We start from the raw sequence: 287,515 nt of genomic DNA on the forward strand, positions 1-287,515 counted from the left end.
TCTTTGGAGAAGGCCAGTGGCTGGGAGGCAAATGGAATATTCCAGATCTGGGCTTCCTCGCTTTGGACACCTGTCTGGGTTATGGGGGAGGGCAGCGGTCCTCAACCCTGTCGCAGACGTTTTCAGGGAGACCTTTCACGGGTGAAGGACCGGGATGCTCTCTGCGGAGAGCGGCCAAGTGCTGAGAGGGTGGCTGCAGCCCGGAACATAGACTCCTGGCCCAACCCAGTCACTTCAGTGTGTTTTTCGGTCCAGTTGAAACAAGGATTAGATAGAATAGGGACTGATGGCAGGGCGCGGTACCGCACGCCTGTGAGCCCAGCACTCGGGGAGGCAGAGGCAAGCGGATCTCTGTGAGTTCGAGGCCAGCCTGGTCTACCAAGTGAGTCCAGGACAGCCAAGGCTACACAGAGAAACCCTGTCTCGAACACAAAACAAAACATTACAACTTCAGATACTGTATCTGTGTTGAAACCAGACGACTCGTGGTTTCTCTGTCGGCTATAACCCTCCATCTGTCTCCTCCACATCCGCCCTCTCTCAGAGAGAGGAGCTCCTGGTATATGAACCCATTTACCCTCAGGGTAGTTGCCTTGAAAGCACCTCTCTCCTGCCGGTGTGTGTGTATGTGTGTGTGACCAGGACATCCAGGAAGTGGCTCACAGGAAACATGTCAATGATTTTTGTTCTAAGTCCAACTTGCTTCCAGATTTGAGTTCACAACATTACCCAACCAGAACCTTGGTTCGTGGTGAAGAATAGATTCTACGGTCCCAACCTCTCAAATCCCAGACAGACATTAGGACAGTAATAGGCCTCTGTTAGTGTCTTATCGTGTGGTTAAGGTGGTCAGCATCTTTTGGGGGCACTGCCTGTAATTCCAGCACTTGGGAGGTTGGGATCGGAGGGCTGTAGAGTGAAGTACCAGGTAAGTCAGGGCTACGTAGGAAGGCCCTGCTTTGGAGAACACACACTTATTGATGTAATGCGTGGAAGCAAGGTTTGTCAACTATACTGTCTCACACAAGCCACTTCTCTTGGACTTAACTGTCTTGCAGAGATCAGAGACAACTGCCTCAGGTCTTCCTGAATGGCTTTGGTGGGTGAATGAGACTGTGAGGGGTTGTCAAAACAGGGAGAGTTCTATACCCACCAGCCTGCCGGCTCTGTTGTTGTGAAGATTGACCAGGGCTCTGGCGTCCTTCCCTTTCTCCAAACTGTCCACAAAGAGTTTAGAGATCTTTTCCCCAAATTCCACGTTGTCGCTGCAGCCTCCCCAGATCCAGCCATGGCCGCCTACGCAGAAGGAAAGAAGTTCTGCACATGACAGCCAGCTCCCAGGGAGAAAGTGACGTTTTTAGTTGACAGGTGAGTCACCACAAGAGCCCTGAAAAGATACGCTCAAGCAGTGTGTGTCTGGAGCTCAGACAGGGTTGGTCTTGTTTTGTTTGTTTTTTTTCTGAGACAGGGTTTCTTTGGGTAGCCTTGGCTATCGGGAACTCGATGCATAGACCAGGCTGGCCTGGACCTCACAGAGACCCGCCTGTCTCTGCCTCCCAGAGTGCTGGGATCACAGGCATGTGCCACTGAGCCAGGCGGGAGGTAAGACGGGGCAGGGGAGGTACTTGACTCCGAGTGCTTCTCAGCACCGAGTGAGCAAGCCCTCTGCGCCCACAGGGAACAGGTGCATGCCAGGCATCCCAACCCGGGTGTCTCAGAGGCTCCTTGTGGTCACACTTTCTGGACCTCTGCAGGCCTACAACAATATCAGCCCCCCCTCCGCCCTCATCAGGGACAGGTCCGAGTCTGTAAACGGGAAGGAAGCTCAGGCTGAGGACAACCTTCTTCCTGTACCAGGGCTGGACCTTTTAACTCTCCCGCCTTCTTGCTCCCAGGCTCCTTGTTGGGTTTAGAGAAACTTTCTAATTGCTGGTCTCAGGGATGCAAACTGCACTCCTCAGCCCGCGAACTCCCATGAGTCTAGGGATTTGAGAGAGCGAGTCCCCCAGATCTTTCTCAGAACCCTCACTCTGCGCTCGGTTCTGTAGCTCCCTGCCTCTTCCCACCTCCATCAGACACCAAGTTACCCGTTTTTCCGTTTTTGGACTCATCACAGCCACAGTTTTCAAAGTCACCCATGCTGCAGTTCTTGGTGATGGCATACACGACTCCAGCGGAGCGAATAGCGTGGAGGAAGGACGTCTCTCTCGTGGCTTTGGAGGGAAACAGGGACTGATTAGAAAAGGGGATCCTAGCGGCCCAGCGCAGAGGCCTGGGGAAAGCAAGGGCGCCTTGTTCCTCCTCCGGTTTTCTGCTTTTCCTTCCCCTCAGACTGTCTGCGCTCTTCATCCTCTTCACCTCCTCCAGGCAGCAATGGAGAGCCCCATGCTGCAGACAGGGAAGACGAAACTCTCAGAGAGCCGCAGTTGTGGTTTTTAGATCGGGAGTTCACACCCCTAAAGTCTAGCCTAGACCTCTGTCCACCAGTACCCAGGTAGTGAGACCCAGCCCCAAGGCTGGTATGGGTAAGCAAGAAAGACCTTTTATTTCTGAGCACTGAGTAGGCAGGCCGGATGGTGTGTATGTGTGTGTGTGTGTGTGTGTGTGTGTGTGTGTACCTGTGGATGCATGTGCCTGTGTGCTTATAGAGAGGCCAAAGGTCAACATTGGGTGTCTTCCTCTATTGTGCTCCATCTTGCTTTGGGATTGGGTTTCTCTGAATCCAGCTCAGGGGCTGGCTGGACTCTCTGCTCACTAAGGCCCCGGGATCCTCCTGTCTCTGTTTCCTAGAGACAGGATTACAGGTGTGTGCCACCACACCCAGAGCCAAACCAGGTTCCTTGGGGAGGAAGCTCTTCCTGCCTTGGCTCCTTCACTCTTTTCAGCAACTCTGACGTTTCTTCAAAACGGTTTCCCATTCACACTATCAAACCTAATTGTAAGCACGCACGTGCACACACCACATACACATTCATGAGCACACACACTCATATACATATGCATCATACATACACACATGCATACACATACACACACAGACACATGCATACACATACACACTCAGATACACACAGACACTGCATACACATACACACACAGATACACACACAGACACATGCATACACATACACACACATGCATACACATACACACTCAGATACACACAGACACTGCATACACATACACACTCATACACACACAGACACATGCATGAGCATACACACTCATATACACACAGACACAGACACATGCATACTCATACACACACAGACACTTGCATACACATACACACTCACACACACATATACACACAGACTACCCACACCCTCCACATACATTCCTCACGGACATCTACACCTCCACACCACACACACACACACATACATGCACATCACACATAACACACTCCACACACCCCCGCCTGAGGCAAACTCACTCTGATCTTTCAGCTTCGTCGTCACTGGAGTCACGGCGATGGGGTAAACGTAACTCCTTCAAGGGCTCTCCCTGGGTTCCTTTCTCCGTTTTTATTTCCTTTCATTCAAGTCAGAGCGGAGAATGTGCAGACGCGCCCACGCGGACACGCGTTAGCACCTGCACCAACATTTGTGATAGTGCCCCTCTGCTCATTCCATTCCACCCTCACAGTCCTCCTGGGGTCCATGAGGCGCCTCAGAAGGTCTGGGCATCTGCAGCCAAGCTTGATGACCTGAGCTCAGCCTCAAAACGCATGGTGGAAAGAGGGAACCAACTTCCCCGAGCTGCCCACGCCCCTCTCTCACACGTACACACATTGCGGCCTAGTAAACAAATAAATGGCGCATCACTCCTTCTGAGCAGGGCTGGAGCCCTCCCCTCCTCAGGCTGAGAGAGGGAAAGGACCTCACCCAGGGTCACACAGCAAGGCAGCGCCTCGCCGTGACACACAGCCACACCGGTGTGTATTAACCCCCCTCCCCCCCAGTTGTGGTCCCTGGGGAACTTACCGCCGCTCAGCCTGTTGTGAGTTGAAAACTGGAAGGCGTGCTCAGGACAGTTCCATCGCTCCCAAGCGAACTGGAACTTACACTCTTCGATGCCAATCTGAGCACCCAAGGCCACACTGGTGGTGTAGGTCAGATAGGCCTGGGCCGGGAGAAAGGGCCGTGAGCTTCCCTGGGCACAGGTCACGTGGGGTCAGGGAGAGGGAAGAACTCAAATAAGATCGCTTCCCAGTAAGGAACAATCTGGGGACATTGCTCAGTGGAAGAGCAATTGCCTAGTACACAAGGTCCTAGGTTCAATCCCGGGCACCATGAAACCACACAACCAAAAAGTGAACAGGGCTGGATTTCTGAAGGAGAGGCACTCTGATGCTGTCCCGTCTCCCTTGCCCCCTTCCCTTTCCCCAGAAGAGTTCCATCAGGGACCCCAGAGGATCAAAACAAAACGGGAAGGGTGGAAGACCCTCCTACCTTGGGACCTGTTATCAGGAAATTGTTCACTGACCTGCCAGAAAGAAAACCTGAGGTGAGTGCGGCTAAGACAGTGGCTTCCCAGGTGGGGAGTGAGGCCTGGGCAAAGGCTTACCAGGCAGTAGTGCTGAAGGCGGAACAGCACATGACCGAAGCCATCCAAAGCATAAGCAAGTGCCCCATGGCCCTGCCTGTCCAGGGGACCAGATCCAGCTCAGGGCCAAGTGCAGAGAAATGAGGAGAAGGCAGAGCCCTTCTCAGTATTTATGTGGCCAAATTCTCCATAGCCCAGAGGGGAAAAAAATCAACAGCCCATCTCATTTGTCCCTCATTGGCAGAGCCCTGGGAACCGCTGACCCAATGGGGCATCAGAGAGGAAGGTCTCTGCCCAAAGGCTTCAAGGAGGCCACACCCTTCCCTCCCAGACTGAGAGGGGCTGAGAGGTCTCCCACTCTTGCGGTCACTGACAGCGTGAGACTGCCCATTGCTTAGAATTACATTGCCTCCAGCAGCCCAGGCCCCGCCCCTGAACTCCTCACCTCTCCCTGGGAGCCGGACCACACCCTTTACCCCTGATTCTATTAAGAATAGAAGAGCTTTTGGGGGGACCCTCCCTCCCTCCCAAATCAGTGAGCACCCACCCTCACTGTCTCTACCTTTCCCTTGGTGGCTGGATGGTGGCCCGGTGGGGCTGTGGAGAGGAATCCCCAAAGACTATCTCCCAGCTGTTTCTCCTACCACTTTCTATCAGTCAGTTCTGCTGTAGTTCCCGTCTTCCCTTTTGTGCCAGAGGGTCAGATCTCCAGTTTTATCAAGAGCTTACATAGTTAATCAATCTTTGTGCCACGCAGGGCCATTATCTGAAAAGACCACTACCTTCACTTCTGTAACCGACACTGCTTTGTGGACGAGGGGTGTGGGTGTCAAACTTAGGGCCTCTTGCATGCTAAGCACAAGTAGCCTCTTCCCCATGCCGCTTTGTCAGTAGGGTTTCAGCTACTGGGGCAGAGGCCTGTCCTTTAGAGAGCCGCTGGATGAGGGAAGGGAGGGAGGAGGCTTGTGGGGCTCTAATAGGACTCCAGGCACCGTTAGGTGGGGATAGGGATGACGTCACTGGGATAGAGCTCCTCCCTAGGGATGGGGAGGCTGGAGTAGTTGAGGGGGAAGAAGCATGGATGGGAAGGCAGTCTCAGCCAACGCCCTGTGACCCTCACACCATCCACAGCTCTTCCCGCACACTGGGCTCCCGGAGGAGGTGACCTGCCACGCATGGCGCCAAAAGAACTCTAGAGTTTAGGAGTCCCCAGGACCTTAGGCAGAGCAGGCGTCAGCCGTGGTGGCAGTCTGCGAAGTGATTATTGTCTTTCGGCAGCAAGATAGTTATAAAAATAGTGTGTAGAGACGTGTAGCAACCTTATGCAAAAATGTATAATATGATGGATCTGTTCTTTCTCTTTCTTTCTTTCTTTCTTTCTTTCTTTCTTTCTGAACTTTTCTCTTTTCCTGTCTCACTTTTCAAGGAGTTATCACTGGCAGGAAAGGCCATCTCCTGGCCACAGCTTGCTTGGAGGGCATCATTGCTGGGGGAAGAGATATCCCAGAGTTAAGGCACTTGGGAAAGGCTTTCTGAGTTTGCCTCAGTGGCCCTTTCTCTGTCCCTAATTTTCTTAATTAAAAAAAAAAAAATCTGTTATTTAACCTTCACTTCTTAGGAGCATGCTCGATTTGGGGGCGACTCTCTGGGTCCAGGAAGGAACGATTAATGCCATCTTGGTGTTGTCCCAGAAGCCCCTTGAAAGACTTTTAGCCTGACTCTGTAATGATCTCCTGTGTGTGAGGGGTAGGGTAGGGTCTTATTCTTCCAGTTGGTGTTGTTTTGTTTTGTAGAGGAAGGTCTTACCCTATTGTCCAAGCTGGCCTAGAACACACCTTGTAGCCCAAGCCTGCCTCAAATTGCCACCTCTAGAAATGCTAGGATCGGAGGCTTGTGCCATCAACTCTGGCTTGACTAGGTCTTACTTTCCTGTGTGCCCCTTGTATGTTGCATTTAGTAGGCACTTTATAAAAATATTCTTCCATCTTCTAGGAAGCAGAGAAGGAAGTAGCGGAGAAATCCTCTCTCTCCTCTGGCTTTCTCCCAGTCACCTTCTTGACCCCGCCTCCCACGCCCCTTTCCGGCTCTTCCTCAGCTTGCTTGCTCCACAGTGTAAGCAGCCACCGTGAGCCTGCGCAGAGCCCCGCGAGGAGCCAAGAAAAGAAATAGGGAACCAAGGACTGGGGAAGGCTAGTGTACAGTAAGACAGGACACAGGATTGTGGGGGGGACAGCCCCGCTGGTCTACTCAGGGTCATCCTTGTAGCACGGGGAGTTTGAACCGTCTGTGGAGAAGCAGGATGACGGGATCTGGGCTGCCTGAGCTGCAATGCACTGTGTCATGATGAGTCCCCTTTCCCTGGATCCCAGCTACTCCCTGTAAAATGGGACTCACCATAAATGGCCCTGGGCGTCAAGGTTCGCACCTCTGATCCAGCCCTCGCTGGTGACAGCCCAGTGCTTCCCCGGCACACTTGACATCTATCTCATCATCCTGGAACGCTGGAGGTAGAAGGCCTTTGGGGTTTTCAGGTCACGCTCTTGGCAGTTTTTAAGCGCTGTGAATGAATGCCTTTCAGGGACATTTGCATTTACTCACTGTACCACAAGCCTGCTCTCTGCCAGAGACAACGCAGAGGAGCAGAGGAATCAGGTGTCTCCTTCCACCGTGTGGGTCCTAAGGATCGAATTCAGGTCTCCAAGCTTGGCAGCGAGTGCCTTTACCTACTGAGCCATCTAGCCAGCTGGAAAGCAGGAAGCTTGGCAGGTGTGATGGCTCATGCTTCTAATCCCAGCACACTGAGGGCGGACCCGAGTGAACCTCGGGTTCGAGGCAAGCTTGATCTACATAGTGAGTTCTAGGACAGCTAGGGCTGTGTATATAGTTTTTTGGGTTTTTTCACTCTATCTCCTGGCAGCCTAGAGCAATAACCTTGGTTTCTAGTGGTGTGCAGCTTACTTGGCTCCTGAGAGTGGTTATGCTTTCAGAAATGTTGTGAGGTAGTTGGTAAACAGTCCTTATTAAAAGGCAAATTATAGGGAGAGATGAGCTGGCTCGGCGATTATGAGCCCTGGCTGCGTTTCCAGAGGGCGCTGGTTCCTTGAGGGGCCCTGTGCCCACAGTGGCTCCTTAGACTGTGGAGCAAGCGGGGCAAGAGCTGGAAAGGTGTGGGGGAGGCGGGGTCAAGAGGGGACTGGAGAAAGCTAGGAGAGATGGGATTTCTCAGCTAATTAGATGAAGAGGTGGAATGAGGCTTCAGGAGTTCTGGGGGCTTCCCCTGGTCCCTTCCTCCCTGGACGGTGGCCACTCTGCTTGTGGTCCGGATCCGTCTACGACTCCTACTCAAATACCACAGCGGTGTGAGCTCTTGATTCCTGCTTTGGCCTCTGCCAAGTAACTTCTGCTTTTTGTTTGTTTTTTTTGTTTGTTTGTTTTTCATGACAGGGTTTCTCTGTGTAGCTTTGGCTGTCTTGGGCTTGCTCTGTGGACCAGGTTGGCCTTGAACTCACAGAGATCTTCCTGCGTCTGCCTCCCTGAGTGCTGGGATTACAGTGCCACCATGCCCGGCTGCAATGTAGCTTCTGGAACTCAGCAAATTCTCAACAGAATCTTCAAGGAGGAAAGAGGGGGTTAGCTCAGTTTTTCTCTTCATCCCGGGGTTCCAGGGTAGGGAGGGAAGGAGGGGCCTTCAGGGTGGGAAAGGCTGGGTGGTCTGCTCAAGCCTGAGTGGGCTGGCTGCATAGGGGAACAGTGCACTTCAAGACTCTTCCATCTGGAAGGTGTGTTCCCTCCTTCACTAATCTGGAATCTGCTTAGGTCTGGGCCTTGTCAGTTTCAGCCACCCAGAGATCTTCCCAAAGGTACAGACATTTCATCCAGCTTTTTGAGGTGCCCAGATGGCAGAGGCTACGCCTTCACCCACAGCCTAGGAAAGGTGGGAGTTGTCTGAACAGGGTGGGGGCGGGGCTCACCGGAGGAAGGCCTTAGTTCAGCCTTCTAAAGCTTCTTCTCTGGTTCCCTGACAGTTCAGTTCTACCTGTAGACACCGGATAAGAGGTGGAAATTCTCAGTGGTCTACACTTCCCAAGTGCTGGGGTTTTAGGCCAGTGCAGCGTGTGGGGTGCAGGGCCCCCTGCATGCCAGGCAAGAACTCCACAGACTCATTACGTTGCCAGCCTTCCCAAGTGTTCATCACGACTTCCTTCAGTTATTTATTTATTTAGAGACAGGGTCTCACTATGTGGCCCTGGCTGTCTTGTAACTTGATATCGTAGACCAGGCTGGCTTTGAACTCAGAGACCCACCTGCCTCTGTTTCTGGGGTGCCGGGTTAGAAGGGTGCACCACTGCACCTGACTTTCCGTTTTTTTACACTTATTCGTTCATTTATCCGTGTGTGAAGGTAAGCCACAGATTGCTTGCGGAGCTCGGAAGGCAGCGTGTGGGTGTCTCTTTTCTCCTACCACGTGGATTCTGGGGGGAAAACTCAGGCTGACAGGCTTGGCGGAAAGACCCGTGCCCAGCTCCTCTCTTCCCTGCTTTTCAAGGAGGATGCTATGACGCTGATTGCGAGGTTTTTAATAGTATGCAGAGACATACACAAACGCATCTATCCATTCCGAAAATATTGCCCTAGGGGTTCGGGCCAGAACGTCACACTTACGGGTCCAAAATAAACCAAGAGCTAACTGTGCAGGAGGAACTCTGGGTCTGCTCAGAGAGGCTTGCGAGGCTCGCTGTGACGCCATACTCACGAGGAACCTCTGTAGCAGAGGACTACTGGGTGAGGTCTGCCATCTAGCGGCACTTTGCGGCACAACAGGCTCTTGTTGACTGGCCTGGGATTTTTGGCTTTATTGAATCTCTCTGAGGCAGGCACAGTCCAGTTTGCAGACTGTCCCTAAAAAGCCTGTGCCGCACTTGTATATATACAAAATATAAAGTTAATGTTATCCGTAAAGCATGTAACGAGTGCATACACAAAAATGTGTTTTCATAAGTGATTTTTGCTTTGTTAACCAAAAAAAGAACTGAAATTGAAGTATATACTACAGTGAACAGGAGCATCTCTGTCCCGCTCCCTGTAAGTAATCTTATGAACAGGTTGGTGTGGATTATTTTTCTCTGCACATATTCCTACATACATGCACTCTATACAAATACACATATATGATTTGTGTGTGCGCACATTCACATACGCGTGAGCAGGTAGGCATGCATGTATGCCCGTGTGTGTTTAGAGGCCAAAGGTTAAAACTGGGTGTTTTCCTCACTCAGTCGTAGCTCTCCTCCTTCTGCATTGAGGCATGGTCTTGCGCCTGAACCCGGAAGTTGCTTTTCTCGCTGACCCCTGTCTCCGGCCCTGCTGTTGCCTTTCCAAATAGGATCTCACTGTGTAGCCCACGATGCCCTCGGGTTTGTAATCCTTCTCCCCCAAACCCCCAAGCCTCCAGAGTGTTGGGATTGTGAGTGGGTGCCAGCAGAGTTCGTTTATGCATGTATAACTCAAAACATGGATTTGTGCTGTTATCCCTTTATAATATTGTCTTCCTTTTCTTTACTTGTTTGAGTCAGCATGTCTCATGTAGCCTAGGATAGTCTGGAACTCGCTATGTAACTGAAGATTACTCGCTATGTAACTTTGAATTCCTGACCCTTCAGTCTTCATCTCCAAAGTGCTGGGGTTATATCTAGCTGTGCTTTTGAACGTTGCATAATGAATCTGTCTTTTATGATACTGCATGTAAGTCTCCCTGGCTCATTCTTTCTTTTAGATAGGGCCACTGGTAGCATAGGCTGTGTGGGTGTCCTTGAACTCACAATGCTCCTTTGTCAAACCCTGCTAAATGCCAGGATTGCAAGCACGAGTCACCATGCTTAGAGAAAACTCTCTCTCTCTCTCTCTCTTTCTCCCTTCATCCCTCCTTCCCCTCTGAGATAGTAGTTTGTATCCCAAGTGCTCCCTGAATTAGCAGCTCCTATCACAGCTTTTGGAGTAACAGTATTAAAAGCACAAACCCCTTTCTTTGCACCATTGTTTACTGCCTAATTCCTGCTAGCAGAATTCCAAAGGTCCAGTCTCCCTCCTTCCAAGTTGGCATTTCTATCAGCAGAATTCCCTGGAAAACTGATGTGCTTCCAGGGAAAACTGACGTGACTCATTCATCCACTGCACAGAAGTGAGTCTCCACACCTCTTTGAGATAACCCTTCTCCACCTCTAAGCTTCCCAGAGACCCTGTTGTGTAATGGAAAGGGTGTGTATGATACACCTTTATGCTCATGACTGGGCCTTTGTGGGACTTTTTAGTATTGAGGAGTCTCCTTTGATATTTCTGAGCTTTTATCCACTTATTAAATACATCTGTTTTTAAATCTATTTTTATTTGTGTGTGTTTGTGTGTAGATGCTGTGTGTATGGGTGCCAAGAGGCCAGAAGAGGGCATTAGGGCCCTTGGAACTAGCATTACAGACAGTTGTGAGCCACCATGTAGGTGCTGAGACTCGAACCCAGATCCAGGTCCTTTGAAAGAGCAACCCATGCTCTTGAAATTTAACTACTGAGCTGCCTCCAAATGTACTTAATTATCTGTCTGTCTGTCTGTCTTTCTGTCTATTTGTTTATGAAAGCATTTATTTATAGCTCTGGATGTCCTGAAACTCACTATGTAGACCAGGCTGGCCTTGAACTCAGAGCTCTGCCTGCTTCAGCCTCCCAAGTGATCAAAGGTGTATGCCACCATGCCTGACTCACCTTTCTCTTTTGAGACAATGGATCACATAACTTAGGCTGGCCTGGAACTCACCATGTAGCAGAAGATGACCTCAAACGTACTATCCTTTAGCCTCAGCTTCCCAAGTGTTGAGGTTTTTTTCCCCTTTCTTTCTCAGCTTCCCAAGTGTTGAGGTTTTTTTCCCCTTTCTTTCTCTCTCTCTCTCTCTCTTGCTTTTTCTCTCTCTCTTTCTTTCTATTTTTTTATTTTGCAAGACAGGGTTTCTCTGTGTAGTCCTGGCCTGTACTGGTACTTGTATATAGACTAGGCTGGACTTGAACTCACAAAAATCTGCCTGCCTCTACCTCCCAGAATACTGGAATTATAGGCGTGAGCCACCACTTCTTCTTAAAGTTTTTATTTTAAAGATTACTTGTTATGTGTACACTGTTCTGCCTGTATGGAAAGAGGGCACCAGATCTCATTATAGATGGTTGTGAGCCATCACGTAGTTGCTGGGAATTGAACTCAGGACCTTTGGAAGAACAGCCAATGCTCTTAAACTCTGAGCCATCTCTCCAGCTCCCTTAAAATTTGTTTGTTTTTTTTTTTTTTGAGATGTTGTAAATAGTATTTTTTTTCCTGACTTATTTCTCAGCATTAAAAGAAAATGAATGTATAGAAAAGATACTGCTAGAAGCAGGGCATTGCAGCATATGCCTGTAATCCTAGCTTGGAAGGTAGAGACAGGAGAGGGATCAGAAGTTCAAAGTTATCCTCAGCTACTTTGTAAAGTCCAACCCAGTCATGAGACTCTGTCTTAATTCAAAGGGAAGAGGAAGAAGAAGAGGAGAAGGAGGAGACAGAGAGAAAACTAGCATTTTGTGTCTTTTCTATCATGGCTCAATGTGTTTATCAATTTTAAGAGTTTCCTAGGGGAAGCTTTAGGATCTTTTAAGTATAGAATCATATTGTGTGCCAATAGGGATAATGCTTTTCCTTTCACACTTAGATCCTTTTCATTTCTTTCTCTTGTCTATTGCTTTGGCTCAGAACCCAAGTACTACATCGAATAAGAATGGAAAGAACACAAGAAATACTTTCAGTATATCCCTCCTCAGTTATAATGCTGACAATGGGTTTTTGTAATAGCTAGATGGCCATCACACTCACAGTGAAAGTAAACATTAACAATAACAGACTAGATTGATTGTCTACACTTCGTATGAAGAACATCGTAGGAGAAACCAGACCAGATTGAGAAGTGGGGCTGTGACGGAGGACCAGTGAAGACTTTCAGCTGGCCTACTTGTCATTCCAGAGCTGGTGGAACCCTGAGGGGTTGACACCAGCTGAGTTGAGGGAGCTGGTCCTTCATGACCCCCACTGTCAGCCACTGGATGCTAGCTGGTTCTGCAAAGCCTTCAGCCAAGTCTTCTCCAAGCAGTGTCCACCAACTGTCATGGCAACACTCTCAGGAGCACAGGGGTAAGATCTACATTCCCAAGGTGTGAACTTAATGGCCATGACTTCCATATTTCAGAACCCGTGGGGGACAGCTGATCCTGAAGCTTCCAAAGAACAAACAGGAGGCTTGCCCAAAGGGAGAGATGGCCTCAGAATGCTCAGAGAGCATTAGAAGGCGCAGCCAGGTGTGGTGGTGCTTGCTGGGAAAGCCAGTACTGAGGTTAGCGGAGGCTGGAAGATCTTGAGTTCAGGACCAGCAAGGGCAACATGATGAGATCTGTTTTCAAACAAGAAACAAAGCTGGATGGTGGTGCATGCCTTTGATCCCAGCACTCAGGAGGCAGAGGCAGGCGGAGCTCTGAGTTTGAGGCCAGCCTGGTCGACAAAGTGAGTCCAGCACAGCCAGGGCTACACAGAGAACCTCTGTCTGAAAAAACCAACCAACCAACCAACCAAACAAACAAACAAAAATAAAACCAAAACCAACTAATCAAACAAACAAAAGAACCCCAAGAAACAAAAACCAAACAATAAAAACTAACCCCAAATAAGACAACGACAACAAATCATACAAAACAACAAAGTTCCTTCTCAGTCCCATGAGGCTGGAGAGATGACTCAGTGGTTGAGGACCAGAGTTCAGGTCCTAGCACCTGTCCATCAAGCTAGGCATCCCATAAATGCCTGTAACTCCAGCGTTGAGAAATCTCGTGCTTGTGAACACAGGCACACCCACCCGTTCACACTCAAAAACACGTACTGTTTGTTCTGTTTTCTGTGTAGACTTGGTTGTCCTGGCAACACACACACTCTTTAAGAGTCTTTTTGTGATGGCTATTCTTGGCTGTCAACTTGGTTTGTCAACAACATTTAGAATTAACTAAGAACCCATGGGGCTGGGACACACCCATGAGGGATTTTTTTTCAGTTAATTGTTTGAGGTAGGAAGACCCACCTTAAATCCAGATCACCTGAGGTTGGAAGACCCACCTCAAGTCTGGGCCACACCTTCTTATGGCTGGTGTAAAAGATGAGGAAGAAAGCTTTCCTCTTGGCCTGACAGCTCTTGCCTGCAAGTCTGTTCTTTCACTGTGGTCTTAGATCAGCTGAGACAGCCTTGTGGAGCAAACAACTATTGGAGGCTTGTGCCTTCTGTCAGAAGACAGCTGTCAGTGTCCTGACACCGTAGACACCGCAGGACCGCAGTGTCTAGGCCACTTTAATAAACGCCGTATATAAAACCCCATATATATATACATATATATTCATTCTTTCAGTTCTGTTCCTTTCGATAACTCTGACTGATACCCCATGAAAAGTGATTCTCAACCTAGAATTCTACCCTGAGTCAAATTATGAAATTATGAATCAGATACGATAGCATAATAGAGACATTTTAGATACAGAGTTTTTACTTCTCTCTCACTTATTGAGAAAGAATCTCATATTGCTTAGCCCATCGGTTCTTAACCTTCCCGATGCTGCAACCCTTTAATACAGTTCCTCCTGTTGTTGTGACTCCCCAACTGTAAAATTAATCACTGCCACTTTATCACTGCAGCTTTGCTACTGTTTTGAGTTATGATGTAAATACCTTTGGAGGTAGAGGTTTGCCAAAGGGTCTCGACCCACACGTTGAGAACTGCTGGTCTAGGCTGACCTTCAACTCACTGCATAGCTGAGGCTTTGTAGACCAAGCTCTATAGGCCTGGAACTCAGAGATCCACTTGCCTCTGCCTCCTGGCCACTGGGTGGGTCACCACGCTGCCTGGCTTGGAAAAGTCCTGAGACTCATGCCTCCACCTCGTTCCCGAGTACTGGGAATTTGGGTGTGCACCACCACACCTGCCTTTGCAGTTTCTTAAGAAGCAATTTAGCAAGGGGTCCAGTCAGCGTGCAGGTGTGTCTGAGGAGAGCAGCCTCCTGGCTGGAGCGAGAGGCTGTAGGCGATGCCTGGAGGGAGGTGCTTCTTACTTAGACTGTCCAGTATTTGCGGACGTGCGAGGAGTCAGCAAAGTTACAAAGGAAGATGAAGAATGATGATTATGAAAGTCAAGAATACAGAGTGTCTGGTAGGAAGCAGGAAGGGCTGAGGAGATGGCTCAGTGGTGCAGAGGGCTGAGTTTGACTCATAACCCACATGGTGCCTCAAGCTGTCTGTCATTCCAATGCCAGGGGAGTCCAGTGCCCCCCTCCGGCCCCCTCTACCAGGCATGCAAGTCACGCACAGAGTACACTCAGGCAAAACCTCTGTCTACGTAAGAAAATGAAATCACAACCGCAAAACAAACCAAATTAGCAAACAACAAAAGCCACCCAAAAGGAGCCTTTCCCCTCTGAGCCAGCTTCCTGACCCTGTTAAGGTATTTCTTTTGGCCTCAGAATGCGGTGGAAAATTCCCGACACACTATGAGTTCTTTGAATAGAGAAAGTTTGGGAACTTCCAGGATAGAAGTCCCTGGCACATCGCAGGCACTGAATACTATAAACTATTGAGGAGCTTTGTCCAAGGAGCAACCATCTTCCATTGTATTTGTGGTCGAAGTGGAAACCACGTCCGGATGAACAGCAACTTGATGTAAACACCATCAACGGCGGCAGCAGACACACGGGACACGTCAGCCGACCGAGCAAAGGGGCTAAGGACGAGGGACAGCAGAACAGGACCACCAGGGTGAGTAACCCCTGGCCTCGTTCTCACAGCCTGTACTTGGCACAATTCATCGAAGCCGAATTTTGTTGTCTCCAGAGCATTTTAGCGTCTAGTTCTGTTTTATATCTCGAGCTCATTCTGTTGTAGAGTTTCTGCTTAAAAATGTCCCACAGACACCAGTGGGCTTGGGGACTAGCTGTAAACAGGCCTGGCTACACTCTGGAAGGTGTCTCAGCTGTGAGTCGCACTATGGAAAAAGGAGATCAGCCGTTGTTTAAACCTAGCTCACTAAGCACTGCTGCTTTTGAACCATCAGACCAACAGCAAAGGACGATCCTCCAATATTTTGGCATTTAAACATTACATAAGAGGTGGGGATGTGGTTTAGCTGGTGGAAAGCAGGCTGAGCCAGTGTGATCCCAGAACTTCTTCTTCAAGATTTTTTCATTTATTATTTATACATTATTCTGCCTACATGTGTGCCTGCACTCCAGAAGAGGGCACGGGATCTCATTATAGATGGTTATGAGCCACCATGTGGTTGCTGGGGATTGAACTCAGGACCTCTGGAAGAACAGCCAGGGCTCTTAACCTCTGAGCCATCTCTCTAGGCCTCCCCACACCCCAGCAGTTCTTAAACAAGGATTGATGGTGAATGCCTTTAAACCCACCATCAGGGAAGGAGAGGAAGGGGGATCAAAATTCCATCCTCGGCTACCCGGTGACTCTGAAGTCAGCCTGGGCTGCAATAGCTGAATTAATAAGTTAATTTAGAAGAAAAGATACAATTTTGTTCCCTATGGTATGGAGCCAGGCCCCCCTCCCCCATCAGCTCAGTATTTTCGGTGGGCTGTTTTGTTCTTGTTTCTTGTTTGTAGACTAGCTCTCAGGTAAGGGATAACAGCTACAAGAAGGATTATGTTTTATTATTTGTGGATGTGTGTGCCCGTACAGTGTGCTCACATGGAGGCTGGGAGGGCAGTCCGTGGGAGTGGGTTCTCCTCCTCCCGCCATGAAGGTCTTGGGGAGCAGACTTGGGGTTGTCGGGCCTGGTGACAGGTGCCTCTACCAGCCATCTTGCCAGCCCCAGAGTTACCGGCTTTTAGATGTGGGGAACATATCCGCCTCCTAACCTGTGCCTCCCTTCCTGTGGTTTTAATCACTGAGCAAAGCGTTGGGAGCATACAGTCGTTCGTTCCTGGTCTTGTCACAGCAGGGAGACAGGTTTACTGAGTTCTTTATTCTCCAGAGGATGTAGCCAGCCGCAAGCTTGGGCTTTCGTTTGATCATGCTTACTTGCCTTTTACAGATTAGGATTCCTTTTGGCAGGTCTTGTGAAAGAAAAAGAATGGAAGATGCACTTTATGAGGGTAACTTTTAAAAAAATTAGTTATTAAAAGAGAACAAACAAACAAAACCAGGCGCTGTTTCTTCCCAATCTTTCTCTTTTTAAAATTTTAGACAGGATCTCCAAGGGCTGGAGTACCTTTAATCCCAACACCCAGGAGACAGAGGTAGGTGGATCTCTGTGAGCTCAGCTTGCTTACATGGTGGTGAGGATCCTGCCTCAAACAAATGGGGGAGAGGTGGAAGGGGAGGGCTGGATGTGTCGGCCCAGCAGAGACAGGAGGATCTCTGTGAGTTCAAGGCTAGCCTGGTCTCCACATTGAGCTTCAGGACAGACAAGACTACAGAAAGAGACCCTGTCTCAAAAATAAAGCATAGAAACAAAGTCAAAACAAACAAACAAGCAAATGGGACTGGGGAGATGGCTCAGTGGTTAAGAGCTCTTGTTGCTCTGGCAGAGAACCCAGGTTCTAGTCTCAGCACCCACACAGTGACTCACAACCGCCTGTAATTCCAGCCCCGGGGATCCCGTGTCCCCACTAGCTTCGGTAGGCACCGCGTGCCCCTATCCATGCAGGCCAAACACTCATACACATACGAATAAAATAATACAAACAAACCTAGCAATAGATGGCAGTCTGCTTGCCTCTGCCTCCCGAGCACTGGGACCAAGGGTGCGCTACAACAGCCTGTGTTCTTCCTCAGAACGTTTTGATTTTTTGTGAATTCCTTTTGGTCTTGGTCCTTGTGGCAATTCCGCTGCAAGCTTAGATCAAGATTAAGAATTTAATCTCATCCTCCCTTTCTACCTACCCCATGTTGAACAATCAGTTGCAGATGGTCCCCAAATAATTTTTGAGGGGTACAGTCCTCACAACTGCCTTTTAGTACAAGGTATGCTTGTGCAAGAGTGTGGAGCCGGGCGGTGGAGGCACGCTCCTTTAATCCCAGCGCTCAGGAAGCAGAGGCAGGTGGAACTCAGTTCGAGGCTAGCCTGGTCTGCAGAGTGAGTTCCAGGACAGCCAGGGCTACACAGAGAAACCCTGTCTCGAAAAACAAAACACAGGCGTACCCTCAGGTTGAGGGAAGGCGGGGTCGCGTGCATGGTGTTGGTTACAGCAGACAACTGATTAAAGGCGAGTTCTGCCCGGAGTGTTCAGCCAAGGGGGCCCGCATGTATGGGGGCTCGCTGCCTGGTGCTCTCCGGCGAAGCTGCCGGGAGCAGGCGTCCTCCGGGTAGTGCCTGTCATCGCGTCCCCTCCGTCAGAGTGAGAAGAGGGACCTGGCAATTGTCCATGCTCGCCACCTTGGAATCCACACTGCTTCGCTTCCTAGCCCTCTCTTCTTCGAGCCTAGCGCAGCAGCGGCCCAGACTGCCTGGTCCAGAGGCCCGCAGACTCCAGGGCCTTTCTCCAGCCACCTTTTCTCTGTGGGCTTCACTTGGCCCACTCACCTCCTGTGACGTGCTGTGGGGCCCGCGACGCCCAAGTCAGGTGCCTGATCGCGCATGCTCAATGCAAGGCCTGTGGCTGCACACTCAGCCTGAGCTAGTGTTTGTGGGTAAACTCCGGCTACTTTCCCCACACCTAGGCAGCCTGTGTGAACAGCAGGCCTGATGTGGGTTCTCCGAGAAAGATGGGGCCTTCCTCAGCTTCTGGCGAGCTTCATTCCGAGGACTAGGGTCCAGGATAGCCACCAGCCAGCAGAGCCACCCAGGGCCAGGGGCTTCTGAGTTCCCTGCCTCACACTCATGAATAATAAGGAAAATGAGCTCAAGGAAGGAGCAAAGCGAGCAGAGATTTATGAGGGAAAAGTGGGAAAGAGATAGTGGGAAGGGCCCCGAGGGAGGAGTTCCACCCTGCCTCTTTCCTGGTGGGCTTCTTAGGGTCTCGTGGGGGGGGACTGGATGGAGACTGAGGCCGCCTTTGCTGAGACTGTTTTTTTTTTTTTTTTTTTTTTGAGTGTATCTCAGGCTGAGGCAGTAAGCAGCCCACACCTTACACCCGCTCCCTCAGGCAGGGGAGGGGCCTGTGTGTCAAGTGACTAGGCCATGGCCCACCTTGGAGCCTTCGCTTGCTTTCTCCCAGTTATTTATTTTTGTGTATAGAGGGCATACATGTGTGTGCAGCTGGGTGCGCACAGCTGTGCAAGTGTGTGGAGACCGGAGGTCTATGTTGGGTGTCTTTCCTGACTGCCCTCCACCTTATGTAATGAGGCGGGGCACACACTTGAACTCAGAGCTTGCCTAGTCTAGCTAGCTTCGCTCTCGGGAGACCCCTGTCTCCACCTCCTGTGTGCTGGAGTTGCGAGGCTGGCACCGCATCTGCCTGGCATCTAGATGGCCTCGGAGGGTTCTGACTCTGGTCTTCCGGTTTGGGCAGCAAGTGCTTTACCGGCTAAACCGTCTCCTTCCCCCTCCCCCTAAGCTCTCAAAAGGTTGGAGTGTTTAAGGTTTAAGACGCTGCTGAGTGTGGTGGCACGGGTGGGTGTGTAAACCCAGTTCAGGTGGTTCAGGAGGAGGTTGCAGAGTTCCAGACTAAACAACACCTACATGCCATGTCCAAACAACATAGCACCCTGACATTAGTGTGCTTATTCCATCCACACGCCACACATCCACACATCGCACACACATCCACATACCACACATGTACCACACACACACAAACATTCACACCCCCCCATGACCACACACACCACACACTCACACACCGCGCATACACAGCATACACACATACACAGACCATGGACACCACATAGGCACACATACATGCACATACCACTCAACCCCCCCCCCACATATACACACATACATACAGCTGCCTCTGCCGTTCTGGTCTCTTTCAACTCACCGCACCCCGTGAACTGACAGAGATCTCCCCCTTCCCAGATTAGATTATCAGAGGAAAACAAAAGAGCCAGGAAGGAAAGGAACGGTTAAAAAGCCATGGGGCCCCAGAGCCTTTTCCAGGGCCCCAGGCTGAGTCCCAGTCGTACTACCCTCGCAGTGGAAAGCTGTGACAGTGCTTGGGAGCTAAGGCATGGTAAGTGAGGGTTCTGAGACACCTGGATCTAATAGTTTAACGTGCCTTCGTGTGTCCCTCAATCAGTTTGAAACTATTTTCAATTCATTACGCAGGTTTCTCTCTAATGTTGCTGGAGGAGGAGAATTTGCTGGTTTCTTAGGTGATATTCACCCAAGCCTTCTCTCTGAAAGACAATAATTAATATGAGCGTGGGCCAGAGAATCATTTCTTGTATTTTATAGGTTACTCAGATTTTAAGAAACCACAGCAAAGAAACAAACAAAAACCCCAAACAGGACAATTTTTGCTTTGCTTTGTTTTTTGCTTTTAGAGACAGTTTTGCTCTGCATCTTTGGCTGGCCTGGAACTATGTAGTCCAGCTTGACCTTGGACCAGGCCCCTCATGGCCACTTGTAACTCTAGCTCCAAGGAATCTTATACCAACCTCCTTTGGCCTCTGAGGGCTCCAGCACATATCCTATTACCACATGCACATAATTCAAAATAAAATAAAATCTTAAGAAAGAAAAAGAGTCTTACCAGGAGATGGTGGCACACGGTTTTAATTCCTGCACTCAGGAGGCAGAGGCAAGCAGATCTCTGTGAGTTCAAGGCTAGCCTGGTCTATAAAGAAAGCTCTAGGGCAGCCAGGGCTACACAGAGAAACCCTTTCTGGAAAAACAAACAAACAAATAAACAGTGTCTCCAAAGCTCAGTATGGCCTAGTATTGTAATTCCAGCCACTCAAGTTAAAGTGGCCGGGCTCGGTGATGCCCATAATCCCAGCCAGGAAGGCAGAGGTAGGTGGCTCTCTGTTAGGTTGCGGCCAGCCTGGTCTACAAAGTGAATCTAGGACACCCAAAGCTATACAGAGAAACCCTGTCTTGAAAAACCAAGAAAGAAAAGAAGTTGGGGAGGAGGGAGGGGCTTATGGGGGGATACAAAATGAATAAAGTGTAAAAAAAAAAAAAAAAAAAGAAAAGAAGTTAAAGTAGGAGGATTGGAAATTCAAGGCCAGCTTAGGCAAAATATTTTAAGAGTCTGTCTCAAAAATAAAAATAAAGGGGAGCTCGGATGAAACAGTGAAAAGTAGTTCTGAGTGTTTGGAAATCCAAGTCCCTGAAAAAAATCAAGGTTGTTCAGAACTCTGTTTTTAAAAAATTATAATGCATTTGTGGGAGGAGCGTAGACATTTACAGCTTCTTTGACAAGCTCTGGGCTCCCAGCTTTGACTGCGATGCCAACTGAATGGGGCCAAGGTCTCTATGTTTCTTGGTGTTCCCATTTTGTTTATCTTTGACCCTTGTCCTGTGGGCTGGTTCTTTATCTCCTCAGGACAGAGATAGTAGCCAGCCAAGTTGGCCTGAGCAGCCTTTTGGGCAGCTCTCAGCCTTGTGTCTGGGGAAAGGACCGGATGGTGAAAAGTCCTCCATTGATGAGCATCTGCTGGGCTGAGCTGGGTGAGTTCATTCCCTCTGAGGCCTCCCTGGGAGTAGAAGCAAGCTTCAGGAAAGACAGAGAACATGGAGCTTTTAGAGTAAAACTTATTAGGTTTGATTAGGCCAGAGGTGGTGGCATATGCCTGTGATCTTAGCACATGGGAAGCTGAGGCAGGAGGATTGCTGAGTTCCAGCACAGCCTGTGATACACTGAAAGACCCAGTTGTTTTTTGTTGTTTTTTTTTTTTAAAAAAGCCCCAGCGAATGTGGAAACTGGCTCACTGCCAAGGCTATGTTTATGATCAAACTGAAAGCAGAAAACTAGGCAGTAGAGACCGGCAGCTCTGTGGTGACACCGTTGGCCCGGGAGCAGAGCACAAAGAAGCCATGGCTTCTGCTCCTCAGCCTAATTAGATGAATGTATGCCAGGCGTGGTGCCATAATCCCAGCACTTGGGAGACTAAGACAGGAGAATTGCTGTCAGTTTGATGCCAGCCTGGGCTACATAGGCCAGCATGACAGGGTGAGAGCCTGTCTCAAAAAAGAAAAGAAAGTATATACAGCAAACCAGGCCTGGTGGTGCACCCCTTTAATCGAAGCACTCAGGAAGGTAGAGGCAGGCTGATTGCTGGGGGTGGGGGGAGCGTGTCTAAAAGGACCCAAAGGGGACAGGGATTCCACAAGGAGACCAACAAAACCAAAAAATCTGGGCCCAGGGGCCCCTGCAGAGAGTGATGCAGCAACCAAGAACCATACACAAAGAGGGCCTAGACCCCCTGCTCAGATGTAGCCCATGGGCAGCTACATGGGCAGTCTCCATGTGGGCTCCTAGTAAGGGGAGCAGGGGCTGTCTCTGACATGATCTAGGTTACCTGCTCTTTGATCACTTCCCCCTGGTTGGGGACCCTTGCTAGAACACAGAGGAAGAGGATTCAGGCAGTCTGATGAGACTTGATAAGCTAGGGTCAAATGGCAGGGGAGTCCTTTCAGTGGACTAGGGGAGAGGGAGGGGGAAAAGAGGAAGGGAGGGTGGGATCAGGACGAGGCTACAATTGATATATAAAGTGTAAAAAAAAACAAAAACGTGTAAAAAAAAAGAAAAATCAATGATGAAGATTCACATTGATTTTTCAATGATGAAGATTGGCACTCAGGAGGTAAAAGCAGGCAGATCTCTTGAGTCTGAGGCCAGCCTAGTCTACAGAGTGAGTTCCGAGACAGCCTGGCCTACACATTTTTTTTTCCCTGTCTTGGAAAAAAAAAATCAACAGAAACAAAACAAAACAAAACAAAACAGTGATGTCGTGAACTGAACTAAGACCCTCTTTAAGCTCTTGCTGTAGGTAGCTTCAAGTTGGGTAAAACTTGGTAATTATTCATCCCAGAAACATGAGACGAACTCAAAAGTAAGAAGCAAAACTTTAACAACAAAGAACCAGATTAAAAAATAACTAGAAAAAAAGTAACTGGAGTGGGGCTAGAGAAATGGCTCAGTGGTTAAGAGCACTGGCTGCTCTTCCAGAGGCCCCGAGTTCAATTGCCAGCACCCACATGGTAGCTCACAATCATCTATAATGAGATCTGGTGTCCTTTTCTGGCGTGCAGGTGTACATGCAGATAGAGCACTCATATACATAAAATAAATAACTAAATCTTAAAAAAAATGACTAGAAGGAAAAGGAGATGAGGATGAGGAGGCAGGGCACAGAGGCACAGGCCTCCCGGCTCTTGGAAGGTAGAGGCAGAAAGGTCAGGGTTCAAAATTGCTCAAGACTGGGGCTTGAAGTAAATGCAAACCTGCCAATAAAAAAGAAAGGACAATTTCTGTTTTATGGTTGTCGGGGCTTGCCGTATAGGACCACTAAATTCAGGCGAGGTGTTCTGAAGATGGCAGATTTGCCCGCACCTTTAATGTCAGCCTAGGCTCGTGCGGGCTCAGTGGAGCCCCAGCCCCATCGCTTCTCTTCCAGATGAAGGAGGAGGGCATCCTTTCTACTTCCGATGTGGGCATCCATTTTTCCACTGCCCCGTTTGCTCCGATAAGCACATGGGTCTGTCTCTAGCCTCTTCTTTTCCAGAGATTCTGGCCCCTCCCCGCCCTGTCTCTCTTCAGTCTCCCCGAGCGCTGCCGATACTGCTCTGGTCAATTCTTGATTCCAATTTTCTTCTTCAGAGTCATAGTTATTATACAGCTTTCTGAGTAATCTTCAGCAATCGGCAGCTACTTGTGCCCTCAGTCCCCTCTAACTTCTGAAGTTTCTTTCTAATATCTCGGAGACTGCCAACAAGAGCAACAGTTGGTGGCTGGCTGGTTTTCTGGCACATGTGGGCCTATGAGGGAACATGCACTCAGTCAGCTCACAGGGGCTCTCCAGGAACCCACGGACAGTACACCTCACCCACCTCACCCACCGTAGACAGCTTGGTAGGTTTTCTAGGAACTGCCTTCAAGCTTCCTAAATGAGCTTGTGCGAGAATTTCTAGAGCTGCCTCCTTTCCTTGGTCACTGTTGGGGTCCTCGTCAGGGTGGGTGAGGAGAAAGCCCCCTTTCTCTAGATCCCTTCCTGAATCTGCTCCTCAGCTGTGAGGAGGATGGAGGAATGTAACTGTTGGCAGTTGTCCAAGGTCGGGTGGCGGGCGTGAAAGCCTGTCTGCAGGAGACTAATGAGATCCCGGGCTTTTTTTTTTTTTTTTTTTTTTTAGAGAATGGTGGGTCCTGAGTTTTCCAATTATACAGATCATTGGTTGAAAGGGTGACATAAACTATGAAAGGGGAAGAATGAAAACATTCAGGGCTTGGGCCTCCAGGGGAGGGGAGTCTCCCTTAGAGAGAGAATGGAGGGTTACTCCTGTTCCAGGGAAATTTCCTCCAGAGCCCTCCTAGCCAGAGCTACTGAGAGTGTGGAGGGGAGAGGCGTCCCAAGGTAGGAGACACAACCCAGCCCCCAGCACAGCCAGGTTTTCATTTCCTTCTGGGGGCGGGTAGACACTGGGACAAACCAAGGGAAAAACTCAGCTTCCTCCAGTGGGAGCGAGAGAACGGGCAGAGATAACATGGCCAAACCAAGAGGATTCAGGTCTCCAGGGAGAGGGCACAGGTCTGAAGCCACCAGAGCTCCCTTCCTCCTAGCCAGCAGGACTGACGAAAACACAGAGACACACACAGGCAACCATGAAGACAGCCAGGAGCGATCATTACACAGACTTACACCAGAGCGTTCAGTGACCAACCGCTCACACAGATCCGGAACTCTGGAATCTGGGCTGTGTCCAGCCTTTCCCGAGTGTACCTTCCAGCAGGTGCCATAAACGGATTCACCTCTGGAGGTGACAGATCCAGGCCGCTTTCTGTAAGTTCCCTTGTAGGATGGAGGCTCCGGAGCCTTGAGGGCACCAGGAGCAGAGATGGGAGAAGTTCCTGGGGCCCTGGAATGGCTCAGGGTGTGCACTCCTAGGAACTGTCCTTTCTCCATGCCGTTGGCCCAGAGGCAGTCCCAGGAGTCTTGCTGGTGCCTCTAGAATGTTGTGAGGTAATCCTGTTAGAGAACACACAGACACTCTTGAAACCAAATAGATGGCTGATGGCTTCATGGGAAACTTGCCCAAATCATGAAGCCCTGATCCTCACAAAAGTCTTTTATGCACACACACACACATACAAATCACATCCTGGATTAAACACTTCAGTTAGCAGGGATGGTTAGCAAGAAGCAGAACTACAGAAGCCAAAAAGCAAGGGTCACACATTCAAGGGTTTTCCTGGACCCTGGAACTATGGACTGGGTCTTTGGTGGATTCGGGCTTTGCTCCTGTCTTGGCAGGTGTTGGAGCTAGGGGTTCGGTTTTACAGTCAGAACGGTGCCTCTACCCTGGTGTCAGTCGTGCTGATCTGGGGCCTGTTACAAGTCCACAGAGTGTAAGAGACCAGAAGGGTCTGCCACTCGGTGAGGTCATCTTTTACTGTAGATGGTACTTCAGTGCCACAGCATCCATTTAACAAGCAGGGATGACAGGCAGAGTGAATAAGGCTTTATTTTCTCGTTTGGGAGCAGCTCCCTGTGGATCCACTGGAGTTGGATTCTAGGCGAAACGTCTCTCAAGTCTCAACAAAGCACATTTCCTTGGTTCTCTTGGAAGCTTCTGGGAAAGTGTCAAATTATTATAGGTGAATTCTGATCTTCAGGACAGATGAGCAAGCAAGGTTAGAGAGGTGATCATGTAGGGACGCAAAGCCAGTTCTGGATGAGACCAGGTGAACATAGGTTACTGACCCTATGAAAGCCTTAGGCATAATCTCAGTTCATTCCGCAACAGGCAGGAATCATGTCCTGAAGGCTAGAGTGCAAAGGCAGGGCCTCCTGCTATGTTTCCAGCACGAAGCACCAGGCCTGGAATATCATAGATGCCCGGTAAATGCTCTTTGCTGAATAGATACTCCAGGAGAAAGAAACAATAAAGAAAACGAGAACCAAATAACAAAACCTTACTATAAAGGCCCAGCCAGTAGCACACCCATTTAATCCCAGAACTCTGGTAGCAGAGACAGGTGGATCTCTGTGAGTTCTGGTCCAGCCAGGACTACATACTGAGATCCTGTCTGAAACAAACAAACAAACAAACAAACAAACACACAACAAATAAATACAAAAATATCAACACTCTCTTAATATAAAACAACATATTTGGTTAAACTATGGGTGCACTCTCTTCCTTTCATGTTTTGTTTTGCTTTTGTTCTGTTTCGTTTTGTTTGGCTTGAGGCAGGGTCTCATATAACCCAGGATGGCTCTGAACATTCTATGTATCAAAGGCTGCCCTTGACTTCTTTGATCCTCTTTGCTCTGCTTTCAAGTGCTGCTATTACAGGATTGGGACACCACAATAGAATCTTTCTTTCTCTGAGGCAGGGTCTCGCCATGTAGACTTGGCTGGCCTAGAATTCACTATGGAGACCAGGCTAGCCTTGAACTCATAGAGATCTACCCTCCTCTGTCTCCTGAGTGCTGAAATTAAAATCATGCACCACCATACCTAGCTAATGCTCTTTTTCTCTCAATGAATATTTTCACAGTGGTTATCTTCAGTTATACCCTTGCAGTAAGTCAAGTCTGAGCCTTTGGACTGTCAGTTTGCCACGGACAGGGGCCCAGTGAGAGGTGGATGAAAAGGATGGTGAGACGCCAGACCCCCAGGGCCTCTGAGGAAAAGATGGGCTCTGAAATGATAAGACTGTTTCAGGCTAAGAAGGCAGACAAAGATTTATTGTGTTGTGAAGGTCACAATCTAAGTCTCTGTAAACTTTGTTTCCCCTACATGAATACAAGGAGAGGGAGAAAAAGAACATCTATTCATTGATATTTATCTTACTTATTTCCAAAAATATTGTTAGAGTGTAGAAAATAGATGATCAGAGGCATTTCATCAAGAAGCCAAAACAAATTTGTCTACAGCAAATGCTCACATTATTGTTATACAAAGAATTTCAAATTATTAGGCCAAAAAAATGTGGACTTGGCAAAGAGGACCATTACTGTCAATTGTCCCAGCTCCTCAGACTTGATGTGGCTGGCACCAGAGGCTCTGAGAGGGAATAAACAACTGAAATCGACATTGTGTTGACTTTGGTCCTATTCCAAAGCCATTCTGTTTCAGAGAGATGTATGATGAAGCATTTCAGGACAGGGATCATTAATGCCCCAGCACATCGTAATTGTTGCTCAGGCAATAGGTATTAAGAAAATAAATGACACAAAGGTTACTCTGGGTTGCTAAGAGCAGAACAGTATCTGCCATTATTTTGGACACTTGCGTGGGATTTGTACACTCTGGAACAGACTCTTCTCTTTGCAGCTAGGAATTTTTTTTTTGTTTGTCTATGAAGAACACACATTCTTGCACTGGCACAATCAATGGTCCTGGGCAGAGTGGCACAGACAGACTTCTTGTGCATCCCTCAGAAGAGGCAGAAGTTCACTCTCTAATGGTGAGTTGCTTCTCCTTTATCAGAGGATTGTAGTTTTGATGGGTTCTTAGTCCCACATCTCCTCACAAGAGAGGCAAGACCTTCCAGGAAGGGAAATTAATGAGCTAAATTTGACTGAGTTAGATAGCATTCCGTGGCTGTCTCAGAATCAGAGTTAACAATCTCTTTTCCTATTTGGCAGTGCCTCCATCCTTTCCCCCAAACAGCCTGTGTTTTCTCATCCGTGTCTAAAGCCGTGTCTTAGTCTTCAAGCAAGCAGAGCCATTCTTCTAATTAGGGAAGACCTTTTTTTTTTTCTTTTTCCCTTCTCTATTCTCCTCCCTCCCCATCTCCTGCCTTCCCCTGTCCTCCCTCCCTATCCACCTTCTCCTTCTCTGAGACAGGGCTTTCTATGTAGTAAGGCTCGGTTTGAACTCACTGTGTACCCAGGCTTGCAGTGCTCACCGTCTCAGACTCCTGAGCGCTGAGATTGCGGGTGTTGGTCCCCACACCTGGCAAGAAGACATGTCCCTGGGGTTCAGTGGATCTTAAAAATAGTACCAAGAAGCCAGGTGCCGTCCAAGACTTTTGAAGCTGTGGGTTTCACTTGAAAGCAAACTGACCAGCGCCGGTGTGGATAGCACAAGGTTCTGGGTTCCGTCCTCAGTATCAAACAGGGCCAGTTGTGGTGGTGCACGCCTTTAATCCCAGTACTCCAGAGACAGAGGCAGGAGGCTCTCTGTGAGTTCGATGAGAACATGGTCTTTAGTGAGCTCTAGGATGGCCAGGACTACACAGAGAATCTCTCTCTCTCTCTCTCTCTCTCACACACACACACACACACACACACACACACACACACACACACACGAGGCACATAGCCAGACAGATGAATAAGCATTTGGTAACTGCTGTGAAGTTTCCACACAGGGATTCATCCCTAGCAATAAAGGTCCACAGAAGCAAAATATTTCTAGAGATGTCTTTTGGCCTCAGAGTAGAAGAGGAATGAAAAAATATTGTAGCATTCTGTTAACTTTTTTTGTTTGTTTGTTTTTTCAAGACAGGGTTTCTCTGTTTGTGCAGCCCTGGCTGTCCTGGAATTTACTCTGTAGACCAACCAGGCTGGCCTCAAATTCATGGAGATCTGCCTGCCTCTGCCTCTCAAGTCCTGGGATGAAAGGCATGTGCCGCCGCCACCACCTGGCTCGCCTTAGTTTTCCTGTTTCACCAGCAGGACCTCCCAGGTACTTCACCAGAGCCACGAGGCTAGTAACAGGGCCTACAACACAAGTGGAAGCTTTCTTATTCTAACTTCACTGCGCATATGGACCAAATGGGTGTGTGTTTAACTTTTTACGTTATAGAATTGGGGATAAAAATGTCTTTGTGCTTGTTACCTTCTGTGGCTCATTTCTTATTAACATCGCATCGGTGATGTAATGACAATCTTGACTGAGCACACCGAATCCACTCTTGCACTCAGATAACTTTGGTGGTGGATGAGATCAGTACGGATAAGGGAGACACTCAGTGAAGGAGGCATGGGTTGTAATGTGACAAGACACACAGAGTTATGCCCTGACTTCAAGTCTCATCCCAGGGACACTTATGACCCCTAGAAGGCAGATATGCCTGGCATCCAGGACATGCTCTCAGTTCAGTGACTTGATACACAGCCTTACCTCTGAGAAACATAATGGTTGAGTTCAGAGAACTTGGATGGAATACTCTTTTACCATGCGAAAAATCATCTCAAGATCCCATTTCTAATAACTTTCCTCACCTGAATCAACATGAGGGGTCCTTAAAAACACACAGGTTTGGTCACTCCTCATCATGGCTAAATAGCTGTAGTTTCAACACTAGAAATACATAAGAATATGAGTACTAGTTTAGCATGATGGCATACACCTGTAATCCCAACACTTTAGGAGGTGGTGAAAGCAGGAAGACCAGGAGTTCAAGGCCAGCCTGATCTACATGAGACTCTCTCAAAAACAAAAGGAAAAAAGAAAGCCCCCAAACCCCAAACCCCCAAACTAAAACAATACATGACTTTTATCCCCATAGGTAAAACATTTGTAAGAAAGAAGAAGAAAGATGTATGTAATTTTGAGAGATGACTGCCAGGTTTATGAAACTGTTTTATTATATCGGAAGTTACATTCTCAGCCAAAGGAGATGTTTAGCTGGCAAAAGTACGTGGGGCCAAGCCTGATGAATTCCAGGACCCAAATTTTGGAAGGCAAGAACTGACTCCTGCAAGCTGTCTCTGACCTCCATGCAGGTGTGTCCCTATCCCGAGCAAGTAAATCAGTGTAAAGGAAGTCCCCACCTCCACTTCGGAGCATCCTGTGCTGTGTGTAAGACTCCGCAGCACCCTTGCTAGTTACTCCTGGGTCCATGCAGGTTTATCTACCAACAACGGATCTATACAGGGCCCCCAACCTTGTCCTGGTTAAGAACTACTTTTTTTTTAAATTAAAACAGTTATTATTGGGAGGGGTTGGGCAGCGTGCTGTGGCATGGATGTGGAGGTCAGAGGACAAGTCTGTAAAGTCAGTTCTCTCCTTCCACCTTTCCGTGGGTCCTGGGGATGGAACTCAGGTCACCAGGCTTGCGTGGAACAATCTTGGCAGCTGGTGAACTACTGTTTTAATCAAGTACCAAGACCTTACAGCTCTCCCAGACACTCCCACGCCATCACCTCATTAAAATGATCTTTGAGGTGAATCCTTTTCATAAATTCTAGACAACAGCAGGATTATGACAGTGAATGTAGTTAGTCATGAAAGGCTGAGGAAGAACTCCTGAGGATTTGTTTGGCAGCTCTCTGCTGCCGTCTATGAGAGGCAGGACGAAGTGGGACTACTAGGTACTTACCATCTTTCTGCTGCACTTAGAGGGCGCCACGGGCTTGGGTCTGACTCCCAGGGCTGATGGCTATTTTGGCAGCAGAGCAGAGGAATGCTGACTCTAAACTGAGTTGGGGCCATCCTCCCACGTTTGGGTAAGATCTTGTGAGCTTCCTGTGGGCTGGGTGAAGACTGCACAGAAATGCCCCTGGTCTGACACAGTTGCAACAAGAGCAAACTCTTCAGACACTTCATGGCTGTCATACTAATTTTAGTCATAGTAACTTTACTGCTACCTGCAGGAAAACTGTCTAAAGTACTCAAGTGCACACACACACACCCCTACGAGGAGGAGGCTATGGAGAGCTGATCTTGGACAGTGACTAGATGTAAGGCCTTATCTGATAGGGCCTTCACAGAGATAATAGTCTCCAGCAAGCAGCTGAAGGGGAACACCGTGGATCTTCGGTCAAGGGAACTGGGGGTGAAAATAAGAAAGACAGGGTGATGCTGGCCTCTGAAGTTATCAGAACATTGTCAGGAAAAGTCTGCTCTGGAGATCTAAGTATCTACTGATCACATGGAAGAACGACCCTGTCTGCTCCTTTCCTCTCTTCCTTCCCTTGGCTCTAGTTAGCATTGTTGGGGAAAAGGAGGAGGAGAGAGGGGAGGGCGAGGAGGAGGAGAAGGAGGAAGAGGAGGAAGAAGGGCAGGCAGGGTTAGAGGCTGGGTTTGGTCCCCTCCCCAGCTGGAGAAGAGGAAAAAGCTTTGCTTTCTGTGATTCAGCCATCACAGGACATCTATTCCTCGGGTGAGTCACAAAACTCATGGAACGTTCCTGGGTTTTTAATTAGGTTGTATGATCTATTTCCATTGTACAAATTCAAAGGGATGGCAAAAGAAAGTTTTTTAAATGGGAAAAAAGTCGTATGTGCATATGATTTTGCACATACAAAATGGGGCTCAGAGGACAATGTTGGGGAGTCAGTTCTTTCCTTCTACCCTGTTGAGGCAGGGGCTCTCGTTTCTGCTGCTCTACTACACTGGGTTGGCTGGCCCATGAACTTCTAGGCAACTCTATTGTTTCCATCTCTCATCTTGATATAGAAGAGTTGGGATTACAGATGTGTCCAGTTTTTTTTTTTTTAAAGAAAAGATTAATTTACACATATGAGCACTCTATCTGAATGTATGCCTGCATGACAGAAGAGAGCATCAGACCCCATTACAGATGGTTGTGAGCCACCATGTGCTTGCTGGGAATTGAACTCAGGACCTCTGGAAGAGCAGACAGTGCTCTTAATCGCTAAGCCATCTCTCCGGCTCCACGTCCAGCTTTTTGTGTGTTCTGGGGACTGAGCCCCCATTCTCAGGCTTTTACCTGCACACGCTTTTTTACCTGCAGGGCCATCTCCATGGCTCGTCTTTGATTTTAGTTTTGTGAGAAAGGGCCCATGAGTAGTTCCAGCTGGCTCTGAAACTGTGAACACACAGCGAGCCTCAAGCCTCCCACTGGGATAACAGGCCTATGCTACTACTTCTGGCCAAATTCTGTTTTTATTTTAGAAATTCTATCCTATGATCTCTGCATTGGAATACTCTAAGATCCAGAATTTGTTTTCTAAGACATGTCCTTGAATACTCCAGTGGGAGGTGCTCAGTGAATCAAGTCACTAGTTGTTGTTTTTTAACCTGTACTTGAAAACTAGGTACCTAGAGGTGAGGGTGAGCGAGCGTTTTTGGCTTCATGTAAAGTACCTTCTATAGCCAGTTACGGTAATCAGGCCTGTGTAAGTGGGGATAAGGTGGACATTTTGTTCTCTTAGGCATTACTCATGAATTTTACTTGCTTGTGATTAAGCTTTTGAAGCAATCATGTGGCCTCTATTTTCCAACTATGGACTTACAGGTAAAGGCTTTATTCAAAGTGTTTAGTGTGGTGGAATGATTTTTATTTAAAGATTTATTTATGTATATGAGTGCTCTATCTGCATGTACACCTGCGTGCCAGAATTGGGCATCAGATTCCATTTTAAATGGTTGTGAGCCACCATGTGGTTGCTGGGAATTGAACTCAGGACCTCTGGAAGAGCAGCCAGTGCTCTTAACCTCTGAGCCATCTCTTTAGCCCCTGGAATTCTTAATTCTTTCCTTAAAAACATTCATTCATTCACTGACTTATTTATTTATTTATTTAACATTTGTGTCTGTGCCAGCTGTGCCAGGTCAAAGGACAGCTTATGGGACTTTTCTCTCTGCTGTGTGGGTTCTGGGTATCAGACTCATGTCATCAGCCTTGGAAGCAGGTACCTTTACCTGTTGGCACCTCAATAACCCAAGCTGGTGGAATTTCAGTTTTCTTTTCTTTCTTTTTTTTTAAGAGTTATTTTTTTTAATGTATATGAGTGATCTATTTTCATGTACACCTGCACATCAGAAGAGGGCATCAGCTCACCTTCTAGATGGTTATGAGCCACCGTGTGGTCCCTGGGAATTGAACTCAGCACCTCTGGAAAAGCAGACAGTGCTCTTAACCTCTGAACCATCTCTCCAGCCCAGAGTATCAGTTTTAAGTTTCATAGTCTTGTGAAATTTTCCAGTGTTTAAAAAAATGTTCTAAGAATTAGGAAATGTTTGACAGAAATTAACATGGTATATTTCCATAAACTATTATTTGGAGAAAATGTTGTAAAAGCTGAAAATATATTGCCTTTACCAATGGCTCTTTAAAAAAAATGAGTTTCTTGAGGATTTCATACAGTGTATTTTGATCATCTTTACCCTTGGCCTCCATTCCACCCAGATCCCCACTCCTTCTCTACCCTCCTAACCTTGTGTCCTCTTCTTTAAAATTTAATGTTTTTGAGACTGGGTCTTTTTCTATACCGTGGGCTGGGCTGGAACTCACTCTGTAGACCAGGCTGTCCTCCAGAGATCTAGGCAGATCCTCTGCCTCCTGAGTGCGGGGATTAAAGGTGTACGCCACCATGCTCAGCACAGCCTACGGTGCCCTTGTTCAGAAGCAGTCTCTATCCAAGTACTAAGCAGGCCCAACCCTGGTCCGCCTCTGTGATCAGATGAGAGCAGTCAATGTCAGGATAGTAGGGTAGACTTGTAGATTTGTTGGCCTTTTTTTGATACAGGGTCTCGTGTTGTCCAGGCTAGCCTCAAACTCATATTGATCCTCCTGCCTCAGCCTCTAGAGTGCTGTCACTACAGGAATGAGTCATCAGGTGTGGGCTCAACAGGCAGTATTTCTCTCTTAAGTGAGTTCATAAATCTCTTCCTCATCTCCAAGGTAAAGCAAACAACAACATTTAAAGAAAGGTACAAGATTAAATGCAAACTGCATCTTGATTGCGCTGCTGTGAAACAGGCTTGGGGCATTGGTTTGGCAGAGTTGTTTTCATTTATTTATGTGGTGGTGGTGGTGGTCTGTGTGCGTGCACGTGCAGAAGCACATATATGGAAGTCAGAAAAACAATCTGTAGGAGTCCATTCTGTCCACCCATCATGCAGGTCCCAGGGTCAAAGTCAGGTTGCCAGGCTTGTCACCCTTAGTGGATAAGCCATCTTTGCTGGCCTAGTTTGGCAGATGTGGAAACCTAAATATCACTTGCTCAGGTTAATTAGGCTTTGAGGAACTAATTTGGATAGAACAACTTCAAAATTCAACCCAGTAGACGCAACCTAATTTATAAATTACACCGAGAATAAACTGAGACTGCACGGAGAGCTAGTCTTCATTTGTGTGCCCTGGACAATGCCATTTTACTGGGTGTTTTGAGATTAAAGGTGATGGAAAAGCTACTGGCTGAGCTTGACATTGGAGCACGGGACTTTGTATTTATCCAGGATGAACATAATTTAACTTTGCTAGTATATAAACTCCCTGGAGGGATCTTGTCTAATGTGTCCAAAGAGGCTAGAAAATAGTTGTCTGCTCAAGTATCAATAAGTATCCACTTGAATGAGTGACTGTATGAGGATTAAAGTTTTTGTTTTGTTTTGTTTTTTTTTCCTTGAGCCTGGAATGATGCTCATGATTGTTCACTGGGGATGTGGAGACAGGCAGACTCATGAGTTCCGGGGTGGCCTGGGCAACAGAACAGATAGTCTGCTCCACAAACAAACATTTGGGGGCAGGTACTGAGGAGTAAGTTGTTAAAGTGCTTGTCCAGTGACCCCATACCCCAGTATTGAATTAGGGTTTTTGCCGATATTGGTATATGATTCTGGTCATCAGAACTAGTTACCTCTTTTCTGGACAGAGTAGGAGTCATACTGTATGTATTCACACACACACACACACACACACACACACTTTATTTAATTATATGTGTTTGTGTACATGTGAATGTAGATGCCTAAGAAGGCCAGAAAAAGTGTGCACGCCTGTGATCCCAGCACTTGGGGAGGCAGAGGCAGGTGGATCTCTGTGAGTTTGAGGCCAGCCTGGTCTACGCTGTGAGGACAGCCAAACCCTATCTGGAAGAACAATAAAAAACAAAAACAAACAAAACAAAATTCTAGAACACTGTGTCAGATCCCTTGGAGCTGGAATTCCAGGAATTGTGAGCTAAGGTGGGTGCTGTGAATCAAGCTCAGTTATTTTAGAACAGCGGGAAAAGCGCCCACAGTATCTTCTTCAGCTCTGTGGTTCTAGACTTCTTGTGGACCACACCCTTCAGTTATGACAGCATCATCTGGGCATGTGACCTTTAGGTTACAGATAATTTCAGTCTCTCTGATGAAGTCTGGCAGCCACTTTGGTCTCTGTATTTACAGATAGATCATTGCATAGGGTGACTTTTTAATATATATTTTTTTATTTTATGAGAGCATTATAATAGTGTTTTGCCTACATGTATGTCTGTGTGAGGGTGGCAAGTCTCGTGGAACTGGAGTTACAGACAGGTGTGAGCTGCCATGTTGGTGCTGGGAATTGAACCTGGGTCCTCTGGAACAGCAGCTAATGTTCTTAACTGCTGAGTCATCTCTCCAGCCCTCCCTTTTTATTTTTACAAATCGTTGTGGGTTTTTGAGACAAGGTAGTCTGCGTTACTTTACACTCATCATGTAGACTAGGTTGGCCTCACTGAACTTAACAATCCTCCAGCCTTTACCCCGCAAATGCTAGGACTGCAGCCATGGGGTACACCTGATCACTTTTCATAAATCTTGTGCCAATGTCTGTGAGTTTTGTTTTTGTTGTTTACATTTTCCAGGTTACTGACTTCTGACAAAGGCAGGTAGGGAGCTGCAATGGTTTGTTTGTTTGTTTTTTTATTTTTGTCTTTTGAGGCAGCTCAGGATGGTTTTGTCCATGTTACATAGTCCAGGTTGGCCTCCAACTGGAGGTGATCCTCCTGCCTCAGCTTCCTGAGTGCTGAGATTTCAGAGGGAAATCCTTTGTAGTGGTTTGTACTTTTTAGAGAAACTAGTTTACCTTGCTGAACACTGTAAGACGTCAAAGCCTTTAACAGGAGAGATGATCTAATCACATTACTGAGGGTGCGAGGGAGCCGCAAGGTTGCTGCAAGGTTGGTCTACGTGGCCACACAAGCAAGGTCATAATCCTAGGCTCATAACTCATGTCTTCCCGCCGTGGTTTACGGTCAGAAGTTCTCTGTGAGCAAGTCTATTAACTTCCATATCCCGATCCCTCCTGGAGGCACCACGGCTTGGTAATCTCTCTGGAGTCCAGGTCAGGTACTTAGGTAGAGCGGGGTGGGATGGGAAGAGAGGGGCGAGGCAGAACCCCAGGAATCCCTCATCTGACCCAAATCGCTGCCAATAAGAAAACCATGACCCTTGGGGCCTGCCGGGCAGCTAGCTTCTGGTGAAGGTCTACGAAATCCTCGCCGCTACGGCTTCCCGGACCTCCTGCGAGGCTCGAGGCGCGGCTGAAGACCCCTCTAGGCCTCCTTAAGCGCTCTCCTTCCCCGCGACACACCCGGGCCCCCCCTCCCCCGCCGGCTCGCGCCTGGCACAGGACCCAGGAACCCACGGGGGGGGGGGGGGCGGGCCGCGGCCGCCGCAGTCCAGCGCCGAATCCGGGCTGACCAGGGCGCCGCGAGCTCGCCCCGCCCCCCCGCGTCACTTCCGGCCCGGCCGCTCGCCCTCCACCCTGCTCCCCTCCCGCTCGCCGTTAGGGAGGCTCTGCGCCTCAGCCGCCGCCGCCGCCTCCGCCGCCGCCCACTCGTCCGCGCCCGCCGCCGCCGCCGCCGCCGCCCGGGGTCTCCGGGGGTCGCTACCGGGCTGGCCCCGCGCCGCAGCAGTCCCTTCAGCCTCGCGCCAGAGGCCGCCTCGGGAGGAGCCCCGCAGGCCGCCGTGCCGCTCAGAGCCTCCGCTCTCGCCTTGTCGACGTCGCCAAGGGTTCTGGAGAAGCGGCCGAGGCCGGGGGACGGGGCTTCGCGGTTCCAACGGTGGGTGAACGGGCGGGCGCCGGGCCCCGCGCATGCGCGCCTGGCCGCCGCCGCCGCGGCCCTTTCCACCCCCTCCCTTCCCCCCCCAGCCCCGCGGCCGCCCGGCGTCCCCGGGTCCCACCCGCGGAGGGCCGTTTGGGGTCCGGGAGGCGCGAGGCGCGGCCCCCGCGGGCGTTGGGTCGAGGGGCCTTCTCGGCTGGGGAGAGGAGAAAGAGGCGGCGGCCCCGGCCGGCGGGGGGTGTGGCAGCCTCGGCTTCCCAGCTGCTGCGGTGCGTGCAGACCCGGGGTGCGGGCCTCGCCCCGCAGCCGCGCCCGCCCGCCGGTTCTGCCTTCAAGCTGGGCAGGGTTGAGGCAGGCCAAGGGGGGGGAAAGAAAAAAAGAAAAAAGCAAAGAGTGGTTTATTCCTGGCTCAGCTGCGCCCCTTTTTCAGGTCACGTGAGATGAGTGGCTGCCGACTTCCTTAAATCGCTCGGAGAATATAGCCAAAATTGGGCTGTTGGTGCACTGGGACCTCGTTGAGAACGCCCTCAGCCAGAGCTGGACCCGAGGGGTCCCGGTGCAGGGCGTTGAGTTTCGGATCGATAAGATTATAGGAAGTGGAGTCAGTTGGCACACTTCGCCCAGTGGGAACTGTTGAACTCTCTCTTTGTTTGTCATCAATTAAAACCCAAACTGACTTAGAAAAACTGTTGCATAATTTCATCCGGTTCCCCGTTTAGGCCGCCTAATCAGCTTGGAGGAAGCCAAACGGAAAATGGCAACCACTGCTACAGTGTATTTGGCCGTTTAACATTAAATAGCGGTGGTGGTACCCAAGTTTGTAGGAGTTATTAAAGGGTAGATTTGAATATTAACTTTCTGGGCCTGGGCGAGTGTGAAGTTGTGCCTTCTACTTCCCTTTTTGTAACCTGAAGTACAGTTTGGCCCGGATTTTCCACAGGTTCCGTGCACTTAGTAAATACTTGTTGAGTGACCTGTTCCTTATTTGTTTGTCTCTTAGGTGCCTTCTCTTTATCCTTTTAAATTAGAACAATTTCTCCGCTTTTGCTAGTTAGTCATCTGTAACGCTGTTGAAATCCTTGCAGTATGTAGAAGGGGCCTATTTAGTGACATTAGAATCTTTCATTAGATAATAATTAACTTACATTAAAGTAACTTACATTGTGGGGTTTTAAAAATTATTATTAAAATGTTTTAGGATAGGAAGTGGCTGAATTAAATAGTGATGTACCAGTATTTCTCCACCAGTAATATGACACTTTTTTGAGACAGGGTCTCAGGGAAGCCTGCCTGGCCTGGCCTTCCTTATCTAGCTGAGGACCAACGACTTCCAACTCCTGATCCTCCTGCCACCTCCCCAAATGTTGAGATCTAAAGCATGTGCCACCACACTAGGTTTCAAAACTTTTTTTTTTTTAACAACAGTTGTTTATTGTTTGTGTTCTTATTCCATGGCAAACATTGCAGGTGAGAGGACAATTTTCAGTTCTCCACAACATGGATTCTGGGCTAAAACTCAGGTCATCAGACTTTTTGGTGGCAAGTACCTTTACCCCTTAAGTCTTATCTCCAATCTTCAAATTCTTTTTTAAAACCTTATAGAAAATATATATACAATTTACCATTTCACAGTTGACCTCCGGTTTTATTTTTTGAGATGGTCTCTCTTGTATCCCTCACTCAGAAAATTGTGGTGAAGCTTCCTGAGCACTGGGATTACATTGCAGGTGGGCACCGTTAGGTCCAGCTGTAACAAGTGCTTTTTTTGTTTTTTTTTGTTTTTTCTTCGTAGCAGTACCAGGCTCTACTCGGCACGTGTGTACCCATTCCCTCCCCTTTGCCTTGTGCTGGCTTTTTACCCACCTGACCTTGAACATCTGATCCTCTTCCCTTCAGTGAGAAGATTATAAGCTTGCACTGCCAGTTTTGTGGTGTTGGTGTGAGGCAAGCACTTTATCTACTGAGTCACATCTTTAGCCTCTCCTGTGCTTTTGATTTGCATTTCCCTAAAGGCTGGTAGTAGGCAATTTAAAAAGTTTTTACTTGTGTGTAGGTGTAGTATACAGGCGATGGTGTGTGTAGAGGTTGGTCATAGGACAACTTTGTAGGGTTGGTTCGTTTCTTCTAGTTTTTAAAACTTTGAAAATTTTATGTTTATGGATGTTTTGCCTGCATGTATGTCTGCACCGTATGCATGCCTGGTGTCCTCAGAGGCCAGACCCCCTGGAACTGGAGTTGCAGATGATTCTAAACAGCTTGTATGGGTGTAGGAATCAAACTCTGGAAGAGACTCTGGTGCTCTTAACTACTGAGCTCTCTCAGAGCTCAAATTTCACCTTTTTCTGGGTTCTGAGGATTGAACTCTGCTTGCAAGGCAGCAAGTACTTTCACTCACTGAGCCTAGGGACAATGGCCCAGGGACAGCTTTTCCATGCTATGTCCTAGTTAGGTTTGCCCTCCTGGGATAAAACACCATCACCCACAGGTTGGGCAGGAAAGGGTTTATTTCCTCTTACTGGTCGAAATCTTTCTTTGAAGGAAGTCAGGACAGGAACTTGAAGCAAACTAAAGCAGAGGCCACCGGGGAATGCTGCTCCTGTCTCCTGGCTTTCTCAGCCTCCTTTCAACCCAGGACCACCTGCTGGGATGGCACCCACCTCATCTGTGGGTTGGATTCTCGAATATCAATAAAAAAAGCAAAAAAGCTTCACAGACTTGCCCATAGGCCAGTCTGGTGGAGGCATTTTCTCAGTTGAAGTTCCTTCTTTCCGAATGACCCTGGCCTCAAGTCAAGATGACAAAAACAAACTAGCACACTTACTGTTTGGATATTTGGAGAAATCTCAAATCCATAACCATTTTTTAACTTCGTTGTTTCCTTGTTCGGTTGTGGGTGTAGTTAGTCTTTTTATTTTCTATGAGTTATACTTTTTTTTTTTTTTTTGAAAACCTAACATTTCTGAAAATGAATGAATTACTACAAATTAATTTTTCTATAACATTCCGCTTTAAAGAATAGTAATAAAAGAATAGCAATAAGCAGCAAGGGAGCTGATTTTATATGTTTTTATCTTATTTATTTACTTTTGCTTTTTGAGACAGGGTTTTTCTGTGTAGCTGCCTGTCCTGGACTCACTCTGTAGACCAAGCTGGCCCTGAACTCACAGAGATCAGCCTGATGCTGCCTCCCAGAGTGCTAGGATCACGGGCGTGTGCCACTGTGCCCAGCTGCTAATACACTTTTAATCCCAGTACTCTTTAGGTAGAGGCAGGCATATCCCTGGGAATTCCAGGCCAGTCTTGTTCTATGTATTAGTTTCCAGAGTAGCCAGGGCTACATAGTTGAGACACTGTCTCAAAAACCATATGTATATATATATTTAATTTTCCCATGAAATGAAGACCCTACTTTAATCAATGAGTAAATGTTTTTTTCAGACATTTTTGTTAATAAAATAATTTTGTAGCATGCTAAGACTGTGGGAGGAGTTACTATTCTAGAAAAAGGAAGTATGGAATGTATAGATGAACTTGTCTGCAGTTTGTGTTTCCCAAACTTGAATGAATTGGGACTTATCCAAGAGAAAACAGTAGTCTAATTTTTTAGTAGCTGATTTTAACTAAAATGGGAACAGTGAAGGATTTGGAATAGAGTGTACGTGATAACATGCCACTTTAATACAAAACTTGCTTTACATGATCTATTAAATGGAAATCATTCTGCGGTTTGGTACATTTCAAGGAGAAGCAGCAGAGTCGGTGGGGTCTGTGTTTGTTAGCTGGAAAGGACACTGACTTCAAAGCCAGGTGCAGCTCTTGGTCACAACCTGTGGAGCCTGACCAGGTTCCTCTGCTCTCTGAGCCTTTTCTTTTTCCTCCTCACTTCATGGGATGGTTGGAGGATTCCAGGGGGTAGTGAACTGGAAAGTACTGGAAATGATAGAATCAGTTCAAATACTTGGATTCTATTTTTGGTTAGTTTAGAAGTAGAAACAAAAAAAAAAAAAAAAAGAAATAATCTTTGTTGTTGAGATTAGTTCAACATTCACAAAACAAGTTTGGTCGCTACCTTTTTTTTCATTTTGTGGAGTTTAGGCTGGAAACCATGGCCTTAGGCATGTTAGGTCAGTGCCACTTTTGTTATGTGCCTGTTTGGTGTGTGCATGTGGATGTGGATACTAGTGTACCTGTGTGAGTTTTCATTTGAAGGCCAGAGCCGATTTGGAGAGTGTTTCTCGGGAGCCCACTTTGCTTTTTGAGATAGTTTCTTACTGGGAGCTGGGGCTTGCAGGCTCTGTTAGGCCAGCTGGTCTGCCATCGAGCCCCAGGGATCTCTGCCTGTCCTTGCCATGATTACGTGGCCATGCCACCACACCTGGCTTTTATGTGGGTGCTGGGAGTGGATCTCAGGTCTTCATTCTTAGGGGTGAGCACTTAGCTCTTTCCTCAGCCCCCAACTTTTCCTTCCTTCCCTCCTTCCTTCCCTCCTTCCTTTCATTCCAAAGGAACTTTTACCAGCTGTGTAAAATGAGAAAAGTTTCCATCTCTGGGAACCCATTTGTCTAGAGTAAGTTATAGTCTAATACCTTTTTCTGATTAAAAGCAAGTACATTGTAGTTTTATATTAAAGACCAATAAAAAATAAGCTATCGAAGTATAGTTTCACAGCAGTCAGGCTGAAGCAGGGGGATCTTGAATTTGAGGTCAGCCTTGACTATATAGAATGACTGTCTCTAGGAAGAAGGAAACAAAAAAGATTGGTAAGAACACTTGCTACTTTAGCAGATGACCTAAGTTAGGTTCCAAGAACCCACACTGGGTGGCTTCAGCTCCCTGTAACTCCAGCTCGGGGAGATCCAACGCCTTCTTGCTTTTGCAGGCACACTCAGACATATGTTCCCTTTCTCTCTCTCTCTCTTTCTCTCCTCTTTCACACTCACATTTGATCTCAAAAATAATAAAGATAGGTTATTATTTATTTTTGTTTTTTTCAAGACAGTCTCTGTGTAGCCCTGGCTGTTCTGGACCACACCCTGTGGAGCGGGCTGGTCTAGAACGCAGAGATCATCTGCTGCTGCCTCCTGAGTGCTGCCACCAGAGGCGTATGCGTCCACACTCAGCTTTATTATTACAGTTTTAATTTCATTCTGTCTGTCTCTGTCCCCCCCCCCCCCCACTGTGTCTATGTGTGAGGAGGGTATCAGAGGGCAACTTTCAGGAGTTGGTTCTCGATTTCCACCAAGGGTCCCAAGGGTCAAATTCAGGTCATTAGGTTTGGCAGGAAGTGCCTTTACCCACTAAGCTAGCTCTCTAGCCCAGTGGTTCCCAACCTGTGGGTTGTGACCCCCTGGGGGGGTCACATATCAGATAACCTTATATTATGATTCCTAACAGTAGCGAAATTACAGTTGTGAAGTAACAATGAGATAATTTTATGAGAAACTGTATTAGAGGGTCAACCCTGAGAACCACTGCTCTACTTCTTTAAGGTTTTTAATGTGGTATCGCTGTGTATGTTACGCTATTCACTACTCTGCTTTAGAAATACAAGATACATGTCGATAGGTGCTCTTAATTTTTCCCCCCTAAATACAGAGTTTTGGGTAATGGAAAACAGTTGAGAAATTTTGTGCATTGGAATGATTAGATTTGTTAGGGAGGCAGAGGCAAGGAGAGGCCAGCCAGGTCTACATAGTGTGACCCTGTTTTTTTGGGGTTTTTGTTTGTTTGTTTGCTTGTTTTTTTAAAGATTTTTCTTCAGCACCTATCTAGGAATAGTTGCTTGATCCTGTAACCCCACCACTCTGTGGTGGAGACAGGTGGGTCCCGGGAACTCATTGGCTGGTTAGTCTACCTGAAGGGCTAAGCTTCAGATTCAGTGAGAGACTGTTAAAACTAAGATGGAGAGTAATGAAGGACCACACACACACAGATAAAGACGTGAGAATTGAAACAGTTGTTTTCTCTTGTTGTAGATTAACTGCTGAAGTACTGATCGAGTTCTGCGTTTCTTCAATGAGGAACTACAGGCTGATCTTCTGCCATAACCTCAAACAACCATAAATGACAGAAGGATGCTTGCTCAGTGAGGGTAGCTGGTGCAGAAGACGTTTTTTAAACTTAGGTGTTTAAGTGCTCAAAGGTAAGCTTTCTTAGTGGTAATGCTTTATTAACCTACAGCGATTTTTGGACTTTGCTGTCTATAGCTGCTATTAATTTTTCTCACTTTTTTTTTCTATCAGTGATTCATGTTCATGTGATTAGCTGATTAGTTTGAGGTTTTGTATTATCTGGCGCTAAGTGTATCCAAGAGTAGATGTTCTTTTCTAAGGCTGTGTAAATCTATGATGTTTTCTCGTTCCTAATTTAAATTCGGTCATTCCTGAAATTGGTTGGATTGGATTGTTTCCTGGTTAGGCCATGGAGCCCTTGATCTAGCAGTTGATTCAGTCTTACTTTTTTAAACTTTAGAATCTTGGGATTCACCTTTGATCTGGAGTATCAGTATTTAGAAAAGTTTTTCTTCCTTTTAAAGATAGCCCTTTCTCCTTTTTTTTAGAGAATGGATTTTTATTGGTACTAGTTAATTGTTTGGGTGACTTGTTATTTAATACTTCCATACTGGAGACAGTTATCTGAGGTGTTATTTCCTTTCTTTACTGATCTCCATCCTACATTTTGTTTGCTTGTTTGTTTTTTGTTTTTTGAGACAGGGTTTCTGTTCAGGAACGCCAGGCTGGCCTTGAACTCACAGAGATAGGCCTGCTTCTGCCTCCCAAGTGCTGGGATTAAAGGCATGTGCCACCACTACTGCCTGACCACCATCCCAACAAAATTAAGACAACCATTTTTTTCTGAATTACCTTGAGGATCTGGAATTTTTTCTTTATTAAAAGTTGAAGTTTAGAACTAAACATTTTTCTTTTTAGGGAAAAAAAATGAGTTATAGCTGCTCGTATAGAAATAAGAAGTGATTATTCTTGTTCCTATCAGGCCTTTATAAGAAGTGATGTTTAGTGAGGCATGTTACATATGGCTGTGTCCTCCCAGTTGGGAGGCTGAGGATTTTGAGGTTAAGGCCACCCCGAGCTGTATGTTGAGGCCATGTCTCAGAACAAGCCTGTCAGGTTATAAGAAAGCTGATTGTGGTCCTGATCACCCACCTCATCTGTGTACTTAGGGCTCATGTTTGCAGGGTTTGGAGGGGATTGGGTTTGGCTTCAGGTAAAAACTGTGTGGCCACTATGCTTTCAGAGTGAATGTCTTGGGGCCACAATTGGCCCTTAATTGTCTTAGGATAGTAATGTCACTTTCCAAAAAGTTTTGGATGATCTGTGTTCAGACAGGGAATTCAGACCAGAGTCTGCAATAGAGATAAGCTTGGCTAATTACACTGAGTTATATTTGTAGACTGTATCATGGGCCTGATAACTGGAACATATTTAAATAGTGTACATTCAGGTGTGAAAGAATTTTTTCTTTAATAATGTGTTTACTCATATTGCCACCTGTTAATTATTATAGCCTTTTTTCCCCCCCTTTTTCTATTTCCTTTTTTGTCTTTCATTTGGCAGAAAAGACAGCTTTGATTTCTGGCTGCAAAAAAGATATGAGGAAGAGCTCCTCCCCTTCCTTGAGTAACTGCAACTCCGATCTTGCTAACAAAATATTTGGAATTCCACTTGATGAGCTGCAGCAGGGAGGCCATCCAGACAATGAGGTTCCATTCATAGTCCGCCACGTTGTGGACTATATTGAGGAACATGGTATACATTTCCTTATTTGGAGGGCTAGCTTCTGTTGTCATAAAAACAACTTATGCTTTTTGATTTTGGATTTATTTTTTTTTAGTATGGATAGTGCAAAACATGAAGAACAATATAAACTCTAGGGCTTTAGTATATTTTTATTTAAACTGATTTACCTGAAATGGCAGTCTCCCAGCTGAGAACATTTTTAGTGGGGGTAATAGGAATTTTTAAAATGGATATAAAGGGGGGATGAAATAGAATATCCTTCAGAGATAGTACTATGTTGTTAGCTGACCAATTTGGTTTTTAGTCAAATCTGGGGAGCCAAGAAAGGCTTTCCAAAAGTATGAGAATTTTGAGATGAGAATGAACATATGTGGCCAGGAAGTTAAAGGTGCAGCTTAATTCTTGCCTTGAACTAACATAGGAGGTCTGGAGCAACAAGGGCTGTTTCAAGTCAATGGGAATGCTGAGACAGTGGAGTGGCTTCGGCAGAGATACGACAGTGGAGAAGAGGTGGATTTGGTTAAGGAAGCGGACGTCCCCTCCGCCATTAGTCTCCTTAGGTTTTTCCTGCAGGAGCTCCCTGAGCCTGTCATACCTGGCAGCTTGCATATTCACTTGGTGCAGCTTTCTCAAGGTAACAGTTTGATTTTTATTGGTCATGTATTATTGGTCATGTATAGTTTTAATAGTCCGTACCTTTTAGAAATTTGATATGTGGTTAGTTTCATATAGTATATCAGAGATTAATTTTTATTTTCTTGTTTGTTCTTTGGGTCTATGGGTAGAGTTAAGGGAATAATGATTTCTTGGGTCTTTAGTATTTATTAAAATTTTTAAGTATGCATTTCTGTATATATGATGTATGCGTTTGTGTAAGAGTGCACAAGTACCACTGTGTTTGTATGGACATCAGGGGACATCGTTGAGTGTTGTTCCTCAGCTTCCCACTTTTACATGGGTTCTGGAAAGCCAAACACTCAAGGAATTGAACTCAGGTTACTAGATTTTGTAACAAGTACTTTTAGGTGCTGAGCCTAGCCCTCCATTCTGAGCCAAAGTTTTAAAGGGGCTATATAGAGAAGTAGATGATAAATACAAAATAAATATTTGGGTGCGAGATATGATGATAAATTGGAGATGTCACTTATAATTAATGTTAATTGGATTTTGCTTTTAGTTAGTGTAGGTGACTTAAGGAAGATTTATTATTTTTTAAAACTATGTGTGTGTATATATATATATATATGTCTGTGAGTGTAGGTTCCTGCAGAGTCCCAAGAGGGCGGCAGATCCTCTGCATCTGGGGATTGAACAGCATACACTCCCAACCATTAAGCCACTTCTCTCTCTGTGAAAATTCTTCACAGAAGTTAACAAATGCTTACCCAGCTGGTCTCAGTACCACACGCCTGTAATCCTAGCACTCGGGTAGGCAGAGGCCAGTCTGATCTACAGAGTGAGTTCCAGGACTAAACAGAGAAACCCTCTCTTGAAAAAAATAAAAAACAAACAAAAATTGTAGGAAAGTAAAGAAGATCAGTAAAGAAGAAAGGACATAATGCCTGCAGAAAAATAAAAATAATGAAAGTAATAAATTATTTTGATTACTTCATTTATCTGAGAAATTCTCCAAAATTAGACCATTATCCATTAATAGGGTTTTTAAAAGTCTAGTTTCTCTTAGTAAAAACTCATTGACATAACAAACACAAGGCTTAGCTTCTGTGATCCCATTCACTTGTTAAGAAAAGAAAGCAGAGCCAGGTATGGTGGTTCATGCCTGTACCCCAGCACTGAGGCAGGAGGATTGCCTGTGAGTGTGTTAGGCCAATCTGGCCTACCAAGTGAGAGACAGGAAGACCTTTCAGTTTAGTTGCACTATATTACTATGTTTAGTGGGTCTTTTCCAAGTGCCAAGAGAGAAGAAAATCCTGTCACCCTGTTCTTTTATTTTCTTATTTGTCCATGTAGAAAATTGTCATTGATAACTTGATTGTTGATGGTTTCTTAGTAGTTTTTGTTGACTGGCAGGTCAGTGTATTTTGACTTCTTAGAGTAGGCATTAGTTGCAAACACAGGTATAGTCATGCATGAGATAGTATGATGAAAAATTAGAGAATCCAGGCCCATGAGTAATAGGTGAGGAAAACATCCTACAGTAATTAAGAGGCTGAGTCCCTTTTCTCCAGCTCCCTTTTTAAACTCGTTTTACTTAATAAGTGAAGCAGAGCCTCCAAGGCCTTTGGCCTCTCCAGAGGAAGTGAAGAGGTTTTGAATTGTTGTAGTAAAAGACAATGTGGGTGGAGTAATGTGAACCTGGCAATGTATCTGAGCTTTGCTTTACTTCATTAAGAAAACCTGTCATTATGTTTTATAGATTATAATAATGAAGATGAATTTGGAAGAAAATTGAGGTTCCTCTTGCAACAGCTTCCACCTGTTAATTACAGTTTATTAAAGTTTCTGTGTAGGTTTTTAGCCAATGTAGCATCACATCATGAAGAAATTTGGTCTGCAAATTCTTTGGCTGCTGTTTTTGGTCCAGATGTCTTCCAGTAAGTTACTTCACAACTTTTGTGTAATTTTTTTAGAAATTGGATTTGTGAAATGGAATCATTAAATTGTCTCCCAAGGATCATAGGATGATTTGGTGAACCATTATTTTTTATAATATATCTGATTAATTCTCACAGCATTGCTGTGTTCAGGGTACAAATTAGGTAGGTTTTACGGATGGGAAAACTGAGGCATAGAATGATGACATAAATTGCTCAGTTTCATAAAGTGACTCATCGATGGTTTTTCTCATTTTATCTGTAATTAATTTAAGAACTCAGATCAATTTAAGCTTTTATTCATAGCATTTACACGGATGTGGAAGATATGAAAGAGCAAGAAATTGTGAGCAGGATAATGGCGGGGCTTTTGGAAAATTACTATGAGTTTTTTGAGAATGAAGAGGAAGATTTTTCATCAAATGATTTGAGTTCAATTACTGAGCAGGTGAGCATACTTAACATTCTGTTTCTTAGAGAATACTTGTTTATAAGCAAATGCTCTTATTGGCTTGACACAAACTTACATGGAATTTACTTACTAAACTAGGCTTGTTCCTTTGATTATCTTTTGTAATTAATGCTTTATACATTCATGTGACATATGATTGGATTTCATACCCTTACTCTGCTTCCTGATCTCAGTTGATGTACTAAGCAGAAAGCGTTATTATTTATTAATTTGTAGTGCTGGGCATTGGACCTAGGCTTTGAGCATGCTCGGTAAGCATTCTATTATTGAGATACATGTTCAGCTAGGAAAAAGTCAGAGTACGTGGTAGAAATTATTTTCTACTTCATCCCCCAGGTCCACTATTAACTTAGAAATTGTTTATTTTGTGTAGCTCAGGCTACCCTTGAAATCTAGAGAACTTCTTTTTCTTGAGTGTTGGGATTCTAGCACACCTGGCTAGTGGATAATTTTAAATTCTGTGACTGTAATATATTATTCAATCCATTATTTATGTATTGATTTTTGGACTGTTTTACTTTTGGTTTTTATTGTTTGTGTGAGGATAAGAGTCTTAAGCCAGTCTTAGCCCAGACTGGCTTTGACCTTAATAGGTAGCCTAGGCTAGTCCTAAATTGTCAATAGTCTTCTTGCATTAGCTTTCCCAGTGCTGGGATTACTGGTGTGGGCTACTATGCCTGGCTCTTAATATCTGTTGTTTTAGCTGTATTCTGATTTTTCTTCTCTGTTTTTGAGGGAAGATCTCATGTAGCTCAGGCTGGCCTCAGACTTGCTATGTAGACAAGAATGAACATGAACTTCTGGTCCTCCTGCTTCTACCTCCCTGGTGGAATTGTAGGCATTCAGTGCTACATGTGGATTTATGGCGTACTGTGCACATTCTGACAGCTGAGTTATATCGTTAGTGCCCACATTAAACTTGATTTCTTTTTCCTTTATGGAATAGTAATGTTAGATAGAGCTTGAATAATTACAGGTTTGTTTGTTTGTTTGTTTGTTATGTGAGGCCATTATTAATTGAGAGTCCTTGGGTTTAGAATTGGTGAGTTAGAGATCTGTTTGGACTTTTTTTTTTTTTTTTTTTGGGTTTCATTGTATATCTCTGACTGGCCTGAAACTACCTGTACACCACAGACTGGCCTCCAAATCACAGATCTGTTAGCCTGTGTTGCTTGGGTGCTGGGATTCTAAAGGCATGTGCCCACCACAGCTGGCTAGTTGATTGAGGTAGGTTCTCATGTGGCACACAGTTGGGTCTTAGCCTGGCTGTGTAGCATAGGTTGACCTTGAATTACTGACGCCCTACCTCAGTTTCCTGACTGCTGGGGTTATTGGCATGTGCCACCACACTTAGCTCCAGATGATTATTGTTTGCAAATAAGTATCAAGAGGACAGGTTGGTGGCTGCATCGTAAATGGTGTTTGGTTTTGTTTTTTTCCCGTATGAGTCTTATGCAACCCAGCTGACTTGGAACTCCTTGTGTAGCCAAGGCTTGCCTTGAGCTTCTGATTCTGTGGCCTCTCCTTTCCAGTATTGGCATTGTAGGCATATACCACTATGCCTGGTTGACCTTCAGCTTTAATGTCTTGATGGTTATAAATCCATCTGTTAAGGAATTCTGTATGTTATCTTTCTTTAAATTACATTTTATTCTGATAGCTTTTTTAAAATTAAAATAAATGGCTTTTTAGGATAAACTAGCAGTGTGTGTATGTTTGGGTCATTGATTTCCTACGTTTCCAAGATGTTTGACTCTTTAGAAATTGATGATGAAAACTTGATCAAATATTCATAGACTCCTAAAATTTGCAGTGTATGCCTTGGTTATGATTTCTTTTGTGATAAAATTTTGTGGTCATCTTTCCCGTGATTTCTTTGAATGTATTGAACTATATGTCTATATGTATTGGGTCAGTATTTTTATATTTTCAAGCATTAGAAAAATTGACTTTAAAATAGATTGTGCTTTATATTACATAGGATGATACTTAAATTAAGCAAGAGAGGAAATATTGGATTCTGTTGTTCGCTCATGGATAGAAAAGATATTAGCAAAATAGCTCCAAGAAACACGGTAGTGATGTGGGTTTTGAAATAGGGATGTATGTTTAATTATCAGTTGCTAATTGCTGGGATCTTTTCGAGAAAATATTTAATTTTTATGTGTGTGGGTGTATGTTTATGCACCGTGAGCATGGCTGGTGCCCTCAGAGGCCAGAAGGTGGTGTTGGATCTCCTGGAACTGGAGTCACATACGAATGTGAGCCTCCACATGGGTGCTGGGGATCAAACCTGGGTACTACAGGAGCAGTCAGTACTCTTAAAACCATTGAGCCATCTTTCCAGTCCTGTTTTCTTACTCATTAAAAAAATACCTATTGACTAAAGTGGGTTACAAGTAACGAAAGTACAGATTTGTGAAGCTTGTTTTTCTTTAAGGAGTTTTGCTAAACCTCAGCTTGACTTGTTAGTAGAATTGATATTTCGAGGAAAGGAATATAGTCTCAAACACAGAGCAGTTGTGTTTAAATTGCTTTTACGTAAATACTTCTTATGTCTCATTTACATATTTAAAGATACCTGTAAGCATGGCAATCTGGTAGAGCTTTGGTTTTCATTTTAATTTTGGTAATTGAAGGAGGCCAAGTTTACTCAGCACTGTTTGGGAGTTTCATCCCAGTAGCCCAGGTATTTAGTTGTTAAACTCTTCTGAAGGTAATAGGTTAGTCTTAGTCCTTGTCTGTGTTGAAATGAATAGGGAATGTTTGAGAAATGACTTGACAGAGTCAAGTGGACTTTGAATGGGCTCTTTAAATAAATGAAAATCCAGTAGGGTGGTTTGAAGGGGGAAGTGATAATTATGTTTCTTTATACGTTTGAGAAGGCAGGTAGCAGCATTCTCCACGGTCTGGAGCCTGGAGAGCAGGCATTTCACAAGGCCCTAGAGAGGGGAATTACAACAGTCAAAGAAAGAAGAGATGTAAGTATGGGTCAGGGTTTTCGTTAGTGAAGTTACGGCAGCTGTATAGGACACGTTGAAGATAACTTATGAATACACAGGAATTATTGAGCAGAGAAGGTCAGGTGGCAAGGTGAGGAACTTTAGATTAATGTGGAGTGAGAGGACGTTTTACTCCTTTATGTCCTCATTTACTCTAAATAATTGAGTAATTGAGTCCGTTATTACTGGAGGAAGTTCCATTGATTGTACTAGGAATTGGAATTGAGGAGAAGAAAATCCTACAGGGTATATTTTTAGTTGATTATAATAATGTTGATGAAAATATTGGAGACTGCCAGTTATGTAAGGTTTATTGACTTGAATATGATACATTCAGTGTACTCAGGAGCTATTGTCTATAGAAACAGTGAATTTAAAAATAATTCTTTAATTTTTTTATTTTTAATTTTTTCTCTGTGTGTGCGGTATGTATGTATGTGTGTAGCTACAGGCCAGTATTGGGTGTTTTCCACTGTTGCGCCCCACCGTGTGAGAGAGGGTCTCTCACTGAATCGGGTGCTTGCTGATTGGTTAGATTAGCTGTTGAGTGTGTGCTGGGGATGGATCTTGCTGACTCTATCCCCAGGGCTAAATTTCCCATGTCTGGCTCTTCTGTGGCATCTGTGGATCCAGATTGAGGTCCTAATGCTGTATTGTGTGCCGGTTGGGCCAGCTGAGGAATCCAACTGAGCCATCTCCCCTTCTCCTAAAATTGCTTTATATCAGCTTGTATGTATGTGTGTTGTTATGCATATGTGGTCATGCATATGTGGTCGTATGTACATGGGCGCACTGCACAGGTGCATGCATGTGTGTATACCCATGTGTATAGAGGCCAGAGGTTAACATTGGTGTCTTGGTTACTTTGCACTTTGCATATTGTGGTAGGGTCTCTCGCTTATACCCAGGGCTCACTGACTTGGGATAATCTAGCTAGCTAGCCTGCTTTGGGAAGCCTGTCTCTTCGTCTTGAGCACTGGGATTGCGGGCAGACCGCCATTCTTACCTGGCTTTGTACAGAGCTTCTGGGAATCTGAACTCTACCTCATACTTGCACTGTAAGCCCCTTACCCTCCAAGCTGCTCTTAGTCTCCCATTTAGAAAAGTGATGCATGTTAAAATAGTATCTTTTAACTAAAATAGGTGGGCTGAATAAGAAGTCTGTTTAAATTAAAAATAATTCTAGATGCATTTATTGTGTATGTGTGTGATGTGGATATCAGTGCTTTGTGGAGGTCAGAGGACAACTTGGGGATGTTGTTTCTGCTATATAGGCTCTGCGGAACAAACTAAGGGACATCTAGACAGGCTTGATGATAATTGCCTTTATCGGCTGAGCTATCTGTCTAGCTCACTGCCCCTTAAGTTTTTTTCATTACTGTTTTATGGGGTAGGTGAGGCACCACACTTATACGCACAACAAATTAAATGGAATCTGTTGTATATTTACAAATTGAAGCCATTTATTGTATTTTATTTTATTTTTTAAGTACGGTAGGTTGTACCCAGAGTCTTGGGTATGCTAGGCAAGCAGCCAATCACTGAGCTGTATCTTCCAGCTATTAACTGTTGTTGAATTTTCATCTGACAAATGATACCAGTTATTGTTTAAAAGCTCCCACATGGGTTTGTATAGTCTTGTTTAAGCGGCCATGTTGATATCTTTGTGGGTGTAGTGCCTGACATTTCTAGGAGACACAGTCTCACAGCAAACTTTCTGTTCCTCTGGCTTTTACAATCCCTGTGCCCTCTTCTCCAGTGCTGAGCTTTAGGTGCAGGAATTGTGTTACAAATGTATTGGATGGGGCTGGCACCACGGGGTCACCTGTTCTCTGCATTTTTATCAGTTGTGGTTTTCTGTAATGGACTCTCTCCGGCTAGTTTGACTAGACTGTGGCGCAGAATGTGCTGCTCAGTATTTTAATGACTAGTATTAACTTAAAAAGTTATTAGGTTATTTATACATAGTTTCTTGTTGGTGTAATTTATTTTTGAAACAGAGTAGCTCAGGTTGGCCTAGAAGTCACCGTGGAAGCCCAGGCAGGCTTAAACTGCTGTAGGTTTGTGCCACCATTATCTGACTGCTTCTTTTAGATAGCCTTAAAATAGATTCTTTAGCATTTTAGTGGTTTTTGTTATTTGTTTTGGGTAGTGATTATTTAATATAACCAGTTTGATGATGGAGACATTTTATAAATCTTAATAGAAAAATATAATTACAACTTTTGCTTAATAGTTAAAATCTTAAGTTCTTTGGTTCAGGATTTTATTTTACATCTTTTTGAACAATGATGGGGACTGAACTCAGTTCCTTACAAATGCTAGGCAAGTATTCTACCACAGAGCTATGTCACTAGCTAGGGTTCCATTTTTTTTTTCCTTGAAAAAAATGTAATCAGAAATTATCTGACATTTTCCAACAATCTAAACCTTAAGCATCAATCCCTCTTTTTCTCCTCGATAGGGTTTCACTGTGTGTCTCTGGCTTGCCTAGAATTTACTATGTAGATCAGGCTGGCCTGGAACTTAGATCTACCTCTCTCTGCCCCCTTAGCGCTGTGACTAAAGACAGGTGTGTCAGCCAGCCAAAAGCAACACTTCAATAATATTCTTCTTAACTTCCTATATATCCTAAGCTGGCCTCTAACTTCCTATGTAGGGTGACCTTGAACTTTTAATTATTCTGCCTCTGTCTCCCAGTTATTGGGCTTACAGATGTGTTCCACCCAAGTTGGGATTTTTGTGCCCTCTTTTTTACACTTAATATTAAAATGGTTTGTTTATATACCTAGAAAATAGAGAAAGGAATTGGAAATCTTTCATGTTAGATTTATAAAAGTAGTTAGAAGATGAAGCTTTAAAAGAAAATTTTTTTGATACAGGTCTTAATGTGTCCTGGCCAACTGGAACTTGCAGTGAACATACTGTTGTCTCTCCAGTGCTGGGATTGCAGGCATGTGTTGCCATGACCAGCAAAAATGAAACAGCCTTATTGTTATATGCAGGCTTTTTTTTATAGATTGTGACATTATATTCTTATTTATCCTGCATCAAAATGCTGTGTGACATAAAAAGTTACATTTGTCATATATAAATACATATTCTTGTGTATTTTTATTGTTATCTATTTAGTTTTGTAGTCCTGGGGATTGAACCTGTGGCATTGTGCATGTTGGGTAAATGTTTTCCCTATTCTATAGTTTTATTTTGATATTAAAAAGTTGGCATTTTGTATGAGAGATTGGTATTAGGAAATGAAATTTAAGATTAGTTACTTGCATGTACAATATATTTTTTAGAGTAGTGTATTTTAGATAAGATTTATTAAATTTAATCCTGAAATTCCTTTTTATGTAGGTTAATGAACTTTCTGAGGAAGAAGAGGAAGATGAAAAGCTGGAACATATAGATGAGCTTCCAGAAGAAAGTGTAGACAAGTCAGATGGCATGCCTGAAGTGTTGCAGCTCAGGATGACTGAAAACATCCTGGAATCAGACAGTGTTACAGCATCAACAAGGTAAAGGCTTCAATTGAGTCAGGTTAAGCTTTTGAGCATTTAGTTTCACTGTGGACTCAAGCACCAAGAGCCATGCTTATGAAGCTGAGCTGGGGCTGTAGCTAGTGTGGAGTTTGCCCAGCATGCACATGGCCCTGCATACTGAAGAGAGAGAGAGAAAGAGAGAGAGAGAGAGAGAGGAGAGAGAAAGAAAAAGAAAGAAAGAAAGAAAGAAAGAAAGAAAGAAAGAAAGAAAGAAAGAAAAAAAGAAAGAAAGGGAAAGAATTCTGTCTGGATGTGGTGGCATGTTCCTGTAATCTGCGCATTTGGGAGACAGAGACAGGAGGATCTCTTCAAGCAGGAGGCAAGGTCACACAGGCTATATATAGAAGATCCTTTCTCAGGGAAAAGAAAACCCAAACATTTGAGTATAAAAAAGAGCAGGAAGAAAACTAAATGCTGTTAAGGAGTTTTCATTTGCCATTGTCATGCTTTTCTTCAGAAATGAAGCTTTGTATATTTTTTCTTAAAATTTGTTTCCATATTAGCTGATTAGCTTGTTGGGTAAGGTTTTAGAACCTTTGAAACAGAATTTCTAGAGACAGTAGTACTGTCTTTCCCTCTGCTGTGACAAAACATGACCAAAGAAGGTAGCTAGCTTTCAAAGGAAACCATTTAATTGGGCTTATGGTTTGTTGGAGTCAGTGATGGTGGAGGAAAGCATGGTGGCAGGAACAGCTGAGAACTCACATCTTGATCCAGAAGCAAGAGGCAAAGAGCCAGTGAGCGAGCGAGTGAGTGAGCATTGGAGAGAAAGCAAGAGATCATGAGCACACTGGGAATGGCTCCGGTCTTGTGAAATCTCAAGTCTCTTTTGAGCCCTATCTGTAATGATCCGCCTCTTCCAATAAGGCCACACTTGCCAGTTCTTCTCAGGACAGTTTCACCAGTTTGGGTCCAAGTATTCAAACACAGGAGCTTATGGGGACTAATCATCACATTACCACATTGACTTTTTAAATAGTTTGTTTTTAAATTGTGTGTGGGTATGTAGTCATGAATGCAGTGCTTACGGAGGACAGAAGGAGGCTAGCATACCTCCTTGAGCAGGAGTTTGAGGCTTCTGTAAACTGCCTGACCCGGGTGCTGGAAGAGCAATATGTGACGTGCTCTTAGCCTCTTAACTGCTGAGCCATCTCTCCAGCCTCTTGAATTGACTTGTTTTTGTAGCTTCTAGGGTAGGTTGGGCTGTAATGGCACAAGGACAGAACTGTAAGCTTTATGATACTGCTGGTCAATTTTTGCCTTTTAAAAGTTTATTTTGTGTGATGTGTGTTCCACGTTCCCTCTCTTGTTTTCTGTGTATATGAGTGTTTTGCATACATATATGTATATGTGCCATGTTCATGCTTGGTGCCCATGGAAGTCAGAAGAGGACAAATGAACTATAGAGTCATGTAACTAATATGCTCTACTTTACTGGCGACATCCCCACCTTTTTTGATTTTGACTCTTGGGTAATATTCCTTTAGTCATTTTCTTCTGGCGTTTTTATTTTTGTTGTTGTTGTTGTTGTTGTTTTTTCAAGTGTTCTGAGTCACGTTCTCCCCTGAGCCTCTGCAGTTTCTTTTTATTTAGATATGTAGCCTTCTAGATATTTGCTTAGTCCTTTCAATTTTTTTTTGTAATGTTACTTTTCAGTGATGACTCTCCATCCTTTTTTTAATTATATTTTTCTGTCTTGTCTGTAATGGTTGTAGTCACCTAACTGCTGCAGTTTGGATTTTGTTGTTGTTGTTATTGTTGTTTGTTTTTTGTTTTTTGAAACAGAGTTTCTCTGTGTAGCCTTGGCTGTCCTGGACTCACTTTGTAGACCATGCTGGCCTCTAACTCACAGTGAATTGCGTGTCTCTGCATCCCCAAGTGCTAGGATCACAGGCATGCATACTAGCTAAAGATTTATTTATTATGCATACAGTATTCTGCCTGCCTGCATGCCTGCAGGCCAGAAGGAGGCACCAGATCTCATTATAGATAGTCATGAGCCACCATGTTGTTGCTGGGACTTGAACTCAACACCTACCTCTGGAAGAGCAGCCAGTGCTCTTCACCTCTGAGCCACCTCTCCAACCCCTTGCACTTTGGATCTTTAATGCCCCTCTGAGGCCTTTTTTAAAGTTATGTTCTCCAGAGTGGTATTGGGATGTAATGAAAGCTTTAATAGATAAGATCTAGTGGTTTTCTTAAGCTATTAAGAACCCCTGAATGGGATTTTGTGATCCTTCTCCCTTCTTTTTCTTTGCTTCTTGGCCATGAGGCTAACAGTCTTTGCTCACTTTTCCTTTGATATGCCACATTACCACTGGACTGGAACAACATAGCTAGCCACTCATGGCTTAAAGCTTTCAAAACAAGGAACTGAAATAAGCATCTCTTTTTAACTTGGCTTTCTCCAGTGTTTCCTTACAGTGATAGAAAGCTGACTAAAATGTGTGACATATGTTAATTACTGCTGTCTTCCAGCACTGGAATGCAGAGCATGTAGCAACAGAATTTTGTTTACTTACCTTTTTTACTTATTGTGTGTTACATGCCTGTGTGCATATCTTTGTGCGGTTGTCTCAGCTGTGAGCCTCTCATTGAACCTAGATCCTGTTTAGGCTAAGCTAGCTAAGACTCTTAAGACTCCCTGTCCCCTCCCCTTCTTCCACAGTGCTAGGGTCATAGGTCCATACCTTGTCAACTTTATAGGAGTACCGGGGGTCCAGACTCAGGTTCTCATTTTTGCAAGTATTTTACCCAGTGAACCATCTTCCCACTTCTACTTTTATGTTTATATTTATAGCATTAAGAATAGTGTCTGCTACTGCCATTGTACCTGAGACTTGTATGTGACTTCATATAAACTCAGTATTTAACTGGGACAAACAGTATTATATGTAGGAGTATGTGTTTGTAAAGGAAATTGTTGGAGCACAATAGTTTTCTGCGAGTTCTTACAGGTTTGTTAGCATTCAGGGAAGAGTAAAAGTAAATGTAGCAGATTTAATCTAACTTAACAAGAGGAAAATATTTTTACGAGGATGTGTTTTTTAAACAAGTAAACATTTTGTTAACAACATTGATGAGATGTAGAAAGCTGGACTGGAATTGTTCAGGAGAGAGCAGTATACAGCACTTGCAGGCTCCTCACACAGATCCAGTGTCTGTGCCATCTTCTGTCAGGCTGAGTTCATGGGGCTGAACAGTGGCTCTGATGACAGCAGAGAGATGCTGCCTCTAATCTTAGCATCCAGGAAGTTGAGGCAGGCAGGCAGATTGCCAGTTTGAGGTCAGTTGGACTACATGGTAGGATCCTGTTTCAAGACAAACATACACCCCATTCAGCCTTAAATAAGTAAAGATTTCTGAATTGCTTGTTTACTCTGAAATATGGACTTTGAAATGTAGTCCAGGATGGCCCCAAACTCTTGTGTAGCCTACGATTACCTTGAAATTTTGAACTCCCATGTGTCAGAATTAGACTTGTGCTTCTGCACCCAAACTGCGCCATGATAGATATTTGCTTATTTCAAAGGCCTGATCTGATTTTTAAAAAATCTTACTAGGGTTGCTGCTGCTGCTGCTACTACTAATGCCAGTGATGGTAACATAAAGTGTTCAAAACCTGTGGCTGGTACTACTGCAGATAATGAAGTCATGCAGCAAGATTTTGTATTTGAGGATCAGAAAAATAATCAGGTAAGAAATTCTAGAAGCATCATTCTAATTGTTCCACATGCTCCTTTGATAGTGAAAGTTAAAGTTGCATTTGAATAATTTTGCTGACATACTTGTCTCTGTTGTAATCACTAGGACTATACATTCTATGTAGAATTTAAGACTCGTGTCAGATAGAATTAAGTGTAAAACACCTTATTTTTTATTTTTTTAAATCTTTTGTGTGTGTTTGTGTGGGAATGTAAGCTTATGCATGCCATGGTACATGTGTAGAGGCCCGAGGACAGTCTTTGCATTCAGTCTTCTTTTAGACAGGATGTATTGTTTAGCTGCTGCATACACCAGGCAGTTTGGCTCAGGAGCTTCTGAAGGTCCACCTGTCCTCCACAGCCCATTTTGCTGTAGGCACTGGGATTGCAGATTTTACTGCAGTACTTCATGTGGGTTCAGGATTTAAACCCAGCTCCTTGTGCTTGTGTGGTAAGCATTTGTATCCAGTTAGCAGTTCCCTATCCCAAGTGCCTTTTTGTTCTAGGCAGGGTCTTACTGTAGAGCCCTGGCTGGCACGGAACTCTGTGTGTAGACTTCCTGATACCGGGATTAAAGGTGTGTGCTACCGTGCCCCGCAGCAAACAGATTTTGAAAGTATTTCTTGGGAAGGAAGCCTGAGACAGCAGGTGGGATGGGTAGTGGTGTTACTGTTGAGCTTGGGTAGTTTCAAAGCTTTCTGCAGTTCTTCCTACTTCTGAAGAACTTAGTATGCTATTTTTTTCTCTTTTCCCTTTATAGTGCTTAGTTGAAATAGACCCTTGTAACAAAAGACAAATTTAAATACATTTTTTGTTAACCTTTCTCCTCTCTCCCTCCCCCTCCCCCTCCCCCTCCCATGTCCTAATCCCTTCCCTGTGTATGGGTGTTTTGCATGTACCACATGTATACTTAGTGGAGGACCAGAAGCCAAAAGAGGAGGCAGTGGCTCCCTTGGGACTGGAGTTAAAATTGTGAGTTGCCAAGTAGAGTCTGAGGGATTGAGCTCAGGCCTCTAAAGAGAGTAGCCAGTGCTCTTAACTGCTAAACCATTTCTCTAGCCTCTCCTTTTGTTTTTTTAAAGACAGGAATCTCAATATATAACCCTAGCTGGCCTGGAACTAACAGTGATCAGCTTGCCTTTCTCTCCTGAATGCTGGGATTAAAGGAGTGGGCCTCTACGCTGTCAACAAAAAGACACATTAAACATAAAAACAAGCTTAATACATTATACCTCAAGGGAACTGGAGGTAAAACTAATTCCCTAAAGGATGGCTTAACTATCACCAATATCCAGGGATGAAGGATAGGTGTGTAGCAGATGATCAAGAAACGCATTTGAGTCCCAAAAAAAAAAAAAAAAAGGTATTTAGTTCTGTTATGACAGTGATAGAAACCGTAGTGATACAGCCATCTTTCTCTCTTCCTGGTAGAGGAGTTATTGGAAACCTGACATGTTTCAGACATGTTTTTATAGTCATTGCTGACCTGCAGAGCTGAGCCTTCAGCAGAGAGCAGCACTTGTGAAATGCATTTATCTTTGGTTCTCTGCTCTTTGGCTAAGAGACTGTCTTTTACCTAGTATTTCTTGGGCTATAAACTTAGATTCAAGCTACATGTTGGTTCACCAATATGTTGTGATAATTTTAAAAGATATGGCCTAATAAATGTTTACTATTAGGCTATAATTATTACAATGGTATTCTCTAACTTGCTATCAACCAAAGACACACACACCTGTTGTAACTTATAAAATAGCATTTACCTGGGGCATTGTAGATATTAATCCTCTAAACTAACTTTACCTCCCAGCCCTAATCTTGAGCTACCTCCCATCCATGGTCCCAAAATATTTAGTAATGTTCTCCTCCGTCCATGCTGATCTGGCCATGTGCTCCTTCCCCATGCTAACCCGTGGTGCTGGTCTGTTTCCTTCTTCTCCGATCCTCTCTTGCCTAATGTACAAAGTTTTTTTGTTTGTTTGTTTTTGTTTTTTGTTTGTTTGTTTTGGTTTTTTTTGTAATTAAAACCTAGCAGTGTACATTTAACCCAGCTTAGTGGTGAGTTCTTTGGCCTTTGCCTTTTTCAGCTTGGCAATGAGAGCTACAGGTTTAGGACCCAGGTCGTTGCCTCCCCAGTGGCGGCAGATCTCATCATATCTGTTGTTGTAATTGGTCCTGATAGCTCCCAGCAGCTTAGCCAGAGCACCCTTGTCTTCCGAGTTAACCTGTGTGAAGGCGACAGTGGTGCGAGTTTTCCTGTGAACCAGCTTCCCCAGCCTGGCCTCTCCCTTGATGATGCAGTAGGGACCCCATCTTTCCACACAAGGCAGGCAGGAGAACCACCAGCTCAATGGGGTCTACACAGGGGCAGTCACCACTGTCTGAGGCTTCTTGTTCTCCATGAAGGTGGTGACTGTACCGACCCCTGCTCGAAGGACAGGTGCTCTCCTAGTTGACATCCCCTTTCCCAGCAGCTTTCTTCTCAGTGCAGGCCAGCGGCCTCTGCTTCTTCTCCTGCTTTGTCTCTGGCCTGTACTTGTGGGCAAGCATAAGCAGTTGGGTAGATGTTTGCTGGTCCAGGGCCTGGATGAACTGGTTAATGGCAGGAGGAACTTTGCTGCAAGCAACCTAATGTGGCGGGGCCATTTGACGAAGTGCGTGAGATCTCTTCTGGGTTAGATATCCTGCCCAATGTGGAAGTTCTTGGGCCTCTTCTCAAACAAAAGTATTGACCACCTTCTGGGCCTCCTGTTTCTTCACAATGGCGGGGGCCAGGGTGGGGCCACAGCCACCTTCTTCCTCTTGGCTGCCTTTCTTTTAGGCATCTTGCTGGGCTGGAGGAAGTGCAAAGGTTTTTTACTAAGCAAATGAAATTGTACAGAAAGAAGTTGGAGATATTTAAGATATTCAAAAGAAGTAACCAGACAGAATACTTAAGCAGAAATAGGTCGGTGGAGATGGGGAGAAGTAGAACTAAGTAAGGGGGAAGCAGTAATTGTGGATGGCTCAGGAATAGGTAATGAATAGAATGGCTAGGAATGCTTCCCAAGCTTTAATTCGCTCTTGGCAGCCAGCACTGACACCATTGCTGTGATGGACCTACTAACTATTTTAACGCAGAAGATAAAATGAGAAGGAAGTTCATTTCATAGAGTAGGGTTGCCTAGCAAAGCCCTGTGTCCGTCCCTAGCACCACAAGCCTCTGCACACTGGTGTGCGCCTGCAGTTCCAGCCCTCGGAGGGAGGCAGGAGTATCAAAAGCTCAGAGTCATTCTCAGCTCCATAGGGAGATCTAGGCCACCCTAGGATACACGAGACTCTATTTCAGAGAAACAAACAAAAACCACAAAGCCAAGTGTGGTAGCACACACTTGTCCCAGAACTTGAAAGGTGAATTTAAAACTACCCTGGGCTATGTCCTGAGTTCTAGAATAGCCTGAACTACAAAGTAAGACCCTGTCCTAAAAATAACAACAGGGCCTGGTGAGATAGCTCAGGGGTTAAGAGCACTGTGCCTTTGCAGAGGACTGCGGGTCAGTACTAGTGCCCACATGGGTCATAGTCATCCATAAAACTTTAGTTCCAAGAGTCCAACACTCTCTTCCAACTTGCAGAAGCACCAGGCACTAATGTTTTACACATATGTACCCGAAGGCAAAACATATTTTTAAATTGGTGTGCTTGTGTGTATGCGTTCTTTTTTTATTTTTATTTTTTTAAACTTTTTGAGATAGGGTTTCCCTGTGTAGCCCTGGCTGTCCTGGACTCACTTTGTAGACCAGGCTGGCCTCGAACTCACAGAGATCTGCCTGCCCCTGCCTCTCTGAGTGCTGGGATTATAGGCGTGCACCACTGCCATATAGGGCTTAATTTCTGTTACTCTTGCTGTCTGCTGTGGAATCTGGGCTTCTGAGGCTTACAGCTATTTCTTTTTTCTGTATAATTTGCTTTTCCACACTGCTGAAACTTGCCTGTGAGTCTGCCTTTCTCAGCAGGGGACAGAGGCCTGTCAGCTCTAGGTCCTGTCCTGATTCTTCATGCTTTGACCTAATTCCTAGAAACTTGGAGAATGTATAGCTACACTCTTGGTAACGTTTGAGTTTTAGCTCATTGGTTCTCTCACACTGAGTTTCTTTATCTCTTAAAAATTAAGAATTACTGAAAATCTTAGATATTTTGTTTAGATGGGTATATTAGTATTTGTCATATTAGAAGTAAAATTAATTATTTTAAAAATAATTTATTAAATTCATAATTATTTTTGTTTTGTATATATGGGTGTTTTGCCTTCTTTCCTGTATGTGTATGCACCACGTGTTTGTAGTGTTTTTGGAGGCCAGAGGAGGGTGTCAAATCCCTTGGAACTGGAGTTGCAGATGTGCCATATGTATTCTGTGAATTGAACCCCATCCCTTTGTTTGCAAGAGCAAAAGAGCTCCTGACCATTGAGCCACCTCTCCAGTCCAGTCCCCTGTTCATGATATTAATAGGGTTGTTTTCATCTCCCTCCTTTCTTTCCTCACTTCCTCTTTGAAGTAAGGTATTACTCTGTTGCTCTGTTTACTGTGAATTTATGCCCAGATTTAGCCCGTTATACTCCCCTGAATAGTTGGGACTGAGTTCCTTCATGTTTGGCTCCATCCAACCAACCATCCCTCCCTTCCTCCCTCCATGTGTGGGAGCATATGCATATGGAGATGAAAGATTCACATCAAGTCTCCTCCTCATACTCAGCCTTATTTTTTGAGCCAGAATCTCTCACTGAACCTCAAAGCTTACCACTTGGGTTGATTTCCTAGCCAGTAAGCCCATGGATCCTCTTGTCTCAGTGCCTCACCACTGCTGGGATTATAGGTGTGTCTTCTGGCACTGGCTTTTTCATGTAGATGCACAGATCTTCATGCTTGCAGAGAAGCACTCAGTTGTCTAAACTGTTTACCTAGATACCACTGTTTTTGTTGTTGTTGTTGTTTGTTTGTTTGTTTGTTTTAGTAAACAGGTGTTCTCATAATGTTTTAATTTGGGGGATTGCATTGTTGTATGCTTAGAAATATAATTAATGCCTGCCTAGAGGACAGGTGGAGTCTCATTTGCTTTGTATTCAGTGCTGCTGTATATTTGATTGGATTGAGCAAACAGCTCACCTTCAAGGAGATAGATAGTTGGAAATGTAGGAGATCTTACTGTTCAGACAATCAGACACATGCATGGGAGAGTCTAAAGAGTCTTAAGGTTAGCAAGATGGGTACAAGTGCTTGTCACACAAGCCTGTCAAGAAGAATTCAGTCCCCAGAACCCACAATGGAGGGAGAGAACCAATTCTTGAAAGCTGTCCTCTGATCTGTTCACATGCAAACACATACTTATGAATAAAACATTGTTTTTGCTATTTTAAAGATTATCAAAAACATGAAGATGTTTATACTCTCTGTATAAACATAGTTGATGGGACTTGTATTATATTTGGGAGGCTTTTTTATTCATGTAGCTCAGGCTGGTCTGTGGCCCAGGGTTAGCTCAGACTTTGGGTCTTCTTGCCTCTGCCTCTTGAGCGTTGAGATTATAGGCATGTGCTACCACACTTGGGTCTCTTGTCAGGGAATTGGGGGGAGGTAGTATTACTAAACTCATTGAAGAGTAGGTTGTTCTGTGCTTCTGAGGCTCAAGTGGCACCCTGTGTAGAAAGAAGTTGTTATTTCAAATGTACCCAGGCCAGTAGGTACTCTGCCATGGAACAGTACCCATAGTCCACCGTAAGTTTAGAGGAGAGTTTCTTTTTTTTATTTTTATTTTTATTTTATTTTTTTGAGACAGGCTTTCTCTGTGTAGCTGTGGCTGTTCTGGAACTCGATCTGTAGACCTGGCTGTCCTTGAACTCATAAAATTCCACTTGCCTCTGCCTCCCATGTGCTGGATTTAAAGGTGTGTATCACTACCACCTGGCTGAAGGAGAGAATTGTAAGGAAAGAGGATACTAGTGATTATTACTTATAAGGAGAGAGAAAAACAAAGCCTCTGCAAATACTTAGATCTGTTTCAGATTTTGAGGAAGGGTAAACTTTGTGTACAAGAACTGCCAGTTCCTGAAGACTGTTAGAGTAGTCACAGGGGGTGTTTGCTAATTTGAAATCTGATGTCCTATGTGGGCAGCTTTGTCTATGCATGACTGTTGGGAGCTGATAAACAGTGGTGGTGTTCTCTCGTCAGTCTGTAGGTATACTGTTAGAGCCTTGTAGTGACCACGGGGATAGTGAAGATGGCTGTCCTGAGAGGTAAGCCTATTTTGTTGTTGCTGATAAATTGTTTTGAGAATTGGAACATCTTCACAAATTTTTGGTTAAAAGCGTTGGGTGAATCTATTACAACACACAATTTGGGTAATGTTAAAGACAATCAGGCTTCTTGTTTTAATGGTGATACAGACTATATTAATAGCCATGATATGTAGAGTTTCCTAGCCACAGATAAACATTAGTTATGAACATACTCAGAAAGAACACAGCCTTCTTAGAGATGGTAAAAAAACTTCGATTTATAGAACAATTAGAATTTATTGATACTGTAAACAGATCTGCTAGGAGCTAATTGATTGTCTGTGGACTGTGACCAGCCAACCAAATTATTTATAAAATACTTGCTTTCAATGGACAATGGTGGGGTATTTTGTCTCTGCTACTCATCTTTACTGTGTCCAAGGATAATCTTATCTATTTGGAGCTTGTTCACCCTTCCATCCTTGTTAAGATGTTTGAAATAATAAGACCAACCAAGTGTAGAGTCTCCTCAGATACAGTCCCTCTGAGGAAAAGCTTTGCAGAGTGTGTTAGTGAGTGGATAGAAGTTTTTCCCAGTCACTTGGGTCTTGGTGACCTTTGCATCATTCTTTCTGCTGAGATATGTGTCCTAAGATTCTTAGAGAAGGTGATTTGATACTCTGAAAGTGATCAGTAATGAGGGAGGGCTCTGATACTGCTTTACTGATTTGCTGATAAATGCTGTTGTCTCTTAATTGAGTAGGAAACCTGTTGGAGGGTAAGTAAATTCTTTGGAGCCACGTCTCTGGAGTGCCCTCATACTTTGAAGGTCCACAGATTTCCTGCTTACAGCAGTTCCTTGTGCTTCCTTTCAGGAGGCAGGACTGATCCTCTTCCAGCCCAGGGAGTTTTGGAGCTATGGGCTGAAGATATAAGATTAACAGGCATCCCCAGAATGATGACATCGGGATATGGTAGAACAAAAAGTATCCATTTAGTGAGGACCCAGTCTTTTTGGAAAGCTCTTTGCTCTTCAACTCGTGTCTAGGTTAGCAAACCTATTGTAGATCCAGAGTACTTTGGTTAGATGGATTGCATTTTTCATGGTTTCAGATTTAGATAATTAGGTCTGAGTCATTAAGAGTGAATCTGATTGATCCTACCAATTGTTCCCACCCTTAATCGAAGAAGGCCTTGAAGCCCTTGAAGAGGTCGTGTTGGCAGAGCACACCTTTAATTCCAGCACTCCTGAGGCATAGGCAGGCAGATTTCTGTCAGCCCAGTCTAGAGCTAGTTTCAGGACAGCCAGGGATACACAGAGAAACCCAGTTTTGATATATCCCTTCCCCCTGAAAGAAAGGAAAGAAAAGGCCTTGAGATTTTCAGGGGCTTTATTTTTCAGGCCATCGAGGGTAAGATACTTGGTATAGGGAGATAACTTCCTGTGTTTAAATCAAGGCTTGTCTTCCAAGTGCTCACCACCGTATAACCACTTAAAAGTGCTACTTAGGTATGATAAATCAACACAGGTCTGTTTGAGGAGAATTTCCCACCCTGGGCATTTATAACACTTGATTTGATGACTGGCCAAAGAGGTAGAGATCATTTGCGATAACTTATGACATAGTTCTTAAATAGCAGTTCATTTTTCTGGGGAACTAAAAGGTCAATGAAGTTTTCCTTTTTTTTTTTTTTAAAACATTAGGTTTTGATGAGGAGAGGGTTCAAGAAGCAGTAACCTTGTATTACAGTATATTCTTGTGATAGTGTGCAGCCTTAAAGGACAGACCCAAACCTCTTTAAAAGTCTTTGCATGGAAAGAACAAAATTGTTGGTTAAAGCTAATATTTATTTTATGAATTCTGTTTTCAATATGCATCAGTTCTCACTGTTTTTTAAATTTTTCCTTCATAAAAATTTTTCTTTTGGGGGTGGTTTTATGTGAGGAGGGAGTGGTTTTATGTGGGAGAGAATATTATTTAATTTTTCTAAACCTGAAGTGAGTCTGTGGACCTTTTCAGTATTGTGTGATTTTCAGATACAGGGCTCCAAAGAATGGGCATATGCCCTGTTGATATTTTTTCTTCTCAGATTTTAAATGCTAACTGTATTGGGGAAGAGAAGAATCTAGGTAAGAATTAATAAAAATAACCTTTTTATTCTTTATATGCTAATTACTATACTTGTGTTTTTAGGAAGGAGTATTTGCTAAGTGACAGTGATAAATTGCCACACTTGATTCTGGTAAGAACTTATGTTTTTTGTTTTTTTTATAGTTCTTAAACTGTTGCTCAGATTAATTTACCAGTTATTATATCTGGCATTTAGCGCTTGCATTGGGTAAGTTGAAAGGAGTCAAGTATAATAGTTAAGCAGCAATAAATGTTGTTACGAAAGCATGGGTTGTGAAAGTACTTTCCTACATTTGAGATCCAAATTTGGTCTCCTAGTAAAACATTATAAATTACAAATTTACATTTGAATATAATTTGCATAATGGGTTAGCCATTAAGAGCACTGGCTACTCTGCTTTTTCAGAGGTCCTGAGTTCAGCTCCCAGCAACCACATGGTGGCTTACAACCATCTATTAATGGGATTCAGTGCTGTCTTCTATTGTGCAGAGGTACATACAAGCACATATATATAAAATATATAAACAAATAAACATTTTTTGAAAAAGAAAAAAGACCCAAAACAAAACATTAGCTCCTTTTTTACAGGACCCGGGTTTGAGTCCTAGCAGTAATCTGGCATCTCATAACCATCTGTAAGCAGTCTCAGCGTATCGGATGCCCTCTCTGGTCTCCTTGGGATCCAAGCATGCATGGTGCATATAACATATGTGCAAGCAAAGTACCCATACACACACACACACAAGTAGAAGTGGGACAGTTGGTTTTGTCAGCCCAATAATGAAAAAATACATAGGGATATGTATGCTGATTGTCTCTGACCCAGCTGTGAAAAGTATCAAGGTTATGAAGTTCGTTCTCTATTTTAAAATACAGGATTCTAGTAGCAAGATACGTGATTTGAATGCCAACACTGAATCAGAAGTAACCGAAGGTCAGAGTGTTGGTGTTCAAGGAGAAGCAGCATGTGTACAAATTGCACATTTAGATCTGAAGAATGTTTCTGATGGTGATAAATGGGAAGGTAATTTTACTCAAACATGTTCATTTACCAGTATTGTTATTTGTAATGGAAATAATCCAAAGCAGTGATGAGTCTCCTGCTCTCTTCTATACAGTGTTTGTCATCCCGATCTGTTCTCTCTTTGGGTGGGGGGGAAAGGGGAGTTTTTTGTTGTTTTCCCTCAAGTATACTTGTAGGGCATCTTCTCATGAGTAGAATTGTATGTGTGATCATGGGCATGGTGGTGCATGCCGGTACTCTCAGCGTTCAGGAGAGGGGAGGAAGATCATGAATTTCAGAACCACACTAAGTGACATCACGAGACCATCTCAGCACTCCTCCCCATGGCATCTCTGTCAATATGGAGTAAAAGTAAAATTCACCCTAAAGTAGACTTGGTTAATTATTAAACAGATACCATTTCTTGGTGTTTGAAGTTCAGTGTATTTAAGTTTTGATGGTTTTGCAGTTTAGGCAGGGTAGTTAGCTGCAATAGGTTATTAATTTTGAATTCTTCAAGGGTGCTTCTAAACAAAGATTGTACTGTAGATTACAAAAGTATTTTGGGGAGACCCTAAAATTTGCACAAAGGAATTAAGTTTAACAAGCAAAATGAGCATATTCATTTCTTAAAATTTAGGAAATGTATAGTGAAAATTTTTGCTAAAGATTTTACATTAAGAAAACCATAAATTGTAAACAAATACTGGACTTAAGTGAATAACTTACGTGCTGAAGTGATTACAGCAGAATCTTCAGCTGAAAGTCTATAAAAGGAAGATGGCTAAGGAAATGGGTAAATACTATAAGCAAGTGTGGTAATGCTCTAACAGCTGTGTTAGCAGTCTGTCAGCTGTAGACAGTGTAGAGGCATTCCGTTACCTTTCTTGTAATCAACTATAAAATGAGATCTTGGAGAACGGAAAACAAGCAACCAATTTGGATCCATGAATCTTTGTGAGCAGTAAACCCTCCTAATAAGAGAAAAGAAGACAACTCCAGAGTTGTCAGTTCCCAGCAACCACATGCTAAAACCAGTTTCTGTTCATACGGCTAGAGACCCCTGCAGTTGTCTCTTGGCAGGTTAATTGATGACATACAGTGGCAATAACCAGAGGAATTGTGCTGCCTGGCCATAGTTTTAATGTCTGTTTTAATCTAAAGTTCAGTCGTTTTTAAAAAGTTCTTACCAAATCCTTGTCTGTGCCAATGTTTATTGTGATCCCTCTCCACCCACCACTTCCAGGTCTCTGTCTTTGCCATGTCTAGTGGCATATTGTGAGCCTTATCCTCAGCTAAGTCAGAATTTGGTTTCTGTTTATTCAGAACTTTTAGAATTAATGCAGAAGCTCCCTTGTGTTAGGAGATGTTAGCATACTGGTAGCAATGAAGATCACGTGTCCTGGGTGTGGAAAGGGAACAATAGAAAAGAACACTGGCTAAAAGAGCATCATTGGGAACCTTGGTAGGCAAGGAGTCTGTGAACATGAGCATAGGATACTTTTGTCTCTTCTATGAGAGATGCAAAATAAATAGCCACTTACGATCTCTGACTGGAGGCCCCGACCCTGTGTTAAACATGGAAGAAGGAGCATTTTCTATTGTTTGCAGAAACCATTCTCTGTACCTTGAGCTTTCTGGAGGTTATCCAAGGAGAGCCTGATACTGGATTCACCTTTGGTCAGGATTCCTCTTGTCAGAGGAAAGGGGAGGCCTTCCTCTTCAGTGCCTGGGCTGCTTCCTTATTCCCAGACTCATCGGTCAGTGAGTCCATGTAGGTCTCTTTCCAGAAGGGGTGGGGTGAGTGACCTTCAGAAACTCAGTGCTGGAGCTGGAGAGATGATGGCTCAGCTGCTAAGAGCACATATACTCTTCCAGAGGTCCCAAGTTCAGTTCCCAGCAACCACATGGTGGCTCATGACCATCGATAATGTGATCTGATGCCCTCTTCTGGCATGCAGGTGTACATGCTGATAGGGCACTCATATATACAAAATAAATAAATCTTTTTAAAAAAACAAAACAAAAACTCAGTGCTAGTGGAGAGATGAGTGAGCTTCCTAGCCCTGGGAGGAAAAGGTTGTCATTAACCAGGTTGTTCTAACTATGCCACAAATGTAAATACTGTTTTTCTATATTTAGGTGTTAGAATATATATTTTTTTAAAATCTTAAGGTAACCATTTTTTTTAAGACTTTGTAGAGTTTGAAATCTGTCATGTTTGATATGAGTCTGATAGAGAGATGGGTGGCTCCACAAATTGCCATACTCCTCACTGTTCCCCAGCAAGTGGGGTTTTATTTTTCTTCAACGGGTACTTCAGCAAGCAGATTACAGATGCTTACCACAACCAGTATGAATTTATAGTAGATGTTCAAAAAGTCTTAATGGTGAGGACATCATCTTTCCTTCAGTTTTTCTGCTGTTAACTGGGATGGAATACGATAGTAGTTTTATGAAACATGAATAAAGGGAAGATTTTTCTTTGTTTCTTTTCTCTTCTTGGTCCTGGGATTGAAACTAGAACCTTGAAGATGCCAAGAAGGACTCGATTACTTAGCAATAGATACCCTCGGCTTTTTAAGGGAGTTATTTTTTCTTTCTGTCAATCATACTAAAAAGCTTCAACTGTACCTGGTTAAGATGCTTTGGCTCTTCAGCCTTGTATAGTATCAATCACTTTTGAGTTTGCCTTACTTGCTGAAATAGAAATGTATGTTCGCTTAAAGTTTGGTTAGTAGTCATTTCTTTGAACTAAGTTTTTGAGCAGAATTCCCAGCTGGTCTTAGGGAAATGTTTTTGGTATCCTTGGCTTTGTGTTATGTGTATGGTTTGTTCTGCTTGTTCTGTGTGTTCACTTTAGTATTTTTTGCCATTTTTTCCATTTTATTAGCGTCATGCCTTATCACTTTCCCCCTCATTGATTTCAAAACAATGCACCTGCAGAGATCTGGGGAGGGTAAGTATGGTTCACCATAGTTTAGTTTTTTCCTTTTGTGGTTCACTTTGTCTTTTCATTTGCCCTTCTCCTGCTGTCCCCAAATCTTAGGAAAACTTTTGTATTAAAAACTCAGAAAAAAGTTTTTGTTATTTCTTTTCTTGAAACTTGAAACTTCGCAATTTCTTATAAAGTGCTCATTATTATTGTATTTGCTGGGACAGAGGTATAAGGGTTGCTTTGAAGTCACTGTATTGCTGAGCTTATTGTGGGATTACATACCTGTTACCCAAGCTTTAGCCACCAAATTGATCTAGGCCTCAAAAGCAAGCTAAGTTATTTTCTAAAACCTGTTAAAAGATAATGCTTAAATGGCTAATAGGTAGCATTAAACTAAATTGCTGAAATGGCTGTTTTGATTATTGTCTAACAAAAAAGACAACTTTTTAAAATTTTGATACTGTTAATCCATTGTCTCATTCATTTTTTGCTTTTGTAATAACTACCTCATTAAGATTTAAAATTTTAATTTTAAATTTGATGTATAGCTGAGCCTCCTCTCCCATCCTCCAGTGATGCCTGAAGTTAACGTATTTGTAGATGGTGTGTATGAGCAGAGACATAGATTATATTAACATGGCTTCAGTAAAGAGGATTCAGGATCCCTATAATAAAATTAATGTGCGTAAGGACAGCCAGTGCTGGTTCATTTTCATTTAAATACTGTTGTGGGGATAAGAGGTGTGTGTGTCTGTCTTATAAAATTTATGGGAACCCCATTACAGAAAATAACTACCACTATTTTAATGTTAAAAGTTAACATTATTTCTTTTTATTTAACATATTATAGACAGGCTAACTTAGCTTCTAATTTGGAATATTAAAATTTAATATGTTGTTAGCTCCATTTCTTAAGTATTCTGTGTAGTGTGGGGAAAACGTTTATATTTTAAAATGGCCAGCTACCATCTGATAGTGAGAAACAGTTCATGCACCTCCTGAGTGTTCACTGTTTCTAAGGAAAGACTTGTATTTGAAAAAATGTTTTTCTATACAAAAGCTTTAGGATATTGAGTAGGGATTATGTTAAATGACAGTTTAGAATTAAATTTAAGAAACTTACAACTGATCTTTTTGCTGTGTTACTGGGTTTATGCCTTTAAGGGGTATTTCTTAATGAGAGAATGTGAAGAATGAAGCTTGGATAATTTTAAACCACAGCAGGCATTATGAATATGCTAGTATTTCTTTGAATATGCTAGTATTTCTTTGATGTTTTTCATTATATAATATACATATATAATGAACCCACTATACAGTGAGGTAGACCTCAAGATACCCATCATCCTGTTCTTGTGTTTGTTTCATAGAGCCATTTCCTGCATTTAAGTCTTGGCAGGAGGACTGTGAGTCTGGAGAAGCTCAGCTGTCTCCACAGGCTGCCAGGATGACTCCCCATCCCCTGGGAGAGGACTGCCCTCCAGTATTGTCACATCGTAGTTTAGATTTTGGGCAAAGCCAGCGGTTCCTACACGATCCAGAGGCGTTGGATTTCTCATCAAAGGCCCTTTCCTTCACTAGGTACGTGGTCTCATGTATTTGAGAGGCAGTTCTCACTGTGTAATAGATCCTTTCAGGTCTGTAGTTGAAAGTGGTCACCCCCAGCCCTGAAGCGTGTTTTATAATTCCCCTGCTATCACACTTTGAGTTTATTGAGGTTTATGTAGTACTTAGGGTTTACTGTTAGACTGGGGCATTTCCTGTGGTTTAGTTCTCACTTATTTGTTGTCATTGGAATGCAGAATTCTGAAAGGGAGAAGCTGACTAGTTTCTACTGTTCTAATTGAAACCTAATTTTAATTTTAATTGGCATAGTGATCCTGGCATCTTCTTGCAGCATCATAGAATGCATATACTTTCCAGAAGGAGCTAACATGCCACTGTGTGGGCCTAGGTGCCCACTGCCAAGTGGATCTCTGACCTCTACATTGTATGTGTGTGTCTCTCTCTCTCTGTGTCTGTATGTGTGTGTGAAGAAAGAAAGAAAGAAAGAAAAGAAAGAGAAAAGAAAGAAAGAAAGAAGAAAGAAAGAAAACAACAACAAAAATCCCAGAAATGTCCAAGCTAGATAGGGAAACTTAATGAAAAGGAATGTTGTCTCTCCTGTAGAGTCGCATACCTTCATTTGGTTCAGCAGTTTCAGACAGCAATGTCTGTCTTCCAGATTCAAGCTGTAATGCTTTTCCAGATTATGGAGTTGTAACAGTATCAAGAAACCAGAGTTTGCTAAGAATTCTAACACAACACCTCATGAAATAATAGAGGAAAGAGCAACAGGTTTCCTATTCCTGGAACTCACTCTCTAGACCAGGCTGGCCTCAAACTCAAAAGTCTACCTGCCTCTGCCTCTCAAGTACTGGGATTAAAGCTGTGCACCACCACCTCCTGTCTTGTGCAAGTATTTTAAAGCTCTTATATAACTTGAATTTTAGTTTGGAAAGTTAACTTAAAAGCATCCTAAAGAGCATTCTGGTAACTTAGTGTTCCTTGGGAGTGCAGCTTGCCATTCATGTTTAGAAAATTTTGCTCTTGAAAATGGACGCTCTGATTACTTCTTTTCAGACAAATTTAAAATGTATTACTGTTTGTATGATTTTGTGTTGAGGATGGGGCTCTCTTGTGCCATGGCATGCATGTGAGAATGAGTGAACAACTTTGTAGAGTCAGTTTTTCCTCCACCTTTACGTGGGTTCTAGGGATCAAACTCAGGACTTCGGGCTTACATAGCAAACACCTTTGTTGATCATCTTACCATTCTGGTAACTTTGACGGTCAGAGAAGATAGACATTTGATAGTGCACATGAAGAATGGACACTAATGGGACCATTACCTCTTTCAAAGAATGCCTCCAAATTAAGGAAGGCTGCTTCAGGGTTGCTGTTGCATCTGTAGAAAATTTGGGTAGCCATAGGTTAACATTTAATACTACTTTCTTCCAGCTAGTCTGCAAACTGGACGGTGAGAGGGGGAAATTGTATAGTTCATACATGTTCCTTAGTACAGGAGGGACTTTTTTGGGCTGGGAATCTGTTGAGTCATCAGACTGTGGAGCCTGTTATGTGTATCGCACAATTAGGGAGAATGGCTCCTTCCAGGAACCCCATGCTTCTCGTTCTGCCTCCATTCTGAGATGGGAGCGGCCCCAGATGGCTGACCTGGATACACACTGTACTAGGGAATGGTGAAGAACTGGGACAGATGTTTAAAACACAGTGGCCTCTTCTCACTGCAGAGGCAGCAGTCCCAGTAGGCTCAGAAGCATGGCAAGATGATTTTAGGTTAACTTTCCAAAAATAAAATTCAAGTTATATAAGAGCTTTAAAATATTTGCACCAAGCCAGGAGGTGGTGGTGCACACCTTTAATCCCAGCACTTGGGAGGCAGAGCCAGGTAGACCTCTGGGTTTGAGGCCAGCCTGACCTACAGAGATAGTCCCAGGTCAGCCAGGCTACACAGAGAAACCTTGTCTCACGGCCACCTCACTCCCCACCCCTCCAGAACCCAAAACTTGCATAGGTAAAATACCTGTAAACTGTTAATAAAAGCAGCTTAATTTTCACAAATTATAAAAGTCTAACCTGTTTACTTAGAGGCAGGGTTTTATGTCGCCCAGATACCTTAGAGTACTAAGATCACAGGCATGCATACTGTGCATGGTTTATGTGGTACCAGGGGTCACATACAAGGCTCCCTACATGCTAGCAAAGCATGGTACCAACTGAGCTACATCCCAAGGCCCAAGATTTAACTTACATAGATTTTATTAGAAAATTTTTTTTGTTTAATAATAATGAAAAGAATATATTAAATGCTGTATTAAATATAGGTATATTAAAGTTATTAAATTTAAAATGAAAAGGGTATCATTGTAAAAGTTAACATTGAGGGATGGATCAGGTGCTGAAAGCACTTAAAGAAGGTCTGAGTTCAGTACCTTGCACCCATATTGTGTGGCTTAGAGCTGTGTGTATCTCCAGCTTTGGGGGACCTGATGCCTCCTTGTGGCTCCATGGGCGCCTGCACTCACAGGCACATATTGGACTGGAAAGCTGGCTTGGTGATTCAGAGCACACTGTTTTGCAGAGAACCCAGGTTCCATCTTCAGCCCTCATATCAGGTAGCTCACAACCACTTGTAACTCCAGCTCCAGCTCTAGGACTATCTGATTCCTCTGGCTTCTGTAGGCCACTTGAACTCCATGCATACTTCCAACCCCCATATGCAAAATTAAAATAAAAAAATTTAAACCAACTACTTCCAAATGCTGTACTATTAGGAAACTGAATATTTTCTGTAGAAAACAAATGCAACTAGCAAACATCATTATAAATGATATTAAATAAATGATTGCTTGGTAGCACAACAGTACCTTTTGTTTGTTTGTTTGTTTAAAAGAGCCGTGTGTAGGGGTTGGAGAACATGCACTGTTCTTGTACACAACCAGAGCTGGATTTCAGCACCCACAGCAGGCAGCTTGTAACTACCTGTAACTCAGGCTTCAGGGGGATCTTCTGCCTCTGTCCAGTGTGGGTGCTGGTGCAAGTGCAGACACACAGAATCATTTAAAAAATTATTCATTCATTCGTTTTGAGATAGGGTCTTCTATAGTTCTGCTTATCCTGGAAGTTGTTCTGAGGGCCAGACTGCCATGAACTCACAGAGAGTCCCCTAGATACTCTGTATAGTGTAATTCCATGAGAGGAGGGGAGTGCATGCGTGCATCCGTGTTCAAGTGTTAGCACCAGCAACAATAATAATAAACAGTACAACCCTTTTGACAGGGTCAGAACAGCACCCTGCCTTCCAGCAGTGGGTTAAGCTGCCTAAATGACAGTCAGGGAGTTAATAAGAAATCTTGGTCATTGAAATATATTTCCTATTTCTCTCATTTTAATTATATGTATGTGTTTTCCTGTGTGGGTTTGTGCATGTGAAGTGCATGCCTGCAGAGGCCAGAAAAAGCTGTCAGATGCCCTGGGATTGGAATTACAGATGGTTGTGGGCTGCCATGTAGGTTCGGGGAACTTAACCTGGGTCCTCTTGGAAGAGCAGCCAGTGCTTTTAAGCGCTGAGTCATCTCTCCAGGCGAGACTCTTCGTTACAGTATATGGTAGCTGATTTATTTATTGACTGTCCTTTAGTATTAGAGGTCTAATTTCATCTAAGATTATTATTATTATTATTATTATTATTATTATTATTATTATTATTATTGTGTTCATGCCTTCAAGCTGCCCCTTTCTTTACTTCTGTGATATCCTTACTGGTAATAGGAACACAGCAGGACAATAAGTAATACCATGTTGACACTTGGAGATTTAATGCATCATGTTGGGCTGTTTTAATTCAGAATTCGAAGATCATCCTTTAGTTCAAAAGATGAAAAAAGAGAAGACAGAACACCTTATCAGTTGGTCAAGAAACTTCAGAAAAAAATCAGACAATTCGAGGAGCAATTTGAAAGGGAAAGAAATAGCAAGGTAAGTTTGCAGCACTGCCTAGAACAAGCTTGCATTCCTGTTAGAGCCGAGGGGGGCGTCTCTGGAGAGAGTGCTCCACTCCTCCCTGAGAGAGCACCTCTGTGATGCTGGGGAAGTAGTGGGGCCCTGCATGCCTGAGAGCCAGTGTGTCCTTAGTTGATTTCTCTGCCAGGATTCTTGGTTTTATACCAGTGCATTTTTAGGTTTCCATTTGCAAACATTTTTTACAATTTGTAAGCCAAATTCTTTATGTTAACAATTTGAAGTCCTTTTCTGACACAAACCACAAGTAACAAAAGGGGGAGGGAGGAAATGAAGAAAGCACTTGCTTCTAAAAATCAGAACCTTTAGGTAAAAAGAGTCTAATGCCTAGAAATGAGAGAACTGCCTTCAAACCTGGCTCCTTCCAGTTGTATGACCCTGCTTCAAATTAAAATAAAGCGGGAATTGAATGAAATTTGTGTTGTGGAAGCTATAAGATACTATGGGAAATAAATTAACAACTATTATGCATTGCAGCTGTCAGTGACCCTTCTCCCTAACTTTGTAGCCCTCCTACAGTGACATTGCAGCCAATCCAAAGGTATTAAAGTGGATGACAGAGCTTACAAAGTTGCGGAAGCAAATTAAAGGTACAAGTGTGCATTTTGTGGAAAAATCTGCATCTTTAAAGCATTTATAATTCTATGCAAGCTGTAGTTACACTTTTTGGGTGGTACCTCTTTTCCGGCTACCTCTTTAATCTTAGCACTACAGAAATAGAGGCAGGCTGATCTCTTGAGTTTGAGGCCAACCTTATCTGTAGAGCAAGTTTCAGAAAAGTCTGGATTACACCCTGTCTTGAAAAAAAACAAAATAATAATAAATTTTAAAAATCTAGTGTTAATATTGTGAAGTTCTCTTTATTCTGTATTTACTGAGTATGTTTTAATAATTAAAATTACTTTAAAAGTTACCTGTGTAATGAAAGGGCTTACATTTGCATCAGTGTTTTATTTTTCTCATTTGAACTTTACTCGGTGTGGGTTTTTTTTGCGGGGGAGGAGGAGGAGTGTTTGAGACAGGGTTTTTCTGTGTAGCCTTGGCTGTCCTGAAACTCACTTTGTAGATCAGGCTGGCCTCAAACCCACAAAGGTCCGCCTGCCTCTGCCTCCTGAGTGCTAGGACAGAAGGCAAGCACCACCCCTGCCTGGCTCAGTGTGGAAATTTTAATCTCTTTAGTATTTTAAGTGTTCAGATACTGTGGACTTCAGAGTCTTGTGGTTACGGTAATTTCTTTCGCGTCTTCTTTTTTTTTTTTTAAGGATTATTTTTCTTTATTGTTCTATTAAGCATTTCCTTATTTAACTAACCACTTGTCATCCATTAATTATTATAATTCAATTGACTAAGTAGTCTGATATTCCAATTCTCTTCCTCTCTTACTGTCCTATAGGTCATCCCTTGCACAGAAACCAGAATTATCTTTTGAAAATGTTGCTTTTTTGTTAAATCCTCTTAATGGGTTTCCCTTTCTATGTAGAATTATTCTAAGTCCAAACTTTGAATAGCTTGCACATATTGCCCTTTGTAGATTTTTATCACGTTAATGTCTCCATTTTTTGTTCTCAAACTTGGAGAAATTTAGGATTTTTTGCATAGGCTGATGCCTTAGTTGGGCACAAATGCTTTTTCCCTAAGTCTTCTGTTGAGGTTTAGTTGAATGTAGAATATCCTATTAATTCCATGTTCAACCAGATTGACAACATTCAGTGAGCCCTTCTTTGTTAACCCTGTCTAGTATTCTTCCTCTTCCACAAAGCACACTCCTGCTGTCGTACTGTTTTAAAACTTTTATTTACATTTCTTATATCTTTCTTCCTATTCCACCCCAGTTCCTTCCATCATCCCTACACCAGGTAGGAGAGAGAGGGGTCACAGTTCTCTTTCTTAGCTGCTTCCAGCTGGTTAGGGTCTTCGGGTTCCTTGGAGCCAATCAAATCCTCATTTCAGGAGATCTCCAACTTGTCTCACAGCAGCAACTAGCAGCAGCAAGGGGGAAGCAGCAGCCGCCTTGTTCTTTCTTGGAGCTCCCACTCTCTGGCCTCTGGCATTTATTCTCTCTCCAGAGTCCTCAGATTTAAACTATCTGCAGCTGGCAAAGAGCTCCTCTCAGAGCCCACATGAGGCAAATAGTCCGAAGCTGTGACCATCTGAATCAGCCCTACATCCCACACCTGGGACCAAAACAAAACCATGCTTATATCAACAACGCACTCTTTTTATCACTGTGACTCCCACCACTTTTATTATTTTGTTGTGTGCATGTGCAGGCTAGAGTTCAATGTCACATACTTTCCTCGGTCATCAAAAATCAGTTTTGTTTTTTTGTTTGTTTGTTTGTTGAGACAAGGTTTCTCTGTGTAGCCCTGACTGTCCTGGAACTCACCCTGTAGACCAGGATGACCTTGAACTCTCAGACCTGCCTGCCTCTGCCTCCTGAGACCTGGGATTAAAAGTGTGTGCCACCATACCCTACCCATGCTCAGACTGTTTTGAGACAGGGTCTTTGTTGACCCTGGAGTTCACTTCTTTTCGTGCTTATCAGAGTATTGTGTAGTACAGTGCACCCCATGTGATAGTGTCTGAAGGGACAAGTGTGCTGTATGCTAAATGTGTAACCTTGAAATATGTGGTCTGCATGCTATCATTATTAATCCTCCTTCTTCTGAAATTTAGATGCAAAACACAAAAACTCTGATGGAGAATTTGTGCCTCAGACACGGCCTCGGAGTAACACTCTTCCAAAAAGTTTTGGCTCTTCTCTAGACCATGAAGATGATGAGAATGAAGGTGAACCCAGAGTCATTCAGAAAGAGAAGAAGCCATCTAAGGAAGCAACTCTTGAGCTGATTACAAAGCGACTGAAGGAAAACCGTGTTGAGCGGCACCTTCCAGAGGATATCAAGGTAGTGCTGGGCTTTCCATCTCTGCCTGCGGCGTCTTCTAGACAGACCTGAGACAGACTAACTAGCATGGCAGGGGGAAGCTGGGGATCCTGACTTTTCTACCCTTCATATCTGCAATTCCAAACTATGCTTTCAGAATCTAGAGTACTGTGTATTCATGCATGTTGTAGACCATCAGCAAGATGAATGTGTGGAGCGTGAAATGGTCTGAACAGCAGCTGTGTGTATTGAGTTTCTTGGTATCATAACCTGTCGGTGTCTGGTATAAACTATGTGGATTCTGCCACTTGGTTTTTTTTTTTTTCCAGCAATCCTATGAGAGAGATAGATGTGATATTAGCCATTGAAAAAATATTATCTTGAAAGCCTGGCATGGTGGCACAAATCTGTAATCCAAATACTGGAGAATTGGAGGCAGGGGATCAGGAGTTCAGCTACATAGTGAGTTTGACCCCAGCCTGGGCCACATGACACATAAACTTAAAAAAAAAAAAAAAGAAAAAGAAAAAGAAAGAAAGAAAGAAAGAAAAGAAAAGAAAAAAGGGGGAGGGGGCTGGAGAGACGCCTCAGCACTAAGAGCACTGGCTGCTCTTACACAGATCCTGAGTTCAGTTCTCAGCAACCACTTGGTAGCTCACAACCATCTGTAATGGGATCTGATGCCTTCTGTCATGCAGGCATACATGCAAATGGTAGTTAAATACATAAATAAGTAAATCTTAAAACAAGCTGGGTTGTGGTGGCTTAGGAGGCAGAGGCAGGTGGATCTCTGTGAGTTCAAGGCTAGAGAGTCAGTTCCAGGAAGCCAGGACTACACAGAGAAACCCTGTCTTCAAAAACCAAAATAAAAACAACAAAACCCAGCAAACCCCAGGTGATGTTAATTGGTGGCAGGCTGACATGAATAACGTTTTGTAGGAAGCGTTACTCCAGTGTACGGCATACGCACATGGGGGTGCTTGCCCTCCAGTTGCATGGAGGCCGACGGCAACTGTGGAGTGTCCTGTTCTAAGACGAGATTTTACTGTAGGCCCCTCTACACCAGACAACCCTCCATGAGGCGCTGGGGGGGTCACTTGGTAACTAAGTCATATGTGAGGTGAGGTTGCCAGGGAAATAGTGTCAGTGAATTTTTGTCTAGGCAGTCATGAATCAGACACATATTTTGTCAGCAGAATATACCTCCTTGTGATCTAAATTTTGGAATCTGTGTCTCCCTAGAACAAGCTAAATTAGTCATTCTCATCCCTTCCTTCAGCTTTTTCTTTGCCTTCTTGCTTTTTGTTAGGCAGCAGTCTCCTCTCCCTGCAAGTAATTTGATTTGCATTAGCTGGATACAGATTTATAATCTTAGCTTTAAGGTTCAAACTTGAAATTAACAGTATTTTATAGGGTCTACACTGTTACTGCCTGCTGCATAGGTGTAATCTGAAGTGATATTTGTTATATGGGTTGGCTGTCCAGTGAATTGTAATCTCTAAACTCAACTGGGGAGAGATGAGAACTGTTAGCCATTCCTGGAAATACACAGTGTTTATTTGGTATAGGTGAAGGGTGTCTTGTGGAACATTATTTGATCCATTGAGATACTGGATGAGCCTCTGGGACAAAGGGAACATTCTATATGGAAATCCAGGGAGTCCTGTCTACTCTACCATTCTGAGTGTTAAAAGGGGAGAGAGTTGTATCACACTGGAAAGAACGTGTCTGCCTATTCTAAGGGAAACTTGAGGTCCTAGAGTGGAGGCTTAAGAGTGCAAGTTGACATTTTTGAGCTTTCTCTAGGATCTTTTTACCGTACTGGTAGAGTGGAGACACAGTCATCAAATCTGTTTATGTATTAAAATGTGTGTCTGTGCCCACTAGTCTTTTTTCTTTGGTGACTCGTATCTATCTTATCTGTCCATTTGCCTGCCCACCCACCCACCTACTACCTGCCTATCATCTATATTTATTTTTGGTACCGATAGAATTCAGGTGCCCTTGCACAAAACTAGGCAGGTGATGTACCACTGAATTACATCAGCAGTCCTTTGAAAAAGGCTCCCTCTCATCTTGCAGGTCACATTGACTTTAAATTTGTGATTCTTCCTGCTTCTGCCTCTGGAATGCTAGGATTATAGGTCTCTGCACCACCGTGCCTGGCCCTGTTGTATTCACTAGTCTTTTTTTTCTTTTTCCAGTTTAGATTGTGTGTGTGTTGGGGGTTGCTATCTGGGTGTGAGTGCAGGTGTGCGTGCCATGGCGTACATGGGGAAGTCTGAAGACAACTGTCAGGAATTCTCTCCTTCCACCATGGGCTGTGCAGATTGCACTTGGATTGAATTGAGGTCTTTAGACTTGTGGATGAGGCACTTTTAAATTCACTAAGCTGGCTTTCTGTCCTTATTTGTGATTGTTCTAACAAAAGACTTTGCAGCATTATAAAATGTCAGGAAGTTATGAAAGTTTCCTATGTGCTGAATAGGCACTGTTTCAAGTGCTTTTACTTTATATCGATGACTTTAGTCCTTGAGCCCTTTGAGGCAGAATGGAATATTACTGATTCATAGATTGGAATATTGAACACAAGATGGCTAAGATACACAAACCTGCATTCATAATTCATACAAAATATAAATTAAGCCATAAAAAGGTACTCATTGACATATTAGAAGGCTTAAATTGTATAGGAGACTGAAAAATGTTGCTGTAAATCCATAAGCAAAGAATGCATTTGCCTAATCTATATTGCTGACCATCTGCCCTTTTACCTAATTAATTATGCTGTGGCCATAAGGAGAATAATGATACCGGTGCTTCCCTCCCCTCTCCCCAATCTAGAAAATGACAAAAGATCATTTGATGGAAGAGAAAATGTCTCTACAGAAAAGTCTGCTTTACTATGAAAGTCAACATGGAAGGCCGGTAATTCCTCTCTTGCTAAAACATTTGATTTCTACTTTACAAAAGAGCACGAATCATTTCTGTGGTCTGTATTCTTCAGGGCTCTCTTTGTCAAACATTGTTTCCTATAGTTGGGAGATTGTCTACTTATTTATATTTGGGGTGAGGGAATCATATGTCTATTGTTTTTTGATAACTAGATTTCTGTTAGTAAGGCTACTTTGCTTCACTTTTTTTTGTTGTGTTGTTTTGTTTTGTTTTGTTTTTGGCTTCAGGTGACCAGGGAAGAAAGGCACATTGTTAAGCCTCTCTATGATAGATACAGGCTTGTAAAACAGATGCTGACAAGAGCTAGCATTACTCCTATCCTTGTAAGTAAAACAAATGCTTGGTTTTGTTTTTAAAGACAGGGTCTCACTTTGTAGCCAAAACTAGCTTGGAGCTCACTAGTCCAATCAAGCAAGACTCTTAACTTCTGTAATTGTAGGCATGCATCACCGTGCCTGGCACAAGTATTTCTTCAGTTTGTTTTGCCAAAGTGTATTTAAGAAAAAAAGAAAATAGTATTTTGGAGACATACACATTCAAAGCTGAAGGTTTTAGTTGAGATTATGGATTTTAAAAGGATAGAAAATGCCCATGACTATTTCTAGGTACCTCGGTAAGCACTTACAGGCATATGGCACTAAATCTTGACAACACAAATTAGAATATCATACTGAGATCCAGGGAGTACTCTATGAGATTTACCTGCATAGATGGCGAAAGTAGTACTTGTGTGCGGCACCCCTCACCTATTCTATTTGCAGTTCTTATCTCTGGATAGTTTTTTAATGAGCACCTCTAATTACATTATAATAGTTATTTTTAAACATTTATTTAGGGGGTTGCATGTGTGCCATGGTAAGAGTATGGAGATCAGAGGACAGATTTTGGGGGAGTCAGTTCTCTCTTATTATGAGTGTTCTCAGTGATTGAACTCAAGGTTGTCGAGCTTGGCAGTGAGTCTGAACCATCTTGTTGACCCTAAAAATGGTTTTAAAAGAACCTATTAAGATAATTACAACTATTAGGTGTCTGGCACATGCCTTTAATCCTAACACTAAAGGCAGGCTATGTCAGTGAGTTCAAGGCCAGCCTAGTCTACATAGGAAGTTCCAGGACAAGAGGGGTCTACATAAAGAGAGACCCTGTCTCAAAAAAACAAAACTAAGCTAAGCATGGTGACACGCACCTATAATCCCAGCACTTACGGAGGCGGAAGCAGGCCAATCTCTGAGTTCCAGGCCAGCCTGGTCTACAAAGCAAGTCCAGGACAACCAAGGCTACACAGAGAAACTCTGTCTTGAACAAACAAACAAAAAACAAAACTAAGCTGGGCGGTGATGGCACATCCCTTTTAATCCCAGCACTGGGGAGGCAGAGATAGATGGATCTCCTGAGTTCAAGGTCAGCCTGGTCTACAGAGTGAGTTCCAGGACAGCCAGGGCTACACAGAAATCCTGTCTCAAAAAGCAAACAAAACAAAAATAATTAATTAAATCAAGCAATGCTAATTCATGGAGCCAGAGAGATAGCTTAATTTGGCTTAATTAATTAGTTTTGTTTCTAAAGAAGAATCTGATGGGGTCCTCAGACCCAAGAATAAAGATACTTGAGCTGGGTGTGGTGACACTTGCCTGTTACCATAGCACATGAGAGGGCTGAGGCAGGAGCATCCATCTCATAATCCACATGACCAGCCTGTGAAACCCTATCGCAGACAAAGAAGGCTGAAGTAAAACGAATAACCACCATTGTCAACATCATCATCTATACATCTCACTTTGTTCTCTTGCATTTCAAAGATGTGTAGCAGGCATGAGCTCCTGTGAGACCATCCTTGCTATCGAATCAAAAGAAAATATTTGAGTTTATTATAGAACTTCTTAAACATTTAAAAGATTGCTTTAAGATTTATATATTTTTTAAATTTTTATTGAAAAAATGCATACAATATGTTTGTATTTGTCCCCTCCCCCAAATCTCCCATATTCTTTTTACCTTCCTAACCCCCACCCTCATGTTCTTGCTCTTTCAAAAAAGAAAACCTGAAAAAGTAGTTGGCCACCACAAAATGTACTCCGTGTTTTGGGGGAGGGGGGGGGATTATGCATTTTTTGTTTTATTTTGTTTTTTCTCTTGTTTATTTTTTTAGGTTGTCTGTTTTGAGTTTTGTTTGCTTGGAGTTTTGGGGGAGCTGCTGAGGACTAAAGGGGCCTCTATTAGCTGAGAGTAACATCATGTGATAGAAATGTGAAGCTGTACTTAAATACCTTAAATCTGTGAAATATAAAACTTGGTGTTGCTGATTGTTACAGGGGTCTCCCTCCACCAAGCGCCGGGGTCAGATGTTACAGCCAATCATAGAAGGAGAAACGGCACACTTTTTTGAAGAAATCAAGGTAGTTGTGTAGAAAAGTCCTTCTCTAGTTACACTCCTAACAGGAAAGTGGAAAGTCATGGCCTGTGTGGCTCTGCTTGGTTGTCATTTTAGGAAGAAGAAGAAGATGGTGTTAGTCTGTCCTCCGAGTTAAGTGACATCTTAAAAACAGCTGTGTACACACAGTCATCATTGGAAAATTCAGAATCTGATGCTGAAGAAAGTCAAGAAAAACTGGCTCGGGATCTCCGCTTGTCAAGTACTCGGGCAGCGTCTATGTATGTATGAGGGTTTGTGATTTTCGCTTATTCCATAGCAAGATACCTGCTGTAAACACCGAATGCTTAGCAGGGATTACTATTAAGAGATTATCAGGAATTGCTTGTGTGAGGTACTTTTTATGAGTTATTTAGACAGACAAATTGTAGTTCCTATTTTCTTCCTTCCTTTTTTTTTTTCTTGGTGAAGCTGTGGATGAAACACAATTTCTCCCATTTTAAAATTCTGTAAAGAGGATGTGTGGAGGTTAAAGGCCAGCCTTAAGGTGTTGGTTCTCACCCTTTTGCAGTTTTGTGTTGTCTCCACCTTGCTTGCATGGCCACACAGTGCTGGAATTACAGATGTATGACGCCTTGCTTGACTTTTTAAATGGGTTTCGGGGATCCAGACTTAGGTGTCAGGCTTGTATCAAGCACTGTGACTTGCTAAGCTCATCTCCCGAGCCTGTGGCTCCTATTTTTTATTAGCTATTTCAATTAAAAATTGTATTAAGAAGCCAGTTCTCACGGGAGCTTGGGGAAGGAAGTCTCTCCTTCGGGCCTTGAGGGTAGAGCTCGTGCCAGCAGGTTGGATACCTGCGCCGACAGCATGGCAAAGGAGACCCCAACAAGCCACGGGCAAGATGTCCTCGTCCGCCGCCTTTGTGCAGGCCTGCAGGGAGGAGCAGAGAAGAAGCACCTGACTCCTCCGTCGACCTCGCCGGGTTCTTGAAGATTGCTCCGAGAGCTGGAGGACCGTGTCTGCAAAGGAGAAGTCGAAGTCTGAAGATGTGGCCAAGAGCACCAAAGCTCGTTATGACAGGGACATGAAGAATTACGTTCCTGCCAAGGGGATAGGAAAGGGAAGAAAAAAAGATCCTAATGCTCCAAAAAGACCACTGTCTGCCTTCTTCATGCTTTGCTCTGAACATTGCCCAAAGGTCAAAAATGAGCGCCCGGGCCTGTTTATTGGAGATGCTGCAAAGAAGCTAGGTGAGATGTGGTCTGAACAACCTGCCAAAGATAAACAACCGTCTGAGCAGAAGGCGGCTAAACTAAAGGAGAAGTGTGAAAAGGATATTGCTGCATACCTCGCTAAGGGTAAAAGTGAAGCAGGAAAGGAGGGGCCTGGGAGGCCAAAAGGCCCGAAGAAGAATGAACCAGAAGAGGAGGAGAGGAGGAAGAAAATGATGATGAAGAGGAGGAATAATAAATGGCTGTCCTAAAATGTGTGGAGTGTTTATGTGCTCAGGCAACTATTTTGCTAAGAATGTGAAATTCAAGTGTAGCTCAATATTAGCTTCAGTATAAAAACTACAGATTTTTGTATAGCTGATGAGATTCTTTGTAGAAAAATGCTTTTTTAAAAAAGGAGTTTGTAGCTTTTTCAGGGGCTACAAAGTACAGTTAGATTTAATGGTTTCTTTAATTTCTTATGGTAGCAAAAACAAAACTTCATAGGAATTGGTATTACCAGTAAAAAATTTTTTAGGATGTTGAATTTTTTTTAAGTTGTAATAAAATAATGTATATTAATTGGAAAAAATTGTATTAAATTCATAACAGTTATAGGAACCAACTGAGAATTTGTCCTTTATTGGCCTGTTTGCCTTTAGATTGATTTATGACAGTGGTTCTCAGCCCTTCACTTTAAAATTAACCAGGAAGGTGTGTGTTTGTGAGTTCTTTATGTGTGTCCACTTGTGTGTGTGTGTAAGAAATCAGAAGACAAATTTGGATATTGTTCCCCTTTTTGAAAAATACTCTCAATCAGTTTTTTTGTACTTTTTTTTAAGATTTAATTTTACTTAAATGTTTGTGTGGATGTGTGCTGAGTGCCATTAGAGGTCGGAACAGTGATTGTGATTCTCTCAATTGATGTAGAATGTGGAGCTATATTGAGCTGCCTGACACATACGTGCTGGAAACCAAACTGAGGTCCTCTGCAAGAGCAGTGCGTGTTTGTAACTGCTGAGCCATTTCTCCATCACCCTTTTATTTTTACTTATTTTTATGTGTATGGGTGCTGTGCCTGTATGTATGTTTCTGCACTGTTTGTGCTTGGTGCCCCCTGAAGGCCAGGAGAGGACTTTCTGTAGTTGTGAGCCACCATGTGGATACCAGGAATTGAACCAGGGTCCTCTGGAAGAGCAGCCAGTGCTTTTAACTCTGAGCTTGCTTTCTCTACTCATCCCCCCCACAGCCAGCCCTTTTTGAGACAAGAGCTGTCATTGGCTGTCATTGCTGATTGCAAGTCACAGGGATGCTTCAGGAGCTGGGTTATAGGTGCACCACTGCACGTTTATGTGGGCTCTGAGAATAAAGTTCCTCAAGGTTGCATAGCAAGCACTTCATCATCTGAGCAATCCCCACATACAGCACCCCCCAAAATAAGTAGTGAGACTGGAACCTTAATTCCAGCTACTTTGATTTGATTGGTTTGTAATGATTGGTTTGCATTGGTATGTTTCTAAAAGTCAGTCAGCTGCAGCCAGGGCTATAACCACTGTTAATATAACGAAGAAACTGTACTATTTACTAATGTTTTGTTTCCATTTAAATTTTAGGCCTGAATTACTGGAACAGCTTTGGAAAGCCAGAGCTGAGAAAAAGAAACTACGTAAAACATTACGAGAATTTGAAGAAGCATTTTATCAACAAAATGGAAGGTTTGTGAAACATTGTAGATATTGACATCTTTCTCCTTTAACTCAAGAAATGTATGTTAAGATAGTGGAATACATGGGGTTAGAAACACAGGCACAGATACTTGCTGCCAGCTTGATCCCAAGACCTACATAAGAAAGCACAGCTCCTAAGAGGCATCTTCTGATCTCCACATGTGTGTCAGAGCTGCCGTGCCCTCCTGCTCTCCCACACTAAGAAATTACACGTTGCTTATAGCGAGGTAGCATAAAAGCATTTCAGGGCTAAAGCTGTAGCTTACTGCATGTGCAAGGCCCTTGATTAATCCCCAGCCCTGCAAAAGATAAAAAAAAAAAAAAAAAATTTAAACTTTCTTGCTTTTGTTTTTGAGGCAGGGTTTGTTCTGGGAACTCATTCTGTAGACTAGGCTGACCTCAAACGCAGAGATCCACCTGCCTCTGCCTCCCAAGTACTGGGTTTAAAGGCATGCACCATCTTTCTTGGCCAATTTTATAACATTCTTTTATGTTTTCAAGACCTGTTGTTACTAAAATGAAGGAAAAGTCATAACTGGAGTAAACATCCCATAAATATTTGAAGTTTTTCCTGCAGCAATTTTCTTGTTTGCAGTGCTGTAGCTGAAAACCATGATCATATGAGGCAAACACTCTTCCAGTGAGCTACATCCCCAGCCCACAGTGACTTTATATTGTGTAGAAGTGATTCTAAAATTATCGTTTTCTGATAGGACCTCAGTTTGCAGCCATGACTAGTTTAGAACTTGCTCTGTAGACCAGATTGGCCTAGAACTCAGATTTTCCTGCAGGATTAAAGTATTGGTAGTGTGAGCCACCCTGCCTGGTACAAGATAGCACTTAGGAAAGAGCCCACAGTCATGAAATTTTTGACTGGGATTTTTTGTTGGTGGTGGTTTTTAAAGAGTCTCTTTATATAGCTCTGGCTGGCCCTAACTCAGCGATCCTCTTATTTCTGAGTTGAGGAATTAATTACTCCATGCTGGATTTCTGTCCTGAGGTAAGCTCAAGTTGTTGTTGTGGTTAGCTGCTTGTCAGCTTACCCAGGTTACTCAGAGAGAGGTGTGTAGGTGTGTGGCTATCGACCAGTGTGCCAACTGCTATGCACAGTTGACCTGTACCCCGAGAGTTGGCTTCCCTGGGGCCCACTGAGCAGCCAGTTTAATAAAAACCTAGCAAGCTTCAGGCTCTTCAGTGAGTGATGGAGGGTGACAAATGTCTTTCTGGGGCTCTTGGGGTACCTGTACGCACACTTTCAAAGAAGTAGCAGTGCGCAGAGGGAGGTAAATTAACTCGCAAAAAGGTTTTTGAGTAACTGGGGGTGGCCCTGTCAAACCAGTAGCTGTTACAAATTCCAAAGTATTCCTGGCTCCTGCTGTATTTTAGAGTTTCACGTCCATATGGGTTAGCATATAGATTATATATATATATACACACACACACACACACACATACATATATATTTTTTTTTATAGAGAGAGTGAGTTCTGGGGAAATGGGTCAGTCAATGAAGTGCCTGCCATGCAAGTAGGTGGGCCTAATTGTGAACCCAAGCAGATATGAGGCGTGCAAGTGCTTTATCACTGGGCTCGGCATTCTGCTAGTTACCAGTCAGCCAGCTTCAGGCAATAGGAGAGCCCACCTCGAAAAACAAGGTGGACAAGACACCACCCAAAAGCTTTACCTCTGCTTTCTCCCACAAGTGTACACATACATACATACAAAGAAGTGTAAAAAAATAGGAGTATAAAGGTAGGACAAACTTGGAGTATTTTACAGTGTTTTATCTTCCCTAGGAATGCCCAGAAGGAGGATCGTGTTCCAGTGCTTGAGGAATATAAGGAGTACAAGAAAATTAAAGCCAAGCTCCGACTTCTTGAAGTTCTTATCAGCAAACAAGACTCTTCAAAATCCATATAAACATGTTCCTTGAAAATTGACATCATAAAGTCGCTGTGTTCCCTGAAGGTGCACCATGTGTGCTTGGCTTGTACATGCGTTCACTCTGTCAGGCACTCGAGAATCCCATGTTGTCCTTGTTTGTGGCTCAGTAGGGAAAGGAAGGCTGTTCCACATCACCTCTCCACAGTTAGCAAACATGCATGTTCCTTCACTGCTTTACTACAGACACATCTGTTAGCAAAGGACAAGAATTTATTCTTTTCAAGAACTTTGGAAATACAAAGCTTTTTGTTTACTATTTTTTTTTTCTTTTTTCATACTGAAGAAAATTGAGAGGAAAATCTTCACACTGAAATTCTTCGGTTGCCTTTTTCTTACAGAATGACTGAGAATTTAAAAGAAAAGCCTATAAATGTGACATATGTACTCTGTTTTTCCTAGTTGGGAACACCTTTCTGTGTGGTTCCCGGAGGGAGACCCTCACAGACAGTACTTAGGCAGAATTTGCTGAGTGGCCGCAGCCCCCGAAGGAGGAGAACAGTGGGTAGGCCACACAGCAGCGTAGTCCTTTGCAGCATTACACACAACCCTCAGAGCTGAGTCACAGCACACGCTGCCTACAGGACTTGAGTTACTGCCACCAGCTGGCAGGGATGACTTGTCTGGATCAGACCCTGCGCTGTTCCCCACCCACTTCCAGATAATGTAAGGAAATAGCTGTGCCAGTGTGGAGGGACTTGGGTGGTGCTCAGATTTGTGTGTGTCATCCATGGGCCTCAAAAGAAAGATTGACTACACCCGAGTAAGTCTGTTCTTTACAAGGGCTATACCACTGCAGCTTTCCATGTCTATCCAGGAGCTGCAACCCCCTCTCATTGACCACCCCTCCCCCAGACACGAACAGGAGGTGTAGTGGTATGCCCCTCCATAGACTCTTAGCATCTTTTTTCCTTTGGCTTTGCATGGCCTTTCTTTAGATAATCTGCTAATCATTTTTATGGACTAGTAACTTGTGTTAATACAACAGATGTGGGTCAGGCTTAATCTAAGTGGGTTGTCCCTCCTACCCCCAACCTCTACCCTTGGTGCTTTTTTGAATTGATAAATGTCTCACTTTGCCCATGCTTTGCATGCAATGACTCATGCATGATTTTCTTAATAGTTTGTTTCATACAAATGGAATTCTGCAACAACGTTAATAAGGTGAGGAAAGCATGAACCTCAAACTTCTGGCACTATTATTACACAGTAAGAACAGGAGGTAGTTTGATAATAAATAGTGTGTTTAGTACTTCACATTTCACTTGTGTGTGCAATGCCTTTTTTGGGGGAGAGGGAAAAAACCTAGCGGTAGTGAATGTGTAGTTGGAGAATTTTTTTTTTAAGCACTAAATCATCCAGCCTTTTTTTGTGTGGTTTCCTTTTGATGCTAAGTCATTCATAATGTATTTTTAGAAAAGTAATTAAGTAATTAAGAATGCCAAAAAATGTATCATTTGATTTGAGCCCATCATGTGGTGTACTTTTTAGTTTCTTTTGGTCTCCAGACAGGATTGCTATGTGTAATTTTATGTGCACTGTATATTTTTATGAATGTTTTATTTTGTATACCACATGCAAAAAAGTCCATGTGCACTATTTAAATGTTTTAAATAATATATTCCTCCTCTATAACGCTAAATCTATTTGAGTACAATATTTTTATAAGTCTGTAGCCCGACTGGTTTCATTGAGTTACACCTGCTTCATAATTTGGTCGTTCAGTGTTAGTTTTGGCTGAGTAGGGTAGTGAAGTGACTGGGCACACCTCATGTGCTCGTACTGACTCATGGTTAGCAGTGTGCATAGAATTAGGCAGCTTGCAAGAGTTTTTACTTTGGTACAAATATGAGTTATATCTATATATAAATACTATATAGATATATATATATATGTCCACCAGTATAATTACATTGCTGTGTTTGTTTGGCATTTCATTGTACAGACTTTTGTAATAAAAGAACTTTACTGTTCTAAGAAGTCATTGTAAATGTATGTTTGTTTTTCTAGGAGGTATTGATTGTTTTAGGCTTATTTAAATTACCCAGTGATGGTGTCAGGGGAACACACCCAGGTTGCTCAACAATTTGGCCTGCGCAGTTCTAGAGAAGAAGTACAGCGCTGTTTAGGGAGAAGCTGCATAGAATAGGCAGACTTCATTTTAATTTTCCAGACAAGGTTTCATGGATCTTGGACCTTGAACTCCTGCTTCTCTTTCCCTCCCAGTGCCAGAGTCAGTCATTTCTGTTGCAGGGAATTATAAAGACAAAACCAAACCTAACTGGGTGCTCCTTACTTTGAGGAAGGTGGGTAGTAATTTTTAAATCCATTAGCTGCTCTAGAGGCCACAGTAGAAAGAGCCCTTGAGCCTAGTAGTTCAAGGCTGGCCAGCCTTGAACTTTTATTTACTTATTAAGTATTTGCTTTTGTTCATATTCTAAATATATACACTGACTGGTAATGTGTAAATTGAGTGCTGTGGCTGAGTGTGGTGCTGCTTGGGTCCACAGAAGAGGACATGGCTGTTGGGGAAGGGCTTATATAGCTTAGAAAAATGACATTTCTCTCCAGTTTCTCAAATACCAGTAAATCCACCTTTCTAACAAGAAGGCTCTCAAAGCACTCTCTATAGATCTATAATTTCCAAACATCTTACGGCCTTAGTATGCCAGCCTCTATTCTATTTTTAGGAAACTTGAAATGCTGTTCTTTAGAAACAGATGAATTTTGAGTTTGAAGATGGTAGTCAGATTTCTGTATTTAGCTGCAGACTTTGTTCTGTTTATGTATAGTGTTCTGTCTGCATGTACATCTGCACGCCAGAAGAGGGCACCATATCTCATTTGATGGTTGTGAGCCACCATGTGGTTGCTGGGAATTGAACTTAGGACCTCTGGAAGAGCAGCCAGTGCTCCATCCCTCCAGCTCGATGGAGATTATTCTATCCTGATGATATATAATACTTTCTCAGAATTTTATAACTTGATTTACCAAAGGAATTGAGATCTTGGGACATGACGTAGGTGCAATTACCAACAGTTCTCGTGCTCTACCTAGAGAGAACCATCTGTCTCTGCCTCACACCCAGCTGTTAGAGATCTGCCGCCATGAACGAGAAGCACTAACCTCTGCTTTCCCTTTCACGCTCCCAGAATTTAATAATCTTGTCAGGAAAATTCTGTGTGTGTGCTCATGTGCGTATTACAGGAAGTACTTGGTGAACTTGTGGAGTGTACAGGGGGTTTTAGTCAGCTGCGCTTGGTGCATGGAAACCATCCTGTCACAACTGAGTGCTTTCAGAGTGCATCTCAGCCGAAGATACAGCCCAGGGCCTAGCATTGCTGCCCTCTGCACTCAGTCGCCAGCACTGGGAAAGAACAGTGAAGTATACAGAGATGGTTTAGGAGACAAAACGATAAATACTTAACGTCTTTGCTGGAGCTCACTTACCTCCGCTTCTCTTCAGTTTTGCTACTGTAGCTTTCTCATCACTTGGTTTAGTTTTAAACTGATGGAGTGTAATTCCTTCTCAAGCTCCACAGCATATAAAAAGAGTCTAGGAGGAGAGTTTATGAGTTAGAGGTACGCGTGATACTTCTATGAAGCAGGGGGGGCTTACTAACATCTGTCAGGCTGCTTTCATGGGGAAAGGGGCCGGCGGGCTCTTAAAGCACATACCATGGGGCAGCTGTAGAGCGGGCAGAGAGCTGTGAGAACAGTCCTGCCCCATCCTTTCATCTAGAGGTGGGGCATCTGTTTCACTTAAAAAAAAAAAAAAAAAAAAACAACCGTGGATGTTTTGCCTGCAAGTATGTCTGCATCACATGCATGCCTAGTGCTAGAGAAGTCTGAAGAGGACATTTGATCTCCTGGAACTGGAACTGAAATGTGAGTTGCCGTGTGGATGCTGGGAGTTGAACCTGGGTCCTCAGGAAAAGCAGCTGGTACTCTTAACCTCCGAGCCGTCTCTCCAGCCCCCTGGTCTCACTTTATAAGCAAACGGAATTGTGTGCTTTAATTTTGAAACTGCAGAAAATGAAAAATCAGCCACAGTACATACGAGTCTGGATCAAGAAAATAACATGTAACTGTGTCCTTGCTCTGCATATCTTGGTGTCCCATGTAACCTAGTTGGTACCTATAACACGCGCTTACTCTCGAAATTCTTGCTGAGTGACAGGCTGGTAGTCATCCTGAATTTCTGTAGAATAGTACTTCTTCTCAAGCCTTTCCTTCCATGCTTTCATGTGCTCTGCCCCTTGGATCTCCTGTAAATTTAGAAGACAAGTACAGGCTGCAGTCTGTGTGTGTATGTGCCGAAGACTTTAGTAGACCACTACCCAGCATTCCAGAGGCAGAGGCAGGCGGATCTCTGCGTTTGAGGCCAGCCTGGTCTACACAGGGAGTTCCAGGACAGCCAGGGCTACACAAAGCAACCCTGTCTCGAAAAACAAGTAGGAAGTAGACTGCTAAAGATGATAGCCGGCGCTTGGTCTGCAGTTACCCCGAAGCCTGGGCTGTGAGCTGTGCAGCCCACGTGGGAAGGGCTTGCCTCTCGTGCACACAGTCTCTTCCTGTTTTAACTAACGTATCTAAGCTAATATTCTCTTGTCCCTCTTTTTCAGAGCTGAGTTTCAAGCCCAGGGTCTCATACATGCTGTGCAGTGCTCTGCCTTGAGCCTCCAGCCCCTTAAATGTAGCAAGTGTCCTTGAGAATGCCTCCGGGGCATTCTTTACTGTCCTAGCAGCTTTTCTGCCAGACCTACCCAGATGTGACTCAGTCCCTTTTAAACAATCCCTGCCTTGCTTAATGGTCTGTATGCACCAGTGGCGTGTACCACAGCACAGGACTCACTAGGAAACGGGTATCACTGCCCCTTCCTGATCTGCAGTCCTTCCCGTGAACTGTCCCTACCACCACCAGCTTGACCTGTGTTTGTGTATTTCACACTATTGCATTTCATTATTTCATGTGTGTGGCGTGTGGCGCTCATGCAGTGGTGCATGTTAGAATAACTGTCAAGGCCCCGTGGGTCCCGGAGTTCAACCTCTGGTCATCAGGCTTGGTAGCAAGGTACCTTTGACTGCTCAAGCCATTTCACCTGTCTCAGTTTTTCTCAAATTTAGAGTGGAAAAAAGGAATACTGTGGAAATTCGGAACAGCCCTAGGAAAGGAGAAAGGATGTACCCGGGTGTGGCTGTAAAGTGCTTTGGTAAGCCAGGTGTGGTGGATGCACTTGACCGGTGACATTAAAGAAGCTAGAGCTGGGGATGGAGAAGTTGGGGCCACCCTGGCCTGGGTAGCAAGCATCTGTCAGAAGGAGCTAGAGTTGGCTTGGTAAAGCACCTACCAGGAAAACACGAGGACTCGAGTTCAGATCTTCAGCAGCCAGATCAAAAGCCAAGTGGCGTCATGAGCCGGGGCTGGAGCCCACTGGCCGGCCAGTCTACACAGACGGATGAGCTTTTTTCACCAGGTTCAGTGAAACCCTGTCTGTTGAGAAAGATCCCCAGTGCTGACTTTGCCCTCCATCACACATAGGAACGTGTACACCCAAATACAGCCCTGGAAGTTGATGTAGAAGACAAACACACTTTGGATTAGGGCGTCTTCGTAAGAATTCACCACGTGTGCTTAGTCCAGAGGTAAGGCAAGGCAGCAGAGGAGATCCCTGCCTGATCACCGTCAAGATGGTCCCGGATCCCCCTTTTAGGTGAAGCTCCACTGTGCTGGCAGGGAAACTTGCTAGCTGCAGCTCCCTAGTTTTTGCGCTAAGGCTGTTAATGACTAGAATGACCAGGTTGATTATATTGTGGGCACATTAGCGCATGGGCCTAACTCATTTTCAAACCTTTTGTGTTTATGTGTTTGGTGTACACAGCGATGTATGAACACATGCAGAGGCCATGCCAGGACCCCAGGTGTCTTATCACTCTCTGCTCTATCTCCTTGTTCATTGACCTAGTTGACATGCTCTCAGGATCTGCCTGTCCAGTGCATGGGTTACAGCTTCATATGCCCAGATTTTCATATGGCTGTGGGATTTGAACCCCAGCCCTCATGCGCGGGAAGCAAGTGCTCTTACCCACTGGGCCATCTCCCACCTACTGTGCAGCTGAAGGTGGTCTTGAACTCCTGACCTTCCTGCCTCCATCTCCCAAATGCTGGGACTGCGGGTGTGTGAGATCCCGCACCGGGTTCCAGCGAGCCTCCTCTAGCTTCGTAGCTCGCTGCCCTCTCCCTCCTTCCCCTTGTGTTTTCTGCCATCTCTTGGTTGGCTCACGCTCACCCGTTAGTAAGAAAAGCTGCAGCATTCTCAAGTTCATGTGGTTTTGACCTTTATATTTGAAGTACAGTTTTGTTGGTTATAAAAATTCTTGGCTAACATCTTTCCATGAACATATTCTAGCTGCTATTCTGTTGAACATTTTCATGCTAACTTGATCTTTTTTTTTCCCTTTTAAGTACATGCAAATTTTATTTGGATAAGGCTCATGTTGACATTGCTAGGTAAAGTTTCTCAAACATACAATATCTTAATTCTCACATTTATTTCAGGAATGACTCATTGAATTATAGACTTCTTTTTAGACTCAAGTTGTGAAAAATGTTACAAGAGGGTACCCCAGCATTCTCTTCCGGCCTCAGAGTACATGCGCAGGCCATATGGGTGTACATGCCTGCGCATGTACTGCCATACACACGTTTGCACATATACAGATAAGTGTATGTACATATACTTGCACATATACACAAGTAAATCTTTTTCAAATGCTGGCTGTGGTGGTGCACACTTGTAATCTCAGGACTAGGGAGGCAGACACAAAAGGACCTTTGAAGTTCACGGTCAAGCCAGGCTAGTCCTAGAGAACTTCAGGCTAATGAGAGACCCTGTTTTAAAGGGAGTGGATGGCCTTCCTGAGGTAACTCCTCTCGTCTGTGCACATTCCCGCCTACCCCCAACACACATGCATAAGTGATCCATATGAAATAAATTCTGCAAATCTCCACTGTTCGTTAAGCAGTTTACCGTGGTGAATGGGAAAGGCTCTCGATTCTGAGAGATGTATTTACAGGTGACAACTGTGGACATAAAGGACTTCTGTTAATTAGAACTTTTTTTAAAGTTTAGAGAAATGAATTAAAATCTTACGTTTTCACTAAAGCCTTCTTTTCTGGCTTGTTGGGCCAACTCTTCAGTTGTTTTCCTATTGGAAAGGCAAAATAAACGTGAGTTTAAAAGGCTGCAACCATGAACACAATCAGGTCTGCAGCAAGCAGCTGGACTGCCTTATGACAAATGCTGCTCATTAAAATGTGATTAATAGGGTGGGGGGTTGTAAAAATAAACCATGTTCTTTCCATTAACAAATAAGCATCATGTCAAGCCTGAGTTACTGCAGAATATTTTTATTTCCATAGTTGAATAACCTGTGCACTGCATGTAAAGAAGTTACTTTATACTTGTGATACTTGTGCAAGCGACTTTGCTCTCCTAACATCCTGCCAGCCTTTGCTGAGTGGCAATACATATGCTGTGCTGTTTTTTAAGTGGTGCCAGCAGGATCCAGGGCCCCTGACATGCCTGGAGCCTCACAGGCAGGGCTGGACTACCTATTGGCTCCATGTTAGTTTTAAATGAGTTCCACAACGGCCTCAGAAATTAAAAGCCTTAATGGCTAGTATAAAGATGAAGTGTTTAGACTCACAGTCAACCTAAACTCATTTTCTTCTGTAATAAAAGCAGAGGTTCCCGTTTTCTTGACTTTATAATAATGCAAAAGCAGAAACCATTCTTTTTTTCTATGTAGCCTTGGCTGTCCTGGAACTCACGTTGTAGACTGGGCCAGCCTTGAACTTACAGAGATCCACTTCCCTCTGCCTCCTGAGTACTGGGATTAAAGGTGTGTGCCACCACAACCCAGTGCAGAAACACTTAAAATTTGAATTTTGATCTTTTCCCAGGATGGTAAAATGTGGTAGGATACTCAATATGCTGAACTCTCAGCCGTGTATGTGGTCATGAGGGAAACAGTCAACACTCTACAGTTTGCATTGTTGCTTGTGGATCTTAGGTGTACAAAGCCAATCAATTACATGATAATCAACACGTAACGTGTAGGGGTTCTGTCAGCGGTTAGTAACCCCATCCTAAGTTGAACACCTATGTGATGGTTTGAATGAGAAAGTCACCATTGGCTCCTGCAGTTAAATGCTTGATTCCCAGTTGGTGGAACTGTTCGGGAAGGATTAGGAGGTGTGGCCTTGTTGAAGGGGATGTCACTGGGGTAGGTTTTAAGGTTTAAATGAAAAGAAGAAGGTTTTTAAAAACCCATACCATTCCTAGTTAGCCCTCTGCCTAGTGCTTGTGGATCAGATGTGGGCTTTCATCTATTGCTCAAGTGCCTGCCTGCCTGCCGCCATGCTCCCTGCCTAGCCCTCTGGAACGGAAAGCCTCAAAGTCTTTCTAAACATTGCTTTGGTCACGGTTTCTCTTCATGGCAATAGAAAAGAAACTAAGATCTTCTATACAGAAATTGAAAGTGATAAAAAAAAAAACCACAACAATGTAATGTCTTACGTTTTCTTGTCTTCATCATCTTGAGCTTTTTTCAGTTTGAGCTTCTCGAGCACATTGAGGTAGGTCTGGTTTAATTAAAGAGAGTTTGAAAATTCAGTTATTCCCTGTATTCTTCACATTGAGTCAAGCTATACCAACTGTGACGGCGGCTGTAGGGGCTCCTGCCTAAGGAGACGCCTGGCCTTTCTCCATGCCGCCGTCCTGCATGCTGCCTCTGTGAAAAGCAGAGGGGCACTGCAGAGGCATCACTGGGATGTGAGGCAAAGGTCTTCTTAGAAATGCCAACATGGGAGCCAAAGAGGTGGTCCAGCAGTTCCAGGGGCCGAGCTCTGTCCCACCCCCGGTCTGGCAGCTCACCTACAACTCCAGACTCGGGGACCTGGCGCTGTTGGCTTCCATGGGCACCCCACTCACATGCGCATACCCACACGCAGGCACACACCCATACACACAAAAATCTTCAATGTTAACATGGACTGCCTTAAGGATGTTGACACTTTTATGTTAATAGTGTTCTCTCAACGGATAAGTTCCCAGACAAACCCTGAGCCTCACAGGAACAGAGCTACTGGCACCTCTGTAAAGTGCTCAGAATTGCCAGGATGTACAAGTTGGTAGGGAGGCATGCTGGCTAGTTTTATTCAACTTGGCACAAGCTAGAGTCATTTGAGAGGAGAGAACCTCAGCTGGGGAAATGCCCCTACCACATTGCAGTCTATGGAGTATTTTCCTGATTAATGATTGATAAGGGAGGACCCACCCCCCTGGGGGGAGTGCCACCCCTGGGCCCAAGGTCCTGGATGGCATAAGAGAGGCTGAGGGAGCTGGTAAAAGCATCACTCCTCCATGGCCTCTGCTTCAGTTCCTGCCTCGAGTTCCTGCCCTGACTTCCCTGGGCTATAGATGCTGCATGCTGTAGGATGAAATAAACGCAGTCCTCTCTAAGATTACTTTAGTCACGTTGTTTTGTCACAGCAATAGAAACCACAACTGAGGAGGTGAGGTGGGTGCATAACTCAAAATGAGCCAGAGGTCAAGAGGACAGGGCAGATTCCCCTGTGTCAAGAACAGAAAGCAAGAAAGGGAACAGCTGTTGGAATATTTTAGAGGTAAGAAATGGGGTGAGTAGAAGACAAAGTGAGAGCATGTGTTACACAGACAGCACTCTGGAGGCACGAGTAGGAAGACTGCACTTCATTCAAGGCCAGCCTGCTTCACACAGCAAGTTCCAGCCAGAGCTGCCCAGTGAGACCACGCTCAGAAGAGCAAACACAGACAGCAAAGAAACCAAACCGATGAGCTGGAACTTACAGTTCAATATACAAAGGCAGGAAAAGCAGAAGCTAGCTCCTGATAGTTGAAGAGGGTTGGGACTGTGAGGTGTGCAAATGGCTTGGGAGAGTGGAGTGAAGAAACTGGGCTTAATTTGACACGAAGACAAGGCACGCAAATGCCGAGTTTGATTGTGGAAATTTGCTAGGATCTAACGACAAACTTTTGTGAGCAATGACGTAGGTTCCATTTGTCACCTGACAGTGCTTTGTGGCTAGTATTTGGTATGTGGAACTCTGAAGTAATTTTAGCTAAATCGTTAATGTCAGAAGGGCTGCGGATGTAGTTCGGTTGGTAAAGTGCTTACCTAGCATGCATGAAGCCCTGGTTTCCAACCCAAGGACCACATAAACTGGGCACGGTGGTGCATGCCTGGAGTCATAGCACACAGGAGGTAGAAACCAGAGGATCATGAGATGACTCTCAGCTGCACAGTGAGTTTGAGGCCAGCTTGTGAGGCATAAAAAACAACGAAAAAGTCTGGTGTGTGTGTGTCTCACTGGAGGGTTTAAGTGATATAAGTTTTTTATAAGTTTATAAATTTTTATAAGTTTTCTATAAGTTTATGTTTAGGAAAATAAGTTAGCTTACCTTCTCTTTTTTAAACTTATTTATTTATTATGTATACAGTATTCTTCCTGTATGTGTGCCTGCACACCAGAAGAGGGTACCAGATCTCATTATAGATGGTTGTGAGCCACCATGTGGTTGCTGGGAATCGAACTCAGGACCTCTGGAAGAAGAGTGTTCTTAACCTCTGAGCCATCTCTCTAGCCCATTGACTTACCTTCTTAATTATGTTACTAAGTTCAAAATCTGGTCTTCTGCCTATTGAATAATCAGCCTTCACTTCAGAATAGGTGTCGTTAATTATTGCCAAGAACATGTTCTGGGGAGAAATATCAAATAATTATTTCAATAAAAATTTACTTGGGCATATAGTTCAGTGTTCGAGAGCTTGTCTAGAATGTTCAAGGTCCTGAGCTTCACCCCAGCATCCCAGCATCCCAACACACACACACACACAGTGACTTTTCAGGCTGGATCCTGGGTCAAGGGCCTACAGTTCTGCTACTTGGGTAGCTGAGGAAGAGAGTCACTTCCTCCAGCAAGGCCGTGCCACCTGAACCTCTCCAAACAGCACCACTAGCTGGGGACCAGGTGTGCACTGCCTCAACTTTGTGACTAGTCTGCAGTGAAGAAGAAAGGATGGGAATCCTTACCAGGAGTACAAAGAACACAAAGAAGATGAACGTGATGAAGTAGATGGGCCCCAAGATCCAGTTGGCCTGCTGGATGCCAGCAAAGTTAAAGTCCCCAAGGACAATTCGAAATTGTGCAAATCTTTGAAGAGAAGAAAAGCATTAGAAAATGTTCTATCTCTTCACTGACATACTTCATTCATAACTTGTGGCTGCTAATGATCCTGGCTGCATAAGACATCTGCTCTTGACTTTATTTCCTCGGTGTTGGGTACTAAACCCAAGACCTCATGCACGCTAGGTAAGTGTTCTACCACTGAGACACAACTCAGCTCTTCCTCTCCTTCTTTAATTATATGCTGTGGCACCATCCTAACATTGGACAGAGCATGGTAGAATACACCTGTAATCCTGGCACACAGGAGGCTCAGGCAGGAGAGACCAGGAGTTCAGAGTCAGCCTTGGTAACATTGCAAATTTAAGACCTTTGAGGGCTACATGGCACCCCTGTCATTGGCAGGAAAATGGACAGAAGCAAAAGACATCATGTTAAACAAAAGAAGCCACAAACAGAAAAGCAAGTGTCAGTTCTGTCTCATGTATGGAAATAAATGAATAAAAGATGACCTGAAAGTAGAGGGCGCATCAGCAACTGGAGGGGGGAGGTGGCAGCGGAGTATTAGCTCCTTTCTGTTGCTTTGATAAAACAGCATGACCAGAAGTAACTTAGAGAAGAAAGGGTTGTGTGTGTGGTTTTTTTTTTTTGTTTTTTTTTTTGTTTTTTTTTTTTTTTTTGTTCTAGGCTTCTGGTTCCAGAGCTGGGCATGGCAGAGGGTGGGCAGGAGCAAGACGCTGAGAGATCACATCCTGAACCTCACAAATTAAGAGTGAAGTGAAAGCAAGGCAAGACTGTGAAGTCTCAAACCCCAGTCTGCTGCACGCTTCCTCCAGCAAAGTGGAACCGCCTAAACCTTCCCAACCAGCCAACACCAGCTGGAGGAAACCTCTCATTGGGACTACCACAGAGGGGGAAAAGAGAAGGCTGAAGGACAGAAAGACGGCGTGGGGTCCATGCACAGGACACTCTTCTGCCGTCTATCTGTTCAATTAGCATGCGTCAACAACTTCGATGAAAAGACCGGGAAAATGTCTTTGGGGCCTCTTCTCTGGAAGAGATGTTCCTGGAAGGTGTCTCCGGGTCCTTGCTTTCTGGTTTAGGCCCGCTCCGTGTTCACTTTTCTGTTAAGTCTCAGTGTTTTCTCTTTCATTCCGTTTTTTGAAATGTTTTCAAGACAGGGTTGATCTGAATAACTCAGGGCACCCTTACGGACAGCAGAGGTCCTTCTGCCAACCCACTGTGCAGTTCTGCCTGTTTACCTTCCCCCTTCCCGACCTCCTGCTGGGAGGCTGTGTGTGAATGGTCACATTTGGTCGGGGCCTACTGACGTGTCTGATTATGAAGACAGTAGGAGAACAAAGATAAAGAAGTCAGCTCTTAGAAGTTGGAAACACAAGCTCTGTTCACTCTCAGTCAGCTATTAAAGTCTCAAATGTGACCTGGCGTTGTGGCACACGCCTATAATCCCAGCACTCAGGGAGGCAGAGAGGCAGGCAGATGTCTGTGAGTTCGAAGCCAGCCTGGTCTACAAAGCAAGTCCAGGCCAGCCAAGGCTACATAGAGAAACCCTGTCTTGAAAAACAAAACAAAATGAAAGAAAGAGAGAGAAAGAAAGAGTCTTAAATGTGGTCAACTGAAGTTGGAAGGGATTTCGGGGTGCACTAGCCTAGCCCCTTTGCTTCACAGAGAAAACAGTGAAAACTCTGGAAGCCTAGGGTTCAGCTGCTGGATAGACACTAGAACAAACTCTCCGTCCCCTTCCCCCGTCTGTTTGTCTTGGGACTAAGTAAAGGGTGATTTCAGAAGCACAACATAATGGTTATATATTTTAAGGTTCAATTATTTACATGAGAATGGAAAAAAATGAGGGCAACTTCAGACGTTTCTCTAGAGAGTTTCAAACAATCAAAAATCCTGTCTCAAACAAACAAGAAATGGATAATTTTTCTCTTTTCTCTCTGAACCACTCACTGTCTCATGTACCGGTCTCGCTCCAAACCTGCTGTGTAGCACAACCCTGAACTCCCAGGTCCTCTGTGTCCACTTCCCCAGTGCTGGGACGGGCAGGTGTGAGGCTTCGGATTGGCCCTGGGGCTTTTCCTGTGCCAGGTGAGCACCTTACCAGCTGAGCTGGATTCCTGGCCCTCAGAAGCCTAAACCTGTGAAACATCTCACTTCTAAAGAAAGGCTTCAACATTTTTGTAAGGCACCTACCTACTCACCCCTATAGGTTTGTGGCCCGTTACTGACCACTCTATATACATAAATCTTCATTTTGTTTTGTTTTGTTTTTCTTTTTATCTGGGTCTACCTAACCAGGCTGGTCTTGAACTTGTGCTCTTCCTTCCTCAGTCTCTTGAGTCCTGTGAATATAGGTGTATGCCCCATATCTTCCTTTTATAAAGCTGTTTTTATGTTTTAAAAAATTGAGATGTTTTTATTTTCTTGAGACAGAGTCTTGCTAGCTAGCCCAGGTTGGCCTCAGCTCAAATCCTGCTCTGCCTCCTGAATGCTGGGTTATAGGCTGCACCAACACACCTGGCTTTAGAAAGCTACTTTAAAGTACAAGACTGGCACATGAGCAAGGAGCAACAAGTTAACAGAAGGGGAAAAAAAAGATTCTAGAGGGGACGCCTCTGGAGGAATCACAGATCTCCTCTGTTCCCAGAGCTGATGCTACAGAAACACTGGGGCCCACTTACGTTGTCTTTGGTAATAGTCCCACCTTTCAGTGAAAACTTATTTGTCTAACTTGACCTACCAATGACTGAAAGGTAGATACCACCACCTATTTTAATTTTCCAGTGGTAGATTTCCTGTGAGTAAAGATTTAGCAAAAAACAGAACCAAGCTTTAAAGGAACCATTTATCATAAGGCTTTCTGTGATTTTTCCAGGGAGAAAACATAATTACATTTGTATTAAAGAGCTTACATGGAATTTTGAAAAGTCGAGAAGTCATCAACCTGTGACCCAAAAACAAGAAATCCTAACTGGGCGTAAGCGGAGAATATGATAAAAAACATAATGGCGAATCCCACGATGTCCTTCATGCAGCGGGACAGCGTGGAGGACAGCTGAGACATGGTCTCGTTGAAGCTTATGAATTTGAATATCTGAAAGAGGCACACGAGTCCGAAGAGTCAGGCAGAGCTGTTTAGAATCAAGCAGGTGAATCCATCCTTTTATCGCCAGATAAAAGGAGACAATGAGAATCAAGTGTTTGAAGATCTGCCAGCAATCATTTAAAGGTCAAATTAAATTTTAACTACTTTTGGGAAGGGTTGTAGAGGTGGTGGGGGCACAAGGGGAGGAGTGTACCCCAGGGCACGTGTAGAAGTCAGAGGACAACTTGTGGGAACTGGGTCTCTCTTTCCCAAGGATCAAACTTGGGTCACCAGCTTTGGGCAAGAACCTTACCTAGTGTGCCAAATTGCTTCTAAAACTCACTTCCTAGTGAAGAAATGCTCCCCCTCCATATAAGGTAATAGTTTTACTAATACATGTATGTCACTGGCTTACGTACGAGAATGAAATATAAATACCTTTATCCATGCAAAGAAGATCGTGATAGCAATTATATTGTTATAGTAAATGTGCCAGTATGCGAGAAAATAGAAGTCCGGATAGCTCTCAGTGTTATTCAACAGCCGTCCAAGCAAGAGGTAATTCTGCATGTTACAGTATGCGTAGAAAGAAACAGCCAGAAAACAAAGCTACAGGGGAAAATTAAACAGGGTTAAATTGGAGACCATCTCTGTCTCTAAATTTCTCTCAGCCACTGAAGAAACACATGAAGAGAGTTCATTAAATGCTTAGGGAAAGGGGAGGTAGAGATAGGAGTGGGCTTTTAAAACAATTGTGTGAAAAGTGGCTTACCAAGTCTATTTTTGTACCAAGGACAAGGGAGGCATGTGCTGATGAGCGCAGCCTCTGACTGCTCGGGAAGGGGCTTGCTCAAACTCTGAGTCGAGAACATACAGATGGCTCTTTTGTCAAGTCCAGGCAATTATCTGTTCTTTTCCACTGAGCTGCTTCCAGAACTTCACGTGTCTCCGTTGTCTCTGGTACCAACCGCAGCACAACGAAGGCAGCAGGCAGCTTGCCTTCACAGTTCTCTGTTTTCAGAGCAGTTTTCTGCCGTCCCTTCCAATCCAAGCCTTGTGGGTGTGGAGGTGACCCTGTCCCCAGCTAGTCAGCCTCTCCACCGCCATGACTGCAAGCTGCAGCGACATGGAGCAGGGGCAGCAGGCTTTACCTGGGCATGGGGAGGCCTTCTGGGCCGAGTCAGGCGCCCTCCCCCCACCTCCCAAGTGTGCATGGATACAGCCCACGGGAAACCGAAGCCTGGCTCGATGATAGACACCTTGGCCTCTCCACTTTGCCTTCCGGCTGTGGTCTTAGCTGACTCGTGCTCTGCTCACCAGGGTGACAGCCCACTCAGAACAGACATGTTAGAGCTCAGCTTCCACTTGGACACTCACTACAGCTCAGGAAGAGACCCGGTTCCCTGACATGCCGCCAGCCCGGCGCTGCACTGTCTGAGGGCCTCTGAGCCACCACACCTAAGAGCTTAGTCTCCTCTACTGTGCCATGTTGCAACAAAAAAAACTTGCCATCTGCCTTGATTGTAAAATAACTTGCAACCAACCTCCTTATAGAACGATGTAGCGAGCTCTTTGAAAGATGACTTCAGATCCGAGTTATCTTAGGCATCAGAGGTTTATAACTGCTTGAAATATTCCTTTGACTTTCTTTGACAGAAATACTTTGAAAGAAAATTACATGTAATGTTCTGCCCTTTGCTGGACATTAGTGGGGATGCTAGAGAGATGGGTAGGACATTTTCTTTTTGTTTCTTTTTTTGGTGTGTGATGTGTATATGTGTGCGCGCCTGTGAGTGCAAGCAGAGGTCAGCGGGGGGACGGGACTGGAGTTCAGCTCTGTCACTCTCTTCCTTAGTCCCTAGAAGGAGGGTCTTTTTCTGAATCTGGAGCTAAGCTGACATCAGGGCTGAGCAAGCCTCCCACGTCTGTCTCCCACAGTGCTGGGGTTCCAGCATCTTTACATGATTGTTAGGGATTCTGCCTTTGGGCTTCATGCTTGCATGGCTACCCACAAAGCTATCCTCCTAAGCCTTTTTCTTCTCCTTATGTTTAAGTTTAGATCATGCCTCACTGGCCTTGACCTTCTGAAGCTGCCTACCTCAGGCTCAGCCTACCTTATAGGTCCCCAATCTCAAACACTCTGCTACGCCTCATACAAGTACATTTCGGGAGTGAGGACATCAAGACCTCTTAAGTGCATAACCCTGGCACACACTTCAAATCCTAGCAGCCAGGAGGCAGAGGCAGGGCAGTTCTTGGTGAATTCAAGGCCAGCCTTCGTCCATGTGGTCCATTCAGGGACCCTGTCTCAAGAAAGGAAGGAAGGAAAGGAGAGAAGGAGGGAGGGAGGGAAGGAAGAGAATCATTACCTATGGAGTCCTCTAGGCTTTTGCTAAAGGACTCAATCAGAGAAAATAGATTTCTCTTTTAAGGGCATAGGATTAGACTGCCCTATATCAGCTCATTTTATATCTGATACTTGTAGCTTCTTATTGGCTGAAAGGAAAGTCCTGTGTTTTATACATCTCCAAGTGGTAGGTTCAGATGGGAGCCCTTTAAATCGTACCTGTGGCTACACACTCACCATCAAAAGCAGCAGCTCCAGCCAGTTCCAGATACTTTTGAAATAGGCAAACTTAAACTCATTCAGTTTTCTCAGTTCTTGTGTTATAAAGGCAAAAAGAAAGATACAAAAGATGACCTCGCAGGACGCAATGAAGTAGTCGTAGTAGGTGACATATCTCAGGAGCTTCACGGAGTAGAACTGCCACGAGGTGAGGAGGCCGCCTGTCGCGGGGAACTCCGCCACCAGCCTGGAAAGCAAAGCCTGGGAGTGTTTTAGGTGTTCCAGATTTCAGTCTCCAAGACTCTGTAAAATTTCTAAATCAGTGACGACACGTACCTCAACGCTAAGCACTTATTTTGTACAAAGTGTGTTTCCATGAGGGGCTAAAAAGATGGCTCAGTGGTTAAAAGCACTTCCTGCTCTGCCAGAGGACCCGGGTCCAGCACCCTGCATCCACACGTGGCCTTAGAGACCCTGACTCCCGGAGATCTGACATCCCCCTCCAGCCTCTGCGGGCACCACACAGCCACGTGGTGCACATACGTGCAGGCGAACGCCCATGTACATACAATTTTAAATTTTTCTTTAAAAAAAGGAACAGGCCTCAGAAAAACTCAGATGCTGAAACATGAGGTCAGTCAGTGTGGGCTGTAGTGTTACGTAAGAACTTTTTTTTAAAAAAAGTGTTTCCTTGGGCTTGCACATTCAATCAAAAATCCTTCCACCTGCCATGGCTCCCACTTGGCGTGCACAGGGATGCAGAGAGAACTCGGTAGGTGAGCACCCTTTCCCCGGGCTGCCCCTGCCACCCTTAGATTTGCTGCTTCAGGGGGAACTCAGGCAAAGCCTGCCTTTCTAGGCCGTCCCTCAGCTCAGCTTCCGGCAGTCACAGGAAAATCCAAACAGCCGAGCTGAGCCCCTGCCCCTAAGGGGAAATCCTCAGGGCTTTCTGTGCGTTAGACCTCACTGCTAATGCCCTCTGTGACAAAGCCAGTGGATTGCTTGTGATCTGTGAAGTGCCTGGAATGTTGCTATATTTATCTGTCTTGTTTTGGATCAACATATCAAGGAAGAGTGACTCTTCAGGCCGCAGACAAGGCTTGCCAAGTGGAATTAGGCAAACACCCTGGGATTGTGGGGCGGCTGCAAGGCTTTGGGCTCGGTCAGGGGTCTCTTAATTAAACCAGTGATGCCATCAAGCATTAATTAAACCAGTGATGCCAGTAAGCACCTAGCGGGGGGGGGGGGGCCCAGTGTGGAAGGGAGCCTTTGCTGGCAAAGGCTGTCTGGTCTGTGGAGACTCAGGAGGTTTGCCTGGCCAACTAGTATAAAAACCAAACTATCAATCAGCCCCTAAACTGCCACAGATGTGCACCCTCCGCATCAAACATTCAGCCGAGATGTAATTATACGGGTGCCAAAGGCGGTTGTACGATTTATTCTCGGTAACGTGTAATTTGTATATTTATTTTACACACCCACATATCTGGGGTCGGGTAAAATCTCTGGGGGGGGGGGAAGTAGTCCCCAAAGTAGAAGTAGTCTCAGAAGCTCTTTGGGGTGACAGTATGCTTTGCTCAGTTAGTGGTGAGCTGGGGCAGATCCGCCGTAGTCTGCTGAGTCTGTTGTTGTTCTTTGTTACAAGGAAAAGTGATTTGTGTTGGATCATGATCCTGGAGTCTAGTGAAGGGTAAGGCATCATACCGTGAAAGTGAGTGTGTGTGCACACGCTCGTGCACGCATGTAGGGGGCTGTGGGAAAATCTGCTGATGTCTCAATGTTTAATGGTGTAAGTTTACAGTTTTGAGACCAAAACAAAACAAAACAAAACCCTGAATTTAATGTCATTGCAAACAGCCCTTTGTGTGACGTAAGCTCACCGCCCAGGGCTTCCAGCTTATTTAGGACACAGACACGGCTGTGTTTCACCCTTTATTGTGCTCAGGCGCATTGAGATGGGAGAATGCTGTGAGGAGCTCTACCTTTCCTGAGAGGAAAGCAAGACTTACAAAATGACAGCTGTGTGCTCAGTGACTCTGCTAGGAGTTTGTTGATATTTTTACAGACTTTAAACAGCACGTTTTGCTGTTCGCTGCTGCATAAGCACAACGTCTCTCGTCTTGTGTAAACTACATATTTCATTCTGAGGGAAACAAGGTCAGACCTATGAGGAAACGGTGGCCCTCGGCTTCCAGTGACTCTGTTACCTTTCTCTCCAGCAGCTATTTCCCGTGCCCCCTTCCAAACAGAGAGCTGACTGTGTTCAGTTCCTTGCCGCGCATCCCTTAGGGAAAGCAGATTAAAGCTCCTCAGACACACACACACACACACACACACACACACACACACACACTCAGTCAGCCTCACCTGGGTTTGGAGGAAGCTGAGGGATGGAGAGGTCTGTTTGCTGCCCATCTGAGCACAGTGATACCCGCCCACGGCTGCTTCCGGCACACAGCCGTGCTGGAGAGCTGGAGATGAGGCGGAAGCTAGCAGTGACAAAAGGGAAATCACCTACAGAAACAGAGCTAGTCTTCTGTACTCACCGTGAAAATTACTCGCCCTGATTTTGGAATTGCTCCTACACAGCAGTAGGACAACAGCAAACAATATTTTTGTTGTTGTTGCTATTTAAAGCAATTTAAGTTGGATTTTTCTTTTATGACAAAAGCCTCCAAACTGATTGAGAGCTCAGACTGATCTCAATAGAGCTACCATCTGACTGGCTCTACTCAGCATCTCGCACTTGGCTTCGTGCTACCTGCTCATCTTCCTCCTGGTTCCAACAAGTCAACATATACGAGTCCTTCTCGTGGCAACTGTGGAGGTGCAGAGAGCAAACTGATACACAAACTCACGACCCGCTTACTTGCCGCATATGTGCTAACACCACACTGGCCAGAGCAAGTCAGCTGAGCCCAGCATCAAGGACTGGGATAGACCACCACAATAGGACGTGGACAACTTAAGAACAGAAGCTACTTCTGCAGTGTGTAATGTGCTGTGAAAATGTCTAGGAGATGGCCACTGTTACATGTCATGAAATTCAGATGATTCTGAGACGACCATAGAGAAGCCCACTTGAAAATAAGCCAAGACATACGTGTGTGTGTGTGAGTGTGTGTGCGCATGTGCATGGATGCCCATAAGCCAAGAAATCTGATTTTATGAAAAAGTTATGACAGATCTGTGTACCATTCCAGGAAGAGAGAAATGACAAGACTGGGTATCCTCAAACCAAAGTAGTGGTGGCAAGATGACTCCACAGGCAAGGGCAGCTTGCTGCATAAGACAGACTACTGGAACCCACGGTGGGGTGAGAACTCACTCCCCAGCCTCCTCTGACTTCCACACCTGGCAAGACGGTGCACCCCTGAGCACGTGCACACCAACACACACACACAGACACAATGCAAAACCTAGAATATTGTATGCGACTCTTCATGTCCCTAAACATATCCTGAAGTAATAGAACAATGAGTCTGGTCTTGCCTTATTCTCTTCTGCATTACCGTCAGAAGAACATCATATTTCTCTAAGCTCAGCACAGGTACGGGGGACCTGCGACACCAGCGAAGGCTCTTTAGAAATCCAGCTTGCTAAGATAAAACGCCTGAGCCACCCACCTGACGATGCAGAACAGATTGACGTTGGCATTATATGAGGAAAAGTCAATAAACACAGCTCTGGTGCCTCTGTCGATCCAACTGTTCAGGCGCAGCTCGGCGAGTTTGGTTTTGGCTTCAGATTTTGATTTCGATAATGTGAATATATATCCTCCATCTCGGTAAACGCCGACAAACCCCCAGTGCCAAAGGGCATTGGTGGAAGAAGCCGAGTGCTTCCATCTGTGGGATATCAAAGGAGCAATGCAGATGAGAAAGCAGCCCAAGGATCTAAGCCAGCCTTTGATTCAGAGCAGCTGGAACAAAGCTCAAAAGTAGCAGGGGCAACTGAGTCACGGTTTGTCAAAGGACCAAGACCCAGCCTACTTCAGTACTTGCTGTGGGCAGCAATGGCATGAAGAGTAGAGTGGTCTTGCGCTGCATTTGGAGTACATGTGTGCCTGCATTCACACACACACACACACACACAGACAGACATAGACACACAGATAGGCAGACAGACGTGCGCGAGCACGCACACACACGTTATTTAATTTTTCAATAAATGTTTATAATTTTATTTCTCCACCTTTCTGGCTTCTAACTTATAATAATTACAAGAAAACCAAAAGAAGTTCACCTTCACTCCTCGCTTTTAGTCTACTTTTTCATTTTCTTCCAAACACGTCTAAATTTATAACATTTATAAAAATTATATAAGCCCTCAGGAATGCCCTTAAACTCAGGCAGCCTGGGCTATATGGCAATATCCTGAATAATAAAATAAAGTTAAAGTAAGTCTCCAAACTCATACAAAGAATAAGGCAACACAGATAGCAATTAATCCTGGAGACTGGGGGAGGCTGTTTAAGAAAGGAAATTATAGACCAATGATCCAAAGCAATCAGGTGTAACTAAGACTGAGAGGCTAAGGGGAATGTCAGGAGGGGGCAGAAGAGAGCTGCGGTAACAGGTCCCTGGCCACAACAGGAACTCCACACAGCTGTAAGATCAGAGCACCAGAAGGGTATTACTTAGAAATAGTAAGAACATAGTTACAAAAGAACCAAGAGCAAATATCAGCTGTTTCTAGAGAGGGTGGTGATGAGTAGAGAGTAGATCCTTGCAGACACCTGACTAACTGTGATACACAGTAAAGGAAAAGGGTACCGCTGGCCTCTGGCCGTGATTTTCACAGGAGCCTGACACGGGAGGTGTAAACAGCGCCGACGCCGGGAAACATCATTGTCTAGAGGGGGTGGTGCCAGCGGCTTCCGGCTCTCACGTCTCAGTGCAGGGTAGTGGGTCCATACTCCCTGCAATGCTGGCCGGAGGCTCTCGCCTTCCGCAACTGTAAGTCCCCACAAACTTCTGTTTGGGTGTCTTAGCACAGAAAGGAAAAGTCGCTCAGTTAGCATCTTCCGTGGGCACCATCAGGCACGGCTGACAAGCACGACTGACCGCCCCCTTCAGAATGAAGCCACAGGCGTCACTAAAGGAGGGTGCAGTGAGGAGGGAGGGGAACGCCAGAGGATTCTTCAGATGCCTAAGGAGCCTTCAAAGCTTTTGGCCATCGCTAGACGCTACCAAAAGAACACTGATGCCCGGGGGCTGGAGAGATGCATACAAGCACAAGAAACCCGGTTCAGGTCCCCAGAACCTGCGTGAAAAACAGCTGCTGGGGCCTGGCTCCAATCCCAGGCGGCGGACGGGATCGGAGCTCTGGAGCTCATTGGCCGGCCAGCTGAGCAGAGTTGGTAAGCTTCAGCGAGAGACCCTGCCTCAAAACTCAAAGGGGGAGACTGCTTTAGAAAGACACCTGAGGTTGACAGCTGGCCCCCCATGCGCATGCACACACAGAATCAGAGTGACGTGTCCCTCCCCCCGGCCCCTGGCAACCATTAGGACTAGTCATCTCACAAGCCACAGTGACCCTCCTCTCCTCCATCCAACAGGGTCACTCTTACAGCGCTGCAGCTGCGGGGGCTCTTCCCAGGAGCTACGGCCAGCGGCTCGCAGCTCCCGTCAGTTGGGGAGACAGCCAGATTTTGATAATTTTGTGAAGCCACAAAGGTTCCTGCAAGAAAAACTTTACTAAGGTCACATCGCTTACTCTGTCCCGTTCTTGAGGCCGAAATCGGACAGGTCCTCGTTTTCAGCTGTGTACTTGGCGTAGCAGTCGCTGAAGAGGGACTGGAAGGCCACGTAGACCCTGCAGGTGTCGTTGCGGACTCTCAGCTGCCGCACCCTGGGGACGCCGAGGAGGATGTTCTCGTAGTAGATGCGGCTGCTGTTCTTCCAGTTGTACAGCCTCTGGCTGTTGTACCACGAGTCCCAGTACAAGCCTTCCAGGAGGGGTCCTTCCATGAACTTCACAGAGAGAGGCAAGTGTCGGGGGGGGGGCGGGGAACCATACCTTCGTGGCATCAGAAACTGTATTTGCATGCGTGGTTCCGGGTGTAAGTATTGACCAAGAGGACACAAACTCTGCTGGCAAGGGCCATGGTGACTGCTATGCCTCGCTTTGTCCCTGTTCCATTCTAAGTGACCCCCAAGAACAGGACTACGCTCCCCCCGTTTCTCACTGTCTTTGCCACAGGCCACAGACCACAATTAAAAGGGAAAGGATGACTTCCATTCCCCCTTTCCTACTCGGCCACAGACTTAGGACCACTTGGACCTTGCCTTGGGTTTGTCCTCTTCCTTACGAAATTTTGCTCGTTGCTGTGACAGAGTACCAGCCTAATCGCCTTAAGGGAGGGAAGATTTCAGTCTGCCGTAGTAGGAAGGGTGGTGTGGCAGGCCAGGGCAGCTCAGGGGGTGCCTGAGCTTGCTCTCTCCTCTCCCGCCTCGTATTCCATCCCACCCAGCGCCTGTGGGTGGTGCTGCCGCTTTCAGGGAGGCCTTTGCCGGGGGGTGGGGGGGATGGGGGGTCAGCCCTCTCAGCAAAACACTGTCTCGGGCACACCTGAGGGTCTGCTCTGCCAATCCAACGGCTTCTCTGTGTACCTAAGTTAACCACCGTGTCCGCCCACCCTCGGAAGACAACTGCCTCTTTAGTAAAGTTCAGCTTCCTTGTGTGGCATTCATGATGTGACCTCTGTCTGCTCATTTCCTACTTCGTCTTCTCTGTGCTCACACTCCAAGTTCAGTTCCACATGAACTGCACATGGCATATATCGTTTCCTGTTCTTAGAACACCCTCTCTCTCTCTCTCTCTCTCTCTCTCTCTCTCTCTCTCTCTCTCTCTTTTTCTTTCTGTTGTTTTTGGTTTGTTTCCAGACAGGGTTTCTCTGTCTAGCCCTGGCTGTCATGGAACACACTGTGTAAACTAACCAGGCTAACCTCAGTCTGGTCTCAGAGATCCACCCGCCCCTGCCTTTCTCGTTCTGGTATTAAAGGCGTGCACCACCTCGGCCTGGCGGATACCTTTTCTTTCAAATGTGCCCTCACTGCCCCCCTCCCTTTTGGAGAGCCTTCCCTCGCTGCCTTATCCTTCCTTCTAAGTGTTTGTGAAGGCAAGACCAGCAACAGCTCCTCCTCGGTGCCCTCCTCATGACTTGTGCTGTGACTGTCTATTCCAGTGCTGAAGGAACTGCTCTCTCCCGGGATTAAGTTACATCACATACTGCTTTCTTACTACATACATTACTGTAACACACAGTAGAGGGTTGCACATATAAATTGTGAATATTATCCGTTTTGGGAAATGAAGAATTTGTAAGGCCATCACTCATCTGGATCTTATATACACAATCACAGGGGCTGACTTTGGTACTCACATAGCAAATCTTGTGTTTTCCAAGGGTAATGGGAATATTTGAAAATGCATCAAAATATTTAATTAAAAACTCAGGATCACATTGTGAACATAAAGATTCATGATAAACACTATTGGTTGATTTTCTAATAAAGAACAATACTCATTTTTTAAAATTAATTCCTTCAACAAATATTCCCTGAACAATATTCTATATGTGGCAAGGCTTATGGACCGTCGGTGAATTTGTTTCTTTCTTTTTTTTTTTCCCAGAACTGGGGCTCAACCCCAGGGCCTTTCACTTACTAGGCAACAGTATACCACTGAGCTAGCCCCCAGCCACTGTTTTCATGGGCTATCTAACGCTACTTCACCAAGGTCACACACCTTACCTTCCAAAACTCGGTTATGCTTCGGATGGACCTAAAGCTGCTCCTTTCATCGTTGGGCAGAGACGTGTCCACAAACAGGGACGACATGACTTTGTTTAAGTAGTACATGTGTGGGTTGACCATCCCAAAAGTCACTACGGAAAACAATTTGTTTAAAATTCGTAACTTAAAGTCCTACTTTCAGCAGTGTTCCAAAAATATTAATTTCCCCAGCTTTAAAAAAAAATTCAACATTGCCTAAGTAATTTTTTTGACACTTATCTACCTTGTGTGTGTGCTTACACGAGTGTGCGCTTCTGCTGCGCACGCACGCCCATGTGCCATGGTGCGAAGGTGGAAGTCAAAGGACAATTTTTGGGAGCCGGTTCTCTCCTCTCATCACATAAGCGCCAGGGCTCAAACTCAGGTGATCAGGCCGGGCGGTAAGCGCCTTTATCTGCCGAGCCCTGGTATATGTCTAATTATTAAAGTCAGGAATACTTTAATAGTATTTTCAAGTAGGCAGCCGTATCCCCCGGCCCTCGCACTAAAGGTAGACATGGATTCTTCATGTTTTACGCCTAAAGAGTTAATACATTCTCTTTAAAAAATGAAGCCAAATTAGGGCTGGTGAGATGGCTCAACATTTAACTTGCGAGTAAAGGGGAAGAAGAGAGCAACCCTATAGTTGCTCCCTCCATCACACACAGGTACACAAATAACATTTTCAAAACGAGGTCACACTGTATCCATCACTCCACTGTTGGCCTTCTCTCTCCATTAAGAACCGGCAGTACCAGATAGTGAGAGGTTAAGACTCTGGGCCTTGAATTCAGCCAGGGAAGGCTTATAGGTCTCATCATAAGGATGCTATCTCTTACCACATAGTTATGTCATATCTGTGGAACGTCTTGGCGTGTGTGTGTGTGCAGGAGGCATTCCTCTCCACCCACCTTGGTTTCATTTTGGAAGCAGGGCCTTTCTTTACCCTGGAGCTTTCAAAGTAGGCTGGCTGCTCAGCAAGCCCCAGGGGCCTGCCTGTTCCTACCTCTCCCGCCCTGAGAGTCCAGGCTATCACCACACCCGGCTTCTCCACCTGGACTCTGAGAGCCAGACTCGGGTCGTCTGTGTGGCAAGCATTTCACAGGCCGAGCCATCTTTCCGGCCAGACACGTAGAGCATTTAAACCTACACTTGGGACATAGTAAATTTGTTTTTAAAAATCAATCAGTACTATTTCGTTCTTTCCTTTTATGAGTGTTTTTTAAAAATGGTTGCCAGAACTCCCCAGTTTAGATTAACAAGCAAGCGAACAAACAAGTGGGACCAGCAAAATGGCTCAGAGGGTAAAGATTCACGTCACCGGCACTGACAGCCTGAGATGCGCATTGAACCTGGGACCCTGTTCCCAAGCGTGGTCCTCTGACCACCATCACGCACGCACGTAGCACATAAGTGAGTGTATGCCATTCTTTAACCATTGAGCTTATTTCACTGCAGATTTATTTTTAGTTCGTGTGCATTGGTGTTTTTGCCTGCACATGTGCCTGTGTGAGGGGGTTAGAAGGCCTGGAACTGGAGTTATAGACAGGTGTGAGCTACCATATGGGTCCTGGGTCCCCTGAAGTGTAGCCAGGGCTCTTAACCGCCGAGCCATCTCTCCAGCCTTACCACTGCGTATTTCACAGTGGTTAAATGAATCCTCTACTGCTGATTTAGGTAGGTTATTATTATTATTATTATTATTATTATTATTATTATTATAAGGGTTCAAAATCTCTGAATGGTGGGATTACAAATAATCTTTGGCTCACATTTTCTACTTTGTAAATGCCTGGTAATGAGCACGTGTCAGTGTTAGCTCTATAACCAAGCTTTTCCTGAAGCAGCCTAAGACACACTTATCAAGCTGGTTACAGCTGTCCTTTATCTCAAGACACCTCCCCGACAATACCAATGAACCCTAACTGGGATAGTGCTGCACTTCGGAGACGAGGGAAATCCCACATGTGAGCATCTAGCTACATCCGTTGGGCAGTTAACATACAAAATGCTGATAAGCTTTTTATATATATACCAAGTGGATGCTGTGGGCCCACAGGGAGGGGGTGAGGAGTACAGGCTGAGCGGTTATGCCTGCCGCCCTCAAAAATTTGTATTTACTCAGCACAGGCGTACTTTATCATAAAGTGTGCAGTTTAGTGAAGATGGTGGAACTTGTGGCCATCCCAGACAGTAGGTCGGGTCCCATTTGTCCTTCTTATTTACAGAACCAAGCCAATGTGTCTCTCTGCCTCTGAAAGAAATTCAACTGTTTCAACCCCGGGGATTCTGTTGTAAATAAGATTCTCCAAATTAAAAGCGCTAACAATCATATCCAGTTAGTGTCGACTCTGGAAGCTCTCCATCACATCTGTGGCCTAGTTTTGACCCTTAAAAGCTGGAAATTGTGTCGTGCAGAGGAGAATGATTTCTGAAATTTGTCAGTTTTTTTGTTGTTGTTGTTATTTTTTGCCTCCACATTTTAACTACTACAGCATGTCTACCTACACCTGTGTACTTACGTATACATAGATTTATTAAAAAAATAAAGTAGAGTAGGAGCTCTTCAACTGTGGTGTTCACCTCCGCCTCTCTTCTGTAATGCAGGTCATGCTTTGAAGTCCCTGTGAGATGTAAAACAGTTTCTTCATATGACCGGGTACCTCTAATGTATGTAAAGTAACACTGATGGGGAAAACACGACTGTTTTTAGTAGCTTCTGGTTCCTTTTTTACTTCTCACTCGGAGCCAGGGCTAACCGCTAAATTTTGCTGTGGAGAGGGCAGTCATTGTCTACGGGGGTATGCTGACAGATCTTATACAAGTGTCCCACGCCCCACGGTCCTGTTAAGGCGAACAGAGGGACTCCAGCTGCCCCTCAGCCACCAACACCCCGGAGGTGACAGCCTGTCCTCGGGACTTCACTGTTGCCCTCGGTGACGGCCCTGGTCGCTCTTACAGGAGCGGGGGTGTGGGATTCAGGGCCCCCTCCTGGGTACCTGGAGTTGCCCACTCGCTCGGTGGCCCCACCCTCACCTCCTCGGCACCACCAAGACGCCTCCGCCATCGCGGACGCGACCGCAAGGTCGGTTCCGCTCTGCGCGTTCCGGCCTCCGCCCGCCCCGCGCCTGCGCAGCAGAGCAGCAGCGCGCAGGCCTGGCCTCCGCGCCCTCCCGACGCGCACAGTGTCCCGGGGCGGAAGGCTAGCGCGCCTTGGCGACAGGGCGCTGCCGCGGTGGTTGCTTCACACCCCGACCCCTCCAGGGGTTGCATTGTGGCTGGAGGTTGGTTCATAGCTCACTTTTCTGGATGCAAAAAAAAAGTATCACCACCGACAGCATTAACGTGCGTGGCCAAGAAGGTGGTCAGCCCCCTTCCCTTTTGCCTTATTGTTGATTTAATAGACTTTAACCAAGTTAACAGTACCACAAAACCAAACGCTGATGGCCCGGTTCTGTCATAAAACCCATTAGGAGAATCTGGATTTAGAGATCTGGGGACCAGGCCTCAAGAACCAAACCCACTGAGCTCCCGCTGCAAATCCTCAGGGTTCGCACAGTTCTCTTAACTACAGCCACCGGTGGATCAGATGCCTGCCCATAGCCAGAGGCCCAGATGTGGTTTGGTTTGTGCATGATATGATCTGGCAGGTTATAAACTAAAATTTTAACAGCATGCAAGGAGATGGGGAGTGATCAGGAGGTGGGGGAGAGGGGTAATGCAAAACTTTTAAAGTGTTATTCTGTGTGTGTCCACACTGTTATAAAAATGGAGACATTTAAAGTATACACCATGTAATAAAGTGTACATCATGTCTCTGGAGGAACATTACTGATAGAATTAATCTACATATAAAAAGGGTATTTTTTTGTTTTTGTTTTTGAGTGACTTAGAGGCTGTGGTCCAGCTACCCCAACAATGGCTGTCTCCCAACGGGAAGTCCAAGAATCAGGTGGACTTGATCAAGAATCAAGGCTGGGTGTCTCATTTGCACTTCAGTATATGATGGAATCCCAAAGCTGTCCACTCTAATGCCAGTGGGTCGAGAGCAAGGGCAAGTGAGAGACCAAAAGAATAAAAACCAGCAGTTATTATTAATATTTAAGGCCTGAACTAGCTGGGTGAAGTCCAGGAATGCCCTGAGGGGAAGAACTGCCTTACTGCATTCTTTACCCACCCACTAGAAACACTGTTGCTAGGAAACTGGCCCATTCCCCCTAGGGAGGGACACCAAATCATTAATGGTCTGGGGACCTTCCTATAGCCAGTCAATTCAAAATGTAGCATTTTGACCAATAGATGCTTGCCAGGCAGGAATCGCCCCTGCCTTGGGCATGCTGGGATGGACCAGAATCTTTAAATGACCCAACTAACCTGAGCACGACTCTCGGCTCCCACCGCTTCGGCGGTGGGGTTGTGGGCCCAAGCTGCAGCTTATAATGATTTGTAATAAAAAGATCCTCATGTATTTACAGCGGAGTCTATTTATTCTTGGTCTTTTGGGGTTTGTGAACTGGGCAGAACACAAGCAGGCAAATAGCAATTTTTCCCATGCGGTCGTGAGAAGGCGTGACCCAAATTTAAGGTGGGACCTTGGACCTCAAGTGATCCACTTAACTAAAAGCCCCTCACAGGCATGCCTGTCGACTTGGGTTTCTAGTTATTTCCAGACTGCTGTGAAGCTGACAACTAAGAGTAACCGCTACACATCATAAACACCCTCTCTAGCAACTATATTTACGTAAGCTCTTTGTGCTGTGTGAGGGGCATGCTGGAGACTGTGGAAATTAAAGGGGCAGGAGAGGGGAAGAAGCTTGTGAGGCTGGAGTCTTGTGCACCCTTCTTGCTGACCGAGTGACTGAGCTCCATCAGAGTTAAAAAAAAGCCAATGTCGCCTGCAGAGATCGTGTGTGTTTTCCGAAAGACATCTCAAGGAACGATATCAAAAACAGTGGATGGGTCAGGTGTGGTCATTGACTTCTTTGACGTCAGTGCTTGGAAAGGGGAGGCAGGAGGGTCAGTAGATCACAGTTCTTAGCTGTGTAGCACATTCAACAGCAGCCAGAGCTATGCGAAACCTTGTCATAAAAAAAAAAAGGTTAATCTCAATTGTTAACCTCAGACACCTGGGAAGAAAGATCCTCATTTGAGGAGCTGACCTGTGGGCATGCATGTGGGGTCACTTTTTTGATCGATAATTGATGGAGAACAGCCTACCCCACTGTGGACAGGGCCACTCCTGGGCAGATGGCCCTAGGTTGTGAAAGGAAGCAAGCTAAATTAGAATACAAACAGGGAACAAGGCATCCAGCAACATTCCTCTGTGATCTGTGCTTCTGTGTCTGACACCAAGTCCTTGCCTTGACTTCCCTTGATGATAGATTGTGACCTGGGAGTTGTAAGCTGAAATAAACCCCTTTCTTTCCAGTTTGTTTTTGGTCAATGTCTTATCACAATAACAGAAACTAAATTATGACATGCGGTTCTTGCTGAACAAGGGTCAGGACCTGAGTTTGATCCTCAGAACCCAAAGCGAAAGCTCTGGGGAGGTGGCACATGCTCATCGGCCTAGTGCTGAGAAAGCAGGTCCCTGGGGTTCATGGCCAGCCAGCCTAGCCTGTTAGGTGAGCTCCGGGCCAATGGGAGGCCGTCTTAAGATAGATGGTTCCTAAGGAGCTGCACCTGAAATAGCCTTCTGGCCTCTACATGCACTGGCACACACATTTCATGTTCTCTCTCTCTCTCTCTCTCTCTCTCTCTCTCTCTCTCACACACACACACACGTGTGCACCCACTTGAACACACACACATACATGTACACACAAAAACAACCTAGCAAGTGAATTCTGCTTCCCTAAGGCCCGATGTTTGTGGTCTCGAGTTTTGCCATATTAGCACTCCTCCCTAAATCTGTCTCTTAGAGCTGTCAAACGTACTGCCGAATCTGTCTCTGAGATTATCTAGAAACCATAGATAAACCAACTCAAAAGAAGGTGGTGGTGGGTGGTAGGAGGATGAGAATGTTGAGCAGATCTGGGCGTTGCAGCACCAGCCTTTGGATCTTGGCACTTGGGAAGCTGAGGCAGGAGGATTGTGAGTTTGAGGACACAGTGAGCTACACCGTGAGACCGTGCTGAAGAAGAAGAGAAAGAGAAGGGCAGACAGGAGAAGGTGGAAGAGGAACAGGAGGGAGAGGGATGTTCTAGAACTTTGGAACTCAGCGGCTGAAGCAGCAAGGGAGCATTCAAAGGCAGCCACTGAGGTATTATCGACAGATGCAATTCTCAACCATGCGGCAAATGCTCTGTGGAGAGGTTTCCCCCTTCCACGTAAAGCCCACAGTTCCTGGCCTCTCCCACAGCTAACCCTATTTGGCCAGGGTGATGGCTGCATAAGACAGCCTAGAACTTCTGGAGAGTCTGTGACAAGCTGTGGCAGGCCCTTCCTTGCTACGCCACATCCCGTAGCCAGCCTTTGGTCGAGATTCGAGATATACCGTCCCTGATGACCCTAGAGCTGCCAAACCAGCCCCGGGGCACCCATTTCTTGACTTCTCTTACATGGAGAGAAACATCTGAATCGTCTAAGTCATGCTATTTTCTTGGCTTTGACAGAAGCAGTTTTCTCTTTATGTAGAGATGGAGGCCGTCCTCAGCCAAGGCTTGAGGTTGCCTGTTTGATTTGGAAAACAGAATATTTTTTAATTTAATTTTATTTTATTAATTACACTTTATTCACTTGGTATCTCCCCATAAGCCCCTCCCTCCTCCCCTCCCGGTCCCACCCTCCCTCCCCCTTCTTCACGCATGCCCCTCCCCAAGTCCACTGATAAGGGAGGTCTTCCTCTCCTTCTGATCTTAGTCTGCGTTGTCATCTTCTGTGGCCTGGCAAGGCTGCTTCCCCCGCAGGGGGAGGAAAACAGAATGTTTTAACAAAGCCCGCAAACTGTTGCAGACGGAATAAGCTGTCAGAAGGTGGCAGCTCTGGGGAGTGTTAGAGAAATTCACCGTATTAGGTTACAACGGAGGCTCCGAACAGTGAGGATACAGCGCTGGGGCACAGGAGAAGGGCAGGGCGGAAGGGCTTCCTCTTCTGGGAGAAAGCAAATGAGGCATGACCTCTGGGTGGGGCTCAACACGGAGTGTCCTCCTTTAGTGATCTATTCTCTCAAAGATGCTGCCAGCGGAGTGGCCTTGTGCAGAGGTGGACTGATGGGCAAGGGTCAGCCAGGCCACGGCGGCATGCATCACTCCGGCACGCGGGATGCGGGAGCGGGAGAAGTGGAGCTGCATAATGGGCCCGGACCCAGAAAAGGGGGACAGGATATGAGACGAAATAGTATGTAACTTGAAGGTGGTTTAAGCTTCTTCCTCTACAGCAGTTTCTCTGTAGTAAGTGTAACGCGCACCATCTTTTCTCCTCTCTCGACTTACTCTTGGGCGTTCATTTTCTCAGGTTAACACGAAGCCCTTTGTCCTTCTGTGGTGCCCCTGCCGCTCTTGTTCTTGTGTTCTTGCTGGGTTTGAGTCCTCACATCCAGCCCCTTCATCCTAATTCCCAGCCCCCAAGATCAGGTAGATATCGAAGCCAGGCTGCAAAAGACTTAATGTCGGGTTCTTTTCTGGACTTACAGGGAAGGGGATGTTTCTTCTTTTTGCTAGACTTGGTTTGAGAGCTTGGAACAGGAGCCTGGGGATTCTGGTACCTTTTCTGCTACCATTCAAAACAGCCTGCGGGAGCACAAAACAAAACACAGTGAAGCAAGAGACATAAACAAGAAAAACCGATTTAGGTGCATGTGTGTGTGCGTGCATGTGTGTATGTGAGTGGGTGTGTGTGTGAGGGTATGAGCATTCGAGTGTGCACATGCATGAGGAGGTCAGAGGACAATTTTGGGTGTCATCTTCCGGACTGGCATCCACCTTCTTTGAGGCAGGGTCTCTCCTCTGACTGGAGCTCACCAGTTAAGCTAGCCTGGCTTGGCAGCAAACCCCAGGAATCGTCCTGCCTCAGCCTCCCCAGCTCAGGGCTTAGGAGTGTGCATCCTCACGTCTGCAGTTCTTACATGGGCTCTGGGGATTACACTGAGGCCCTCATGTTCGCAAGGCAAGCAGTTTACCGAGTGAGCTCTCTCCCCGGAATAAGAAACTGATTCTGATCATATTCTGGGATCTAGCTGAGGTCCAACCTATGTATAATCCTTGACTTTTTACTTATTTTGGGCAATGCATTTCCCTTTGCTGTCAGCTTTGGCATTCTTCTTTTAGCAGTTAGTCTGATCTTATTTTGCAGTAGAGAGTCAAGGGAAAGTGCTACATAAGAATATTGACCGAATCGCAGCACTCAGGAGGCAGAGGCAGGTGGATCTCTGTGAGTTCAAGGCCAGCCTGGTCTACAGAGTAAGTTCCAGGATAGCCAGGGCTGCACAGAGAAACCCTGTCTCAAAAAACCAAAACCCCAAAACAAACAAGCAAAGAAACAATGGGGGGTGGGGGTGGCTCAGTGATTAAGAGCACTGGCTGCTCTTCCAGAAGACATGGGTTCAATTCCCAGAACCCACACGGCAGCTCACAACTGTCTATAACTCCAGGTCCAGAGGCCCAACACTGTCACATAGACAAAATATACATCCAGGCAAAACACCAATGCACATGAAACAAACAGAATCTGAGGGCATGTCCCTGCTGTGGCTGGATGTGGTTTGCCTCTCTGGGTCTGCAGGTTGGAAACTAGGTCCTCAAGGTGGTAGTGTGGAACCTTTAGGAGGAAGGGCCTGTTGGGAGGTTCTTGGCTAGCTTGGGACATGCCCTCAAAAGGGATTAAAATATTTCTCATCACTTCTTGATATTCTTCCAAGAACTGTTGTAAGCCCCGAGCTTGCCCGACCCAGTTCTGTCACTGCTATTTTTATTATTCGTCTGTGTGTGTGTGTGTGTGTGCCTCGTGTGTACACACCTGTATATTTTGGCATGCGTGCCATGGCACACATGTGGGAGTTGGTTCTCTCCCTCCACTAGGTGGGTTCTGGCAATGGAACTCGGGTCATCAGTTAGAGCGGCAAGCACCCTTACCCAGTGAGCTATCTTGTTGGCCCCTTCATTCCAACTTTTGCCACCTTGTGATGCTTGCAAGAGGGCCCTCACCAAAGCTGAGCCCACGGCGGTGCTGTGCTGAACCATTGTGCTTTCAAAACTACACAGCCATGTAAATCTCTTTTGTTTATATAGAACTTGCATTGGTGTTTTTCTTTTATATATTAACAAAAAGCATAGATGTGCAATTTTTTTTTTTTAAAAAAGTTAAGACATGCTTGGCAGGAGCAGAGCAACAGTACAAGGCAGAGAACAACTTCAGAGAGAAAACAAAACTTGGTCCTCTTTTATTTTTTTATTTTTTTGCATTGTACCAGACAAGGGTGACAATTCAAAAGTTGGAGAGCTTGGAAATACCCCAATTACAATAATAAAATTCACATATCACAGATGAGATATCTGCAGAGATCTGCCTCGTAGATCCAAGCAGAAAGAGCTCAACTGGCTGACCAGGAGTCGATAAGAAAAACAGTGAGTCAACAAAGTGCGGAGGGAGTGGCCCGAGAGAGTCCCAGGATGCAGGATGCGGCCCTGCCCTGCGTCCCACAGACACACTGAGCGCCAACTTGACCAGCTCTCCGCTTGGCACGAACGACTGTGTCGTGACCTTTGTACTCTCAAATCTCTCAAGCGAGCACCGCTTCAACCCAGTACACTTCGAGCAAACTGGAGGTTGCAATTTTACAACTCGGGTTAGTACAGCTGATCGATGGACCTGTAACTAGAGAGTCCGGATCAAAACTCCTGTGAAGCCCAGGCCGAGCTGGTTCTAAGTAGATTGAGAATTTAGGGAGCAGGTGTGGACTAGAAGGGACAGTGTTGGGTGAGGAAACCACGCTTTCCAAGCCAGAGTCAGTAATGAAACATCAAGATAGAAATGAAAAAAAAAAAAAAAGAAAAGATTTGGACAGCTGTTCTAATCAAACTGGGAATTTCTGTGGAAACTGGGAGAGAGCTGGCTTGCAGGCAGGGAGCCAGGTGGATAGGAACAGGATCCGCTTTTCTTGTTCTGTTTATTTGCATGGCAGAAGGATCCCTGCAGACTGGGGTTCAAAGGCTTATTTTCATTAATCTTGGCGATGCCCTAAAGCTTTATTTTTTTCACTTTAAAAGTGCAAATTTCCACAAAGAAAGTAAATACATTGAATGTTATCTCCTATATAGCAGTCTAACAAAAAACTTCTTTTTAAAGTAAAGGAATACCCTCTAGTTAACCATTTAAAAGAGTCTCATTGTCTTAGGACTTTCTAGAAGTGAATTTTCCTAGCTTTGCATATGAAAAATGAATACAAATCAATGAAAGACTTACCCAGAATAAATAATGTAGGGAAAATATATGCAGAGTCCAAGCCACAATTATTACTATGCAAAACTAGATGGTTTTAATTCCAAATATTTGCTCACAAATCCCATTATAAGCCATGGCATTAGGGTTATGTAAGCCATAAGAATATAGCTTCAAAAATTCTATGAATCTTAAAGTTTTGGGCTAGCTCTTTAAATATAATTCCTTCATATATAGCTGCTTGGGGGAGAGGGACCAATAATGACCAACAGGCAGGCTGCCAGGTCTGAAAAGAGCTGTTGGTTTGGCCTTCTTTCAGTACTTCCATTAAAATATGTTCACAACACTTCCTACAGAAGATGACTTTCTTCTGTAAGATGACTTTCAGTGCCTGGAGAACGTGGCATGCATCTCTTACTTTAGAGAAACTATCCACTCAGCCAGAACCCTATAGTTAGAAAATAACTCCCATTGTCTTCTTCTGTGGCCTGTTAAGGCTGCTCCCCCCTCAGGGGGAGGTGATCAAAGAGCCAGCCACTGAGTTCATGTCAGAGACAGCCCCTGTTCCCATTACCAGGGAACCTACTTGGACACTGAGCTGCCACGGGCTACATCTGTGCAGGGGTTCTAGGTTATATCCATGCATGGTCCTTGTTTGGAGTATCAGTCTCAGAAAAGACCCCTGTGCCCAGATTTTTTATTTTCTCTCCTTGTAGAGCTCCTGTCTCCTCCTGTTCTTTCTATCTCTCCCTTCTTTCATAAGATTCCCTGAACTCTGCCCAAAGTTTGGCTATGAGTCTGAGCCTGTGCTTTGATACCCTGCAGGGTAGAGTCTTTCAGAGGCCCTCTGTGGTAGGCTTCTGTCCTGTTCCCTGTTTTCTTCCCCTTCTGATGTCCATCCCATTTGCCTTTCTGAATGAAGATTGAACATCTTACCCAGGGTCCTCCTTCTTGCTTAGCTTTATTTCCCCTTTCTCCTCTCCTTGGGGTCCATGTTCAGGAACCTGTTGTTGTAGACCAGTGGGACCTTCTCCAGTTACAGGTGCCTGCCTGCAGTCATGTCTGTCTCCTCTTGTGTTTCCTGGTAAAAAGCAGCAAATTCATTTCTAAATGATGTACGTTTAAATAACTTTCAGGTTGTCCAGTGTTCAAAACCCACTGCAAGGTATCTCACCTGCATCTGCTTATGCACACACAAAAGCTTCTCTGTGGTACATATCTACAAAGACAATTTCTGGGTAAACATAATCTTCAGCTTTCGGATTTGATGATGCCATCCAGCTCTCCAAAATGGCTATCACAGCTGGGCAATGGTGGCACACGCCTTTAATCCCAGCACTCAGGAGGCAGAGGCAGGCAGATCTGTGAGATAGAGGATAGCCTGGTCTACATACAGAGCCTGGTTCCAGGACAGCCAAGGCTACACAGACAATCCCTGTCTCAAAAAACTCTGCCCAAACAACAACAAATAAAACAAAATAGCTATCAAAACCTAATGCACAAGAGATCTCATTTTCTCGTTCTTCTTATGGCCTTGTTGATTAATGATCATTTCATCAGAGAAAGGCTTGTTCTCCACAACCTGTACTGCCCACTGTGTGACTCACAGGGATCAATATATCGTGTCCCATCAGCTCTTCTCTGTTCATTTATAATTCAGCGGTTCTCAACCTTCCTAATGTTACAGCCCTTTAATACAGTTTTGTGGTGACCAACAACCAAAAAACAGTATTTTCATTGCTACTTCAAAACTGTAATTTAGCTACTGTCACAAATCGTAATGTAAGTATCTGGGCTTTCCAACGATCTCAGGTGACCCCTGTGGAAAGGGTCATTCTACCCCCAAAAGAGTTGTGCCCCATAGGTTGGTGAACCACTGGTTTACATGAATGCCAGCAAGCTTATTCCTTTGTTTGGGCAGCTGACCTACCAGCTAAAGGAGTTCTTCCCCTTTGGCTGAGTTTTGGATTACCACCCTGTTGTACTATCTTCTCCGCCATCTTGAAACTGTTATGGTTACTATTGCTTTGTTTGATTGTAATACTGAAGATTGGACCGGTGCTGGGCACATGCTCTACCACTGACCTACCTAGCTCTCAAAGGCTTTGCTTTTGTTGAGACGGAGCCTCCACGTGCAACTTTTGCTGGCCTCAAATTCAAAATTTGCCACAGCTTCCTGACAGCTGGCATCACACGTGTGTGCCATCACACCCAGGCAAAACCATGATTCAGTTACTATCTTTCCTAGCGATTGTTCTTTTTAATCATTAATTTTTATTTTATTTATTTATTTTTTTATACTTGGGGTCAGCAGGTAAGGGGCCTGATGACCGGAGTTCAGTCCCTGGAACTTATGTCACGGTAAAATAGGGGAAACAATTCTACAGAGTTGTCCTATGACCTCCATATGTATGCCATGGCACATATGAGCGCATGAACACACATCATACAGACACACAATCATAGTAAATAAAATCGTTTTCAAAAACCCTTCGTTTTTATCCTAAACAATTCCCATTTTATGTGTGTGCACCATGTGTGTGTCTGGTCAGGTAAGAGCGCATCTGCTCCTGTGGAACTGGAGTTACGGATGATTGTAAACAACCATATTGGTCCTGGGTCTTGAACCCAGGGCCTCTGCAAGAGCAACAGGTGCTCGTAACTGCTGAGCCAGCTCTCCAGCCTTGCTTCTCATTTTAAATTCCACTCATCTGCTGTAAAAATCCACTAAATGCTGTTAATATTCCCACATATTCATTTCATATTTGTATTTATGTTTATATATTTATTTACATTAGACTGTTTTTTTTTTTTTCAACTTCTTGAATGGTTTTGCACATGCCTCTTGAGCCATGGTTTTATGATTTGGTTTCGACCTGGGTCCTCATGAAAGAAACGGTTCTGATATTTGAGTAAACGAATTAAATCCAGGTAATGCCTGGCGACCTAGGTCTAACGGGCTTTGGTTTTACTATTCTTTTATTATTATAATTATTCCTTTTCTCTCTTCTTTAGGACACATCATATTGTCCTCTAAGATCTGAGACTGTACTAGCCCTGGCTATTTGGCTAGGCTTCCGGTACCAGGCATGTTTCCCTCCTGCTGACTTAGCTGGATTGGAAAGAGCTGGTTGTCACGGCCAAGGTAGTGTGTTACTACCACATCCTCAGGGCTGTTGCGCCACGCTGGTCACTGCGTGCTTCATGGGCATCACAGCTGTCTGGACGTTGTTGCTTCCCTCCTGGAGATGCTGGTCCAGTACCTTCTGGCATCATGGAAGTCAGTTCTCAGGGAGGAGGCATTCAGGTCAGTTCCAGCTCAGAGTTCCCCGTTTCCTGTGCCTGAAGCACATAGCGATTTCAATAATAATTCTCTCCCATTTGTTAAATACGAAGTTACTCACTGTATTTCTTTCCCTTCCTTACTTTTCAAAAAAATTATTATTATCATTGTGAATGTGGGTGCATGCTGTGGTATTTGTGTGTTGGCCGGAGGACAGCTTGTGGGAGTCAGTTCTCTCTTTCTACCAGGTACGTCCTGAGGACTGAATGCATGTTGTCAGGCATTGGAGGTGAGCACCCTTGTCTACTCGGCCACCTTGCTAGCTTGACATATAATTTCTTTTTAAAGACAAACTAAGCTACAGGGTTTAGGAATAAATAGTAGATGATGGAATTCTGAGGAGAGCAAGTAGTTGTTGACAGCAAAGGTCAAGACGTGGCCACTTTTAAGGGAAAAGAATTGGAATGGGAGCATGGTGAGCAGAGGACCTGCGGTTTGAAGAAGGTGTCAAAATGAGTTATAGCGGAGAATGAAACCAAGCTTTGGTCTTTAGAGCACTTACATCCTGTTGAGACATAAACCAGAAAGTGGCTAATCCAGCCTCAGTATCTTGGCTTTCTACGGTTATAGCTGTGTGCCCCAGACGGTGTCACTTACAAAGCAGAGACGCTAGGCCTAGAGGTGCAAACCCCAAGCCCAGCCCGTGGAGGTGGAGACAAGAGGATCAGTAGTTCAAGGTCAGGCTCAGTTACATGAGGAGTTTGGGGCTGGCCTGGGCTACATGAGGCTTGTCTCATAACCATCTGACTACGCATGTGAGTTACCTAGCTCTGGAGAGTAAAAAGTCCAAGAGCACGGCACCGACTTCTGCAGAAGCATGGGAAGCAGAGCAAGCGCCAGAGCGTGACCTCGTAGAGCAAGATTGCTCCCGCAACCCAGTAATCCAGCGATGGAACAACTGTCTGTGAGGACCCAGCCCTCCTGCCAATAACCTCCCAAAGGTGCCACCTGTCCGCGCAGCTGCACCGGGACCAGCCGTCCTGCAAACAGTCCTGGGAACGCGCCCACCCCACAGCAGTCAGTCAGTGAAGAATGCTATAAGGAAATATAAAACAGAGTCCACCCCTAATTAAGCAATTTTTGACGGTTTCTTTTCAATACGTTATTTTTTACTTCAACTTCTGTTTTTAAATACTCGTTTGTTTTTGTTCGAATGAGAGTTTTCCTTGCCCGCATGTGTATCCGGCACCTGCAGAGGTCAGAAGAAGGGGTCAGATCCTCTGGAACTGCAGTTACACGTGACTCTGAGCCACCATGTGGGTGCTAGGGTTTAAATTCGGGTCTTCTGGAGGAGTAGCCAGTGCTCTTGTCCACTGAGCCATCTTTCCGGCCCTTTCACGTCACCTTCTTTATTATATGCCTCTCTTTTAAATTTTTTAAATTTTATTTATTTAACGTGTGTGGGTGCTAGTGAATCACGTCTTCACCTGGTGCCCTCAGAGGCCCCGGAGCTGGAGTTATAAATGATTGTGAGCTGCCACGTGGGTGCTAAGACTTGAACCCAGGTCCTCTGAAGAGCAGCCAGTGCTCTTAATCCCCACCCTCTCTTCAAAGACCCCTTCACTATTCCCAGTACTATAGCCTCTTATGAGAAAAAAAGAAGGAAATAAAAAAAAGTCACAAAAGCAAGGCTGTGTGTGTAGAGGACAGATAGGCCCAGAGGCCTAAAGAAAACCATGCCCACGTGTTTAGAATTCAATGGAATGACATCCATACCGCAGTCACGTGTAAGGTCCATACAGATAGAGGTGTATATTCCTCTTCAACATCTGGAGTCTGTCCCACTCGTGATCGCTGAAGCTGCTTTGCCTCAAGCTTTCTTTCCTATGCACAAATACCTTTGGCAGAAATGACTCTGTTTTTCTGAAAACAGATTTTCCAATTATACTGTGAAACTCTTGTTTGTGTGGATGGGGGTGTGAATGCAGTGGCACAGGCATGACGTCTGGAGACTTTGCAGGGTATGCCCTCGCCTTCCGCTACAGGGGGGGGAGGGGAAGGGAGGGGACCCTGGGGCTCAAGCTCAGGTCCTCAGGTTTGGTGGCAAGTGCCTTTATCTGCTGAAGCATCTTGCAAGCTGATTTGCAGAGAAAATGAAGGCTAGGGTAGAAGAGGATTTACTTATCCGGAGAAGAGCGTGGGGGGGGGGCCTGGGCAAGCGCCCCACTTCAGCCCGGCGTGAGCCTGCATGCCGGCAGCTCTTGCTTGTGGCTCCACGGAGCAGGAACAGGGGCAGCAGTGACCGCAGCTGCTGAAGGACGCGGAGAAGTGCTCTCACTCTGTTCACCTTGGAAGGTTTTTTTATAGCTTCGTGCTCCGGATGCAAAAAGGAAATCAATTTAGAGAGGACAGGAAACAAGAGGCTGTGGTCCAGGTCCCCCTCTTTCGGAAGCTTCCATCCGGCCTGCGATTGCTGGGTTTGTTAGAAAGAGCCAAGCGAGCGAACCGCAAAGCAAGCTCCGTCGAATCTAGAAATCCGATATGTGCCCCAAATGAACTGTATACATTTTTAATCCCAATTGTATTTGATGTGTGGGTGTTTTGCCTGAATGTGTGTCTGGGCCCCACTTGAGGGCCTGATGCCCCCTGCTCTCGCGCGTGCTCTTATTCTTACAGCAACATTTAGAACCGTCTTGTCAACCCTCAAATGTTGGGCGCATGTTAAGACACGAATGTTTTTGCAGGGAATTAATAAATTTCTAAATTTCTCGGGTCTATTGTTTCTCTGCTGTGTTTTATAGTTTTCTTCATACCTACTGCATATTTTACCAGTTTGTGTTTATCTACTTTACGTTTTCACGAGCTGGGCAACATGCAGTGTTCAGGAGGCTAAGGCAGGAGAGCTGTGAGTTCAAAGTCAGCCTGGGTTTTAACCATTAAATCATTTCCTGATATTTTGATTAAAATCAAGTGCATTTTGATTTTATTTATGGCTATGGAAAAGAATTGTGTGTGTGTGTGTGTATTGGTGTGAGGTCAGAGGACACCTTGGGTGTCATCCTCAGGCATGCTGTCTACTTCCTTTGAGACAGTCTTTCAGTACCCTGGAGATCATCAATTAGACTGTCCTGGCTGGCCAGTGAGCCCAGGGAGCCACCCATCTCTGCCTCTCCAGTACTGGGATTACAAGTATATACCATCAGGCCCTGCATGGTGGCACTGCCTGTAATCCCAGCACTCGGGGAGGCAGAGGCAGGTGGATCTCTGTGAGTTCGAGGCCAGCCTGGTCTACAAAGCCAGTCCAGGATAGCCAAGCCTACACAGAGAAATCCTGTCTTGAAAAACAAAACAGAAAAAACAAAACAAAAAAAACCCACACAAAACAAAACAAACAATGAAACAAAACAAAACACCGGCCCTGGGTCCTGGGGCTCAGACTTAGGTCCTGGTGCTTGCAAGGTAAGCAGTTTACCAACCCAGGAAAAAGAAAGTATTTAACAGTGTGACTGATAATTTGCAAGCACTCAGTAAGTATTAGATGAATAATAAACAGAGTAAAGGTTAAAAACCATGCAAACTTTTCTTTAATTACAGGCTGAAACATTTAAAAATGTTCCCCAAGGCTTGAGAAATTTTGGCCTAATTATACTAAGAAGAAACAACAACAACAACAATAACAAAAAAAACACAACAAAAAACAAAACAAACAGTGGAGGTGGAGGTAGGTGGATCTCCACGAGTTCAGGGCCAGCCAGATCAACATAGCAAGCTTTAGATTGCCTAGGGCTACATAGTGAGACCCTGTCCAGAAAAAGAAAGAAATTATGTTTAAGGTATTGTCTTCTATACAGTAATGCGAATCAGCTATCATCTTCTTTACAGTTACAGCTACTTAAATTTAGTAAAAGAAATCACTAAAGCAGAGGGGGTGGGGCTGGAGAGGTGGCTGTTCCTGCAGAAGACCCAGGCTCAGTTCCCAGCACCACACGGTGCTCACAGCCAACTGTAACTCCAGTTCCAGGGGATCCAGTGCCTTTTTCTGGCTTCCATGGGCTGAGCACGCAGGCAGTACACAGAGATGCATGCAGACAAAACATGCACACACATTAAAATAAAATCCCAGTTTTCTCTTTTAAGAGAGCAAAGGGCAAGGGATGCCGGTTGTGCGAGTGTGTGTAGGGGTGAAAAGGCAGGAAAGGGGAATAGGAAAATTCCAGGCAGGAATCTGCATTCTTGCCACACCACAGCCCCTCCTCAGATGTGGATAAGCAGATTTGCTCACTTTGTGGCTTTGGCTGATCTGCCCAAAGCTGCACACCCAGAATTGTTTTGGGGTGGCCACTAAGCCATACTGACTTCCTTTCCTCAGAGTTCTCCACGGAATACATGCCAGAATCTTAGTGCTAGCAGATGCTAGGCTGTGCAGTAACAGCTGCTAACACGCTCTGCACTAAAATAGAACAGTCAGACGTCTATTTATACAGTTCTAAGTGTTTCTCTGTAAGAGAAAAAGAGCTCCTTGTCATCAAGTGCTCTGTCTCCTAGGCCGAAGGGGTCTGACCAGCTCACCAGTGAGGCTCCCAGGGAATCCTGGGAGAGCAAAGAATGTGCACTGGATCCTCCCACTCTTGGTATTTATGAATTCATTAGATGCAGAAAAACAAGAACTCAACCAAAGGTCTCTGCTTTCTCAACTCCTATGGGATTGCTGCTGACAGAGCTCACTGCCACTGAGAAAGACAACAAACAATATCTGTTAAAGTTATTTTATAAAATCTGTGTTTTTCTAGTTTCTCTCTTAACCCAGCTATCATACAAATAACTGATGCTCTGTTACATCATTTTGACAAGCCTCACAGCACAAGCACTGAGCAGTTATTAGTCTATTCTTAACCCTCTAAGCTAATTTGATTTCCTCTCAAGAATCCCAGTGATTCTTGCACATTTTGGCTTTCATATTCCAGCTCCACTCCCAATGTCTTCTGGACGTCCTGCCCAGAACTGAACGCCCTGGCAGAATCTCCCTACTTCTTCCTCTAACTCCTCCTAACCCTGGATGTAGGAAGTCTAGCCTTATTCTCTCCCCTGCTCAGCCATTGGCTGTAAGCTGCTTTATTGACATATCAGGGGACAATTGGGGAACAGCGTTCACACAACATTGAGACAGGAGATTCTCAGAACAAGGATCGTACCCCAGATATGTGGGGTACAGAAAACAGTGTTTAAATTACACAATAACCTTAACAGATATCTGACACAAAAGGAGTCAAACTGGGGCCCTGGGAGATGGCTCTCTTGGTAAGGTGTTTGTGGACCTGGGTTTGATCCCCAGACCCATGTGAAAAGATTGGACCCGGTCGTGTGGGCTTGATGTCCCAGGACCAGGGAGGTGCGGACAGATAGTTCCCTGGGGCTCACTGACTAGCCAGTCGGTGAGCCCCGTCGTAGTCACTGTTCTATTGCGGTGAAGAGACACCATGACCAAGGCATCTCTTAGGAGAGAAAGCATTTAGTTTGAGAGGCTCAACATCATGGTGGGGAGCACAGCGACACACAGGGTGCTGAAAGTCACTTCCTGGTCCGCAGGCAGGTGGAGAGACAGACTAGGGCTTTTGAAACCTCCAAGCTCACCTCCATTGACACACCTCTTAATCCTTGTTATCCTCTCTAGTAATGCCACTCCCAGAGAACTAAGCATTCAAATATATGAGCCTATGGGGGTCATTCTTATTCAAACCACCACAAGCTTCAAACCTATGGGAGACCTCCCCTCCAAAAAAAGGCAAGGTAAACCAATAAAGTAGGCTCTGAGGATGCTGCTCAAGGCCGACCTCTGGCCTCCACAAGCACTTATTTGCACGTACACACCCACATTCCCCGACACGAAACAGTTAAATTGAGGGAGTTTATTGATACTATTTTTTTCCCTTAGAGAGGAGAAAAGTTTAAATACCAAGTGACTAAGGTTTCTTCGAACCTTTCGACGATAGATATCAAATGCTGTAGTTGTCATTCTTTATCATGAGAGCCAGAGAGCTTAGGTCTTAGCTCTTTTGATTCCTGAGTCTCTGCAGTCCTGGCAGATGGAAGGTTCTCGGTAAATGGCTGTTAAGTGAGTGAGTAGCAATCAACCAATACTCCTTGCCTTCAACTGCTTCACTTCTCAGTCTTGGCTAAGGTCAAGTTCGACTCAGCTTCCCTGAGTGCTGGGATTATAGGCATGTGCCACCACAGCCAGCTTTGATGATCATTCTTATATATAATGAGAGACCAAAAGATTAAAAATGGCTATTTTAATGTTTAAGGCCTGAACTAGCTAGGTGGAGACATTTCCAGTAATGCCCTGCCTTCTTTTCCTGCCCACTAGAGATAAAGTTGCTAGGAAACTGGCCCATCCCCCTAGGGAGGGACACCAGATCATTAATGGTTTGGGGATCTTCCTATAGCCAATCAATTTAAAATGCAACATCCCTTTTGCCATTTGCCCAACAGATTTTCGCCCCTGCTCTGGGCATGCTGGGAGGGACCAGAGTCTTTAAATCACCCCACTAACCTGAGCACGGGGTGATCGGTGGCGTTGTGAGCCCAAGCTGCAGCTTGTAACTTGTAATAAAAAAAAAAACCCTCATGTATTTACAGCAGAGTCTATTTATTCCTGGTCTTTTGGGGTGTGAGAACTGGGCATAATATAATTTATAATGAAAAACATTCCAGTGAGTTCAAGGCCAGCCTGGTCTACAGAGTCCAGGACAGCCAAGGCCACACAGAGAAACTCTGTCTTGAAAGAACCAAAACAACAAAAAAGAATGATCATCAAGTTAGAGAATCACTTGTAACTTTCATAATATTTTATAAAGGATTTCATAGTGAATACAGCAGCAGCTGTGTTTTAGAGACAATATACAGATGTTAAAATAAGAGAGGTGGCAGGTAGTTTGGTTGGGGAAAGGATCTGATACAAAATTACCCTTCAGGAGTGAGGGTCTTGTGACTATGAGCTGGCCTTGAGGTGGGAAAGCATTAAAAAAAAAAAAAAAAAGACAGTATATTGTATGTTGTATCAGAGACAGCATGGATGGGATGTTGTTGGTTTGTCTGATGTGTGTTACTGGCCTTCAAGATCTGGGTACACCTATCCTTGTTGTGTAAACCTACCTGATTGGCTGATTAAACAGCCTGTACCTGAGCAGGGCAGAATGGGGTAGGCATGGCTAAGGTTCCTGGGGTTTAGAGGACAGGTGAATCATGGGAAACAGACAGACAGGAAGAGAGGAGGAAGGAGGATGCCACAGTGGGTTAGGTGGAGAAGGAACCATATGGGCTGGGCGGAAGGACTCTAATAATGGTGTGAAAAGACCCAGATGAAGAATACAAGCAAGTATATTGAGATTGTGGATGGAAGGCAGCCCAGATGAGGAGGATTAAGGTGGATGGTATTGGATGGAGACTGGGAGGTGAATGGTGAGGTTATTGAGACAGTGTAGGTAGAAATATCTGCCCAGCCCAAGGTAATAAGGCAATTATGAAATCTAACAGGTATCTGTGTCTTATTATTTGTGATAGCGGGTTAAATAATACCACCGCAATAATTATAGGTCTAATAATAAGTAACATCTAGCCCAACACTCATTTTTTATTATCTACAACAGGATGTATAGAGGAAATTGAATTCAGAATATGGCATTTGGCGGCTCACATCCAAAGACCTATATTTGTGTGATCCAGCTGTAATACAAACATGCCTTTAATCCAGGAAATAGAGGCAAGCAGATCTCTTGAGTTCAAGCCTATCCTGGTAAAGAAAAAGCTTAGGTAAAGAAAAAGCTTTTCAGGTAAAGAAAAGCTTAGGTCCAGGTATGGCGGTACATGCTTTTAATCCCAAACAATGAAGGTCTGTTTGTTTATAAAAGAAAGCATCCATGTTTGAAAGTGATGTCTAATTGAGTGGCAGGAAAGGTGATGAATCAGAGAAAATTTGACAGAATAGGATACACCCAACTCTCATGAGAAGAGAGAGGAAAGGGACGCCGCAAAGAGAGGAGGCAGTTTTACCAGGACAGATATACAGAGAGATGTTGAAGAGAGAACAAGCCAGAGAGTGAGAAGGAGCCAGAAGATTAAAGTAGATTGGACCTAGACTGGGCCTAGGTTAGCAGAAGGGGGCAGTAAGCCTCAAAGACAACAATTGAACTAGGAGAATAAAAAAGTTCCTTTTACAGGGACGCTTTCTATTACCACCTGAAAAGGAGCTTTATTCAGAGGTATAGCCAAATAAGAGTAAGAGGGATAGGGCTGGAGAAATGCCTCAGGGGTTAAGAGTGCTAGCAGCTCTTCCAGAGGACCCTGGTTCAATTCCCAGCACCACATGGCAGCTCACCACAACTGTCTGTAACTCCAGTCCCAGGGGATCTGAAGGCCCTCACACGGACATACATGGAGACAAAACACCAATGCACATGAAATAAAAGTAAATTATATATCTTAAAAAAAAAAAGTAAGAGAGATAGTTGTCATGAACAGGATGATAAGAAGTGGGAGACCCAGGAGAGAGCCTCCAGAGAAATCCCCTGAACAAAGGAAAACATCCTTTATGTCATTTCACGGAGTGGTTGGGAATTCCACACCGTGAGATTTAGTCTGGGATCGCCCACTCGATGAGCACAGAGGAGGCGAGTTACTGTGTAGGACAGAAAATTAGAGGCTGCAACACAGCCTCACTTCTCAGTTCTGTACCAGGGAAAGAGAGTACGAGGAAGTGAGCATGAGCAAGAAGAAAGTGAGCTAGAGGATCTGGCCACTTCCAGTCTCAAACTCACAAACCCACGATCCAACAGCATCACAGGTTTGTTTGTTTGTTTGCTTGTTTTTTGATTAATGAACTTACGCTTGCGTTTAGACTAATGATGTCTTACTTTTAGCAGCTGCTGTTGAAGGACAACACCAGTGCAGCCCACGGTGGCCTAGCACTCACCTCACCGTATGGCTCATGTTAACTTCATACTCGTGACAATACAGCTTCCCAAGAGCTGGAATTGTAAGTTTGAACCAGCATGTCTGGCTTAGCACATTTTGTTTTTCTCGTTCATTTGTTTTGTACAGGTTAAAGAGTTACTAGGAGAAAAAAAAATACGTGTGTAGGTTGAGTTTGAACAAAACTTATTCTAAATCCCACCACCGGTTCTAGCCAGCTGTACATCTGTTGGCATCGGCTTCAGAGAGGCCATCATGGCAGAAGGGGAAGGCCGCATAGCAGATCTCATCATGAGGCAAAGGTTATTTCTGCACTCAAAAGGAGCAGCATGTCCTTGAGTCAACTGTCAAGGCTGTGTGATGATTTACATCCAAGAGCTGAAGGACTCCGAGCCAAAACACCTCCCCAAATGGCTGAAAGTCAGAGGGCAAAGAAGCAGGAAGTCTGGAGCTCAGTGATAAAGCGCCTCAAGTCTGCTTGTTGCTTGCCAGAGAATAGCCTGGCTTTGTCCAGCAAATGGTGTTAGGTTAGTTTCTTGCCCACGTCTGGCAAGCCTGGATGGTCCATTTTCCTCGGGCACTGGTTAGTCCAAGGGGTTACATGGGAGATCAACAATTTGATTTTACTTCTTCCTGGTACATTTTGATTTTCATCGTACGATGGCTAATTTTGCCTGTCAACTTGAATTTCCACCTTGGCTTTCCTTGATGATGGACTGTCACTTTTGAAATGAAATAAACTGTTTCCTTCTCAGGTTGCTTTAGGTCCATGGATCAAAAAACAGAACAGAACAAAACAAAACAAAAAACTACCACAACAAAAAAACCCCAACCCAACCAACCAACCAATCAAACAAACAAACAAACAAACAAACAAACAAACAGATAATGGATGTAGCTCAGTGTCTGGTGTGTACGAAGCCCTGGATTGGATTCCTAGCACAGTATAAACAGAGTGTGATGTTACATGCCTGTGAGCCCAGTGTTTGGATGGTCCAAGCAGGAGGATCAGAAATTCAAGATCATCCCTGGCTGCAAAGTGAGTTCAAGGGCAGCCATGAATTCATGGGACCCTATGACAAAACAAAACAAGCAAAAACCACTAGACTAAGTGTTGGTGTTTCAGACATTAACTCTTGCTGTGTTTAGTGTATTTCTGTGTGAGTCTTTTGGATATAGCTCACACTTCTTCCATGCTTCTGGAGGCCAGGACTACTTGATTTGTTCTAACAATCCATGAAGTGGGTGCTAACATTATCCTCATTTTATATGCTGAGAAAAGCTGGCTTCTTGGAGGTCATGAACCTTCCCCAAAACTCCAGGCTAGTAAATAATAGAGTCAGGCTTGTCAGACCTAGATCTGCACCACAAGGCAGCATGGGCCCTGGGCGGCCTCCCGCTGTGGTCAGTGTTAGGCCCAGTTCTTGAAAACCCCAAAGACCACCAGGAGACCGACCGACCACGCTTGCAAGAACAAAGAACCTTTATTGGGCTTAATCTCGGATTCCCCACCATCCAATGCAGTGGATTAGGGAGGGGAGGCCTGAGTAGCTGCAATGCTGAGTTTTTTATAGTTTGAGCAAAGAACAGGACTTTCAGCTATGCGATTGGTTCGCATTTAGCAGAAGCGAGCTTGTCTTAAACTGATTGCGGGAGGGGGGCTTCACGGAGTGTATAAGCAACAAGGTGTGCCCAGGTAACGAAGAGTGCTAACAAAAACTACCCAGGTAACAATATCATTTTTGACTAGCTAAGCAACGGTTTCTAACAAACCTTTAATTTGATTGGTCAAGTGCTCGAGGACTTTTCAAGGGGGTTACTAGATTTTTTTCTGGTTTTCAGGGAGGCTATTCAGTTATTCTATCTCGTTTCAATGAACTATAGTTTCATGTCCTGAGAAATAGAAACATTACTAGGAAACAGAAACTCAGGCCTATAGTATCTTATGAAGCCTGTCATGGCAGCACAGCTGTTTGGGCCCTTCAGTCAGATCTCAACCTGTTCATTCTCTCCGGAGAGCCTCATAGAAGAGCCTCAGAGAAGCTGGAGGCTGCATATGGTATCTCATATAAGACCCTTGTATGGGCAGAATAGTGAACCTCTTCCCAAAAGGCCCGTGTCCTAATTAACAGACAGAACCCATGAGTGTATTTTCTTACGCATCCTGCTAGCTTTCTGTCAGTGCAACAAGTACCAGGGATAAGTCTTTAAAAGGTTTAAGAAGACTTAAAAAGAGAAAGGGTGGAGAGATAGAGCAACAGTTAAGAGCACTTGCCGTCCCTGCTTCTGTTCTCAGCACCCACACGATGGCTCACAACCATCTGTTAGTTCCAGTTTCAGGGCATCACATCCCTTCTGGTCTCCTGCAGGCACCAGTCACAATTCACATGTGGTGTGCACGCGCGCGCACACACACGCAGGCAGAACACTCATGCACAAAGTAAAAATAAATCTTTTCTGAAAGTGTAAGCAGAAAAGGGAAGAGAGATTTGAAGTATGTGAATAATGCATCCCACTGTTGCTAGCCCAGAAAAAGAGGAAGGAAATGGGGATTTCAATCTTAAAACCCCAGGAACTGAATTCTGCCAACCACCCAAAGGAGCAAAGAAACTCGGTTTCCCCGAATCGAACCCTGAACAGGAGACCTTGATTTTAGCTCACTAAGACTTGAGTCAGACTTCTGACCCAAACTCTAAGATAATATACTTATATTAACATAAATACATATGAAACATAAACTCATATAACATAAATGTTGTGTTAAGCCACCACATTTATGTTGGGTTGATACAGCAGGAGTGGAAGACAAAATGTTTATCAGTTCCTTTGTTCGTGTTTACTGAATTTCCTTGATGCCTAGGCATACAGAGAAGATCAGCTCCTTCTGGTTCTCCTCCTCAGTAAGAGATACGAGTGGCTGGCAGGTAGTTGGGCGGGTAAGGACACTTGCAGGCATGAGACCCTCAGTCCAAATTCTTACATTAAAAATAGAAGTTGGGCACGGCCCTAAGAGTGCTTATAACCCCAGTGCTGTGGAGGCAGAGACAAGAAACTTCCCCAGGCTCGCTGGCCACCAGCCTAGCTCCAGGTTACCTGTGAGACCCTGCCTCAAAGGAATAGGAGGTGAGTGTCAGTGATGGAGAGGCACCTGACTCTCCTCTGGTCTCAGCACGGGCACTGCACCACATGTACACACGAACATATCTCACACACCGTAGGTGGCAGATAAATTGCATGCCAGCTTATACACGCTTAGGCAAATCCGGCCTGTCCTCTGGGGTGGGACTCATAGCCCAGGGCCAGTGAACAGCTGCAGTCAAGTATGAAATCGAAAGGCAAGGTTTGTCAAGAACCAGACTGTCAAGTCCTGGTCACAGAGAAACAGCCTTCCAGTGGCTTGTTTTTACTGGATGTCCCTGGGCAGGTGTGACTAAGAAAGGAAAGGATGAAATAAAGGACACTTTATTATCTACCAAGAAAAAAAAAATCTATGGATTTGTAAGCAATAGCCATGACTTATGGCAGCTCCTTTAGAATAAAAATACTTTAGCCAAACTAGAGGTTGGCTTGCTCTCGATTGTACACACAGAGTTTCTACAATCTAACTCCCTATTTGATAAATGGAAATATACAATAAAAGCTTTGCCTATATTTTTTTCAGTAGAAAATGTTTAAAATCAGATAAATGAGGAAAACAATTTTATTCAAATGTGTTCAACAACACATGGTCATTTTTACTTTTAATTTTTTAATAAAAGCTCTATTTATTATTAGTGTGTATGATTGAAGGGCATGAGCAGTCTGTAACAGCTGTGTGGAGGCCAGAGGGTGACTTTCTGGATTTGGTTCTCTCTTCCCACTGTTATGAGGGTTCCAGGGATCCAACTCTGGTCGTCAGGCCTGGTGGCAAGCCATTTATCACCTGAGTCATCTTGCTAGCCCTGTCTTGTCTTTTTTGAGATAGCCTCATGCAGCCCAGGCTAGCCTCCAATACATGTAGCCAATGACCTTAAACTTTGGATCCTCCTGCCTCTGTACCTTCCGAATGCTGGGTCTGCAAGTGTGCCACCATGCTCAGCTACATTTTGTTTCTTTTAATACAGTGTTAAATTTTTATTTATTTATTCTTTTACAGTGCGCACGCATCCCCTAAGGCTGGTTGTCTCTCGGATGCCTGGTGACAGTAAAGGACCTACAGATCAGAGCGAGTGAGTGCTCACTAAAGATTATCCAGAAAACTCTGCTTTGCCTCCTCCTGACATAGGATTAAACGACTTCAAATTCTTCTGCCCTGGAAAAAACAGCCCAGGAACAACCTCTCCATGGGCAGAAGGTGTAATGGCAGTGGAGTCACCCCCCATCAAGTGGGCTCCAGTGCTGTGGTCAGTGGTTCCCGCCCAACAGTGTCTGGCACCAGAAACAGCATACTGGATAAATACAAGTGGGTGGCTAGTTTAAGACCTAAGACAGGGCTCTTATATTTTATGTTGTGACAAGCGCATGAGCTGAGGGTCCCATGCTTTTCTAGTGTGATTGCAGTTTTCTAAAGGGGAAAAAAAAATTAGGTAATATTCCTCTCGTCGATTTTAGCCCCAAATGGGAGCCAGGTGTTCAAATGCGTGAGCCTCTGGGGAACATTTCTCATTCTAACTACCATATTACACACAGCAGGTGTGTGCGTGTGTGTGTGTGCGCTCGTGTGCAGGGAGGACAGGGATCAGTGTCTACTCTGGTAGGCCCTGTCTTCCTCGGTTGTTTTCTGTGTTATTTGAAGGTCAGCCTCACTGAACCAGCAGCTCACCAACTCAGATAGGCTGGCTAGCTGTCAAGTTCCAGCAGTCCACCTCAGCAGTGGTGGGGCACGGAGGCTATCGCACACGGCTTCTGATGACATGCTTGCCTACCAAGCACTTCTGGCTGAGCCACCTGCCCAGTATGGAGCCATTCTTCAGAAAACAAAAACTCACTGGAAGGTTGAGGACAGACAAAGCACAATTTGACTCATTTTTAAATTTTTATTTTTTATTTTTTGGTGTTTTGAGACAGTTTCCTCTGTGTAATAGTCCTGGCTGTTCTGGAACTCTCTTTGCAGGCCAGGCTGTCCTCCAACTCACAGAGGTCCACCTGCCTATGGCTCCTGGGTGCTGGGATTAAAGGTGTGTGTCACAGCGACTGGCTGGGCCACTTTTTTGTGTTTGTTGTTCTCAAATTTTTATTCTGAAAATGAGAATTCTTTGTCTTTAGATTTATTTATTTGTTCATTTATTTATTTATTGGTTTTCCAAGAGAGGGTTTCTCTGTGTAGCCTTGGCTGTCCTGGACTCACTTTGTAGATTTTTAATTTTTAATTGTGTGTGTCTGTGTGTGCCTGTGCCCACAGAGTCCAGAAGAAGGGCTGGATCCCCTGGAACAGGAGTCAAAAGCTGGGTGCTGGGAACTGAGCCTCATTCTCTTCAGCAACAGTAGGCGCTCCTAACCACCCAGCCATTTCTTTAGCTCTGCTTGCTTGTTTTTCGAAAGGATATGCTGTAGCTCAGGCGGGCCTCAAACTCTGCAGCTGAGGCTCTTTGAACTCCTGATCCTTCTGCCTCATCTTCCAAGGCCTGGGGTTCAGGTATGCAGAACCATGCCTAGCTTTGGTCCACATTTTGTTCCTTTGACTGCAACATTGAGAATTAATTGTAGGCTAATGGACAGGGTGTCGTTGACCTTGATTTTTTTTTTTTAAACAAATCCACTTTATTTAGGGTTATTAAATGCTTCTACCTCCCTTTAACCCCCCTCCCCCCAAAACCGCATAGGAGGGAAAGAAGGTTAGTAGGGTCAGGGGCCGGAGTTCTCTTTGCTACTTCCTGCTGGGTAGGGTCATAGGATTCTGTTGGGGACAATATCAATAGTGAAGAAACCCAGCAAACAGCAAATGCAGCAGCAGGACGACCCAGCAGTCCTCCTCCAAGCAGCCCGGCCTTCTTCCCCTAGACTGTCATATTTATATACCCCCCCCGCCCCAGTCCTCAGACTTCAACCAATTCCACCTGGCAAAGACCCCGCCCCTCATGAGACACAAGTGTGGACAAACTAAAATCCCCAACTTGGAACTGTAACAAAAACATGTTTACCTATCATAAATCAAGACATCCAGGACAGGATGCGGATGCTATTATAATAATGCTATAAAGTTATGGTTCAACTTCTTTAATGATTAACTGGGTATTGGTGGGGGCAGCTGAGAGAGTTGACTTAAGAACCTCAGGGGAAAAGAGAAGGAACTCGCAGATAAGGGAAAAGGAGCGAGCTGGGTATCTCTACACCTTCCCGGAGAAGGCAATATGGGAGCTGAATCTGGAAGCGGAGGAGGGCGTAGGGGGCTAGTTTGTGCTCGACCTCACACTCTCCTGAGGGATGGAGTCCTACAGTGCCACTACAGGCCCTCGAGTCTTATGCAATGGGAGAAAGGGCCATTTCAGGAATGTTCTGAAGAAATAGGGTGAAAGACCACTAGAGCCTAGGTTTATGTGGAAGGAGAGCCTGGGGCGCCACGGCAAGCTGGAGAGAGGTCTTGGCTTGGCTTACACTCCGGGGGGCCCTCTCTTCCTCAGGGTAACTGTGCCTTTAGGGAAGGGGCTGCCACTTCCACAGTAGGGCTAGGAAACACCCCTTCCCTTAGACCTCAAGGTAACCCCAGCCCACCAGGAGGCTCTAACCGCCACGCTTGAAAACAGTGGGCCCCAGAGGAGGGCACGTGAGCTTCCTCCAGGGGCATTTTCAAAAAGCTGCGCTGGGTCTTGCACCCAGACCTCGCTCAGGACCGTCCCCCATGTCCATCTCTAGGTTGAAAATTTCAGGTGGGCCCCAGACGCGTCGGGCTGTTTCCAGCGGGGCGGGGCGGGGAGGGGGGGGCAAGGCGTGGCAGTTGCAGCGAGCGCAGGGCGGGGGCGCGCCCGGGAGCCTCGCGCACGCGCCGCGGCCCCGCCCTCCCCGGCCCCGCCTCCCGCCCGCTCCGGCCCCGCCCCCCGCCCCGCCCCGGTCAGCTGGGTTCCGCGTCCAGCCGGCTGCGGAGCATCCCGGGCGGCGCGAACGGCCCCAGCCATGTCCGCAGCCATGAGGGAGAGGTTCGACCGGTTCCTGCATGAGAAGAACTGCATGACCGACCTCCTGGCCAAGCTCGAGGCCAAGACCGGAGTGAACCGGAGCTTCATCGCGCTCGGTGGGCGGCGGGTCCCCGGGAGCGGCGCGGGGCGCGGACGGCGGACGGGCGGGAGGGCCGCCCTGGCGCGCGGAGCGGGGCCCGGGAGCCGCGGGTTGCGGGACGCGCGGGCGCTGACGTGTCGCCTCCGCCGAGCGTCCGAGGAGCCCCGGGGCTAGCCGAGCACACCGGCCGGTGCACGGCGGGCCAGCCCGGGGGGAGGAGAGGCAGGGGACCGCCGGCTGTGCCTCGAGGCGGGCCCTCCCGCAGGGAGCTGAGGCAGGGGACTGCGCCGATGACCCTGGAGCTCGGGAAGGCCCTGCCCAGCGAGGAGGGACGGAGGCCTCCCCGGCGTCCCCGGCCCAAACGGCGCCCGGTGGAAGGGCAGGCCCTGCCTGGGTTCCTTGCCTTTATTCGGGGCGGGAGGAAGCCGCCCGGGAAAGGCCTAACCTCGAAGTGTGGGTGTGGGCGGGGACTGGCTCCTTACACCGTCTGCCCCGCCACCCAACCCGCTTCTTTCCGCTCTCCAGGTGTCATCGGACTGGTGGCCTTGTATCTGGTGTTCGGCTATGGAGCCTCTCTCCTCTGCAACCTGATAGGTTTCGGATACCCAGCCTACATCTCGTAAGTGGCTCTTCCCGCAGCTGGGCCTCGCCCTCCGCAGCCCTCTCCCCGCCCAGGGCTCGTTTTGGGGCTTCTTTAGCTCTCCAGAAAGAAGTCGGTGCGCCTTAAGGTTTATGTTGCACTGACTGCCAGAAGCCACACATTGGGGAGCCTTAGCGTGTCCGCCGATCTCCTGCCGGCTTATTCTGACCTTATCCAGGCAGCACAAATTGTGAAGCACACGGACCTCAGCAGCTATGGGAGTGAATTGCGTCCCATGAATGACGCATGGTTATTGCCACCATATGTTTTTGTGCCCAGTGAAACCCTACTACTTAGAACGTTCTTAATCCAGAATTATACTGAGGGCAGGTGAAGACTTGATGTATTGATTTGAGGCCCCCCCCCCCCACACTTGTAACCCTCACTGGCCCGGTACGTGTTTTGTAGCAGAGACTGACTTCACTTTAGCCTTAGCTTAGCTTTTCTAGTGTTGGGATTGCAGACATGAGTCACCAGCCTGGCTTCATTTGTTTTTAATTTTAAAAGGCTCACTATTGGCCCAGTGAGATGGCTTGCTGGCCCAATGGTTTGACGTTTGCCATCAAGTCTGACAACCTGAGTTTAGTTCCGGGCCACCCCCAGGGCAGGAGCTGGCCTCCGAACCATTCCGCTTGCTTTGCTGTTCCCCACAACAGACGGATAAAGGAAAAGACAGAGATTCAAGGCTATTTTTGATTTTTAAAATTTTACTTTACTTTTTAAGATTATTTATATAGTACTCTCCCTGCATGAAGAGGAGAGGGCACCAGACCTCATTATAGATGGTTGTGAGCCACCGTGTGGTTGCTGGGAATTGAACTCAGGACCTCTGGAAGAGTACTCTTAACTGCTGAGCCAACTCTCCAGCCCTAAAATTTTATTTTTCGTGTGGTGGTGTTATGCCTGTGTCTGGGCACCATGTGTGTGCCTGGTGCCGGAGGAGGCCAGAAGAGGGTTTTGGAGTTACATATAGTTGTGAGCCATTACATGGGTGCTGGGAATCAATCCTAGATCCTCTGGAAAAGCAGCCAGAGCCATCTCTCCGGCCCCAAGGCTAAATAGCAAAAGCAAATTTGGAAGCACCGTGATAAATTCATAACATAGCTCTTCAGTTATATAAATTACTCATGTAATTACATTTTAATAATGTATCATAAGATTGGGATCTAATGAGTCTTTACAACTTAATGTTTATTTATTTTTTTTAAAGATTTTATTTATTTATTTTATGCATATTATTGCTCTAAGAGGGCAGTAGAGGGTGGAGATGGTTGTGAGCCACCATGTGGTTGCTGGGAATTGAACTCAGGACCTCTGGAAGAGCAGACAGTGCTCTTAACCACTGAGCCATTTCTCCAGCCCCTTAATGTTTATTTTTGAAGGTATTTTATAATTTATCATTTCTCTGTTCAAATCAGAATTGTTCCTCTCCACAAATGAATTTTGTTTTATATTACAGCAGAGTTACTGGGTTTCGTTCATTTGATTTCTGAAACTTCTTTACCATAGTGATAAAAATAAAGGGTAAGAAATATTTCATTGGAGGTCAAGACAAGATAATATTATCAAGTGACTGTCATTGGACAGGTTGGAATTTAATATATGCTGAAAGAGAGAAAATGGTTTTTGTTTTGTTTCATTTCTGAGATAGTCTCAAGTAGCCTAGGCTGGTCTTAAACTTGCTGTGTAGCCAAGGATGCCCTTACACTTCTGATCCCTCCGTCTCTATCTCCTTAGTGCTAGGGCTACAGGCTGGGTTGCCCTGGCTAGTTTTGCAAACTTGTTTTTAGAGGTTAGTTGTCCCTGACAGAGGCTAGCTACTGATATGACATGCTTGCTTGTGAAGTTGGAGATCCCTCAGGCTTCGAGTTGAGAAGGACTTTTACTTGGCCAGCATTACCTGCCCCATCTGGCTTTTGTACCACGGATCACTAAGAAGGACCAGGAAAACTGGTTTGGCTATCACTGCAGCTAAAGGTAGAGGGACACACTTTTAGTGATATTTAATGTTAATGGAATATCAACCTTGTTTCAAAATAGCTAGTACATCACTGTATGTGGTAACAAAATTACCCCAGAGTGACTCCTTTACCTGACTCTGCCTGTGTATTTTTACTTGTAATTCTATCTTATTTTATTTTTCGAGACAGGGTTTCTCTGTGTAGCATTGGCTGTCCGGACTGCTTTGTTGACCAGGCTGGCCTCAATCTCACAGAGATCCACCTGCTTGTCTCCCTGAGTGCTGGGATTAGAGACGCGCACCACACTTGTAATTCTTTTAAAAGACAGCTTTCTGAAGCATTTTGAGGTGTGTGGTTTAGAATTATTTCTCTTCCACCATGTAGGTTCTGGGTATTGAACTGGGGTTATCAGGTTCGGCAGCAAGTCTTCTTCCCATTGAGTCCTCTTCAAGAATGTGGATTTTTAAAGACATTGCATGACATAGTACCTTGCTACATCTACACAATTGTATGAGAAACAGAACTCCTTTTTTTGGCACGAATACATTCTGTGTGCACTGTAGAGAGTTAAGTCTGTTTCTTGGCTAGAGAGATGGCTCAGCAATAAAGGGCACTTGCTACTCTTCCCAGCACTCTGATGAGACTGATGCATCTCATAACTGCCTGTAACTCCAGTTCCTGGGGATCGATTGCTCCCTACTGGCCTCCACAGACACCAGGCATGGACATGGTGCACATGCATACATCACGTGCATGTATGCAGGCAAAATATTTTAACACACACACACAAAATAAAATCTTAACATTTTTAAAAATTGTCTGTTTCTAAGCTGGGTGTGGTACGTAACTTCAATCCCAGCACTTAGAAGGCAGAAGCAGGAGAATCAAGGCCATTCTGGTCTGCCTTCTGGTCTACCAACTACAGTTAGGTTCCGCACTACATGGAGACCCTGTCTCAAAGAAAAATTCTGCTGGGATGGACCATGTCGGCCATGTACATGTGCAAGTGTGTGTGACTAAAAGTGGGGACAGAACTAGGTTGTGTTTTTCCTTGACTAGAAGTGGGCCTAGGCTGGGCTATTTTCAGTCATATTTCATGATTTTTAAGTTGCCAATTTCAGCCTTATTTTTGTTTATTCATTTATTGTCTATATAATCAGCTGCATGTTATTGATTCTTTCCACTTACAAGATGTTAACTGTTTCTGTCTGCTGCTAGAAGTCCAAACAGAGCTGGCTATTTCTAAGAAGAGGGAGGTAGATTTTCCAGGTTTTAGAATTTAGTCAAAAAAGGGAATATGCTTTATTTTCTTTTCAGTTTTGATACTGGGAGACAAAGTGACATTTGTAGTACATTTTAGTAAGAGTTAGAGAAACACTAAAGGACATCTAATGATTTAAGCCAAAATTCAGAAAGTACTATTCAGTGAGTACACAGCTTCCACTGGTGTGTGTTTGTATGGCTGCCTTTCTGTAGGTCCAGCTTTTTCACCTTTAAAGTCAGCATTGGATTTGGGGACTTGGGTAACCTCTGGAGTCATTTATGAGGCTTAAAAATACTGATGTCTGTCTGGGTCTTTACTCCTTAAGTTCTAATCTAGGTGGTCTGGGATATGGCCTGGGCTTGGGGGTTTCGAAAGGCTTATCAGAAAATATTGAGAGCCTCTGGTATAGAGTGGCAATAATAAACACTACACAAGTACCCTGTAACTGTGAAGATCAGGCAAGAGGGAGAAAAATAGCCTTCTGTTCCCTAGAACAGTCTAGAGACCTCCTCAGTACTCTGCTCTGTGTAGAGGTTCAAGGAAAAAAAAAAAAAAAAAAGGATTTGTACACAGTAAAAAGCATACAGACCCCAGTTAGTAAACATTCAAGCAGCCAATGTTAAGTTAATAAGTCTGTTCATTGTATAGTCGCTGTTTTTTGTGATTGTACAGTTTTTCAGAAGAAAATCCTTAACAAGGGTGATTTTGAGTAGTGCTCACTCAGATCATTGTTTCTAGGCGTTAGGGGGAGGAGGAGGGGGATGGCCCAGTAGGTTAGAGTGCTTGCTGTGTGAGCCTGAGTACCCAGCACCCACATAAAGCTGGGCATGTGTGTGTGCCTTTACCCCCAGCCTTGCAGGGTTGAGATGGGCAGGTCCCAGGAGCTCACTGGCCAGTCAGCTGACACAGCAAGCTTCGGGTTCACTACGGGGCGTTGTTTCAAGGAAGGAGCATGGAGGAAGACATTGGAAGCCCTTCTCTGGCCTCTGTGTGGCACATACAAACCCACACACTCAGGGGCATACACCTCACACCCATATCCACACACCACCACCACCACTACCACTGCCGCGTTTCTTCGACAAGCCACCAGCTGATTTGGTGACCTGATGACTGTTATCTGTTTCAGAAATGTCACAGCCTGTGGTGTAGTCACATAGGAGGAGAGGGCCTTCTCGAGCTGCTTACACCAGGCAGAGCCCGTATCACCTAGTCACCTTCTAGAGGTCCCCATCTCTTAGAACTGTCTGTCGCTTTGAGTATTAGGTTCCATCAGACTAGCTTGTGGAGTACCGAAATTCAGACTGTAGTGGTTATCTTCACCCAGGCACCCATTTTTCTTCCTGTTCTCTTCATTCCCGTAGATATTTAGTCTTCAAAACGGAGGTTCATCTGCTTAGCAGCTGTCAGTGCCAGCCATATGCCAGGTACTGGAGTAGCTTTAGATATGGCAAGGACACTCCTTTCTGCATCAACAGTCTGCCAGTGAGCAGGCAAGAAATGGGAAAAGTGACAGAGTGGTGAACCCTCAGAAGAAGAGAGTCAGGAAGCTGTGTGGTGAAAAGCAACAGGAGGGGCTCTTTGCATATTTATCTGCAATGCTATTTAAGCTCTGAGGAATGAGCTGGAACCAAACTGGCAGAAGAAGCGGAGTGGGCCATGGCCTTCGGTGGCAGCAGCCTGGTCCCTGGTCCGTGCCAGAGAAGAGTGCTGGGGGAGCGTCCAAAGGGGAAGAGGTCTGCAGAGGGCAAGGCTGACAGGGAGTGAGGCATACCCCTCACCTCAGACGCCTGTATTTTTTCTGATTGCATCAGAGAGGGTCACATGATAGGACTTCCCAGATGAAATGTGAATGGCTGCCGAGACCTCTGGAAGGGATCGGTGATCTTGTGAAAAAGTCTGCCAGAGTTTTTCTTCTTTCCTTGACTTTGAGCTGCTGTTCTTGCCATTTCCTGCCCTTGTACCATCGTAGGAAGGGGCATACAGGTTACATCTAAAGGTCAGTTTGGGGCCTAGAGATTGCAGGGTGTGGAAATGAAATTTGGAAAAGCCTTTTGGCCTCCTGCCTTTTTCCATTACTCACCCCCTTGAGAAATTCATGGGTGAGGCTCAGGTGCATTTGGCCCTAGTCAGGACTCTGAATTACTGAGCGTCAAAATAGTGATGGGAGGAGGGGCTGCTGCCTTCCCACAGGCCGCCTTCCCAGTGGCCATTCTTTCTTTTTTCTTTTCTTTTTTTTTTTCCCCTATGCACATACTTTCTTTGAGCTCCTTAACCTCCATGCTTCTAGGCATTTTGGCCGCCCTGTATAGGCAGTCTGAAAGCTAATTCTAGCTTTTTTGTTACCAAGAACCGTTGATAGGTTTACCTTACTCTCCCTGATAAGAAAAGGCTGGACTACAATAGAGCCTGTTATACAGACAGACTCACCTCTTCCCCCATAGTACACGTCAGTGGCCAGCATGTTCACAAACCTGTGCAAACATCTCCACTGTCTTAATTCGAAACATTTTTGTCATACCCGCCCCTCCCCCCGGTAGGAAATCATTAACAGTTATTCAGATTTCTGCCCTCTCAGCTCCTGGAACCCTTAGCTAACATTGTCTCAATGACTCTGCTTTGGCATTTCTCATAGGTGGAATCATGGGTTCTTGTGACTCTGCAGCCCTACTTTAATGGCTGTGCTCCATTAAGAGGCCCTGAGACCAGCAGAGACGGGGACGCTGTGTTGTCATACACAAAGCCTGTTGCCTGAGACCCACAAGGACCCCTCCAAATGTGGCCGGTGTGGTGCTAGTTGAGTCGTGCCGTGGCCCTGCCTCTTTGTACAAGTGGGCTCATGATGCAGAGCCTAACGACTTGACTTTCTGCTTGTATTATTGCCCTGCATCGAGGAGGAGGAGGGAGGGCTGGTTTCTGTCCTACTCAGAAAGCTTTTGAAACTCTTCAGACATCTGTGTCTTTCTCTTTTTATCTCATATGTGCTTAGAAAAATCAGGCTGCCACCTTCCTGGCGTTGCCAGAATTCAGCCTTAGAGGGCTGATACACACCAAGTTCCTTTAGTGTCAAGTGTCTCTTGGTTTTTGTTTTCTGTAGTGTAGGGAGTTGAACACAGGCTCTGCGGGTCCTGCTAAATCACTCTACACTCAGCTACTCCAAAGCCTCTTTTGGTTTGAAATGATTTTCTATGGTCAGGCATGGTGAGCACACACCTATAATCCTAGCACTTAGAAACAGCAGGAGTTCAAGGCTAAGCTTAGTTTCACCTCAAGTGTGAGGCCAGCCTGAGACTGCACCCCCAAAGGGAAACAAGAAGCTGAGGAGGGAGAAGTGATAGTTCAGGGACACACACACACACACACACACACACACACACACACACACACCCGAGGTTATACAGAGGCCAGGCTTGCTCTGGTTCTACACAGGAATGTGACTGCGCCTTTAGACATGTCAGTGCTGATCTCCAGCCCGTAAACATGTTTAGAGCTCATCAGGATGGCATCTGTATTTAAAAGTTTTGAAATATCACTTCCACTGCAGGGACTTGTTTTCTTTTCTTTTTTTTTAAGATTTTATTTATTTTGGATGCTCTATGTGCATGTACACCTGCAGGCCAGAAGAGGGCAGTAGAGGGTATAGATGGTTGTGAGCCACCATGTGGTTGCTGGGAATTGAACTAGGGACCTCTGGACGAGCAGACAGTGCTCTTAACCACTGAGCCATCTCTCCAGCCCCCCCATTTTGTTTTCTTAATGTTCTCCAGCCCAGTTTAAACTCTGTCCTGAACTCGCTTTGTAGACCAGGCTGGCCTCAAACTCACAGAGATCCTCTCCCTCCCTGAGTGCTGGGGTTGCAGGAATGCGCCACTGTGCCTGGCGTATTTTTATTGTTTTAAACTGTGTGTCTGTGTGGGGGTATGTGAGCATGGTGTGGGTGCCTGAAGAGGCCTGAGGTGTTAGACCACCCGAAGCTGGCCAGCTAGGTGGTGCCGAGCCACCTGAGGTGCTACAGATTGAACTCTGATCTCCTGCAAGAGGATCTAGCCCCAAGAATTTAATTTTACACAGCTGCCGGATACTTGTGTGGCGTTTTATTTAGCTACATTACATATATCTTGATCTAAGGCCTTCACAAACATAGCTCGTTTAATGTTCCAAACAGTCCTGTTAGGAAATGCTATGGTAATTCCCGCTTTTGCACACTGGGAGCCGAAACTACAGTGGCCTAGTCAAGCTTGCAGTCAGTGGGTAGGAACTGGTGTGCAAGCCCAAGGAGCCTGGTCCCTCCCCGGGCTGGATTTTGGTTAGATGCTTCCCGGGTGGCCTTCTGTGTGCACTGTAGACTCATGCAGGGACCTTACAGAGTGAAGAAGATCTGCTGTTACCCTTCTCTTTTAGTACCTCGGCCCGTGAGCACAGCTCTGAGCAGAGTGCCCCTTATCTCTCAGATAAGGCCCCTCCCTGCCCCGGTATACCTCCCCATGAAGACATTTGCTGGGTTTTGTGAACATGAGCTAGAGCTACTGTGTGTTTCTCTGGGTTGCATCATGTAGCTTCTACCTGTCACAGAGCTGGGTCTGAGCCATGCGCTCTACTGTTGAAGGTGTCCCAGCCCTGGCTGTTCGAGACCAGGCTCAGTAAGTCCCCGGGGCTGGTCTGGACCTCATCCCTGCCCCTGTTCTGCTGGGGTTTACGCCAGGTACCGTCACACTTGGTGAAGTTAAATTTGTAGGTGACGTGGATACTGCAGTTATAAAGCCTGGGTTCATTGACGGTGGTTGTCCGGAGGGTTTCCCTGAGGCCTTACGCTATCCAGTCTGCATGTCTGTAAGTCGGTATTGGATCCTCTAAGGGAAATTTAAAGGAATATTAACGAGGAAGACAGGTATAATGCTCAGAAGATAGAAGTGCCTGCCCCCAGGTCTGGTGACTGGAGTTCAATCACTGGGACCCACATGGTGGAAGGGGAGGGCAGACTTGTCTTCTGACGTCACACGGGCACCGTGACACTAACAATACCCCACCCCCACAAACAAGTAACAAGAATTTTAAAAATAAAGTGTAAAGGAACAAGTTATATTTTTCATTGTTTTTGTATAGTTAACTGAGAAGATAGTTTCTACACAGGTAAGAAACTTAGTAAATATTGCCCATTTCATTTGTGTGTGGGTTTTTGTTTGGTGTGTGGTGCATAGTACAAATAGCAAGTTAAATTTGTGTTGTATGGCTCATATTCTGTCGCTAGCCTTTCTTGCTCCCTTGGTCATATCTCTTGTTGTAAAAACATACACTCTTCACTGAAAACAGATCAACAAAAAAAACCAACAACAAAAACAGGAGACCTGGGCGTGGTGGCACACGCCTTTAGTTCCAGCACTCAGGAGGCAGAGGCAGGCGGATCTCTGTGAGCTGGAGGCCAGCCTGGACTACATAGCTAGTTCCAGGTGGTTGCAGGCCAGTCAGGACAGGGTTACATAGATACACAGAGAGACCCTGTGACAAAAAATAAAATAAAGTTGCAGTCTGTGGCTACTCATAGTCCTTTACCCTCTTATTTTTCTAGGAAGAAGAAAACAATTTCCCCTTATTTGCATAGAAACAAAATAGTTCATCTGCTTTAAAATGTCCTTTTTTTGAAAATTATTTTTATTTTATGTACATACTCATTTTTATTTTATGTATATACTGCATGTATGTATACAATGTGTGTGCGAGTATGCTTGATGCCCAAAGGAACCAGAAGAGGGTGCCAGGTCCCCAAAACTGGAGTTGCAGACTGTCTGGAGTCCTCATGTATGTGCTAGGAGTCAAACCTGGTCCTCTGCAGTAGCAGCCATGCTCTTAGCCACTGACCCACCTCTCCAGACTCCTAAAATCCCTTCTTATGTGAAGCCTGATCTTAGGGGATGCTGTTGTGTTAGGAAATCTCGTGTCTATTCAAGCATCCAGGGATCTACCTTGGAGTCCTGTTTTCTGTGTGTGTTTGTGTGTTACGTGTGTTTATGTGTTATGTTTGCTATGAGGGGTTACTCACCTCGAGCAGAAGCAGGTGTCCTTTGGTTCTTCACCAGCACTGCATCTTCATCTTGTTTGTTTGTTGCTGTTTAATAGACACGCTTGTCAGTTTGTTAATATAATTAGCTTGTTAAGATCTTAATCATGGCTGTGACTGACCTTAATGGTAAAGTCTGTGCTTTGAAGATAGACTGCTACTCCATTTTACGTGCATTGTAAATGAGTGGCCCATGGACCATGTACGGTAGTATGTGTCTAATGTTAATTACCAGGTGTGTTACTCCTGGACGAAGAGCCCAACTTAAAAAAAAAGTTGCATTTAGTGAAGGTGTGGAGAAAGCAAATGAACGTGTGTGGAGGTCAGGGGGCATTTCTGTCATGTTGGCTGCGTAGGCTTTGTTGGTATTTTTAAATTATATTTTCTTTTAAAGTGTGTGTGTGTGTGTGTGTGTGTGTGTGTGTGTGTGTGTACATATGAGAAAGTATATGTGTTAGTGCACGTAAGTGCTTGAGGACTCTAGAGGTGAATTACAAGCAGTTTTGAGTCACCTGGTGTGGGTGCTGGGACCTGAAGCCGGCTCCTCTTTAAGAGCAGTAAGAGCTCTTGGCCCTGGGCTGTCTCTTCAGCCTCTTCCTCACACCTTGTTTTGTGGCAGTTTCGCTTGTTTCAGACAGGGTGCTGTGTGGGAGTGGCCTCCTGATTGGGTGTTTTCCCCTCCCAGCCTGTGGTAGGGGCTGGGGCTGGAATGACGGACCCAAGCACTGTTTCACATGCGGCATCGGGCTGGAACTCTTGGGCAAAAGTTAAGTATGTTCTGCGGTTGCCTCATGTTTTTCTTAGTGCATTGTTTCTTCAGAGCAACATGTCCACGTGTGTTGGGCAGGATATCATCTTCTTTAGAGAGATTGAAAGTTTGCAGCTTCTGCCAGCTCTTCAGGGCCCCAACCAGCAAAGCACTGATATCTGGCAATCCCAGAATACCCTGGCCCGGTCTCTGTCTTTATGATAACCAAGTTGAGAACACTCAGATTGGCACCCACAATGTATCCTTGAACAGACTTGGGCTTCGTCTCTCCAGTCCTCCTTGGTCTATTAACAAGGATGCCCTGACTCCAGCAGGCACACTCCGACTCAGGGTCCAGAGGCACACTCCGACTCAGGGCCCAGCAGGCACACTCCGACTCAGGGCCCAGCAGGCACACTCCGACTCAGGGCCCAGAGGCACACTCCGACTCAGGGTCCAGCAGGCACACTCCGACTCAGGGCCCAGAGGCACACTCCGACTCAGGGCCCAGCAGGCACACTCCGACTCGGTCCAGAGGCACACTCCGACTCAGGGTCCAGAGGCCTTGAGTGTCGTTCCCATCACTGCTTTGGACCGCAGGTCAGTTCCCCTCTTCACCCCCGGCAGCAGTACTACTCTGTGGCCGTGGCTTATAGGAAGTACGCTTTGCCCCGCAGGACGGAGCTTCCTTTTCATCTAGATGCAACCAGCTAGGAGGTGCAGCAAGAAGAGCTTGAGCCCATTATTTGAAACCTAGTTTATATTTCCGTTGAGACTTGTCTTCCGTAGCCCTGCCATGCTGAGGTATACCCTTCTCCCACATGTACACCTACGAGCTAGTTAGGAAGGGCTTAGTCTTTATTTTGGTTGTCATTACACCATCTAGACTGGCTTGGAGTTCAGGGTCTTCTCCCTCCAGTCTCCCAGGGACTACATGCTTGTAACTTATGCTCTGACACTTATTTTTAAAGTTTTATTGTAGGTCACTGAGAATCAGTTAGACCTTGGCCCAGTGTCAAGTGTACTTAGGTGCACCTGTGCTGTACCTGATAGTCTGCGGTGGGCTGTCCAGTTCACATCATCTACACCAGCACAAATTTAATGGAGGGAAAAAAACCAAACAAACTGGAAATTTTACTCACTTCATTTATTTCTGTATTATTCTAAGAAAAGTTATATCAAAGTAAAGAAAGCTAAGCCATTAGTATTGCCTGTTGATGAATACTCTCAAGTGTATTATTTGGTTTATGGGATATGGAAAAGGACAACGCTGAGCCACAGGAGTTGTGTGTTATATGCTGTGTTTACCTCTCATCGCGTACAGGGATGCACATTCCATATGTATGGCATGCTTGATCGCACGTATTCCACTGAGTGTAGGAAGCTGACATCTGTCAGTTTAATCACCTGAGAGAACGCTGAGATACACACCGGGCAAGAAGAGCCTTTTAGTCTGAAAGAGCTAATGTACTGTTAGGCGTATTTAATTGAGGGGACATGGAGAGGTATGCCTCCAAGCCCGATGACCTGAGTTCAACCCCCAGCACCAATGTGGGAGAAGGAGAAAGCCAACTCCTGCAAATTGTCCTCCGACCCTCATACGTGTGCTATGGCATGTGTATGCACATAAACGCACATATACACACAGTAAATAAATGTAATTTTAAAAATTAAAGTGCCACATATAATGAATAAATTGTAAAAGAAAGAAAGAAAATAAAAAAATTGAAGTGCCAAATTGATAGCTATATTTAAGTAAGAGAATGTAATGTCTGTCCCAAGGAAACTGAATTATAATTGGTAGATGAAGAAAGTTTCAATAATTACAACTATAGCACATACCAAGAGCATGCACTTTCTTTCCCATAGCTTCTTTCCATTTGCTAGTTTTAATTTGTTAATGATGTAAATAATAGCATATTTGTAATCAATAAATGAGATAAAAGTTGAGTAGCATCAATTCATATTTATTATATTTTTCAATTGCTTAAGCTTCTGTTTTTATGGTAGTGGGGATTGAACGAGGGCCTGTGTATGCAAGGCAAGTGTGATAACTGCTAAACTACAGCCATGGCTCCTGCTTACACTTCCAAGTGCTGTTGTTGTGTTACTCTCCAGAGAGAAGAGGAGAAGAGCTCAACATGGAGGAACGGAATAGGCTGGACAGTTGGCATGCAGACACTGAGAATCTATTGTCTCCCTGAGAACAAAATGGCCCTGTGTTGAGCACATGGGAGGCGGGTGCAGGCTTCCTCCTCACCGCTTCTGGGCTGTCCTCTGATGTGACTAGCATTTGTGGCTCTGGGGTTGAATGCAGAGCCTTGCACGTGCCAGGCAAATGCTGCAGCAGGAAGCTGGAAGGGGAGGAGTAAGAAACGAGCTTTAGTTGTAAGGCTCTCCCATTTCATAGCAATAGCAAATGTTTGTCCTTAAGCTGTCGGGATATTCCCCCCCATGTCGCCGCTCACAGCCCTGCTGCACGAGCAGCCCTGACTGTTCGGAGTTACAGGCACATATCAAACGAGGGCACTGGGATTACCACCGTGGGCCGACACCCCGATCCATCTCCTGGACCGGCCTTCCCCCATTCAAGGCGTTGCTGCCAGGTCATCTACACACACCACTGCTGTGTGTGTATTAAGAAGGAATGTTGCCAGGGAGGAAGGAAGGGTCTGCCCTGCCTGTGGAGGAGTGTTCACTGGGCCGGGAGAGGCCACGAAGCTCTGCTAGAGTTTGTGATGAGGCAGTGTTGCTGTGAACGTTTAGGGGGGCAGGGGCCACCACCACACAGACGCCTCTCCCTCGTGCCAGCTAGACATCTGCCCGCAGGGCATAGGAACATGGATGCTGTTAGCACATATGTAGTATGCAGATAGGAGAAGACAGATGAAGGAAACCAGTTGTGATAGCACACGCCTACGATCACCTAATTGATGGGGCTCGGCACAAGGATCAGGTCAGAGACCCCATCCTAAAATAGATTGCAGTAGCACTGTTGGGGCACGCCTTCAGTCCTAGCACATGGGAGGCAGGCCAGGCGGTTTCTCAATTCTCGTCCAGCCTGGTCTACAGAGTAGGTTCCAGGATAGCCAGGGCTACATAGAAGAATCCTGTCTCAGAAAAGGGAGCAACACCCCCCCATCCCAAACTAAAACAGCATGGTGGTAATATAAGAATTAAAAAAATGATATTATAAAATGTCTAGTTTATAAGCAGTTTTTTAAAAGTAGCCTGTTTTCAAGAGGGATTGTAGATTGACAGTAAAATTGAGGAGGGGACTGGAAGTTCCCATACACACCTGGCCCCTCTGCAGAGCTGGTTCACTCTCAGCATCCCCACTAGAGAGAGCATCACGTCACGGCTGGATGCAGAGGGACACGTCTTCATCACCAGAATCCCGAGAGGCTTTGCAACATTCCCTATGGATGGTGGCATGTTTTCTGCTCTCTCTAATGACATTTAGTTTGGGAGGGAGAGAAGACTGGACCAGCTCAGCTTTGGTTTTCTTCATAGGCGTTTGATGCTATCCTATAATATCCTCGGTTCTTGGCTTTAACAACAAATGCAGCTGCAGAGGTGTGAACAAGCAGGTGGCCGACAAGCATGGAGTGAGCCGGCACCAGCTGTGGTGCTCTGGCGGGCGGGGAGGCCCACTGGTGCCCTTGTGTATTAGTGCCAGTCCAACACTAAAAAGAATCGCTCCCCTGTGTACCTTTCCAGGGTTTCCCAGAGGGTGTTTCGTCAGCATCCAAAAATGCCCTGTCTGCAGACAGGACTTTGGGGACTTCAGCTACCTCTCTCTTCTTGCAGCATGTCAGATCTGGGGTATAATTAAAATCCACCTGCAATCCTCCCTTCTCCTTTTAGCCTACTAACTAATAACATTTCTTCTACCAGCTCTTAGAGCGACTATTGGTCCTTTTCTCTCTTAAATTGCTCACCTCCTTATGAATGCTAATGAAAATTACCATAGGAGGGGGCTGGAGAGACAGCTCAGCAGTTAAGAGCACTGCCTGCTCTTCCAGAGGTCCTGAGTTCAATTCCTAGCAACCACATGGTGGCTCACGACCATCTGTAGTGGAATCTGATTCCCTCTTCTGGTGTGCATGCAACAAAGCACTCATATACATTAAGTAAATAAATAAATAAACAAATCTTTAAAAAATTACCATACCTTAACTATTACCTACTGTGGACATATTTATTCTGTGCCATTCAGTGTATATGAATACATTATCTATGCTAGGTACTATAGTTGTCACAGCAACACAGTAAGATTTACCCTGTCACTTGCTAGACAGCATGCTAAAGCCCAGGGAGAATGTAAGCCCCCGCTCAGGTCAGCTTAGGTGGTGGGGCAGGATGGTGAAGTGCCACGCCAGGCATGACTTAGAGGAATCAGTGTTTGATAGCTTATTTGGTTTAAGTAGAAAGCTCAAATGAGTTAGTTTCATCCTGTGGGCTGTATTTACCCGTTTTTTCTGTTTCTCTGTGTGTATATCAAAAGCCTTTTAATCCCTATCGGCACAGACTGTGTCATTGTTGGGGAGGACTGTTTATAAGGAAATCTATTAGCTATTTCCTCGAGAGAGAAGGTAAATGAGTGTGTTCACTTCAGTGTTTGTTTCTTACAGAACCCCAGAGAGAACTAGCTTCACAGGAAGTAGGAGTTGCAGCCTGGAGCTCAGTGGTTCCAGATGGAACTTTTTCCTGCCCCTTTCATTGTTAAAAAGAACCCTGCTAAGCCAGGTGGTGGTGGCGCACACCTGTAATCCCAGCACTCAGGAGGCAGAGGCAGGCGCGTCTCTGAGTCTGCAGCCATTCTGCTCTACAGAGTGAGTTCCAAGATAGCCAGAGCTACACAGAGAAACCCTGGAGGTCTCTGAACCCCACCACCCCACCTCCACCAAAAATAAAACTATGCTATTACTATATGCTCATTACTAAGACTGTGAAGAAGTAAAATTCTGTTATCCCAGTGCTCAGGACTGATTTTATACTCTGGAATCTTTCTTTCCGGATACCTGTCTTGGTCTGTCGGCACACAGACACGTCTTTTGTTCCTTTGCTTGTTTTGATACTCAGCAGTGTATCTGGGACATCTTTGTGGTTACCCTTTATAAAGGCTTCAGAATATTTAAAGTGTGTTTAAGTAGCCCAGTCCCCATTTTAAAATGTGTTAAGTATGGAGCTTCTATAAGCTTTTAATTTAATGAAGTAGAATTCATTTTGATACCACTCTGGCCTCTTTGATCTTTTCTCTCTGTCTGTCTGTCTGTCTGTCTTTCTCTCTGTCACATACACACACACATAAACACACACGTACATATGCAGGTGTTCATGCATATTAGCATGGCCAGGTGTCCCTACACTTGGGAGTAGAGCAGGAGGATGAAGAGCTAAAGGCTAGGCTCAGCTGTCTAGCTGACTTGAAGCCAGCCTGGACTAAGTGAGACCCAGAAAGTACATGCATACATATGTACATATATACATACATACGTGAGAATTTTTAGCTAGTTCATCTCTAAGATGCCTCCAACCCAACATTCTGTGGTTCTGATTTCTGCTCTATGAATTCGTAGAATTGCTGGCTCCCCCAGAGCTGCCAACCATCTCTTTCACCTTAGCTTTGTCTGTCACTCACTCAGCCCCGCTTCTTTCTTGACATCTGCTCTGGGGAAGTGGAGTGCCATTCCTAGGCAAGTGGCTCAGGACAGAGGGAAAGGAGGCCATGGTGCCGAGCATAGGTGGTCAGGCTCTGGGTCAGCAGTGAGAATATGCAGTGTTCTCTGCAGAGGAATGAGCTTAAAGACCATGGTGTGGCCAGAGGAGCTATGAGCATTTACCTCAGTAGTTCAGCTCAGGATCAGTGTTTTCCACCAATGGTGAAGCCAGGCCTTCGCAGAGAGCCATGGGCATTGCCAGCTTCTGTTGGGATTGCTCCAGAATGCCTCTGGAGTTTCACTGGGGATGTGAAAAGAACCAGAGACGCTGGCCCAGTAAAGCAAGCAGAGGGCTTTCGATGTAGTTCTCACAGCCTCGGTGATGGGTGTTAAGTGAATCCTTGAGGTGTGCATTCTAGGCCTCCTGCAGCTTTGAGTTCTCTTCAGTGTCTCTTCCGTGCCCCTTCTCTCTCTCAGGCTCCTACTCAGTGCTGGGACCCTGCAGCTTTCCTTGAGCTGCAGCCCGTGGGAAGCACACTGGCTCCTGGGGTTTTCTTTCTTAGAAATGAGTAGGGTAGTGCTGTAAAGGCTACAAGTCTGACGTGATGGTTGTCAAGTTTGGCTCTCCATGGGAATCAACTGCATAACTTTTATTTTAATATGTTTGGGGTGTATGTATGTGTTGGGGTGTCTGGCACCCCTGTGGAGTCAGGGGACAATATCAGGTGAGGCAGGGTCCCTGGTTTAATACTGTGTCCTAGCTGGCCAGTGAGTGTCTGAGGATTGTTGTCTCTGCCTCTCACCTGCCATAGCAATGTTAAGATTAGACACACAGCACTGAGTTTGGCTTTATGTGGGTTCTGGGTGTCTGGACCCAGGTCCCTATTTCTGTGCGTTACCCACTGAGCCATCTTCCCAGCCCTCTGTTATTCATCATTACTTTTCAAGACAACAGTCTGGCTTGGAACTTGAGATTCTCTTGCCTTCACCTTCCAAGTGCTGGTATTGCGGGTGTGTGACACCACACCTGGCTCCTGTACAACCTTCTGAGACCAAGTGGCTGTCTGCTGCCTCCCAGAGTTTGAATCAGTAGGTCTCAAGAAGGAACTAGTTACTGCGTTTTACCGACTCCTCTGGGCGGGTGTGATGGTCATCTAGGTTTGTGAACCAGCAGACTGGGACACCAGTTCAGACATCATCCTTTCACTGTGACTCTCCCCACCCCCTAGTATGTAGGGCGAAGTGTAGACTGTCCTCTGGGGATTTATACTGTTGAGACACATAACCTTTCTCTCCCCTTTATGCTCCATGATCAACCTGTGGGCCTTGGCTTTCTCCAGCACAGGACAAGATCTCTGTGTATTGTACTCACATTGATTAGTAGACATTACATGTCTGCTTTGTACCAGACATTTTTCTAGGTGCTGTCCAGTCTGGTGGTGAGTTGTTTCTAATTAGGAAAATGACCCGATTTGGAGGTGGTAGGTATGAACCCATCTCTGCTGCTTGTAGCAGTGCTCTTTTGTTTCTCTTCTTTGAGCTGTAGTTTCTTTCTCTAAGAAAAACGAAACAAAAACCACCACCAACAAAAACCACAAAACCTATCCCACAGGCTATTATGAAGGTTTTTTTTTTTTTTATTTGTTTTTGACAGGGTCTCATTATATAGCCCTGGCCGGTCTGGAACTCACAGAGATCCCCCTGCCTCTGCCTCCTGGGAGCTGCAGTTAAAATGAGCCATGGTCCATAGGTTCGACCGAGTTTGGTGTTGGAGAATAGGCTGTGTAGAGTAATGGGCCGCACTAACGGACAACCTCTTTTCTTTTGCTTTTCAGGATGAAGGCCATCGAGAGCCCCAACAAAGACGATGATACCCAGTGGCTGACGTACTGGGTCGTGTACGGCGTGTTCAGCATTGCCGAGTTCTTCTCTGATCTCTTCCTGTCCTGGTTCCCTTTCTACTACATGCTGAAGGTACAGCGGCTTCTGAACGGCTTTCGCATTGCCTCTGTCTCTCAGACTCGGGTTCAGGACCTCTGTACCAGGAATAGCAGGAGCAAGGGCTTGAATGTCGGGTGACAGTGGCTCCTCTCTCAGATTACAGCTGAGAAGGCAGGGTGGCTTGTGGCAAAGGCATATTTGAGACTTGCAGGAAAAGGAAGCACTGTGATTTGACACAGGTGTTGCTGTTAATCTTCATGCAGTGATGTGCGATGTGATGAGGAAAGAAATCAGCATTTTTAGCATTGGCGGTGCTGAGTAGGAGTCATTATTTTTGGGCGAAAAACACATAATTCCCATAATAGACTTGGAGAAAGAAAATATCCAGTTGGTTGAGAAAGTCATCTTGGTAACTTTGGCAGAAGTGGTAATCAGAGCTCAGCTCCGCCAAATCTTGTTTTTGGCACAGGACTAGTCAAAGCTGCCAATATTTGGGGAAAAGGACAGGAAACTGAAATTCATTTATAAGTGGATCACTGTGGGCTTCTGGCTTGCACCAGAGGAGAATGAGAGGAGAAAACTGTCCATTTCATGGGCACGGCGGCTCTTTTTCACTGAACAGACAAGCCGTTCTCAGACAGCTGCGCAGGCGTCTTCCCCAGGAGAGGCCAGTGGCTGTGATGTACCCACTACCTCTGGTTCTCACACTGTGCAAGCTAGAGAAGGCCTGTGTCCAGCCATGAGGGACTGTGGACTCTCCTCTTTTCTTTTTTAGTGGCAGTCTTTTTAATACAAAGTACATATAATGTAGTTTAAATATTCAAGTCAAAAATCTAAAAGATTTTGGAAAAAAATATATTCTGTATTTTCCTTAAAATTAAACCATTGATAGCCAGACTTGGTGGCACACGCCTTTAATCCCAGCACTCGAAAGGTAGAGGCAGGCCCATCTATGTGAGTTTGAGGGCCAGTGAGGTCTACAAAGTGAGTCCAGGACAGCCAAGGCTACACAGAGAAACCCTGTCTTGAAAAACCAAACCAAACAAAACACCCAACCAAACAAAAACTCCAAAACAAATAAAACCTCTGAAACCCATTGTTGGGGCTGGAGCAATGTCTCAGAGGTTGAGAGCACTGGCTGCTGTTGAAGAGGAGCCAGATTCAATTCCCAGCACCCACATGGGTGCTCACAACTGTCTGTAACTTCAGTTCCAGGGAGTTAGCTGCATCTTCTGACCCCCCAGGTACACATAAGCTGAACACTCATACACATAAAATAAGAACAAGTCTTTAAAAAAGCAATCAGGAAAAGCTCAATTTCACTTTATTTATGACAATTGAGTCATTTATTTCTGTCTCTAAGTAATGCTCGGCAATTAATTTTTTTCTATTTTGCACGTTACTTTGAATGATGACTTGCCTTTTTCCTCTCCACGTCCAACTGGTACTTCCAGCCTTTCCATGGCCCCATCGTTCCCACTTAAAAAGTTCTGACTTGAAAATGCTGTTCAGCCTGATTATACAGTTGGCATACATGCAGCACACCTGAAGGTTTGTTTAACGTCTGGTAGTCGTCACTTACATACCTTCTGACCCCTTTACAGTTACTTATAGTTCAGTGCATTTGTGTACTTAATGCTTTCAGTCTAAGGAAGATAGGTGTGGAAGATTAGCTAATAGCATGCTGCCTCCTTCTTTAGCTTTTTGGGTTTTTTTTGTTTGTTTGTTTGTTTGTTTGTTTTCTGGGCTGGGAGTCAAAGCAGGGCTTTGCATGGTCTAGGTGAGCGCCCGACTGCAGATCTCTTCAGCGGCTCCTTTATCTTGATTTTTAGTTCTGAGATATAATAGATGCAGTTTCCTTTTCTATTTGATTGGCCTTCCTGTTAAAAGATCTGTCCACATGTCCCTCTTTCCTTTCAGTCTAACTATCCAGCTCTTACATTCTGCAATCATGCCACGAGCTGTGATTTTTATTTCAACCATCAAAATTTTCAAGCGTCTTTTTGCCAATTTTATTTTATGTGTGTGTTTGTGTGTGTGTGTGTGTGCTCATGAGCGTGTGCACCTGTGAAGGTCAGAGGACACTTTCAGGAGTTGGGTTCCTGCACTCGGCCGTTGAGCTCTGGCCGCTAGGATTGCACAGCTATCTCCCTTCTTTGAGCTCGGGAACAATCTGTTGTGAAATTCTACATGATTCAGTTCTGGTTTTGCTCCTGACAGGGCCTGTAATTGATTATGTTGTTTTTCTTTAGAAATAGTGTACTAAGTCTGCAAACCAATTTTCCTCCAAGAGATTCATAAACTCCGTCAGGAAATAAATGACACACCCTTTTAAGTCCTGGTTAGTTTCTAACTGTAGGCTTGACCCAGTCTGGAGTGACCAGGGAGGCGGGTCTCAAGTGAAGGACCATCAGATTGCCTGTGGGCGTGTCTTTGGGGGCTTATCTTTTTTGAGATGGGGGGGAGTTCAAGACAGGGTTTCTTGGCTGTTCTGAAACTTTCTTTGAAGACCTGGCTGCCCTTGAACTCATAGAGAGCCACCTGCCTCTGCCTCCTGAGTGGTGGGATTAAAGGTGTGTGCTACCACTGTCTGGAGTAAACAATTGATTTTAAACTGTCACCTTTCTGTGGCTGTTATAAAGGCTTTCAAATATCTAGAATTATCTCTTTATCGCCATATCTCTTTTTTTTCCTTAATTATACAAGTTTACATAAGGCCATTTTATACAAGTACACATTGTATTTTGAGCATAATTTTTCTTATTTTGTTTTCCAGATAGTTTTTCTTCTACTTTCATGTCATCAGAACATAAATGAGGTTTTGTATCTAAGACTTAGCTTTCTGACTAATTCATTGTAGTATATTTCGAAAAGTGGATACATAAAATGAGTCTCTCGGTGGTGCTATACACCTTTAATTCCAGCCCTCTGGAGGCAGAGGGAGGTGGATCTCTGTAGACAGGGTCAGCCTGGTCTACAGAACCAGTTCTAGGACAGCCAAGGCTACACAAAGAAACCCTATCTCAAAAAACCAATACAATAAAATCAGTCTCTCTTTCTCTGTGTGTGTGTGTGCCAGTTGCTAGGGGTTGACCCTGGTCCTGCTACATTTTAGGCAAGCACTGTATCATTCCGCTACATCTCCAGCCTTTGAATCCATTGTCTCTGGCGGTTGCTTTAAATTCTGAGCAGGCCATCCCGGTCAGTTGTAACTGATGGTGACAGCATTGGAGCCACAGAGTTGTCTGGTGTGTAGGACATGGATTCATTGTGTCTATGCTGCTGTCACCGCAGTCAAGCTAAGCGATCATGTGCCTTTTGTCTCAACTGTCAGGAAGAGTGGACTTGTGTGCTTGGTTGTCTCTGGGGAATTATCAGCTGGCATTTGCAGGAGCTTGATGAAAAATGTGGTCATATCTGTATGAAAAATAGTTCTATAAACTGAGGGGGAGTTTTGAAAGCTGATGGCTGGGTATAGCCTTGAGAGTTGAACAGTAATTAACCTTATTTTTAATATGAGAACTGGAAAATGCTGAGGATGTAGGTAGAGAGCACTAATTATTTTACCATCCCAAGACAGTAGCTAGAGGCTAATGGGAGTACAAAGTGGATAGTCAGCTGTATATTCTAGAGTAATCACACTCAAGACAGAACTGGGGACGCTTGACTCTGTCCTGTCTGTTCTCTTCCAGAAAAGAGAACCAGCCTGGCTGGATTTCTCAAAGGTGGTGTCTCTGTGGGTGGATGGCATTTCAGAGGGTTCCACCAATGGTGAGAACTTTAGATGATACTGTTGTCCTGCTGCTAGCTGATAAAAACATCAGTGGGGCTGGAGAGATGGCTCAGCAGTGAAGAGCAGTGGCTGCTCTTGCAGAGGACCCAGGTTCAGTTCCCAGCACCGCATGGTAACTCACAACCATCCGTAACTCCGGTTCCAGAGGGATCTAACGCCCTCTCCTGACCTCTGTGAGCACTGTAGCACATACAGTGCATACACATATTTGCAGGCAAAGCATTTGTGGACATAAATAAATGTAAAAAAAAAGAAAAAAGAAAAAGAAGATTTTGCTAAAACCTTACAGAACAGAAAAAGGACCCAGACAGGATGACGTGCTTAAACTCATGAAACAGACCCCTTTTGATTTTTAATTTGCTGGGTCATTTGCATTTCACCTTGATGCCTTCTTTTGAAGTGAATAATTTGTTCCTGAAAATGAGACATTCAAAGTAAAAGTTTGCTGGAGCCAGCCAGCAAGCTCCTGTAAGAGAATGGATGAAAGAGGTAGACGGACCACAGCTCTTGATATGGCATATGGCAAAGTTAAATAATTCAGCATAAACTTTTATAACACTTGCAAACAAAGGCGAGTTATTCTAGGTCAAGACAAAAACAAACTTTATTTATATTTATGTTTACGTCCTGGCTTGCTCAGACTGTCCTAAAAACATTTACTTTCCCCTTAATCTAGAAGCCACCTGTTTCTCAGTATTTTCCTTCACTCACAGCAAGGTTCTGCCAAGATATGGGCTACCAAGCGGTTATGTCCTCGAGGCAGCATCCAGGACACCTCCTCCCTTTCAGGAGGGGCAGCCCCATCTGCTTTCCCAACTCATCCAGCAGGACCCTTTCAGGCCTGGCCAAAGTGGACAAGACCAAAGAGCAAAGTAGCCCACAAAAGTTCTAGCCAGAAATACATCCCTCTCTGTTCTTGGAAGCGTGTTACGGAGGCCCTTGGCCTGTTGCCGAGTGGCTGGGCCTGTCGTCCTGCTATGGGCGGCTGTGTGTAGGGTGTGCTCACCCAAATGCATTCATTCACCCAGCAGCCTTTGACACGGTGCTGGGTGCAAACTCAGAGCCTCTTGCTTGGGAGGCAAGCTGCCTCCCAGCTCTTTTGTTCTTTATTTTTTATTAGTAGGTATTTATTTTAAGAAAAGGGGTTCAGGAGGACCAGACGGTGCAGTGGGTGACAGTAATTGCCCTGCAAGTCTGGCAGCCTGAACTTGATCCCCAGAACCACAGTGGAGGGGAGAACTGATTCCTGGATGCTGGCCTTCGACCTTCACGTGTGTACCTGCACTCACACATACAAAAATGTTAAAACACAATGGGTTTGTTTTGACATTATGCCCCGTGTATTTTCCTGTCTCCCATTATTATTACTTGTTGTGCTTATCTGTTTATTTACTGTAGGCATGGTCTTACACATCCTGGGTTGGTCTCAGCTTTTTTCTGTGGCTGAGGGTGGCCGTGAAGACTGCTGCACTTACACAGAGTGTGGCATTACGGGCTGGTGCCACCGTGCCTAGGCTTTGTGGTGCTGGGGATTGAACCCATGGTTTTGGCTGTGCTAGGCAGTATTGGAACAGAACAGCTGAGCCCAGCTCCTCTTCTCGTCTTCCTTTTCTTTCCTTTGAAACTCAGTCCCTTTGTATAGCTCAGCTGGTTCATTACTGGTTGTGTTTTTTCCATCTGAGAACGCGTCCCAATAGCCTACATAAGTCACTGGGAATACCAGGGGACATGCCAGTCACAACAGCTGCCCCGGGTGGTGGAGGGTGTGAGTGTCGTCAGAGTGTCTAAGGCTGCTCCTCACCAGCGCTCTGTTCCTGCAGTGTGGCTTCCTGTTGTGGTGCATGGCCCCCAGCCCGTCTAATGGGGCCGAACTGCTCTACAGGCGCATCATCCGCCCCGTCTTTCTGAAGCATGAGTCCCGGGTAGACAGTGTGGTGAAGGATGTGAAAGACAAAGCCAAAGAAACTGCAGATGCCATCACCAAAGAAGGTAAGGCTTGGGGACCACCTGGTGCGCCATGTGGAGGAGACGGCACACCCGGGGCTCCAACAGCAGGCTCAGGGCCACCGAGTGCCCCCGAGGCTTCTCTGCTCTGTCTCAGGGGCGGATTCAGCACAGCCTTCAGTCATCACCCTACAACAGTGACTTCCCCACCGCGGGCAGAGTTTAGAGTCTCCGCTTAGGCAGACGTCGATACACTGGGCTCAGCTGGCCTGCAGTGTGGCGTTCCGAGTGTTTTGTTGCTGGGTGTGGTGGCGCGTGCCTGCCAGCTCAGCATTTGGAGGCAGAACGATGGATGTGCAATTTTTAAAAACGAGACATCAGGAAACCATCACCAGCAAGGTTGGGTTCCAGTTTGCCTTTCTCTTATTGTGATAAAACCTTTTCACCAAAACTCAGCTTGGGGAAGAAAGGTTTGTTTCTTCCTGGTGGGTCCCCGCCCTTCACTGAGGGGTGCCAGGGAGGAGTGGCTGCAGAAGGCAGTGGGGGTGCTGCCTGCCTGCCTGCCTCCAGGCTTCTCGTAGACCCTGGGCCCACAGTGGTGCCCTGCCCCCCTCAATTAGCAATCAAGAAAACAGAGACATGCCCGAAGGCCAGTCTGATGGAGGTGATTCTCCAGCTGAGGGTCCTTCCTCTCAGGGGTGTCAAGCTGAAAATCAAGATCAGTGGCCATGAAGGCTGTCCTGAATCAGACTTGAAAATCCACTCAAGGGTAGATTGTTCAGAGCTTCTTGTGAAAAAGCTTGGAGGTAGAAGCAATAGAAGAAAGAGGAGGATGGCAGGAGACAGGGTCAGACCGTGGGCAGGGCTGATCTGGGGCTGCCTGCGGGCCATGGGAAGGGAGTTAGCTTAGACTGTTGGAGATGCTAGAGGTCTGAGCAGAAGAGCAGCGGGCTGTGGCCGCTGCCGAAGAGTAGGCTCAGGGGTGGGGATTTAGCCCAGTGGCAGCGCATTTGCCTGTTGAGCACAAAATGCCCTCAGTGGCTCGTCCTCAGATGGGGCGGGGATATGGACTGAAGATGGGAGGATCTGGCTAGAGATGGCAGCTTTACGATTTGTAGCGGCGACAGTAAAGTAGCAATAATAAGTAGGAGAAAATTATGGTTTTTTTAAGGCAGAGACAGCAGGATTTGCTTATGAATTATGGTAGGAGTTTGAGAGAGAAAGAAGCCAAGGCCAGGCTTTCCAGCCTGAACAACTGAAAGGGTAGACTTGCCATTGAGATGGGAAGCCTGGGTAGCATGAACTAGAAAACCCAGCGCTGGGCAGATGTCTGAAGTGTCTGTTAGATAGAGATTGCATGGGGCAGGCAGATAGCCACTTGACACAGATGCTGCGCCCCAGCCAGCAGGTTCACACTGAGGTTGTAAGAGATGAAAGTGCACCCCCAGCCAGGTGGGCTGGCAGGGAGGAGCTGATGAAGAGAACAGGAAAGCCAGAGGGTGTGGTCCAGGTGAAGTGTCCATTATGCTCCTTACTATGAGGGTTAGATAAGATGAAGACCAAGAGACAACCCATCAGCAATGAGGAAGGAATAGTAACGTGAAAAAAACTTTATAGGTACTGGAACAAGCATCTGATAGGAGACAATTGAGAGAGTGGGACAGTGTCTGTCGGGGTCTTGAGGCTTGAGACACTTTTTTTTTTTAAAGATTTATTGTTATTATGTATATAATGTATATAATGTATATTATGTATATAATGCCTTTACACCAGAAGAGGGCACCAGATCTCATTATAATGGCTGTGAGCCACCATGTGGGTGCTGGGAATTGACCTCAGGACCTTTGGAAGAGCAGCCAGTGCTCTTAACCTCTGAGCCATCTCTCCAGCCCTGAGAGGCCTTTCTTAAGGCCAGAGAAGCAAAGCATGCTTGAAACTGAGAGGGAATGATCAGTAGAGAACACAAGGTAATGGTCAGAAAGGGGACGAGCTGCTGCCCGCAATGATGTCCTCAAGCAGACCAAAGATGGCATCTCGTATGCCGCAGAGGGAATGGCCAGGGCTGGAATATTGTGAACTGGAGGAAAATAGAGGTTGGTGCTAGAGAAGCTGGGGGGGGGGGGCTGGTAGCTTTAAAAAGTGATTTCCTTATTATTGCAGATTTCTCAGTAAGTAGAAGAAAAAGAGAGATGAGGGCAGGGTGGGTGGAGCAGAAGAGGCATGGATAGCCGTCTGGAAAGAGGCTGGGATATAGGGGACATGCGGTGAATAATTCAGGTGTCATGGGCCATTAAACCTGCCTCAGCTGCGCAGTCTGCTTTGGATCATGAAAGCAGACCCCAAATACAGTTGTGAAAACTGGAAGGTTGGGCTGGAGAGATGGCTCAGGGGTTCACTAGATAGCTCACATTCATTAGGAACCCTCGCCCAGCTGGCTGAGAGAGGAAGACTGTTCCCTTCCTTGCTGTCACCTTTGCCTGGTGGCTTTGAGTGAGTGAAGGGAAAGCAGCTCTCAGGAGGCTGTGTACAAAGGGATTCCATCGCTCTCGTGAGGAGACTCTGGCCTCCATCAAAAGCAGCTGCCATCTGTGGAGTCTCCCTGCAGGCTTCCAGAAGTCTCTGCCCTGCCCTCCATCTCACTTCCTGGCTTGGGGGGACCGGGGCACAGTGAGCAAGCCTAGGTGTCTGTGGTGCTGGCATGGGTTCTTTCTCTAACTCTGGTCACCATGACAGTTGTGCTGCTTTCAGTGACTGAAGGAGACAGGTGATGGTGTCACACAAGCATTGGAACCAGAGGACAAGAACTCTGCTTAAGTCTTGAGGATGTGTGCTCTCAAGAGGCACTCTGTCCATTTCCTGGAAGCCCTCTTAGCCTTGACACAAGCCTCAGGGTGTGCTCATCTGCGCATGAGTCACCCACTTAGTCACCACGTTGTCTCCGGGCCAGGGAGGCATGGGCTTTCCATTATCAAAGCTTTTGATACCGTTTTCTTTCCCCCCAACAGTCAAGAAAGCGACGGTGAACTTACTGGGCGATGAAAAGAAGAGCACCTGAGCCCTGCCTGGCTGGCCCCCATCCCCACTCTCGCTCCCTTAGAGCTCTGTGTTACACTGGGGACAGTGGCACAGTCGAATTACGTTGCCTTGGAAACTTCCCGATGTATTAAACATGGACTGTGTTGTAAGCTGCTTTGCTTTTATTGTCGTGTATGTAGAGAGCATTTTCATTCAAATCTGACATAGTGGGCGATATCTAAAATTTTAAAAATGTTTTGCTGAGTAGAAAGACATGTCACTATAGCCCAGAAAATTCAAACTAAGATTGGAAATCCAGGCCCGCAGGCCTGTGCTCTGTGGACCTCACCCTGCATGCATTTCCTCGCACCTACAGTTAGGAAATCCTTCTGCTTCTGCTTCTGCTTCACGTGGTTTATGAGTGACGTAGTTCTGTGTTTTACCGTGTCCACGTGTATTGAATATATAAATGGGAAATGTTATTGTTCGACTAGAATATGCATTGTGCTTGTGAGGACAGGGCAAGGAGGAGGCTGCAGATGCCACCTGTGACCTGTGACGCGACCGGCTGCCAAGGCTGGAAGCGCCGCTCCGACAGGGTGAACTTCCAAATGACAGTGGTGCACAAGCGAACCCAGGAAGACGAGCCCCAGAGAGGACGCCAGCTGTGTCATGTTCTCAGCCTCAGGCTGAGCGCCAGGACAGTCTGGAGAGCAGGTAGCCGCACAAGTGATAAAAGGAAAAAACACGCACACACCACGATCAACTCCAGTCCCTGTAGACACAGTGATGCCTCTCACCCGCTCTAGAGTTACCTGGTTTTGAGATGCTGAGGTGGCAGCCAGTCCTGTTTCACCTTCAGAGCTGGGTAACAAGTTACCTTAGTCCCCTCCTCTCCACACTTTTAAAGCCAAGGTACCTCCCAAGGCAGGCCACCTCCCGTGCCATGGGAGACATGATCCCAAGTAGCCCAGGATACCCATGAAGTCCTGATGGTCCCGCTGCCTCCCCGAGTCGCAGTTGCTGGTTACTGCAGGCTCCTGCCCCATGCCTGACTCACGTGCTCGTCCCAGTTCCTGTCAGCAGCACATTGTGCCCTGGTCACACCTGGCTCTAGGTCGCTCCGGGTGAGGGCCAGGTGGCAGATGACACCTCTAGTCCGTCCAGCGTGGCTGGGTTAACTTCCCACTCTTCTGTCTGTGCAGCCACCCTGAAGAGGTCTCCTTACTTTACAATTCCTAACTATTAGCATCTCCTTAAAAATGCTCCATTTTTCCGTTTTGTTTTGACAAACACAATAAGGTTTAAAGGACTGCTTGCTGCCTCATCGGTCAAGCAGGTTTGCATCTAAAAATCTGCACTTCCCACCACATACCAGCTTTCCAGCCTCTGAATTAGATTGAAGTGGACTAAAACAGTTGTCTACCAAAGTTAACAACAGGAGATGCTTTCAAGACAGGTAGACGATGATTAGCTCTCTTTTAGATGATTAAGATCACAATAATCTAAAATTTTTAAATTACAAAATACAGGCTTTGTCATCCTAACACCGCAGTATGGGTCACAGTGTTGTTTTTCCTGGGAATAGTAGTGGTCAGCAGGCCTCATCTGACGAAGGCGGGTGGGTCAGAAATCAGCCTTTTGGAAAAGAAGAACTGTTATTTGGAGAGAACCAACTGCTTGGTTTTTAAAAATAAAAATGTTTAGGTCCCTTTCCCATAAGTGAAAGCATGCTTGTTAGCAGAATGAAAATTAGCATCTACTGTACAGAATATAGGCGCAGATTGTCAGTGCGCAGAAGGTGCCGCATGACACGATGGGTAGGCAGGGGCCTTGCTCACAGCTAGAGAGCCGTGTCCAGATGCTGCTGGAGTCAGCACCACAGGTCAGTCCGCTGTACCACAGCTTCTCCACAGAGCAGTCTGCGTCCTGCAGCCCGTGGGAGAAGTTCCGAACTGGCTCTGCTCGCCTGTCCTTCCCAAATAAAACAATGTCACGACTTGATGTGTTGAAAATGGATTGAGCTTGTGTCTGTCTAGAAACAAAGCATTCATGTGTATCTGAGTGGTGTTTCAAAGGTGTATAATGTTACAGAATTCCTACTAAACTTCAAATGTTCCAAAGAGCCTGTGCAGCAGTTATTCCCCCGACGTGAGCGCTGTAGGAGGGAGCGTCCTCCGTCCACACCCAGAGAACATGATGGTAGCCTTTAGGTAAATTGTTGTGTGCTCTCTGATTGATCTACCGAGCAGAAGTGGCTGTGTGGCAGTCCTTTTGACCAGATGTCCCCAGACTCCCGTGGCAGCTGAGCCTGGAGAGAGCGCGTACAGCTGGCAGAGCTCACTGGTTAGGTAGAGCAGGGATTAGAAAGAGACAGAAGAACTGTAGCAATACACTCTAATAAAGATCAGTTGCTTGTACTGTGAGTTGTATGTGAGGCCGTGCACACCCCAGTGCCCTTGTAGAGGTCAGAGGACAATTTGGGTTCTCTCCTTCAACCGTATGTTGGGACGAAACTCAGGCTGTCAGACTTGGCGGCCAGTGCCTTCGTCCACAGAGCCTTCTCTGGCCTCCGGATGTCTTGCAGACAGCACTGTGCTGTGTCCCAGAGTGGCTGCCTTTTCATAACTGAAACCACAGACGGATCACTATCTGTGACTAGCCGCATTCAGTGGTCATCTATTGTATTTACTTGAAATTTTGCTAAAATCTGGGTTAGGAAAAGAAAATTCCCATGAAATAATATGAAATCTGATAATTAAATGAGAATTGGATTTCATTAAGCCCCATTCCTCACTTTGTTTGTACTCTTCCCCCTACTGGTTGGCTTGTGAAAGGAGGCTTGTCAAAAGAATTATTTTGTATATATCAACCAATCGGGAAATTATTATAGCAGCAGTTATTCATAAACCAGCTATTTTCCAACTAAAAGACACAACCTTTTTAGATTTATAATAAGCTTAAAGCACTCAGGCTAGGCAGATATCAGTCCTCCAAGCTGTCCTCTCTGGTTCCCATCCAAAAGCCCAAATATTTGCACATGTTCCGTTTGGGCTGCTTCTCCATCAGGCCAGTCCTCAGAGCAAGATGCTCCTGACCACGTGCTCCTGGTTACCTCATTGCAACCTCCTTTCTCCTCTCCAGCTCTGTCCTCCTCCCCTCCTCGTGGTCCCCCTGAGACCCCAAACCCAGGAACCTTAGCTCCGCCTCCCTTTCTTCTGCCCAGCCCATGCAGTCAGCAACTTTATCAATCAGGGATAATTGGGAGCCTTCCTTACATCACATGGATCCAGGAGTCGGTTCAACATACATAACAGTGCCCATGGCAGGGCGGCAGCCAGGTCTCTGGGTACCGACATCAGCATCTGAAAACTCAGTGCCCAGGACCCTCCTCCAACAAGGGGTTTCTAAAGAGAGCATACGAACCACTCACATCTACCACTGATTGGCCTAGACCTGAAGGAAATACAACTCACTGCTTTCTGCCTGCGCAGACCACGGCGGCAAAGAGCGCTCACCGGTGCGCAGTACATGTGCCCCGTGCAGTAATCATCAGGATCTGCTGTGTAGTCCAGGCCGGCCTTGAAATCACCGCCCCCGCCACCATCCTCCTCACCCTTCCCAGGGCTGGGATCACAGGCACGTGGCACCCTCAACACCTCCTCTGTGGGCCTCTAAATAATTCTGTACCTTCTGTTCTAAGAGACCAAGACTGAAAAGGGAAAAAACAAGACAGAAAGCCACAGCTTGTGGATGTGCTTTGAAATACAACTTCTGCGGTGGGGTGGGAGTTTAGGCCCAGCACCAAAGCCAAACTGTAGCGCGCGCGAGTGTGCACTTTTTGCTTGTTTTTGAGACAGGGTTTCTCTGTGTAGCCTTGGCTGACCTGGACTGGCTTTGTCAACCAGGCTGGCCTCAAACTCAGAGGTCTGCCTGCCTCTGCCTCCCTGAGTGCTGGGATGAAAGGCGTGTGCCACCATTGCCCAGCTTCAGGGTTTTCTCACCCCTGTTTTTCTTGCGTGTCTGTAAGCATGGTGTTTAGTGGGACAGGCACAGTTCAGGTCCTGAACGAACATTATGGTTCTGTACAGTTGGATGGATAATATGTTTGAAAATGACCTTGGAGACGTTCTGGCTTCTAACTATATTAACTCTTGATCTCTCATAACACAAGAGACCAGAAAACAAAACGGCTGACAGAGGCATGCAGCTCTCACCTCCACAGAGACAGAAGCATCACCACACTGAGGTGGGTGTCACTGGAGAACACTGGGCTCCACAGAGACACGGGGAGTGTGTTAGATGTAGTGATCTGGGGCCACACGGAAGGAGACTATCACCCACTGCCTAGCCCTGGAGACAGGCCCCAGGGAAAAGTCCCAGTGCTGGTGCTGACAGCCACAGCGGCTGGGAAGCATCTTGGCCCCCCGGGGTTGCAGGAGCCTTGGGTAAAAAACGGCACAGTAGCCTGACTTTGGAGAGGGCTTTACCGTCATCTCCCAGAAAATGCGCTGCAATGGACATTTTGGTTTCTTTGTAAATTCAGTTATGTTCTATAAATGCTTTTTTTTTTTTTTTTTAACCCCAAGTACGGAATTTTAGTTGGGCTCTAGTTTGTCCACAGCTGTTTATTGTCTCCTTGTCAGTGGCTTTCGTCAGCTGGTAAAGGCCTGCCTTGTGCGGGCGGCCCAGAGAGGGGCGTGGTCTAGGATGCCGAGGGTATAAATACGGGAGCTTGGCGAGCTTGTGGTTTGTGGTGGTGGGAGTAGCAGTGTGAAGAGGTCTGTGGCAGTTTGGAGCAGACAGATGGCGAGCAAGGCTTCGTGGAGCCGAGGCTTGGAGGTGACTGCTGGCTGCATTTGCTGTTGACAGACTGGTATGTCCCCCAAATACCCTTCAACCCTAAACAGGCGGGAGAAGTAAAGGGGTTAGAGCCCCCCTCCCCAATACCTTTCTCCCTCCTACCTAGGGTTGGGGGTTTGGTGGAAAGGAGGTAGAGATATTACTATCCCAAATAGAGTTTTAAAAATGAGCATTACAATGGGGGGTGTGGGGACCAGGAACCATCTTGGAAAGGGAAATACTGTTTGAATTTAGACCACTGTAGGGGCCAGAATCCCTGGCACACCCCATCGCTGGCACCCCACAGGCATCACACTGCCCTGTTGTGGGGAGCATCTGTCTGCTTTGTGAATCCAACTTGGTCACCAGAGTGGCTGAGCCCAGCCCATCAGATGGTCTGCAGTACAGGGAATGGGCATCGGCAAAGGTGGAAGGTGCTGCCTTCCCGAGCCACGTCAGGGCCGCTTGCTGTCCGCAACCAGAGAGCTGAGGCAGGCATGGCTCCCGCCGTCCTTCCCATCGCACTGAGCGTGGGCACTGTCAGTGCAGGAGTGAGGAGCGTGCCCACGCACTGGTGTCCCACTGCAGGGGCATGCTGGAGGAGCTCCTCGCCTTGGGCAGTGTTCTGGCCTCTGAGTGTGCAAGCCTAGGGGCTCCTGAGAGGAGGATGGCCCAGTGAAGCCCAACTCCCGGGAAGGAACTTACACCAAAGCAAAAGAGGAATGTGAGTTCCTGGTGCTCACCTACGAGGTCCCCACGTCGGCCCCGCCTCTGCACCTTGTGTATTGTTAGGACTGGATGCGAGGGCCACGTGGGTGCTGAGGCTCCTGTGGCCACCTCTCCCTGGCCCACACTGTTAGCTACCGGGGGGGGGGGGGCAAGTGCGTGGGCTAGGGGAATTTGCTAGTTGCACAGATGGCTTTGAACTCATGGTGACACTCATGCTGGGAGTACGATGTGAGAGCCACTACCCTTGACTGTGAAGTAGGCCTTTTAAATTGCAGTGTTGTGTGTATGTGTGTGCGCACGCTCAGCTGCACAGCCATAAAAGTGCATGCGTAGAGGTCTGGAGATAACGTAACGGGAGTCTGTTTTATCCTAACCTGTGGGTTCCAGGAATCAAGCTCACATTGTCATGCCTACACAGAAAGCACCGCGTCCTCTCTTTGGCCCTGAGAGAACCTTTTGACAACTGATAATTTGTAGTTGACCTAGGGACATATTCTTAAAATTAAGCAAATAAAGGTGCAAAATATTCAATTTCAAAGAAAGCAGCGGGTTTTGACTTGATACAACAAAATATGTAATTATGAGAAACCAATAAATTAAAACAAAACAAAACAAAACAAAACACAACAGGCTTTATAGCATCTCCAACTTTAATACATGCAAGAATTGCCCAGGGACTCCGTTAGATGCGTTTGGATTCTAGGCTTGGAGAGCACTAGTGTGTTTTTCACAAGTTCCCAAGGGAGGTGCTAATGGATCCTTCTGTCTCTGCTGTCTTCTCCATCTCTGTCTCTCGTCTCTCCCTCCATTCACCCTCCTCCTTCCATTTTCGCTGTTGGTGTCCCGCCATGAGCCTTGCACCTGTTAGCTGAGAACCTCGCCGCTGAGCTATGCTCCCAACCCTTCTCCACACTTGTGACTCAGCTTTGGAGGGACTGGATGGAAACAGTGATTACATTAGGAAACGTACTGGTGGGACAGGAAGGTGGCACGCATACATGCGTGCGATGTGTTGGTGGGGGAGGGAAGCAGAAAGAAACCCTCCTTTTCTGAGGATGAAAGTGAACCGCCTCACTTGCCAAGGGTGCTGGGCAGGGCCACGTGCGGGGCCAGCTGACCTCAGGACAGAGTCAGCAAGGTCCACCAAGCGTGAGACCATTCCACAGCTGTGGTAACTTTCCGCCGTGTGGATGTTGAACACAGCCTCCCCCTTCACAGTCATTCTCCATGAGTCACCCTGCCTCTTCATCCCAGGGTGCGGCCACGGGGCTGCCAGGTACCTCACCCCCCCATCAGGTCCAGTGGGGATGGGCTGCCCTCACTACTCCACTAAGGCCAACAGGGAACTCGGCTTAGTGCCTTCTGCCCTGCCGCCTTCCCCAGGCTCACAGCACTGCACTTGGCGTCTGTCCAGTTCTCCTGAGAACTTTCTCACACGTTTTGCATCGCGCTGTTAAGTCCCTCAGGCCCCTTTTCTTACTTTCATCCGTTCCTGGCTGTTTCTGCGCTTTCTGAGTGCAGTTTTCGTGCCGGTCCGCAGGAGCATCTCCTACCTCATAAAGGTCACGTTGCACTGTGGGTTCAGCGAAGTCACTAACGCCCCACACCAGTCCCCAGGTCTCTGAGGAATCGAGCTTTAAAGAAATTATCACTTGCGCTTTATGCGTGTGGGTGTTTTGCCTGCAGGGATGCCTGCGTACCACAGGTGTGCCTGGTGCCCGAGGAAGCCAAAAGAGGGCAGTGGATCTCTAGGAACTAAAGACGGCCGTGAGCCGCCCCGTGCTGGGAAGAGCAGCCAGTGCTCTTAACTCTGAGCCATCTCTCCAGCCCATCAAACGCTTTGCCTCTCCTGTAAATAGTCCAACACTTCCTCTCACACACACATCCTTTTAGTGCTGTCCGTTCTTTCCCTACTGTCCTCCGGTCCCTGATGTCGACGGGGACCTCAGCTGGTGATAACCAACTGTAATGGCTCATATAAGCCGACCCGTCAGGGTCTGGTTTTCCTCATATTTCCTCAGATTATGTACTTTATCTTGACGTTGTCGAGTTGAGAGGATGGAGAATGGCCGAGGAGACAAGCCTTGGGGCATGCCTGTGAGGGAGTGTCTAGACTGGGTTAACTGCCGGGGATCACATGGGCTGGGAAGCTGGACTAAATAAAAGGAAGAGCTCGCAGGAGCTGAACACAGGCAGTCAGCACTTCCTGGCTGGGGGTGTGATACGGCAAGATGCCTCAAGCTTCTCTGCCAGGACCTCCCACCAAGATGGACAGTATGTGGCCTCCAAGTGTGGGCTAAAACAAACCCTCCCCTCCCTCTCCTTCCCTTCTCCCGCCTCTCTCCTCCCTTCTCCATCACTCTTCCTTCCCCTCCATCACTGTCCCTCCCTCTCTGCCCCCTCTCTCCATCTCTCCTCCCCTGTCCCTCCTTTGCCATCACCCTTCCTCCCTCTCCATCACTCCCTCCCCCTCCTTCCTTTCCTTCCTTCTGTTGCTTTGCCAGGTACTCTGTTGCAACAACAAGACAGCTCATGTAGCTGCGGCATTCAGCTTCTCTGCTCTCAGCACTCAGCAGACTGCTCTGATCTGCACCTGTATCCCACTGTCTTGAGAGCCATGCTGTGACAGGCTTTCACTTTTCTATTGTTAGGTCTGAGGATCACTGAAGAAAGACTCCAGACTCAGCAGCATGCAAGAGCAAGGAATGTTTACGCTGCAGAAATTTACCAGCAGGCCAGGGCCACCGTTCCTTAGAACGGAACCATGGAGTGAGCATACAAATTCACTTTAGAGGCAATTAGGGACACATCCAGGAGTGAGGTAACCTTTCATCTGATTGGTTGACTTGGGAGGTATGGAGGATTAGGATGGGCTGAACATTTAGGAACTTTCCAGAGTTGCTAAGGACTTTTCCTCAGATTTGCTGAATCATTATACTTCGCTCAAGCCCAGGTGTTAACCTTTAGGCTGATTGGCTGACCACGAGCTGCCGTTTCAGTCAGATTTGCCAGATGATTGGGGCCTTTGGGGGTCTCTCAGGGGCTTTGGAGTTATTAGACTCTCACCATTTATGTCTTAGACTAGTGAGACGCTCCGTGGGTAAAGACTCTTGCCATCAAGCCTGATGACCTAAGTCTGGTCCCTGAGACCCACGTAGTGGAAGCAGAGCCCCGACCTCTGTGTGTTTTCTCTGACTTTTACAAGTGTACATTACACCCACGCACATACACATACATTCACATGACAAATAAATGTATTAAGACAAAAGTCTTTCCTGGGCTGATCACATGGCTCAGTGAGTAGGTACTTGCTACCAACCGTGACAACCTGGGTTTGGGCCTCACAACCCACCTGGTAGAAGGAGAGAGCTGGTTCTTGCAGGTCATTCTTGGAGTTCTATATATGTCCTGCATGCACAGGAGTGCGCACTCGTGCACACACACAGACACACGCACACACACACAGTAGTAATTAAAAACATTGTTTTCAGTCTTTCCACTGGGGATTAGCTCAGTTAGTAGAATGCTAGGCTAGTGCGCATTGGGCCTGGGCTCAGTCCCCAGCACCACACCCCTGGGACTCAGGCCTGTAATCCCAGCCCTCCAGAAGTGAAATGGGGCAGTGGTCAGTGCAAGGGCATCCTGGTTCACACTTTGTTTCTGGACAGTGTGGGCTACACGAGACCTTGTACCAAACAGTACGTCTTTCAGATCAACCAGTTCAGAGGCAAACTATTCCGGTTATCATAGCATCCTTCAACAGCCATGTCCCCTCCTCTGTAAGTAAGGCCAGACCCAGGGCTGTCTTCTGTCTCGTTGCTCCCTCGTCTCTGCCTGATTCTGAGTTTGTGGCTCCCAGGAAGTGGCACAGCGCAGATCTAACCTTCGTCTCCCTTATGCGTTCCAACCGTAAGGAACAACACACAGTGCCTCAATCTCGGTGTTTTCCCCTTTCACTTTTCTGGCCAATTCAGAGGCCAGTGTGGACAATAACATCCACACGTCGGTCTCACTGCAGCTTCTCCTGCACACAGGGGGTATTTTTCTAGAAATACCTCACCTTCAGTTGCATGTCTTATTGCCCAGAGCAAAGGCTACATTGTTGACAGACACCATAGCCTGCTTAAGATGCTATCCTATAGACACCATTTAGAAGGTGTAATTATATATATATAATTACAGTCCATCTGTTTAAAACTGTGTGAGCCAGGCATGGTGTGCATGGTCTGTGATCCCAGCACTCAGGGAAGCAGAGGCAGACAGATCTCTGTGAGTTTGAGGCCAGCCAGGTCTACAAAGTGAGTCCAGGACATCCAAGCTACACAGAGAAACCCTGTCTTGAAAAAACAAAACAAAACAAAACAAAACAAAACAAAAAAAAAAACGGTGTGAATGCCTGCACGTATGTCCCTGCACCATGTATGTGCTTGATGCCCACAGAGGCCAGAAGAGGGTGTTGGGTTACCACGAAAAGCTAAGATGGCTGTGCGCTGCCAGGAGTTGCTGGGATTGAACTGCGGATCTTCCGCCAAGGTGGCAAGTGCTCTCCATTGCCGAGGCGGCTCTCCGGCCCCTGCCGTATATTCTTCAGCATCAGCCATTTGGGGCATCCACCCTGTGCTCACAGGTGGGCCCATTCATCAGAGAGGTGTCCCACCTAACACAACGAGGAGGAGGAGGACGACTGCCCTCTGACCCTGCCCCGGACACTTCCCCCTCCCGGGGGCTGCTTTGTTGCATGCCTTACCCACGGCAGAGGCAGTGCCTAAAGGATGATATTGGGATTTACCGTGCAGGCAGCCCACCCTCAGACGGCTTCAGCTGCGTGAGTCTTCACTAAGAGAAGAGACAATCTAACTTACCCTCAGGTCTGTCGTGCCCCACATCCGGCAGCAAGCGCTACGTGAACTTTTCTTGGGGACAGGAGCAGTCCATTTCTTTATTCTTAACAGTCCAAAGAAATGATTCCACTTGTCTTGTTTGATGAGCTTAGTGTCTTAGTCTGTGTTCTGCTGTGAGGAGACAGGGCCGAGGCAGCTTTTTCTAAGAGAAAGCATTTAATTGCTGCTTGCTTAGTTTCAGAGGTTTAGCCTGTGAGCATCATGGGTGGAAGCGCGGTGACATACAGGCAGGTGTGCTGGAGATGCAGTTGACGGTTCTGTATGTGTATCCACAGGCAGCAGGAGAGAGACACTGGGCCTGCTTGGGCTTCTGAAACCCCAAAGCCCACCCTCAGGGTCACACCTCTTTCAATAAGGCCACGTTTATTCTAACAAGGCCACACCTCCTAATCCTTATCAAGTAGTGCTACTTCCTGATGACTGAGCATTCAAATGTGTGAGCCTCTGGGGCCGTTCCTAGTCAAACCACAATTAGGGTTACATACAGGAGCCTGGGCAACACGACTGACTACCACTGAGGGAAACGGTGCCTGCGGCCCCACCCTTCCCAGGAGCGGTGGACCCCTGCACCCTCCTGGTCAGCTCCCTGCATGTCTTCAGGAAGGGTGGAGACACCATGGCTAAGTTAACGGGCTTTTAGTGGGGGCCTCCTGCTAGTCCTCACTGGGTCTCAGTTCAAGAGGGCAACACAAGTCACGCCGCACCTGAGGACAGGTGTCCCAGCAGCTCAAAGCCACCACTCCAGGAAGTGTTTTGAAACCACCTCAGAACCTTTCCAAGTTATTTCTTCAGGGGAAGTGGACTTCCAGGTGCTGAAGCACAGGCTGTTTTTTAGAACTCCGGTGGAAACAATGCCTGTTTTGTGACAGTTTTTCATGTAGTCCAGGCTGGCTTGGAACTGGCTATGGAGCTGAGGCCAACTTTGAATTTCTGATCCTCCCGCTTCCACCTCCAGGATGCTAGATGGACTATAGGTGTGTAACACTACATTGGCTTGAAAATATTGTGTGATGTGTTCATGTGTGTGGCAGCAGAGGCTGACATTAGTGTCTCTGCGTCATTCTCCACGCCACTGCGCCTGGCTTCCCCCTGGTGAAGCAAGCTCTTCACACATTGAGCATCTCTGCAGCCCAGATCCTGGCCGTGAGACTTAGAACTGAATTGCTGGTCGTGACAGCAGATTAGCAGACACAGACTGCACTGCCCCAGGCTTCCTTCTGCTTTACACTTCAACTAGTTTGATCCTCATTAATTTCTTCCACTGGTATTAACTGTTCCATAGGTGAAAGCCACAAAAGTCAGTTTAAATTTTTTATTTCATTAACTTAAAAGGTGAACAAAATGTGTATTTATTTCAATTTTATTAAACTTATTTAACTGAAATATGTTTACATATAAGACAAACAGATACAGGATTTCAAGTAACTTATGGGACAGTCATTATCTTAAAAATATTATTTCTTCCACACACACAATCTTCCCTTTGTACAGTATAAAAGCTAGATGCAAACTTCTGGTGTAAACCAATCTCATTGTTAACTGCTGAAGATGGGGGACACACTTGTTCACAGTTCAGTTACATGACAAACAAAGGCTGCTGTTCCCTCAGACACAGGACGCCCGAGCGCCTCACAGGAGGACCGTGCATCCGCTCACGCCACATCATTTCTTCTTCTTTCCTTTCCCCTTTTTACTCCCCTCTCCTTGCTGAAGACTTGGGTCAGCACCTCCTGTTTTTTGTGTTCTTGTTTTTAGTTTGGGGATCATTTCTGCTACATAGAGCATCACGGCTTTACCTAGAAATCAGAAGGTAGGTTTAGTGTAACAACCTAGAAATAAGACCTAGCACATCACTGACTGAACATCACTGGGTAAGAAACTGGGCAGTGATTTTAAAAATCAAGTGACTGTGAGGGCTGTAATCTGTTCAAGGGACACCTCCTGAACGAGTGTAAGCGGGAACCACACTGAAATGCTTACATGAGCAAACTGGAAATATAAAACACTAAGTCTGAGACAAGACTTCTGCTCTTGGTCTTAGCAACTAGCACGAAGCTCACCAGAAAGGAGCCACAGCAAATTAGAAATAGAGCATCATGGCTCCTTAAGCTGAAACCCAGGGCTCTTAGCTCTTGCCAGGCTCTTAGCCTGGAAACCCAAACTGCAGCAAGCAAGAGGGAACGTCACTCCTGGGCATAGATCGCCAACACCTCTCCCCCCAATACACACAGAGGGGTGAGGGTGGGGGGAACATTGTCATTAAGCAACAAACATCAGAACTCACTCCTAAACCCAGACAACACTGACACACACTCCCCACTCCTGCTCTAACTACCACAAGCCACTTTTTTGGCTTCGACATACCAACCTCCATGGCTTTGAAAACTGTTTAGAAACAGGAAGTATTAATGATTTTTAACTGCTTCTCAAATCTTTATCTTTTCTTATGTGTCTATTTTGTGTCCTTTGAGGCAGTAAGGGAAAATGCTCAGAGAAAACACAAACTGGAAAAGTTTCCTGTGTGCTGCTCGGCAAGTGCCCACCACCTAGCCACTTTCACTGCCCCAGCTACCATTAAGTCAGAACCTTGTATTTCTGGCAATAATTGATGTACAGAACCCAACTGTTTGTATTGGACTAAAAAAAAATAAACCAACAGGCAATTAGCCTGACAGTGTAATTGTTTTTACTTTAATAAATTCGAAGAGGTTAAACTAAAGGAGAAAAAAAAAATAAGCAAACATCTCTAAATTAAAATATATACATTAAAAAGGTAAAAAGAAAATATTACCAATATTGATACTGTTTGTTTTTGAAGTAAAACCATCATTTTCTCTGTCTCCTCATGCACATACTCTGTGTGTGTAGGCATGCATCCCAAAGTGCACATATGACGGTCAAAAACAACTTTGTGGCATCTGCTCTTCTCACATTTACATGAGCTTCAGGGATTGAATGCCATTCCCTCTGAGCCATCATTCGTTCTCTGACGACTGGTCCCTGATTTCCACTCACTACCCTACTTTGCTAATCATTAGGTAACTCGGTCTTAGCTTCTTGTCCATGTAAAAAGCTATTTCTATCAATAATGAATCTATTCATCAATCAACAATAGTCTTAGTATTTAAGTTTACGTGAGTGGTGCTACACTGTGAGCATTTCTTTTTTCGTTCAGTATTGCTCCTTAGACTGAACCAGGACCCTGTGCATGCTGGGTGCAGTCTACCACTGAGCCACGCCCAGCTTGCCTAGTTTTCGATTTTGAGATAAGGCCTTACGAAGTTGCCAGGTTAGTCTCGAGCTCCACTGTAGCCCATACAGGTACTGAACCTGAAATAATCCTTCTACCTCAGTTTCCTGAGTGCTAAGGCACAGACGTGCGGCATTTATGCCCTTTGTACAAGATAATCTACCCCAGAACCCTATGTATTCATTTTAAAAAGCTTACGTGATGGGAACTGTACGAGACAGAGGCTGCCATCTTCCTGTTTGAGCTGTACGCGGACCCTGCCTCTGTACTGAACATCACGATTCCACTCTCTGGAGTACATTTTGTTTTTCTAACACAAATAAAACAGAAACAGGCTTTCAGAGGCTTATTACATCAATGAGGTGGGTGTAAAACACAGCGACGAGATTTACATCATACCTCTAGAAATGCATTCAGTCCAACTGCTGAGCACACATCCTGAATCTCAGTAGCAGTGGGGTTTTCTACAGCCTGAAACAAAACACTCAATAACTGAGTTTTAAGTAGTTATTACTATATTGTTGTATAACTTCTAATATTATGACCAAAGCAAGACTAAACCCTAGTGTCCTTTTTTACTGTTCAATACTACCACTTATCTCTACTGTAAATTAAAAAAAAATCCTTAAGAATAACATAGTTGTGTGTTTCTCTCTTCCAACATTAACTGTATGAGAGAAAGAACTTCATTGATGCATACCCTAGCACCTAGAATAATATTCTGAACACAGGAGGCGCTTCATGCAAACTGACTGGTTAAATGATTATACATACAACCATTTTCGAATACTGTCATCTACTAAAGCTCAACATGAGTCCCTATGGCCCTGCAATTCAAGTGCAGAAGCCAAGCTCAGGCATGCTCATAGCAGCACTCTGTCTTACTTATTTTTAGTATTTATTGTGCGTGTGTTTGGGCACCATGTTCGTACAGTGCACACAGAGTCGGAGAAGCCTAGGGGCCCTGGAATTGAGTTACAGGTGGCTGTGAGCCTGCACGTCTTCTGCAAAAGCAGTAAGCGTTCCTCCCTGCTGAGCCATCTCTCTAGCTCCAGAGCACTATCTATAGGGCCTCAAAATGGAAACAACCAACTTTATTCCATAAACAGAAGGAAGGGGTGTGAGAGTCACACAATGCAGTTCGGCGAAGCAGCACTCTGATCGGGGACCGCTCACACCCTCCATCCCAGGAACATCTGTTCACGCTGGGAGACAGATTAACAAAGAAAAGGAACTCTTATCTAGTAGGTAGAAGCCAGGGACGTTATCCTGCTTCTCAAAAGGCACAGAACAGTCACCTACAGCAAACAACTGACTCAGAACTGTCAGTGGGGGCTGGAGAGACAGCTCAGTGGCTGAGAGCTCGTACTGCTCTTGCAGAGGACCCAAGGTCAGTCCCTGCTGCCCGTATCAGGCAGCCCAGCTCCATGGGATCCGACACCTCCTTTCGGCCTCCACGGGGCCTGCATTCCCACATGCAGACCTTACAGACACACAATAAAAATAGAGTAAATCTTTAAAACAAAACCTCTCAATGGTGTTGCTGCTTAGAAGTCTTGCTTGGAGCAATTAGACTTAAACCACACTCCACGGGCTGGAGGTGTTGCTTAGTGACAGAGAACTTGCTTGCCCTATCTGAGGCCCCAAATTCATTCCCAAGCATCAACATACAAAAAATTCCAATAAGAATATGAATAAATCTCACAGCTTTAAAATAGAAAGGTACCTAAAATATAAAATGAATATTTTATATTTGAATAACCCTAAAATATAAAATGAAAAACCAGCCCAAAGTAACTATGGTGTTGGAAATCAGAACAACGTTCCCTTGTGTGAGTGAGCACAAGGAGAAGACAGAGAAGGAGACAAAAGGAATTTTCATGCAGGCTGTTTGGTAATGTTACTTAAATCTGGGTGCTCTTTCCAGCTCTACTCCCTATATAAAAATTATTCGGTTTATACATTTAAAAACTTTTCTGAGTTTGTTAGCTACCCATGAATGAGTTTTTCTAAAACTGAAATTTTCAGAGAGCATGTGGGAGCATGTTATCAAAGCCTGTTCCAGTGCCTTGATGTTGGGTACTATTGTAAACAAAGCTGGGAGGAGGCCAGTGGACTTTACTCTTTGAAGTAACTGGCAAATGAAAATCACTAATATAAAAATAGCTAATACTTTGCTTCAGACCTCATTTGATTACACAATGTAAGGCCTCTTTAAAAGTAGAATATGATACAAAAATTCTGTGAGATGTCTCATTTAGCATTGGGCATTTTCTATGTCCAACTCACCAGACCAGCCACAAACTTCACATCTTTCGGAACTGTAAAAGCCTTAGGGCCTTCCACCTGTAGCTCTACCCCCACCCCCTACATCTACTTTGCAAAAGCACTAACTTTAAAGTGATTGTATACTCCTCTAAAAAAAAAAAAAAGTAATAAAGACAAAACTCAACAAGCTTTGTACAAACCTTTATTCCTATACATAAAAAAAAAAAAAAATTGAGTCTGCATCCTGTCCGTTGAACTGTATGATGTATCACTTTGCTTTTCTTGAGATGACTGTCATAATTTTGGTTTTAAAACATGAAAACACTACAAAGAGGCCATTAAGAATCCTCTCTCGTTTTGCAAGTGTTCTCTTCAGTCTCAGAGAAAAAAAAAAAAAAGCAGTCGTGGCCATAACAAGCCAACCTTCCCCAAGCCTTCAGCGGGCTAGGTATCAGACACTCACCTTACTTATGGGAATCCGCCTCCCCTCAGCTATGGTCTTCTTGTTATTTAAATAAGCGGGGTAGATACAAATAAACCTGCCACAAACACACAAAAGAAGCACAGCTAGGTAACGCAGGCGGTAATTTAAAGGGGATAATTTCATCGTCAAAGGAGAGACATCTTATAGCATAATTTAATATATCTTTAAATGCTTAAACCAAACAACGTGCAACTGTTACTTTGACACAACAGCCCGCCAAGAGTCCGGGAGGCAGGAGCGCTCTCTCACACCAGGAGGAGAAACTCAGAAGACAAGAGGCGAGCCTTTTAGAACGCGACACCAAGGCCGCACGCGTTTCTCGCGGAGCAACTCTTCTCTAACGTCAAGTCCTCACGGCACCGCACGGCCGGCCCCAGCTACGGGGGAGCTCGGTGCGGCCGGCGCTCGGAAGCCGCGGGACGCCGGGGTTCCGGTGGGAAGAGCGCCCCGAGCCCCGCGACGCCGCGGCCAGCCTTCCCGAGGACCCACCTGTCCTGGTCGGCCGGGGACCGTGCGGCTGCGCAGGCCATCTCCGCGGGAGCCCCGCGGCCGCGCCAGCCCAGCAGGACGAGCACCAGCTGGAAGTTGAGTCGGAGCGCGGAGGCCGCCCGCCCTTCCGGCGGAAGTCCTACCTCTAAAGCGGCAGGCCTGGCCGGTTTTCCTTCACAAGTTGGTTCCGGCGCGGAGTGACGTGGCCTGCGAAGCTGTCTTCTCGCGAGAAGAGTGCCCGGCTGCTCGGGTGTGGGTACCCTTCCAGCTGTCTGGGCTTGCTTCAGCCGGCTGTGCCCCCGGCTGGGTGTGCTCACCTGCTGTGGCGGAGCCGTTCACCACAGGGAGTCTCTAGTTTGGAGCAAGATGCCGGTTAGATCTGGCAGGGCAATGCCCTTTCTACGCTCATCTGTATATCCTCGGTTCTCTCAGCTTGCTCTCGACTTAGTAAGGCAAATTTCCAGGACGGTACCCTTAGCAGTATTTTTGGCACTGTGCTGTGTAAATAGAAATGTTCGACATCTTTAAGCTCCTAAAGCGCATTACCCTGAAATTCATATTTTTGCGTACTTTGTTGAGTTGATGTGCGGGTGAAGGGAAAACACCACCTCTCTTCTTTTTTTGACACATAGGCTAATGGCGATTTATAAAGGTACCAGAGGAAACCCAGGGTTAGGACGAGGTGTTAAATTTTGATTGGGCAATGGTAATGAGGTGAGCCCAAGGGTCTTTTGTTCGCTGGGCTTCAATACTTTGATAGCTGGACGTTGGTGGTCAGCCCCTGGAGGAGGAATTGGCCAAATAAGGGAATAGACCTTGGTGACTAGCTTTAGGAATGTAATCTAAAGGGTTTTGACAAGGCTGAGGGAATGGGGAGATGGGCAAGGCCTGCCGGAGCCATGCTCATCATGCTCGAGCTGGCCAGATCCTGTAGGATAACGGGGGCTGGAAAGATGGCTCAAAATTCTAGAGCGCTTGTTGCTTTTGTAGAAGACCAGCTTTGTAGTTCAAAACCGCCTTTAACTCCGAGTTCCACGGGCTCTGCCACCATCAAGCCGCGCTCATTTTGCAAGTGAAACACAATAATAGGAATCTGTTTTTCAAGACAGATAGCTTAAGTGTGTCAGGATTGCAGAAAAGCCTTTTGTTGTTGTTGTTGGTGGTGGTTTGTTTGTTTTTGAGATGAGGTGTTAGTAAGTTGCCGATTGTTCAGGCTGGTCTTGGAACTTTTGAGTCTTCTGGGCCCTGTCTCACAAGGAGCTTGGATTACAGGCCGGAACGGGAAATTAATCAGGCCACTAGTCTACTTAATCGAAATGTTAGAACCCATAGCCTAGCCTGATCATTCATACTCCTGGAGCTGAACCCTGCTAAAAAACTGGCTTGGGTACATGGGTACAAGGGTACCTTGGAACAGTATATTTTAACCTCTTCAGTTGCAGAGCAGTTTTTAGCGTTTAAAACGTTGTGTGTGTGAGTGTGTGTGTGTGTGTGTATAGAGGTGACCTTCATTCACATTGTATTAAGGTGTGTCTCTGTATATGTGATTGTTAATTGCACACCCACGTCAACTGAAGGACAGAGAACAACACTTGGGGGCTGGTTCTCTCTTGCTACATTGTATGCTCTGGGAATGAAACTCAGGGCATCAGGCCTGAGCATCAGCACTTTTACCCACTGAGCCAGCTTGCTGGTTCTATTTCAGCATTTTGGTCAACTAAACACACCATCCCTACATTATTGGTTGGTTATTCCACATCTACAAAGACCACCTTCTTCTTCTTCTTCTTCTTCTTCTTCTTCTTATTCTTATTATTATTATTATTATTATATGTAGGCACAGATGCTGTGTGCCTTTATTTTCTGAGCCCTGCTCCCACTTTACTATTTATTTTTTGAGATAGGGGTCTCATATTGCACAGGTTGCCTGGAACTTGGGCTTCCAAATGCCAAGTGCTGGATTAATAGGCATTGTGGGCCTCTATGCCTGGATTTTGATGTTCACTTTTACAAATGAAAAACCAACTAAAATAAAAAACCTTCCAAAAGTTTAAGCTGCAATAAGCCCAGATAGTTCACCTCCTTACACAGAGTACAGATGACTGAGTGCAAACGCCCAGCTAGGCCTGAACCTATCTCCATCATTTTACTTCCTGCTGCTAATTAGTACATGATCAGTTCTAATTCTGATAAAAATAGACAAATAAGAGTTTTTACTCCTCTCTTTCTTTCTCTCTCTGTGTGTGTTTGTGTGTGTATAACAGAGTTTCACTGTATATCCCAAGTTGGTATCAGGTTCAAAATCGTCCTGCCTTAATCTCCTTCCCACAGATGCTAGGATTATAGCAACCATGCTCTACTTCTTAGTTTTTTAAAGCATACACATTTCCTGGAAAGGAGTGTTATTCTAGGCACTGGGGAGCTGGCAAGGAGGTGGACTCTCCCCATCTAGCAGTCATTCTTCCTTATTTAATACCCAGTGTCAGCCTGGCACTCCAGCTCTCTCCCGCTGGGTTCAGTCTCTGAAGCCTACATAGTAGAAGGGAAAGAACCAATTTCTCCTAATTGTCCTCAGATCATACATGTGCTGTGACACAACTGCATGCAAATACACACATAATAAATGTGAAAATAAATTAATGAACAGGATCCATTTTTCATTGTTTTCTCCAAGACACATGCCTGCCTCATCACCAAGGACAGGGCACCCCCAGGTGAAAGGACAGGAAAAGCTACCTCAAGCAAATGAAACTAAGAAAGAAGCAGGCCTCACTATTCTGATAGTATTTAAAAGAGACTTGAATCCAAAGTTAGGATTTCATTCTCCTAAAGGGAACAGTTTATCCAGAGGGCGTGACAATTTTAAGCAGAAATACACAACACTAGTGCATCCAATTTCATAAAACAAATTCTAGTGCCAGAAATCTATGTTAGAGAAAAGACAGCCTCTTCAACACATGGTGGTGGGGAAAGAAATTAGACTGCTATCTCTCCCTCCTCAAAAATCGGCTCCAGATGGGTCAAGCACAAGATCTGAAATCTGAAAAAGAATATAGGCACAGGTAAGAATTTTCTAAGTAGGACTTTGGTCATCCAGAAAATAACATCAACAACTGACAAACGGAACCTCAAGAAATTCAAAGCCTTTACATAGCAAAGCAAACAGTTGATCAGATGAAGTGGGACTTTCTCAGACCCACGAGTGGTAAAAATAGTGACACAGAGGCTTTTTAATATTTTAAAGCTTAGGCCTTTAGCTTGGGCAATCTTCCAGCTTAACCCATCTATGTTGCCATGACCTGCCGTGTGGCTAGCTCTATATCTTTCTCTGCTTTGCTGCAGTCCATCCTCTTCCCTCTGTCTGTCTCCTGAATCTCCTGCATATCATTCTCCTAGTGTCCCTCTCTCTGTCTGGAAATTCTGCCCCCCCCACCCCCGCCCAGATATTGGCCACCAAATCTTTATTAGAACCAATGGGCAAGTGAGGAAGGATGGATATTTACAAACTGTAAGACTGGTGCTGGGCCAAAGAAATAACAATACCAAGATCTGGCTGATACTTAGCACCCTGCCTGTTTAACCATCAACAATTGACTGCGCAGAGACGCGCCTTCACGCAGCGCATCCCAACAGGGAAAGCCTATAGAACGGGAGAAAAAAATCTTTGCTAGTTGTGCATCTGCCAGGATTAAGATCTACAACACGAAACTCAAGAACTGAATGATAAACCAAGCAACCCAGTAGATAGATTAATGGAATGGATAGTTTTTAGAAGATGAAGTAAGTGCAAATGGCATTGCATATATGAAAGTATTCAACCCTACAAGCAAACAGAAACATGTAACGCTATGCCAGGATTCCCTCTCACCTCGGTCAGAACTGCAGTTAAAAACAGCCGAGGCTGGGGCCAAGTGTAAAGCACCTGCCCCTCACACATTAGGTCCTGGGTTCAATCTCCAGCTAAGAGAATGAACAAACAACACAAATGTGGCAAGGAAGAAGACAAAGGAGGACCCTCCACACTGCTGGTGGGGATGTCCAGCCACTGAAAAGGTAGAGCTAGCACAGGACCTAGGCAGACCACTCCTGGGTATTTACTCACCCAAAGGACCCTAAGTCAGCGCATAAGATATTCTCTATGTCAGAGGTTATTGCAGCAGTATTCGAAATAACTAAGTTATGGAACTGTAGTATTCAGTGACAGGGCACTGAATAAAGAAAATGTGGCCTACATACACTTGTTTTTTTCAAAAAGAATGAACTTAGCCAGATGTGGTGGTGCTGCCCACCTGTGATCCCAGCAGTTGGGGAGGCAGAGGCAGGCAGATCTCTGTGTGTTGGAGGCCAGCCTGGTCTCCAGAGTGAGTCCAGGACAGTCAAGGCTACACAGAGAAACCCCGTCTCGAAACAAACCAAAACCAACCAACCAGCCAAACAAACGAAGAACAAACAACAAAAGAAGTTATCATTTGCATGAAAATGGATGCAACTGGAAATCATATAAGGCAAATGAAACCAGTTTCAGAAAAACAATGATTGCTCTTGTGGCTCTGGACACTTTTCTATAGATGCATAAATCACATATGTATATATGACATGAAAGGAAAAGCAATACTAACTAGGACAGAGTTTCTCAACCTTCTATCAGGTTGTGACCTTTTCATTTCCTAATGCTGCGGTGACCCCAAACCATAAAATTATTTTTACTGTTACTTTATAACTGTAATTTAGCTACAATTATGAATTATAATGTAAATATCTGATATGAGACCCCTGTGAAGTTGCAGCCAACAGGGTGAGAACCTTTTATCTAGGGATTTCCCACTAATGGAGGTGGGAAGTGGGGGCGACCGCAGGCAGGTCAAAGAGATTTGGGGGAATATGTTCAGCATGCAGTATACACATGTATGAAATTGTATGCAACATAGTACCATGTATAGGGACTACACACAATGGGAAAAAGGTGTCACACAAAGACTGAAAACAGAGGACCACACTGAGGGGTGAAGTCAACCCAAGCTTTAAAAGTAATCCTGCCTTCCAAATATTTTGTCTATTTTAGGATATATTTATATGTTCGTGAAAATGTGGAAAATGAACAAGATAGAAGGCTAATGATGCGATAGCCCACTCACCATGACTTTCTTAGGACCATGTATGTAAATGGAGACAATGAGGCCAGTAACTGGTGACTCCATTTTCCAGTGCATAAGAGACTTAGTGACAGAGATGGAGCTAATGCCGACTACCTTTCTCAACCGGATCCATGCTCTTGTCCAGCTCTGAATCATTGCTGAAATACCGTAGAAGGGAGACAGAGGCCTGATTTGTGGGGCTGCTGCTGGGTCTGGCTGTGCATGCCTGCACTTCCAGCATTCAGGAGATGGAGGCAGGAGGGCCATAAACTCAAGCCTTGGTTACTTAGAAAGTTTGAGGCCAGCCTGGGCTATTTAACATTCTTGTCTCCCTCAACACCTCCCCAAAGCCAATACTTCTAAGCAGGAGAAGGGCAAAAAGAGGGCAGGAAGAATAATTAGTATAGGAACACTTGCTGAGAACTCAAGCTAAGGAAGAGTCAATACGAAAGACAGGATTATGAGGGAAAAATAACCAGCTATGCATATGCCACTAAAACTGTTTCTTTTTTTTCCTTTATGAGAGTATAAATTAAAGCCTATGGGCCAGTGAGATGGCTCAGTGGCTAAGGGTGCTTGCCACCAAGGCTTGACAAGCTGCGTTCAATTCCTGGGACCCACATAGTGGAGAGAGAGAGAGCTGGCTCCCACAAATTGTTCTGATCTCTACACACAGGCATTGGCATAAGGACACCCACACAATATGCATACACACATCCATAATAAAACAAACATAACAAATGACTCCTATAAAGATGCAGACAGTGCAAAGCCCACTGTGAACTTACTGAACTTAGCAATAGTAAATGCTAGAAATAAGAGCTCTGAGGAGGAAAAGAAATATGACCAAAATTGTGATCCAAATTATTCTTGTGTGAGGGCAATTTTAAACCAAGTGTAGATTTAGAGAGAATATTCAAATTTAGCTTTTCTAAAACAAACAAACAAACAAACACTTGAGGAAATTCTCCAATAGCTCAAAATCAATTGAAGAAAACCAAGGCCATGTGCTGAAGGGAAAACATGATGAATATTGAAATCTAGTGCACTTTAGAGTTAGTATCTATTATTGACAATATAAGAAGCTAGCATTACTAGCTGAGGACACACCCTGAAATGTAAGAACCAGAGGCTGAAGTGGAATTCCCGAACAACGAGAGCGAGGCAGGAGGACTGGGAGAGTTCAGAGCCAGCCTGGGCTACACAGTTCTAACTTGTCTCAAAACAGCAACAAAAGATACTCCATGAGATAAATCCACTCAAAATGACACAAAACAAGTGACAATGACAAAAACTCACAAATGATAAATTAAGGCAGGGACAGATTTTTTTTTTTTTAAAAAAGATGTGGTTCTGAGTGTATATTTGTTTCCAACACTTTAGCTCCCTATCCTGCCTTGGGCTCTGGACTGTCACAAACATACAGCCTTCCACTTCCTTTTGCTTTCTCCCATTTCTGGGCACCCATTCCTGGACTACCCCCAAGAATTCCAAAGCATGTTTACCATAAGCAAAACTAGTAACTTTTCTCTAATCTCCACATCCAAACTTCAGGGTTAGCTGTATGGATTGCAAATCCATCAAGGTCATCATGAATGAACCTTCTGAGGAAGCCATTTAACAGGAGCCATTCTTTCGAAACCAAGTTGTATGCAACTTTTTCTTTCAAGAACTCATTATGTAGACCAAGCTGCTTACCTCTGTCTTCTGACAAGCTTGCGCGCGTGCGCACACACACACACAGTCTCCACAATACAGGCCAGACTGGCTGTGAACTTGTGATTCTCCTGCCTCTCTTGGTCTTTTGAGTGCTGGGGTTATAGGTGTATACAATCATGTCCAAATCAGTCTCTCGTTGACTGTCATTTGGCACGCATGAAAGTGCTTCATAACTAATATCCATTTGGTTTTATTCATGTTTAGTGCCTTTCCTCCAGAAGTGTACATAGCTGCACACAGATCAGCCATTGCTGCTGTCTCTGTGCTTGAGGTGTAGGTGCTGAGGTTTGGTTTTTCCTCATTCTGGGTCATTTATTGTCTTTTGTCAATGGAGGATTTTATCCAGTTTGGCAAACCATATGCTTAATACTTTGTTATTACTCCACTTTATGCACTGTAACTAATTCTCCCTCCCTCACCTGTTCTTACCATCTAAAAGATGAAACAATTATTTAAATGTTTTATTAGCATATTTATGCCAGTAAACCCATTGTTTTGTATAGTTAATACAATTTCATACATATGCATAACATATCTGGATGCTAAGTCTTCACTGCCCTCTGGTCCCCCTCCCACTCCTGTTACTGCCCTTCCTCTTCCCAGCTAGCCCCCTCTGTCTGTGCGTCTCACCTGGGTTGTGCACAGGTGCTGGGGGTTTGTGTATAACAGCACATGCCTCTCTTAGCGGCGTGCTCCTCCCCAGCACTGTCACATGCAGACAAATCCTCAGGACTTTATAAGCTTTTTGACTTCACTTCAAACCCTTGTTTCTCAGTTTGGGTTTGGAATAAACTAAAGTGTAAGATTAAGATTTACTAAGCATTTCATCATTTCTGTTTGAGTTATTTGAATTGAGATTCACAATTATTTACCTAATTGTTTTTTTTTCTTTTATCCCAATCCCACTCATCTTCCCATCCCTTCATCCCCTCAAAACCCTTCCTCCCTTTCCTCCACCCTTAAAACCTCCCCCCAAAAGAAAAAAAAATTTGTTGTGGAAGCTGTAGTGTGTCACAGTGTGTCCCACAATATAGCCCTTTGCCCACACTTCTTCACTTGCCAATGTTCATTGCAATGAGTCCTTGGTCTGGTTCCAGGCCTCTGGCTTCTGCTACACAGTCATACTGGGTCCTCACCAGGACTCCTCAAGGATATCCTGTTGCCCTGGGCCGTGGAGATCCTGCAACTTTGGATCTGCAGGACCGGCCCTTTCACGCACTCCAGCAGTTCATCGATGGGGCAGACTTTGGGGTGGGTCAATTTAAAGCCCTAGATCTGGGCCTGAGAGGTATCTGAGCTGGTCCTGTCCACACACCAGGGCAAGCTCTCCAGACTGCCCCATCCAGTGTCGAAGCCGGCAAGGGGCAGAGCCAGCTCCTGCTCTGACGCCTTTGGGGAAGCTCACCTGTGCCCTCACCAGCAGAACCCGCTCTACTGCGCTGCCCAGTAGGTAGGAGGTGCGGGGCCCGCTGGCCCGCTCTCCCACCCTGCCCTCTAGGCTGGCTCACCCCCCTTCTCCCCCAAGCCCAGTTTTAACGTGCCTCCCAGGAAAGGTGCAGGGGCCGCTGTCACGGGTGAGGTACAGGGCCCTCCCTGCCCCGTGGGGCATCTTTCCCTCACCAGCACCACCTCATGCAGGGCAGACAAGTGGCAAGGCCAGCTCTCCCACACTCACGCCCTCTTGTTTGCTTTTAAGTTCTAATTGTTCCAGCTGCGAACAATTTTAACTGCTGTTGGGATGCAGCTGTGTCCTGGTCTCTGTGCTTTTTCTTTAATGCTCCCAGGAGATTCAGACAATCTGTGACTTAGGAAGCTAGTTTCCTCCATGGAGATACAAGTATGCAATCTGTCCTCACTGAAGCCACACTTGAGTGGGGAGCAGCATGCCATGAGTGCCACACCCACTTCATGCTGGTGTCAGGAGCCCAGTGTTCAGGATCAGCAGCCAGGGCTTCACTGTAGTATGTCTGCTCTGGAAACTGCTTCTGTTGTACTTCTCAAGAAGTACTTTTCTAGCCCTCAGATTCTGTGAGCTATCTGCTATTCTAAACATACACCTTCTATGCTGGAGTATGCTGGTCAGCTGACATAAGCTAAAGCCATCCAAGAAGAGAGAATCCCACGTGAGAAAATGCTTCCCTAAGATGAGGCTGTAGGCAAGCCTACACAGCATTTTCTTAATTAGTGAATGACGGAGGAGAACTCGGCCCATTGTAGGTGGGGCCAGCCCCGGGCTGCTGGTCCTGGGTTCTATGAGGCAGGCTGAACAAGCCGGGGAGAGCAAGCCAGCAAGCAGCACCCCTCCATGCCTGTGCATCAGCTCCTGCCTTCAGCTTCCGGCCCTGTGTGAGCTCCTGCCCCCACTGCTTTTGATGATGCACTGTCATGTAGAATTGTGAGTGAAATAAACCCTTTTCTCCCCGAGTTGCTTTTGGTCATGGTGTTTCCTCACAGCGATAGGAACCCTAACTAAAAACAGCTTGCCACTTAAAAAAACAAAAAACAATCCAAAAACCTTTAAAGAATCCCAAATGATAAAAGTACTTAAGACAAATGGAATGTTTTTCCTTTCAAGGGCTGCATATATTGTGGTAAACTTATCATTTAGTATTGTGGAAATCTGGCATCAGTCCATTCTTCTGGAGGTGACCCATTCCTTTCTTCCTTGTAGTTTTGGAATCAAGAAACAACCAGGATGGGAATGTGGCTCCCACTCCCCAGCACTGCCAAAATGTGTCTAACCATGATGTGTCTAAGTGTGGCTTTCTTGGCCTCAAGTTACTCCAGGAATTGGGGTTGGCTCACAAATGTCAGGAAAGCAGAAGCAGGAATGACTGTCTCTTAATTGCTGTCTCCGTGCCTTCCTGAATCTGCTCCCTTCTTTCTCCCCTGGCTTGTTACACTGAGCCAGTCATAGTCAGCTTTGTCTACACTCTCAGTACAGCTCTCAGCAGGCAAAACTTGTGTGTGTGGTGTATGTGCACATGTGGCCAGGCCATGCACGCCTGGAGGGCAGTGACCTTTAGCACCCTGCAGGGTCTCTCACTGAACGTGGAGGTAGGCTGGCACGCATGCCGGGCTGGCCTCCACCCCTCTAACTAAAGATGACCTTGAACTCCCGATACTCCTACCTTCGGGTGGAAGATCCATTGGGAGTCACAATTGTGTATCACCCTACCAGTCCAAAACAAACAAACAAACAAACAAACAAATCTGACTTTTACCTCAATTTGTCTAGCCTAGTCAACTTAGTTTTTAGCTAAGCCAGGTCATATAGGTCTTCATAGTGGTTCATCAGAGGAATGTGTAAACAGGCAGGCAATGCTGGCATTTCTGTCAGCAGGTATTTCTAGTGTTGCTTATATTCAATGGCAACCTTCACTAGTATACATTAAGTATTTTTAATTAAAAATAACAATCAGATAACTTCAAGAAAACAAGTGAACAGAAATAGAGAAAAATTATCCTGAATATCAGAGGAAAGAAAGTCTATTTAGCACCAAGAACAGTATTACACATAGAGAACATACAGTTTGAAAGAAGCATCAATGGCCTAACAAAAAGCAGAACATATTTTTATAGACCAGAGTTAGAACAGAAGGAAAATGAGCTGGGTTTACAGAAGTCACAGTTCATAGAGTTCCACATTACAAGTAGTGTTCTAAGATCAGGACGCGAGGGAAATACCCTTACTAGAGAACGAGAAAGAATATGTACTCTATCTCAGCTCTTGAAATAAAAGTTTGGTTTTAACTATCTGACCATGGCAACCCTTCTTTAGCTTTGGGCAGTTTAATTTTTGCATTTCTGATACTCTCTTAGCTGCAAAGAAACCCTGGCAACTACCTCCCATCTTCAGCAACACTCATTTTTCAATTAACTTTGTGGTTAACAAGATCCACTCAATAAAAAAAAATGTTGACAGTACGTACAGTGCTGGTTGATGCCTACAGGGCTTATCTTTTATTTCATTATATTCATCTAGTTAGTGCCCTAGTAACTTGTAAAGTTTTTTTTTTTAAATCAATTATTTCTGTGTACTAAATTTGATTATTTTCCTTTCACTTACAACCAATCTTCCCTCATCTCAAATTTCCCTTTTCATAGTCTCTTACTTCATATTAGAACTAAATATTATTAAGGCTTTTTGTTTAACAGTAGCTGTTTCAAAGGGGACAAGCACTGATCCTCAGACACAGTGGACATCTTGAGACTTTTGTGTTCATTAGTCAGGTGAGTTTACTTCCTACTGTGAGTTGACATAAGCTCAGTATTCAAATCTTTTATGCCGAAGAATTTACTTGGTAGATTAAAAAAATCCAGTCGTTTCTGTGCTGTGCCTTAGGACAGTAGTTCTCCATGTGAGGTCCCCATACCATGCCATGTACCACCCCTAAACTCATTAGAGAAGCAAATTCTTGTAGTCCTCTCCAGATCAACTCTATCAAACTGGGAGTATGTGGCCCAGCTGTGCTCACTTCTGGTGATGCATCACTTCTGGTGATGCAAACACACCTGTCTGAAACTGCTACCTTAGGTTTTCTTTGCTGCAGTCCAAAGCTAAATAGATAGGATCCTGCCCTTTTAATAGCATCCTGACTAGTACCTACCCTCAACACTGGGCTTAGCATGCTGTCTGAAACAAGCAGAAGCTGGAAGTACCTGGCTTGCTGTCAGTTAAGGCATCGTCCAGCGAGCTTCTCAAAGCAGAACGGGGGCAAGCCTCTTCACTCTCACAGCCATTATCTCTAGCCAACAACTTCATCTTCAAGGGCCAGCACAGACAGAGCCTTCCCAGTAGGGCTATCCATGCAAATTTTAGTCTCCAGTGGGTGGGATGAACTCTTCTTTACTTCAAACATTAATTTCTTAAAACATGAACTAAAAGGCAGTCTTATCCTAATACTTTATCTCTTTCCACGAAAACACTTGATGTGGCTTAGAAAAATTGGCGTGCAGCAATTCTAACAGAAAACTAGGAATGAAAGAACAGGTATGACCTACAGTCCCATCTCCCACTGCTTATGGCAGCCGTGGAGAACACTCTGGGGTGCGGTTAAGAAACAACCTCGGATAGTCTGACAGAAACTGAAACTTGGCTAATTAAGTGTATCAGTGTATTGTCATTCACGGAGAATTTCCTCTGCCATATGGGAAGTGGGCCCTTAATAACACCCCACCTCTGTACCCATTAAAATAAAGTTATCCTTAGCAGGGAGGAATTTTAAAAAAAATCTTGATTTTCTATTTACTAACTATAGTGCATGTGTGCAGTTAGAGGGCGGCTTCCGCTTTCACTCGGCATCTGGGAACAGACCTCAGGTCACCAGGCTTTACCTGCTGAGCCATTCCCTTGAATAGCTTAACAAAACTTGTGTGTGCACACGTTACTGTGCCAAGACAGGCATTTGGAGGTCAGAGGATACACTTCAGAGTTAGGTCTTTCCTTTCACTGTGTGCCCTGTGAACTGAACTGGATCTTCAGGCGTGGAGGCAATCACCTTACCCACCCAGCCAGCTCACTGGCCCTTTTAAAAAATATTTCTTTAAAAAAATTATCACAACAGCATTAAATTTATCTCTGAAACTTCACTGATTTGTTTTTTTTTCTGAGTGTGAGAAAACACTGATTATACCCAGTTGCAAAAATATCTGCCTTAATATACAGGGTAGTAGCAGGCATTAACTTCAGACCCAGTGTCAACTGGGGAGGATGGTCACACGGGAGAGCCTGAAAGACACAACTGGTACCTGTCAAGAATCAATGTTTTTCAAGTATGAATTCTGTGAAGGAAAAGGAGTTATTCTAGATGAGCCTATGTGTCCAGTGCCTTGTCTTGTGCTATTATAGGCATTTGTTTTAATTAAACTCCAAAGGAGTAAGAAAAAAAAAATGGAAAAATACCAAACATTGAGAGGTGCTAATTACATAAAAATAAATTTTAGGAATGGTTAAGTGTCAACAACCTTCTTCAATTGTCTTTATTACAGTAAGAGGAAATTTTACTCTTAATGCATAGAATCTGAAGAAAAAATTTACATTTAGCTTTTAAAAGAGGCCCTTTTGACAATTATTAATACAAATGTGAAATAAGACCCTTCAAACAAATACCAATTTCAGTAATAGTTTACATACAGCAATAATTTATTCTGAAATGTTCATTTAGTTTGAGACACAGTTCATGTCTCATTAATAAAAGAGCAGCCATCTCACCTCAAATACCAGAATATACAACAGTTACAGCATAGCAAAAATCCTACCTACTTTCAATAAAATCTAGTTCAGTTAAAATAGTTTCATTCAATGTTTTACAGTTACACAGATTTGAGCACAAAATAGTGTGAATTGTTACACTGTATCTATCTCTATGCACACCATGTGATCACAGAATCATTAATCGTTACTTCTGAAATTGAACCATCAGTTTCATTCATGCAGTAAAGCAAAGCAGGCTGAGTGAACATATTCATTGGGAACCATATTACTGTGAATTTCACAGCCACATGATTAATCATGACATTAGATGGACTCACAAAGACTATTTTTTTTGCATAAATACCAATTCTCCCTGATGTAAGTTTATTTTATAATCTAGAAATGATTGATAATAGCAATATATCATATAGTTTCTATCTGTAGTGTTGCTTTAGGGCACGCGATAATTAAAGGACAGTGGGATGGATGCTATTTAAATACATGTAAAACATACTGTACAAATATACTTGGCTTTACCATTTTTCCCTACCTAACAAGAGTGCCCCCCAAAATGATCAGTGAGGACAAAGTGTACTATCAAATATGGTTTCCAGAACAAAACCCTTCTAACAAGAACCAAACCTATTTACAAACATTTTCAAACTTTTGAGTTTTCTTTGAAATAAAGTCTCTATACAGCAGTTGTGATTAACGCCAGCTCTCCCTGTGTTTGTCCTTCCAGCTCTTTTAAACAGATGTCACCAGGTAAGACCCGGAATGGCGCTTAGGACTTTGGGCCCCACTGGACTCCGTGCCGTCAGTCTTTGAGTCTCGCTTCTTCGTGCTGCTGCCCACTGGTGTTGGGATTTGGGATGGCCGGGCTGAAGTGCTGTCCGCACTGCTCTTCCTAGGGCTTGGGTTGTAATTAAAAGGTGTCACTCTGGCAGCAACAGTCCCACTAGGCGAACTGTGTTTACTGGAGCTACTTGAACTGAAGGGGGTACGCTCGGCTATAGAAATCTCAGCAGTCTCTGCTGCAGGGGCAGGGCTGCTCTGTCCTGGCTTCGTCTCACTGCCCTTCTGTTCTGGGGCATCTACCTGAATAAAGGAGTTCAGGCGGTTCTCCAGCCCCATCGTTGGCACAGGACTGCCACTGCCCACACTTTGCTTTCCCTGCACCTCTTTTGAATCTTTACTGCTTGGATTTCCCTTTTCCGAAACGCTGTCAATCACTGGGGGGGTGTTCCCCGTGGGAGATCTTCCAGATCTTGGGTTGTTAATGGGGCAGTCTTCAATTCTCACCCACACATCCTCTGTTTTTGAAACAGCAGGTGCCATCTGATAAACCAGAGTCTTTGGTTCAGCACCATTGGTAGCACCTGAGGACGTGGGCTGAGAAACCATGTTTGTGGGAGAAATTTCATTCTCTTTTATTTTCCTCCATGTTCCTTTTGTGGGTACTTGGTTCTCTTTCATCTGTCTGGGCCCTGGCATGGAGTTCCCATGCTTCTCATCCTCACTCTTTGCTCTCTCACTGGACTCCGATGAAGCAGAGAGAATGGAAGAGGAGCTTCCCGTTCTTCTCCAGGTGCTCACTCGGGGCAGGGACGAGGAGTGCTTGCTGTGCTCGCGCCTCCAGGTGCCCGCCCGGTTGACAGGCAGTCTGGAAGGACTCTCAGAATGGGAACGCGCGATGTCGTGTCGCTTTGCTGGTCTCCCGTCGTTATACTCTATAGTGGGGCTGAGACTAGGTGGGAGCTTTCGCCACCCACCTGCCTGAACAGATGGATGTGTGGACAGAGACATGTCAGGAAGGGAAGGGCTTAAAACTGGGGTTTGTGCCTGGGACCTGGTGGGAGAATCTGGTCTAGAAGATGGAGAAAGGGATTCAAATGAGGCAGACTCCTCCAGTTTCCTCCTTAGGGTTGGGCTTGGGGCTTCTTTGATGAAAGTAGACTGACGTACTAATGCAGGTCTTTCTGACCTGTCCGATTCGCTGCCACTTGACTTTGTTGAAGACATTCTAGAAAGTTCTACCTTTTTATTAGACCCATTGCCATTGTTCATCTGGTTCAGTCCTTTGGATGCAGACTCACTTCTGGGGATGCTACTGGCGTTCTTGGATAAACCTGCTTGCTTGGTAAGGTTCTGTTGGCTCAGCTGCCTGCCTGGGGACGTATACGACATTTTCCCAGAACCTGAGGACTTAGTTGAAGCAGTGCTGGGGGATGATGTTCTGGGCAGCTGAGACAGTTTGTTAGGAGGGCTTATTCCATTTCTGCCAGGGGAAATTGAGTTTCGCCCTGGAGACTGCATTGGCCGACTTAATGGTTGCTGTGTAGGTCTGGAGGGCGTGGAGTCTCTGGACCCTGATCTGGAAGGTCCCTTATTTGACCCACTAATCTGAGAAGTTTGCCTGGTAAGAGGGCTCAGCTCTGATTTCACCGATGGCTTGGTTCCTCTTGGAGAAGTAGTGGCTACCGGACCTTCACTAGGGCTTTTGCAGGCTGGAGTCTTGAGGGGTGGGCCTTTTTTAGAGACAGGACTTGTACTTGAGGAGCTGTTGCGGACCCCTGGGATGTGAATCATCGTCCTGCCTCTGGAGATTGAAGGCATGTTTGTCGGAAGGGGTTGTTTCATTTGGCTGGAAATTTCTGAATTAGATCGAATCTTTCCAGTAATCAAACTTTTATAAACTTTTTTCCCACCTTTAATTCCTTTATTTTCAGATTCTATTTTTTTTGCTTCTAACGTGCTTTTCTCCCCAGGTTTGAGAATTCTTGGGCCTTTATTACTTGTGAATGGTTTTTCCTCTTGGTCAGGTGTAAGATGAAAAGGCGATCCCAGGGAAATGCCTGATTTCAGTGACAGGATGGAATCTGAATCAGATGATGCTTGTCTGGACAAACACGCAGCGGCAGCCTGGTGCAAGCTACTCACAATGGAGTTTGCACCTTCCTGGATAGCTTTCCAGTCAAAATTTTCTGAATCAGGGGATAAACCATGTTCTGAATCTGGCCTCTGTACATCTTTCAAATCAAGCGTCAGATCTTCAGCTAATATGCCACCCATATTTCTGGGACTCTGCTTTTCACTGTCACCCTTGAGTCTTGAAGGCCTTTTCTTTTTTGGCATTGCAGAGCTTATACACTCCTGCAGCAGGTCATCTTCAGAATCGATGCTAAGAGAACTGAGAGAGCTGTTCCTCGAGAAACACACAGGGGTGTCTTCAACATGAAATGACTTGGGGGCATAACCAGATGCTTGAGGCTTACTTGGTTCTCCCTGTGAATCAATAGGTTCAGCTTCTTTGATTGGCTCATTTTCTTTGTTATTGTTTTCTTGGTCGATGTCACTCAAGGAACTCAGAGAGGAATTTCGAGAAAAGCAGACTGGAGTATTTTCAATAGCAAAATTCTGCAGTTTTTCATCGGTTGCTGCCCCTCTATCTGGCAAGTCTTTGGAGGACTGGGGGAAAGTGGGTTGTTTCTGCAGCACTGGTTTAGACTGTCCTCTACTTACTGGATGTTTTGTACTAGCTTGTGACTTGTTAGCTGACTGTTGGCTTGAGGTTGGTTCTGTGTGGCACATAACTTTGGCTTCTGAATCTTTATTTTCTTTTCCTTTTCTTAACTCAGCCTTTTCCCTAGAAAGGTCAACATCATCATCATCAAAATCTAGAGAACTCAAAGAATCATTTCGTGAAAAACAGTAAGGAGTCCCTTCAATGGGGGTGTAATGATGCGGTGAATCGAAAGTGAAGCTTCCTCGGACTCTGTCTTCATTGTTGGGTAGCTTGTCATTGAAGTCCTTGGGATTGTTTTTCAAGCTTTGTTTCTTTGAGTCTTTATTGTCTGGGAAAGTTTCTTCAGCATTCACGTTAACTTTTGAGTCTGTATTCTTTCTCACACGTGTTTTATATTCAGTAGTTTGTGGCATGGGCTTTACTGGTGAAGTAGGCTTCTTTTTCTTAGTTTCTACTTGATTTTTGTTAGTTCCAGATGAAGTCACGGATGCTTGTTGGACCTGGTCCATTATCTTTTTCACTCGGAAAGGCTTGTGGCTTTTTCCTTTGGGCATAGCAGAATTGATACATTCTGCAAGGATATCTCCTTCCTCTGCTTTACTGTCATCCAGGTCTGGTGTAACTACAGATGAGGTTTTTCCTCTCTGAGTCTCACCTGTACTTCTGCCTTCTGTAGGAATGGTATCTCGTTTTTCAAGTTCGCCTGCCTGGGTACCTGCTCTCAGCCCATCTCCAGAAGCCAGCTCATCTGGAGGGGACTCTATTGTCAGGTCACTGAGAGACGTCGCCGTGGAGAAGTTTATCGGCGTCCCTTCCACACAGTACACCCGGGGCATATCATCGCCTGGGGTAAAGCTAACATGCTTTTGCGCCTGCAGTCTGTTCTGTGACGGCAGAAGCTTGTACACAGGCAGCTGACTTGGTTTCCTTGCCACAGGTGGAGGTAACTTTGGAGCAGTCTGGGCTATCTTTTTGGCTTTTTGTGATGACTTTGTTGGCATGGCTGAAATAATACATTCTTCTAGTATTTCAATATCATCATCATCAGAATCCTCTAATAAGTCTTTTTCGGAATCGGGTTTTTCTACCTCTTTTTCCTGGTTTTCATTTGATTCTTCAGGTTGCTCTGGTTCGGTTTCATTCCCATTGTCATTTTCCTGCACTGGAGGCATTATTCTCAATTCCACATCTTTCTGTATAAATGGCTCATCCAGGCTCAGAGCACTCAGGCTAGATGAACAAGAAAAGCCGTCTGGGGTACTTTCTGTGGCGAAGTGCAGCAGAGTATCGGCGTCTGGAAGGACCTGGACTCTCTGCACCGCGGCATTCACAGCGGTCTGCTTGGGGCCACTCTCCCTCTTCTCAGCAGCAGGGGCTTTGTTTTTCGGAGCCTCTCTCTTGGTCTGGGCTGTCTGTGGAGGAGGCGGAGGGGTTTTGCTTCTGCTTGGTGGCATGGTCTGCCCAGGGCTGTCTGGAAGGTCACTGGGGCTTATAATGCCACTCACCATTCCACTGCATGGCTCACTCTGAACAGAGCTGGCAATGGAACGACTCTCGAAACTGTCCAGTGAGCTGACAGAAGTACATCTGCTGAACACGAGTGGTGTCTCCTGGACGTAATGCTCTGGGGGACTTTTGGGCGTCTGAGCTCCACTTTTGGAAGGAGACTTGGCCCCTGAAGAAAACTCAACAGCTTTATGCCTGGTTGACTCTGAGGATAAGCCAGAAGCCTGAAGTCTGCTGGGTTTGGTTCTAGTACTCTGCGATGCTGCTGGAACTTCACTTACAGGATCTTCAGATGATCGAGTTACATCGTTCTCTTTTACTTCTGTCATCTGCAGAGGATTAGCAGAATCTGCTTCCTGTGTTGTCTGATCACATCCTATCTCATCTTCAGCTGACGACAGTGATGATAATGAACTGCACCTTGAGAAACATATTGGGGTGTCTTCTACACAGTAAGTCTGTATTGTTTCCTGGTTGATGGAGGAGACTTTGCAAGTGGTCCCCTTTTGAATCTGACCATTTCTCTGTGCTGAACTTGGATGCAGCTGACTCTGCCTCTTGGCACTAGATGAAGGTGTGGATGTATTCTCGCCGCTTGGAGAGGTATGTTCGGTTTTAGTGCTCTGTGCTGATGAACTCTTTGAGAATGAAAATGATGGTTTCTGTGAGGAAGCAATATCAGTGGCATATTTTAAACTATAATCAATAGGCTGATCCACATGATGTTTTTCTTCATTATATTTTATACTATAATTTGTCGGTCTCTCCTCTTCTTCATGCTGTTCTTCCTCAGAATAACGTTCACTGTAGTTGGTGGGCTTATCATCTTCATAGTCATCTTCCTGACACAAAGACTGGTTTACATTTTGATTAATTGCATGACTAGAACCCATTCGATTTGTTTCTGAACCACTGGTTCCCCTAGACCTATATGGGGAAACACACTCCTGTTGTCCAAAATGTGGCTGGAACTTGAGGTGCTTGTCGTCAGTGTTCTCAGAATAGACAGGATAATTGGCATTTTGGCTTCTTGATTGTCTTTGCTCATTTTGTTTTATTTCATCTTCTATGACATGCTTTGGTCTTGCCCATCTTTCATTCTGTGAGGGACTCTGCCTTCCAGAGTTCAATTGCTCATCTGAATATTTAAGACTGTAATTTATTGGTGTATCCAATTCTCCATCATTATCATCCATATGATTTGCACTATGTATCTTATGGGCTAGGTCAGCTGGATACTGACCATAACTGCAACACTTACTTTCATCATCTTCAGAATAGGATTCAATTGAGGGTTTCATTTGACCTCTTTTACCATATCCATCACTACTATTGACACTATTTAAACTATCATTTGAAGATCTCTTATATTCTACTTTGGCATAAGGCATAGAGCATGTCCGATTTGAATTTTCTGACTTAGTAAAGTTGTATGTGTTTGAGTGTGTGTGGGGAGCAGAGCTTCTTCGTGCCGCATTCCTCTCATCTGCCACACAATGGAACTCGGTGGTAGAACCAGACCCTCTGTCTTCCTGGGAGGTATGGATGGCTGATACTTCCTCCATAACTTTGGCAATCTGGGCTGCAGTGGTAGAGATCTGCAAACCCCGTTTTGAGGAGGTTCCTGGATTTTCTGTTGCTGAATGATAAGTGCTGAGACCAATACCTCGTTCTCTCTCCAAACTTCTGTCTTTTTCAGAACGAGAACTGTCTAAACTTCCCCTTGATGAAGAAGAGCTGGGCAATACTGTAGTATTTAAATATGGTGAAAGAACAGTCATGTTTCCAGTATTAAAATTGTCTGACCTATTTTCATCATGTCGGTTGGTGTCAAAAACATAGTCACCATAAAGATTTTGCTTGTGTCTCTGCTTAGTACGATGAGATGCCTTGGGACTTAAATTGTCAATATTGTCAAAGGTTTCGGATAAATGCTGAGCATCTAATTCTGCTTCTAGGGCCTTTTGTTTCCTAACATGAAGAGATGGCAAACTCGAACCAGGAGACATGATATTGGCATCCTTATACTTTGCAGGTCGGTTTGCCATGAGATTCCTTAAAGCCGCTGCACTTCCCATAGCGATCATTTTGTGCTTTGAATGAATGAGGTTCTTGAGCATGCTCACTGCCCCCATGTCCCATAATGCTTCCTGGTCTTTAGGATTTCTTGCTGAGAGATTCCACAAAGTTCCACATGCATTACTGACTATTGTCAAACTGTGAGATTTCAGGTGCTGTAATAAAGTTTGTAGGCAATTGTTTTCTCTTAGGATTTGCCTGAATTAAAACAAAACCACATAAAATTAAGGGGAAAATGTGATTAATGACAACAAATAAAGGGACAGAAACAATTTTAAACACAAAGATGATTACTATACACAACAGGCATAATATGAGTATATCAACTATCTTGTGAACTCCAAGCAAGTTGCCTCTCCCTTCGTTTTAGTGGTTCATTTAATGTTTATTGTTTCAAAGATCATCTGTCAGGCCAAAAGTAGTAATAGTGTTATGTTTCATTTATTCTGTGTCCTATTCAGATCCACTAGAAGAAAAAAAAATTTTTTTTGAGCAGATATATTTCACTTTCTTTTTTGGTTTTTCAAGACAGGGTTTCTTTGTGTAGCCTTGGCTGTCCTAGAACTCATTGAGTGGACTAGCCTGGCCTCCAAGTTATAGAGATCTGCCTGCCTCTGCCTGAGGGCTGGGATTAAAGGTATGTGCCACCATTGCCTAGCTGAGGAGATATGTTTTCTACATTCACATAGTAATAGTTTTCTAATCTAAGGACTATAAACATATAATGAAATCTTAAACAGGGACGGTGGCAAGTTAATATTCAGCGACACAACAATGTTGATTACTGAGGTATCTTGGAAGTACAAGGCAAGTGACTGACAGATCGTTATGGAGTTAGGGAGCACACTGTATGCTTCTAGACCAGCAAACTCACCTTCCAGAGTAGGCAAGCTCTGTCTTGGTGACAGCGCCATGTCCTTTGTAAGTGCTCTTTGGCAGACTGTGTATGTAAGCATTATTTAAAAAAAATGACATGAAGCACAGGTTTTAAAAATATGAAAAGCAGGGCTGGGTGTGGCAGTGTATGCCTTTAGTTCCAGTACTTGAGAGGCAGAGGCAAGAGGATCTCTGTGAGTTTAAGGCCAGTTTGGTCTACAAAGTGAGTCTAGGACAGTCAGGGCTCTGTTACAGAGAGAAACCTGGTCTCAAAAAACCCGAAAAAAAAAAAAAAATAAAAAGAAGAGCCTATAAATATAAGGGCTACAGTAAAAAAAAAAAAAAAAAAAAAAGTGAACTCTGGGTCTTTAAGATATGCAGCCTTTTAAATCTAAGGTAAACTAACACAGTATATTCTACTTTAGTGGATTTAAAATTGTCAATACTGTCTCCTCCAGTGAGAGGATAAGGGAGACGATAAGGTTAATATGATCAAAGTATATTACATGCACGAAACCCAATGTTTGTACAATAACACATACTAACAACAACAACAACAAAAAGGGAATAAAAAGAAAAGAAAAAAATCCCGGTGGACATTCTTCAGTAGTTCAGTATTAACCGAGAACTTGTTCTCTGCATGGCAGAAAGTGACGTGAGACTTCCAGTTTATGCATCGAAACTTCAGTTAGAGAGTTGTGAAAGACACCTATATTTTGTTGACATAAAACAGATACATGCATATCCTTAAAGATGAGAATATGCAGCAAATTAACATGCCTTATGAAAGCAGAACCTTTACAGGATATCAACAATGTTATTATGCCCTAATCTGAAGTGAGTTCTGAAGCCTCACAGTTTGGTAGACTAGGTGAATAGCTGATGATTAATCAATCTGATTAAGTTAAGAGTCCATTAGAAAAATGCTCTATCTTTATACTTCCTGGGTCATACTCTTTTTCCTTTGTTTAAAAATTTGCTTTATAACCAGATGCAGTCCCAGCAATCAGGGAGGCAGAGGCAGGTGGATCTCTGTGAGTTCGAGATCTACAAAGTGATCTACAAAGTGAGTAGTGAGTCTGGGACAGCCAGGGCTACACACAGAGAAACCCTGTCTCAGAAAAAAAAAAAAAAAAAAAAAAGAAAAAAGGCCAGGTGTGGTGGTACACACCTGTAATCCCAGCACTCAAGGAGGCAGAGGCAAGAGAATTCCTGTGAGTTTGAGGCCAGCCTGGTCCGGCCAAGGCTACACAGAGAAACCCTGTCAAACAAAACAATGCAAAAACCAACCCCCGTTCCCAAGTTAGCTTTATATTCCTCTATGCCATCTAAATAGGTAGAGTAAAATTGACAAAACAAAACAAAACCAAAAAACCCCAAATGTTTTGACTTTTATTCCATTTTCTACAGATGGGCTGAATTTCTCAACTACCACTAACTTATTTGTAGATTCCTGTAAGATACTTCGAATTTTATTAGCAACAACATGCAAGTGAGTTATTCTAGGAGTTATTACTCTTCACATAGAGCTTTCATAACGGCACAAAACAATTTAGAATTAGGTCTCAGTAAAGAAATACTCTATGATAATCCACTGAAAAGTAATATAAAACTTTGTGTATACCTGTGGTCTTCATTCGTAGCTATCAAGCTGGACACATTACGTAATATCCCACCTCCGCTTTCAATAATGGCTAAAGTATTTGTCTGGCTCCGGTAAGTGAGCGTGCCAACCAGAAATGCAAGTGCTCCATCCACAGCACAAATGTCAGCTTTGTTCTCAGTGCAATGTGCAGACAGGTTCCATAAGGCACTCAGGACACTTTTGAGGGTTGACTCCTATTAATGATGGAAACAGAGTTCTGTGTCATTTACTTACAATCTTTTTTTCTTTTTTTTCTCCCTTCTGACATTCCTCACTCGTGAGAAACTCATTTACAAACACTTTTCACATAAAATGAAATTTAGGTCAGTGTTGTTCCTATAAATCAACACAGTATTAAACTAATGACCATTTATCTTTAATGAACCCAGAATATGAAACAGAACTGATATTCACTATCACAAGATACTATTATCAGGATAACGGAAACCCAGAACACCTTTATATCCTACGCATGGAAAGATAAGTTGAGTACTTACTACACAGCAGGTTCTGTAATAGTCTACTTGTATTAGAAATAAATGTGTATATTCATGTGCTGATGATTAAGGCTCCCTAACACAAATATTTAATTGCAGAAACACTATGATATAATTAATGATATTTGGTTATAATTTATCATACTCCAAATGTCAGTGTTTCTTTTTATGACACCATCAAGGAATCTTTTAAATGTATTTGTTCTTATGAGAACAAGCACTCCAGACAATACAGATGTAAAATAGTACTCTAAAGAGAAGGCTACTGTAGTCTGAATTTAAGATAAATACCTCACAAAGGAGACAACACTGTAGGAGGATAATGTAGATGTGATGTCGAGAGAGAACACCAGAAACAAAAGCTAAATTGCTAATAGGGTCACAACTACTTGGGAGTCTGAAGACTAGTGTTTTGTGCAGACATACAGAGCCTAATTCCCATGCACTCATGGTGCCTTCCCTAGATGGCCAGTTTCATGTCACTCATTAGCCAGGTGTGGCAACTCACGCCTGCAATCAAGCACTTGGGAGGCTAAGATAGAAGGACTGGGACAAAATCAAGGGCAGCCTTTCTACACAAGAGCCAGTCTCAAAACAACGCCCCCAAACATACATGGACACAGGCACTCATGCAAGTGAGACGGCCCTGAGTTCAATTCTAATTGCAGTGTGACTGAAGGGGAAAGGCAGGACGATGTGCAGGGAAGGCGGAGTGAAGAGCTGGCTTGAAGCACAGGAAGAGACCGTGAGGTGTGTATCTGCACTATTCCCTGGGGGTCAGCATGCCTTTACACTTCAATCACCCGTAATTAGAACCCAATCAGCCCCCAGACAACTGCTGACCTGCTCTCAACACTAGCATCCTCAATGAGCAAAAGATTAGCTAACACCTCTCCCTCTGTGGAGTCTACCTGGTGCTGCTGAGTTTCAAAAACAACATGCCAAAGAGAACTCCAGGAACCAAAGAATCCACACACAGGGTTGCAGATAACTGTTGAGTCCATTCAAATGATCACTGGTGGGCTGGCAAGATGGTTCAGCTAAAAAGCACCTGCCATATACGTCTGATGACTGGAGTGGAAAGAGAATCAACTCCTGAGATTGTTCTCTGACCTGCTCATGTGCCTACATAGGCATGCACATATGCACAGACACACATACATTCACACAAATGAAAACAAAAGCCAACTAGAGTTTAAAAAAAAAACACATCTTGTAATTTATTTTTCAGTAATTTGCTCTATGGACTGGGAGATGACTGCCACACAAACATAAGTACCTAAGTTTGATTTTCCCAAAACCCATGTAAAAAGCTGGGTGTGGCAGTGTGCATTGGGAACGCAAAAAACATGTCTGTAGTGAGAATTTTGGTGTCCTTAATAGCCCAGTTATGTTGTATAAACGTGTTTTTGTTTTAATCCCAGGTGTGGGATATGGGGCTGCTTCAGATTGTCCACAGCAGCAGACTATCTGCCTGTCTGTGCTCCGAGTGTGCTCTGGCAGGGGTGTGATTCTGCCAGCTGAAGATAGTTTATTTTAATTCTGGGACCACTAGAGAGAGTACAAAAAGACCAGAGCCCCAAGAGAGGGGCATGGCTGTTCCTCCTGCTGGTTCCTGCTCCTGGTTTGTCAAGTGGTTGAGAGAAAAGAGACAAGAAGTCGGAGATATCCTGACGAGAGGAAGATTGGACTTGGCCTGGGGGACTCAATGCTCCCATCAGTAGGAAGTTGTCTAAAAAGATCTCAATGGCCCCTCTCCACTAACCTGCCTCCCCTACCTGTTGTTGGGGTATCGGAAGGAGTTGGGATGGAGAAGGGTGGTAGATAGAAGAACCCAAATAATGTAGCATTTAAAAGAATGCCAACAATGTCCAGTCTGTCTTGCTGAATAGATGAGCTCCAGGTTCACGGAGAGGACCCTACTGAAAAGATGGCTCAGCGATTAGGAGATTAGGAGTGCTGGGGCTGCTCTTCCATCCTCTGTCGGGGCTGAGGACACCAGGCATGCATCTGATACAGATACACATGCAGAAAAAACACCCATACATATAAAAGAAATTTAAAAAATTGGTGGAGGGCTACAGACATGCCTCAGCAGATAAGAGTGCCTCCTTATCTGCATGCACAAAACCCTGGGTTTGAACTTGGGACCATGGAAAAACTAGGAGAGGCACTTTCTTGTGATGACAGCACTTGGATAGTAGAGGCTCAAATATTAGAAGTTCTAGGTTATCTTTGGCTGCATAGTGAGTTCTAGGCTGGGCTACATGAGACCTGGCAAACAAAAAAACAGGTGAAGGGGATTTTGGAAGACATACATTGTACATGTATCTCTACTTTGCACATGTACTCATGAACACACACACACACGCTCACACACTCTTTCTCATTTTTTAAAGCCAGAACCCCACTCTGCTGCCCAGGGTGGTCTCTAACTCCTGGGCTTGAGTAATCCTCCCGCCATGCCCTCCTGGGTAGGCTGGGGCTATAGGCATGTAATACTTCTTAAATCAGTTCATTCTTTTTATAGCTGTGAGCAATTTCGTTGTTCATATACTTTACACTTTGCTGACTGTTTATCTAACAACAGGCATTACAGTTACGTCTGACTTTTGGCCATTATGAAGAACACTCGTGTGTAAATCTGTGTGAGAACATTAGTTTTTGTTCCTGTGGGTAAATTCTTCAGTGTGACAAGTCCGTGAAGTCTAGCAGGCATATGCTTAACGTAAAATCCCTTCCAAGTGTTTTCCCATGTGCTTATGCAATTTCACATTCCCAGCAACAGCACAGAACACTCCCGGCTGTTCAGCAACCTTGATGTGCTGTTAATCTTTTAACTTCCAGCCAGGACGGTATGACTAACAGTACCTCACTGCAGTTTTAATAACACGATATCCTGTGCCCCCTTCAGCCCTGAGTGGCTGTTCACATCTTCCCTGAATTGTCAGTCCTAGTCATCTCTTTGGCAGCTGCAAAGGTATCTTCATACAGAACCCATGTCCATTTAGACACGGCTTCGTGTGCATGTGAATGATGAGTATGCAAGTGCTTGTGCGAGGTGTGCGAGTATAGGTATGTGCATGCTGCTGTGGGAAAATCAACCAGGACAGCCTCCCATCCTGGCCCCTGCCTCCCACCTTACTTTAGTCGGGTCTCTGGTGGAATATACCTTTAATCCCAGCACAGGGAGGCAGAGGCTGGTGGAATTTTTATTACAGTACTGAATATTTTAAAGTTACCTTTTTAACTTCCAAAGCACATTCCATTAACGCTTTCACACTTCCAACTTCTCTCAATGTCTTTTTGCTATTTACATCTGCTCTCCAAGACAAATTCCTCAAAACACTTGCAATAACCTGCAAATAATCAAGTTTAGAACAATTTGCATACAAAATTAATCATACTAGCTGTTTCTAATGCTAGAGGTAAAAGTTAGGAATCTATTGCAGGTTAAATACATCTTATCTAAATGCTTGGCATCATAAATGCTTTGATTTTAAATTTGGCTTTTGAATATTTGATATGTCTGAGATACCCTGGGTATGAGCACATCCTCCATAAATCTATATATCCATCTCACGTGTAAACTGAAGGTAACTTTAGGTAGTATATTAATAACTTAGTGCACAAAACGGCTTCATTACACAGATTTTTCCACATGTGGTATCATGTTGGCAGAATACAAACAATTTCAGGTTTTGGATTTTGGGTCAGGAATGGTCCACCTACAAGATTAAAGCATGGTATTTGCATGTATCAAAAGGTCACAAGTAAAACCCACAGATCTGTACAATAAATATGATTGATTATAATAATAAATGTTCTGCCTAGAGTAAGTTTCTGTTACGAGGGTACCAAAAGGAACTACTTCAATATGATTATCTTCCTTTAGTGTTAATGGAACCAACTTTAACATAAACGAAATACTGAGCCAAAGCTTAATGTAAATCTGTACATTAACCTGTTAATATATATATACAAAAGAACATTAGAAACTCTAAGTAGTACCTGTTGTAAGTCTTCACTTTCGGATTTTAACTGGGCCACGAGTGCTCTCATGCAGCCCTTCATAGAACATAGCGTAGCCTGTAATGGTAGATGCAGGGCAGTGTCATCAATGAGCCAGCCTGAAATGGCATTCTTTCAACCCTGCTTTTTATTTCAATCATAAATGTTTTTGTTTTATTTTTTAAATCTATACAAGCCCCAGAACAAGATTACCTAAGCGAAAGACAGATGTCTCGTATTTTTGTTATCTATTTCCTTTACCTAACCGGAAAACCTAAGCAAAATCCTGAGAGAGGCGAAGCAAAGGGCAGAGCATGGTGTTCTGTCTGACCGACTCTATATGCATACTGTTTGTCACAGGGTCTCAGCCTCACTCCTGGGCATGGTAATGATTGTATGGATTACTACCTTCAGCTGCCTGCACCTGGCAGGTGAAGGCATTATTTTAGCTACCTCCCTACGATGAGGAGCAGTGCTGTTGGTGCAACATGCAGTTTCAGCATCATGTTCCGCCTTTAGTGTGCTTTTGCTTTTTTTAGGCAAAAGGCAACCCTACTAAGTAGGGAAATGCAGTGCTGCGAAAGAGTGTTTTTATTAGTCACTGTTCAACTGGGTGGGAGGCAACAAAAAAGTTGTAATTGTTTGTTTCTTTACTTCGCAAAGCTGTTTATATGAAAATAAACTAACTCCTGAGCTACCTTAAGAAGTAAATCTTATAAAAGACATACCTTGTTGGCAACATCTCCAAAGGTCAAGTTTGTCAGAGCCATTCCAGCATACCGTCTTAAAGTAACACTGTAGTGGTCATTAGTAAGCCCATACATCTCACAGTCCACCTGCAGTAACTCTGCAATGGCCTGCAGTCCCCCTAATTTAACAAGGGCAAAAGGAAACATAATAATCTAGAATCAAATAAACTGGTGTAATTTGGTAACTTAAAAACCCAGGGGGAAAAAATCTCAAAAAGCGAGAACATAATTTAAATCTGCCTGTAGAATTTAAAGCCACGAAATTGCTGTAAATAATTTTTGTGTACTATAAAGTACAACTGACAAAGAGTCCACTTCCTGCCAGTGTCTCTACCCTCCTGCCTCTTGCTTTGCTGAATGAAGTAAACATTGTTTTCTATTCACTGACACCCATTGTACCTTGTCAACAATGAAGGCTGTTCTAAACCTAAACAGAAAAATTAACTTATTGCTGTTATAAGGGTTTTAAAACTACTTTCCATTGTCATAGACTATAGCCTAATGCTTTTTTTTTAATGTGTCAAATAATTATCCTTAGGAATAAGGAAACCTTTAAATAATATTGTGCTGGAAGCAAAACTTATTCCATGAAAAGAATGATCTGTTCAACCTACTACAAAGTTATATAAAGTTTCTTTTAAAAATAATCTTTTTCCTTTGATAGTATAAAATATCAACCGTACCAGGATTCAGTATTTCCCTTCTTCCTAATACTTGACTAGCAGGTATCTCAATAATGAGTGGTTAACACTAGGAAGTTAAGGAGAAAACATAAAGGGAAAGGAAAAGGGAAGACAATAAAAGAAGGGAATTTAAAAAAAGTGAAGCAAAATGGTGAGGATGAGAATAAAATAAAGATAAAAATGCACATGGACTATTAAGGGGTTATTCATCATCAGTGTCCATCACCCTGGGACTTGGGATATGGGTTTGTTAAACAGAAGTAGCTCAGACATTAAAAAAAAAAAAAAAGACATGCCTGTAAAGTCTCGGCAGGTTGTTAACCTGACAGACCAGTGCACTAACATTTTCTGAGCTGCAATAAAAGATTATCAGAAGATTCTGCACACTTACAACATGAAATTCTATGTTGATCTAAGAACTGTAAGACAAAGTATCTTGATTAGAGGAAGATCCATGCAGACCTTTATGACAAGAAGAGATGACAGGCAATTCTCTGAACAAAGGCAAGCAAATTAATTTGTACAAAGAAAATCCAAACCATATTTATGAAGACTTTCCTCCGTCTATTTGTAATAATGGGTAAGTACAGTCAATGAATCAGGTCCAGTCTCTCTTCATGAAACACGAATGGTGTGAAGCACCCAGATCTGGTAGGGGAGGCCCAAGAAGTGGGTCTGAGAAACAAAGTTTAAGGTGAAGTCTAACGGATGGCTAACATCTAACAAGGGTGGGCGAGGAGGAGAAAGAATTATTTTAGGCAGAAACAAAACAGCATGTGTAAGGAACTAACAAGGAGGGGGGGCACCAAGTGAAGCTATAAAAGTGGGTAGATACCAGATCACGTAAAACTTTCACGTCACACTAGGATGTCAGACAGAGGAAATTATAACTAGAGATACACTATAAGTAGAATATGATGGGAGCAATGTGCAGAATGGCTTATGACTGAAAGTAGGACAAAATATGCAGAACCAGAGAGACAATGTTGCTTGCCTCAGGATGAGAAATAACAATTTTATATGTACACATGTACACACACACACAGAGAGAAAATTGTTGCATCCCTGATTGGCTTGGAACTTGCTATGTAGACAAGACTGACTTGGAACTCATAGATCAACCCCTATCTGCCTCCCAAGTCCTGGGATTACAGGTGTGTGCGTGGCACATATAAGAAACATGATTAAAGTGCTCGGTTACTAAATATAGGAGATACAAATGGAGTCATGGATAATTTCTCTAAGATTTTGATTTGAGCACCTGAGTTATTAGAATGCCAAAAGGAACCCTGGAAGAGACGGATTTAGGGATGAAGATAACAAATTCTGTTTGTGAGAGTTCAGTTAGAAGTGTCTACACTACCATATAAAGGGAGACAAAGGTCTTACAGAAGCTGTCAGATAAGCAGTACAAACATGTCCAAGGGTTTGGTGATAGTGTCTGTGTAACATACACAAAACTCAGGAGGGAAAAGTTATATTGAAATGTGGATCTGAAAAACACTAGGTGAACAGTGACTAATACAGTTAGTGAAGCCTTAGGAATAGATGATATAGCACAGGGACAGAGAATGAGAAGTTCAGGGAATGCCAGTATTTTGTATACTTGAGTAAAGGAGGAGCCAGCAAAATAACTCTACTTCTGACACAGGACACTGACTAGGGAATCACTGTAGACCTGAAGACGGTGGCCCGGGATACTGATGAAGAGCATTGTAAAACAGGGTCTCGGTACCAAGTAAAATACACTATGCTTTGTTTTTTTGCACGAAATCTTGTCTAGTGTAGTATCTGGATTACTTCCTAAGATAAAATGGTCTAAAGAAGGTGCTAGGACAGCATTAAATAGTCAGAGAACTCTTGTATCCAAAAATATCAATTTTAGAATTTAAACAAAAAGTAAAGCAGGATATACTGGATGTCAACAATACAATGAAGACTACGACTGATGAAAAAAACTAGTAAAACTTGGGAGTGTTAGATAAGAGATCCCTTTATTATTTTAAGCAAGTAAAAAAAATTCTCTGAATTCTGAGGCAAAGAATATAATCTACAGGTTAAAACTGCAAAATAAGTCACTGAAATATTTATGCAAATTCATGGCTGACAGAATAAAAACCTGATTATCCTAAGAAAAATGAGTATGTTTCAATGCAAAGGTGAGTATATCCTTCAGTATTTTTATTGGTGTCTGTTTGGAAATAGTGGTCTAGATGGGTTTATTATTGGTATGGTGTTTTATTACCTTACTGATTAAGGAAGGTTCAACTGCTTCAAATGGTATTAAACAGAACCAATAATTTAGACTTTTAAGAGAAGACATTTAATTTTTAAAAGTATGTAATTTTTATCAGATCGTTTGGATAGCCATCATTATCATGAGATGTCCTAATATTCCAAAATGAATATTAGGGGTCTACATCAGTATTCTGTAGAATGCTATTCCATTTCACAATTCTAAGCATCACATAGACTGACTATTTAATGAGACACGTGGGCTGCTTCTCTGGGGACTCTGTTTGTTACAGGCTGGACAATCTACCTGGCCTGGCAAGCGCCTCTGCCGACTATGATCTAGAAATGTCATCAAATATTCATGTAGATAAATTAGGTTTTTACTGGAAGCCAAGGAGTGTCTTGATCATTTGAAAACTCCAGTGCCTAGCAAACTTTCTCCAGGCTTGGGCACTGACAAATATATACCACTCATGTTATAGAGTGAGACGTTTGGTGTGAACAGGTGCAAACTTCAATAGTTGTGATGGTGGTAGATAGAGCCTCACATGCGTACAGGTGACACTGCTCACTGACTAGGTTTAAGAATTCCTCCTCACCTCGCTGGGACTGATGCTTCCTTACACCTCACTGCTGCCGGATCCTTGTGCTATCATATACTCTCTCCCCCTGACTGACAAACAGTAAAGTCTCTTCTGCCCCAGTTTGCATTTGAAGGCGAGGAGTGAGAGGAAGGTAACCCCTGTGGCTATGTCCCCACAGTCACACCCCCAGAGGCCCCATCCTGCTCCTCACCTGAAAGCCCCTGACCTAGCTCCTGTGATGAAATGCCCCGGGTAGCCTTCCTACCTGAGGAAGAAGAGGAACAAATACTGAGTCTAAGTTTTATTCTGAAATTCAGATAATTAATGTTTGTCCTAGTCTACAGTCCATTGGAACATATGAACATTTATAGAAAAATCTTTGCAATATCTTAAAACTAAGTTTTCCTGGTTGTTAGTTTTATCCCTTTTCATAATTATTGGCATTAGAAAAAAAAATCCACAAATGCTTAGAACGTACTGAAGTGGGGCAAACCCGTAAGATAAGCGAGGTTTCCCAGGACACTGGAAAGAGGATCGGGGCCCGTGGGAAGAAAAGCATGGCTGCAGCGCAGGCCTCAGACCACGGAGCACAGTTTCCTAAGTGCCGACTCTGAAGGAAAACACTCACTTCTGCAGTGCAGGCTGTGTCTGAGAGTCTCAGAGCCTAACTTTACAGTAAACGATGAGGAACGATGAGGGTGGTAAGATACAGGGCGGGGGCTGGAATGTAATGTAACATGGACAGCACAAAAGCATGGGCACAGCTATGCTACGACAGAACTTGGAGTACGGTTCTTGTGCGTGGCGTGACTAGAGAAATCTAGTTCATAGGGGATGGCTCAGCAGGGTGCAATTTATAAACACATGTGCAAAATAAACCTCAAAATTAAAGAAAAACATTACATGAAAAAATGGGTGCTCAATGGGTATACAGGGCTTAGAGGTGTGATATGTACCTAGAGGAATAATTTCTACAAAATTAATGAAATGTCTTTAACTTCAATTAGAACATATCTTTCTACATACACTAGATTCAACCATAGTGAAAATTCAGCAAAATACTGATAACCATTAAGATAAATTAAAATCTTAGTAACTATTCTTCCCGGTGTTAAGGTGACAGACAGACTGCAAGAACAATCTTTAGTTAACAACCCATTTCAACTGTTCCCTTCATCACAGGTAACACAGGTCTGCAGGGACAGGTTGCTCCACTGGTGAGTTTTTCAATCTTTAGTTAAGATTCTTAAAAAATGAGGTTGGTTTATAGGAGGGAAGACATTTCTGTAATTCAGGACCCTTTCTCTCATGGAGACCAGGGTATATCTTATATGGATGGAAACAGCTGATCAAAGTTAGTAGCCTTACATTATCTAAACTTCTCTACTTAAATTTATAATACTTTCTTTTGTGCTTTAAAAATTCAGCAACATTTATTGGTGGCATTAAGAAACCTTTCTATCTTACCAAGTTCATTCATTGCATGCCTATGCTCTTCATCAAATGACAGTTTCATAAGAACACACACAGCAGGACAGATCTGGTGCTCAACAGGAGCTGGCACTGAAAAAAAAGATTACCTAAGCTGTAACATTCTGTTATCTCAAAAGATGTCATTACACTTTTAAAATATGCAAGGGTTATTAATATGCCCCTAATGTACAGGAGGTTAGCAGATCAACAGATATTTGCTGAATGATGAACAAACAGCTTTTCTTGGTTCCATAGCATGTTTACCACTCGTCAGCCTTAACCAAGACTGTAAGACTAACTCTCTCATTTTGCTGTAGCTCACATGCATAATTTTAAATGACTACATGAAAGAATAAACACACTTTCGTATAATACTGTTGGATTTTGTTTCTAACTTCAGTGTAAACCACCATTATGGTCATGAACTAAAAGCATATGGCTGCTTACACATGTGATATCCAGCAGACAGTTTCTTATACACATGTACATAGTAAAACTTTAAAAGAAAAGGGTATCCAAGAAAATACACATACAACTTTACACACAAAGTATTTTTCAGAAGTAATAATGTGAATTATCAAATAACTGTAGGCACCCACCCACCACTGGACTGTTCTCCAAAGTGTCTATCAGCTCTCACCCCAAGGATACCTATGTGGATTAAGAAAGTCATCCCTCTTTTTCTTACACATTTTAAAGATTTGAAGCCATCTTTATAAGCTTAGGAAACTACTGCTATACAGGTTCAAAGACATATGAAAGTGTTTTCAGCTTAAGCCTCAGTTTCATTTATAAATGGAGGCAATAACACATTCCCTTTCTTCTATTTCATACGGCTATTGTGAGTATTGGAAAACAATAGGTAGCGTGTTCAGGGAATGCTGATATGAGCGTAGAAAAGATTATGGTTTTTCTGGTAACAGCTGAAGGAACTTAGGTGAAATTACTTTCCTAAGCTGAATTCATCCCAAAGGCAACCTAACTGCTCACACTGACTTTAGCTCTACTGAGTAGAGTTTTTTCTTTTTGTGGTTCTTTGCAACAGTGTCTCACGGCACAGGCTAATCCTGAACTCTGTAGTTCAAGATGACTTTGAACTCTTGATCCTCGTGTCTCTATCTCCCAAATGTGGAGATTACACACAGGGGCCATCAAAGCAGCTAGCGTTAAATTTTAACTACAACTTTCTTTTGGTTTGTTCCTCTCGAAAGCTTGCCTAGAGGCTCTAGCAGGGGACTGCTTTTACTCATATGCCCTGACTGGATGGTCCTCCTTTTCTGGGGAAAGCAATGGAGAATCGAGGAAGAAAGGCAAGTCATCTGCCCAGCCAGATCAGCTTCACATCTGATTTGCTTGTTCCATTTTAGTTACACAGTAGTACACATAACATTTTCCTTTGCTAAAAATTTTTAAGGAAATGTAGATTTAAGCCTTAAAAGTACGTTAGCAACACTAGCTAGCTAATATGAGTTCCTTCATAAAGACAGCATACTAACTAAAAAGGGTTTCTAACATAAAGGTTTTACGTATGCTTTGAAACATGCATTGTGATGTACACTACAGAGAACATACTTGGATTTTTGTCCTGGTCCATGCCTTGTTCATGGGCTTCCTGCCACTCCCAACAGGTTTCACAGTAAGCTCGTATCTGTTCCAAAAGATGAAGGACTCGGATTTCACGCCTGCCTCTCTTGTCATCAGGCTGTGAGTGAATGATGTTGTGGAGGGCTGCACTGGCCCTGGCCCGAGCCTCTTTACTGCCCCGGGAATTTCCCAACAATACCGAGTCTTTGTCATTGCCATGTAAAAGCTGGATGAGGAGAGGAAGACATCCAGACTGTCGCATGGATATACAGCTGTCCTGGGAGCTAGACATAGCTAGCAAAGTTCGTGACATATCGTCCTTATCATGAGTACCAAGCATTGACAACAATGAATACACCATTTCCACCTGTGGGCCAAATGAGTTTAGAAAAAAAATTATGACCTTAGTACCCAAAAGCCAGATCTAATGAAGTGATGAATGGGATTATTTACTATATTCATTAAAAACTAAAATAAAACAAAGCAAAACAAAACAAAAAACCAAACCCCTTTCTGGATGAAGTGATGAGAGCCACTGCAAAATAACATCCACAGTTGGTTTATGTGAATTAATAATAATTACTACACTGCAGACTATTAAAAAAAAAAAAGCAGGTTCTTACAGTATTAAAATTGCTATTTGCCTGTATAAGCTAAAGCTAACTGATTACTATGAATGAAAATAATTTTTTTCTTTTTCTCACACCCAGTCATTCACATTCTTTCTCTCTCTGGATTGTATTTAATTTAAATTCTTTACGTAACTTAAAACTGTATTTTATTTCTAAGCAATAGAAAACATTTGCAACACTTATCTACTAAATTATAATTCTCTGGCAATCACTACATTTCACCATATTATAATGAAAACATTTAAACTTACATGATCTCTGTTATCATATAAAATTAGTTTGCCACAAAAAGAAAAATGTCACAATCACATATAGAGTGGCAAAGCCAAGATGTGTCATCAGTTTTGTTTTGAAAGGCAATCGGAAAGCATTAGTCGCTTTGGGAAATTTGAAGGATGAACTTGGAAGCAAATAAGAACTACAAAACCAGCATCCAGTTAGCACAAGTTGTCACCAGCTTCCCTTCAAGGTTAGAGGCTACTCCATCAAAGGAGAGGGCATATGACATACAGAGCGCATCCTCTGTGTCAGTCAGAGCCCACGAGAACACACCTGGCTGTATCCTTGTCTTAACAATGGTGGATCAGTGTTAGGGCATTTTGTAGGCAGAGGCCAGGGGCACTGCTTAACATCTACAGTGTAACAGGATGATTTAGCCTGTGTTACTGTGGTTGCAAAATGCTGCTCTGAGTGCGTAAACACACTCAGAGTGGGTGCACTTTTCTGTGGGCAGTGACAGGACTGTGGAGAAATGTGTTTTCATCAGACCTAGGTTCAAAGTTTGGCTCCATCACTTTTAAGCAAGCTGTATACTAGTTAATTTATCTGACTTCTCTTGAGTATCAGTTTTCTGAGCTGCAAAATGGAGGAATTTCTATTATACAGGAAACTATAAAAATCAGGAATCTGCATTCAAATGGCATAGCAAACCTTGAGTCTTATTATGCACACGTCATTGCTAAAGGAAATGATCCTGACTTCTAAGGTTCATTTGTCAAGAGCGTCAATGCTGTGCTGATGCTGAACCAATCTCATCAGCTCTAGACCCTAACGGCCTGAAGCAGTTTCTTCCTTTGCACTTTCTTCTTAGAGGGATGAGAATACAATGCAGAAACACCTCTTTACTGGTACATCTCAGAGAGGTCCTAAACAAACTCATGGTTATTATTAATCACTTGAATTCATTTCTTTAAGCACTATCCCCAGAAGAGGTTTCTTTGTGTAGCCCTGGCTATCTTGGAACTTGCTCTGTAGACCAGGCTGTCCTTGAACCCAGAGAGATCTGCCTGCCTGCCTGCCTCCCTAGTGCTGAGATTACAGGCCTGTTCCACTACCAACTGGCCATTTCTTTAATTTTTAATTGTTTCTTCTTCTTAGTAAATTGAGTTGAGAGCCTTTTGGCATGCCAGGCAAGCACTCTACCAATGATTTATATTCCCAGCCCTAAAATTCATTTCTTAAATTAATATTATCTTAGTGTTTCCTAAGCATTTGTCATAGTATTTAAAGAACACAGAGTACTATTAAGACAATGTAATTCTTTAGTTCTGACGTGACTTTTCTTCTCACATATTTTTCATAATATTAATATATTTACTGTACTGGCTAATGTTCAATTTCAATGATTTTTTTCCATCCATTTCAACAAATATTCATTAACACTCATTTGCAGCTACTATGAAATACTTAAGATAGAAAAAAAATGTTTTCTAAGAGGGAGAAAGACAGAGGAGGAGAATGGCTATGAAGCCTCTAGGAGTTAAGAAATTGTCTTGTGGAGACATGGAGCTCAGAGTCCTTGTGGACAGACTGTGACAGCCCTTCATGGTGGGGTAAAAAGTGCTTCCTGCTGCTGCAGGCCCAGCAGGGAAGCAGAAAAGCACAGGAGTGTTTAAGGGGTCAGTTTGGTTGTAGCTTAGGATGCTTACAGGTAAATAGAAAATGAGCTGAAAAAGAAGTGAACAGGTACCCAATGAAGCAGTTTTATAATTTTCATTTTCTCTTGCTTTTGCATCTTTGTATAAAAACATCATTCCCCCCAGGAGACTGAGTGAGAGGATTCGTTAGAGAATGTCTATGAATGACTGTCTTAGAGAGCATCTCCAGCACCAGCAAGAAGGTTTGTAATCTGCTGTTACCTTGGTCCCCAGATGACTCGTCAGCCTTCGAGGAGCAGAGTGTGTGCTGCCAGAACTCAAAACACTGGCTGTTTCATGATCCACACGTGTAGCTGAACTCTAGAAATTAAGCAAATTGCAGAAAGGGCTCACTGAGATTCTATTAGGGAAAGATGAGAAGACGAGAAACTGCAACATAATATAAAATACCCCATAGCGGACTGCACAAAATACAAAAGGAGAACAGGCCGAGACAGTGACCTGCTGTTTTTAATGAATAGCTACATTAAATTGTTATGTAATTGTTAAGGACATAAACATGCAGAGCATAGTGTATTCTAATGTGGGCACAGGTGGGATTAAATAATTATCTGATGGAGCTTTAAAAGATTCAAGCTGTGGAGTCACCGGATTTTATGCAACAGATGGGTAAAATCAGAATTATATTTTAAAAAGAACAGAAGACAGGATGGAAAAATTACAGGTGGCAAAAGATTAAAACAGATTTATATATAAACCAACAAATTGTGACTCACGGCCCTTATCCAGGCCTAAAGTCAAATAAAACATATAAACACATTTATGAAACAATAGCAAATGAATTGTGATAGGCTTATCCAATCCTACTGAGGAGTCATTTGTTTCTTTGGCGATGTAAGAATGACAGTAGGTATGCACTTTGAAAAGCATTCTTATCTTAGAAATGCAGAGTGAGATATTTATGCAACTAATGATGGCATATTCTTCAGAAATACAATAGGGTAGTCAAAGTGGATGTGGTCCATAGGGATCATGGTCACTTGTGCCATCTGCAACCGCCCACAGTAAGGCACCCTAGAGAGCACCAGCAGCGCATGGCTTCTCCCACTGGCCCACCTTTCCCCAACTTGTGCTTGAACCTCATCATCACCAAAGGTGCCATCAAAGACCTTTGGACAGCAAAGCTGAGGCCCCATTATGGAAGGGGTCCCACACAAGCAAGCAAGGACTTGCCTGTGTAATTTATTCTAGCCTTTCCTACCACTTAACTTCCTGAGGAAATTAACCCCAGATCAAGAAATCCTTTTCCTAGCAAAGAGATCAGTTCTCCTTTCTAACCACTAGTCATTCACTCAATTATTTAACCATCAATTATTTATCAGAGAAATGGTACATAAACATGAACAACTAGATAGGATTCTTTTTGCTGCTGTTTTTCAGACACAGTCTTGCAATGCAGCCCAGGCTGCCCTCAAACTCAAATCTTCCTGACGCAAGGTTCCCAGGCTGTGATTACATGTGTCCCCGGCCACATTACAGAATTCTTGTATTTCTGGAGCTTGCAGTCTAGTGGGGGAAAATAAACCTATCAACCAAATAATACACAAGTAAGTATAAAACTGAAAGTGTGGGCATTTTCCAAGAAGGAAACATGTTATAACAGCCTACCTATAACTGAGTGTTGATCTGAGTTTGTCTGAGACACACATGAACTGGGATTAACAGAGCACTATGGGATGAGAATAACACCTCATGGACAGAAAGAAGGGTGCAAAGATTGAAGAAAGGATACCCAGTAAATATGAGGAATTCAAAGAGGGGCACAGTGGCTCAGATGATGAGAGTAAGATGTGCCTTAGAGCTGATTACAGTCATGGCAAAGATGGTAAAGGATCACTTCATTTTGAGAACCTAGGAAAGCCAGTAAAAAAAAAAAAAAAAAAAAAAAAAAAAAGGCTGTTTATAAGGAGTAGACTATTGTAAAGATCATTCTTACAGAGTAGATGGAAGGCAGAAGAGGGTGAGAGAATGGGTAAAAGGAAGGGTGGACTGGATGTGTATTTGGTAGGTGGTTCAGATAATGCATAAAGGCAGGTGCTTGGTAGACTAAATCTGTGATCCTGAGGAAACCAATGAGGTTTTCATTGTCAGTGAATGCCAGTGGTTTTTGTTAATGTAAAACAAAGTAAATTAATAAGCCTCAAGATATCGTATCACCAAAAAAACATAGTCCATAGAATCAAGTAAGCAGGGCTTACAGGGGCTCACAGAAACTAAAGTGACGTTCACGGAGCCTCTATGGGTCTACCCTGGGCCTCTGCATGTACTGTTATGGTTGTGTAGCTTGGTGTTCTTGTTGTCTCTTACTCTTTTGCCTGCTCTTAGGACCCTTTTCCTCATACCGGGCTGTCTCATCCAGCCTTGATATGAGGGTTTGTGCCTAGTCTTATTGCACCTTGTTATGCTGTGCTTGGCTGATTATCTCTGGGAAGCCTGTTCTTTTTGGAGGGAAACAGATGATGAGTGAATCTGGGGGAGGTGGGGAGAGTGGAGGGAGGGCAAACTTCAGTTAGAATATAATGTATGAGAGAATTTTAAAAAAGATGTCACATACACAGATCCTATCAGCTAGGTGGAAGGGACAGGTGGAGCAGCATATGCCTTTAATCCCAGCACTCTGGAGGCATTAAACTAACAAACTAGTTCTGCATCAGCCTTTCAAATAGCTGGGACTAGTGCCTAAGAAATCTTGGACTCACGAATGTAGACTGTTCATCTACATTAGGATTTGGGAGCAGTGATTGTTAATAACCAAGTGGTAGAATTCATGTAAAACAAAACAAAAGAATTCATTATTTGAAGGAGAAATAAATACCAGGCCCTAAATTACCACTTTCTTTTTTTTTTTTTTTTTTTTTTTTTCTCCTTAAGACAGTGTCTCCCTAAGTAGCTCAGGCTGGCCTAGAATTTATCTCAGGTTGGACTTTCCATCTTACCTCAATGTTCATAGTGTTGGGATTGCTGACAAGTGCCAGCCTGACTGATCCACTCCTGTCACTAGATCCCTCCTCTGCCATTGTCACACTAAATAACATGAGGTTTCAAAAAGGACTCTGGGGACACTCTAATGTCCCCAGAGCAATAAAAATCAGCACAGTATTTTCTTCCATTTCCCCAAAATAAAAATGGCTTTAGAGTTGTTTTACACTGTAAAAACTTGACACTTACTAAAATGTTAAATAAATGTATAAACAATAAAACAAAAGCTACAAAAATCTCAACACATAATGATAGCTCCTATAACCCCATCCTGATTTCTCTACGTAGATGCACACAAACACGTGTGGTGAGCTAGCTCAATGGCCCCTCTTGTGCCCATTTTACAGCATCTTTAATAGCTGACTTGCAAACATCTATATATTTTTATTTTATTTTGCTTTCTACAAATGTTTGCAAATAATCTTGACTTTTTTGCTGTTGTTCTGGGACAGGATCTCTTGTAACCTGGACTAGTGTCTAACTGGCTATACGCATTTCATGTCGGCATGTCTATTGGCACTGTTCTTGTTCAGGTCTTGTTTAGGCACCATAATGTTGTGTGGCATGAGTGAAGCTTATGGATATGTACATTTGCCTAGGCATGCCTACTCCATGGTGCACAGCGGCTCTTACACATGACTTGGCGGTAACCAACAGTTGCCTAACTGGACTTAAGGCCTGCAAAACAGGAGGGAAATGAAATCATGCTTGGAACTGGAAGCCCAGCCAGCCACCCAGGGCAAGTAAGATCATGAATCTTAGAGGAGACAAGTACCAACACTTTATTAAACCAGCACACTTCCTAACTGCATTCTAAACACCCTCACACCCAGAGTAGTGTTGCTCTCAGCCCTTAGCAGACAGTTAGTTCTCTTTGAATTAGATGGAGACCATTACAGAAAAGTGAAAATGCAGACAACAGCTGACTGTGTGCTGCCGGCCCAGCAATCCATGAAAAATATAACTCTTGCCCCTAAAGCACAGGGAGCATCTGAGAAGAAGGGTCAAAAAATGGTGAAAGCCAGACGACTAGGCAATCTGCTGAGAGACTGTCTCTTAGAAATGCAGGGAGGCCTCACGCATGATACCCAACAATATGGCAGCTGAACAAGACCTGAACAGGGACTACCATGGAAGGAGGAGCTAGTGGGTGGGCTGGGGAGGGGCATGCCTAGACAAAGAACTACAGGCTTCTAGAAACACTCTGAGTGGAAGAATTACTCTTCTCCAGGGATGAGTCCTTTTCCTGGCTATCCAATGGCAAGTGGTCAGCCCTGAAGTCATGTACATTTAAACAACACTAAACAGACTCAGCAGGTTGTTGATATATGTATGTTACATATATGCATATACATAAATATGTAGTAATAATAATTAAAGAAAAAGAGGTCATGAATTTGAGGAGAGGGCACAGACAGATGGGCACAGGAGAGACTGAAGGGCAGAGAGGAAAGAGGAAAAATGATGTAATTATAGTTTAATCTAAAAAAGATAAAAGTAAAGTAGTAATTTCACTTGTAAAAATGTAATCAGTTAATTTTACATGTATGGGTGTTTTGTCTATATGTATGCCTAGCGGCACTGGAAGCCAGAAAAGGACACTGGAACCCCTGGGACTGCAGTGAGCTGTCATGTGGGTGCTGGGACTCAAACCTGGGTCCAGGAGATTAGACAATGCTATTAACTGCTGAGCCATCTCTCCAGCGCCTGACCTTGACTTCTGTGGTTTAACAGTCTTGTTCGATTTCCTCAGACACCAAAGTATTCACATTCTTCTGAAACCTACGGATCCTTCTTTTGTGGTTTCCTACTCATTTCATCATAGAAACTTCCTTCTAATCTTTTTATATTTGCAACAGTCTCCACTTCTGATACTGAGCATAACGACTTAGAGTTGCTTTCCATGTAGCATCACAGAGCTCTACCCAGGATAAACAACTTCTACCAAATCTAAGTACCATCATCAGAATATGGTCTGAAATCTGAACAACTAATTGTCAAATGAACTATTCTTCCTTCTACACTGTAGTGATATACTGTCTCAAGGAATCTCTTGAACAGTAACACAGAAAGAACTCAAACCTATTTAAATCTCCTTATTTTGTCCTAATTCACCATTAAGTGATTTCCTTTATAATACTAACTATTGATGTGGAATGAAGTATCTGCTTTAGCTCAGGAAAAGGAAATATTTTTTTAAAACAGGAAGTATTTAAAACTTTATATACTACTGAATTATTAGAGTGTTTCCTTTCGGAGAGTATAAACTACTATCAAAAGTAACCTAGAAAGATTAATCTTTTGTGTCGATAGTAGGGAAATTATCTTAAAGCCAAGTTAGTGAAATTCTATTTTTAAAATATCATTCATTTACAAAATAAAAATGTCTGCTGAAGGTAATTTGAAAAATATAAGACACATGAATGCAAAGTTGCCATATTATTTTAATAAACTACTAAATGAAAATTGGTGGCAAGCTGGGTGTGGCAGCACACGCTTTTAATCCCAGCACTCAGGGAGGCAAACGGGCAGATCTTCATGAGTTTGAGGTCAGCCTGGTCTAAAAGCAAGTTCAGGATAGCCAAGGCTTCACAGAGAAACCCTGTCTTGAAACACCATCACCACCAAAAAGAAAAAAAAAAAAGAAAAGAAAATTTGTAGCAATTTTTACAGATGTTAAAAAATAACAGATGTTAAAAAAAATAACACAGTGCCAGCTTTTTTTTTTTCCAGCTTTTTATTTATAAGCATCAGAATAACTTTTTTCAGTTAAGATTTATTTCTAGGTTTGTGTAACCTTGAAGCACATCAAAGAGTAAACTACGAGAGCCCTTGTGATAGTTAAAACGTACAAACATGTCTCTGTGCTGAAGCCTTGGAGGAAAGCAGTGATGCTGTGCCAAGCATGTGGAACTAAACTCCTTCCAAAACCATGCACAACACTCACTGCAGACCCACACAGACATAAGATCCAGAGCTTAGAAATATTCCAAGAAATTCAGAGAGTGTAGTTAAATGTACTAAGAAGAAATGAGAGTATTTTGATACTGAGTATGCTGGAGACAAACATTCTAAGGACATGGATAGGATCTGTAGATCATCATACTCCTCTTTTAATACTGAGTCCATTTGAAAATATGACAGAATGATCCATACCTGACCACTACCAGAAGTTGCCATGTTACTTTCTGCCACTCCTTGACCTTCCTGCTGCCGTTCAGCTTCATGGGAGGCAGCTTCATGCTTGCTCTGAGATGACCTCTGTTAACATGGAGTTAGCATCATTATATACAAAAACCGTGCATGCTTTTAGAGCTCACAGCTTATTTTTTGCTTCAAAACTGTAAATGAATCAATTATGCAGGCTGACAAAGGCACAGATGTGCATGCTACACTTCCAACCTCCAGCATGGCTAGCAGGTGACTGTCTTGGTAAGAGGAAAGCTGTAGTGGTCCCCTGAGCTGCACAGACAAAGGATTTTCAGAGGCCCACACAAACACCATCCTCCACCAGGCATGCTCCTCTCACTATCAGGAATATAACCCACCTATAGCAAATAACTGTCCTTTGCTGCAAGGTCACATGACTTTGGCATTTAATGAAGCTGCAAATACAGCAGTTAAACTAACACCTAAGCTTACAAACAGCTCCTGTGTAGACAGATTTCTAAGAAGAACATGTGCACATTTTCAGCTAATATCATATAAAACCAAATGACAAGCTCTTCGAAACTGATAAATAAAACAGAAAACTTTGCTAATGTACCCTCCATCTGCTATACGAAACAAAAGTGACCCATTATACCCAGTAAAAGGAGTCATTTCAAAATAGGTAGTACAAAGTGACCACTCTGCAAAACACCACCTCACAATACAAGAAATAAAATAATCTCCCACCATCCTTTATAGAAACGCTTCTTTGCTTTTAGGAAAATGCTGTCATCATAATCTAATATAAAGATTACATTATAACAATTTGACTTAAAAGTGTATCATATTTTAAAGTGCTTTCCCTGGATTTTTTAATGATCTAGGTCTTCCTAGATCATTTAAAAATGTAACTTTAAAAAACAACTTACATGTACCATTTTCACCCCAAAAGAATAACCGCTGTAGCTAAGCAAAAAGGGAAGTGACTGTAATTCAGTAGAAGAAAGACTAAAGTGAGTCAGAGTAGAAATAGTCAGTCACTTCTGACAAAACTCCCAAAGATTATGATGACCACAAAGACGACAGCGGCACAAGTGAGAATGTCGATGTAGTCACAGAAAGACCATGACTATCTGCTTGTCCTAGGCACTAGGGAACACAGAGTTACTCAAACTAGCCACTAATGAATCCTCTCTCTAAGCTTAGTTTAGTTGGACACACTGTCAAATAGTGAAAGCAGTAACAATAGTCACAACTCTGACAAGTGCTGTACGGAGAGCCGTGAGGTGTATGGAGGACAGCACCACTGGGAAGAACCAGGACGCTGATGAACAAACACTGTAGGGTGACAGAGTCACACGCACAGGAGCTGGAGGAAGTGAGTCCTTGTGGTGCATCAAAAGTTCACAGCATTCACAGGTGAAATGGTGAGCAGGATTAAAGTGGTAAAGGGACTAGAAAGATGGCTCCCTGGCTAAGAGCGCTGGCTGCTCTTCCGGAGGACCCACGCTAGAGTTCCAGCATCCACCTGGTGGCTTTTATAGATCTAGAACTCTAGTCCTAGGGGATCTGATGACCTACTTTGGCTTCCATTGGCACCAGGCACATATGTGGTGCACAGACATATGCAGGAAAAACAGTCATACACATAGAATAGAAAAGTTTTAAAAGGTAGTTTTGGGTAGTTTTAAAAAAGTCAGAGAAGAGGAAAGAGAATGGAGGAGGGGGATGTGAGGGTGGAACTAGGAAGAGAGAAACGGAGGGGAATGCAATGAGGGTGTAAAGTGATTAAATAAATCAATTAATAAAAAAAACCCGATAGTTTTAAAGACATACTGGTTTTGTTAGATTTGCCTTCGGAGGCTACCACATTATCATCTCTACTTTATCATTTAGACGGACTCATGTAGCCCGGGCCGGCCTCAAATTTGCTTTGTAGCTGAGGAGGTCTTGAACTTCTGATCCTCATAGCTCTACTTCTAAGGCATGGGATAGTAAGTATGCGCCTGGTTAAGGAAAAAACTGTGTTTCACGCATGCTAGCTAGGTCATAGTGTACCACCTGTACTATAAATGCCTAGCGGCTGCCTCGTTTAACACTAACATCTCAACACGTCCAGTTTTAAGTGGCTTAAGTAGTGGTTGGGAGGCTAATATGAAATATTAGTAAAGAAGAGGCTGGCACGGCACAAAAGAGTAGTAATAGAGATGCAAGCAGAGCCACAGGGGTAGATCTGGCAGGATCTGGTGCTACACCAGTGTGAGAGTTAATCTTGGTTAACTGGGTGGGGCACACCCCTGCCGTGTGTGAGAAGGCACTCCCATAGACTGAGTGCCTGAGAGGCCGCCGCAGGAGGCTGTGAGGGTGAAGCGAAAACGGCACTAAGAAGCGCGGTGTACCCAAGACGGCAGAAGGGTGGCCTGCCTGAAGAGAGCGCACATGTGGAGTCCAGACAGCCTAACAGAGGCTACGGGAGGCAGAGCTGGAGCGGCAGCAGCTCTGCGCTCTGCCTCGCTGTTTCCCACTTCCTTTGGTCTGCTCTGTCCTCGCTCCCCTCCCAGTCCTTCATGGTGGAATGGGAATGTTTGCTATGCAGCAGAGGTTGGGCCCTGAACTACTACTGATCTCCCTGCCTCTGCCCTCTGAGTGCTGAGTAACAGGGGTGCATTACTGGCTTAAATAAATAAATAAATAAATAAATAGCGATTCAGCTTAAGCAGTCAACTGTCACAAAACGTACCCATTAAGTATTCAATTAAATTATTTTCAATAAATTTACTAGCATTACTAAAATCCAGTTTTAAGAATATTTTTATCATTACGATAAGCTCTCTCTGGTTCATCAATCAGTATTACTATGCCTCTGTATGCCACCTTTTAAAAATGTTACAGTTATTTTATTTTATGCAGCTAAGAGAATATCCTAAATCTCAAGAGGCTGGATTTTTGTACAATGTCAGAACTGATGAGATTATGAAATATGTAGAGATGGACTAAATGTGCTTTGCGTTATGAAATGACCATGAATATTTGAGGGTCAGGGTGGGGTTTTATGATTTAAAAGTGATTATATTTGGGTGTCAGGCTGACAAGGGGTGGACCTGTGATAGTTTCTAATCTTCATCACCAACCTGATTGGATCTGGAATCATCTAGTTGTAGGGATAAGGTTTTTGTGTAATTCAAAGCTGATTTTTGTCCCCCACATATCCGGTTGCAATCCTTGTTCTGACAACCTTCTGTCTCAATGTTGTGTTAACAATGTTCCCCAATTGTCCCCTGATATGCCAATAAAAGAGCTTACGTCCAGTTGCTGAGTAGGGGAGAGAATAGGGCTGGACTTCCTGCCAGCCAGGAAAGGAGGAGTTAGAAGAGGAAGTAGGGGGTTCAGCCCTGAGCAGATGTCCAAGGACCAGGAGAGAGAGCTCAGTGAGGAAAGCTACAAAATGTAGGTATCTCTGGGATGCATGCTGGGAGGGAGCCAAATTAGCTTAGAGGGTTAAGAACAGAGTAGTAACTGCTCAGTTCTTGTGCTGTGACTCTTGTTAAAATGATATGAGTCTCAGTTATTTGTGTGATAACTGGGTTAAAAGAGAAACTGAGAAACAAACACAGTTTTATAAAAATAACTTTAATATGTAGTATATACAACCCTGGGGGTGTCTGGAAAGATGCTTAACAGGAGGGAAAAAACACTCTGAATGTGGGCAGTACACTTAGGAGCTGGGGTCCTGGACTGAATAAAAAGAGGAGAAAGGAGAAAGCACAGAGCACCAGTATCTGTCTCTCCCTTTCCTGACTGCTGGTGCAGTGAGACCAGTTCACTCACACTCTTGCTGCCATGCCACACCCAGAAAGACCAACTGTAACCTCTAAACTGCCTTCTCTCTTAATTTGCTTTGTGTCTGGAGTTTTGCTATAGCACTGTAGGAAGAACTAAAGTGGCTACAGGATATGAAACATTTTTCTGATGATCCTTAGCACACACAGTTTATAGAGATGGATGAGAAGAACCATGGGTACTGAAAGGGAGAAAGGTGGCTGGTAAAAAGGGTAGGAGAGCTTTTGTGTTTTCATTTTTGAGACAGGTTTCACTCTGTAGCCCTGGCTGGACTGGAGCTCACTTTGTAAACCAAGTTGGCTTCAAAATCAGAGATTTTCCAGCCTCTGCCTCCCAAGTGCTGAGATTAAAGGCATGTACCACCACACTCACGTGTTAATTAGGGTTTTGATAGGTTGAATCTAAAATCTTTGACAAATCCTAAGTAGTGATACATGGTAGGAACACAGGATTAAGAATCTGGAGCTCAGGGAAAAAAAAAAAAAAATTCAACCATGAACAGCATATAGATGGTACCTAAAGCCTTAAAACATTAATGAGATTGTCTAAGGGAGAGAAGATGCAGAGGAAAAAAGAAGTAAGCCTTAGGCTGCCTCTAACTGATGCTCAGGTAAAGAAAGACAAGTCTATAATGGTCACAAGCAACTGCCCAACGCATCCTACCAGAACCTCACTACCTTTCTGCCCTCTCCTCCTCCCTTCTCCTGCTGTCTCCAGCTGCACTCTTGGGTCACTGTCCTCCACTGCTTCTCTTCTGTAGACGAGATGCTGTTGCTGACTTCTAACAGCCAGCAGTCCTGAGTATCTACACCCCTACACCTGCTGTAAAACGGAAAGTTTTTTTTTTACCTGAGGTGGCAGCACTGAAAAAAGAGGTGTTTTTGAAGCAGGGGCTCATGTAGTTCACTTCAACTTTCTCTGGAGCTAAGGTTGGGCCTTGCACTACTGGCCCCCTGCCTCTGCCTTCTGAGTGCTGGGTATACAAATGCATTACTGACTTGGTTTAAAAAAAAAAAAATTTAAAGGCAGTTGAGTGCCACAAAATATACCCATTAAAAGTTCAATGAAATGATTTTCAATAAATTCACCAAGCATCACCATAATCCAGTTTTAGAACACTTTTATCATTACATAAGCTCTTTTCACCTATTTAAAGTCAGTCTGTATCTGATCTACTCTGTTTTGAGTTTTTGTTCTGGAGAGATGGTCTCACTATGTTGTCTAGGCTGGCCTTGAAACTCTTGAATTCCCCTGCTTCTACTCCCAAGTGCTGAGATTACACAGACCTGTGCTACCATGCCTAAGTTATAGCTTTATAAAAAATTTTTTTTTCTGGGCACTAAAAAATAAAAATACAAAAGTGTGTGTGCGTTGTGTGTACATGCAGCTGTTGAGGCCCAAAGCTGACCCTGGGAGTCCTCCATGCTATCACTCCTGCCTTAAGTACTGAGGTAGGGTAGAGCTAGCTTGCTCTGGTGATCCCATTCCTGTGGCTTTTTTTTTTTTTTTTTTGCAGGCTCTGGGTGTCCTAACTCTAGTCCTCACACTTGCACAGCAGGTGCTTTATCCACTAAGCCATGTCCCCAGACTTCTGGGGATTTTATAAATGGACCTATGTGGCTTATTTTACTTAAGCATAACGGGGATGTCTTCTGATTTTAAGCGTTCACTCCTCTGGGGCCCAGAGAACAACTGCAGAAGTCAATGCTCTCCTTTTACCACATGGGTCCTTGGTTGGGGCATCGAACTCAGGTTAGCGAGCTCGAGGGCAGGCACCTTCACTCACTGAGCCACCTCGTCTGCCTACCATTCTATTTTGTATTTCATTGTCTTGTTGTACTTTATAAAGAAAATCTTAATTTTTCAATTAAATTTTAAATTTGTTTTAACTCTCATGAGATCTTTAAAAAAATTCTTCTGAACGAATGACTGAAACAGGATCTCATATATCCCAGGCTGGCCTTGAACTCCTAATCCTCCTGCCTCCACATTCCAAATATTGGGACTCAGATGAACACGGTCACACCCTGCTCCTGCTGGAAGGATTAAAGTCAGCTGTAGTTCTGAACATTGCTTGTCGCTACGAGAAACTCCAGTTCTATCTTTCTTACCATAGCCTTCTTACAATGCCTGCCAGTCATAGTGCCCACTCGGACTAAAGACTGGACTGACTATGGAAAAGTTAGATGAAATTTGTCAGCTACAGTGACCACAGAATGGACTGTTTTGTTGGTGAAGACTTTGCCATTTCCCGGGTTATCTGTTTCTTAGAAAAGCTTGCCTAGAGATAAGGCTGAAGGACGACTAATTCAGCTTTTTATACACTATCTTCGGCTTCAATTAATTTTACCAGTTTTACTGTAATCTTTTCGAAGGTCTTATCCTTTGTGGGTAGGGGTTGGCAACTTATTTTCTGTTAGGATTGAAAAGAGGAACGGCAAGCAGGTGTGTTGGAAATGTGGAGTGGTCTTGGAGGCTCACTGCTCCCTTTTTAAATTTATTTTTATCCACATAGGTGTTGCCTTCATGTACGTTATGTGTACCACACTCGAGCCTGCTACCCATGGAGGCCAGGAGAGGACACCAGCTGCCCTAGAAATGGCGATGCAGATGGGGATGAACTACCATGCAGGTGCTGAACTCCAACGTGCTTCTTCTAGAAGTGCAGCCAGCGCTCCACCCCCTCACCTGCTTCTAAACATACTTCCAACTAAACTGATTTCACCCCCTTAATACCTATAGTCACAGGTGACCTAAGCCGGTCTGGGAACCCTTTAGGACTCTAGGACATACTCTGGGCTTTCCTTATCTCCTATACCATGCTATAGTAAAGTCTGTTAAAACTCTTTTCCATAGCCTCCATTTTCATTCCTGTCCCTTTCCCTGGTGTCTATACCTTTTTCATTTAATGCTTTTACTATCATTTAAATAAGAATTGTGGAATAACCACAAGCAAGTAGGTCTGATCAGTTTTCTTACCATGGATTAGATAAAACCCACTTATAGAGTGACGATACCTCAAGTTGGTGGTTTGATTTTACACGAAGACTAAATTTTAACTGCTGAAAAAGTATAAAATGTTTTGGGGCTGGACAGAGGACCCACATATGAGCATGTGAGCCCCCATATGGCAGCTCACAACTGTTTGTAACTAGTTCAAGGGGATCTGTCACCCTCATATGGACATAATGCACACAGGCAAAAAAGTGATGCACATAAATGAAAGAATGAAAGAATAAAACAAAAACGTTTCCTTCTAGAAGGTCCACAGCTCAATGATGGCCCGTTAACTACACACATTTTCTTTTCCAGGAAGAGCTACAGACACGACACATAACGAAAGGGCAGTTTACTAACCTCTGCTTCAGCTGCTTGGGACTGTAAAAGCTGTCGTACACGAAGTATGTCCTTTTCTATTTGCTGAATCCTGGCTAGTCTTCGCTAAAATGAAAGAAAAGAACAAGTTAGATATTCACTCATTGTTATGTGTGCCATGTGCACACACTTGTGGGTACCCGTGGAGCTGTCTGACGTGGGTGGCGGGAGCCAAACATGAGTGCTCTATGAAGAACAGCAAGCTCCTTTAACCATGGAGTCATTTCTCCAGCCCTAGGAATTCACTTTTATTAAATAAGAGTACAAAGACAACAGATCTGTAGACTGTAGACAGCAGTGGCATGGCCATAACAGAACAGATGGCTTCTATTATTATTATAATCATGGAGGGGTATGTGTGCATGCAGCAGAGCTCCCTGGACCTGCGGTCCCAGGTGGTTGCGAGCCATACGAGATGCTGTTGGAAAGTGAACCTGGGCAGTTGCAAGAGCAGTGTGTGTCCTTAACTACCATCTCCCAAGCACTGAATGTGTCTTTATTAAAAACATTAGTGTAAAGAGTCAGTGCAGCTACCACCAGTCAGCGCAGGGACACACCAAGATATGTCAAGTAAAATGATCACACATTAATGAATACTGGGGTCAGTTTGCGGCTTTTTTTTAATTTTTTATTTTTATTTATAATGTACACAATGTTCTGTCTGCTCAGTATAGATGGTTGTGAACCACCATGTGGTTGCTGGGAATTAAACTCTATCTTTGGAAGAGCAACCACTGCTCTTTCTCTGAGACTTCTCTCCAGCCAGTTTGGGTTTTAAAATATACTGAATTTTGTGCAATAATCTCTAAATGTGCCTAGTAAAACTACAAATCTACATTACATATCAAATTGGGTGGCACACTGGTATTTAAGTCATTTTCAAAAGCAAATGACAGTGCACACATTAAGTCAATGTGGTGCCCTGAGTCCGGTTGCTCCCAAAGTTATTCTTAAAAATATTTCAAGGAACAAAAAACGTTATTCTTGAATTTAACCTTTGAAATAAAGATTTCTGAAGGTAGGTGTTTTACTCTGCAGCTCAGGCTGAACTTGAGCTCACTGTAAACCTCCTGCCTTACACTTCCAAGTACAAGGATTACAGGTCTGAGCCACCATGCCTGGCTGATGTTTAATCTAGTCTACTCATTTTGAATTTATATACTGTACTGGCTAGCCTTCTGTAAACCTACCACAAGCTAGTCATCTGAGACAGGGAAGCTCAACTAAGAGTATGTCTCCATAAGATGGGCTGTAGGCAAGCCTGTAGGATGTTTTCTTCTTACTGATGGTAGCGGGAACATAGCCCATTGTGGGTGGTGCTATCCCTGGGCTGGTGGCCCTGGGTTTCATAAGAAAGCAGGCTGAGCAAGCCAGGGAAGCAAGTCAGTAAATACTCCTCCAAGGCCTCTGCCAGTTCCTACTTCCAGGTTGCCACTCAATTTGAGTTCCTGCCTTAGCTTTTGTCAACGGACATGACTTGGGATGTATAAGCCAAAGAAACCCTTTTCACCTCAAGGTGCTTTCTGATTATGGTGTTTCATGCTAGCAATCATAACCCTAAAAACATACTGTGTAACAGGTAAAACACAGCATAGCTGTAAAGAAAAGAAAAAAATCTGATTTGTTTTACCAAACGTCAGGGTTTATTTAAACTGTAGAACGTACCCACTTTAAAGTTACTGTTATAATTCAGTATTTTTAGGACTTTCCAAGTTCCTATTGTAACTAAACATTCCTTTTGTTTTGGCAAAAGGTCTCCTTACCTAGCCCACTTTCCTAGAACTTGTTGTGTGCGCTGACGGTGCCCTTGAATTGTGTTCCTTTGGCCTGTGCTTCCTGAGAGAAGAAGACTTTAACTTGCAATACATGGGCTACAAAGATGGTAGTTTTGCATTCTCACTGCTAAGAACCACTGAAACACACTATCTGTGGTTGCTTTCTAGAAGCAAGTTTTTTTTTTTTTTTTGAGATGATCTTATGCAGTCCTGGCTGGCCTTGCCAGTACTGGGATTAAAGGTGTGCTACCACACTGGCCGAGAGGTAGGCTCTATCACAACCTGATGGGCATTTCCCAGCCTTTACTAACATGCTGTGGGACCAGATGTCATTGAAAAAGAAAACAGAGATGATAACTTCACAAAGGCAGGACCAGGAATAGATTTTGCTTTGAATGCCTTGAATTATTATTATTATTATTTTTAATGGGTGCTGGCAGTTTATTTTCTGGTTGGGGCAAGGCACATAAGGGTCAGTGCTGTGAACCAAAAGGGGTTTTCTCTAGCTCCTGCTGGTGGTGTCTGTTGCTTACTGCAGTCTTCCTAGTTTACAGGGCACGGTGGGTAGGTGGGACTGTGGCCTAGCACCACTTAAGTTGGGGCTGGCTGGTGATTCTGCCAGATCAGGACAGAGCCCTGGTGTTAGCCTGTCCGGGATGGATAACTGGCGGCTTCTTCATGGTTTCAGGAGCCTGGTCACGGGTGATCAGGCTTCTGGGGGCCTGGGAGGACTCTGCTGAGTGCTCAGGAGACTCTAACACTATGGCCATGAATGGGAGGGTGGACTTCCCAAAAAAGAAGCTGGCCCACTAGTGGCTGAGATTGGCCTTGGGGAGACCCGGGGAATGGGGCACCATGTCTCCCGGGTACTCAGAACTTCCGCAGGAGCTATTGCTGTACGAGGAGCCCAGGTGTCGCTGCAATAGTAGTCATGGGTTGCCATGAGCCAGACGCTGAAAGGGATGGCAGCCATGCTTCAGGGCAGGGGCCCTGCGTTGACCTCGGCAGCAACCCCTCCTTCGTGGGCCTCGGGTGACAATGCCTGGGCGCTGGGCCACCGGGACTATTTTCAGGGACCTACGAAACAGATCTACTCTACGACCTGTGCATGGGATGCCAAACTCCTTGAATTATTAACCAGTGATTTCCATATACTGTACTGGACATCTCCATCCTTGTTGGCCAATTCTCTGTCCAATTAAAAACAAGGGCTGTCTTCAGAAATTAATCCTCAGGAATTCTTAGGGATATTAATTGTTTTTCTTTATACTGTTAAAACACTTCCCTTTTTATTTTTTGTAGGACAGGTGCTCTTAAATTTTATGGAAACAAATTTTATTGCTGAGTTTTCATTCTTTCTTAAGGACTCAAATGTTTTATATTTTCTACTATTCACTTTAGCTCTTTTTGTTAGTAGCATTTTTCACAACTATTAACCAATCAAATTTGTTTGAAGGTGGAACAAGACACATTCAACCCCCTCTTTTTGAGAGAGGCATCAATACGTAGCTCAGACTGGCCTCTAACTTGACCTTCCTGCCCCAGCTCTTGGGTGCTGGGCTAACAGTGTGGGCCATAGAGCCTGGCCTACACCCGACTATGCTGTCTTCTTCTGTCTTCTTTTCTTTTCTTTTTGTTTTTTCAAGACAGGGTTTCTCTGTGTAGCCTTGGCTGTCCTGGGCTCACTTTTTAGACAAGGCTGGCCTTGAATTCACAGAGATCCGCCAGCCTGTGCCTGTGCCTCCCTGACTGGTGCCCCACCACGTCCAATCGCTGTCCTGTTTTCAACTCTATTATAAACATTCCACTCATCTTCTTTACTCCCATTATATAGTACAATTTACATATTTTAAACACACAAAAAATTTAGCATCCTGTGTAGCATTTGAGGTCTATGAGACGAATCCAGAACATTTAGTACTACAGAAAACAGAGCCCACTTATATCAAGCTGGGTAGGAGAGGGGCTGCATCATCTTTTCAGGCAGCTGAGAGCCCCACATGCTTTGTAAACATCACTGAGCGTTGATGCTCTGGCAGAGTAACCGACTCTGCACCCTGACTGCTAGCTCTGATGTTCTCTTGGGGACACCACTCTTGTCAGAACTATTAATTCCAGTCATTGTCATTTTTGTTCAACTCTTACAAAGCAGCTTCTGGGCATTTAGTACACATTGTATTTTATAACTATATGTTTTCACAACTTGTCCACATTTGAGATGCCATCTTACACTGATGTCACTTGAAGACCAACCCCCTATTAGCTGCCTTTTTCATCTTGCAGTTTTAAACCTAATCTCTATATGGTTATTCCTGAATATGCATGTTACTCAATTAAATTTCCTAAAATGGTAATGTTAGCAACCAAAATGAAATATGCCATATCCAGACTGCAGTAAGAGCACCTACCAACATATATTTTAACAAAATGGCCAAGAATGAAGTCAAGCTAATCTCTTATAGGATACAGATCAGAAACGCTGGAATATATCTGTTTATATTGTATATAACAAGTCCTTTCATGTCTATAATCTCATCATGTTCTCAAGGATCTCTAAAAACAAATACATTAACAGGAACAACAACAAAAAAGTAACTCATAGTTACAGTCTAAGAATGGTCATTTACATAAAGCCAATGAACCTTTCTCATAGTTTTTTTTGGGCGGGAAACAAGTCTGCTTGACATTAAAATAACCATGATAGTAAATAACTATGAAAATCTCAAATTTAAATCTAAATGTAAATAGAATATATTTTTGGAAACTCATTACAGGTTACAGTTTATGATGTAACTTGTCACTATTCTGATGGTTTCTTATGAAGATAAATTCTTAATTTTAATATAGTAAATTCATCAGCTTTATATTTTATAATCGCATGTTGCTTAAGAAATTGTTTTTACTCAGTATCAGAGATATGTTTATGTGAAAGTTTTACTTTGACATTTAAGTCACTAATCTACCTGAATGTGACGTGGGCAAGAAGTCAAGAATTATATCTAATGTAATTTGATAATAACAGATACACTAACACATACATGATATGTCTGTACACATAAATAGCTATGAAACTGACTATGAAATGTGTTATGTTAAAGGTGTTAAATCTTACCATATGTGTTCTAACTTAAATCCCATCCCTAACCGAGCAGCTATTTGCAGCTGCAGTTGCTGGGAGAGGGCAGAACAGTTTTCTGCAATAGAGACACTGAGCACATCAACCACCCCCCAGGGCAGGCAGGCCACATGCACAGGAATAACTAGTCGGACAACACACAACGGGCCCAATGGTTCCCTTTTCTTCTTCTTGGTTTGGTTTTGGCTTTATAAGAGAGAATATGAAGTGAATCTTGGAATTGAAGAAGGGAAGAGAATATGACCAAAATATATTGTATAAAAGAAAAAAGCTTAAAAAACGTAAAAATAAAAAATTCCCCATGCTCACTTTAAAGCAAGACAGGGCAGCAGTTACACCTGTCCTCTGCAGGGCTAGAGTAGCCAGCCACACACCTGTTCTCTGTAGGGCTAGGGCACTAGCCAGCCACACACCTGTGCACACAGAAAACTCAGTTAATGTTCTTTCTTGACCATAGTGTGGTTTATTCTCATCCTCATCCCTCACATCTTCCCTTAGGTTTTCCTCATGCCTCCTTGTTTCTCAAACATGGACTATTGCTGCTTCCATTTTTACTTTTTGAAAAACTTCTGAATGTTACTGCATAAACTTAGCTTACAAGAAATAGTAGTCTTTAAGGAGATGAAGCTAGTTATCTGCTGCCGGAAAATCAGCACCTTTCTCCCCTGTAATTCTATGCAGAAAGAGTAACACCCAAGTGAAACAGCAGAGGCAGAACTGTCAGTCCTGGCTATAGTGCCCAAGAGTCATGAGAAACTGTTATCTTGAAACAGTGTCGACTTAAGACAGTCTTTGGTTTTTCCTTCGTGGTACTGGAGGTTGCAGCGATGGCCTTGCGCACCTAAGGCAGGTGCTCCATCACTGAGCTATACCCTGGTTACACAGATGATGTAATAACAGTTATAGGAAGATGAGCAGGGCTGTGTGTGTGCAGTGTGGGAATAGGCCAGTCACCTGTGCTCGCTTCTCCATATCCTGGCAGGTCCCAAGTTGCTCCTCCATTGCAGCCCTGATCTGCCTTGCTTCATACTCCAGTTGCCTTCTTGTCATATCTGTTTGTAAGGAAAACTAAAACCACAGACAACACATTAATTTCTCATTGTTTATTAGTGAAAACAAAAAGCACACAACTGTCAATTAAAAATTGAGTGAATAACTATGTAAGTCACCATACTTGAGAAGTCTATTTTTTCTCTAAGGAATCCTAAAACCTGAGTATGGGCACCAGGCTTGGCTGGAGTCCCTGAGGAGGTAAGGAGTCAAAATGGATTTAATTTAGACTGTTTTGCTGATGATATGTAATTGGTCCAGTCAGGGTCCTCTCATGATTTTTACTGCTGAAGGTACCTAGTTAATCTCTGTGGTGCTGGGAACCACCTATAACCTTGAACATACTAGGCAAGTGCAGTACCACTGAGCAACACCCCACAGCCCTGAGGAACTATTTTTAATTATTAAAACTAACGTTTTGGACAGCAGATATGGCTCAGTTGGTAGATTACTCACCAAACTTGTGCCACATAAAACTACATGTGGTGGCACATGCCTGCAATCCCAGCACTCAGGAGGCAGAGGCAGGAGCCCAAGGTCATCCTTGCCTACACAAGGAGTTCAGAACTGGGCTATGTGACATTCTACCTCAAACAAAAGCAAAACAAAACAAACTAGGATATTAACATGAACAACATGGTGTGTGGTGGGGAATAAAACAAAAAAAGCATAAGACCAGGTGGTCATTACCCTTAGCTTTCTGCTTTAAGTAAGGATTAATTACCTTATGAGTAGAGGCTAAACAGAGGAAAAAAAAAATCCAATCACAGAATGAAGAAAATGGAGTTAGAAAAAAGCCTATATATCAAATAAAAATTAGGGCTGGAGAGTTGGCTCAATGGTTTAGCACCCCCCACGGCAGCTCACGTCTGTTTGCGCCTCTACTGCCAGGGGATCTGGTACCCTCACAGATATACATAAAAATAAATCAATCTTAGAAAAAGAAAAAAACAAACAAACAAACAAACAAACAAAAAACAGAAAAGTAAAATACGCCAGACAAAATCAACACCAACTTTGGTAAAAATGTAACAGTAAGGCGAAGGTACATCACAAAGTGTGTGGTCACTCATCATCGATCCTCACATTGAGATAACTGCCAGGCACACACAAGACTACAAAAAGAGGAAGCCTACACAGAGATACAGAACAGGGAGCAGACATCAGGAGCCATGGGGAGAATGAAGAAGGACTCAGACTATTCACACTCCTCATGCTCTTTGTAGGAAAGTGCTCCTGGCATGTTTGGTCCAAGAACTCCAAACTGCTGTCACTCTAAGTTGCCCTCAAACAAAACACTCATGTGCAGAATGCACTCCTGTAGGCACACCAAAGTGAGGAACCACGACAGATGAACAGCTGCATGTTTTTCTTTATTTAGAGACAGGGTTTCACTGTGCAGCCTTGGCCAGCCTGAAGCTCACTACTTGAACTCAGAGAAACCTGCCTACCTTTGTCTGCTAAGTGCTGGGCTTTGGGGACTAAAGACAAGCACCATGATGCCCCACTGAATGTCATTTATTCTCTTTGAGTCTGTACTGTTATTTCTCTCATTTGTCCTCCATCTCCCAAACACCCCTGCGAAAATAAAAATGCTGAATGTGGCACAGCATGTTATAATAATATGGTTTGGAATTGAAAAGGGTATGATATTTTGATAAGCAGATAAATATTTCTACATGGAAGTGCTTGTTAACTTGTTTTCCCAATAAGAAAGCGAAGTACAGTAAATGATTTTAAAATACAAGCAAGTTTAAATTTACTAATGTACTAATGGCCCATGACAACTGTGTATTCTTGTGTATTCCGTCAAACATGGTTACTTAATAACAGTGAATAATGAATTTGACAACTGATCTCTATTTTTGATCTTCTGATAGTAACCCACTGCTCTTGAGATGTAACACATATCAAAGCCCTTTCTTGCCCCTTACTTCATGGAGACAACAGGCCTCTGAATTTTGAATAGTCTCCAATCAAAGTCAACGGTGGTAAAACCACACTGTGCTGTTTTTATTCATAAAATTTTAAATGTCACCAATCCCTTCTGGATTCCTTAATCTTCCTTTATCAGAACTCTCCAGTAACCGTCTTTCTCTGTTTACGACGTCTTAGTGGCCTGGGAGAGAGTCTAAAGGACACTGTCAGGAAAAGGGATCCTTTCTCTTCCTGTCAAGACCCGACTGCTCAAGGAAAGCAACACGTTAAGCCTTGAGTTCTTGCTCCTGCACTCAGGAAACCCAGTTAACTACGTTCTGGACTTTTTGACAGGTGTGTTCTCTCAAACCTATTGTAAGAAAGTGAAAACCGAAGTGAAGAATGAAGGTTATACTGGGACTGTCTCATTGCAGCCCAGGCTGGCCTTGAACTCACAACACCACCTGGGATCAGCCTCCTGGAGTCTGTGCTTAATAACATAAGCCACACACCTGTCTTATTTTCCCCTTTTAAATAACATAAAATATTGATGAAGCATACAGCCTTGAGATTCTTACTGCGTTTTGGAAGCTTTCTTTTTTCTTTTATTTTTAGAAAGGACCTCACATACCCACAGTGGCTTTAAATTACTACACAGTGGAGGATGGCCTTAAATTTATTCTTTAAAGACTTATTTATTCATACTTTATCTGCATGAGTGTTTTGCCTGCATGTATAATATACATACCATGTGCATCCACAGAGCCCAGAAGAGGGCATTGGATCCCTTGAAACTGTAGTTACAGATAATTGTGAATTTCCATGTGCGTACTGGGAACCACACCCAGATCCTCTGGAAGAGCAGTGAGTGCTCCTGATTGTTGAGCTAGCAGACTTTGTATTTCTGACATCCCCGCCTCAAGTTCCTGAGTGCTAAGATTACATGTGGGGGGCAGAGGAAGGCCTGAGCATGTGAAATCCTGAGTAACTGTTAACATGGGCAGGGCTGTGTCAAGGACCCGACAGCCAAAGACACATGGGAAATGGCAGAGCCTGCCCTCCTGGTCTGAGTGTGGATTCTGATAGCATGTATAGATAATGCCCACCCTAGCTTTCTTTCTCTGGATGTTTACGGCCTGCAGACTGCTCCTCTACAGAGACTGCTCTTACTGACATTAGGAAACTTGCCTTTTTCTTTCTCAGTATGCAGTGACTTCACCTCCTGTGTAACACTACAGAATAAACACACTGAGCTTCCAGGATACTGTTTCTCCATCAGAGAACCCAGCCCACTGTTTCTGTGTCCATGCGTGTTTGTCTTCTCTTCATTCCCCGACTGCCTCAGTCAGTCTATCCCTGCAGCTGTGCTGAACACAGCCATTACAGGCATGTTTTACCATATCCAGTTGATGAGGGGCTTGGGATTGACTCAGAGCTATGTGCATAGCAGAGCATGGCACAACTTGTCAAAGCTGGTTTTTCTCCTATCAGATACATTTCTGAGACTGAACTCAGGTCACCAGCCACACATAAGCCCCTTTACCTGCTAAGCTATCTCATTGGTCTCCATTTAAAACCTTTTAAACATAACTGCATTTGCTAAAGGAGTATAGAATTCAAACAGTAAGATCCATGATTATTGATACTGGCATTTATACCTAAATAGAGTAAGATTCAAGTTATCTTCAAGGATATTTGTTGTAAAAACCATCTGGCATGATTCCTGTATTGTAAAAAAAAAAAAACCAAACAGGCAGTATGATGTTTCTACCAATTAAAATATAGTTGCCTAAGTGGAATCCGGATTCAAACTCGTGTGGAATTAATAAATATCTGCTGGTGCACAATCAACTTTTATCTTCCATTAAAATTAACTAACAAGCTGGTATGGTGAAGCAGGCCTGTGAACCCAGTAGTTGGGAGAATCAGGTCCTCTTCAGCTATATAGCAAGTCTGAAGTCAGCCTGGGCTACACGAGTCAAAAACAGAAACAAAACCCCACAGAAACAAACAAACCAAAACAAAAAAGCAAAGCAAGAACAAAAAAATATTCATTAACTATTACATCCTTAGGTTAAGACACATTATATTTTATAAATCGTTATGAATTCAGTTATCTTGAATTCATCATAGACGATGTGAGTACTTTTAAAGACCAAGTTACTACATCTAAAAGCTGTGCTGCCCAGTTACTTACGTTTTCAGTTAAAGGCAGGCTATCTATTCTTTTCGTGAGGTTCTGAAGTTGAGCATAATACCAGTCTTTTTCCTTTTCTTCCTTGTCAAGATCAGCAAGGAGTAATGACCTATGTTTTAAAGAAAGGTAAATTTATACAAGGTAATACACATTGCCTAAGAGTGACTCTTCCCAGCTGCTGTAAGACAGTGCTGAGCTAGTGAAAAGCTACTGACTTGGGTTTTGCAGCAGGAGTTAGGGTATGACAGCCAGACACCCCAGTGTCGAGTGTGCCCCCTTCCCTGGTAAGACGCGTCTCATCCTGAGCAGTCACATGCTTCAACCCAAGGCTTTCTTTCATAGAGTCTAAGAGGTAAGTGAAAGGTGTGACAGACCAGATCACAAAGCCAGTAAAAGAATAAACACTAAAGGAGTTAAGAGCACTGAAATGGGGAAGCAAGAAGCCTGGGAATGTGGTCAGCTGCTACACAACAACACTGTGAAAAAACACATCACATTCATAGCACAAGCACCTGCTCTGAGGCAGAAACTTAGCTTGGAATCTCAAGATGAATTTATGTAATGCCTGAAGAACCTGTCCCACTACACACCCAACTATTACAAGTATAAAAATACAGTCAAAGACTGAGATAAAACTCAACAGGATTGAAAAGTACAGCTCCCTATTGTTCTGTGTGGCTCTTTCCCCCAAGCAATGTATACTTTTCTTGTGTTGTTTCCAGAGGTTTTCTATAAAAATGCAAATAATAATATGCATAATTACATGTACATTTAAAAACACAAGTACTACATTATCGGTATATATGTTGTACATACATTTTTCTTCACTCAAAAAATCTATCTTGGGAGGTCATTCTGTATTAGAACAAGAGACCTACTATGTACCTCTTGACAGTTGTCTAATACCCTATGTATTTTAGAATATTGATGAACCCATAAAGGAGATATACTATGGCCAGTTCTTCTGGGGAAATACTTTGGACCTTTTAAGTATTTTGCTATTAAGTATTATACAAATGTCTTTATGTACTTCATTCCATACACGGTCAAGCATGCACAGATGATAAATTCTGAGGGCACATTCATTTTAACTTACTGTCCTAATAAGGGGTTATACCAATTATATAACCTGTAATTTTCACAAATCTAAGTGTATGACACATTTTTTAGAATCTTACATATCTAGATTTATGAACTTCTAGGCTATCACCATGACTTTAAATTGATACCTGTTAATGTGCATGAGACTAAGCGTTTTTCCGAGTTCGCAAACCACTATTTTCTGTAACTTTTGCTTCTCATTTAGAGGACTTCTATACTGGGAATGGCAGAATTTAGTCACTAGGTGGCATATGTGTTTTTTTTTTTTTTTCCAACTTACTATAATTTTGTTATCTGGAAAATCTGGATTTCCATGTAGTGAATATTTTCCATTATGAGACCTGGAATCTGACTACACAACAAAGATGCTCCCCACTCTGATACCTTATTCTTAAAGTTTTGTTTGCCATTTCCTAGAAAACATTTGTAATGAGAACAAACGTATGTAGAAGGGTTTGCTCTTGCTAAGATATATCAAAGGTAAGCACCCTCAATCAAGAGAACATAAACGGGTAGACGCTGACAAGGGATAAATGATGCAAAAGCAGGGATCAAGAGCATTTTCCCCTTAAATTATCGGGAAAGCAGAGATAAAAGGACTATTTTTATTGCAAGTTTTCATTACTAATAGCTGCAAGGCTTACTAGTACTTGCAATTAAACCATTTTAAAAATTACTTCCTCTAAAAATCTCTACTAATAAAATCATTACCAAAATAAGTTCCTAAGAGTCTGGTATATGCACTTCTCCTTCACCTCTTCATTGAATGAAATGAAACAAAGAGGTGGAAGATCACAGACCCTAGTTCTCTCCTTCTGGATCAGGACAGTGTTTGGGCAGCCCAGGCTCAGGGTAGAAATAAAGATTGGCACAGATAAGAAATGAAAAGGAGCTCACCACCCCTCTTAGTCCACGTGGCCAGCCTGACTTTTATAGGTGGCTACACCCGGAGTCAAAAATAATAATGCCTTCATCTCTCAGTGAAACATGCTGCATTACTTCCTCTATATAATTTTTAAATATATATTTTTATTTTATGTATGTGCATGTGTACCTGACTATTTGTGTGTGTGCCACATGTGTGTAGCCTATGGAGGTCAGAAGAGGGGTTGAGCCCCTGGGACCTTGGTTACAGACAGCTGTGAGCCACCATGTGAGTGCTGGGAACTGAACCTGGGTCCTTTGCAAAAGCACTAACTGTTCTTAACAGCTGAGCCACCTCTCCAGATCCTGTTTTCTATATGCTATTTTCTCTCTCTATATTTCTCTATATATTCTATAATCTTAATATTCTGCTTTCACAAGCAGCTTATCAGTGTTTTACAGAAGAATTTAACACAGAATGTGTTGACTTGCCCAAGGTCATAAGACCAGAAGTCTGGTCTAACTTTTAGGTATAAAAAGATAATATGCCACATGGCATTGAGTCCTAAAATACTTGAAAATGTATTGATGACTCTGCCATGTGTGGTGAAAGAACTCTGAGAGAAGAATTAATACTTCATTGCAAAAAATCTCAGCACATTCCACAGGCTAACCAATGCTTTGACTATGTGGAAAATGATAAGAACCATTTCATATGTGGTTACCTCTAATCTGCATTCTGTAATGGGGTTCCTTACACAGGACCTAGTAGTTACTGAATTTAGTTCAAAAGATAACCTGAAATTCTATTGTCAGTCACTCATATATTTAGTTAGATATAAACATTGTGGTTTAGGGTATTACTCAATGTACAGATTATTTAGAAGGTAGCTAAGCTCCCCACTATACCAAGGCTTCACCATGTGTAGAATATTTGAATACCTAATAGAAGTCTAGAATTTCAAGAAAATTCCTTCTTTCTACTTTTGGTATTGTGAACACAATCATTAACATGTCTAAAACAAGCTGAGCATGGTGGCGCACACTTTTAATCCTAGCACTCAGGAGGCAGAGGCAGGCGGATCTCTAAATTTCAGGCCAGCCTGGATTACAAAGTAAGTTTCAGGACAGCCAGCTAGATAATGTGAGCCTGTCTCAAAAGAGAAAGGGGCGGGGAGTGAAAGGATGAGTGAGAGAGTGAGAGAGAGAGAGAGAGAGAGAGAGAGAAAGAGAGAGAGAGAAGTCTGAAGCAGAAAATGCTCTACAGGTGCAGGCTATCACTGCCATCCAACCTTCCCCTGTATCTTACAATACACAGCACCAAAGGAGCATCCAAGAACAAACTGCACAAGAACAAACATTACCTTTCCTTCTCAAGCTCTTCTAAATATCCAGTGCTCTCTCTGCTTCCATTTACAAATGCTCTTCTCGGGAATGACCCCATGGGGACAGGACTGCACTCTCCTGAACGGCTAGATACAGATCCTTCCCGACTTCCATAGGAGCGAAGGGACATTTTTGAGCGTAGTTTCACTCCAGGGAAATTGCTATCTAAATTAAATTCTAAGCAGAGACAAATTCTTATGTAGTAATTGCTTTATGTGGTATAAAATACTCCTAAAGCTAGTATATTATTTTAAAAGTGAATCCTCAGGTTTATAAACACAACTGAATATTCTTTAGAATAGTTAAAAATTTCCCTGCCAAGTCAGCTTGAGTGGTGAAGACAACGAGCGTGTTAAAGGAAAATTGCATAAAATGTCATCCTTAGATTCCCTGCAGGTAATATTAGGATAAGCAGGGTCCCTGTTTTGGCACTTGAATTTCAGCTACAAAGTGAGAACGACATTTAAAAACAGATTCCATTAGAAATGGCACAGGAAAAGACAATGCCCTTCGACTCTATGGGCCGTGGAAGCCTTGTGGCACATGGCATCCTGAAGCATATTCAGTGAAGCAATGAATTTTAAAACTAGATCAGAATTTTCAAGGAGAAAACTTAAAACCAGTGATGTAAAGCAGAAACAACAAGCAAACAGACCTTTTATCTATTTGCATTCAACTGGTACGAGCCAGTGGGGAGGTGGGGCCGAGGAGAGAGCTGAGACCAGATTCTAAACTGAGAGCCACTGAACTTGATTCTGTGGCCAAGCTGAGCCTAAAACAGTATTTTGTAAATACTTAAAAAATGTACCTTTAAGCCGCTCTAGTAAGTCAATCTGTCCAGAAGTCATAGTCTCATCTTCAATACTTCCCTGTAGCTGCTTAAGTACTTCCTATTGAAAAGAGCACAGTACATTAGCAAGAAATGTTAAACAACCTTTTGAAGACATGATTCTGTATTTGTTGGCATTTAGGTATAACCAGGAAGAAAGTATTTCAGGTCTCACTGACAACATGCCATAAGCTACAATGTATATTATATATATCACCTATTATTCATTGTTATATCCCCCCAAAAATAATAGTGGTATTTGCTGTAATGGTGATTTGAGGAGTCTCCATGAAAGACACTTCATGGCAAACTTAAAAGGAAGGTAATGGGGTGGGGTGTTATGGTCAAAGTACACTGTATGCATTCATAAAGACATAAAGCAACAAACCCATTCTTTTATACAATTTAGGCTATTACACTATTAACTTTTAAGAAGAGTGGAATTAGTACCATTTTTTTTTAAATCAACTCACACCTACCGATTTGCTTAAGACACACAAAAATGGCTGTTTGGAAGCCACATCTCTCAGGCCTGTACCAGCATGACCAGAGGGGAAGTCTGCTGTTTAGTGACTTGCCTGCCACTCAAGCGCCCCCACACCTGAGCAAGCCGCCAGTGCACTAGTTTACATCGGCAGACACTCTCAGAACTGCATGCTAGCTGCCTCTTGCCCTAATGTGACTGGTTTTTGTTTTTTTTCCATGATACTTAGAAAATGTCTGAAGTCACTTTCTATCCAATTTTTGTGTCTGGTTACCTGTAAACCTGTCTTTTATTAGCGCTACTTAATAACTTATGTATACCTCCCCTACGCTGAAGCATGCACTGTGGTTCCAGCATGTCCTTTGTTTTGTCAATTTGATTCTGAAAATGCAGGGCAATGCACTGAAAGCGCAACCCTGGCCCTAAAGGCAGCACTGCTGTATGCGAAAGCGGTCTCAGGCAAGCACGGGGAGCTCTTCCGGTCTGTTGTCACTGTGAGCACTGAAAGCACACAGCCTGTGGTCTTAGCAAGCGCCCTTCATACAGCAGCCCGTGTTGTTATTTGAAAGCTTGGTAGGAAGGTGTGGGAACGTGAAGGATACTCATGTTGAGCATCTCCAGAGAGCATCATGGCTGTGGGAAGGAGACCATATTCACACGGAGACCTCTCCTCAGTGAGTGCAGAGCATGCATCGGCTAACTGAGAACTTCAGGTCCCGTCACCTCTTCCGCAGTTTGAGACTCACTGCAAACTGCCTGTGATTTTCCCCCAGAGTTCTAATTCTCCTTCCACCGTGGAAGGAGATGCTCCCACCAGTCGCAGCAGTCCTGGCACAACCCTACCATCTTATGCCAAGACAACCACAGCGTATCACACAGAAAAACAAAGTATGCAAAAAATAGCCCATTAAATGCCCTGAGTGAATGGACAAAGATAAAGCTTCTCTACCACTGGTGATAGAATCACTAATTTACATCAGTGGTAAAGCTGAGCTGCAGGTAAAGTTCAGCGATGGAGTGCTTATGTAGGATACACAAGCCCAAGACTGAGGATAATGGTCCCTCTCCAAATCCCTGTAAATGCTGAGAGATTGTGATATATACTCTCATCTCTTAATCTTAAAACAGGTAACAGTCACAACCTGTGCCAGGGGTGGTGGCGCACCTTTGACCCCAGTATTGGGGAGGTAGAGGCAGGTGGATCTCTGAGTTCGAGGGCAGCCTGGTCTACAGAGTGAGTTCCGGGACAGCCAGGGATACACAGAGAGAGAGAGAGCCTGTCTCAAAGAAAAAACAAAAAAATTCACAACTTGTAATACCCATGTGGTGGAAAAAACACTCACCAACTGTCCTCTGGTTTCCACATGCGCAACATGCATGTGCACACAGGGACACACGTGTACACGCATACATGCAAGCACACAGCAAGTAAATAGCTGTAGACAAGACAGTCTCTGTGATGGGTACCGCCCAGCAGTAGATGCTTTCCGTTGAGCACGTGTGTGACCTTAGGCTTACCTCTCATAGCTACAAAGCCTATGTACATGTCAGAAATCGGATAAAAGCAGCGGTCTACACAAACACATGACATTTAAGGCTATACTTTTTAAGAACAGCAATTCCCGAAAGCATCAGCTTACTCCAATGTGTCTGTTATGTTACTTCTGTACGTGCTTGTAATTATGAACTTCACTGAGCGAAGTTGGACATGCAAACTCACTCACATCTAGTTACTCTGCCTCAAGATGACAGCATCCACCACGACTTGCATTACTCATGGCCTGCAATAGTCTATGCCTGTTCTCTAACAAAAACAACTGCATCGTGGTTCTGTTTCTAGGCTCCACGAGGACACGTACAGCTCTTCAGTCTTATCCTTTCCAGCTCTGGTCCCTCAAGTTCTTGCAAGTGCATCTCCAGTTCCCAGAAGTAACCAGTGTGCTGAAGCAGACAGGACACAGTCCCTGAGTGTCGGTGCTTCCCCACTACTGCATGTGGCCATTCAGTACTGCTTAGTGGGGTGTGGCAGTCTACCATGTGAGCGCACTGCAGGTCATTCTTTCTTCTCCTCATGGGCACTTGAACGGTACCAGTCTGCAGGCTGCTATGACTAACATTCAGTGCAAGTAGCTAGTGGGCATAAGCACTCATTTCTCAGAGTTCAAATGCCAAATCACAAGTTTACCTGAAAAGAAACTGCTGTTGTGTATGTGTGTGTTTCCAATAGGCCCTCCAGCAGTGTAAGCATTTCAATATTCCAATCTGTGTGAATCTGTCTTTGAAATCTTAATCATTTGAGCAGGAGCAACAGATCTTTGTGCTTCCTGGTGATATCTTCCTTATAGAATTGTCTTTTTAATTTCTGGGCCATGTTGCAAAAAACTGGGTATTTAAACCTATCTGTTTTCTCTTGTGTGTGTTACACTCAGGGACATACTTTTGGGGAGTCAGTTCTCTTCCATATCCTTGAGGCTGCTGCTGAGCTTGATGAACTAGGCTATCGGGGCCTTGAGCTTCTGGGAAATGACTCTTCTGCCTCTGTCTCTCTTCTTGCCTTAGGAGTACTGGAACTACAGATGTCAGCAGCCCAGCATTTTCTTCTGGGCTCACCCTGCCTGTACCCACCAGTGCCTGTACCTTTACCTGATGTCCAGCTCCCCAAATTCAATATCATTATTGCTTGTGATACAAGTTCTTTATACATTTTGAAATAAGTTCTTTTGTCAAATATATGTGTAGTGTGGTAAATGATTTTCCTTAGTCAAGCATGGCCTGTTTTTTGTTTTCTTACTGAAGCCTTCTGGAAGATACATGTTTTTAATTTTGATGAAGCCTGTACTGGTTAATTTTATGTCAACTTGACACAATCTAGCGTCATCAGAGAGGAGGAAGACTCAACGGAGAAAATGCCTCCACAAGATTGGGATGTAGGTAAGCCTGCAGTGCATTTTCTTAATTAGTGACTGATGGAGGAGGGCCCAGTTCATTGTGGGTGGGCCATTCCTTGGGTTGGTGGTCCTGGTTCTATAGGAAGCGGACTAAGCAAGTCATGAGAAGCAAGTCAGTCAGTAGCACCCCTCCACGGCCTCTGCATCAGCTGCTGCCACCAGGTCCCTCCCTGTCTGCGTCGTTGCTGCCCTGACTTCTTTTGTGATGTGGAAGTGTAAGCCCAAGTTGCTTTGGTCATGGTGTTCCATCATAGCAATAGTAACCCTCACTCTGACAAGTTGATACCCAGATAGTGGGGTATTGTTCTGACCATGTTTTGGGGAGGACTGCGGAAGGACTTTGGAACCTTGTGCAAGAAAAGCCACTGGATGTTTAATGTTTGGTGAGCTGTTCTGTAGGAGCTTGGAAGATAAGAATGTTGAGGGCAGTGAAGAAGCTGGAGGCCTGGCTTATTAAGTTTCAGGGGGTAATTTAAAGACTCTATTGGGATTTGTTATTTTGAATTAAGATTCTGTGGTTCTGGTTAGCTGGGATTGAAGCCTCAGCTGTAACAGGATACTAGAATTACTAAAGCGAAGCCTTTGCTCTGCGGGAATACTTGATCCTGGTTGGCTGGGGCTGAGAAATTAGCAGTACCAGCACCACTGAGGTGACATCAGATAGTGTTTCCTGAGAGTCAGAACACCTGGTTGTTGTTATTGCAGACACAATTCCCTATCAAAAATTTATAGTATTTCTGGCACTTTATCAATTTTCCATTTTTTCAAAAGACTGTTATATTTATGTAAAGAATCTTTAACTCCAACATCTATATTGTTTGTGAAGTAGTTATCTTTTGTTTTCCTGATTACTGCTTTCTTTCTGAAAACTTGTTATGCCAATGGTATGTATATAAACAAGAAAGCCTTAAGAGGACTGCCTTCTTCTTCCAGAACTTCTTCCCACTGTTGGGTTGCTCTCTTCCATCCTACTACAAACAGTGAATGGCTTGAACCTAATTTAGTTTTCAGGTAGTTTAAATTTGATTTGGTTTCTTGCATATGTCCTTTTAGACTTAGAGTATAACCTCAAATCTGACATCTGTCTTAAGAGCCAGTGTGTTGGCACAGCAGATGCATCGCCCCGGCATCTCACTATGGTTCTCCACTAAGGCTTATTTTCTGGTGGTGTTTACCTTTTTAGCACTAAAAATCTGGCCCCTGGAGCTGAGGTTTTTAATCTGGTCCAAAAAGTTCAAAACCTGGCAAACACCTTGTGAAACTAAAGTTTCTCTCCCTGCAGCAAGTCCTAAAAGCTAGTATTATACCATTTCCCCTAACCTCCTCCTCCAAGACTCAATGTCCACAGCAAAGGCAGCCATGATCTGAGCTCTTCTCTCCTAGCTTCCAGTATGATCCCTCCCAGCAAAGCTGTCTGCTGGCGCCCAGGAAAAAGCTTGGCTTGTACTTAGTCAATGTACCCGGAGAGAAAAAGCAGCAAAAATCTCAGCCTTGATTTGCTGTTCATGATGCTGGGAACTTGGTATGCCATTTCTTTTACAATATTTTAATACGTATATTTATATAGCTATTTATATATATTTACATATATTTATGTATATATCTATATATTCTAAGCAGAGCCACAGTACCATACTTATAACTAAAAGTAAATACCCTCAATATGTGGTGCGCTCATACTTCCCTAACTCTTTATACATACATTCTCCTGGCTGTTACCCCATGGTGTTTTTCTACTTTTATAGTGCTGTCACGTTAACCAACAGCAGGATGGTATCTCTTTTGCCAGTAGGTGGTACTACTGCTTGCATTTCAGACTTCCCTAGTTTAAACTGCAGATGTGTCTTGCCTTGCTTTATGGGGCCTAGGTTAAAGGTCAGGCAACATGCTTTGACGAGATTATATGTGTCCCAAAATCTACTAAGTGTTTTTAGGGAGAAAAACCACTGCACGGCACTAACATGGAAAGCACCATGGGCTTCAAAGACATATTTTTACAAATGAGTGTAAGACAGAACAGGCTACAGTTCTGCTCTTTAAACAGCAGAGCCTGTTAAGGAAGCAATACAGGAATAACTTCACTGAAGGCTGTAATTGCTGATGTGATAAGCCCAATCCTAATGAAATACATGAATGGACTGGCAGGGATGTGTGCAGAAACAGTCAAGAACTCACTGAATCCAGGCGCACCTTAAACTCTCCGACTCCTGAAACAGACTGGGCCACGTTTAAACACACACGCAGCCTGATATCCCAGCATGGACATTTGTGTGGCTTGTATGATCCTTCTCAAAGACACTCTACTCCAGCATAGAGATTAAAGTGCAAATTAAAATGTCTCCTCCAAAGCGGTTTTTAAAAACCGCTTTTCGATTTGCTTAAGCAGTCAAACAGAAACTTAAGCTAGATTTGAGTTCTGTACTACAAATAAAATTTTTACTGTCTAAACAGGCCCTCCAGGACGAGGTCTGCAGAGTGCACCAGACCAAATATATCTGTACTTTCATCCTTGAACTCTCACAAACATGCCCTGTTCAGCAGTTTAAAGCACATTGTGCTGGAATGTGTCAAGATAACAAATGGCTTTTTTTTTTAAACCTTTAGGTAACTGACTCAGTGTTCTAAGTCACTGATATGTAGCTAGTGGTAAGAAAAACCAAGTGTTTGTGTATAGTTTACCTATTTCCAGAAGGATATAAAGTGAATATTTTGGATATGTTATTGCCAGAGAGTTTCAATGCAATTAGAATGGAAAAAAAGATCAATAGAAAAATAGCTAAGAAAGTATGAAAGGTCAAAAGTCTGAACTGTTAGAATGTTGGATCTAAAGGATAAAGCAGAGAAGAACAGTTTCTTCAGTGATATACAGCAGCTGGAAAAGAAAGGATACTCTGAAGTGATAGACTAGATAAATTAGGAAATACGTAAAGATGAGGAAGCAGAGTGCTCAGAGGAAAAGCCATGAATTAAGATGTTAAAATAGCCAAGCAACAGAAACCACACAAACACTTCCTTTTAAGGGAAGGAAGTAAAACATTTCTATTGATTCTACTCAATTTCCAATTTTATGAAGTTATTAAGCCCAGTGGAAAGTTGCCTAACTGGAGATTAAAGTAACTGAAGTTTTAATCAATTTCCTTGAAGACAGAAGGTTTTCTTCTCTACATACTAAATAATCTGTAACCTTTCTTGCTCTGGCAAACCAACTTCAGGGCTTAGAAGTGCCATGGAAAACATCACCTAGGCTTGATGACTTGTACTTTCTAAATAAGACAATGTAATATTTGAGACACACTGCAAAATAACGCTACTTTCTATGAGCTATACAGAAAACCCTCCACTAAACTGAGTGTGATGATAAAATTGGGGTCTTATTTTTAAACTTACAAACTAAAAATGAACTAGTAACGAAGGTTAGTTTATTTTCTTGCATGATTAATTTAGCACATTTACTAAGAATGTGAACTTTTTAAGAGTTAATATGTAGCCTTGAGTAAGTAAAGTGTCTTAGCTATTCCAAGTCTATAAGAGGGAATACTGAAAGTGGAGGGAATACTTAAAAGTTGTGGTCTTGATACCTTCATATTGGATGCCTCAGTTTCCAGTTTTGTAAGATGATTGGAATTATCTTCTAGCTCTTGTCGAAGATTTGAGTTCTCCATCTTCAGTGCCTCAACTTGCTTTAACAACTGATCATATGCAGCTGCAGCCATCCTTGGCTACCCTTGGACCTACAAGGTTAAAAAGGATTTTGAAATTCACTACTACAAAGGGAGTTGCTGCTTGTTTTGTTTTGAAGAGAGAGACAAAGGAAGCCAAACTCTCCAGACAGGAGGGATGATGCTTATGTGTGGATTTGGTCTCCAGACGACGTCTTCAAGCAGCAGTAGTTTCCTAAGAGGGCGGAACACGGGGGTCTAAGCTGAAGAGAAACGGTTAAAGCGAAGGCAGAGCCTCAGTCCTACTTGAGGATATTTGCATTTCCACAGGTAAGAGTTCTCTCTGGGAAGACCTTTCAAGGTTAAGGCTGCTCTAACTAGTCCTGTGTGTCCAACTTACAGAAACAACCTCGGATGAAGAGTTTGTATAAGTAATGTACTTTAGTCTCTGATTTGAACATAGTTTATCGGGTTGCAGCGCTAGAACAGGTTAATGGGACCAGAGTCCATTCTACCACTATTGTGTAGTGAAAGGCTTGTCTTAAAATGTCACCCATGCTTAAGTAGTTCTGGAGATTTGAGATGACACACAACTGCAGCCATTCTATGGCCAAAGTGGTCTCTGTTCAAACTGAGGCTAAAAGATACTTGAAAAAGGAAAGTAGATGACTTTAGAAGACGTCAAAGAAAGTAGAGAGAATAGAGGAGAAAAGAAAGAGAACAGCTCAGTAATAAGAGGTCCCTGGCATGACCAGTATATAAATGTATGGTTTCTTTAATTTTTATAGAAGTAATCCACTGGAAACATATAGATGGATGTTGTAAACTTATACAAGATCTTCAATAAATGGGAAGGCATGCCTGTACATGAAGATTCAGCATCATAAACATGCTATTTCTACCGAAATTAACTTATAACTCATATAATTCCAATGAAAATTCAACATAAGGTTTACTTTGGGTTTTGCTTTCTATAGCTACACATTAAAAAAATAACTAGCAAAAATATAAAATAACAGTGGAGTAGACCCAAGATGTATTTACACGGAAGCCCAAGCTGTCCTCATACTCCCTACACATGCCGGGCTAGCCTCCAACTTGTAGCAATCCTTGTGCATGGCATCCCAGAGCTGAGACAGCACCATACTGGCTTCCAGTAGTATAGTCCATTTTCCATTTTCTTAGCTTGAAGAGTTAAAAACATGTAAAGAAAACCTGGAGAGCTAAAGCAAAGTGTGTATGGGAACTAATTTTCTGTAGTTTCTAGTCTTAAGACTAAAGTTATTTAAATATGGGTTGTGTGTGTATGTGTGTATGTATGTAGGTACATGTGCACATGAACGTGCTGTTTTTGAGAAAGCATCTCACCACATAAACCTGGTTGTCCTATAATTTTATAGTGATCCAACTGCCTCTACCTCCCCAGTGTTGGGATTAAACATATGTGCCTCCATGAACAGCCTGAATAAAGTTTTTTAAGCTGTAATATTGACATAGAAATTAATCAATCAATCATTAGAATCCAATTTTTAAAATATGAAAGCAAAAACGCATACATAGAGTATAGGATAAAGGAAACATCTGAAATATTGCTCAGCAATTGCTGAACAAACACTTTTGCTCAGCTCTCTCCAGGTTCCCTTTACATGTAAAGCCAAACCAAAAGACAGCCACAAGGACTGCTCTGCTCCTCAAAGTGCAAACTAAGCAAAGCTGTACCAGGAACCGATGGGTTTTGTGCTAGGGACTGAACCCTGGGACTTGTGTGCTAAGGAACTAGACTCCCAGGACAGAGGCTGAAATGTCTGAAAGGCCGGCAGAAGGCCACCTAGAGTTCTCTAAAGAGGGTACTTGTTAACTAGAGATCAGAGTAGATTCAGTTCTTAGTCTACTTCAAATGGGAGAGTTTTCTTTTTTGTATAGTAGCATTACCACACTAGCATTAAAAATAATGAGGAAGTGCTGGGTAGTGATGGCACACACCTTTAATCTCAGCACTCAGGAGGCACTGGCAGGCAGATCTCTTGAGTTTGAGGTCAGCCTGGTATACAGAGCGAGTTCCAGGTCAGCTAGGCTACAGAGAAACCTTGTTTTGTTTTAAAGAAAAAAAAAAAAAAGACAAAAACTCAAAAATGAAGGATGCCAGTCATTGAGGTCTTAAATGAAGCAGTGGTTAAATATTTCCCTCATCCTTCCAGCATCTAACCAGAAGATCCAAACAGTTTACAGACACCTTCCACCAACATATTAAGAGGGAGAAAAAAAATCTCTCCAACCTTACACAAACCCTTTCAAGAACAGAGAAATACTCTTCCATACATCTACAGGGACAATGTGACAAACACGGTATGGAATTCAAAGACTATGTGAACAAAACAACATAGGCTTTTGCTATTCACAAATATTGATTCAAAAACCCTAAAGCAAGAATCAGAAAACAGAATGCACAGTAAAGAACCAAACTGAGCTTATTCTAGGAATGTAAATACTTTATTAATATCACTTATTCCATTACAATATTGACATTTTAGAAAGATGTGATTATTAACACAGGAAAAAAATTCCTGACAAATGTCAGTAGTATGTGGTAGCACATGCCTTTAATCCCAGCACTCGGTGAGGCAGAGTTCAGCCTGGTCTACAAAGGAAGTCCAGGACAACCAAGGCTACACAGGGAAACCCTGTCTTGAAAATCAAAAGTTCTTTATAAACTAGAAATAGGAGGGAAGCTGCTAAAATTTACAATAAACTTTTTGTTTTGTTTTTCAATGTTGGACATTGAACCCAGGGCTTCTGCATATTAGGCAAGAGATCTTATCGCTGAACCCTTTGTAATTCTGGCTGCTTTGTTTTTAGACTGGGTCTTGCTTTGTAAACCAGGCTGGCCTGGAGCACCCTTAGAGGAATTACTGGTGTGAGCTACCATGCCTGGTCCCACATCATTCATATCAGGCTGGGGATGGCTCAGTTGTTAAATGCTGCAATGCCAACATGAGGGTCTGAGCTGATACCCAACAGGTAAGATTTTGTTTTGTTTTGTTTGAAGGGCAACTTTTGCCTGTAATCCCAGCATGGGGGAGGCAGAGACAGGAGGACCCCTAGAACTCACCAGGCCACCCAGCCTAACCTAATCAGGGCAGTGAGAGCCTGTCTCAAAAAATAGGGTGGTTGGCCCTTGAGAAATGACACCTGACGCTGACTTTTGGCCTGCACCTCCATGACCCCAAGCACACACATACACTCCTCACACAAAGCGGCATACGGCCTCTTTACAGCCTCTTTATAACAAAACAAAGCTCAGGTGTCTACCCACTATTGCTACTTTTTACTACAGCCTAGAGGTCTTAGAATAATAACAGGAAAAGAAAGAAACAAATCTTAAATGTAAAAATATAACAACATTGTCAGATTCAAAATTAATATGTTAATTTTAACAAAGGACTCAATTTCTCCCTCACCGTAGCTTTCTCTAACAACCACTGCAGACCTTACCCACTGTCTTTCCGCTCTCTGCTTCACAGCCAGTGACATTTACTCTTGCCTTCTTTTCCTACCCCTCCTTTCTTACTTCCTGAAAATGGCTATGTATGTTGTCTGGACCTAATGTGATACACTCTCAGGTGGCCATCACAGTTAAATTATGAGAAAGCAGAGGTGGCAAACCTTTTCTTTTTTGGGGATGACAAGGTCTCACTATGTAGCCCTGGCTAGTTTAACCTCCCTATGTAGCCCAAACTAAGCTCACAATCACTGAGCTCCTTCTGCCTCTGCCTCCCACATGCTGGGCTTAAAGGCCTGTGCCACCACACCAAGCTACACATATTCTCTGTAAGGGAAAACAACCAATATTATAAGCGTTTGTAGGCCAACATGATTCCTGTCACACCTTCTGGTCTTTGTGGTACAAAAGCATTCTCATAAACACAAAAATGGGAAGGCATGACTATCCTAGAAATAAAGCCAATTTATAAAAACTGGTAGCAGTTTGCAAAACCCTGGCATCTTTTCTGGCTTTCAAATACCCAAAGGTAGTCCACATAACTTCAAAGGCTAATGAAAAATTTCCAAGATTAATAATTACTTTTAAATAATAAGAGGTAACCTTTTATGCCAAAACAGTGAACTACAAAGTCTCATCTCAAACTACATGATTTCTTTAACAGTCACTGAATTTCCTTATCTTCTATTTGGTTGCTCCTCTCTTGAGATTCTTAAGTTCACATTTTCAAAAATGTTACCATTTTAATAGAATCCTAGGAGACAGAAAATTCCCAACACTAGTTAAGAATAAAGCATGAATGAATGGTGTTTATTTCAGGAATTAAAGATTGGTCACCATTACAAGAACCTGTTGTAGTTGAACTACTTCAACTATTATCAGAGCAGTCTCGAACTAGAAATTCCATTTTCATATTCACTCTTATAGAACTGTCTACCAAATAAGTACAGTAGTCTTCTATGCAGGAAATCAACTATATTCATAATATTAAAGCATTTCTTTTTCACTGAACAGAAATATAGTTATAATCTAACTGTACTTTTACTGTATTAATTTGGGAGACTTAAATTTCTATTATACTAAGTCACAGCGTGTCTCAGGACAGTGAAATTTCCTAGATTCTCTCACAAGAGAGGACATTCGCTTTTCATAGCAATTTGTTCTCTTTTCCCAATTTGAGTTTCTATGAATAAAATAACACCAAATCACACATGTCCTTTGTGATTTGGACATGCAGCTAACCTTTTCATATTATCAATACTGCAAATTTTAGGTTTTTTAGCAGATCTATCACATATATAACTGTAAAACTGTAAGTAAAGACACATTTCACCTCTCGTTTCCGAATATTTACATCTCATTTCTTTTTGTCATGTTATTAGCTTGAAACTGCAAAATGTATAAATCATCTCATTCCTGATTTTAACAGGAATCCTTTATAAGCTTGACATTTAAAATTCTTACTCTTAGATTTCATAATAAATATTTAAGCATATTTAGGGACTTTTCTTCCATATAAATGTTTTCTAAGAAGTGGCTGAATATTTTTCTTTTTGAAAGTGCATGTTTTTCTAATGTTGGGTCATCCTCCATTTCTACTTGTTCATTCTTTATTTTGAATTTTCAGCATTTCAGTAAGTTTTTTTAAAATGAAAAACTAGTGTGTGCGTGTGTGTGTGTTTTTCCTTTTGAGACCATACTATGTAGTTCTGGCTAGCCGGCAGTAGCTATGTCAACCAGGCTGGTCTTGAACTCACAGACATCTTCTTGACTCTGCTTTCTAACAGCTGGGCAGAAAGGCATGTGCCACCACACCTGGCAATTTTCACAGTGCTTCAAGATAAGATTTTGAATGAAGATTATGCTATCTCCATAAAAGGAAGTGGTGCGTGTCTCATGTTTTAATGTGATCTGGAATAGTTTGAATACTATCCTGTGAAAGCCAGCTAGGATTCAAATTACAAAGTTCCCTCTGCAAAAGAAGAACCTTCAAACCGCTTATAAATTTCTTCAGTTGCTAAGTCTTCATGTTAATTTTTACCAATGTGTTTCCTCTAGTTGGCTAAGTATATTGTCAGCATAGTATGTATTCTATTATTTTTAAAATCTTGGTCCTTTTTTCTCACTCTTGTTTGTCTAGTCTTTTGTTCCTTTAAACTTTGTAGAGTTTTTTATCTTTCTTTAATCTTTACAATTGGTGTTAAATATCTTTTACTAATTATAGCCTTGTATTTTCTATTTTTTCTTCTTATAATTAAAATGAGCATTTACTTCCTTTTATTAACATGTTTCTATGTTGGTTTCCTTGACAATGTAACTGTTAAGGGTACCTGGTGTTTTTTTGTTGTTTTGTTTTGTTTTTGACTATACAGTCTTAAATCTAAGAGCCCTCCTTATTTCTAGGAAACTCACGATTTCCTTTTTATCTAGGGCAGTGGTTCTGAACCTTCCTAACACTGTGGCTTTTTTTTTTTTTTACTTTGTTACATTTCTTTAATGAAAATGCTTTCAAGTGTAAGAAAGTCAAGAGAATATATACGCTGTGGCCCTTTAATGAAGTTCCTCAACACCCATAAAGTTATTTTTGTTGCTACTTCATAATTAATTTTGCTACTGTTAGGAACCATAATGTAAATATCTGTTTTCTGATGGCTGTAGGCGACCCCTGTAAAGGATCATCTGACTCACAGGCTAAGAACTGCTGATCTAGATGACACTGCAAGGATTTTCTCAACTTGGAGGTGTGAATGGCTCCAATCTGTTATCATCTCTGACATATGGCTATGAGAATGGCTGGAGACTGTGAAACTACTAGCATTAACTTTGTAAACGTTTGCTTACTCAGGAACATGTCTAATTCTCATGATTCATCGACCTAAAAATTTTTTTTAAGAGTATATAAAATTCTGAAACTTCTATACCTTGTTTCCCAGCTATGGCATATTATTTAAATTCTCTATACATGCCCTTATGTGTCTGATATGTATGTGAAATCGAGAGTATATGCCATATTCTATGAATGTGTTGTGTTAAATCCGTTATCCCCTTTGAGCCTTACAACTACCTTGAAGTAGGTATGACTCTTCTTTTTAAGAGTTAAGAAAAAAGAGGTGTCCAAATGGCAATTAACTCCCAATAACTCAGACCAAAAGGCTAGGTCAGGGGTCAAATCCATAGTAATGTCCAATGCTCACATTCCTCAAGAGCAAGCTCTAACTTCTGTCTCTTTCACCCGGTAACACCTTCCAGACTTACCTTCTACTAGTTTCCAAAATAACTCCCCCCTTAGTCTCTCTTCAGTATATTATGCATATGGTTCTGTATCTCTGTAGTGTGTGCGCGTGTGTGCATGTCTTTTAACTTTCTCTTGTTGAGTGCCATGCTGTTTTATCTTCTGCTTTGTTGTAATATATCTTATTCTTTTAAGCCTTCCTGACACCTCTAGTCAACAATGCGTATTTTTGCTGAATGAGCAGGAAGCATGATAAACTTTGGCCTAATAATGCTCTATTTTACTTTGACATGTTCTGTCTCTCCAGCTTGTGCGCGCGCATGCACACACACACACACATCTTTAGGAGAGGTCTGCATGTGATATATAGCTTCTGTAATTCCATAAAATGTTCCTAATGATAGTCACATAGAAGGTAAACGCATGAGAAAAAGAAGAGAAATTATCTGCACTATCAGTTACAGAAGCAAACAGAAAAATAAGACAAACTGAGAAAAACAAAAGATAATCTTCCACTTAAGAATAATATAATGGATTCCTCTCTGTGGCTACATCATGGAATCAACTAACATTTGATAAATTCTTACCCATACACTACCACTCCAATATTGTAAGCGGGTGTTAATGACATAAGAATTTTTTTTTTCCTATCAAAAGTAGTTAGCCCCAGAAGCGTCCTCCCTTCCACTTTGGGCCGATAGCGCCAATCATGCCAGACTGTTAGGTCAAGCTCCCATCACTGGGATGAGATGCAGTTTCCATCTAAGTCAGGGATAAGCCCGGGGCTGGTTTCTACTCTTAGACTATGCTGCCTAGCAGGGGTTTTGGTACTAGTACCTACCCTTGTTGCAAAAAAGAGAAATCACCTTGCAGAACTATGTTTGTGTGTTCTTTTGTATGTTTCTGACTTTTGTTTCCAACAGTGGGTTGGACTGTGTTTGAGTCACAGGAACCTATAAATTTGAACCTTTTGCAGGTAGGGTATTAGTAATAAAGCTAAGACACTGTATTAAAGTAGGACCTAAGTCAAAGATTGGTGCAATTCAAGGCCATGTGAATAAACAAACACAAAGACACATAGTAGGAATATTACATAACAATGAAAACAGACCCTTGGAGAGGTAGCTGCAAGCTAATGAATGCCAGCAAGCATCAAAAATTAAGAAAGAAAAAAGTCTTCCTTGGAGTCTTCAGTAAGACTTCACCTTGCCAATATACTGGTTTTGGATTTCTAGCCTCCAGAATACTAAAATCACAAATTTCTCAAGTTCTAAACCACCAGTTTGTGATAACTTGTTATAACAGCTCTGGGAAAATAATATAAAAGCTAAGCTAATATATTCCCTGTTCTGAAATCACTTGGAACCTGGGGGCAGGAGGCTCATCCCGGAAAAGGGTAAACAAGATCACTCCACAAACCTATCGGGCTGTGTTTGCCACACGCCGGTCTCTTGGCTCGCAGCCTCCGCACACCGCTTCATCCAGCAGCGCACTGCAGACACCAGCATAAACATGAGAGGATAGTATTCCAGGAGAGGAAGGCAACAGGCCTGGCAGAAAGGAAGATATTCCAAAGGGTACCTGTGTCTTTGAATCTGACTATCAAACTACTGAAATGGGACCCTCAAAGAAATAAAAAAATTCCCAAGATTCTCATGCTGGAAAAAGGAAAAGGCCTCAGCCAGAGGGGAACTTGTTTCCTGGCAAAAGAGTTTACAGTTGTAAAAACCTTTCAGATTACAGAATGAGACTGAAGTCCAGACTAGGGTGCCACCTTGATGGTGGTGGTCACATATCCTGACCAGAGCTGCTGAGACATACACATCCTAGGTCCTCTATTTGAGCTTTGATCTTACTTCAGGACAGCAAGGTGAGACTGGCGGCTGGAAGGTGGGGGGACGGACGGACTATGTATCTGTCTCTCTTCCCAATGTGGCCGGACTGAGTAAATCTGCTTCCCACTTTTAATTTGGCTTTCAATTGCTGAGGATGGGTGACAAGAGCTGACTTGGGGTACAGATTGTGACCCCCAAGTTCAATAACAAGAATGCCATGATCAAAGTTCAGAAGTTGAAAAAAAAGATACATATACACGAACACATGATTACTAAATTACAGTATGGGAGGAATCAAGAAAACAATGAAGACAGAGATAGAAACACCACTGTGGCCTGATGGTTAGACAGTATGAGGAGGCTGGGGTTTATTGGAGAGTCCATAAAAGGTGCTGCAACAAGTGTAAAGGCATAAAGAATGACTTCTTTTCTGTTTCTAGCACAGGCTAAGACCTAAGTAACTAACACAGAGATAAACATTTAACTGATGATAAAGCCATAATAGAAAACCTATTTCAATGTTACAATTACACCTTAAATGAAAATTTGAATTTAATCTCACCTCAAATGTAATACTCATTCACAGAAGAATTAAATTCTGTGTCAAGACACATGTGGTAAACTAAATGGTGACCCAAGAAGCTATCCATGCTGTGATCTCCCAAGCCCACGCATGCATGGCTTTCCTTGGCCACAGGGACTTTGCAGAGGTGATTGTAACTATGTAGCAAAACCAATGTTACCATCTATGTTCTTAGAAAGGAAGACAAAAGGTCTGTCTGACAACAGAAGCAAAGGGTCAGACTCAGAGGGAAATGAACTATGCTGCCAATGGTGAAGAAAGGGAATGAAAGAGGCACCAGAGGGGGTGGGGGGCAAAGAAATGAATCTTCTCTGCAGCTTTTAAAGGCAGAGTTTCTGAAGTGTTTCTTCCTTCTGGTCCAATGAAAACTATGCCAACTTCTGACCTCCAAGAACAGGCAATAGTATGTATTTGTTTTAGACCATGAAGCTAAGCTTCATGTAGCTTAGCTGTAGAGGTGTATGTGGCTCAGCTGGCACACACACAAAGCCCTGGGTTTGATCCCAGCACCACCTAGAACTGGGCACACACCTAATCCAGGAGAAGAGGCTGATGATTACTAACAACTCACAGCCATCCCCAGCTGCATACAGAGTTCAAGGTTAACCCATGCTATTCAAGACCCTGTCTCAAAAACCAACCAATCCCACCCACCCAATTTGTGGTAATTTTTACAACAGTAACAGAAAGCAATGCCAATATGGTGACCATTTTTCTTAGGGCTAAATTCCAGTGACATGGTCACCTCTGCAACGACCTTCAAATGTTTATACAAATTCTCTGACTCTACTCCTTTAAGAGGCCTAATTCACCTTTTTTGTAGGCTAGACTACATGGCTCTTAATAAAGGAAAGACAACAGAAGTGATGGTGTACAGATTCGGAGACCAGGTCATGTTTCTTTTTTCCTCTTTTGTGCTGTGTTCATTGGGAGAAAGCCAGCTGCCATGTCATGAAGACATTGAAGCAGTCCCATGGAGATCTACAAACCAAGCAACTGAGACTGCTTGCCAGTAGCCATTTGGGAGACAGGCTATGTGAGTGAGCCATCTTGGAACCAGCTTCAGTTCTAGTCAAGACCCGATGACTGCCAAGATGACCAAAATCTCGATTGCATCTTCCTGAGAAATTGGAGTTTTCTCACACAAACAAGATGTTCCTGAATTCCTGCTTCCTGCAAACAATAAATGCTTATAATCAAAGCTATGATGTCATTTCCAGCCATTAAGTTTGATGTGATTTGTTACACAGTCACACATGACCAAGACAACAAGTGGACAGGCATGAACAGGTGCGCACCACTGCAGTCTGTGTCAGAGGACTTTAGCAGTGAGAACCCTACAGCCTCCACTAGAGTGAAAATGAATACGGGATGCTAAACAACTGTGTTAGCACTACAAAAATCAATGGACAGAAGATAAAGTGGATAGGTCTTAAAACAGCAGTGAGTCAAACATCCGGGTAACTGTACACAAAGGACCTGAAAGCAGAGACAACAGTTCTCAGTACACATGTGATCACAGTATTACTCATGACAAAATGGAGGTATTCTTTGAGAGGTGGATGAATAAACAAAAAGTAGTATGCATTTAACAGAATATTATTTAGCCTTCAAGAGGAAAGAAACTGAAACAGAAGAAACTAAAATATGTTATAACTTAAATGATAGCTGAAGACATGCTAAAATTAAGCCAGTCACAGAAGACAAATATAGGAGTCTTTTTTGGATGAAGTTCCTACAACAGGCAAACTCATAGAGGTATAAAGTAGTATGCTGGTTGCTAGGTATCAAGGGACAAGAGAAACAGGGCTTTAATTTTCTCAGAGTTTCCACAAGTTCTGGAGATGATGGTGGTTGTAGATGCACAATGCATTCAACACCGGGGAACTGTACACTTAAAAATGCTCATGGCCCCATGGCAGAGGCTACTTTACCACGAAGGCTGTGGGGTTTGATCTCCAGCACTGTAAAACCAAGACACACTTGAAAGGAAGAATTGAAGGAGAAGGTGAGAATAAAGAGAAAGTTCTCCTGATATAACACGTCACCTGTACCAAAACAACTGGGGGTCCCTGCATTATCCAAAAACAAACTGAATATGTAGCTGTCTGCTAGGACTAAACGATCTAGAAATCATCCCACTCAACCTTCAAGATGTTCATAACCTAGCTGTGATTTCAGCAGATCTTACCAAAAAGCACAGAACCTCAAAGCACAATCCCCCTTTTCCTGAAAATCAGAAGATATTTCACATTATATAAACCTTTAAAAAGGTGCCCAGGGCTAACCAAAGCATTCAGTGTTCAATGTGCATTCCAATTTCACACAGTTTATTCTTAGTCTCATAAAGGTTGGTTCCCAGGTTTTCTCTGGTTCTTCAGCACCTTTCTGAGGTTTGGCATGTGGCTGACATGCTAATAATATGTACCGAGCTTATTTCCTCATAGTGTTGCTTGTCTCTCTAAATCAAGTCAAGTGCTATCACATTTCTGGTGCTTTGTAGATAGGTTTCACCTGGACTCATCCTTCCAAAGGGAAGTGGGATTAGAGTTGCAAAGCACTTAAACAGGTAAAACTGTAATATTAGTTACATTGTGTAAAATCACTGAAAGAGAAAAATAGCAAAACAAAAATCTACATTGTAATTCATGCAAACAAAATCATGAATAGCCTTGATTTAGTTCATAAAACATACTTTTGCATATTTAACTTATAAATTTCTAAATAGGTCACATAATTCTCGATATAGCAATTAACAATAAATAATTTTAAAGACCACAAAAGCTCAGTGAAATGTTGAATGTTACACCATAAACAGTGATCTTTTCTTAATTTAATCTTCTATTTCTTACTTAACCTGAAAAACATTACAATCTAATATTGTAGAAATGTTTAAAGATTTATTTAAAATATATTATTTAAAATATATTAATTAATGGGGCTGCCAAGATGGTTCAGGGGGTAAAGGTACTTGCCATCAAGCCTGATAATCTGAGTTTAATCCCTGGAAACCACAAGGCAGGAGGGGAGAACCACGGCCATGTGATACTGTCACATGGTAAACTGTCATGTGAGACACACACACACACACACACACACACACACACACACAATAAATAAATGTAATTTCAAGCTATCAAATCTTTTATAAATCACTTTTATAGTTAAAAATTCAGCACACAGTGGTGGTGCACACCTTTAATTCCAGTGCTTGGGAGGCAGAGGCAGGTGGATCTCAGTGAGTTCAAGGCCAGCCTGGTCTACAGAATGAGTTCTAGGATAGCCAAGGTACACAGAGAAATCCTATCTTGAAAAACAAAACACTCAAAGTCATGTATGCAGGGGTTTTTGCCCACTAGAATGACAATGCTTTTCAAATCACTTGTTATACACTATTTCGTATGCTGTACACATTGACAGTAACTTTATAGAAGCAAAATGAAACAGACTTAAGCACTAATCACAGATGACCTTGGATAATGTCACATACCGGAGTAAGAGAACTGGGAAACAAGTAAAATGAAAACAATGCTACATCACTAGTTGATTAAATGAGAACAGTTCTGTAAACATGAGAATTCAATAAAGAAGAACTACACTGAGATTCAGGGGATTGGATAGTGTTAGCTATTAAATTTCACTTGTCAGTTCAGTGTGACAATCCTAGCTATGGTTTCTAGCAGATTTAAAAGCTATCCTAAGAACTTTTAATCCTGACATCCACAATCACATAACATTAAAACATAAAAAAAAAAAAAAAAATCAGGAATAAAGTTAGGCCTGGCATACTGGCACAGCACTAGGAAGGCTGAAGCAGAAGGATCCTAAGTTTGAATCCACTCTGCGGAACACAGTCAGTTGGAAGCCACCCTGTACTACACAATGAGACTGTCTAAAACAGCAACAAAGAGCAAAGCAAAAAAAAATTAAAATGTTTAATCTGCCAATAAAAATTTTGTCATATTATTTACTCAAGTATAATTCTTTATTATTTTGAAAAATACTGAGACAAAATTGAAAATTCTCTTAAGACAACGACATAAACAATATTTAAAAGGGACTGTCTTGGAAGGACACTTATCCTGGAGGACCCCACAAAGCCACTGCTAGTCTAGTTTAGGGAGCCAGGAGGCGTGAGAGGTTGCTACAGACATGCACAGAAAGAAGGCAAAGACTCAATTTGAAGATGGACACTTTTAGACCTAAGTCAAGGTACAAGTAAATATCATTTAAATGTTTTAGACTGAGTATATCTTACGGATATTCACGAAATAGAAGTATATCTAAAATATTGATCTGTAGATTTTATTAAATTTCATTTAAAATGACAAAAAAGAAATAGAAATTTACTTAATAAATATAGGTCTTAAGTATCAGGCCTATAAAAAATTTCATTGTCCACAATTTTCACAAAGTAATTTACATTCTAAAGTGATTTGCTCTTGAGTGATCTAATTAATGGCATAAAAGCTAGACTAACAAAGGGAAAGATCCAGTTCCATACATAATGCATTAAGATTTCCTACAGGATTTATGTTAAATCAAAGCATCTGGCAGTCCTCGTGATATTAAAAAAAATCAAAGTGTTTGATACATTCCACTCACAAAACATTTATAATCTGATATAGCTCCTACTTTAAAAAGCAAAATATGCGTCTTCTCCTATCTGGGCTGTAGTTATGAGCTGTCATCTTGTAAATGGACTGCTCAGGGCGCTTACTCCTCTGCAGCTGTCTACAGCAAAGCCCTGCTGCAGTCACCACAGAAAGCCACTAGCACTGCATTCTGTGGTTAACAAAGACACTGCTATCTCTTTGCCACCCTATTCTCAGCGAGTTCTCTTACATGCTGTACAAAAGCGGGCACATTACTACTGAATAATATTTCGCCAGTAAACCAAAAGATCACTTGGGCTCAGCAGTACATGTCTTTTCTTCCTCCCATCCTTGGTAGCCCTTTCCGCTAGAGTCCACATCAGCCATCAGCTGCAGCTTTCTAAGCCCACTCTTGGCTACCACTGCCTGTGTCCTTGTGGCCAAGGAGGAAAAGCAGCCTTTCAAAGGGCTAGGGCTTTTCGCTCCTCGCCATGAATATGCTCCATTCTTTGTTGTCCTCTCCTCGTTTCCTTAGATACTGTTATTCCACTCCACTGTCAACAGGCATTATAAAAACAAAACGGCTTTCTCCCCAGCCTCCCCTGACCACTTCTATCCCTCCCCCTTTCTTCCTCGTCTGTCAAAATCCCAGGATCAGAAGCACAGGAAATCCATCTCCGGTGCTGCAGTGGGGGGTGGGGGAAGAGCGGGACGACGCCCCTGCCTCCTAGGCTTGGCATGTGGCAGCAGACCCTGTGCCAAGGAAAGGTCACCGGTTGAAGGCAGTCCACGGGAACACCACCTCCTCCCTCTCCTCTGCAGCAAGCCTGGCCATCCCAGCCCAGCACCTACCCCATTTTCGAGCCCGGCAGCACCTCCATTCTGTCTCCAGTGACACCCCGGCAGGCTGCGCCAATACAGCCACATGTCGGTCACGTGTGCCTGCGTTCAGCCAATCCGCAGGCTCCTGATTGGACTGGGGAGCGCCCTGGTCAGCATCCAGGGGATTACACAGCTGCTTCACGCCTCTGACCGCGCTTCACAGCAGGGTAGAGACCCACCCCACCGCACCGCACCGCACCGCACACCAAGCCTCCCGGGCGTCCTCACACCCCTACCAGGGAGCCTGATGCCAGCCGACACTCATAACCAGGAGATGCACAGGGATGAAAAACCCGAACGGGATGCGGGATACTGACGGTGGGAGGGGCAGTAATTAGATTCATTACCATAATTCACAAGCAGCAGAGAGACAATTCTAGTCCGTGAATTACAACGAACAACTTGACATCATTAACCTACTCGGTAAATGAACTCTAACTACGACCGTATTTAGGACAGTTACTAGAAAAGACATGATGACTGAACACCGTGACTTGTGTCTGACCTCAGAGTTCCAGCCTGGACTAAATGTTTTTGCTCCTCCCACCCTCTAGCCACTAGACCTCTCAGCAATTAAATTTCTTCTTTTATAAAACGAGAGCAAGCATAAAGTAGGAGTAAATGCAGAGCATATTTAAAGCACTCCCAAGCAGAGTAGCTGCTCTTAATTACTACTGATCATACTGCATACTCGACATTTCATTTACTGATTCGTGAGCTAGAAGGACAAGATTCACATTAAGTTCTAGTTTAATCGTTTGATTTAAGCTCTGATTTAAAAGAGGAAACTTTCAAAAAAAAACAAAACAAAACCGTATTTCTGAGACAGGGTCTCACACATCGCACGCTGGCCTCACACTTAAGAGAGCTAAGGATGACCTTGGACTTCTACCTCCTTGAGTGCTGGGATTAAAGGCATATGCCCTGACCCATGGTTTATAAGGAGCAAGACAATGAACTCAGGACTTCTCACATGCTAGGCAAGCACTCTACTGACTAGGCTACAGCCCTTCCCTAGCCCCTATCTACTTACCACGTTTTAAAAATAAACTCAACTTTAGAGTTCTGAAGTTTACTTATTATAACTTTTGTATACTTTCAAATAGTGTGACAAGAAGCTGCTAGTAACATTTTTGAGGCAAATTCACTTTATAAAACAGTATACACAGCAGTAAAAAACTAGGGGCTGGAGAGATAGTGTGGCGGTAAAGAACCATACTGCTCTTGCACGCCATCTGCCTGTTCCCTGCGGCCTGTAACTCCAGCTCCAGAGAAATTGGACTCCCTCTCCTGGCCTCAACTGGCAATGCACTCAGGTGCACAGAACCACACACAAATATACAAATAAAATAAAATTAAATCTTAAAAATAAAACAAAACAAAATAGGGTTATTTTTTTAAGGCAAAAATATGGGGGAATTTCTGTTTTTTTCTTGTGCACTGGGTCTTTCTGCTCCGTAAGTCTTTATATATGCCAACTGTGCTGGACATATTTGTGGCATGATAGTCTGGACTTCCACATTGAGCACATTATAACTGTAGTTGGAATTTTATACTAAAATCTTAAAATTAACATACTTAGAAAAAGAAGTCATACTGAACAAAGGAAACATGTGAATCAACTTATCAACTTGACTCTATCCTAAATGTCTCCCATGAAGTGGCGTGGTTTTACAAAGACTTTTAAGATCTTATTACGGGAAGTGCACCACTCAGTCTGTAGGACTCATTATACAGTCATCATCTATGACAAATTCAGAGTTTCTCACACAGGAGTGACCTTTGAAAGAAAAATTATCTTGCAAAATCAAAAATGTATTTTAAAAAGCTCCTCAAAATAATTTCCCAATAGTCTGTGAAACAATTAAGCCTGACACTCTTGACTCAGGCTATGAGTTACTAGTAACTTAAGCTATTACTTTAAGGAATCAGTTGGTAGTCATAGCTTGTCTAATTTTTATTACTTATACTAGTACTGGTCAGTGATTCAGTGACCAAGGATGCTGGAGAATGAACCCCAGGCCTCCTTATACATGGCCCATCAAATGACCATGCTTCAAAGAAGCTACAATATTATATGCTCATGAACCACTATGGTTCAATATAAAACACCCAAAGACTTGGATTATTCAGTAAAACTCAATTATCCAATAAAAGCCCTTTTAAGTCAGCTTACTCAAGACTGAATTTTACCTTAAAAAAATTACTATTTTAAAAACTCTAATTAAAAAACTTGAAGGTGATAATACATTTTGCTAAGTTTGACCACAATGCAAATCAATGAAGTGAATTAGTACCAGGCTGCAAGCTGCGTAGTCTGTCAGCTACGTTCTATGTTATGACTTGCATTACAGACACATGAATTAAAGCCAGTCCTGGGGGAGGAGAGATGGCTCAGCAGTTAAGAGCACCTGATGCTCTACCATGAGGGCTGGGGTCCAGCACTCTTGCTGAGTAGCTCCCAATCACTTGCAGCTCCAATGTCAAGAAACTGGGTACCTTCTTCTGGGCCCCACAAGCATCCCACTTATGCATACACTCTCACACAAATGCATGGAGTAACAAAAATTAATACATACTTTTATTCAGAATAACACTGAAATAAATTCTGTATTAAGACTTTTAACAATTTTTTCAGAAGTACGTCTAACTTTAAATAGCTGTTCATTTTGACCCTGTTTGTTTTTAGTAAATGGCTTCATTTGTGTTATTTATTTAGAAATGCAAATTTTATCTTTGAAAAATCTGAACCTTAAAAATAAAATACTATGACTATGCTGGACGCTGGTGGCAGACACCTTTAATTTCAGCACTCTGGAGGCAGAGGCAGGTAAATCTTTGAATTAGAGGCCAGTCTGGTCTACAGAGTGAGTTCCAAGACAGCCAGGGCTACACAAAGAAACCCTCGAAAACAAAAACAAAACAAACAAAAACCCCAACATATATATACACATATATTTACATATATATTAAAAAACATATACACGAACGTGCACATAGAATTCTTAGTCTCCAACTGTATATTCTATATTTTATATATTCATCAAGCCTAATTTACAGTTTCATGGCTTAATGGCTAAAGAATGCTTTTCCAGAGGACCTACATTCAGTTCCCATATAAGGAGGCCCATACTGTCCCTAAATCTATCTCCATGCCCTCTTCTGGCCTCAAAGGGCACCCATTCATACACGGGGCATACACAGACACACTTGCATGCCTGTGTGCATACACGCACAAATACAAATACATCTGTAAAAACTGATAGTTTTAAAAAACTGACAAGGATATTAACAATATTTAATTCTCTACGGTGAGTTAAAATTAGTACTTCTTTTGATTAGACTTAGTTGACTCTTGCTTTTGATAAACTCAACTGTCTCTTTACCAGAGAATTCAAACAGAACAGATTTCTGCCTACAAAGAGATGCAATTCCAGAGTACATGATGCCTTTTCCTGGCCTCTGGCAGGCACCAAGCATGTCCATGATACAGACACACCTGTAGGTAGAATACCCATGCACATAAAAAAAAAATTTTTTTTTAAACAAGAGGGAGGGATAGAGTTCACTAAGAGTGAACTTAAAATGCTGATTCCATTCCATTAGGTTAACCTAATATGCAAGATCAAAGTCTCTGCCCTTAGCATCCTTCAGGGCTAGTTGTCCCACTGTGTTCTCTCTAAAGTCTTTTCTTGATAAGGTAGGCATGATCTAACCTGCCATCTTTCACCCATACAACACTTACTTTAGCTTATGTAGTAAAACGTACATTACATGTCTCAGTCCTGTCTAAATGTATTAATTGATATTGGGTTCATTGTTCTGTCATTCACTAAGTTCACTAAGACTGGGTTCAATTCTAGTACCACCAAAATCAAAATGAGACAAAAAATAAAGAAAAATATTTATACTGTAAAAAACTCAACATTATATATATTACTAAAATGTTAAAAACCTCATGACTGCTAACAATAGGTTAGTTAACTGTACCTTTGATACCTTTCCAAAATAATTAAAATATTGTAGGAAATAGCATAATTACATAATTCATGTGATATAAGAACAGAACATTGTGACTTTGGGGGTCGAGGCTGGGGAGATCCAAAGCCCTGCGCATGCATGTAGTGTATCACTAAGCTGCAACCCAGGCTCTGCATTTTCTCTTAACATTTTAAAGAGCAATTTTATTTTTAATGATGTGTATGTGTGTAAGTCTGTGTAGATATGTATATGTGCATACAAAAAAGGGCTGGATATACAGTCCAGTGGAAGAGCGCTTGCTTATCACTAACAAGACCCCCAGTAATCAAACAAACAGCTCTGCTCCCAAAATCTTAATGACTGCTCCTTCACGCCCTCCATATTTAGAGACGCCCTCCATGATAGCCTTGCCACCACCATTCTGCTCCTCACTCTATCACACATGGTGTTCGGCACTCGCTCCAGGCATCTGAAAGAGAACACGTTCTATCGAGACATTTATTAAGCTGTCTTCTCGTTGTTTCCCACACTAGAACATACACACCATGAAGACAGAGAAGTTTCTCTCAGATCTGGTACAGTTAGTGTTTTATGTATTTTGTTCAATGCATGAATATGAATGACAGAACAATGAACCCAATATCAATTAATACATTTAGACAGGACTGAGACATGTAATGTACGTTTTACTACATAAGCTAAAGTAAGTGTTGTATGGGTGAAAGATGGCAGGTTAGATCATGCCTACCTTATCAAGAAAAGACTTTAGAGAGAACACAGTGGGACAACTAGCCCTGAAGGATGCTAAGGGCAGAGACTTTGATCTTACGTATTAGGTTAACCTAATGGAATGGAATCAGCATTTTAAAATAAGGAAGAATGTATGGCTAGAGTAAAAGCTACAAAAAGCTACAGGACTGGTATCTCTTCCTACTCAAAAAAAAAAAAATCACAAATTCTATCCATAAAATTAACAGCTAAGCGTAATGGTCAAAAGTATTTTCAACTGGAAAAACATGTTTCTAAGAAAAAGAATACACTACAGACTGTAGTAGGAATTTTATTTATCAACTTTTAAATTTGTGTATAAGCAAGCAAATTCTTTTTTCTAAGTTCTTAATATACTAAGCTGTTAAAGCTCCAGTGTCAAGACACACAATAAACTATTCCTTCTTAGACAACAAAATTTGTTACTAAAGTCTAAGGTATATTATGATTCCTCTACCACTGCATTTTCTGCTTAGGAGTAATTTATCCATTTGAAGTCTTTTGTAGTTCCATATAACTTTTAGAGTTGTTTCCTATTTCTGTAAATAATTTCACTGGTATTTAGAGGATCTAATAAAATTATTATCAGAAAAAGAACTCTAAAAAAAAAAAGAAAATCACAAAATATACTTCAGACCATAGTGACAAAACCAGCACAGTACAGACACAAAGACTGGCAGTGTGTCCATGGGACAGAAAATAAACCTCCTGGTTTTGAGAAAGGTATCAACAAAACAAAACAAACAAACAAAAAAAAAAAAAAAAAGAAAGAAAGAAAAGAAAAAGTGCCCCAGAAAAAAGACATCCTCAAATGGTTCTGGGAAAACTATGCAGTCACCTGTACAAGGATGAGACTTGATCCCTCTCTCTCACCCTGCACAAAAATAAATTCAAAATGGATGAAAGACTTTAATGTAGGACTTGAAACTTAAAAACAGCTAGAGGAAAACAAATAATGAAAACACTTCAAGACAGAAGCAGAGGCAAGGACTTTCTGAAAAGGAGAGCAGTAGCCCAGGAAATAATAGCAGGGTTGACTGATGGATTTCATGAAATTAGAAGCTTCTACAAAGTAAAAAACAAACAAACAAACAAAAAAAAAAACAGCTCACTAAAGAGGAAAGTCTTTGTCTACTGTACAATGCGCAAGGGCTGAACATCTAAAATACATATTTAAAAAGACTCTAAAAATCAAACAAAAATATCCAATAATCTAACGATCAGATAGTTCTCAAAAAGAGAAATACAAATAGCAAAAAAAAAAAAAAAAAAAAAAACCCTTAAAACCCAGCATCCTCAGCCATCTGGAAAATGTAAATAAAGATTCCGCTGAGAGCTGGGGAAGATGGCTCCACATGAAATTGTGCCCACTGCACACATACCAGGACCTGGGTTTGGAGACCCAGCACCCACACTGAGGCTGAGTGCAGCAGTTAGGGCCTAAAACCCCAGTGCCGGGCAATTGACAGGAGCAACCCAGAGGCTTCTTTTGCGAGAGTCAGTCAACCTAGCAATTCTGGCTTCAGTGAGACCCTGTGTCCAAAAGTAGGTGTGGGTTTGGGAAAGAAAAGATAGAAGATGGTGAATATTGACCTCTGGCCTCCATATACATCACCCCACATGGACCCCCACCCCTTATACACACACACACACACACACAGGTTTCAGCAAATCAGAATGGTAGTGAAGAGGTGGGATGCAATGGATACCACACACATACACATTGCTGGTGAGACTGTAAATTAAATTAGTGTGGTCACTACAAAATTAGCATGGAGGTTTCTCAAAAAATTAACACTAGTACCACCAAAGGACTTAGCCATAGCACTCCTCAGTACACTCCCAAAGGAACCTGAGTCACCAAACCACCAAGATACTTGAACATTCATGTTGACTGTGGGAATAGTCACAACCGAAATGGAATCTGCCTAGGTGTCCATCACACATAGATGTGGTAAAAATATAGGGGAAGAATTTTATTTAGCCATAGGAAAAAAAATTGTAATAATTGCAGGGAAATGGGTAGAACCACATAAAGTGAAATAAGCCAGGCTTAAACAAATACTGTTTTCACTCATATGTAAAATACAAATTTTGTGTATGTATGCACATGTGTGCATACACGCTTGAGTGCACATGACAAAAAGGCAGGTTATTTAGGGCGGAAGTTAAATGAGGTAAGACAAATATGTTTCCTCTCATGCAAAATCAATAATCTATCTATCTATCTATCTATCTACCTACCTGACATGACTACAAAGGGAGGGCTATTTGAGAGCAAAGAGCACAGAGCCCTTTTTTTGAGAAATTATTTCTCCTGTTAAAACAGGATTAAAATTTCTCATTAATATTTCAGGTACCATAAAATGCCTATGTTATTTGATGAAATATTTATCAGCTTATAATACAAATTAGCACTTGAAATGTATCAGAACTGGCAAGGAAAAATTCTGTTTGTATTTAACTTTAAACCTGAACTTGGATTAGGAAAGAATCAATATAGTGCCTAATAAATGCTATGACTAGACTTTAAATCAAATTCTCCTGACAAAAGATTGATTTTCATGCCAATATATTCCAATTCTACTTGTCTGTATGCTTTCTGTTGTTTTTTAATTTTTGGGACAACGTCTCCTGAGGCCCAGACTGGGACCCTGAACTGAGTGCTGGACCACACATATGCGCCCTGATCCTTGGCAATATCCCTAAGCTTGTACTCCCAGAGAAAACACAACCCTGTTTCTCTACCGCATTACAGATGGCAGCATCACCTACTGATAAGCCGGTTTCTTCTTTTGAGCATCTTCCCTTCCTCTTGCTTTCTGCTGAACGTTAAACATTAGCATCTGTGTATATGAAGGTAAATGCTTGTTATTATAGGCCAAAGAATCCAAGTTTGCTAAATGGAAAACAGATTCTAACCCTTCTCTAACGTAACAGGATGTTGTCACTCAGAACAGGAGATGCAGAGCTTCTTGGGCTACTACAAGTAGTAACACAGATTTCATTTCATTCCAGTAAGAACAAGTCACTAACCAACGGATTTATAATGAATGTTTAATATTACATCCCGAGAGATAAGAATGAATTCAATGCACCAATTACATGTGAACCCTCCTTCAAATCACATCTGATGGCCGCTTCCTGTGCTGGGGACTGAGGGCTTCTGAATGCTAAGCATGTCTTCCACCACTAAATACACTCCCAGTCCAACTAACGCTTTTAGAACTGAAGCATCATATAATTTTATAAGTCTTTAAAAATGTCTTTTGTAGAGGTATCCAAGGTCAGGTAGAATTAAAACATTACATGGGTTCTTTTATAGAAGCCAAAAGTAAGATTCAAAAATGTCATCTCACATTCAAATACCTTTCTCAACTGATAACAAAAAGTCTCTTTGATCTTAAATCATCCTCTACCCCACACGACATGAAAAGGGCCTTTTCTTAATCTTAATCTCTCCCTAAAGTTCTGCTATTCAATTCAAAAAACAGACTCACCCAATAAAACAGGTGGGGTAGAAAAGGAGCACGTTTCCAAGTGTTCTTTCATGACTAAAAATACAAAGTTCCTCTCTCTCTCAATTTGCTAGCTGTCCCACAGAAACTGACTATATAAAAATCCCATCAGCCTACAAGGAGAGGGTTGACATTGCCCAGTTACCAATACGGGATAGAGTACGGGAAAACAAACAAGCAACACTATTCTGGCCCTAAGAACAGTATGCTGCTTGCAAAATTCTGAATGTACAAAGGAAGTAGGTTCTTCTTTAGCTCTGGGAAACAGAACTGAGTGGCGCTCTCACTGTTCAGAAACACAGCTGGCTATTTCACTTTACATTTATAACTATAGACATGAAAGGGTAGTCAACACTGCCTAGCAGGACTACTCTATTTCCTAGACAGCTTGCTTTGCTACTGAGTTTTTCATGTCTCCTCAAACCTATAATAAATCTATTTTTACTGCCTATGATATGGTCAGTTAAATTCCAGGCTTAACAGGGCAGATGCATATGAACTCATAGTGACTATAACAGCATGTGCAAGACCTGCACAAGCTCTAGCTGGACAAAATCCCAGCTGAGGTGTGTGTGTGTGTGTGTGTGTGTGTGTGTGTGTCTGTGTGTGTGTGTAGCTGAGGGGCTATTAACATCTGGTGGCTTCTGGGAGAGGGAGAGTCAGTTGTGTGTTTTCTTTTTAATGATGTGACCCATTAGGCTGACCACACACCAAATCAGGTTCCAATTCTTTACTAGCTGACAACACAAGCTGGACTTGATGGAGAAAGAAGAAAAAGAAGCAGCAATCTCAAATTTGGATACAAAGGGATGGGAGGGTTGAAGGCAACAATATTTCTAACATATATCAAATGAAAATCTCAAAGAATTAATATAATTATTTTTAAGATTTATTTATTTACTTATCTAATATCTATGAGTGCTCTATGAGGGCATCAGGTCCCATTATAGATGACTGTGATGGTAACTGAACTCAAGATCTCTGGAGGAGGAGCCAGTACTCTTAACTGCTTAGCCATCTCTCCAGCCCTAATACAACTATTTAACAATGAAAATGATATGAAAACTACTTACATAATCTACCAGACATTACAGTTATAATTATATCTTTAGCATGTCTTTTCCTGAGAAGACAAATAAATTGACTATTTTACCCAGATTCAGAGGGTGCTGCAGACAAAGAAAGGATTCCACCCAAGAGCAGCTAGGGTACCAATGAGGTCGCTGGGTTGCTTATAGGAGAACGATAAATAAGAAACTGAGGCAGCTGGACTACTGAAGACCTCCAGTCCCAGCTGTGGGGAACAAGTTAGGCCTGAAGGGCATTACAGAAATGGTGACCTAACACGGCCAATCAAAATTAACTACACCACCAACTTCCAACACAGAGCTGCCACCCTGCAAATCCTGCCCTTGACTACAGTCAACCCATTATACGGACAGCAAACAAACAAAAGGGCCACTAGCATATACACAAAGCCAGCCTCCTTTGGCGGGAGCAGCTCCCTTGCAGTATTCTCTATAAACTGGCCTTTCCCACTCGGCTCTGACTTGGTGAGTTCTTCCACTGCTAACAACATGCTGCAGACTCCAGTACACCTCAAGATTATATGCAGCTGGGAGCAGTGGCTGGTGAACTTCATTATGGCCACCGCAGACCAGGCTGCCTGTACCACTGTTGTTGTTTCTTTTGTTCCAATTCTTCCAACTGTTCAATTTCTCCATACTGTTTCCATCTCACAGAAATCTCCCTGCCTCAGCCTATCAAGTGCTGCAATTCTAGGCACGAGTCATCTCACTCAACCATCTGTTTTTCTGTTCTATTCCACTGCCATGAGTAGGCTAACCTTACTCCTCTAACTACTCATTACAAATCTCCTATCTTAAATTTCTGTCAAAGACATGCCAAAGTCCATCTTTTTCATGTTTGACAAAGCTCACCACTCTCTTCCTTCTTAAACAGACTTAAGTCTTGGCTTCTATGGCATGTTCTAATGGGTTTCCTCTTCCTCCTAATTTCACTTCAGAGCCCTGCCTCTTCACTAGTCATCTAAGGGCTGGAGTATCTCCGAGTTTATTCTAGGACTGTCTACTTACATTATTACTATTATTTTCTCATCCAGTAGCTTTAAATACCAAACTACATTATGCTAAATCTTAAACCGCTATTTCTATCTTAACCTCATCCCCTGAATATTCATCTACCCACCTGATATTTCATTTGGATGCATGAAACATATGAGGTAAATAAACACATGATTCACAGACTTTGCTTTTATCATACTCTCTACAACTAAATATTTCAAGCTCTTTTCTAAAAAAATCACTTTTGCTATTTTTATTACTTTGGATGTGTTTATGTGTACCTGTGTGTTTGAAGGCCACGGTTAATGTTTAATACATTCTTCAATTCCTCTTCACCTCATTTTTTGAGATAGTGTCTCCCACTGAACCTGGAGCTTACCAATTTGGCCAGAGGTGGTGGAGCAGTAAGCCCCAAGGATCCTCCTGTGTGTCTGCCTTACCCAGTGTGGAGATCACAGGTGAATGCTGCCATGTCTGGCTTTTATATGGGTGCTGAGGCTCTCAACTCAGATCCTGATGCTTGTGCGGAAAGCATGCTAACTGACAGTCATCTCCCTAGCCCGTCAGAAGCTCTATTTGAATAATTAGTAATTTTCCAACTCTATCTTATACTGTGGTAGTCTTATTCTTCCATACTATTCAAGCAGCATAATTATTCCAATATCTTAAATTTATGCAGATTACAGCTAGAATTCATACCTTTATGAATGAAAGATACCCTATGCCCATTAAGATGTGGATGACAATCCACTGGCTAGATTGAAGGAGTAACAACAAGAGTCAGCCAACAGTGATGGTTAATCTTATGTGTCACCTTGATTGTTGAGGGATATCCAACTCTGGAATTATTTCTGAGTGTACCTATGAGAGTATTTCTAGAAGAGACTAGCATCTCAATCAGCAGACAGTAAAGGTCTAGCCTCACCCACATGGACAGACATCACCTAGCCTGTTGAGATCCAGGCAGAACAAAAAGACAAGGATGAGCTCTGTGTCCTTGGGTTAAGACAGCAGAGCTCCTTGTCCGTGTGTCTGACTCCAGGGTGTCACTCATACCCTTCCTCCACCATTCACAGGCCTTCTGACTCAGAATGAATTGCACTGAACCAAGAACGTTTCTCTAGTATGGTTAGGTAGAGAACAAGGACCCTGAGTTGACTACAGGCACTGAACCAAGAATGTTACTCTAATCCTTATGTGTACGGCTAGGCTGAGAAACAACAACCACTTTTCAAGATGCTCACCAGTGACTTTGAGACTTTGGAGCCAAGGCTTTTCTTTGTGTGTGCTCTCCTATACTAAGGCTGACCTGGGTTATGAAGGAGATGCTATAAGAGATGCTCCAAAGCTAGGGGACGGAAACCATGACTGCTTACTCTAGAACCAGCCACAATGTCCTCAGGATACTTAATTAACCCAGCAGAAAGGCCAACATGAGAGGGCCAGATGAACACCAACCTGTCAGCCGGTTGGAAGAGAATTTTCTAGCTCTAGTCAAGTTGACAAAAATTGTTTACATAGGTAAGCAATGAGCAAGAGACTCAAGATTCTCTCGACTTACCCTGGTAATTCCAATGGAAATTGCTTTAAATTCCCTGCCCACATGGCTTAGCAACTAAGCTGGCCCAGCCACATTTCTGTTATCTCTGATCACTGAGTCACTTTTAAACTCCAAACAGTAAGATTTCCAAACAGAAGCGCTAAGTGAACAGAGGCTGTTTATTGTCATCTAATATCTGCTTTATGGTGTTTGAAATGAGAAGTCTGCTGTAGGATGAACAAGTTATCAATGAAAATTCTTAAGTACATCAAGTTCCTGAATGCTAACATTCCCAATAATATATATTTCTGCCCTCCAAAATAATACCCAAAGCAGTTTTTTGAAATTTTTGTTTCTGTGGGAGAGAACCTGAAAAGACAAGAAAGTGGTAAGTGACTGTCTCTGCTTCATCAGATGACTGGGAGGCAAGTACAGGAGATTTACTTTTGTTTTATATACACAGACTTGCAGTTTTGAAATGCATACTGCAGGCATGCAATACCTATTCAAAGATCAATTTTAAAGTTTCTTGACAAAGCTGAATTATTTTATGTTTATAATGGGAATGACAAGCCAGGTACAGTAGCCCATGCCTGTAATCCCAGGGAGGCAGATCTCTGTGAGTTTAAGGCCAGCCTGGTCTACAAAGCAAGCCCAGGTCAGCCAAGACTACACAGAGAAACCCTGTCTGAAGAAGAAGAGGAGAGGAAGAGGAGGAAGAAAAAGAAGGAAAAGGGAATGATAGGCAGTTGGGGGTTGTACACATCTGTAATCCCAGCATTTGGAAGGCAGAGGCAGGTGAATCTCGGTGAGTTCCAGGCCAGCCTGGTCTACAGAGTGAGTTCCAGGACAGCTGGGGCTATACAGAGAAACCTTGCCTCAAAAAACAAAAATAAACAAAAAAGCAAAAATGGGAGTGATAATTGGGAGAGATGGCTCAACTGACAGAGCGTTTATCTTGTAAGCAACAAGGACCTAAATTTAGAGCCCACACCTAAAATCTGGGTACAGCGACGCACTCTCAGTCCCAGCTGTTGGTGAGACAGGACAAGATCCCTGAAACTCACTGGACAGCCAACCTAGCTTCTTTGGCAAGCTACAAACCACGGATGGCATCTAACAAATAATACCTGAGCCTGTCATCTGATCTCCACATGCACATATGTTCACCACCACATACGAACATGTGTACATACACAGTGGGAAACTTCAAACTACCTTAGTTAACTACTTTTAGAATGAAATTATGCTCATTACCTCTCTCTTCACTCCTTCTTAGTGACAGGGATTGAACCCATGACCTTGTTCCTGTTACACAAGTTTCTACCATTGTCATTCCAGCCATTTATTCCTTGGAGGGTGGGAGAGGGGCAACTATTCTAAGGTTTAAGACCAATAAGCAAGTGTTTCAGTTTTACTGTTTCTGTAAAATAGGTGTTCCATATTATCAACACGGAAGATGTAGCTAAAAAGCATAAAATATGTTATGCCTTCATCTTGAAGACTTATATGTGAATGACATAGAAATTCAATGGTTTGTCCTGATTTATATAAAGCTATTGTGGTCCTGTGAATAAGAACAGCCTCCAAGCCAGGGATCCTCCTATATCTACCTCCCGAGCACCTAGCATTACAGAACGCACCACCACCCCTGGCTTTTCTGTGTGGGTTCTGGGGACTGAACTCAGGTCTCAGAGCTTGCCAGGCAAACACTTTACCAACTCAGCCATCCCCATCACCATTTTTGATGAGTGCCTTTACTGTTCAATAACAAAGGTCAACAGAAACAAATGTATTATAGATAAGCGGGACTTTACTAAAATTTCAAAATTTTGTGCACTAAAGGAGATTACCAGCAAGCACATAGACAACTCATAGAATGGGAGAAAATGAAAATCTTTTATCTGATAAGGAACTGCTATCTACAATATGTGAGGTATTAAAAACCCAAATGTTTAAAAATTAAGCAAAGGGCCAGATGTGGTGGTGCAGGCGGGTAATTCCAGCTCTCTGGGAAGTGGAAGCAGGCAGACCTCTGTGAGTTCGAGGCCAGCCTAAACTACAAAGGGAGTCCAGGACAGCCAAAGGCCACACAGAGAACTCAAAAACAAGCAAACAAACAAGAATAGCCTCCATAGGCTCATGTATCTGAATGCTTAGTCAACGGAAGTGGTGCTACTTGGAAAGAAAGGACTAGGAGATGTGGCTTTGTTGGAGTAGGTTCAGCATTGGTGGAAGAAATGTGTCACACAGGGTGGGCTTAGAGGTTCCAAA

The 287,515-nt window shown here is 43.9% G+C and overlaps 6 protein-coding genes, 1 long non-coding RNA gene and 2 pseudogenes across 39 annotated transcripts in view; 4 read left to right on the forward strand and 5 right to left on the reverse strand.

Moving 5' to 3' along the window:
• Nucleotides 1-10,910, reverse strand: part of Wnt8a (Wnt family member 8A) — a 13,377-nt gene extending 2,467 nt beyond the window's left edge. The window contains exons 1-6 of one of the 2 annotated variants that reach the window (XM_060377468.1): nt 10,898-10,910; nt 4,659-4,710; nt 4,455-4,488; nt 3,987-4,125; nt 2,088-2,213; nt 1,154-1,296 (exon numbers count right to left, since the gene is read on the reverse strand). In XM_060377468.1, coding sequence (XP_060233451.1) covers nt 1,154-1,296; nt 2,088-2,213; nt 3,987-4,125; nt 4,455-4,488; nt 4,659-4,710; nt 10,898-10,910 — 507 coding nt within the window. Of the gene's footprint in view, nt 1-1,153; nt 1,297-2,087; nt 2,214-3,986; nt 4,126-4,454; nt 4,489-4,569; nt 4,638-4,658; nt 4,711-10,897 lie in introns of those variants that run through there. The other variant, XM_021641446.2, reaches the window with a different exon arrangement.
• Nucleotides 10,911-21,095: 10,185 nt separating this feature from the next.
• Fam13b (family with sequence similarity 13 member B) lies at nt 21,096-90,455 on the forward strand. 7 transcript variants are annotated; one of them, XM_060377470.1, is made up of 22 exons: nt 21,096-21,212; nt 42,415-42,581; nt 44,014-44,205; nt 44,618-44,830; nt 46,574-46,751; nt 47,058-47,199; nt 53,583-53,743; nt 57,331-57,463; nt 63,679-63,743; nt 65,921-65,969; nt 66,735-66,882; nt 69,755-69,820; nt 71,170-71,380; nt 75,211-75,340; nt 75,891-75,972; nt 78,059-78,288; nt 81,112-81,195; nt 81,450-81,545; nt 83,535-83,618; nt 83,711-83,874; nt 86,421-86,522; nt 88,331-90,455. In XM_060377470.1, exons 3-22 carry the CDS (start codon nt 44,049-44,051, stop codon nt 88,452-88,454), a joined length of 2,619 nt encoding a protein of 872 aa, XP_060233453.1. In that variant the 5' UTR covers nt 21,096-21,212; nt 42,415-42,581; nt 44,014-44,048; the 3' UTR covers nt 88,455-90,455. The 7 variants fall into 7 exon arrangements, with proteins under 7 accessions (XP_060233453.1, XP_060233452.1, XP_021497128.1 ...); XM_060377469.1 differs by lacking the exon at nt 21,096-21,212 and adding an exon at nt 26,838-27,174; XM_021641451.2 differs by lacking the exon at nt 21,096-21,212 and adding an exon at nt 36,129-36,439.
• On the forward strand, nt 84,245-86,414 carry LOC110551109 (high mobility group protein B2-like; annotated as a pseudogene).
• Pkd2l2 (polycystin 2 like 2, transient receptor potential cation channel) lies at nt 84,477-116,339 on the reverse strand. 8 transcript variants are annotated; one of them, XM_060377474.1, is made up of 15 exons: nt 116,196-116,339; nt 115,682-115,783; nt 113,139-113,272; nt 111,100-111,356; nt 109,008-109,229; nt 105,400-105,628; nt 103,254-103,424; nt 102,643-102,824; nt 99,613-99,733; nt 99,177-99,278; nt 97,058-97,122; nt 95,630-95,684; nt 92,631-92,743; nt 91,926-92,031; nt 84,477-84,615 (listed from the first exon to the last, which is right to left on the reverse strand). In XM_060377474.1, the coding sequence occupies exons 1-14, from the start codon at nt 116,224-116,226 to the stop codon at nt 91,947-91,949; spliced, it is 1,869 nt and encodes a 622-aa protein (XP_060233457.1). In that variant the 5' UTR covers nt 116,227-116,339; the 3' UTR covers nt 84,477-84,615; nt 91,926-91,946. The 8 variants fall into 8 exon arrangements, 2 of the variants coding, with proteins under 2 accessions (XP_060233457.1, XP_060233456.1); XM_060377473.1 differs by lacking the exon at nt 84,477-84,615 and adding an exon at nt 88,531-88,667; XR_009589845.1 differs by lacking the exon at nt 84,477-84,615 and adding an exon at nt 93,827-93,969 and having other exon boundaries at nt 92,009-92,031.
• On the forward strand, nt 106,077-142,363 carry LOC132652347 (uncharacterized). The gene is made up of 4 exons (XR_009589850.1): nt 106,077-106,153; nt 126,552-126,843; nt 135,738-135,853; nt 139,925-142,363. It is a non-coding gene; the product is annotated as an uncharacterized LOC132652347 (long non-coding RNA).
• A 435-nt stretch (nt 142,364-142,798) lies between these two features.
• Nucleotides 142,799-170,174, forward strand: Reep5 (receptor accessory protein 5). Its single transcript, XM_021641455.2, has 5 exons — nt 142,799-142,996; nt 143,506-143,599; nt 161,147-161,285; nt 166,866-167,034; nt 169,995-170,174. Exons 1-5 carry the CDS (start codon nt 142,879-142,881, stop codon nt 170,042-170,044), a joined length of 570 nt encoding a protein of 189 aa, XP_021497130.1. The 5' UTR covers nt 142,799-142,878; the 3' UTR covers nt 170,045-170,174.
• Nucleotides 170,175-181,774: 11,600 nt separating this feature from the next.
• On the reverse strand, nt 181,775-187,123 carry Srp19 (signal recognition particle 19). The gene is made up of 5 exons (XM_060377475.1): nt 186,968-187,123; nt 186,458-186,533; nt 184,126-184,197; nt 183,925-184,036; nt 181,775-182,272 (listed from the first exon to the last, which is right to left on the reverse strand). The coding sequence occupies exons 1-5, from the start codon at nt 187,006-187,008 to the stop codon at nt 182,139-182,141; spliced, it is 435 nt and encodes a 144-aa protein (XP_060233458.1). The 5' UTR covers nt 187,009-187,123; the 3' UTR covers nt 181,775-182,138.
• Nucleotides 187,124-199,773: 12,650 nt separating this feature from the next.
• Apc (APC regulator of WNT signaling pathway) overlaps nt 199,774-287,515 on the reverse strand; it is a 98,376-nt gene continuing 10,634 nt past the window's right edge. The window contains exons 1-17 of one of the 19 annotated variants that reach the window (XM_060377477.1): nt 273,321-273,408; nt 258,644-258,796; nt 251,613-251,694; nt 250,783-250,981; nt 247,454-247,562; nt 243,244-243,357; nt 237,361-237,444; nt 230,170-230,274; nt 224,236-224,334; nt 221,454-221,832; nt 219,876-219,971; nt 218,620-218,673; nt 214,886-215,025; nt 214,158-214,235; nt 213,389-213,505; nt 209,629-209,843; nt 199,774-207,326 (exon numbers count right to left, since the gene is read on the reverse strand). In XM_060377477.1, coding sequence (XP_060233460.1) covers nt 200,765-207,326; nt 209,629-209,843; nt 213,389-213,505; nt 214,158-214,235; nt 214,886-215,025; nt 218,620-218,673; nt 219,876-219,971; nt 221,454-221,832; nt 224,236-224,334; nt 230,170-230,274; nt 237,361-237,444; nt 243,244-243,357; nt 247,454-247,562; nt 250,783-250,981; nt 251,613-251,694; nt 258,644-258,778 — 8,568 coding nt within the window. In that variant the 5' untranslated portion in view covers nt 258,779-258,796; nt 273,321-273,408 and the 3' untranslated portion in view covers nt 199,774-200,764. Of the gene's footprint in view, nt 207,327-209,628; nt 209,844-213,388; nt 213,506-214,157; nt 214,236-214,885; nt 215,026-218,619; nt 218,674-219,875; nt 219,972-221,453; nt 221,833-224,235; nt 224,335-230,169; nt 230,275-237,360; nt 237,445-243,243; nt 243,358-247,453; nt 247,563-250,782; nt 250,982-251,612; nt 251,695-258,643; nt 258,797-273,320; nt 273,466-287,515 lie in introns of those variants that run through there. The other 18 variants (XM_060377478.1, XM_060377481.1, XM_060377489.1 and 15 more) reach the window with 18 other exon arrangements.
• Nucleotides 237,451-241,881, reverse strand: LOC132652349 (pancreatic progenitor cell differentiation and proliferation factor-like; annotated as a pseudogene).

The sequence above is a fragment of the Meriones unguiculatus genome, chromosome 2 (assembly GCF_030254825.1).
Source record: "Meriones unguiculatus strain TT.TT164.6M chromosome 2, Bangor_MerUng_6.1, whole genome shotgun sequence".
Lineage (NCBI taxonomy): Eukaryota > Metazoa > Chordata > Mammalia > Rodentia > Muridae > Meriones > Meriones unguiculatus.

Excerpts from the sequence above, each read along its gene's own strand:
- Srp19 (XM_060377475.1), bottom strand. The coding sequence starts at position 187,008 with ATGGCCTGCGCAGCCGCACGGTCCCCGGCCGACCAGGACAG. Across the intron at positions 186,534-186,967 it reads TCCCCGGCCGACCAGGACAG|GTTTATTTGTATCTACCCCG; the intron begins GTGGGTCCTCGG and ends TGTTTGTGGCAG. Across the intron at positions 182,273-183,924 it reads TCTCGTACAGTTCCCATCAC|GTAAAGCCGTGATGCTCTAT; the intron begins GTAAGCTTTTTA and ends TCTGATTTCTAG.
- Reep5 (XM_021641455.2), top strand. The coding sequence starts at position 142,879 with ATGTCCGCAGCCATGAGGGAGAGGTTCGACCGGTTCCTGCATGAGAAG. Across the intron at positions 142,997-143,505 it reads CCGGAGCTTCATCGCGCTCG|GTGTCATCGGACTGGTGGCC; the intron begins GTGGGCGGCGGG and ends TCCGCTCTCCAG. Across the intron at positions 143,600-161,146 it reads GGATACCCAGCCTACATCTC|GATGAAGGCCATCGAGAGCC; the intron begins GTAAGTGGCTCT and ends TTTGCTTTTCAG.
- Fam13b (XM_060377470.1), top strand. The coding sequence starts at position 44,049 with ATGAGGAAGAGCTCCTCCCCTTCCTTGAGTAACTGCAACTCCGATCTT. Across the intron at positions 53,744-57,330 it reads AGTGTTACAGCATCAACAAG|GGTTGCTGCTGCTGCTGCTA; the intron begins GTAAAGGCTTCA and ends AAATCTTACTAG. Across the intron at positions 75,973-78,058 it reads GTTGCGGAAGCAAATTAAAG|ATGCAAAACACAAAAACTCT; the intron begins GTACAAGTGTGC and ends TCTGAAATTTAG.
- Pkd2l2 (XM_060377474.1), bottom strand. The coding sequence starts at position 116,226 with ATGGCGGAGGCGTCTTGGTGGTGCCGAGGAG. Across the intron at positions 97,123-99,176 it reads TTAGTAACATAATTAAGAAG|ACCTACCTCAATGTGCTCGA; the intron begins GTAAGTCAATGG and ends TAATTAAACCAG. Across the intron at positions 92,032-92,630 it reads ACTCAGCAAGAATTTCGAGA|ACTCTTTTTATATGCTGTGG; the intron begins GTAAGCGCGTGT and ends CTCTCCTCCTAG.